Genomic DNA, 288,358 nt, shown 5'->3' with positions numbered 1-288,358 from the left:
GTTGTCGGAAAATTTTATCTCCTGCTCTCCAACTTTGTGTGTCGGAAAATCCGATGGAAAATGTCCAATGGAGCCCACACACGGTCGGAATTTCCGACAACACGCTCCGATCGGACATTTTCCATCGGAAAATCCGACCGTGTGTACGGGGCATAAGTCTTCATCTTTTTAAGTGGGAGAACTTGCACAATTGGTGGCTGACTTTTTTGTCTTTTACTTTTTTGCGCCACTGTACATCTTAAGGCCAAAACTTTTTTTAAAATTTTGAATATAGTAGGGAAGGATTAAAACTGCTTTTAATAAGGAGATTTTTGTTTCACTTCTTGTCCTGTGGACCCAACAATAAATGAGAAGATATCTTTCCATTGTGAGAACAATCCCCTCTTAAGCAGTTGTCACAAGAACAGGTTTTCCCATTGGGAGATTTTCGCTCTGCTCCTGTTCTGGTGGCAAAGCACAGAAGAACATTCTGAACAGAAGTTATGTCTGGACAAGTCTGGACACTCAGTAAAATAAATAAGAAGAAGGCTCATGGCTAGGGTTTAGACTAGAGACTCATATTTCAAATGAGCTCACAGACCTAATTTTTTTTTCCAGGAATGAGAAGAATAGGGCTTATTCACAAATGAAACATATTGTATTGTGTACTGAATAAGCAATAATATAATCCCAAAAAAAAAAAATACTGCGCTATCCCTATAATTGTATTATCATGCAAATATGCAAAAAAATATATGTGAATAATAAACCAGAAGTAAACCTAAAAACTCCAAAAAGACAGCTGCAACCTCTAATGTGAGACAACCCACACCTAAATAACTATATAAATAATAGGCTGCGCTTCCAAGAATTAAACGTGGTCATAATTGATAAACCAACTGAATGACATTCAGCATAAACCAAATATAATAATAGAAAAAATTGATATCAGCAAAGTGGAGATCACACTGATGGAATAGTGGGGATACAAGAGTTCAACAATCAAATGCAATTATAGTGAGTCCATATATTAGAAAAAATAAAGTCCTTGAAGATATAAAAAATTAAACAAAGAGAAGGAGAAAAACACCCGTTCTTCCAGTGATAAAAACATGCAAAAAAAAGGGACTGTCTCCCTAAGGAGCGTGATGTTGCTGGGAGATCCTCCACCTCAAATAGAAAGGGCCCCTTACCAGATCCAAAGATCTCCTGTCACAGAGATCTTACGCACAGGTGGCTGTGTCCCCCAGCCACTGGGTCTCTGTTGCGGTATATATCACAGGCCACCACTCCAGGGAATCAGCCAAGTGTAGTTGTATCCGCTCCCAATCCACAAATATGTGAGAAAAGAAAATGCTCCATAGCGTAATACAGTATAAAACTCTTTAATAATGTAAAAGAATAACACTTACAGTGTATGCAGTAAAAGATCGCTTAAAATTGTGCCGGCCGGCTTCAGCTGCTGCCCGTTCCTTCCGGGTTCAGCGAGGTGTGGTGGTGACGTCAGCACGCCGCTCCTCCCTACGCCGTTTCGACAGAGCTGTCGTCTTCCTGGGGTACGGGCGGCGTGCTGACACACCACCTATATAGGAAACAAACACAGACAAAGAAACGCCCCCTTCTGAGATCAGGGCGTCCGAGGCCACCGCCGCCATTTCTATTGAGGGCAATCGGGACCCATGTATTACTAGTTGGAATGTAGTTACTTGTGGGACAAAAGAAAAAATATATAAAAATGTATATCAGCCGTGAAAGCCGATATTCCATCTTACAAACATAGAGAACTGGTGGTTAGACAAATAAGAGACAAAATCTTCCCATCCAGTGACCTAATAGTTTCTAATGTAGGATAATGTCAACATAAGGTTCACACCATCCCTGTGAAAATATTCACATCGAGTAATCCATTAATTTAAGGTGTAGGGTATTGCACACATAGGGGTCACATCATCCCCTGCGAGTATTGGACAATGTATGGCTGTCTGTTCCACCTATGGATTCCAAAGTATGGTAAAAAATGATAAACACAAAAAAGGTTTACACAAAAAAGGAGTACCCTTAAAAAAGGGGGATAAAAAACAGCTTCACTCCTTCAATTTTAAATGACACACAGAGAATTATCTCATGTTGACCAAAAGTATAAATTAATACACTACTAGGAAGGTCCAAAAAATTAATTAAGGGATACAGTCCATGCATCTTATTTACTAATGGACAGATATACCCTTAGGGATATTTGAGACTATCTGGTCAGTGTGTAAATTACCTATGCGCCTCAAAAAAATCCCAACCTGAAAAACTTTAAAAAGAGATTGAAATTTAATGACCCTCCAGGGATGAGAATATGGGAAGAGGGAAATAACACCCTTACATTGTCCAAAACACCTTCGGACACCATGATCTCAGGTAAAGGCCATAGAGTAAACTGTCTAACTATTGTCAATGAAAGCGTTCACATCGGTATCAATATTTAAACCATGGGGGGTATAACACCGGACACGATGGATCCAGGTCATTTCCAATCTGGACAGTTCCCTGACCAGGGATCCACCCCTCCAGTGGGCACTGTACCTGTCTATTCCCAAAAATAAGGTGTTAGCAGGATTCCTGTTATGGTGTAACGCATAATGTTTTGATACCGAATGGTATTGGTAACCATTCTTGATGTTTGTAATGTGTTCTCCCAACCAGACCTGCATGGGGCGTTTAGTTCGACCTATATATTGCAGCCCGCAGGGGCATTGCAATAAAAAAAAAAAGAGATTGAAATGTAATGACCCTCCAGGGATGAGAATATGGGAAGAGGGAAATAACACCCTTACATTGTCCAAAACACCTTCGGACACCATGATCTCAGGTAAAGGCCATAGAGTAAACTGGCTAGCTGCCATAACCCCGGTATCCTCTTCTTCAGTGAGTGGTCTGGTTTAAGATAGAAGTGGTCTCTGCAGCGGATTCACTCCCCCCTCCTGCAGCGCTCTGGTGCCCTCCACCGCTTACCGGAACCGTCGGCAGCAGTGGAGGCAATCAGATCCTTCCTGTGGCCTGACATGGAGACGAGTGAGGGGAAGATGGCCCCCGCCTGTCTCCATATCATTGCAGGGCGGAAGCAACGTGTTTTTTTTTTGTTTTTTTTTGCATTTTACTGTAAATATGAGATCTGAGGTCTTTTTGACCCCAGATCTCATATTTAAGAGGTCCTGTCATGCTTTTTTGCTGTTACAAGGGATGTTTACATTTCTTGTAATAGGAATAAAAATTACACATTTTTTAAAAAAAAACAGTGTAAAAATAAAAAATAAAAGGTAAAATAAATAAGAAAAAAAAAATTTTAACGCACCCCGTCCCGACGAGCTCGCATGCAAAAGCGAACGCATACGTGAGTAGCGCCCGCATATGAAAACGGTGTTCAAACCACACATGTGAGGTATCGCCACGATCGGTAGAGCGAGAGCAATAATTCTAACCCTAGAAATCCTCTGTAACTCAAAACATGCAACCTGTAGAATTTTTTTAATGTTCCCTATGGAGATTTTTAAGGGTAAAAGTTTGTCGCCATTCCACGAGCGGGTGCAATTTTGAAGTGTGACATGTTGGGTATCAATTTACTCGGCATGACATTGTCTTTCACAATACAAAAATTGGGCTAACTTTACTGTTGTCTTATTTTTTAATTCAAAAAAGTGTATTTTTTCCAAAAGAAGTGCGCTTGTAAGACCGCTGCGCAAATACAGTGTGACAGAAAGTATTGCAATGACCGCCATTTTATTCTCTAGGATGTTAGAAAAAAATGTATAATGTTTGGGGGTTCTAAGTAATTTTCTAGCAAAAAAAACAGTTTTTAACTTGTAAACAACAAATCTCAGAAAGAGGCTCGGTCCTTAAGTGGTTAATAAAAAATTTTCTTTAATAACATATTCATAATGTATTGTTTGTATATTCATAAAACCCATTAATGCATACAGTGCCTTGAAAAAGTATTCGTACCCCTTGAAATTTTCCACATTTTGTCATGTTACAACCAAAAACAAAAATGTATTTTATTGGGATTTTCTGTGATTGACCAACATAAAGTGGCACATAATTGTGAAGTGGAAGCAAAATGATAAATGGTTTTCAAAACTTTTTACAAATAAGTATCTGAAAAGTGTTGCGTGCATTTGTATTCAGCCCCCTTTACTCTGATACCCCTAACTAAAATCTAGTGGAACCAATTGGCTTCAGATGTCTCCTAATAAGTAAATAGAGTCCACCTGTGTGTAATTTAATCTCAATATAAATATAGCTGTTCTGTGAAGCCCTAAAAGGTTTGTTAGAGAGCCTTAGTGAACAAACAGCATCATGAAGGACAAGGAACACACCAGACAGGTCAGAGATAAAGTTGTAGAGAAGTTTAACCACTTAAAGACCAGCCTCGTTTTGGATTTTAGGTGTTTACATGTTTAAAACAGGTTTTTTTGCTAGAAAATTACTTAGAACCCCCAAACATTATATATTGTTTTTTTTCTAACACCCTAGAGAATAAAATGGCGGTCATTGCAATACTTTTTTTTGCACCGTATTTGCGCAGCGGTCTTATAAGCGCACTTTTTTTGGAAAAAATTCACTTTTTTGAATAAAAAAATAAGACAACAGTAAAGTTAGCCCAATTTTTTTTTATATTGTGAAAGATAATGTTACCCAACATGTCATGCTTCAAAATTGCGCCCGCTCGTGGAATAGCGTCAAACTTTTACCCTTAAAAATCTCCATAGGCGACGTTTAAAAAAATTCTACAGGTTGCATGTTTTGTGTTACAGAGGAGGTCTAGGGCTAGAATTATTGCTCTCGCTCTACCGGTCGTGGCGATACCTCACATGTGTGGTTTGACCACCGTTTTCATATGCGGGCGCTACTCGCGTATGCGTTCGCTTCTGCGCGCGAGCTCATCGGGACAGGGTGCTTTAAAATTTTTTTTTTTTTTATTATTTATTTTACTTTATTTTATTTATTTTTTCACTGTTTTAAAAAAAAAAAAATTTGGATCACTTTTATTCCTATTACAAGGAATGTAATCATCCCTTGTAATAGAAAAAAGCATGACAGGTCCTCTTAAATATGAGATCTGGGGTCAAAAAGTCCTCAGATCTCATATTTAGACTAAAATGCAAAAAAAAAAAAAAAAAAGTCATTTAAAAAAATGACACAAAAAAAATTGTGCCTTTAAGAGAAGTAGGCGGAGCCGACGTAATGACGTCGCTCCGGCCGTCACATGGTATAGAGACGGGTGGGGGCCATCTTGGCCTCACTCGTCTCAGTACCTCAGCGGTGACAGGTCCCGATCTCCTCCGCCGCTACCGATGGCTCCGGTAAGCGGCGGAGGGCGCGGGAGAGCAGCGGGAGGGGGGGTGGCACCTCTCCCGCCGACGATAATGGTGATCTCGCGGCGAACCCACCGCAGAGACCACCATTATCGTGTACAGAAACGCCGGCCCTAAAGATGGATACCTCGGTTGTGGCAGCAGCTGCTGCCGTTACCGAGATATCCATCTTTAAAAAAATGACGTATATATACAGTGGCCGGTCGTGAAAGCAGGGTTAGGATATAAAAAAATATCCCGAGCTTTGAACATCTCACGGAGCACTGTTCAATTCATGATTCGAAAATGGAAAGAGTATGGGACAACTGCAAACCTACCAAGACATGACCGTCCACATAAACTGATAGGCCAGGCAAGGAGAGCATTAATCAGCGAAGAAGCCAAGAGGCCCTGGTAATGTTGGAGGAGCTGCAGAGATCCACACCTCAGGTGGGAGAATCTGTCTACAGGACAACTATTAGTCGTGCACTCCACAAATCTGGCCTTTATGGAAGAGTGGCAAGAAGAAAGCCATTGTTGAAAGAAAGCCATAAGAAGTCCCGTTTTCAGTTTGCAAAAAGCCATGTGGGGGACACAGCAAACATGTGGAAGAAGGTGCTCTGGTCAGATGAGACCAAATTTGAACTTTTTGGCCTAAAAGCAAAATGCTATGTGTAGGGGAAAAGAACACTGCACATCACCCTGAACCCACCATCCCCACTGTGAAACGTGGTGAGGGTAGCATCATGTTATGGGGATGTTTTTCTTCAGCAGGGAATGGAAGCTGGTCAGAGTTGATGGGAAGATGGATGGAGCCAAATACAGGGCAATCTTAGAAGAAAACCTGTCAGAGTCTGCAAAAGACTTCAGACTGGGGCGGAGGTTCACCTTCCAGCAGGGCAACAACCCTAAACATACAGCCAGAGCTACAATGGAATGGTTTAGATCAAAGCATATTCATGTGTTAGAATGGCCCAGTTAAAATCCAGACCTAAATCCAATTGAGAATCTGTGGCAAGACTTGAAAATTGCTGTTCACAGACACTCTCCATCCAATCTGACAGAGCTTGAACTATTTTGCTAAGAAGAATGGGCAAAAATATCACTCTCTAGATGTGCAAAGCTGGTAGAGACATCCCCAAAAAGACTTGCAGCTGTAATTTTAGTGAAAGAAGGTTCTACAAAGTATTGACTCGGGGGGGGCTGAATACAAATGCACGCCGCACTTTTCAGATATTTATTTGTAAAAAATGTGGAAAACCATTTATCATTTTCCTTCTACTTCACAATTATGTGCCACTTTGTGTTGGTCCATCACATAACATCCCAATAAAATACATTTACGTTTTTGGTTGTAACATGACAAAATGTGGAAAATTTCAAGGGGTATGAATACTTTTTTCAAGGCACTGTATATATATAATCATAATAAGGGTTACAAATATGGAATACTATGAAAAGTTTAAAGGTATAGAATCTGTAATGGTAAAATAATATACAGGGTTAAATTCCAATGATCTGAGTCTCAAGGTATTTAGAACACCAGGTAATAGTGTGGGTATATTTTCTTAAAGTCATAGATCTTAGGAATCGCCACTATGTCTGAGAGGTTGACATTAGTCTGACAGTTTTTGATAGTTTATTGTGTTTTTAAATGTAAAGTCAAAAGGTTATTCCAGTATTAAATAAAGACACATTTTTTTAAACAATACTGCCCCCTTTGGCCAATGTTAATAAAGTAAAATACAAATTCCCTAGAAGGGTTGTACAGGAAATGACTTGTGTTTTGACATCTCTCATGACGTGAAAGGCATTTCCACACCCACCTTCTAAGGGCAGTATAGATAGGGAGACTGAAAGAATTTTTGAGACTGAAAGATCTTGGAACAGAGAGACGAGAGGCTAAAAGATCTTGAGGCAGGGAGATGTAGGAAGGAGTGTTTGAGAAGTCCTTTGGGACCCCTAACTTGATGCTTCTCAAAACAACAGAGTTTTTAAACCTCTGGTAAAGTATTAATCTTTTATTTTGACTTTTCAGGTAATTGAAGTTGTTTGAGCATATACTTGGCTAAACCAATCAATATTGGTAGTTCAGTTCAGGGCGTTGCCTGGGAGACAGTTACGAGGAGACGAGATGCTGAGGAGAGAAAACAGAGAGCCGGAGATTCACACTATATGGCCATTCCTTTTTTTCCATTTTCTACCAACTTCCTTTGACCCTTAAAAATCACTTCGAGGGAGATAACAATGTGTGGTCCGTTCCACACACACTCCTCTGGGTTCCCGCATCGCCTTGAGGGATACAGCAACGCGTGGGTCCATCCACCACCATCGCCTTCCTGGGCCATCCCTAGTCACTCACCACCTAAGCCTATCCGACCCAATCCGGCGTACGTCCCTTTGGGTCCACTCCATCCGGTAAGCCTCTTCATATTTGGTGGTGGTGTGTCTGTTTTCACCTCAGATGATATACATCTTTGCTTGAAGTGTTTTTTTCGAAGATTTTCCACCCATATATATATTGATGACTCCTCCACACCATTTATACTTGGAACTGTTGGGTTAACGTTTTCCATACCGGACGTTTTTTCATTTTAATATCGCTACACTTATTGTGTTTTTCTCTGTTTTGCTTTGTTGGTTGTGTTAGCTGCTTGCTTTCTTTACGGCAGCGCAGAATTGTTTTGTATATATATCTCACAAAACTGACTTCAAAGTCTTAGAATTGGATTTGTTATAGTATGTGTTGAACCATAGATTAATTCTAAATTTAAAAATGAGTCTTGATTAAATTACCAAATTTGTATATGGTTAAAAAAATTGTCCATATATTAAAGAGATTTAAGCTTGAAGGTCTATTTGTTTTGAGAAGAATCACAAGAGTTAAAGTCAACACCTAGCTTGTTTACATAAGTCTGTAGAGCCATGGAAAGCTAATTACTAAGTGTTACCCAGTCTAAATTTACCAAGTCATCATTGAAGTATTGAAATATGGTATTTTGTAAGCTTGTGGTAAAATGTATTATCATCTGTATTCCAATATATATTTGATATTTGAAGTTATATAATTTTTGTATTTTCACCAAATATATCTGATATTATTTTACACTTAATTTTTAGTTAATAAATGTATATATTTCTGGCACATCGTTGTAATCTCTTGTCTTCAAAATAGCAAGGATAAACAAACTTTAATTAATTTGTTTGTTTTGTGGGAAAATGTAAAAATCTCCTAAAACACAGATCTTTGCAAAATTTCATAAATATAATACTGTTTTAATACTCCAGTATAAACATTCTGAAAATATATTTTCTCCATTTAGACTCAAACCTACCTCTGAATTGGAGATCAACCAACTATCCATGTCTATTAAGTCTCTCCCAAAACCTCTACGTACACTTGCAGACCTATCGCCAGTGGAAAACATTCTGGCAGCCAGGCAGCCTCCATGAAAAAGTATTTCTTTATTTTATAAAGCACTGTTGTCACTGGAATCCAACTCTTGTCCTAAATTCTTAACAAGCTGGGAAACGGACCTACAGCAACCTCTAACGGATGACAATCGCTCCAAAATTCTCCAAATGGCTCACACATCTCCTCTAAAATCACAGAGACTATTTACAAGATTCTGACTAGATGGCATTACACACCAGTGCCTCTACATAAAGCTTTCCCAGACACCTCAGAGCTATGCTGGAGAGGATGTGGGGCTTCAGCCACACATGCCCACATCTGATAGCTATGCCCGCTCATTCGCCCCTATTGGTCATCTACATTACACTGGAATAATGTAATACAATTCTATCCCATTCCCAATGATCTTTGGGCTGTGTTATTCCATTGTACAGACGAACCAGTAAGTCGATATAAGAAATCCATTACCCCCCACCTACTGAATGCTGCAAAAACACTTATATCTAAGTATTGGAAACAATCTACCACCCCCACAGTACAGCAATTGTTGTAAGTACTAGATCATTTTGTTTGCATGAAAGACCTCACATATAAACTCAGAGACCAAATTTCCACCTCCAATAAAATATGGGCCTGCTAGTTCGCCTTTAAGTTCTCAACTACTTTTGCAGATATTATGTCTAACTCTGATTGAAAATATACAACACGACATAGATGTTCAATGGTAAACCTAATGCTACATAAATGTGAGGAAACCTCCCCTCCGTCCCTATGTCTTAACCCCTACCCCACCCCTATCTCATCCCCCCTCTCCTCTCCCCCCCCGACTACGTCTTCTATCCTAACATCTTTCTTTTTCAATTGTTTTTATTTCAGAGTTTTCAAGGAAAGGATGTACAAATAATTAATTTTATTAAAAAAGTATAGTAAGGATAGTACATATAGGGGACGTACTAAACTGCATATTGGGATGATGGGATGATTGGATTATTGGCTGCAATACTGAGAACTCTCACTAGATGTCAGTGTACCATATACACATATATATGGTAATGACTCTGTTGTTTCTCAAAATATGTTATTCTTTACTGCAGTGCATGATACAATGTTGCAAGAAGCAGTTGCTAATGTTTAACTCTTCACTTGCTGATATATATGCAGCTGTACAACAGTTGCTGATATATATGCAGCTGTACAACAGGATACAGAAGTAATATAAAAATTACATTTGACCTATTTTTGATGGGAATATGGGTAGAATTATTATTGCTCATGGGGATTATTGGAGGAATATCATGTTAACACCCGACAATGAACATATTTAATTAACAATAATAATATGCATATACTTTTTCTACATAGGGATTATGGGTGGAATATTGTAGTTAGACATACATAGGAATATATTAAACCTATTTCTGATATAAATATGTATATAATTATTTTTCTACATGGGGATTATTGGTGGAATATTGTTTATAAATATACATAGCAGCATATTAAACCCATTTCTGATGAGAATATGCATATAATTATTTTTCTACATGGGGATTATTGGTGGAATATTGTTTATAAATATACATAGCAACATATTAAACCCATTTCTGATGAGAAAATGCATATAATTTTTCTACATGGGGATTATTGGTGGAATATTGTTTAAAAATATACATAGCAACATATTAAACCCATTTCTAATGAGAATATGCATATAATTATATTTCTACATGTGGATTATTGGTGGAATATTGTTTATAAATATACATAGCAACATATTAAACCCATTTCTAATGAGAATATACATATAATTATATTTCCACATGTGGATTATTGGTGGAATATTGTTTATAAATGTACATAGCAACATATTAAACCCATTTCTGATGAGAAAATGCATATAATTATTTTTCTGCATGGGGATTATTGGTGGAATATTGTTTAAAAATATACATAGCAACATATTAAACCCATTTCTGATGAGAAAATGCATATAATTATTTTTCTACATGGGGATTATTTGTGGAATATTGTTTAAAAATATACATAGCAACATATTAAACCCATTTCTAATGAGAATATGCATATAATTATATTTCTACATGTGGATTATTGGTGGAATATTGTTTATAAATATACATAGCAACATATTAAACCCATTTCTGATGAGAAAATGCATATAATTATTTTTCTACATGGGGATTATTGGTGGAATATTGTTTAAAAATATACATAGCAACATATTAAACCCATTTCTAATGAGAATATGCATATAATTATATTTCTACATGGGGATTATTGGTGGATTATTGTTTAAAAATATACATAGCAACATATTAAACCCATTTCTAATGAGAATATGCATATAATTATATTTCTACATGTGGATTATTGGTGGAATATTGTTTATAAATATACATAGCAACATATTAAACCCATTTCTGATGAGAATATGCATATAATTATATTTCTACATGTGGATTATTGGTGGAATATTGTTTATAAATATACATAGCAACATATTAAATCCATTTCTGATGAGAAAAAGCATATAATTATTTTTCTACATGGGGATTATTGGTGGAATATTGTTTAAAAATATACATAGCAACATATTAAACCCATTTCTAATGAGAATATGCATATAATTATATTTCTACATGTGGATTATTGTTGGAATATTGTTTATAAATATACATAGCAACATATTAAACCCATTTCTAAAGAGAATATGCATATAATTATTTTTCTACATGGGGATTATTGTTGGAATATTGTTTATAAATATACATAGCAACATATTAAACCCATTTCTGATGAGAAAATGCATATAATTATTTTTCTACATGGGGATTATTGGTGGAATATTGTTTATAAATATACATAGCAGCATATTAAACCCATTTCTGATGAGAATATGCATATAATCATTTTTCTACATGGGGATTATTGGTGGAATATTGTTTATAAATATACATAGCAACATATTAAACCCATTTCTGATGAGAAAATGCATATAATTATTTTTCTACATGGGGATTATTGGTGGAATATTGTTTAAAAATATACATAGCAACATATTAAACCCATTTCTAAAGAGAATATGCATATAATTATTTTTCTACATGGGGATTATTGGTGGAATATTGTTTATAAATATACATAGCAACATATTAAACCCATTTCTAAAGAGAATATGCATATAATTGTTTTTCTACATGGGGATTATTGGTGGAATATTGTTTATAAATATACATAGCAACATATTAAACCCATTTCTGATGAGAATATGCATATAATGATTTTTCTACATGGGGATTATTGGTGGAATATTGTTTAAAAATATACATAGCAACATATTAAACCCATTTATGATATGAAGATGCATGTAATTATTTTTCTACATGGGGATTATTGGTGGAATATTTTTTATAAATATACATAGCAACATATTAAACCCATTTCTGATGAGAATATCCATATAATTATAATTCTACATGGGGATTATTGGTGGAATATTGCTTATAAATATACATAGCAACATTTTAAACCCATTTCTGATAAGAATATGCATATAATTATATTTCTACATGGGGATTATTGGTGAAATATTGTTTATAAATATACATAGCAACATATTAAACTCATTTCTGATGAGAATATGCATATATGTTGCTATGTATATTTATAAACAATATTCCACCAATAATCCCCATGTAGAAATATAATGATATGCATATTCTCATCAGAAATGGGTTTAATATGTTGTTATGTATATTTATAAACAATATTCCACCAATATTCCCCATGTAGAAAAATAATTACATGCATTTTCATATCAGAAATAGGTTTAATATGTTGCTATGTATATTTATAAACAATATTCTACCAATAATCCCCATGTAGAAATATAATTATATGCATATTCTCATCAGAAATGGGTTTAATATGTTGCTATGTATATTTATAAACAATATTCCACCAATAATCCACATGTAGAAAAATCATTATATGCATATTCTCTTTAGAAATGGGTTTAATATGTTGCTATGTATATTTATAAACAATATTTCACCAATAATCCACATGTAGAAATATAATTATATGCATATTCTCATTAGAAATGGGTTTAATATGTTGTTATGTATATTTTTAAACAATATTCCACCAATAATCCCCATGTAGAAAAATAATTATATGCATATTCTCATCAGAAATGGGTTTAATATGTTGCTATGTATATTTATAAACAATATTCCACCAATAATCCCCATGTAGAAAAATAATTACATGCATCTTCATATCATAAATGGGTTAAATATGTTGCTATGTATATTTATAAGCAATATTCCACCAATAATCCCCATGTAGAATTATAATTATATGCATATTCTCATTAGAAATGGGTTTAATATGTTGCTATGTATATTTTTAAACAATATTCCACCAATAATCCCCATGTAGAAAAATCATTATATGCATATTCTCTTTAGAAATTGGTTTAATATGTTGCTATGTATATTTATAAACAATATTCCACCAATAATCCACATGTAGAAATATAATTATATGCATATTCTCATTGGAAATGGGTTTAATATGTTGCTATGTATATTTTTAAACAATATTCCACCAATAATCCCCATGTAGAATTATAATTATATGCATATTCTCATCAGAAATGGGTTTAATATGTTGCTATGTATATTTATAAACAATATTCCACCAATAATCCCCATGTAGAAAAATAATTATATGCATATTCTCATCAGAAATGGGTTTAATATGTTGCTATGTATATTTATAAACAATATTCCACCAATAATCCCCATGTAGAAAAATAGTTACATGCATATTCATATCATAAATGGGTTTAATATGTTGCTATTTATATTTATAAACAATATTCCACCAATAATCCCCATGTAGAAATATAATTATATGCATATTCTCATTAGAAATGGGTTTAATATGTTGCTATGTATATTTATAAACAATATTCCACCAATAATCCCCATGTAGAAAAATAATTACATGCATCTTCATATCATAAATGGGTTAAATATGTTGCTATGTATATTTATAAGCAATATTCCACCAGTAATCCCCATGTAGAATTATAATTATATGCATATACTCATCAGAAATGTGTTTAATATGTTGCTATGTATATTTATAAACAATATTCCACCAATAATCCCCATGTAGAAAAATCATTATATGCATATTCTCTTTAGAAATGGGTTTAATATGTTGCTATGTATATTTATAAACAATATTCCACCAATAATCCACATGTAGAAATATAATTATATGCATATTCTCATTGGAAATGGGTTTAATATGTTGCTATGTATATTTATAAACAATATTCCACCAATAATCCCCATGTAGAAAAATCATTATATGCATATTCCCTTTAGAAATGGGTTTAATATGTTGCTATGTATATTTATAAACAATATTCCACCAATAATCCACATGTAGAAATATAATTATATGCATATTCTCATTGGAAATGGGTTTAATATGTTGCTATGTATATTTTTAAACAATATTCCACCAATAATCCCCATGTAGAAAAATAATTATATGCATATTCTCATCAGAAATGGGTTTAATATGTTGCTATGTATATTTATAAACAATATTCCACCAATAATCCACATGTAGAAATATAATTATATGCATATTCTCATTAGAAATGGGTTTAATATGTTGCAATGTATATTTTTAAACAATATTCCACCAATAATCCCCATGTAGAAAAATAATTATATGCATATTCTCATCAGAAATGGGTTTAATATGTTGCTATGTATATTTATAAACAATATTCCACCAATAATCCCAATGTAGAATTATAATTATATGCATATTCTCATCAGAAATGGGTTTAATATGTTGCTATGTATATTTATAAACAATATTCCACCAATAATCCCCATGTAGAAAAATAATTATATGCATATTCTCATCAGAAATGGGTTTAATATGTTGCTATGTATATTTATAAACAATATTCCACCAATAATCCCCATGTAGAAAAATAATTACATGCATATTCATATCATAAATGGGTTTAATATGTTGCTATTTATATTTATAAACAATATTCCACCAATAATCCCCATATAGAAATATAATTATATGCATATTCTCATTAGAAATGGGTTTAATATGTTGCTATGTATATTTATAAACAATATTCCACCAATAATCCCCATGTAGAAAAATAATTACATGCATCTTCATATCATAAATGGGTTAAATATGTTGCTATGTATATTTATAAGCAATATTCCACCAATAATCCCCATGTAGAATTATAATTATATGCATATTCTCATCAGAAATGGGTTTAATATGTTGCTATGTATATTTATAAACAATATTCCACCAATAATCCCCACGTAGAAAAATAATTATATGCATATTCTCTTTAGAAATGGGTTTAATATTTTGCTATGTATATTTATAAACAATATTCCACCAATAATCCACATGTAGAAATATAATTATATGCATATTCTCTTTAGAAATGGGTTTAATATGTTGCTATGTATATTTATAAACAATATTCCACCAATAATCCACATGTAGAAATATAATTATATGCATATTCTCATTAGAAATGGGTTTAATATGTTGCTATGTATATTTTTAAACAATATTCCACCAATAATCCACATGTAGAAATATAATTATATGCATATTCTCATTAGAAATGGGTTTAATATGTTGCTATGTATATTTTTAAACAATATTCCACCAATAATCCCCATGTAGATAAATAATTATATGCATTTTCTCATCAGAAATGGGTTTAATATGTTGCTATGTATATTTATAAACAATATTCCACCAATAATCCCCATGTAGAAAAATAATTATATGCATATTCTCATCAGAAATGGGTTTAATATGCTGCTATTTATATTTATAAACAATATTCCACCAATAATCCCCATGTAGAAAAATAATTATATACATATTTATATCAGAAATAGGTTTAATATATTCCTATGTATGTCTAACTACAATATTCCACCCATAATCCCTATGTAGAAAAAGTATATGCATATTATTATTGTTAATTAAATATGTTCATTGTCGGGTGTTAACATGATATTCCTCCAATAATCCCCATGAGCAATAATAATTCTACCCATTTTCCCATCAAAAATAGGTCAAATGTAATTTTTATATTACTTCTGTATCCTGTTGTACAGCTGCATATATATCAGCAACTGTTGTACAGCTGCATATATATCAGCAAGTGAAGAGTTAAACATTAGCAACTGCTTCTTGCAACATTGTATCAAGCACTGCAGTAAAGAATAACATATTTTGAGAAACAACAGAGTCATTACCATATATATGTGTATATGGTACACTGACATCTAGTGAGAGTTCTCAGTATTGCAGCCAATAATCCAATCATCCCATCATCCCAATATGCAGTTTAGTACGTCCCTACATATAGTTTCTATTACAAATATATTATTAATGCAGAAAAGCATAGATGCGTGTCGGATCCGCAAATAAAACATAACCTTTATATGTATAAGAACAGATAATACAGCATTGATCTAATAGGTATGAGTATATTGGATTAAAGAAGTTATATATGTTGAATATATTAATTTAAAATATTTCTAAGTCTCTAAGTATCTGTTATCAAACAAAGAGGATGCATTTATCATCTAGTTATTATAAAGAAATATCATATTGGGTCCAACAAAGACCTTAGGTATATCCTAACATCTTTCATTAGATTAAAGTGGTTGTAAACCCTTTACAACCACTTTTCACTACAGGTAAGCCTATAATAAGGCTTACCTGTAGCCACCGTGGATATCTCCTAAATCTGCACGGTTTAAGAGATATCCCCTGTATCAGCATGTCCTGACGTCACTGGCACATGCACACCGAAGCAACGGCTCATTCGTGCCCCCCCATGTATATATATGGAGAGAACAAAAATCATTATGGTTCTTCTCTCTCAATATTAGACGTGTGCAATTCGCTTAGTTCCGAATTCAGTTTTTAACTAATTTTGAGAAATTCATTATTTCCGAATTTCTGAATTTTTCAATTTCCAAAATTTTGAACTTCTGAATTTTTAAATTTCTGAAAATTCTAAATTTAGGAAATGTGAAATTTTGGAAATTGAAAAATTCTAAACTTCAGAAATTGGAAATTTTGGAAATTGGAAATTTTGAAATTTCGGAATTTGCACATTTCAAAATTTCGGAATTTGTAAATTTCAAAATTTCAGAAATTGTAAATTTCAAAAATTGGAAAATTTTGGAAATTGGAAAATTCGGAAAGTTGAAAATCCGAAATAAGAATGACAATCTGAAGATTCAAAAGAATGAAAATCCGAAAATTAGAAAACCCGAAAATCTGAAATAATAACTAACTAATAATAACTATTAAATTATAGGTATTGGAATTTCCTTTCAAATTTGGTTGTTAGTGAACGTAACGAGTATGAATTTATCTGAAATAACGAATGCTGTATCTAAACGAATGGAACGTAACAATCTAATAATAATAAATAACAATAATAATAATAATAATAAAACCTTTTTATTATTATTATTTATTATTCATTTGTTCCGTTCCATTTGTTTAGATGCGGCATTCGTTATTTTGGATAATTCATAACTTCAGATAAATTTGTATTCGTTACATTCACAAACAGCCAAATTTGAAAGGAAATTCCAATACCTATAATTTTAATAGTTAGTTATTATTAGTTAGTTATTATTTTGAATTTTACTGATTTTCTTTCTGTTTTTCAGATTTTGGAATTTTCGGATTTTCAAATTTTTTAATTTCCAAATTTCCGAATTCCAAAAATTCGGAAATTCGGAATTCGAAAATTCTAAATTCGGAAATTTGAAAATTTGGAAATTCAAAATTCGAAAATTAGAAAATTCAGAAATTCGAAAATTCGGAATTAGGAAATTTGGAAATTCAGAAATGTGAAAATCCGAATTTTCCGATTTCCGTATTTCCGAATTCTGAATTTTTTAATTTACGAATTTCTGAATTTTCGAATTTTTGAATTTCCAAATTTTCAAATTTCCGAAAAAAGCAAAAAAACAAATGAAACGAAAACGAACAAATCTTTTGTCAGTGCACGTCTACTCAATATTCCTTCAGATAAATGGAACCCTCATGGCACTATCATAAAACCTCTTTGGTTTCATTCCTCGCATTGCTACGTGTGTTTCTGTGTTTCTATAATTTAATTCAATTCATAATAACCTTAATTGATATTGTGACTGATTTTCCTTTCTCCTTTAGAAAGCACAAAACCAAGGTATTGAACAGTTTCCTGACACCATTGTAGCTTTTTCCTAGAAACCTTGTGACCATTATCTGCTAACCAATGTAACAGATCTAAGCCGTCCTCTTTGCATGCAATCTGGCTTGGACTACACAACAATAAATCAACATATTGGAGTAGGACGGAACCATGGCGGGGAGTCCAGGACCGCAAGGTTGCCTGGAGGGCCACTGAATAGACTACAGGGGAGTCCACATAACCCTGGGGCATTCTACACCATGTCATCTGGCGGTTTCTAAAACAAAATGCAAGTATTGGCTGTGTCTCCTCGTCCACAGAGTTGGAAAAAAATATGTTTATTAAATCAATAACAGAGAAATATTCAGCATCGGATGGAATGGAGGTGAGGAGTGATGGCACATCAGGCACTATGGGTGCAATGGGTATAACTAAGTTGTTTATGGCCCTTAAGTCTTGCACAAATCTATAACTGTCATCCGGTTTTTTAACTGGATTTATGGTGAAACTGTCTCTTTTAAAATTCCCTGTTTAACCACTTCAGCCCTGGAAGGATTTACCCCCTTGCTGACCAGAGCACTTTTTACAATTTGGCACTGCGTCGCTTTAACTGACAATTGCGCGGTCATGCAATGCTGTACCCAAACGAAATTTGCGTCCTTTTCTTCCCACAAATAGAGCTTTCTTTTGATGGTATTTGATCACCTCTGCCGTTTTTATTTTTTGCGCTATAAATGGAAAAAGACCGAAAGTTTTGAAAAAAAAAATGATATTTCTACTTTTTGTTATAAAAAAAAAAATAAGCTCAATTTTAGTCATACATTTAGGCCAAAATGTATTCGGCCACATGTCTTTGGTAAAAAAAATGTCAATAAGCGTATATTTATTGGTTTGTGCAAAAGTTATAGAGTCTACAAACTAGGGTACATTTTCTGGAATTTACACAGCTTTTAGTTTATGACTGCATGTAATTTCTTGAGGTGCTAAAATGGCAGGGCAGTACAAACCCCCCCCCCCCCAAATTACCCCATTTTGGAAAGTAGACACCCCAAGGAAATTGCTGAGAGGCATGTTGAACCCATTGAATATTTATTTTTTTGTCCCAAGTGATTGAATAATGACAAAAAGAGGGGGAGATGGGCGGAGCCTAGTGGAGCAGACATGCATTGTTAGAGCTCCACACCGCTGAGGAGAGAAGAGAAGGACAAAGCAGAGCCTGCAGGCTCAAAAGGTATCCATTTGAACCTTTTTGCCCCAGGGAACAAACTGTGAAAGTTTGGGCAGGAAATATGGTACTGGGAGGAAACCGTGGCAGAAATAAAAATCACCTCACAAAGAGCTCACAGGCACTCACTGCAACTAAAGCAGCTCCAGTCACCTCACAATATACAGCATCAGGGCGCTCTCACAGACAGAAAATGTCACAGCAAGACTCTCCATTTGAGTCAGATACAGAACAAATCCTCTCACAAACTTCTCCACAAGCCTCCTCAACATCCCCAGTAATATTATTACAATTTGAAAAGATGCTTCATAAGGCTTTAAAACAAACCTCAGACCAAATAACAAAAAGCCTAACCAAAGAAATAAGAGAGCTGGGAAACCGCACTGCAGCCTTAGAAATAAAAATGGATGAATTTGAAATTACAACCCAAGAAAATATAACAGAATTGGAACAATTAAAAGAAGAGAATTTAATACTTCAAAATAAGCTCGAAGATTACGAAAATAGAGCCAGACGTTTAAACTTGCGCATAAGGGGAATACCTGAAACTGTGACAGACCTGCAATCTACTATTACTGCTCTATTACAAGAACTAAAGCCAGATATCCCTATTGAACATTTAGAACTGGACAGAGTACACAGAGCCCTCACAGCCGAAAAGAAAGATGGACCCCCACGTGATATAATCACAAAATTTCATTATTACAGAACGAAAGAACAAATACTAATTGCTGCAAGAGAAAAAAAGGAACTTAATTTTCAAGGACACAATTATCACATTTTTGCTGACCTATCCCAACTTACTATTACTAAAAGACGATCCATGAAACCCCAACTAATGGAACTGCAACGCCACAACATTATGTATCAATGGGGCTTCCCCTTTTCAGTCAGATTTAACTACCAAGGTACAATTTACAAAAGCAGATCAGCAGATGAACTACAACAAACCCTTTTAAAATTAAATCTGACAGAACCCACAAGCAGCAACTCTCCCACACGCAGAAGAATGGCATCATCTTCACCTTCAGGCAGCACCCAGAAAATTTCAGAACAAAATGGGAATCATCATTCTCACAAAAGAGGCCGTTATGCCACATCATCCATGGACCAAGAAGATTCAATGGACTGACATCCTAATTCCTGATATCTCTTCATTTATTATACTAAGAGATGGTTCTCTATAAAAAACCTGTATTTATAACTGAATGTAACTGCATTCTGATAGTCACACACTGTGTGGGATCATGTTACATTCCAGTTATATTTCTTAATAATTCTGATTCATATAGCCTTAGAATATATAAGTGAAATAAGGAAATTCTTGTTTAGTTATATATTATCAGGTAATAACAATAGATTTATTACTTTTTAGGACAAATATGTTCAATAATCCAGAAGTAATGGAAGCTTTTTCTTTCTTTTCTTAAAACAAATATATTATTACCTAACTAGTTCCTAGAATTATGTTTTTGTTTATTCTAATCTGAAGCAATACAACCTCAATTTTATGAGTTAACATATCTAAACAGTTACATATGAATAAAATATGTAATTGTTTACTCTAAAAGGGTTAAAATCCCAAAATAATTCAAACTATCTTCATCAATACCAAAGTTATTAACAGTACCTTTCTAACTGAATTATTTAGCCTAGGACAAGAATAACTATATACAACCACCCTGGAATAAATAATTTCAACAAAAATTATATTCTGCACTCCAATTAATGAAACATCATTTTGATGTCTTTTGACCTAGCACTTCTCTCCTGTAAGCGGAAGATCCGTGTACCCCCATTAGCCCTCCTCATTCTCCCAACCATATTATGTGGGAGTGTGATGAAGGCACTTATTCCCCTGAGAGAGATATTTATTCTCTTTCATGGGTAAATTGTGATTACTTGCAAAAAATAATTTATACAATGTATCATCTATTCTCATATGTTTTTTGTTTACTCTTTACTCCAGAATTCACTGGTTTCTTTTCTATCTTTTCATCTCTTCAGTCCACACAGGTTGATCTGCGCAGTCAGCTCTGCATAACAAAAAGTAAGTCAAAACTATTTGATCTGTTGCCATGGCACCACTGAATATACTTTCCCTGAATGTTCAGGGAATAAATGTCCCTCAAAAAAGGACCAAAGCCTTCCGTACTTTCCATAACAAAAAGGCTCACATAGTATGCCTCCAAGAAACACACTTCACCAAAGATTCTACTCCAAAATATATTTCTCCTTTTTATCAACAAATTTACACGGCTTCTGCCTGTACCAAGCAAAGGGGAACTCTAATTGCATTTCACCGATCCACACCATTCACCTTATCATCAGAAATTAAAGACCGAGAAGGTAGATACCTGATACTCATGGGTTATATAATGGATACAGCAATCACGGTGATTTCCTACTACGCTCCTAACAAACAACCTACACCATTCCTCTCACATATATTACAAGTGATTAATACACACAAAATAGGAACAGTGATAATGTGTGGGGATTCGAACCAGGTCCTCCTCCCATTTCTAAATAAATCACCTTTTACACCATCCAAAATAACCTCTAGATTACCTTTTTCTCAACTTCTTTCCAAATACAATCTGGTAGATTCGTGGAGAGAAAGTAACCCAATGAAAAAGAAATTCACTTATTTCTCGCACCCTCATCAAACCTTCACCAGAATAGATCATATTTTTCTAACAATAGGAATGATACCAGAAATTATTGCATCAGATATAATTCCGATTCCGTGGTCTGACCATAATGCAGTATACACTACTATAGCCTCAGCCATACCAAAAGCGCATGACCCAACGTGGTACTTACCGGACATAATGCTCAAACACCCACTACATCAGATGGCCATTGAACAAGCTTTAAAGGAATACATATCAATTAATAATACAACAGACATCTCCCCAATAACACTATGGGAAGCTCATAAGCCTGTCTTGCGTGGTACAATACAAAGACAAATGGCACTATTTAAACGGGAACGCAAAAATCTAGCAAAAAAACTAGAACTCAATTTTAATGCAGCCTACATATCATTCCAAGATAATCCATCTCAGAGTACAAAATCTCATCTGGAAAAATCTAGATTGGAATACGATCTATTTCTCACTCTTCTCAGTCAGTTGATAAATCCCTCAAACGCTCCAAACACAATTTCTACATGAATACAAACAAACCAGGTACATATTTGGCTCGGGCATTAAATTCAACTAACAAATCTTTCAAACCAATACATTTGAAATTATCAAAAAATGTTTATACTTGTAATCCAGTTAAAATAGTCCATAAATTTCACTCACATCTCGCAACTTTATACAAGACAAACAATGAATTTAATCCTACAGAGGCTGAATCCTTCTTCTCAAAAATAACCTTACCTGAGTTATCTCAGAATCAAAAAAGCAGTTTGGATGAGCCTATAACTATAGATGAAGTTGCTAACGCCATAAAAGACCTAAAACTTAACAAAAGACCAGGCCCAGACGGCTACTCGGCTTTATACTATAAAACATTCTCAGAAATACTCTCTCTCATTCTCACTGAAACTTTTAACAAACTTCTAGATGGACATTCTTTTCGGCAAGAAACACTAATGGCAATTGTTTGTATGATCCCAAAACCCCTTTCTGATGATACTTCCTGTGTGAATTATCGGCCTATCTCTCTGTTAAACCTTGATATTAAATTATTAGCAAAAATAATAGCAAAACGCCTCAATAGCATTATAGGAAAATTAATACATAGAGATCAAGTAGGCTTCATGCCAAATAGACAGGCAGGCGATAATATACGCAGGGCAGTGTTATTGGCACATATTGCTAAAAAACGGAAAATCCCTTTATGTTTTCTATCTCTCGATGTTAAGAGGGCATTTGACACAGTATCCTGGCAATATATGCAATATTCATTACAAAAATGGGGTTTTGGACCCCACTTTTTAACATGGATCAAAGCATTATATAATAAACCCAAAGCCTATATAAAATATGCTGGATACAAATCTGATGCCTTTAATATCGAAAGAGGTACCCGACAGGGTTGCCCATTATCTCCCTTATTATTTGCCCTTATACTCGAACCCATGGCCCAATACATCAGAACAAACCAAACTATAACTGGCATTGAAGTAGGAGGTATTACACACAAATTATGTATATTTGCAGACGATATATTACTTTTTCTATCATCACCACAGGTCTCTGGTCCTAACTTAATACCAGCTCTTGATGGATTTGCAGCCCTATCCGGCCTTATGATTAATCCTAAGAAATGCCTAGTGCTTAATATTTCACTCACAAACATGGAATTGATCCCGGCTAGGGCTGCACTCCCATTCACATGGGCAGAAAAATCAATCCCATATCTTGGAATTCATTTAACAGCATCTCATTCTGACTTATTCTCAACCAACTATCCTCCTGTATTAAGACAGATCACAAATCTAATAAAACAATGGTCGCAACTTCCTTTATCCTGGATAGGGAAGATTAATGCAATCAAAATGACTATTCTACCCAAATTGCTTTATCTATTCAGAGTCCTCCCTATTCCAATTCCTTCCTATTTTTTGAGAATAGTACAAAAAAGAGCAACTTCGTTTATATGGGGCTCTTCTAAACCACGAATACCTATACACACACTACATCTTCCCAAAAATAAAGGAGGCCTGGGATACCCTAATTTTACTAACTACTACAGAGCAGCACATTTGGCCAGTCTGACCAAATACCATGCAAAACAGGAAATCCCATTATGGGTATTTATAGAGGCTTCAGAAAATGACCCTCTATTAATATCAAACTTATTATGGCTTGATCCTAAAGACCGCTTTAAAATTCATAATCCCATAACTAAACACTTCTTATCTCTCTGGGATAAACTAAAAACCAAATATCAGTTACAATCTCCACACGATCCTCTCCTTTCTTTTATCAGAAATCCGGCCTTTTATCCGGCATGGATCTACCCAAATTCTTTTAAAGCTTGGACAACATCAGGCATTCAGACACTAAATGACTTCATAGCATCTAAATCATTCCTTTCATTCCCATCGCTTAGAGAAAAATATGATCTACCAAACTCTGAGATATTTAGATATCTCCAAATCAAAAATTTCTATACACCATTCCTAAAGGGGGATACACCATTATCCCAATTATCCATTTTTGAATCAATCTGTACAAAAGATCCATTTGCTAAAGGTACAATTTCATCACTTTATAATCAATTATATGGAGTAGCAAATCTTAATAGACCCTCTTACGTTCAGAGGTGGGAGGAGGACCTGGGACGAACTTTAGAAGACACGGACTGGTCTAACATATGGCTCACATCTAAGTCATCTTCACCCAACATCTTAGCACTGGAGACAAATTATAAAGTCCTAACTCGCTGGTACCTTGTACCCGCTAGAGTGGCAAAATATTCACCTAATACCTCAGCTCTTTGTTTTCGAGGATGCCCAGAAATAGGCACACATTTACACATATGGTGGACGTGCCCAGTAATCCAAACCTTCTGGAAGGAAGTCTTCGTGATTGCATCTAAAATATTTAAAAAAATAATACAACCAGATCCATATATAACTTTACTTAATTTAAAACCGGAATGGTTAACACTCTCTCAATTCAAACTTATGATCCAACTAATAACGGCTGCAAAACAAACAGTGGCCAAGGCATGGAAATCTCCTACATTGGTACTAGCAGAAACAATTCACAGAATGAATAATACAATGTCCAATGCTAAGATGGTAGCCATCGATCAAAATCAAATTCCAAAATTTGAAAAACTTTGGCATCCTTGGATAAAACAACAGTTCCGATCAAACTTCAATGACTCTGTCCTGTTGCCATGGTAACAGATTAAATGACTTACAGAGACACCCATTCTAAGGCTTCAAAGAGTACTAAAAAGAATAATAAACTGACGAGCCGGACAACCTTGTGGACCATACCTCTGCCTTTCTACCCTTTTTCTTCTTTCTCTTTCCTTTTCTCCACCTTATGATTAAAGCTCATTATCAGAATTTATTTGACCTACATACACTCTACCTGTAAACAATATGTATAGTAGGTATAAATCATTTAAATACCTACAAAAATAACTAAGGAAATGATATATATCTTTAATTTAGGTTTACGTGAACCCAATGTTTAATATTTGAAATTTCATGATATTTACCTATATAAACCCTACTGTAAAACAATGAGCTTACTTTATAGATCCTTGTAAACTTACTTTATGTATCTTTATAATATTGTATACTCAATAAACTTCTTTTGACAAGGAATAATGACAAAAAAAAAATTACAAAAAGTTGTCACTAAATGATATATTGCTCACACAGGCCATGGGCCTATGTGAAATTGCACCCCAAAATACATTCAGCTGCTTCTCCTGAGTATGGGGATACCACATGTGTGGGCCTTTTTGGGAGCCTAGCCGCGTACGGGGCCCCGAAAACCAATCACTGCCTTCAGGATTTCTAAGGGCGTAAATTTTTTATTTCACTTCTCACTACCTATCACAGTTTCGAAGGCCATAAAATGCCAAGATAGCACAAAACCCCCCAAAATGACCCCATTTTGGAAAGTAGACACCCCAAGCTATGTGCTGAGAGGCATGGTCAGTATTTTGCAGCTCTCATTTGTTTTTGAAAATGAAGAAAGACAAGAAAAATGTTTTTTTTTTTCTTTTTTCCAAAATGGGGTCATTTGGGGGGGGTTGTGCCATCTGGGCATTCCATGGCCTCCGAAACTGTGATAGACAGTGAAGAGTGGAATCAAAAATTTACGCCCTTAGAAAGCCTGAAGGCGGTGCTTGGTTTCGGGGTCCCGTACGCGGCTAGGCTCCCAAAAAGTCTCACACATGTGGTATCCCCGTACTCAGGAGAAGCAACAGAATTTATTTTGGGGTGTAATTTCACATATTTCCATGGCATGTTTGAGCAATATATCATTTAGTGACAACTTTGTGCAAAAAAAAAAATTTGTCTTTTTCCCGCAACTTGTGTCACAATATAAAATATTCCATGGACTTGACATGCCTCTCAGCAAATAGCTTGGGGTGTCTACATTCCAAAATGGGGTCATTTGGGGGGGGGTTTGAACTGTCCTGGCATTTTATGCACAACATTTAGAAGCTTATGTCACACATCAGCCACTCTTCTAACCACTTGAAGACAAAGCCCTTTCTGACACTTTTTGTTTACATGAAAAAATTATTTTTTTTTGCAAGAAAATTACTTTGAACCCCCAAACATTATATCTTTTTTAAAGCAAATGCCCTACAGATTAAAATGGTGGGTGTTTAATTTTTTTTTTTTCACACACTATTTGCGCAGCGATTTTTCAAATGCATTTTTTGGGAAAAAAACACTTTTTTAAATTTTAATGCACTAAAACACACTATATTGCCCAAATGTTTGATGAAATAAAAAAGATGATCTTAGGTCAAGTACATGGATACCAAACATGACATGCTTTAAAATTGCGCACAAACGTGCAGTGGCGCCAAACTAAATACATTTTTAAAAGCCTTTAAAAGCCTTTACAGGTTACCACTTTAGATTTACCTGGGAGGTCTACTGCTAAAATGACTGCCCTCGATCTGACCTTCGCGGTGATACCTCACATGCATGGTGCAATTGCTGTTTACATTTGAAGCCAGACCGATGCTTGCGTTCGCCTTTGCACGAGAGCAGGGGGGGACAGGGGTGCTTTTTTTTTTTTTTTTTCTTTATTATTTTTTTGCTTTTTAATCTTATTTTTAAACTGTTCCTTTCATTTTTATTTTTTTTTAATCATTTTTATTGTTATCTCAGGGAATGTAAATATCCCCTATGATAGCCATAGGTAGTGACAGGTACTCTTTTTTGAAAAAATTGGGGTCTATTAGACCCTAGATCTCTCCTCTACCCTCAAAGCATCTGACCACACCAAGATCGGTGTGATTAAAAGGTTTCCCAATTTCCCAATGGCGCTGTATACATCCGGCGAAATCTAAGTCATGAAATGCTCGTAGCTTCCGGTTTCTTAGGCCATAGAGGTGTTTGGAGCCATTCTGGTCTCTGATCAGCTCTATGGTCAGCTGGCTGAATCACTGGCTGCATTTTCAGGTTCCCTGTTGGGACAGGAGAGCCAGAGAAAAACATGGAAGATGGTGGGGGGGATTCCCTCATACTGCTTGTAAAAGCAGTCTAGAGGCTAATTAGCCACTAGGATTGTTTTTACATGAAAGCCGACCGCTGGCTGAAAGTAATGATACCAAGATGATACCTAAACCTGCAGGCATTATTCTGGTATAACCACTCAAAGTCCAGCAACATACCAGTACGTTGCTGGTCCTTGTTGGGCATTTATTGTAAACTTTTTTTTCATGCAGCCTGTGGGCTGAACGAAAAAAAGATATTGATCGTGGGTATGCCCACCATTGGAATACCTCCCTTCATCCACCCACTTCTAATGATGGGCATACATGCACCGTTTATATATGCCGAAGCATGGGGGCATCCTCCCGCAAAAGGCAGGAGCAAATCACTCCTCCACCCACTGCTGCCCCCACGCTTCGGCATATATGCTGAAGTATGTAACTGTGGTGGTGAAATCACCTCCGACAGCGCTGGAGTCGCGGCTTTATGTATCGTGGGAGCAAACGCTGTTGCTGTCAAGATAAATAAATCCGCGCTGCAACTAAATGGCGTACCTGCTAAGCAAATGATGGTTAACAAAAAAACAAATTAACATTACAGTATAACAGTAATACTTACCATACCTGCAAAGCAAATAAAAAAAAAACATAGTAAAAAATAAAACATTAAACGCAACCTGTGCCTACCTAAAATATATATATGCCGAAGCATGGGGGCATCCTCCCGCAAAAGGCAGGAGCAAAATGATGGTTAACAAAAAAACAAAGTAACATTACAGTATAACAGTAATGCCCTGTACACACGGTCGGATTTTCCGACGGAAAATGTGTGATAGGACCTTGTTGTCGGAAATTCCAACCGTGTGTAGGCTCCATCGCACATTTTCCGTCGGAATTTCCGACACACAAAGTTTGAGAGCTTGCTATAAAATTTCCGACAACAAAATCCGTTGTCGGAAATTCCGATCATGTGTACACAAATCCGACGCACAAAGTGCCACGCATGCTCAGAATAAATTAAGAGACGAAAGCTATTGGCTACTGCCCCGTTTATAGTCCCGACGTACCTGTTTTACGTCACCGCGTTTAGAACGATCGGATTTTCCGACAACTTTGTGTGATCGTGTGTATGCAAGACAAGTTTGAGCAAACATTCGTCGGAAAAAATCCATGGATTTTGTTGTCGGAATGTCCGATCAATGTCCGACCGTGTGTACAGGGCATAATACTTACCATACCTGCAAAGCAAATACAAAAAAAAACAGTAAAAAATAAAACATTTAACGCAACCTCTGCTTACCTAAAATATATATATGCCGAAGCATGGGGGCATCCTCCCACAAAAGGCAGGAGCAAATCGCTACTCCACCCACTGCTGCCCCCACGCTTCGGCATATATGCTGAAGTATCAAACTGTGGTGGTGAAATCACCTCCGACAGCGCTGGAATCACGGCTTTATGTATCGTGGGAGCAAACACTGTTGCTGTCAAGATAAATAAATCCGTGCTGCAACTGAATGGCGTACCTGCTAAGCAAATGATGGTTAACAAAAAAACAAAGTAACATTACAGTATAACAGTAATACTTACCATACCTGCAAAGCAAATACAAAAAAAAACAGTAAAAAATAAAACATTAAACGCAACCTGTGCCTACCTAAAATATATATATATGCCGAAGCATGGGGGCATCCTCCTGCAAAAGGCAGGAGCAAATCGCTCCTCCATCCACTGCTGCCCCCACGCTTCGGCATATATGCTGAAGTATGTAACTGTGGTGGTGAAATCACCTCCGACAGCGCTGGAATCACGGCTTTATGTATCATGGGAGCAAACGCTGTTGCTGTCAAGATAAATAAATCCCCTCTGCAGCTGAATGGCGTACCTGAAAACAAAAAAATGGTTAACAATAAAAAAACAAAATATAAAAAAATTGCATACCTATAAAGCAAACATGATAAAAACATAACAATAAAACATTGCAGTATAGAATACAATAAAAAAGAGCAGAACAATAGAGAGAGAATAGAGAGAGAACAACAACTATTTTTGTTTTTTTTATTTTATATTTTTTTTGTATTTTTATTTTTTGTATTTTTTTTTTTTTTTACACTTTTTTTAGTAACTTTAACTTTTTTAACTGGTACCAGGTTTGGGTCTCTCAAAATGCAATGGCATCTTGGGAGACCCTGTGAAAGTGTGTCCTAGTCTGTGCAGTGCTGTACCCTACGCTAATACTCAACTAGTGTATGGTAGCGTTCAAAACATTCACCAATGCATAGACCATGATTGTCAGGACAGGAGGGACAACAATACCGGGTGTCACGCCTAAATCCGCACTTGCTGCAGACACAACATCTTTTTTGGGGGGCTCGTTGGGTAGGGGTACTCGGGGGGACATAAGGAAAATGCCTCTCATGCAGCCGGCTTACTGCATTTGGTTGGGGAAGGTGAGGTGGAGCACCGTCTGGAAACAGAAGGGCTCTGACGATGTCTTCCTGGAATTTAAGGAAGGATCCAGTCCGTCCTGAAGCTCTGTATAGCACATGAGCATTCGGCAAAGCCAATTGAAATAAATAAACAGACACTTTTTTGTACCAGCGTCTGGCCTTACGGGCAACTAGGTACGGCGCCAACAACTGGTTGTTGAGGTCCACCCCTCCCATATTGAGGTTATATTCGTGGACACAGAGGGGTTTCTCCACAACACCAGTCGCCGTAGTAATTTGGGTCGTCGTGTCTGCATGAAGGGAGGTAAGAACGAAAACATTCTTGTTGTCCCTCCACTTCATAGCGAGCAAATTATTACACTGCAAGCAGGCTCTCTCCCCCAGCCTAAGACGGGAATCTACAAGCCGCTGGGGAAAGCCCCGGTGATTAGGTCGCACGGTGCCACATGCTCCAATCTGTTGATCAGAAAGGTGACTAAAAAGTGGCACGCTCGTGTAATAATTGTCCACGTACAAGTGGTCCCACACTATCTTGCCAGCGCTTCCTATGTAGTCAGGGCAGTTTGTCGGCTCTATGTGACTATCTTTGCCCTCGTAAACCATAAAACTACATGTATAGCCTGTGGCCCTGTCACAGAGCTTATACATCTTGACCCCGTATCTGGCACGCTTGCTGGGAAGGTACTGTTTGAATGACAAGCGGCCAGAAAATTTAATCAGGGACTCATCAACGCAGACAACTTGATGGGGTGTAAACAAATCTGCAAAACGTTGGTTGAAGTGGTTTACGAGGGGCCGAATTTTGTAGAGCCGATCGTATCCAGGGTCTCCACGAGGATGACAGAGTCCATTGTTGTTGAAGTGCATGAACCGCAAAAACTGCTCGTATCGTGCCCTGGTTATGGAGGCAGAGAACACGGGCATATGGTAAATTGGGTCAGTGGACCAATATGACCGCAACTCACTCTTTTTATTTATGCCCATGTTGAGGGAAAGGCCCAGAAAGAGCTTAAATTCGGGGACCGTAATTGGTCTCCAATCTCTGGCAAGGGAGGACTGGGGAATAGTGGCGATGTGTTGACCAGCGTATAAATTGCTTTGGTCCACAATAGATCTATAGAGATCTTCGGTGAAAAACAGCGAATAAAAGTCCAGTGGCATAAAATCAACTGTTTCCACCTGAATTTCGGGTTGGCCAGTAAATGGGGGAAGTACGGGTGCTGTAGAAGTGGTGTGTTCCCAATTCGGATTGGCGAATGCAGCAGGAAAGGCACTATGGGCACGACAACAGCTGTCATCACCCCCTATGGCTAAACAATGTACCTAAAGTCAGTTCTGTAGGCTAAAAAAGAACTGTACCTTGAAGAAGGACTATGATACTGAAGGTGAAATTTTGAAAGAAAAATTTCTCGAAAAGGGTTTTCCTGTTGATCTTGTAGAAACAGCTTATCAACAATATAAAAGTACACCTTCCATTGAGAATCCTCGTCCACGTCCCAATACCCAGAAGAGTAATTTACGTTTCATTACTCAATTCCACACTCAACATAAGAAAATGGAAAATATTGTAAAAAAACACTGGCCTCTATTACTGCAAGATGAACATCTTCTTCCCACTCTGCCTAACAGACCTCAATTTGCCTATAGAAAGGCACCTAACATTAAAAGTAAGGTAGCGACCAGTAAACTTAAGGCCACACCCTTGCCTCCGGGCTATCATATACCCACGTTTCTAGCCATTTCTGGGATGTACCAGTGCCGTAAGCCTCTCTGCAAGACCTGTAGTTTTGTGGTACATGGCCAGAAAGACTTCCACGTTAAAGGTAAAACATACCCAATAAAGGGTTTTCATACATGTTCATCTGACCATGTTATATATTGCCTCACATGTCCCTGCGGTCTATTTTACGTAGGACGCACCATTCGGCCATTACGTAAACGTTTCGGCGAACATCGCCGGTTCATCACAGGTGGATTAGACAACCATAGTGTTCCTAAACACTATCTCCACGTCCATAAGTCCACTGATGGCCTCAGAGTATGGGTTATTGAGGCAATGCCAAAAGATCTTCCCCCAGCTGAACGCTATCGAAGATTATGCCACAGAGAAATGTACTGGATTTTCTTATTAAATGTTTTAGCCCCTGGGGGGTTAAACGAGGATTTTGAAGTTAGTGCCATACTTTGATATCATATTCCTTTTTATAGACATTTATTTAGGCCCCTTTCACATTATAATAATTTTTTTATCATAATAGTTTTCACTCATGGTAGTTTAATATTTTAATATCTTAATATTTTAATATCATCGGTGACATACATGTCCCCTCTGCTCCAATTTTAATTCTAATATCATACTTATATTGCCATACACATATGTCTGCATATTATGCTCTCGTGCATGCATGGTCTTTGGCTTTTGATTATTAGACACTCTGATGATTAGACACTCTGTTTTTCTAACTTTCCATTGCTCTAATTTTATGATTTTCCTTTCTTCTCATATTCTCCTCTTTTAGGCTAATACTGCCTCCTTTTTAAGAATGCTGCTACATGTGTATTTATGTATTTAAATGTATTTAAATGTACTCATTGCCACGAATCGTACTTTGTATTGCTGTCCCCGCCCCTGGCCAACCCACTGCTAGTATATATATCACTCCCAGTCATCACTATAGCTACAGGTTGATAAAGGAACGATTGACGGTTCCGAAACGCGTCCCTCTTTGATGACATCACATCCCCCTTCTGGCTGTGTGTTTGCGGTCCAGGCTGGTTATGGAGCCGCTCAGTGGATGACATCACTTCCGGGTACGCCGTCTCTCCACGCTGACGACGCCGGCTTCACAGCGGCTTTCTGTGTTTCACCCTGCTGCTTCTAGTGACAACTACATCTATTCTCCCTGAAGGCGTTCTCCCACCGTGACCCCTTCCAATGCAGCCTTACTTATGATGTGCCTGATTACACCTTCCATCCTGTAAGTGTTTTTGAACCCAGTTGGGGCATTAAACTTGTTTTTCTTCTGCACTTAGAGGCGCCTTTGTTTGTTTTTTATGTTCCTATAGATCCTGCTTCAGTCTTTTAAAGCTGCAGCCCTTTGTGCTGAAGATATCATCCCATGATTTTATTACCATCTTTACCAGCACCCCCCTTTTTTTGGACTGCTTCTTCATATAGAGACATTGTTTAGACTACGTCAGTCTTGTGCGCCCTATATATATTCTTTTTATTTTATGGGCACGACGGGCCTGTCTTTGTCTTCTTGGTGGCAGCAGGACACTACTTGTGCGTGCCACCTCGCCAGCTTGAACTGCACTTATGGGACTCGCCACATCACCAAGTGTTACTGCAGTGCTGGATGTACGACCAGGGTGTACTAGGCCGCTGGTGCTTGCCAGTTCACCAGAAGGAATAGCGACGCTAGTACTTCTCTGCTCCATACGAGAGTCCTGCGGTTCTTGCACTTCAAGGACAGAAGAAGAAGATTGGGGTCTGGTACGCCTGACCTTGGCAGGGACCACAACTCTGTCGTCAGATATATCTGTCATGGAGCCGCTGTCCTCTACAGGATCGTATTCTGAGCCTGAATCTGACAGATGAGTGACTTCCTCTTCACTATCTGTCATGCTCAGAAACGTGTAGGCCTCTTTACTAGTGTACCTTCGATTTGCCATTTTGGGCTCTAAATTTAGGGGTACACTAGTGAGACTCACAGGCAAAAAAGCTCCTGACTGTTAGAGACTGATTCAAAACGCTACCAAAAAACTGTTAGCGATCGCAGGGATCAGGCCTGACTCTGCGAACGCTGCAGTTATGTGTGCTTAGTGTTTTGTAAGTGTCAGTGATCAATCGATACTGCACTTGGGTGGGCTGGGCTGGGCCGAGGGGCAAAACGCAGGTGCTAGCAGGTATCTGGGCTGATCCCGCTAACACTGCGTTTTTGGGAACCCTAAACTGCTGGGGACGCTAGTATAGATCTGATCGGATCAGATATCGATCCGTTCAGATACTATAGCACTAAGGGAGGTGTATGCTGCGTGCGTGGGTGTTAGCGGTACTGGCGCTAACCTAACACTGCCTATGGCGACGCAGACCTTATCTGATCCTAAAAACGTAACATATCACCGCCGGGCAATTAGGGGGTTAAACCTTTATAAGGTAATAAATGGCGGGTGCCCTAAAACTATAATAAACTATAAAAAACAAACTAACTAACCAGCGTCACCCGTAACACTTATACGTTGATTGCTGGTGAAAGGGTTAACTAGGGGGCAATCAGGGGGTTAAAACCTTTAGTAGGTAGTATATGGGTGTCCCTGTCGCTATAAAACACTGACAGCGAACTTATATACTTACCTCCCTAACTAGCGTCACCTGTGTCACTAATACAGCGATCAGAAAAACGATCGCTTAGCGACACTGGATGGCCTCCCCCTCACCTCTCATCGCCCGCGAACTTGAGCCAACCGCCTCTGGCACCGGGGGGGTCCGATAGGACCCCCCGCCCGCGGGAGGCAGATCACGTATGGGTACGTGATTCTGCCTGCCCGTGCCATTCTGCTGACGTATATCAGCGTGAGGCGGTCGGCAAGTGGTTAAGAAAGTGCTTTTGGTAATCAGACAATGTTATCCTTCACCCATACAAAGTAAACTGCCTACATTCTTCAGACAGGACTCACATGAATGGCAGTGGCATAGTGTAGCACTGGGGCACTGGTCTTCCTGGCATGCAGGACACAGACAACTAGTTAAGGTACACAAGGAGTCTAGCACAGGAAGGACCCCTATGGGTATTAACTGAGGAGAATACAGTATGCCCACACATATAATGAAAGTGAGGGCCCTTGGAACAGCCAAGAGCTGGTAACACCCTATCCAATCTTAATGCACAACTCGTCTCCAGACTAACCCAAAACCATACAATACGAGGCCAGACCTATACACTCTCAACTTGTATGCAATCAGGCATAATGTGTATCTAGCTCGGGGAACTGCTGCTACCAGACACAACTGGCCAACAGGCAAAGAAAAATCCCTTGCAGAACTGAGGCGCCGGGATCACCGAACAGTAGGGGGTACAATTTGAGCTGACTGGTGTGCCTTGAAACACACAGATATTAGTGACAGATACGCCAAAGACACATGAGACAATTAGTAAAAAATAGCCATGTAAAAACAGACAAACAGGAAACTCTAAGAGCAAATAGAATTGCATGGTGACACTGGGCAGGAAACAGGCTTGAAATACACTTGGGGACACACAGATATACTGCTAGGGACATTAACATACCTTAGCCTGAGGCAATGAGTGGAGCTTGAACAGCTAGGCTGGGTGTGTAACTAATTACAATAACAGCAGGGGGGTTAGGCAGTCCTAAACCTCGTACACAAAAGTAACATCAGTTCTTTACCCTTTAAAGCCTTGGAAGTGCAAGTATCAGCATGGCTGATCTTTGGGAATAGGAAACAGATATGTAACAGATCTATGACAGATCCAATTAAAACTCTGGATAATACCAAAACACTGTTACCACTAAATGCAGTAACACTGACAGAGATTTATAACACTTCTTAGCCTAATATATGTGTTTAGAGTGACAATTACCCCCTACAGTCTTACTCAACTTTTCATTTAAAGAAAACTAAGTGAGAACTGGAGATGCAGACTTCAGTTATTTGGTTCTGCTAATCAGTGGAGCAAAGAAACTCGTTTACACCAGAGCTTCATACATGTCGGCGGATCAGAACATACAACATACACTAGGTAGTCCAAAACACAGCTGAATGGACTGACAAATAGAAGCACCAACTAGATACTGGCGATGAAAACCTAAAACATTCACGTGTGAATCCTGACAAACCAGGAAAAAGAAAAACAATCTTGTATATAGTTGTCTATGGAAGCTGTGATTTCCTTTCGTTCTGAAAGCCATGAAACCCAATTATTGAATCTGAGGGATAAAACACTGGTAAAATTTAGCGACAAACATTCAATTTTTCGCCTAGAAAAAAAATAAACCACTGGTTATATACCTGTAACAAGACATTAGCATATGAAAACACAAACATACCTTACATTACATTCCATAAAGAAAGTCTTTCTTATTTGTTTTACCAGTGCACTTTTTCTAATACAAAAAAATATTTGATGTCAAACAAATTTTTACCACATGGATTTTATGTATGGTATACCTTTACTATAAAAAAAACTATTGTTCACCATGGTTAAAAAAAAAATTGAGCAGCTCAAAAAACAAACATTTTTATTAGTTCCCATCTCTACAAGAAAGTTCTACTTCACCATAACACATTGGAAAACTCTTCAAAACTGTTTCTTCTATGAAAACAAAAATTACAGTTAATACACATATTTGTACATTACTAAGGGGTAATTTTACTCTTTACAGTTTACTCAGCTCACTCAATTTGCATGACACTACAGCTGTTTACACACACACACAAGCAATGCAATTTAACCTGCTCCAAAGAAAGGGAGGGAGGTCATTGCACCTTAAACTATAAAACAGCATTCCTTATTTTTTAAATTTTAATCGTCAGGGAAAAGGGCTTTTTTTTACGTCACTAATCTTTTAACATTTCACTTTACTTATTTTTATCAATTTTATTAACTGCATTGGGTGTGGCATCAATGACCACCTCAGCAAGTGTTTAAATTAATGATTTTTAGCTCACAATTTTAGATTAACTTTTCTTTTAGAATAAGCAAATATAATATTTTACGTTTTCTTTTCCATATTAAATTTACCACAGTGCAAAATGACTACACATTGCACACGATTTTACAATTTTAAGTCAATATTTACCCGAATTATATAGATCAAATTGTTCACGATTCTAAGTCAGAAATAAACATTGTGGGCATGAGAACATATAAACAAACAGCTGACCCCTTTAAAGTGGACGAATCACTGGAACTGTGCGAAATTATAAAATAAAGAATAAGGCGCTATACATGTTCATATAAAAAAACTGTCACAAAGAAAAACACTGCATCAAACTCAAATGTGCACATTAATGAGAAAATAAGCAAGCATAAAGTCCATAAGTGAATAAATCCCAACACCAAAACGGAATGCTCTGAGATAAAACTTCTAGATCTTCCACCACAAGTGCTCAATATGAAGATGGCCACTCACCAGAGCAGTTTGAGCCTTTTTTACAGGATGGTCAAGAAACACTTTGGGAACCCCAAATTGGTTCTACTAATGGCACGAATCCACTCTAATGGCCACTCAGGAAGGAGCTTGAATGTAAAAAATGACTCCACAGGAGAAACAGATGAAAGTCTCATAGTGTAGTAATTTTAATAGAGTAAAAACAGCAGCAATAATAGCAGTTACACTCACATGTGATAGTGCCTGGCCTGGCACTAGGTGTAAACAGCGTGTGTGAGTCAACTGATCCCTGGGGGACCCGGAAATGACGGATGGTGCTCCTAGGGATCATAAAAGATTTGGATATTTTTTATAACCTAACCCTAACTTGTACTTCTCAACAACATTGTTCCTTACTTGTTTGGTGAGTTCCTTGGTCTTCGTGGCAGTGTTTGGTTAGTGGTGCCTCTTGCATAGGTGTTGCAGCCTCTGGGGCCTTTCAAAAAGGTGTGTATATGTTATGACAGATCATGTGACACTTAGATTGCACACAGGTGGACATCATTTCACTAATTATGTGACTTCTGAAGGCAATTGGTTGCACCAGAGCTTTTTATGGGCTTCATAACAAAGGGGGTGAATACATACGTACATGCCAATTATCAGTTTTTTATTTCTGAAATATAGTTTTATGTATATAAATTTCAAATTTTACTTCACCAGCTTAGACTATTGTGTTCTGATCCATCACATATAATTCAGATTAAAAAAAAAAAAATTGAACTAAAGGCTGTAATGTAATAAAATAGGTAAAAAGCCAAGGGGGGTGATTACTTTTGCAAGGCACTGTAGGCTGGTGACATCACATGTCACCCAGCTCAGCCCATTTCTCAATGTAAAGTTTTTAAACTTAGTGAGGAGCTGTTTGGTGTCCCTCAAATAACCAGGAAGACCTATCACTATAGGCTGTAGCTGATGGTCAATCCACTGACCTAACCGTTCATTCAATTAACCTATGCCATCCACAATTGGTCTATCTGTAAAGGGGTGTAAAGGAAATTTGTAAGTTCTGTATATAATTGTATTGTATTTTGTATGTATTGCACACTGCCCTCACTGTGCACACGGCACTAATAATGATTTCAGTACATGTTTGCATTCTTTCGAGCCCTGATTAGTAGAGAAGAGAGAAGACTGGCCAGTCATTATGGGCATTAAATTAAGTAAGGGAATGAAGGGTAAGAGACCCTCAAAAATGCCCAGCGCAAGAGGAGCGCTATAAAATATATGAACCAAAGGTGCGGTTCCGATTATACTGAGCCCCTAGATTAATGGCTAAAGGTGTTAAAACTGTATCACGCAGAGCTCCCACTCTCCGGGGAACTTTGTCCCCAAGCCTCTATACTAGTAAGCGACCACACTCACACTGGTTACAATTCAAAGGCACATTCAGGTGTGGGCAGAATGGATGTTCGTGTTGTCCCCATATCCTTAAGGGGGACTCCATCCAGGCTACTGCCATTAGAAAACAATCTAAAGGAACAACGTTCATAAATTGCAATACTAGGTATTTGGTGTACATCATTACATGCAGGCTGTGCCATGTACGTATGTTGGACAGACAATACGCAGGTTGCGGGGTCGCCTTTATTATCACCTATACGACATACAAAAGGATCATAACACCAACATAGCTAGGCATTGGAATGAAATACACAAAAAAGATGTTTCTAGCTTGGCCATTCAGGCAGTTGAGAAAATAGTCATGCCAGTCAGGGGAGGGGATAAGTTCAGGATCTTATGCAGAAGAGAGGTTTACTGGATTTTCTTTTTTAATACTAGAAATCCGGGAGGTATGAATCATGAATGGGATGTTCCCCATTTTTATGAATAGCGTTTTGACTTGTCTCTCCACACAGAGATCTGAACACTCAGGGTCTGTGCTCTTGTGTGGGGGAAGATACAGAAGAGAGTATTCATCATTTGTTTTTGCTTCTATATTTACTTTTGCTTTCTGGTCTATTTTTGATTCAATGAAGTTTGACTGGATATGCACAGTTATTTAACATATTATTGGTGATGCATATTATTGCGATATGTCCAGTACACATGGTGGTCGAAGAATTCAATTTGGATAATTCTGGACACTTTTGCGATACTTTTGCGATACTTGAGTATTGGACATGTTCCTTTTCTCTTCTCTTCTTTAAATTCATAACAATGTTTGTTTTGGTTCTTGTTTCGCATGCTTACAGTGTAGATTTTCAGTAATATCAATTAAGGTTATTATGAATTGAGTTATTAGAAACACATGTAGCAATGCGAGGAACAAAACAAAAGAGGTTTTATGATTGTGCCGTGAGGGTTCCATTTATCTGAATATTGAGAGAGAAGAACCATGATGATTTTTGTTCTCCCCATATATACACATGGGGGTGTGGCAGTAGGACCCTGTGTTACCTGGAAGATTGCTGGTTTACGCCAGATTTTGGAGAAAAAGGCACGCTGATTGCACAGCTGTGTTCTGGGCTATTTAGTTGTGACCTGGCTATGGCTCAGGGTTCCACCCAACAGACAGGAAGTCTGTGCATAGGAGTCAGGTGGACTCCCATTCCTCTAATGCCCTGTACACACGGTCGGACTTTGTTCAGACATTCCGACAACAAAATCCTAGGATTTTTCCCAACGGATGTTGGCTCAAACTTGTCTTGCATACACACGGTCACACAAAGTTGTCGGAAAATCCGATCGTTCTAAACACGGTGATGTAAAACACGTACGTCGGGACTATAAACGGGGCAGTGGCCAATAGCTTTCATCTCTTAATTTATTCTGAGCATGCGTGGCACTTTTTTCCGTCGGATTTGTGTACACACGATCGGAATTTCCGACAACGGATTTTGTTGTCGGAAAATTTTATATCCTGCTCTCAAACTTTGTGTGCCAGAAAATCCGTGGAAAATGTGTGATGGAGCCTACACACAGTAGGAATTTCCGACAACAAGGTCCTATCACACATTTTCCGTCGGAAAATCCGACCGTGTGTACGGGGCATTAGAGGAGTCAGAGGCTGCAGGAGGCAGCCAGAGCATGCATGTCTGCATGATGCAGATACACTTGGTGACAGAGCAGCAAGGCGCTGATCAGGAGTAAGCTAGGAGGGAGCTTAACTCTAGGAAACTCTTTTGGGTCTGAGGAGCAGACCTAAGGCCTAGGCTAAAGGCCTGAATCAGCCGTATGGCAAGAATGTAAGCCAGGAGGCTAAAGTATTTAGTGTGCAAGATACAGTAATGGTGGAACCCCCCTGCGTGGGCTACTGATATCTTTGTGAACTTTTCCATGCTTTTAAATAAAAGTGGGCTACCAGGCCCTTAAAAATACAGTTTTGTACTGGAGTACTCACTGAAAACGCACCTACAGTTTGAGTCTGATAACCCCAATCTTACACTGGCAATATATTTTATATATATATATATATATATATATATATATGTATAGATCTGGTTTCTCATTGAAGTTCTTCAGATATCTGTCAATGAACATACTGTACATATGTCTGTATCTATTGAACTTTTTACTTTTCATTTTGTTTTTATGTGATTTTTTTAGGTTAGGGAAGTTTTTCACTAGCCAATTCCTACATTATGAAATGTGTAAAACTATCGTAAGGATTTGGGCTTGAATTATATGTGACTGCTCTGCTCTACCCTTAAGGGGTTACTCTTATGTCCCTAAAGAAGAAGACTTCAGCTGTTTCATCTCAGTATTAATCATTGAGAGCATGTCTAATCACTTGTAGTGGGTGTGCACAGTTTTCAATTAAGTTTATGAAGGGTAATAAATACTTGTGCGCACACCAAAAAATAAACAAATGAAAAAAGCAAATAAACAAATATAAAACAAAAATAACTACTAGAAGTCATATAAAATCAGATTCAACGAAGTATAAAATAGTAGCTGCCACAAATAACAGTGTTCACACACCAATAGACCAATTAATAAGTGATAAATTGCGGCGCTTTACTAGATGTTAAAACACTAAGACGTTATAATTGTACAACTCTACCATACCAGGAAGATCCAAATAAAGGAGCTCCAGGTGAAAATAGAATTACAATAATTAATATTCCACTATATTGTGCAACCAGAGGTCACAAAAAAAACAATTTTGCATCAACAAATGAGTCTAGATACAGATGACGTGAAGCTCCTATGGATTATTAAATTAGAGAGGAATGTTTCCAATGTTTCCAATGTTTTTTATTTTCACCTGTTTGAAGAACTGGGTGCCCATTTATTATTGAAGTTGCAAATTTATGCTGCATGTATTATTGTATTTCACTTGGTGCACTTATCGTTATTATTTAGTTTCATATTATTATTTATGCTGCACTGTTTCAATTCATGCACGTGATTTATTTTAAACAATTGTTTTCGTTGAACCTTTAGTTTGCTACATTATCGGTGGAGCAATCCCAGAGTATTCTTAGTAGCATTATTTTGCATCAGTGTTTTGTTGTGTTGGACATACTCTCTGGATGACATTTGATACTTGGGATGTGTATTTTCAGATTCTTGTTACACTTTAAATTGGTTATCTAACACTCTTTTGATGTTTCCTACATATCTACTATTTGACCTATACCATTTTTTTCCCCTGTTTTTCCATCACTTTGAGGAATCTCATTGATTGGAAACATTCCTCTCTAATTTAATAAGCCATAGGAGCTTCACGTCATCTGTATCTAGACTCATTTGTTGATGCAATATTGTTTTTTTTTGTGACCTCTGGTTGCACAATATAGTGGAATATTAATTATTGTAATTCTATTTTCACCTGAAGCTCCTTTATTTGGATCTTCCTGGTATGGTAGAGTTGTACAATTATAATGTCTTAGTGTTTTAACATCTAGTAAAGCGCCGCAATTTATCACTTATTTTTAAATTAAGTTTGTTTAAGCTTAAGCTTGTTTCTGTTTTGTATGTATAAATATACAGTCAGGTCCATAAATATTGGGGCATCAACACAATTCTAATCTTTTTGGCTCTATACACCACCACAATGGATTTGAAATTAAACGAACAAGATGTGCTTTAACTGCAGACTTTCAGCTTTAATTTGAGGGTATTTACATCCAAATCAGGTGAACGGTGTAGGAATGACAAGTTTGTATATGTGCCTCACACTTTTTAAGGGACCAAAAGTAATGGGACAATTGGCTGCTCAGCTGTTCCATGGCCAGGTGTGTGTTATTCCCTCATTATCCCATTTACAAGGAGCAGATAACAGGTCCATAGTTAATTTCAAGAGTGCTATTTTCATTTGGAATCTGTTGCTGTCAACTCTCAATATGAAATCCAAAGAGCTGTCACTATCAGTGAAGCAAGCCATCATTAGGCTGAAAAAACAAAACAAACCCATCAGAGAGATAGAAAAAACTTTAGGTGTGGCCAAATCAACTGTTTGGAACATCCTTAAAAAGAAAGAACGCACCGGTGAGCTCAGCAACACCAAAAGACCCGGAAGACCACGGAAGAAACTGTGGTGGATGACCGAAGAATTCTTTCCCTGGTGAAGAATACACCCTTCACAACAGTTGGCCAGATCAAGAACACTCTCCAGGAGGTAGGTGTATACAGGAGTGAATACAGAAGGTTCACCACAAGATGTAAACCATTGGTGAGCCTCAAAAACAGGAAGGCCAGATTAGAGTTTGCCAAACAACATCTAAAAAAGCCTTCACAGTTCTGGAACAACATACTATGGACAGATGAGACCAAGATCAACTTGTACCAGAGTGATGGGAAGAGAAGAGTATGGAGAAGGAAAGGAACTGCTCATGATCCAAAGCATACCACCTCATCAGTGAAGCATGGTGGTGGTAGTGTCATGGCGTGGGCATGTATGGCTGCCAATGGAACTGGTTCTCTTGTATTTATTGATGATGTGACTGCTGATAAAAGCAGAAGGATGAATTCTGAAGTGTTTTGGGCAATATTATCTGCTCATATTCAGCAAAATTCTTCAGAACTCATTGGACGGCGCTTCACAGTGTAGATGGACAATAACCAAAAGCATACTGTGAAAGCAACCAAAGAGTTTTTTAAGGGAAAGAAGTGGAATGCTATGCAATGGCCAAGTCAATCACCTGACCTGAATCCGATTGAGCATGCATTTCACTTGCTGAAGACAAAACTGAAGGGAAAATGCCCCAAGAACAAGCAGGAACTGAAGGCAGTTGCAGTAGAGGCCTGGCAGAGCATCACCAGGGGTGAAACCCAGCATCTGGTGATGTCTATGCATTTCAGACTTCAGGCTGTAATTGACTGCAAAGGATTTGCAACCAAGTATTAAAAAGTGAAAGTTTGATGGATGATTGTTAATCTGTCCCATTACTTTTGGTCCCTTAAAAAGTGGGAGGCACATATACCAACTGTTGTAATTTCTACACCGTTCACCTGATTTGGATGTAAATACCCTCAAATTAAAGCTGAAAGTCTGCAGTTAAAGCACATCTTGTTTGCTGCATTTCAAATCCATAGTAACAGGAGACAGAATTGCGAACAAAGATATACGTTTTAACTATAACGTGGATTATGAAATGGGCTAGTCTAATAGAGAAATCACATCCTATAAGCATAAAAAGTACAAAAAAATGATTTTAAGGTACCCAACAGTATATAATGTTTAGAATACAGTATTTTATTTACATATTCATAAAATATTAAACAATACAAAAAAAAGTACAATTTAGTGTTCAATGTCCTCATTCAAGAGAGTCCTATAACCAGTTTCCATAATAACTACTTCTAAATATTATCTTAATAAGTGCACAAATAATATAATCAATCATTGTAATAAGCTTGCTATCGCTTCCAGCAGGTTTATATTATGTTTATACACACGGTCGCACAAAGTTGTCGGAATTTCCGATCGCCAAGGACGTGGTGACGTCAACCACGTACGACGAGACTAGAAAAGGCCATTTCAGAACCAAGCGCGGCACCCTTTGGGCTCCTTTTGCTCATCTCGTGTTAGTAAAGGTTTGGTGAGAGACGATTCGCGCTTTTTCAGACTCGTGGTTTTCAGATCGTTTTCTGCTGTTCAGTTTGTGCTTGTGGGTTTGTATCTGCTCTTCAGTGCGTGCAAGCAAGCTACGCGTGACTTTGATTAGTCATTGTGTTCTTGTTCGTTCGTTACTGTTTTTCAGGTCGCTCTTCACAGGCCTTGCTGTTCTTCAGTGGGTTCTGTTACTTCGTTCTGAGCAGCCAACCGTTTTCTAGCCATGTTGCGTATACGTACTCCTCGTAGAGTTCGTGCTGTGCGGGGGCTTGGTGTTGGGGTCCTGACCTTGACACAAGTCCAGTCCATGAACAGGGTGGGGAGGAGTTCATGGACCAAGAATTGGTTGCTTCAGCGTGACCAGTTCGATCATATGCCTTTGCTCCGTGAGATCCGTGAGAATAAGCCTGATGATTTCAGGAACTTTCTCCGGATGACGGACCCCGTATTTCACCGTTTGTTGGCTTTGCTGACCCCTTATATTAGCAGGCAGGATACCTGCATGAGGCAAGTCATCACTCCGGAGCAGAGGCTCGTCGCCATGGGGAGAAGCCTGCAGGACTTGAAGTTCTCAACAGGCATCTCCCCCCAGGCTCTAGGGATCATTATCCCAGAGACCTGTTCTGCCATCATCCAGGTCCTGCAGAAGGAGTATATTAAGGTAAGATTGTTATCCTTTAATATCACATTTTATTGTATTTAATGTTTGATAATATATTGTATTTCTTTCCTCATTCACTAATTACCATGATTGTAATATGCTGTGAATGTCCCCTTTGTTCTCATGCATGCTGGATTTTTATGTAATTATTTTTTTTGTCTTTCATACATACTTGCCTTCACTTACCTCCCCAGCATGCTCTCCTGTCCCTATATTCACCTCATGTAGTCACTTAACAATGTATTTATCATAGTAGTGCTTTATCCCAAACATCCCTAAAATGTTTTTAAATGTGATTTGTGCTTTAAATTCAGGCAGAGTGCCAGAGGCTTTTTTTTGGGGTCCCCAAATCATTTGGAATCCTCCCCCCAACTGCTAAGTCAGCTGATACCAATTCTCTATCTATCCTCAATCATCTATCTGCTGACTTTGCCAAACCCATACACACTATACCCATCTCTTTTGTGGTCAGATGTATCGATGAATTCCCCAAAGTATGTAGTGCAAGGGCCTGCCTGTATACTTTCAAATGGTACTGTTTGAAGTTTTTGTATACTATTATTATCTAGATAGGTAATAGCATAATGTCCAAATTTGCTCAAATGTGTACAATGTGTATTTATATCTTTGTATTATGACACTTCTTACCTGTCCAGTGGGCTGCCAATAGTGTATCTAAGGAGGGGCTGTTCCAAGTAATACCCATTATTTAGGCATTCATCTCTCAATGAAGTGGAGAGGGGGAATCTGATAGGTGTACCTTATACTTTGGTCTTTAAAAATTCCCATTAATGTTATCTTGATGTTGGCCAAGAAGGTTTGTGTCTAATCTGCTTTCCATGTTTATGTGCAAAAAGACTAATTTTTTTTTGTTTGCCTCAACAGTTTCCTTCCACGCCACAGGAATGGCAGACTGTGGTCTCCCACTTTGCCCAGCGGTGGGACTTTCCTAGCTGTGGAGGGGCAATTGATGGGAAACACGTCCACATCATCCCACCACCCAACTCGGGGTCATACTATTATAATTATAAGGGGTTCAATAGTATTGTGATGTTGGCGGTGGTGTCAGCTAATTACGAGTTCCTGTATGTGGACGTGGGGAAGAATGGCCGGATGTCCAATGGTGGAGTCATCACCCAGACGGAGTTTTACAGGCATCTTCAGAATGGCAGCTTGGACTTGCCACCTCCAGAAGACAATGTGGAAGGACTCCCATTCGTCTTCGTTGCGGATGAAGCCTTTGCGCTGGGGGACCATCTTTTGCGGCCATTCCCGAAGAGGACCCTCACCCCGGACCAGAGGGTTTTTAATTACCGGCTGGCCAGAGCCAGAAGAGTGGTGGAGAACACATTTGGAATCATGGCCAGCCGCTTCCGCCTATTTCTTACACCCATACATATGGCGGAGTATAAACTGAATCATATTATCCTGGCGTGCTGTGTTCTACATAACTTTTTACGTCAACATTCTGCCAACTATGCTGGCTCAGTTGGGCCTGAGGCCGGAATTATAAATGAAACAACCCTGACGGCGCTTGAAAGTGGCCGTCCTGGCTTGCCCTCCCTGAGTGCCCGTGATGTCCGGCTAAGATACCTTGAGTTCTTTGCGGGTAGGGGGGACATCAATATGCCAGACAATGTGTGAAACCTTTATCAAAAAAAAAAAAATACGCAAATCTTTGGTGACATTTACTGCTTGCGTTTGTTTTAGCTGACCCTGACAGAAATGCGGTGAGTCGGGAAAATGGCATGATTGTGTAACCTTACAAAGCACTGTTGGGTGTTATTTACTAAAGGCAAAGACACTTTGCACTACAAGTGCACTTGAAACTGCACTTGTAGTGCAAAGTGGATTTGCCCTTATGAAATAACACCCATTGTCACAGAAAACAGCAATTAGAGTGCCCCAAAAGTGTTGTAGCGTTGAGACAATTATCCACACATTCTTGATTAATAACAATCTTTTTAATACCTGCACAATCACATGTGCATTTTGACAAGGTTTTTAAAACAAACCAACATGTTTGTTGTATAACAATTTTTGGGGTGGCATTAGAAAAAGTAGAAATGTCCTTTTAACATAAAACTGGCATGTGTAAAACCAACAAGAAAGACACAAATCTTGAACTTACAAAGCTCACATTTGGTAGAACTTGAAGGCAATATCAGACATGAGTATTTAGGAACTGTGTTTGATATTGCGTTCAGATGGGGTGAAGTCACCCCAGGAAAAGCCAAATTTTGAAGATGCACACCAATTTACAAATGTCAACATGTGCTAGCTGCCATCATGGGGGATCAAGGGACGTGTTTTGGGGGAGCAACCCCTTCCTCTCAACTACTTTATTATTGAGGAAGGGTTTGCACCCCCAAAACGCGTCCATTGATCTCCCGTGATGGCAGATAGCACATGTTGACACACTGTGTGCATCTTCAAAATTTGGCTTTTCTACAATTAGCGAAAAAATTTTAAAATTGTAGCACACCATAAAAGAAAGGGCTTTGTAGGGGTTTTAAACTCTCCCCAAAACATCAATGATGTTCTTATTTTTTTGAATAACATCATTGATGTTTTTCGTGATGTTTTCCAATGCAACATTACACCCCATGATCTCCCCGATCAGGATCTGTGCACTTTCCGAGGTGAAAGGATCTGGATCCACAACATCACGATCACCTAAAAAGAGAGAAACAAAAAAAAAACAGGTATTATAAATATGGCGGCATCCTTCTCTTACCTGAGCCTGTGGTCGCAGACACTCACCTGTTGTGGTGACTAGTTCCACCGCGTCTTCTTCCTCCTGCTCTTTTTGTGTTTGGGGTATTTCCCCTTCTTCCAGAGGTGGGGGGTCTCTGGTCTCCTCGGATGAGGGGTGTCCTCCGAGTCTTTTCTTCCCTATGTGAAACAAAAAAGGTATACTTAGCACACAGATATTTGATGGCAGAACTATAAATATGAAACATTGCTTGGAAGTGGGGTACAATTGTCTATTTTGGCAGAGTTCCAAGATGTAGAATTTTTAGTGTCCTTTGTCAAGCTTGAATACTTACCTGTCTTGTACAAGCTTCTCAGATGGAGACCCCCCTATAGTGTACACTGGAGCACCTGTGTGGGCCCCCTAATAAAAAGGGTTTTCTTGTGTCCCACACTAGTGCGCCAGCGTCCAGATGTAAAAACTGCTGCTGAGTGTCCTCTCCTTACACAGAATCTAGTTTGCATTTCATTCTAGTAACAAACACATCTACACAACCAAATTAGTTTCATACAAGTAGGCCCTAAAAAATGTGGTCAAATGCATATGGCAAAAACAATGGTGTTTTATAGGCCGAAAGAAAAATGTTTGATACGAACCAATAATGTGCCCATGAACATGAAAGTTGCCATTTTAAACTGTACAACAGTTAAGAAAAGCACATGGAGCAGCATGAACGTAACAAACATAAAAAGAATAGGAACACAGCACGCTTCCTGAGCTGATCTTTCGATCGTCGTACCCTGAAATTCCAGTGCAGGCTCTTGACCACTTTCGCCATGATCTTGGCCTTTCGGACATTGGGGTTGGGGTAAGGTCCATACTTTCCATCATAGTCAGCCCTCTTCAGGATGTCCACCATCTCCAACATCTCCCCAAAGGACATATTTGATGCCTTAAATCTCCTCCGGGATTGGGACGTTTCCAGCTCGGGGCTTTCCTCCCCCTCCTCCTCATTGCTATAATTAGCACGCACCTGCTGTGTCTCCGCCATGTGCTCTTCCCCCACTGCGCCGAACGAAAAGGGGTGGGGAATAGACTAGAAAGAACGTCAGGGGCGAGCGGAGTTACACGCATGCGCAGTGTGTATAAAGCGTAACACGCGTGCGTAGTACGTACGATCTGTGAGCAGAGGAAGGAGTAACGGAGGCGCCAATCGTGATTGCGAAGGTAAGATTTAACATTGGGCCTATACTGCTTCTAGATTGAGGCCTGTATTTGCACAAGTTTAGTAGACTTTAGGCTGACATTAGGGTTTATCTTGTGTTGTGTCTTGCAGATAAAATGGATGGCTTCAATGACCACAACTTCCTCCCCCTGTTCACAGACAAGTACAGGGAGCTGCCCTGTCTGTGGCAGGTGAAACACCCGCATTATAATCATAAACAAAAGAGGCAGACAGCGCTGGAGAAACTGCTGGAGTTGGTGAAGCTGGTGGTCCCCACGGCAACCATCCCCTATTTAAAAACCAAAATTGGTGGCCTGAGGAGCACATATCTTAGGGAGCGCAAGAAGGTCACAGATTCCCAGAGATCCGAAGCTGCAGCAGATGACGTTTATGTCCCCAGGCTCTGGTACTATGAGAGACTGCGATTTCTGTCAGACCACACTGAAGTCAGGGAATCCCTCGCAACCCTTCCTTCCACTCTTCCTTCCACCCCAGCTGAGGCTTCCGATGTCCAACCTGGGCCTTCCAGCCAGGAAGAAGTGGAGGAGCCCAGCTTGAGCCAGGTATAGCATTCTTCTACAGATTTCTGGTCAATAAATAAATTATGTTTACTAGATGTTATTATTGATCACTAATTGCTGATTTAATAAAGTGTTTGACATATCAATAGACAGTAGTGGGCAAAAATAATTGGGACAAGAATGAAAAATGCTGAGCTCAGAATGATCATCAGTTATATTTGTTAACATTCAATTTGCAATAATCATGAGATGAAAATTGTGTGTGATTGATGAATAAAAAACTAAAACTATATCCCTTTTTCATACACAGGAAGACCTCAGCCAGGAGGAGGCTCTGGAATGTGGCAGCCAGGAGGAGGCGGGGCTAAGTTGCAGCCAGGAGGAGGCGGGGCTAAGTTGCAGCCAGGAGAAGCCTGGGACCAGTCGCAGCCTGACCGAATCGCAGGTTCCTCCCCTCCGCCTTCCATACAAAAGAGCGAGGAAGGCGACTCACATGCAGGATTCAGCACTCAGGCTCATTCAGGAGGCTTCTGCGTCCCTCAGAGCCTTACCCACGCCTGAAGAGGCCTTTGCCTGCATGGCTGCCACCAAACTGAAGTGCATGCAGGAGGGTCAACACCTCATGTGTGAGCAACTTAATTATAAAGTCCTAACTAAGGGGGTGAGTGGCAAAATCACACCCAAGACCGACGTGATTGAGTTGTGCCATCCTTCTCCTCCTCCTGCTGCCACCACCACCACCAACTCCACCACCAGAGCCACAGCATGGAAGGAAGTGTTGAAGGAAGACCAGAGAGTGATGGCCCTGGGTTCAGTCTGGTCTGACAAAAGATGCAGGTTCTTGTATGACCACAGCCTGGGGACACAGATGTCATCTGCTGCTTTCCGGATCTCTGGGACTTCTGGACCAGACTGCACTCCCTTACATATGGACTCCAAAGGCCACCAATTTTGCAGTAAAATAATTGATGTGTGCCCTGGGGGTCAAATGTTTCACCAATTTCTGCTGTTTCTCCAGAATTGCCTCCCTCTTTGTTTGGTTGTGAGCACTTAATAAAGGCATTTTTGGTTCAATTATACTTGCCTATGTGTGTTTTCCTTAAAAAAAAACAGTTTGTTGGTGAGGAAGCAGGTACATTTCAAAATACAATGTGAAATTAACAAGGGACACCAACACCAAACAATCTCATTGAGATTCAATAATATAAGATATCAATGGTGTTGTGGTAACTTGACACACAAAACACACACCAAAAAATTCTTTATTAAAAAGCATAAATTTTTTTTTACAAAAAACAGCCTTTAAAACAAATTTTTTACAATTAAAAACAAACCAAAAAAAAATTGGTCAGATGTGACAAATCAAAATATATTGAGGGAATCACAATAAATAATAAAGAAAGAAGTTTGTGAGAAGTCTGTGTGAATATGAGCAGCAAAACTACTTCATTCTTCTCACATTATAAAGAAGAAGAGAGTGCGCTGTATTAAACCATTTTTTACATAGCACTGTGACGAAAGTGCTGTATCCATTGCGAATGCTAATTTTACCAGACCGAGCTGTTCCGTCTCGGAATTTCTTCTGAGCATGCGTGGCACTTTGTGCGTCGGAACAGGCCACACACGGTCGGAATTGACGTGATCGGATTTTGTTGTCGGAAAATTTTATAGCCTGCTCTCAAACTTTGTGTGTCGGAAAATCCGATGGAAAATGTCCAATGGAGCCCACACACGGTCGGAATGTCCGACAACACGCTCCGATCGGACATTTTCCATCGGGAAATCCGACTGTGTGTACGGGGCATTAGAGTCTTGCTGCCCTCTCAGGACCATGGGTATCCAAACATACTAAAAGACAATGAAAAACAAGAGAAGGGCGCACCAACCTAGTGCAACTTCATTAAAACATTTATTAACCGCTTCAGCCCCGGAAGATTTTACCCCCTTCCTGACCAGAGCGTTTTTTGCGATTCGGCACTGCATCGCTTTAACTGAAAATTGCGCAGTCGTTGCGACGTGTCTCCCAAACAAAATTGACATCCTTTTTTCCCCATAAATAGAGCTTTCTTTTGGTGGTATTTGATCGCCTCTGCGAATTTTATTTTTTGCACTATAAACAAAATAAGAGCAACAATTTTGAAAAAAACGCATTATTTTTTACATTTTGCTATAATAAATATCCCCCAAAAATATATAAAAAAACATTTTTTTCCTCAGTTTAGGCCGATCGTATTCTTCTACATATTTTTGGTAAAAAAAAATTGCAATAAGCGTTTATTGATTGGTTTGCGCAAAAGTTATAGCGTTTACAAAATAGGGGATAGTTTTATGGCATTTTTATTAATAATTTTTTTTTTACTAGTAATGGCGGTGATCAGCGATTTTTATTGTGACTGCGACATTATGGCGGACATGTCAGACATTTTTGACACATTTTTGGGACCATTGTCATTTATACAGCAATCAGTGCTATAAAAATGCACTGATTCCTGTGTAAATGACACTGGCAGTGAAGCCACTAGGGGGCGGGGAGGGTTAAGTGTGATTACTAACCATAGGGGGGATGGGCTAGCAGTGTCACTACACTGATCACTGCTCCCGATGACAGGGAGCAGAGATCAGTGACACTTGTCACTAGGCAGAACAGGGAGATGCTGTTTACATCAGCATCTCCCCGTTCGTCCTCTCCGTGAGGCGATCGTGGGTATCCCCACGGTGATCGAGTCCGTGGGACCCATGCGGCGCGAACGCAATGGCACGGCAGGAAATTCAAATGGACGTACCTGTAAGTCCATTTGCCCAGCCGTGCCATTCTGCCGACATACATCGGCGTGCGCCGGTCGGGAAGGGGTTAAAGAGTAAGAAGTATCACAAAACATATTCTCAAACATAGGTGTTATAAACACCTCCAAGACTACTGGGATGCTCCACATAAGCAAGGAGACCAGAACATGTCTGTAATAGCTAGGCTAACACGTTTGCAGGGAGAACCCTCTTCCTCAGAGCCCTGATTCTAACTGCATCCCATAGTTCTTGACGCATTTCGCTGACTATTCCAATTATTCTAACTGAATCCCATAGTGCTCGATGCGTATCATGGACAATCCCAATCATTCTAACTGCATCCCATAGTGCTCGACGTGTTTTGTGGACAATCCCACTTCCTCAGGAGCGAATGCATAGAATTGTCTGCAAAAACATAAGTATCAATATGGTCTAATATAGAACTCAAAAGTACAGAGGGCTATATTACAAAAACATGCGGTACTGCCAAAAGAGGGCCGCTAAGGATCGTCTGTCCCAGGAGCTGAGCTGATGCGGACCGCCGTGTGGATCGGGTACACAAACATTGTCCCCAAAGAAAGTGACTATCTCCATGTTGTACTTTGTAATTGGTATAAGTAAAGGAATCCATAATATCTGTGCAGTGAATAAATAAATAACTATTGTACTTGGATAGTATTGATGTGGATAAGTAGGAAACAATAGCCATTTGAAAGAACTAAAGTGAAAAGAACACCAGAAATCTATGAAATTAATATTTTACATGCAACTATAACGAATCAGCATTTTACATGTATATACCATTGCAATGTGCTACGTTAGTTGTCAATAAAAATGTGAGATATCTTCTATCATTTTTGTCTTTTGCCTTATCTAAAGTCCCACCCCCCCCCCCCTCCCCCCTTTATGTTCGTAGATAGGGATGGAGGCACTTTTCCACATGTGTCTCATTCAAAATCCAACCCCAAAAAACTTTTTTATTCATATTATTAGAATATAACAGAAAACACCAAAATGCATAGGTTGGTGTAAGGAATCCTGCCCAAAAGGGAGATTGTAAATCACCAGTAACAGCTCATGGTCTAGGTGGGCAGGGTGGAGAAACAAAATGTACCTTGGAGGAAGCAGGAGTACCCACATGCTGCTCGTCTCAAATAAACTTTCTTGACTGAGGACACTGAACATTAAGTTGTAGATGTGAACATGTTGTTTATATTTTACCCTTTGGATATTTTTTGAATATGTAAATAAAATACTGCATTAATTGTAAACATTTTATGTGGTACCCACCTTTCTTGTGCTATTTTAGCCCTCTTTTGGGGAGGAGGGGGTTTATGAGAAATGCCCCCCCCCCCCTCCCCAGAACAGGATACTACATTAAACCTGTATGTAAATAAAAGAATCAAAAAAACAGAACCTTTGCTTTAGATGGTGGTAGATGGTAGATAGTGCTTTGTGAATGAAGCGCAAAGTTTTACAGCAGTGCATTAAATATCTGTAAATATCACTTCTGCCTACTATTATTATTTGATTAAGTTCATGTTTTTTTCCCCCAAATTTTTTTAATGCCTAGGGTGCGGGTGTGTGTTTGTGTGTGGGGCAAGGGGGGCGGGGGGGGGGGTTAAAATTGGATAGGTATTACTTTGTATATAGTGTGTTTTAATGTGTTTTTTGGGTGTGCTGACACATTTTGTGTTTCTCAAGTCTAGAGCTTACATATATTGCTGGTTATAGAATAAATTACTTCATGCAGGCTATTGCTAAAGCAAAGCACAAACGTAGGTGCACATTAGGCTATTGTGTTAGTACTGGGTTGCCAAGCAAACATTCCACAGTAGTGAACATCCAAGGACCTGTGAATGCAAGGACTGTCTATTATTGTCATTTTGCATTTGAACTCTGGAGAGTTTATGTTTATGATTCATTGGAATGATGTGCCTCTAAAAAAGAAATAATAATTTACAATATATTGTGAATAAAATTTTTAAATTACAGATAAGTATATTCAAAGCCAAAACTTTTTTTAGTTTTAGAAAACGAAAGAGTTGAATGCATTCCTGTCCCAGGGACACAATTGTCACCCTAACAGAGGTCCTTATTGGACTTGTGATAAATACATAATTGTGTCATACATACATAATTGTGATAAATGTAAAAATGTAAATTTAGTATCACTTTCTCTGCCAGTGGCAGTGGTTTGCAATTTTAATACACTTACAAAAAAAACAAAAACCTGCTATGAACCTTCAATGATTAGGCCTGTAGCAGGAAAAGTTTGGCAAAACTTTCCATTTGGGAATGTTTAATGAGCGCTGCCCAGTATTTAATGAACAAAGATAGAGAGGAGCGCATTAGTATGCACAAGTTGCAGCTTCTTAGTAGCACCATTGTCAGCAACTTAGCAACAGCTGAATAAATTGAAGAAAGGGACGAGTATCCATAAAAAAGTAAAGTATGTCATATAGATATAAATAGATCTGTAAGCAGACCCCATAGTTTTTACAAAGCCTTAACTACATTCACATTAAAATAACAAGGATAGATTTCAGAATTTGATTCACTGCCTCTTTTTCATGAATACTTAATTTACTGTGCTGCTTAAGCAGGCCAGTAACAGATATATATATATGCGCAGGTGCTTGCTAATGGAGATTTATTTAATACAAGGACCTCCTACCAAAATAAAGTCAATTTTGTCAGCTGTTAAATTTTAATGGCCAGTGCAGAATGAAATTGACCTTCAAAATGTAATTAATACCATCAATAATATAAAATATGAATTGATTTATTAGTTTGCAATCTCAAAACTTGACTTCATGTGGCACATTACTGCAGAACAAATAGGCTTAGCCTAATGGGGCGTACACATGGTCGGACTTTTCGGCTACAAAAGTCAGACGGACCAAATCCGGCGGACAATCCGATCGTGTGTGGGCTTCCCCGGACTTTCAGCAGACTTTTCCAGTCGCAAATCTGACGGACTTTAGATTTGAAACTTGCTTCAAATCTTTACGTCGTAACTCCGCCGGACCCAGAAATCCGCTCGTCTGTATGCTAGTCCGACGGACAAAAACCCACGCTAGGGCAGCTGTTGGCTACTGGCTATTAACTTCCTTATTTTAGTCTGGTCGTACGTCATCACGTACAAATCCGTCGGACTTTTGTGTGATCGTATGTAGGCAAGTCCGTTCGTTAGAAAGTCCGCCGCAAGTCCGTCGAAAGTTTGTCGGTCGGGCTGTCAGACTTTTGTAGCTGAAAAGTCCAACCGTGTGTACGCCCCATTAGAGTAAACATATACTGGGAGACGTAAGTAAGATGCCATTATCTACCCTACCTACTAAATACTCAGACTTTACTAACTGCAAACGTGTTGCATACCAGGAAGTTTAGCAATCAGAGACAGTCAGGCAACTAGCATTTCAAAAGTATGTATTGCAGCCTCCATATTTCTCCACATATTTTATTTAAGAGGCAGCACTACAAGGTAACTAAGAGATGCAGCTGATCATGAATATTGCAGCAAAGAATGCTCTTTATAGTTTTTTGATACTGGATAGCTTACCCTGTAGTCTGCGTTAGTATATTATTAGAAGGGATGAGCCAACAGTTCACTCCAAACCTAGGTCCAAACCTTTGCCCTGCCAACCCACTATTTGGCAGGGGGTGAGCGTTTACTGTATACAGACACAGTATTTCTACCATTTCCATATATGACAGCTTCCCACTGTCGCTAGTTCCTAAGAAAGCAGTGGGTAGTTTCACTTGCTACATCCCTAGGGACTGCTGGCATCACAGCACATTGCCTTACATGGCCCGGCCACATAAGCAAAATGGAGGTGATTACTGTGACATCACTGCCTAAATACAACTACTGGCCATATTTGGGCAAAGATGTCACCCTTATGGCACCCACCCCAATTTATAACTAGCTTTAGTAGTAAGGTGCACATGGAAGAGCTTTGCACAGCACAAACAAAGGTATCAGAGCAAACTTACCAGCTATCCTGAAAAAAACCCCAAAAGGGCACACATTGGAAATATATGTGGTGCGGAGATGGGCGGAGCCTAGCAGAGCAGACATGCATTGTTAGAGCTCCACACCGCTGAGGAGAGAAGAGAAGGACAAAGCGGAGCCTGCAGGCTCAAAAGGTATCCATTTGAACCTTTTTGCCCCTGGGAACAAACTGTGAAAGTTTGGGCAGGAAATATGTTACTGGGAGGAAACCGTGGCAGAAATAAAAATCACCTCACAAAGAGCTCACAGGCACTCACTGCAGCTGAAGCAGCTCCAGTCACCTCACAAGATACAGCATCAGGGCGCTCTCACAGACAGAAAATGTCACAGCAAGACTCTCCATTTGAGTCAGATACAGAACAAATCCTCTCACAAACTTCTCCACAAGCCTCCTCAGCATCCCCAGTAATATTATTACAATTTGAAAAGATGCTTCATAAGGCTTTAAAACAAACCTCAGACCAAATAACAAAAAGCCTAACCAAAGAAATAAGAGAGCTGGGAAACCGCACCGCAGCCTTAGAAATAAAAATGGATGAAATTGAAATTACAACCCAAGAAAATATAACAGAATTGGAACAATTAAAAGAAGAGAATTTAATACTACAAACTAAGCTCGAAGATTACGAAAATAGAGCCAGACGTTCAAACTTGCACATAAGGGGAATACCTGAAACTGTGACAGACCTGCAATCTACTATTACTGCTCTATTACAAGAACTAAAGCCAGATGTCCCTATTGAACGTTTAGAACTGGACAGAGTACACAGAGCCCTCACAACCAAAAAGAAAGATGGACCCCCACGTGATATAATCACAAAATTTCATTATTACAGAACGAAAGAACAAATACTAATTGCTGCAAGAGAAAAAAAGGAACTTAATTTTCAAGGACACAATTATCAAATTTTTGCTGACCTATCCCAACTTACTATTACTAAAAGACGATCCATGAAACCCCAACTAATGGAACTGCAACGCCACAACATTATGTATCAATGGGGCTTCCCCTTTTCAGTCAGATTTAACCACCAAGGTACAATTTACAGAAGCAGATCAGCAGATGAACTACAACAAACCCTTTTAAAATTAAATCTGACAGAACCCACAAGCAGCAACTCTCCCACACGCAGAAGAATGGCATCATCTTCACCTTCAGGCAGCACTCAGAAAATATCAGAACAAAATGGGAATCATCATTCTCACAAAAGAGGCCGTTATGCCACATCATCCATGGACCAAGAAGATTCAATGGACTGACATCCTAATTCCTGATATCTCTTCATTTATTATACTAAGAGATGGTTCTCTATAAAAAACCTGTATTTATAACTGAATGTAACTGCATTCTGATAGTCACACACTGTGTGGGATCATGTTACATTCCAGTTATATTTCTTATTGCTTCTGATTCATATAGCCTTAGAATATATAAGTGAAATAAGGAAATTCTTGTTCAGTTATATATTATCAGGTAATAACAATAGATTTATTACTTTTTAGGACAAATATGTTCAATAATCCAGAAGTAATGGAAGCTTTTTCTTTTTTTTCTTAAAACAAATATATTATTACCTAACTAGTTCCTATAATTATGTTTTTGTTTATTCTAATCTGAAGCAATACAACCTCAATTTTATGAGTTAACATATCTAAACAGTTACATATGAATAAAATATGTAATTGTTTACTCTAAAAGGGTTAAAATCCCAAAATAATTCAAACTATCTTCATCAATACCAAAGTTATTAACAGTACCTTTCTAACTGAATTATTTAGCCTAGGGCAAGACTAACCATATACAACCACCCTGGAATAAATAATTTCAACAAAAACTATATTCTGCACTCCAATTAATGAAACATCATTTTGATGTCTTTTGACATAGCACTTCTCTCCTGTAAGCGGAAGATCCGTGTACCCCCATTAGTCCTCCTCATTCTCCCAACCATATTATGTGGGAGTGTGACGAAGGCACTTATTCCCCTGAGAGAGATATTTATTCTCTTTCACGGGTAAATTGTGATTACTTGCAAAAAATAATTTATACAATGTATCATCTAATCTCATATGTTTTGTGTTTACTCTTTACTCCAGAATTCACTGGTTTCTTTTCTATCTTTTCATCTCTTCAGTCCACACAGGTTGATCTGCGCAGTCAGCTCTGCATAACAAAAAGTACGTCAAAACTATTTGGTCTGTTGCCATGGCACCACTGAATATACTTTCCCTGAATGTTCAGGGAATAAACGTCCCTCAAAAAAGGACCAAAGCCTTCCGTACTTTCCATAACAAGAAGGCTCACATAGTATGCCTCCAAGAAACACACTTCACCAAAGATTCTACTCCAAAATATATTTCTCCTTTTTATCAACAAATTTACACGGCTTCTGCCTGTACCAAGCAAAGGGGAACTCTAATTGCATTTCACCGATCCACACCATTCACCTTATCATCAGAAATTAAAGACCCAGAAGGTAGATACCTGATACTCATGGGTTATATAATGGATACAGCAATCATGGTGATTTCCTACTACTCCCCTAACAAACAACCTACACCATTCTTCTCACATATATTACAAGTGATTAATACACACAAAATAGGAACAGTGATAATGTGTGGGGATTCGAACCAGGTCCTCCTCCCATTTCTAGATAAATCACCTTTTACACCATCCAAAGTAACCTCTAGATTACCTTTTTCTCAACTTCTTTCCAAATACAATCTGGTAGATTCGTGGAGAGAAAGTAACCCAATGAAAAAGAAATTCACTTATTTCTCGCACCCTCATCAAACCTTCACCAGAATAGATCATATTTTTCTAACAATAGGAATGATACCAGAAATTATTGCATCAGATATAATTCCGATTCCGTGGTCTGACCATAATGCAGTATACACTACTATAGCCTCAGCCATACCAAAAGCGCATGACCCAACGTGGTACTTACCGGACATAATGCTCAAACACCCACTACATCAGATGGCCATTGAACAAGCTTTAAAGGAATACATATCAATTAATAATACAACAGACATCTCCCCAATAACAGTGTGGGAAGCTCATAAGCCTGTCTTGCATGGTACAATACAAAGACAAATGGCACTATTTAAACGGGAACGCAAAAATCTAGCAAAAAAACTAGAACTCAATTTTAATGCAGCCTACATATCATTCCAAGATAATCCATCTCAGAGTACAAAATCTCATCTGGAAAAATCTAGATTGGAATACGATCTATTTCTCACTGAGTCAGTTGATAAATCCCTCAAACGCTCCAAACACACTTTCTACATGAATACAAACAAACCAGGTACATATTTGGCTCGGGCATTAAATTCAACTAACAAATCTTTCAAACCAATACGTTTGAAATTATCAAAAAATGTTTATACTTGTAATCCAGTTAAAATAGTCCATAAATTTCACTCACATCTCGCAACTTTATACAAGACAAACAATGAATTTAATCCTACAGAGGCTGAATCCTTCTTCTCAAAAATAACCTTACCTGAGTTATCTCAGAATCAAAAAAGCAGTTTGGATGAGCCTATAACTATAGATGAAGTTGCTAACGCCATAAAAGACCTAAAACTTAATAAAAGACCAGGCCCAGACGGCTACTCGGCTTTATACTATAAAACATTCTCAGAAATACTCTCTCCCATTCTCACTGAAACTTTTAACAAACTTCTAGATGGACATTCTTTTCGGCAAGAAACACTAATGGCAATTGTTTGTATGATCCCAAAACCCCTTTCTGATGATACTTCCTGTGTGAATTATTGGCCTATCTCTCTGTTAAACCTTGATATTAAATTATTAGCAAAAATAATAGCAAAACGCCTCAATAGCATTATAGGAAAATTAATACATAGAGATCAAGTAAGCTTCATGCCAAATAGACAGGCAGGCGATAATATACGCAGGGCAGTGTTATTGGCACATATTGCTAAAAAACGGAAAATCCCTTTATGTTTTCTATCTCTCGATGTTAAGAGGGCATTTGACACAGTATCCTGGCAATATATGCAATATTCATTACAAAAATGGGGTTTTGGACCCCACTTTTTAACATGGATCAAAGCATTATATAATAAACCCAAAGCCTATATAAAATATGCTGGATACAAATCTGATGCCTTTAATATCGAAAGAGGTACCCGACAGGGTTGCCCATTATCTCCCTTATTATTTGCCCTTATACTCGAACCCATGGCCCAATACATCAGAACAAACCAAACTATAACTGGCATTGAAGTAGGAGGTATTACACACAAATTATGTATATTTGCAGACGATATATTACTTTTTCTATCATCACCACAGGTCTCTGGTCCTAACTTAATACCAGCTCTGGATGGATTTGCAGCCCTATCCGGCCTTATGATTAATCCTAAGAAATGCCTAGTGCTTAATATTTCACTCACAAACATGGAATTGATCCCGGCTAGGGCTGCACTCCCATTCACATGGGCAGAAAAATCAATCCCATATCTTGGAATTCATTTAACAGCATCTCATTCTGACTTATTCTCAACCAATTATCCTCCTATATTAAGACAGATCACAAACCTAATAAAACAATGGTCGCAACTTCCTTTATCCTGGATAGGGAAGATTAATGCAATCAAAATGACTATTCTACCCAAATTGCTTTATCTATTCAGAGTCCTCCCTATTCCAATTCCTTCCTATTTTTTGAGAATAGTACAAAATAGAGCAACTTCGTTTATATGGGGCTCTTCTAAACCACGTATACCTATACACACACTACATCTTCCCAAAAATAAAGGAGGCCTGGGATACCCTAATTTTACTAACTACTACAGAGCAGCACATTTGGCCAGTCTGTCCAAATACCATGCAAAACAGGAAATCCCATTATGGGTATTTATAGAGGCTTCAGAAAATGACCCTCTATTAATATCAAACTTATTATGGCTTGATCCTAAAGACCGCTTTAAAATTCATAATCCCATAACTAAACACTTCTTATCTCTCTGGGATAAACTAAAAACCAAATATCAGTTACAATCTCCACACGATCCTCTCCTTTCTTTTATCAGAAATCTGGCCTTTTATCCGGCATGGATCTACCCAAATTCTTTTAAAGCTTGGACAACATCAGGCATTCAGACACTAAATGACTTCATAGCATCTAAATCATTCCTTTCATTCCCATCGCTTAGAGAAAAATATGATCTACCAAACTCTGAGATATTTAGATATCTCCAAATCAAAAATTTCTATACACCATTCCTAAAGGGGGATACACCATTATCCCAATTATCCATTTTTGAATCAATCTGTACAAAAGATCCATTTGCTAAAGGTACAATTTCATCACTTTATAATCAATTATATGGAGTAGCAAATCTTAATAGACCCTCTTATGTTCAGAGGTGGGAGGAGGACCTGGGACGAACTTTAGAAGACACGGACTGGTCTAACATATGGCTCACATCTAAGTCATCTTCACCCAACATCTTAGCACTGGAGACAAATTATAAAGTCCTAACTCGCTGGTACCTTGTACCCGCTAGAGTGGCAAAATATTCACCTAATACCTCAGCTCTTTGTTTTCGAGGATGCCCAGAAATAGGCACACATTTACACATATGGTGGACGTGCCCAGTAATCCAAACCTTCTGGAAGGAAGTCTTCGTGATTGCATCTAAAATATTTTAAAAAATAATACAACCAGATCCATATATAACTTTACTTAATCTAAAACCGGAATGGTTAACACTCTCTCAATTCAAACTTATGATCCAACTAATAACGGCTGCAAAACAAACAGTGGCCAAGGCATGGAAATCTCCTACATTGGCACTAGCAGAAACAATTCACAGAATGAATAATACAATGTCCCATGCTAAGATGGTAGCCATCGATCAAAATCAAATTCCAAAATTTGAAAAACTTTGGATAAAACAACAGTTCCTGTCAAACGTCAATGACTCTGTCCTGTTGCCATGGTAACAGATTAAATGACTTACAGAGACACCCATTCTAAGGCTTCAAGGAGAACTAAAAAGAATAATAATCTGACGAGCGGGACAGCCTTGTGGACCATACCTCTACCTTTCTACCCTTTTTCTTCTTTCTCTTTCCTTTTCTCCACCTTACAATTAAAGCTCATTATCAGAATTTATTTGACCTATATACACTCTACCTGTAAACAATATGTATAGTAGGTATAAATAATTTAAATACCTACAAAAGTAACTAAGGAAATGACATATATCTTTAATTTAGGTTTACGTGAACCCAATGTTTAATATTTGAAATTTCATGATATTTACCTATATAAACCCTACTGTAAAACAATGAGCTTACTTTATAGATCCTTGTAAACTTACTTTATGTATCTTTATAATATTGTATACTCAATAAACTTCTTTTGACAAGGAAATATATGTGGTTGTCACACCGCCTTGTCAAGGTCCATCTTGGGACACATTGGACGCCTTCTGCTGCCATTGTGCTCTTGATGGACTTCTAATGTGTCCTTGTGCCTCTAAGGAGGAATTTATTCATTTAAAGAGAAATGTATCCATTGCTACAGTGGGGCAAAAAAGTATTTAGTCAGCCACCAATTGTGCAAGTTCTCCCACTTAAAAATATGAGAGAGGCCTGTAACTGTCATCATAGGTATACCTCAACTATGAGAGTCAAAATGTGGAAACAAATCCAGACAATCACATTGTCTGATTTTTGAAAGAATGTATTTGCTAATTATGGTGAAAAATAAGTATTTGGTCAATATCAAAAGTTCATCTCAATACTTTGTTATATATCCTTTGTTGGCAATGACAGAGGTCAAACGTTTTCTGTAAGTCTTCACAAAGTTGTCACACACTGTTGCTGGTATGTTGGCCCATTACTCCATGCAGATCTCCTCTAGAGCAGTGATGTTTTGGGGCTGTCGCTGGGCAACACAAACTTTCAACTCCTTCCAAAGGTTTTCTATGGGGTTGAGATCTGGAGACTGGCTAAGCCACTCTAGGACCTTGAAATGCTTCTTATGAAGCCACTCCTTCGTTGCCCGGGCAGTGTGTTTGGGATCATTGTCATGCTGAAAGACCCAGCCACGTTTCATCTTCAATGCCCTTGCTGATGGGAGGAGGTTTGCACTCAAAATCTCACGATACCTGGCCCCATTCATTCTTTCATGTACACGGATCAGTCTTCCTGTTCCCTTTGCAGAGAAACAGTCCCAAAGCATTTTGTTGCCACCCCCATGCTTCACAGTAGGTATGGTGTTCTTTGGTTGCAACTCTCTCTCTCCTCCAAACACGATGAGTTGTGTTCCTACCAAACAGTTCTACTTTGGTTTCATCTGACCATATGACATTCTCCCAATCCTCTTCTGGATCATCCAAATGCTTTCTAGCAAACCTCAGACGGGCCTGGATGTACTGGCTTAAGCAGGGAGACACATCTGGCACTGCAGGATCTGAGTTCCTGGCGGCGTAGTGAGTTACTGATAGTAGCCTTTGTTACGTTGGTCCCAGCTCTCTGCAGGTCATTCACTAGGTCCCACCGTGTAGTTCTGGGATTTTTGCTCACCGTTCTTGTGATCATTTTGACCCCACGGGGTGAGATCTTGCGTGGAGCCCCAGATCGAGGGAGATTATCAGTGGTCTTGTATGTCTTCCATTTTCTAATTATTGCTCCCATAGTTGATTTCTTCACACCAAGCTGCTTGCCTATTGCAGATTCAGTCTTCCCAGCCTGGTGCAGGTCTACAATTTTGTTTCTGGTGTCCTTCGACAGCTCTTTGGTCTTCACCATAGTGAAGTTTGGAGTGTGACTGCTAGAGGTTGTGGACAGGTGTCTTTTATACTGATAACAAGTTCAAACAGGTGCCATTAATACAGGTAATGAGTAGAGGACAGAGGAGCCTCTTAAAGAAGAAGATACAGGTCTGTGACAGCCAGAAATATTGCTTGTTTGTAGGTGACCAAATACTTATTTTCCACCATAATTTGCAAATAAATTCTTTCAAAAATCAGACAATGTGATTGTCTGGATTTGTTTCCAAATTTTTTCTCTCATAGTTGAGGTGTACCTATGATGACAATTACAGGCCTCTCTCATCTTTTTAGGTGGGAGAACTTGCAAAATTGGTGGCTGACTAAATACTTTTTTGCTCCACTGTAAATTAAAAACTTCTAATCATATACATCAAAAATGGAAAATGTTGAAATTGTTCATGCTGTCTCCTATTGCGTCCAGCTCCGCTATATATGCCGATGGAAACCAATATTATTGTATGTAGCTATTAACTTTCTTCTAATTTGATGTCATCTTCACTGTGGAGCATATATATATTTGGTCTAGATCTGGTTATATATTGTCACTTTGTGTAGTGAGGGTTCCGCTTCCATTTAACATGTACACTTTTCTCCCCTAGTCCTTTAACAGTTGACATATATATATATATTTTTTTTTTTCTTTTATTAAATAAACATATACATATACATTTTTCAAACAATTTTTAGTTTATATTTTATATACATATTTTCATTAGTTCACGATTTCATATATACATCTATTTACCTTTATAACACTTAATACATACTTTTTTTTTCAGCACTTCTTATTATTTATCATTCATTTTATTCACCTGTCGCTTCCATTGTGGAGGGGATGTTTGTTCCTGATTTGATCCTCTTAGAGCGGTGATATCTTTCTTTCCTTGCTACTTCTTAATTAAAATCAACATGGAAATTTTTCTATACTCCAATGTTATAAGAAAAAGAATTCAAAACATCATGGTAGTGGGTACAACTGTTAACTGTGCAGACATTTTTCAAGGTATATAAATCCATATGTATGTGTGTTATAATGTAGCCAAACTCATGTAGTGATTTAAGAATGCAAATATTTTTTTTTCTAGGTGTATCATCAATATTTAATTATGGACTGATATATCCACCTCTTTATAGTTAAAAAAAAGTTTCAATTTAAATGCTGATTCCACAAATTAGGAAGCTACCAGACCCTCAAGGGCATTTTATGTTTTAAGGGCAACTAACATAGTTGAATCTTTTATATAAAACAATTTGTTTATCATATAAAAGATGAGTTAATATAAGGGTTAGTTACTAGAAAATCCACTTCCCCAGAAAACTGAAATAGACATTTCTAGTCTCAGAGTGCCACCCAGTGGTCCAGTGAGCTGATGCTTGTGTAAACACATAATTGAATCACTAACATGATTGACCAATGAGAGGGAAGATTACACCCTTTGGGAGGAGTTTTATGAGTTTATTGTCTTCCCTGAATATAATAGCCAATCAGGCAGACAGAGAGATCACACATCACAGGACACACGCCCATCATCTACCGAGAGACATCACATCATCTGAAGGAGTAATACATCAGATCACATATCATCATCTGACACTTCACCGAAGCCAGGATACACAGCTCCAGTATAGCTAGACGCCATTTTGGGGAAGACAAATTCCACCCATTAGTCTCCAGCCATCTTTGGGTCTGGTCATCAGCCTTCTAAAAGCCTACCTGGTATCCTTGGAGGGTAACTTTAATATATTATTTTCTTGGTGATTTTGTTTGCTTAAATTAATAAGCCGATTGCGATAGCCTTTGCTGTAATATTCCTCTCATGACAACATAACCTATATCATTATATATATTTTTTCTCTTTCTTTGACCATATTGGTGCACACTTTTACATAATTTGATGCTTATTCTTTCTGCAAGAGAATAACAGTAAAAATTTGTAAATGCAGATTATTGTCTGCCAAGTTTAGTTATAAACGGTTATGCTGTCTATGAGGAGAAATTAATTATTTACCTTAAAGTGATTGTATGGTCTTGTTTTTTTTAGTTTTAGTGCAGTGGATTTGCACAGAGCAGCCTAGATCCTCCTTTTCTCGGGTCCTTCCTCGATGCTCCTGGCCCCTCCCTCCTGTTAAGTGTCCCCACAGCAAGCAGCATGCTATGGGAGCACCCGAGCTGAGTCACAGCTCCCTGTGTCCATTCAACACAGAGCCGCAGCCAGAACCCATCACCTTTCTCTCCTCATTGGCTGACTGACTTTCATTGACAGCAGCGGGAGCCAATGGTGCCGCACTGAGGAGGCAAGTCCTGGGCAGCCGAGACATTCCTGCAACATCGCTGGATCTAGAGGGACCTCAGGTATTGGAGGGGCTGAGGGAGGCTGCTGCACACAGAAAGCTTTTTTTCTTAATGCATAGAATGCATTAAGATAAAAAACCTTCTGCTTTTACAATCACTTTAATCCAATATATAGATACCCAAGCTTAATGAAACATCTTTAACAATGAATTGCAAAATATAGTGTTTGTGTCAACCTATTAATCTGACTGTTAGTGGTGTTTGTAAAGTGACGTATCGTAAATAAATATTAATTTAATTTTCTGCTGAAGCAAATTGGATCATGCTTTGCTGGGGTCTTTTGCCTTCCTCTGGATCAACTGTGGGTATAGGCTTGTGTATATGGGATTGTACGATTTTTTTTTTCCTTTTATCTGTTATTGGTTGAACTAGGTGGAATTGTGTCTTTTTTCAACCTGACTAACTATGCAACTATATGTAACTATAAGTCAGCCTAATTAATTTTCATAAATTATTTTGGTATTGGAGGTAATGTTCTCCATCGATCGATTAAACTATTGACATAGCTGATTAAATTAATCATTCAGGCATCCCCTGACAGCATGTGCATCCCTGTACGGAAAACACAGCCCCGCTCGGGACACGGGTATAATCACTCTGAGTGCACGAGACCTTAAACTGTGCATATAATAGGAAAGACAATTACTGAGGAAGCAGTGAGAGAAACATGTTGAATTAATTGGCCTCATCTATATAAATATATATTAAGTGTGTGATGACTAAGGTTGACATGTAGTATTAAGCCCATTGGGTATAGTTTTTTAAGTAATGGAGTGGCTATTGAGGGGTGTTCATTGATGATGCTTACAATGAATAGATTTATATGTATGATATTTTTATTAGTTTGGATCTATAAATTTCTATAATTTTAAGTATATGTATATTTTCATTTGAGAGACAACACCAGTAAAGTCCTTTATCTTTGTTCTTCCTTTGACATGTTGTTGTATTGAGAATTAAGATGTAGTGTTTGATATTTCCACTGATGCTAACTGTTTTTGTCAAATTGATATGAGTTTGTAGTGTCAATCTTAACTGTAATTTCAAAGTCCAATTTCTAAGTCCAAAAACTCTAATCCCAATTATTCAGTGAATTCACAAATTATATTTATCCCTCTTCGGTACTCTCATATGCAAGACAGTCATCTCTATACCATCTTTACATGTCCCAAGTTTTGGTTAAATGTGTATACTTTCTAATAAAGAGATTTGTATAAGAAGGTACAAATCTGCACCCCTATCTGTTGAAAATGATGTCTTAAAAAGCAAACCGGCTCAATCCCTAAAATGATTTTTGTGGCTTCTATATAGAGTTGCAATTTGTTTCTCTTTTAACCGCATAATCGACATGAAGTAGTAGTCAGCCTCTAAACCCTTTTGATGTTCTATAATTGTATACAGTGATTTGACTTCACTAAATGCCAGTGGTCTTTCCACCTTAACTCTTCTAAACATCTTAACACATCCTCAGTGTCTTTCAAGTACAGGGCTATAATTTATACATGTAAGCAGGTGCTTGTGGGGATTTACAGAGGAAGAACTGCTGCAACATTTAGGCCTTGTGGGCCCCCCCTCTGGGTCACCCTCCTGGGATGCTCCCTGAACTAGGAACCTACCATAACTGGGCTTTGTTGTGGAAATTTGTATTAATGTACAGTATGTTGTCAGATGTCCTCCAGTGTCAGTTTTGCTGTAATATGCTCATGTGAGCGTGTTCGCACATACAGACGTTGGTGGAAGACCATTGACCTTCCCGTGGACATGACAGATCTGTTTGCTCTTTTAAGGATGTTCATTCATGCCTCACTAAGGGACTGGCCGCTTCATGGCGACTACATTTACACTCCTAGTAAGCAGATCTGCGTACATGGGAACCATAGCATAACCATACAAAATTATGGCCCACTGAGCCATGATAGAGTATGGCTCGCGTCACTGGTAGCAGTGGGAGTGTGCACATGATCGTGTTCAGTAGTAGTTAGTGTTCAAATTGTGAGACACTTTTGTCTCACGGGATGCTTGCCGCATGGCTCTGCACACGACCATCTGCACATGACACTACTGTAATTCTATTTGAATATATACATGTGTGTGATTGGTTCATTTGAAAGAATACAAGTGTCTGATTGGCTGATTCTGAAGCCACCACCTTCCTTTTATTCATGTTAACAGTATAAATAAAAGCAGTAGAGCATTCAATGGAGGTGTTACTATATTTAAATCCTCTATAGGTCCCATTTAATACAAACCTAAAGTGAATGTTGTGTATGACTGAGCAGCCTGTGTAACTGCATGTTGTGAAATAGGTTTGTGATGTATATGAGAAATAGAAATGTATGAATTATGATTATTACCTATGTAAGGGACAAGTAGATTGCATGAGTCTTGTAGATTGTTTAACTGACTCAAGACAAGGATGGTTTGTATTGAAGTCATTTTGAAATTATTTTGTAGAAAGCTTTGGTTTGAAAATGGCTGCCGCATATTCAAGTGGCCATGTGTCTGAGAGGGGGAAGGGCGGCCATGCATTGTTGGGACATGTCTTACAGGATTCTAGGCAATAACATGGGGGGAGCTCTGTTGTTTTGAGATGAAAACATCATGCATGCAACAATCACTGTTTGTATTTCTCTTGCTGTCTTGTTCTTGTGGAAGTTGATGCCAGAGTTAAGTATATGACCTTTCCTTGGGAACAAGAGTGTATGTTTGAGCCGTGTTATTTTGTGTTTTATGTAACTTTGGGATTTTTTCCCTAGTTGATGTAACCTAAAGTGTGTGTCTACAGTTAAGTGTGCATTTTTCTAGTGAAGAAATATCGGTTTGTGCTGGTTGTCGGCCATTTTCTTGTAGTCACCATGTGGCCCGGCTTTTGTCAGCCGTTTTGTCGTGGCCCGGTTTTCGCTTGTTGGAACTGCCATTTCGTGTCTTCTGTGTTTTGAGTGTTCTGTTCTGTGTTAAAAAGGTGATTTTGGCTTTGTAGAGGCGCAGTTTTGGTCTTGTTATACGGGAGAAACCGCATTTGAAGGATTTTATACTGTTTAGCCTGTAGATCATCCCAGAATGGAAATTGCTCCAATTTCAGGGGTGAGACACTGGGAACTGAGAAACTGTTTTGTTTAAATGTTAAACTGGTTTAAATAGTTTTTCCACTGTTGGATTTCGAAGACAACGTTTTGTCATTGCAAATGGTGTAGGCACCATTTCCTTTTAAGTGAATTCAATCTTTTCAGGTTTAGCTATTTTTGTACTTTTTACATAGTTTTCAGTAAAACTATTGTGTTTTTTGTATTGAATTTTGGATTTAAGTGAATTCTCTACTTTTCACTGAATTTCAATAGATAGTAAGACTAACTTTAACTGAGTTTTTGTACTTTTAGCGGTGTGTGTGTTTTTTTTTTATTTTTAATTGTTTGGGCGTTTTCTTTGCGTTTCTCAGAGGGCAATTCATGCCACCGCCCTCCCACCCCCCCCCCTCCATTGTTTTGGGTTTTATCGCTTTAGCTGATTTTTGTATTGTATAGCCTGCAGTAGAAAAGAAAGACTTTGGTTGACCTCCATGAGTCTTCTTTTTGCATGAGTTTCAGTGGTCTGACTGCCCAGGGGGATATGGGAGTCAAGGGGGATTCTGGGGGATTCCCTCCTATTTGCAATATGGGGGGTTTATTCCACCCTCTCCTGGACAAATGGTTTTTAAAATTGTTGAAGTATATGATGTTAGGCATAGATTGTTTTAATGTCTCGACAGCCATAATATGAAGTTCAGGGAATATGAAGCTAGGCTTCCCCCCCCCCCCCGTCCATTAATATGTAAATAAACCAGTTAGATGGGTTTTTAGAGCTGAGCAGACAACAGGGAGTTGGTGGGAGGAGCTTGGGGTCTTTTGAAACAAACATGTGAACAAAGGAACTTGTGTTTGGAAGGATAAAATCACTTTGGTTTTTAAATTTAATTCCAGTTGTTTTGTGAAGTTTTATACTGTAATACAGTTTTGGGCAGCACGTAAACGAGAGGCATCCACGTTATTGTTGTAACATCTAGGTACAGATAGAAGCCATAATATTGTTTTGAATAGTGGAGGATTTCATGGTGTTTTGTAGTTGTCTGACGAATGCGTTTAGAAGGCTGTATATCGTGAGACCAGTTGGGCCGTGTATAATAGTCGGAATTCCAATGAGCGATTGTATTAGCATAAACGTGAGGAGTAGTTCTCTAGCAGGCCGTGTATAATAATCGGAATTCCAGGGATCGGTTATAATGATAAAGGTGCTCCGAAAATAAAACGCAGGGTTCCCTGGATGCAGAGTTCACCAAAAAAAGCGTTTCGAATCATATGGGCAATGGGCCATCCATGCAGGGGTGGGAACCAGGCACCCCAGTCAGACAGCTGCATAGGACATGAAATCTGGGTATGGGGCTAAGGACATTAGACCCCTTAAAGATTGGCATATATGGGTCAGAGGGTACAGTAAAGTGTATTCCTTTGGAAGGTACTTTTGATGTCTGGAGGTACAAGACCCCAGAATAAAAATACCTTGAAAGTAGATCAGCTGTAGCTTCAGAAATCTGCAAAATTCTCATGCCTGATTTTGAACCTTGTGTGGATGGCCCATGCAAGGTTTGGAGCTGCTCTCATGTTTTTCCCATTGTATTTTTTTTCTGTTGCTAAAAAGTGAAGGCAATATTCCGTCTGGTTGTTTTGTTTTTTTCATTTTTGTTTTGGGAACTATTGCGGCTGTTGTATTTCTGTAGGAACGTGAAAGTAAGGGTTACAGAGGGTTTCATTGTTGTCGGTTTTGAGAAAAGTGAGTGACAATTTACCAATGTACACGAATGTTGTATTGTTTACCAACCATTCTTTGCAGGTTAAATATGAAGGATAAAGTAATAGCTTTTTGTTTATAAGTATCTTTTCAGGTCCAAGGAGTTTCTGAAAGTGTATGTACATAGAAAGCAGGTGTATGTAGATAGCTGTACACATGCATAAATACACATGCCTAAGAAAGTAAAAGTATCATAGGCTATTTCACTGTTTCATTGTTTTTTTCTGCACCATTCTAAACCTTGCGTGTCTTCCTGCAGTTTGTAAAGAGGAAGAAAATGGGGAGGATAATGGTAAGAATAACAATTTTCAAACCAATAATACTAACTGCTCTAATTCTAGCCAAGTTTGTGACCTAGTAGGATGTCTTTATTTGATGGAATTTGAATCAGCAAGCAGCAGTCTGGTGAAGGAGGCTCCCACCCCAGATGCTAAGAACATTTTTGTCAATGGTTCCAGGTATTACACCCCAGATGGTAAGCCATGCAGTGACCACAGTCATTGAGCTAGGTTTGTTTGGAGGTCAACCAAAAACAGGGTTGTACTTTCCTTAGCAGCTGTCGACATTCTCAGCAGATGGGGTGGGTGCAGTCACTGTAACATGAACTTCAAAAGGTCCACCACAGGGTTCATGAGTCCCTCCTGGAATAAAATAACTGGTTTACATGCTTTCCAACCAGGTCACTGGGTCCTTGTAAAGAAGCTTAATGGATGAGACAACTGGATGCACACCAGCCACTGCAAGAAGCTGCTCAACTACACCAAAGGATGAGGAGTATCTTTGTTTATTTATATTTTTTAGTTTAGTATATTTTGGCAAGGGTAACAATGAAAAGCATCACAACTTATTGTTTAAAGTGTATTCTCCAACTAGCTAAGAAAGTGAACAGGACCAATTGTTGGGTCTACTCTGAATCTCCACCGAGCTTTAGTACCCCAGCTATGACAGCGGTACATGATATATAGGATGTTCATATTGGTATGAGGAAATTCGAAAAACTAGGCAAGACTCCAAGCAGACACTTGTCAATAGAACTTAACGATACTAGAGGGTAAAATTAGTTATGGTTTTAACATTAGCTCTGGCTTCTGCCCCTCCTTCACAAAACCAGTATGGGTATCGGGACAACTAGGTAGCCCACAAGCGTGCTTCAACTTTAGTTTCGGTAGAGGGGATAACTTTGTAAGGTCCACCACCTGTAAGAAAAGGTATAACAGTCAATCTAACCAACAAAACCCCCGTTTCTTTAATAACACCTCTAGACCAGATTATATCTGTTGGAAGGAAGGGTGTCACGTTCCGACTGAGGGAGCCATCCCCCAGTCTATTCTGTTACTACTCAATGCACGTGACCGTCAGCGTGATTCCCCCTGTGCAACTCTGACTTGCCCCTACTACTTCTTATGCGGTACCTTCGCTTATAAGGTAATTCCCCCAATGCAAGAGGTTCTTGCGTCCTGGTGAAACTCGTCCCAGCATCTTACATCGCGGATGATCATGAGGATCTGATGGCATGAGAGAAGGTAAGAACGGCAGGAAAAGGCAAAAGGGAATTGTCCAACACCGACCAGGCCTGGGCATGGTTTCCTGCTTGGACGGGGTGGGGGATTGAACATATGAAATGATTTAACAATTTCTCATCCATTGTGGATGGGATATTCAATGAAACATTGGAAGCTGTAAGGGAGATCTCACAGGAACAAAGACAGATCAAGACCCTTCTTTTACAGGAAAACCATGTCTCTTCTGCATTAAAAATCCTGCCTGTCCACCAATTTTATCTCCATAGGCTAAAGTTCCACTTTAAGTGAAAGCAGGCATGAGGTCCGCACTTGGTGCTCAGCAGCACTGCATTCTGTCACTGGGAGTGAATTTACAGAGGAACGCTGGACTGGTGGAAAGGGCATGGACTCAGCGGTGTCCCTCCTAAATGCAACATAGATCAGCCAAGGGTGTGTAGTAACACTGGACAGCACGTTTCACACAGGAACTACTGTACACAGTGTATGGCTAATCTCTAAGACAGGGTACTGCCATAATGTTTGATTTCCCACCCCACAGCCGCACACAACAAAGGGATGCTGATGGCATCACTGATCTAACCTAGCCACATGGCCATATCTGGTCAATGGCCAATTTCCAAATATAGCATTATGGCCATATTAGATCAATGATTTAAATTACCGAAAATGCAAACAATTTCAGTAACATTATTTGGAAAAACTGTAGAGTAAAAAATGTAGTCAAGACAGACAAGGATGGGAAGCGTTATCATAATGGGGATTTTAATTATCCAGACATAGACTGGGCAGAGGGAACTGCGCATTCATTTAAGGCTCGCCGGTTCCTTAATGTCTTGCAGGACAATTTTATGGGTCAGATGGTAGACGCACCAACTAGAAATAAAACATTACTGGATCTACTGATTACCAACAATACAGACCTGATCACGGATGTGGAAATACAGGGCAATTTAGGTAACAGCGATCACAGGTCAATTAGTTTCAGTATAAATCACACAAATAGGAAACATAAAGGGAATACAAAGGCACTGCATTTCAAAAGAGCTAACTTCCCTAAACTACAAACCTTGCTAAAAGGCATAAATTGGGATAAAATATTAGGAACAAAGATTACGGAGGAGAGATGGGTTTGCTTTAAGAGTATATTAAATAAGGGCATTAGCCAATGTATCCCATTGGGTAATAAATTTAAAAGGGCGAACAAAAGTCCTGGATGGCTTAACTCCAATGTAAAAATGCACATAAAAGCAAAGGAGGAGGCCTTCAAAAAGAATACAAGGTTGAGGGATCATCCTCAGCATTCAGACTTTATAAAGAATGCAACAAGAAATGTAAGGGTGCAATTAGGATGGCTAAGATAGAACACGAAAGACACATAGCGGAGGAGAGCAAAAGAAATTCTTTAAGTATGTAAACAGTAAAAAAGGGAGGACTGACCATATTGGCCCCATAAAGAATGAGAAGGACATCTGGTTACAAAGGATAGGGAGATGGCGAAGGTATTGAATTTATTCTTCTCCTCAGTCTTCACGAGTGAATCGGGGGGCTTCAGTAACCAAAACTGCAGTGTTTATCCTCATGACACAACACAGGAAGCACCTCCATGGTTAACAGAGGACAGAATTAAAATTAGACTTGAGAAACTTAACATTAATAAATCACCAGGACCAGATGGCTTGCATCCGAGGGTACTTAGGGAACTCAGTCAAGTGATTGCCAGACCGTTGTTCCTAATTTTTACAGACAGTTTACTGACTGGAATAGTACCAGCTGATTGGAAAAAAGCCAATGTAGCACCAATATTTAAAAAGGGCCCAAAATACATCCCTGGGAATTACAGACCAGTTAGCCTAACATCAATAGTATGTAAATTCTTGGAGGGGATGATAAGGGACTATATACAAGGTTTTAGTAATGAGAACAGTATCATTAGCAGTAATCAGCATGGATTCATGAAGAATCGTTCTTGCCAAACCAATCTACTAACCTTCTATGAGGAGGTGAGTTGCCATCTAGATAAAGGAAGGCCCGTAGACGTGGTATATCTGGATTTTGCAAAAGCATTTGACACAGTTCCCCATAAACGTTTACTGTACAAAATAAGGTCCGTTGGCATGGACCATAGGGTGAGTACATGGATTGAAAACTGGCTACAAGGGCGAGTTCAGAGGGTGGTTATAAATGGGGAGTACTTGGAATGGTCAGGGGTGGATAGTGGGGTTCCCCAGGGTTCTGTGCTGGGACCAATCCTATTTAATTTGTTCATAAACGACCTGGAGGATGGGATGAACAGTTCAATCTCTGTATTTGCAGACGATACTAAGCTAAGTAGGGGAATAACTTCTCCGCAGGATGTGGAAACCTTGCAAAAAGATCTGAACTAATTAACGGGGTGGGCAACTACATGGCAGATGAGGTTCAGTGCAGAAAAATGTAAAATAATGCATTTGGGTGGCAAAAATATGAATGCAATCTATACACTGGGGGGAGAACCTCTGGGGAATCTAGAATGGAAAAGGACCTGGGGGTCCTAGTAGATGATAGGCTCAGCAATGGCATGCAATGCCAAGCTACTGCTAACAAAGCGAACAGAATATTGGCATGCATTAAAAAGGGATCAACTCCAAAGATAAAACGATAATTCTCCCATTCTACAAGACTCTGGTCCGGCCGCACCTAGAGTATGCTGACCAGTTCTGGGCACCAGTCCTCAGGAAGGATGTACTGGAAATGGAGCGAGTACAAAGAAGGGCAACAAAGCTAATAAAGGGTCTGGAGGATCTTAGTTATGAGGAAAGGTTGCGAGCACTGAACTTATTCTCTCTGGAGAAGAGACGCTTGAGAGGGGATATGATTTCAATATACAAATACCGTACTGGTGACCCTACAATAGAAATAAAACTTTTTCGCAGAAGAGAGTTTAACAAGACTCGTGGCCACTCATTAAAATTAGAAGAAAAGAGGTTTAACCTTAAACTACGTAGAGGGTTCTTTACTGTAAGAGCGGCAAGGATGTGGAATTCCCTTCCACAGGCGGTGGTCTCAGTGGGGAGCATCGATAGTTTTAAGAAACTATTAGATAAGCACCTAAATTAACGCAACATACAGGGATATACAATGTAATACTGACACATAATCACACATAGGTTGGACCTGATGGACTTGTGTCTTTTTTCAGCCTCGCCTACTATGTAACTATGTAATCAAATAGAGCAGCCCATAGATGATGCGATTTTCTTTCCTTCCCCTCGATTCCCCCCATTAACAAAGTGTTAATGGGGTATGTTTCCCGCAGCACTCTTGTGTTCTGGGGCATGGGGAGCCTAAATCTGCCAGGAAAAATCAAATGTAAAAAATCCCACAGGCTGGTTGTACCCAAGTTGATCAATGGAGCAACCTGGGTACAGCCAGATTGCCCTTAGATGGATCAAATCTCGCAGTTCAATGCTAAACCAGCCGAGATTCAGTCCATCTATAGCCAGCTTAAAGTGGTTGTAAAGTCACTGTGCCTAATTACTAGAATCCTCTGTTATATGAAGCTATGTTGCACAGTGTCTGTTTTGTAAAAATTATGCAGCTCAATACCTTATTTCAGAGCACCACTGCGTGGTCATGTGAGGTCCCTCCGCTTTCCTTCCCCGATCTGAGGACTACAGTGGGAGGGGCAGGGATTCCCCTCTGACATCAGCTGGGAGGAGAGGACGAGAGCGGCAGGCAGTCACATGATCGCACAGTGGCACTCTGAAATAAGGTATTGAGCTGCATAATTTTTATAAAACCAAGACTCTGTGCAACATACAGTATATATATTTACAGTACATAGATACAGTATATACAGATATACAGGCAAATATAGCTTTAAGTGAATATTAACCTACCTAAGGTGTGCAGTTTATTTCTCTAATAAACAACATTTGTTAAATAAAAATGTTCAAGACTGGTTTTACATGCTGATTAAACATATTAAAACATTTTTTTTCCCGTGCAGTGGTTTTCTCAGTCAGCAAAACAGGGAATGAGGAAACAACAATATAGAGACATAATTCCATTACTTTGGGAACTATAATGCGGACATCGGACAGTTTTATTATCACTATAGACATTTCTGCATTTTTATCTCCTTTCTCCTTTCTCCCCAATCCCTCCCTACAGACAGAAAATCTTTATTTTAATTTGCTTCACTTGCTGATAGTACATTTTCCCGACAATGTAGTATAAACCTTCATTGACATGTTGTGTCTGAGATTTCCAAAATGAATTGTGTTTAAAGGTATTTATACTAGCTGCATAGGAACCTATGAATGAAAGTGCATTTGGTTTTGATTGTTACTGGAACTCTTTGCCATTAAAATAGCAGTACTAAATATAGCTATTTTTTAAAAATATTACAGTTTAAACTTGCATTATATTTTTCCATTTTATCCTTTCATTAAATAAGTAATACATTCATAAAAAAAAAACAGAGTATTATTAAAAACCTACATGATCTGGGCAGCTAGTTATGCTCTGCCCTTCAATATGAAAATTGTCATATATGTTAGCTAGGCACAAAAGGGTTTCTTTAAGGCCCCATTCAGATACTGCTTGAACAAGCATTCCAATTCAAAAAGCTTGATTTACACGCGTTTCTGTGTGTCACGCATAGGGCAGCCTATTGATTTCAATGGGTTGCCCTATGCATGTTTGTCAGGCAAAAAAAATCTCATGCCCCTTTTTGGGCATCAAGCTTGGCGCAATTTGCCAAATTTGTCACACAACAATTGCAGCAGAATCGTACTGCATTTGGGGTGCCATTAAGAATAATGGCACCCAAATACACTTTGCATGTTTTACCACAATTTTGAATCGTGGGCAGAATCGCATCGATTCCCCTCATTATTCCAAATTTCCTAATGTGAATTGGGCCTAAGACATGATATATACCATAAAAAAGTATGTTTTGTAAATTTGATGTGTCCAATATATTTTCGTGCCAGGAAAAAGCTGATTGACCTTATTTGTCCCGTGGGTCTGCTTTCCACATTCAGACACACATGTTATGGTTGAAATAGATAATAATGAGGACATCTCACCATTGGGGACATGGTCAGATTGAAAGCTGGCAAAGTTTATAACCCATAAGAATAAATAAGAAGTTTTTTCTTTGTGTCTCTGTTAGAATGATTTCCTGTCAATTCTTGCCCTGGTGACAGGGGATGCTAAGTAAGGTGAAATTTCCCAAGCAGGAAGGAATACCAGCACACCTTTATAAATGTTTATAACCAGTATCCACATGGGTCCCCTACTTTCAAAGAGCACACCATTGCTTTGAAAATGGGAGCCTGTATGGAGCGCTGGTGACAAATATTCGCTCATGTTCCACTGACAGTGATATTTTGGTTAACACAGCAATTATTATTAACCACTTCAGCCCTGGAAGATTTTACCCCCTTTTTTGCACTATAAACAAAAAAAGACCAACAATTTTGAAAAAAACGCATTATTTTTTACTTTTCGCTATAATAAATATCCCCCAAAAATATATATAAAATTTTTTTTTTTCCTCAGTTCAGGCTGATATGTATTCTTCTACATATTTTTGGTAAAAAAATCACAATAAGCATATATTGATTGGTTTGCCCAAAAGTTATAGCGTCTACAAAATAGGGGATAGTTTTATGGCATTTTTATTTTTAATTTTTTTTATTAGTAATGGCGGCCATCTGCGATTTTTATTGGGACTGCAACATTATGGCGGACACATCGGACAATTTTGACACTATTTTGGGACCATTGTCATTTATACAGCGATCAGTGCTATAAAAATGCATTGATTACTGTGTAAATGACACTGGCAGTAAAAAGGTTAAAGACTAGGGGTAATGAAGAGGTTAAGTGTGTCCTAGGGAGTGATTCTAACTGTGGGGGGAATGGGCTTCAAGTCACATGACAGCGATCACCGCTCCCGGTGATCTCTGTCATGACGCTAGCCAGAACGGGGAAGTGCCTTGTTTACATAGGCACTTCCCCGTTCTGATGCTCCGTGACACGATCGCTGGGAGGCCGGCGGACATCGAGTCCGCCAGTCCCGTGGCCACAGTCACGCTGTTAAAGGGGACGTACAGGTACACCCATTTGCCCACTGCTGCCATTGTGCCGAGGTATATCGGCGTGCAGCGGTCGGCAAGTGGTTAAAGTAGTATGATAGGAATATCCTTTGGTCTTCTTAATACAGCCATACAGGTACTAAAATTTGGCAGGTACAGCAGGGAGCGGATTAATTTTGATCCATGTGGGCCACTGCAGTTGAACAGAAGTTGCCCTATTTTTTTTTATACATTCTTTATTTATAGAAAGGTTTCACAATTACAATAACCAAAAAAACATAAAGATACACAAGATACATAGACCTAACCATCCATGTACAAATTCAGAAAGGATACCATTAGGATACTACCATAAGTCTAGGTCTAGAATATTCAACATAAGGTACAACATAAACCCATTTTGAGCCAAAAGCATAACCAAAAAAGACTTCAAGAGGCTAGATAATTTGTTAATCAATAGTCCATCATGAAACCCAATGCAATGTTGAAGGGTATACGGGATGGATGATAAGAAAACTGTAAGCTAGGCAAGGGAGAGAGAAGAAGAGAGAAAAAAAATGTGGGGAGGGAGAGGGTGGGGGATGGAAAGGGGCAGGTGAGGCAGCACCACCAGGGGGAGGAGTAACAACAGTACACCTATTGTCTAAAGAAATTGCGCTCAGCAGACAAATGGGGTTGAAGAATGTAGAGTGTATCAGTGCATGAGATTATCCCGCCAGAAACTTTTTGAATTAATCTACAGGATGAACAGAATGTACATGAAAATTCAAGCCAATAGAAACACATTTTAGTAATCATTTCAGACCTTCCATTTCACTAATGTCCTCCACTTTAAGGATCCATTACCGTAGAGTAGATGGGTACACCTGCTTCCATAAAGGCGGAATACATGCCCAGGCAGCGTTAACTAGGTGCCTCACCACCGATTGTATTATATGTGGACAGTGGTACTTCATTGTAGCGCAATAGGTAAAAGGAAAGTCAATGTCCTTTTAGTAAATTTGTGTGTAATTGCATGTACACAGTTCCAAAGAGTTCTGAGAACTGGGCAGGACCAGACCTATTGATTGACTTCCAATCCTGTAGGATTTTAGTCACTCAATCAGCGCTGCAGTACTGATCTGTGCATCCTGATGGTGGGGGAGTCTCCCCACTGTCAGAAAACAATAGCGCAACAGGGAGGATTCCTGCATCCACCTTGAATGTGTAGATGGAGGACTTGATGTCGTTTTTACCAGAGGTTGTAAACTCTCCCTATTTTGCCGTAAGTCTGGCTTTGGGAGTTTACATTTAGCAAGAAACCCAACAGTCTATACCTGATAACATCTCTGAATGCAATGATAGGAATCAGATGCAAACTAACATACTGTATTTGTTTCACAAGGATGACCAGACTAGTAGTAGGCAGTGTTTACATTTTATGATGCTTCATACCTCTTAAATCCGTAGTTTAAATCCTTGTGCATGCTCCAGTCCCAAACATGATAACAGGTCAAATAGTACCTTGGTTGGTCACTGCACCCTGGGACATGCCATGGTTCTTTATGTTTTAGTTTGGGCTATGCTAGAGAAAATTGATCAGAAGGATGAGGTATGGTTTACAGAGTTATATTAAGCAGTCATGCAACAATGTATGCATAAGAATTGTATATCATTTTAGTAGAGCTTTCTTTTGGTAATATTTGATCACCACTGGGAGTTTTATTTTTTGCTATATAAATGAAAAAAGACTGAACATTTTGAAAAAAAAAAAACAATATTTTCTACTTTCTGTTGTAAAACATATCTGAATAAATCAAATGTTTTCAGAAATTTAGGCAAAAATGTATTCTGCTACATTTCTTTGGTAAAAAAAAAATCCCAATAAGTGTATAGACATTGGTTTGTGTGTTATGGCATCTACAAACTATGGGATATATATTTGAAAATTAATCAATCCTGATGTACTGACGGCCTATCTAATTTCTTGAGGCCCTTAAAATGCCAGGACAGTAAAAAAAAAAACCAAAAAAGTGAAAGTAAACTGTCCAAGGTATTTAATAAGAGGCATGACTGGTGTGATGGTGATCAGGGATACTGACAGGAGATAGTATGTAAAAAAAAAAAAAAATCTTATTCAATTTGTTTTCTCTTTGTTACTATTTTTCTTTCTGTATATCCTGTCATCATTGTCTGACACTATACTACTCTGGTAGTACACTGATATTGCTTATACAGTGATGATCAAGCAATAGTTTTAGCTGTCATGAATAGGTTAACATTCATGAAGAGCTTGCTTATGGTTGTGATCCGTGATTGGCTACAGCTAATTAGATGGTACAGGTAGGCAGGTACCATGTGATTGCTATGAGCCAATCACAGATTACAACCGTAAGCAAGCTGTTCATGAATGGAAATCCATTCATGAAAATGTGTTTACATTGTTATCATGTGATTGCTATGCTGTGACTACTTATAGCGATCACATGTTACCCGGTTACTAGTAAATTTAATGTAGTGTGCCCCTAGCCTGGAACAGACTGGAGGATGTACAGGTACATGATCCAGCCTGCCCACAGTAAATGTACAGTACGGTGGTTCAGAAGTGGTTAATGTTGCTGTTATAGTTTATGTGTCTAATGGAGAATTTTGTTGCATAGATTATTGTCAGAAACCAACATGTTGTTAATACTGGACTGTGAAGTAAAGCGAGAACCATTCCTGCTACTATTAAAGCTAAACTGCAGGCACAAAAGCTTTCGTTAAAATCTATTTTTCTATAGCCACAATTGGGGCACATAGAAATCCATTTTATGTGCCCCAATTATCTTTGCAAACCCATATATCAGCATATAAAAGTAGCAGCGGAATCATCACTGTGTTGTACATAGCCTGTGCAGAGAGTAGAGCTGTGAAAGGGACTCAGCAGGCTCCACCCACTACAGGCTGTCTTCAAAAAGCAACAGGAGGGGGTAGAGAGTCACCATGCACAAGGAGAGACAGCAGCCGTGACTGGTCTTTTTTTTACAGGACGCCCCTACATAGAGGTAGTTTCACACTGGATTACTGCACGGATCTGGAAGAAAAACACGAAGTGCACCAAGATTCAAAAATGAATACACATGTCTCTTGTATTTAGACAGTACTTTCTTATTTCAACGTGCACCTTATGCAGCGTACACATGTGCAAACTTTTCGACCGGACTGGTCCAACGGACCGAGTCCGGCAGACAATCAGATCGTGTGTGGGCTTCATCGGACCTTCAGCGGACTTTTCCTTTTGAAAATCTACGGACTTTAGATTTGAAACATGCTTCAAATCTTTCCGACAGACTCGAGTGAACAAGTGTTGCTTTTTGTTTGCTGGGTTTGCTGGGTTGCATTTTTGGGGCTCTTCCTTTTAGTTTTTCATTTGCCTTTTTCTGTCACTTTTTAAATAGCTTTTTTTTTTTTTTTTTTTCTCTGGTTCTTTCAGTCTATCAATTAAGGGGGGTGGTTAATTGCTCACAGGTGCCTATTTAACTGGGTGTAGGACTCAGTCTGAGCGTGCTCAGTCAGAGGCTGTGGAACTCGGTGTAAGTGGAGCTGGTATAAGTGGGAGTTAAAAAGCAGAGTTAGAGTGAACAAGTGTTGCTTTTTGTTTGCTGGGTTTGCTGGGTTGCATTTTTGGGGCTTTTCCTTTTAGTTTTTCATTTGCCTTTTTCTGTCACTTTTTACATAGCTTTTTTTTTCTCTGGTTCCTTCAGTCTATCAATTAAGGGGGGTGCTTAATTGCTCACAGGTGCCTATTTAACTGGGTGTAGGACTCAGTCTGAGCATGCTCAGTCTGAGGCTGTGGAACTCGGTGTAAGTGGAGCTGGTATAAGTGGGAGTTAAAAAGCAGAGTTAGAGTGAACAAGTGTTGCTTTTTGTTTGCTGGGTTTGCTGGGTTGCATTTTTGGGGCTTTTCCTTTTAGTTTTTCATTTGCCTTTTTCTGTCACTTTTTAAATAGCTTTTTTTTTTTTTTTCTCTGGTTCCTTCAGTCTATCAATTAAGGGGGGTGGTTAATTGCTCACAGGTGCCTATTTAACTGGGTGTAGGACTCAGTGTGGGCGTGCTCAGTCTGAGGCTGTGGAACTCGGTGTAAGTGGAGCTGGTATAAGTGGGAGTTAAAAAGCAGAGTTAGAGTGAACAAGTGTTGCTTTTTGTTTGCTGGGTTTGCTGGGTTGCATTTTTGGGGCTTTTCCTTTTAGTTTTTCATTTGCCTTTTTCTGTCACTTTTTAAATAGCTTTTTTTTTTTTTTTCTCTGGTTCCTTCAGTCTATCAATTAAGGGGGGTGGTTAATTGCTCACAGGTGCCTATTTAACTGGGTGTAGGACTCAGTCTGAGCGTGCTCAGTCTGAGGCTGTGGAACTCGGTGTAAGTGGAGCTGGTATAAGTGGGAGTTAAAAAGCAGAGTTAGAGTGAACAAGTGTTGCTTTTTGTTTGCTGGGTTTGCTGGGTTGCATTTTTGGGGCTTTTCCTTTTAGTTTTTCATTTGCCTTTTTCTGTCACTTTTTAAATAGCTTTTTTTTTTTTTTTCTCTGGTTCCTTCAGTCTATCAATTAAGGGGGGTGGTTAATTGCTCACAGGTGCCTATTTAACTGGGTGTAGGACTCAGTCTGAGCGTGCTCAGTCTGAGGCTGTGGAACTCGGTGTAAGTGGAGCTGGTATAAGTGGGAGTTAAAAAGCAGAGTTAGAGTGAACAAGTGTTGCTTTTTGTTTGCTGGGTTGCATTTTTGGGGCTTTTCCTTTTAGTTTTTCATTTGCCTTTTTCTGTCACTTTTTAAATAGCTTTTTTTTTTTTTCTCTGGTTCCTTCAGTCTATCAATTAAGGGGGGTGGTTAATTGCTCACAGGTGCCTATTTAACTGGGTGTGGGACTCAGTCTGAGCGTGCTCAGTCTGAGGCTGTGGAACTCGGTGTAAGTGAAGCTGGTATAAGTGAGAGTTAAAAAACAGAGTTAGAGTGAACAAGTGTTGCTTTTTGTTTGCTGGGTTGCATTTTTGGGGCTTTTCCTTTTAGTTTTTCATTTGCCTTTTTCTGTCACTTTTTAAATAGCTTTTTTTTTTTTTTTTTTCTCTGGTTCCTTTAGTCTATCAATTAAGGGGGGTGGTTAATTGTTCACAGGTGCCTATTTAACTGGGTGTAGGACTCAGTCTGAGCGTGCTCAGTCTGAGGCTGTGGAACTCGGTGTAAGTGGAGCTGGTATAAGTGGGAGTTAAAAAGCAGAGTTAGAGTGAACAAATGTTGCTTTTTGTTTGCTGGGTTTGCTGGGTTGCATTTTTGGGGCTTTTCCTTTTAGTTTTTCATTTGCCTTTTTCTGTCACTTTTTAAATAGCTTTTTTTTTTTTCTCTGGTTCCTTCAGTCTATCAATTAAGGGGGGTGGTTAATTGCTCACAGGTGCCTATTTAACTGGGTGCATGCTCAGTCTGTGGCTGTGGAACTCGGTGTAAGTGGAGCTGGTATAAGTGGGAGTTAAAAAGCAGAGTTAGAGTGAACAAGTGTTGCTTTTTGTTTGCTGGGTTTGCTGGGTTGCATTTTTGGGGCTTTTCCTTTTAGTTTTTCATTTGCCTTTTTCTGTCACTTTTTAAATAGCTTTTTTTTTTTTCTCTGGTTCCTTCAGTCTATCAATTAAGGGGGGTGGTTAATTGCTCACAGGTGCCTATTTAACTGGGTGTAGGACTCAGTCTGAGCGTGCTTAGTCTGATGCTGTGGAACTCGGTGTAAGTGGAGCTGGTATAAGTGGGAGTTAAAAATCAGAGTTTAAAACAGGAGGTTATAACAGGGGTCATAGTACCTGAGTAGTGTGGGTATCTGAGTGTTGTCTGAGTAGTGTGTGTGGATCATTAGTACTTGTGTATTGTGTACCGTATACATGAGTATTGTGAGTGCACGTAGGTCTGCGACTGTTCTGCGATTGCACGTAGGTCTGTGAGTACCTGTGTATTGTCTTGTTGTGTACCTGTGTATTGTCTTGAGTATTAGTGCCATGAAGCTAGCTGTTAGGTAATTTGGACAGGGTAAAATCCCCAAATCCTCACTAAATTTAATAGGTACGATGCCCGGCGGGTGTGGAGAGGCGACTCTTTGTACATCTTGCGGCATGTATGCGTTCCTTGATCATCCGATCGAGGGCGAATACTGCTGTGCAAAATGTAAGCACATTGTTTCCCTGGAAGCCCAGGTTCTGAATCTGGGGAAGCAACTGTCAGCACTGAGAAGTCCCTCCATACTAAAGGTGAGCCAGGAACGTACACGGCAGGTGCCGGCAGGGGTCAGCACAGAGGCGGGTGGAGACAAAGAGGTACAGGTACTAGCAAAGAGTAGATGGGTGACAGTCAGGAGGGGTAGAGGGGGAAGTGCCAGAGAGGCCGATCCAGGACTGGAGCATCCCAATAAGTACGCTCCATTGAGTGACATTGGTGAAACCAGTCAGGGACCAGCACTGCTGGAGATGAGGGACTCTCCTAGCTGCCAGGGGAAGAACTCCTCCAGTGAGAGTGGGGGGGCAGCAAAGGGAAAAGAAAGACAGATTCTGGTGGTAGGGGACTCAATTCTTAGAAGGACAGAGAGGGCAATCTGTAACCAAGACCTGAAGCGCCAAACAGTATGTTGTCTACCGGGCGCTCGGGTTCGGCACATCACGGATCTTGTGGACAGATTACTGGGAGGGGCTGGGGAAGACCCGGCTGTCATGGTGCACGTTGGCACCAATGACAAAGTCAGAGGCAGATGGAGTGTCCTAAAGAACGATTTTAGGGACTTAGGTGCTAAATTGAGGAAAAGGACCTCCAAGGTAGTGTTCTCAGGAATACTACCGGTACATCGAGCCACACCAGAAAGGCAGAGGGAGATTAGGGAAGTAAACAAGTGGCTGAAGAGCTGGCTGGTGTAGTAAGGAGGGGTTTGGGTTCCTGGAGGACTGGGCCGACTTCTCAGTCGGTAACCGGTACTATAGAAGGGACGGACTGCACCTAAATGAGGAGGGTGCAGATCTGCTGGGAATGAAGATGGCCAAAAAGTTAGAGGGGTTTTTAAACTAGGCGATGGGGGGGAGGGTCCAGAGACAGTGATAGCCAGCGCGGAAGATATTCCAGAGGGTAGTATTGGGGACATTAGTGGTAGGTTAACCAAAGCACAAAAACACAAGGTGAGTATAGTAGCAAGTCCTAGTTGCAATCTTGAAACACCCAATACGAGGACAATATGCGACCGGTCTAAACTATGTGGCATGTTCACCAATGCCAGGAGCATGGTGGACAAGATGGGTGAACTAGAGATACTGTTGTACAAGGAGGATTTGGATTTTGTGGGAATTTCAGAGACCTGGTTCAACAGCTCTCATGATTGGCTGGCAAACATTCAAGGGTATACCCTATACCGCAAGGATAGAGAGGGTAAAAAAGGGGGAGGGGTATGCCTATATATCAAGAATAATGTACAAGCGAATGTGAGAGATGACATCACTGAGGGAGCTAGAGAGGAGGTGGAATCCTTATGGGTAGAGCTCCAAAGGGATGAAGCTAAGGGGAAAATAATACTGGGAGTATGCTATAGGCCCCCTAACCTGAGGGAGGAAGTGGAGACGGATCTCCTATCACAAATTGGATTAGCAGCAAGGATGTGAAGTGTTATCATAATGGGGGATTTTAATTATCCAGACATAGACTGGGCAGAGGGAACCGCGCATTCATTTAAGGCTCGCCAGTTCCTTAATGTCTTGCAGGACAATTTTATGGGTCAGATGGTAGACGCACCAACTAGAAATAAAACATTACTGGATCTACTGATTACCAACAATACAGACCTGATCACAGATGTGGAAATACGGGGCAATTTAGGTAACAGCGATCACAGGTCAATTAGTTTCAGTATAAATCACACAAATAGGAAACATGAAGGGAACACAAAGACACTGAATTTCAAAAGAGCCAACTTCCCTAAACTACAAACCTTGCTAAAAGGCATAAATTGGGATAAAATATTAGGAACAAAGAATACGGAGGAGAGATGGGTTTGCTTTAAGAGCATATTAAATAAGGGCATTAGCCAATGTATCCCATTGGGTAATAAATTTAAAAGAGCGAACAAAAATCCTGGATGGCTTACCTCCAATGTAAAAATACATATAAAAGCAAAGGAGAAGGCCTTCAAAAAATACAAGGTTGAGGGATCATCCTCAGCATTCAGACTTTATAAAGAATGCAATAAGAAATGTAAGGGTGCAATTAGTACGGCTAAGATAGAACATGAAAGACACATAGCGGAGGAGAGCAAAAAAATCCCAAGAAATTCTTTAAGTATGTAAACAGTAAAAAAGGGAGGACAGACCATATTGGCCCCATAAAGGATGAGGAAGGACATCTGGTTACAAAGGATGGGGAGATGGCAAAGGTATTGAATTTATTCTTCTCCTCAGTCTTCACGAGTGAATCGGGGGGCTTCAGTAACCAAAACTGCAGTGTTTATCCTCAGGACACAACACAGGAAGCACCTCCATGGTTAACAGAGGACGGAATTAAAATTAGACTTGAGAAACTTAACATTAATAAATCACCGGGACCAGATGGCTTGCATCCGAGAGTACTTAGGGAACTCAGTCAGGTGATTGCCAGACCGTTGTTCCTAATTTTTACAGACAGTCTATTGACTGGAATGGTACCAGCTGATTGGAGAAAAGCCAATGTAGCACCAATATTTAAAAAGGGCCCAAAAAACATCCCTGGGAATTACAGACCAGTTAGCCTAACATCAATAGTATGTATTAATTGGATTTTTGAACGTATCAACGCATAGTGGTCATGCGGATACGAGCTGGGTTACAGGTGCCACGTCTTATTTTAATAGATTAGAGGACATAGGGCAATAGTGGGCTCAAGACTTTATAGGCACAGTAATAACTAGATATATAATTAAAATTCTGGTTTATTAGGAAAATATTAAAAATAGAAGATATAACAAAGAAACATATATAGTTCAATTCATAGTTACACAGTTTTACAAATTATGCACTCCATACATAGCTGAATGGTTAAGTTAAATGATTTGAGTAAAGTTTAGAGTCAAAAATCTTGATCAATATAGTTATAGTACGTTCCGTTGAACCAGAAGCTATGCAGTGGTGATAATCAGATTCTGTAAAGGCTCAACATGTTACGCGCCACATGCGCTTCTTCAGGAGCACAGAATTGAATACTGTAATGAACAATACATTTACGATAAATACATCATGGTATAATATAATTGGATAAGAAAAATATAAACAGTATAATAAGATAATGAGAAGAGGCTGTTCCTAAGATCCAAGGAGGCACGTCTGTTCTACAGTGTCCCGGCGAAGCGCAAGCAATGTGGGGACGTATGTAACATAATAAAAGATTAATAGTGGAGAGGTGGGATGGAATAAGAAATGCGAAATAGGCCATATAATCAGGTAAGAGTGGGGTAGGAAGGGGGGGGGGGATGGGAAGGGAAAGGCTGAAGGGGGAGGGGGGGGAAAGGGTAGGGGGGAGGGAAAGGGAAGAGGGAAAAGGCAAGGGGGGACGAGGGGAGAGGAAAAGAGGGGGGAGGAGGGGAAGGGGGAGGGCCGGAGCGAGGGTAGTTTGTACAGGTATAGTATAGCCCCTTGCTAATAATCTATTGCGGAGCGCGTTTGCTTGGGATTTAAATTCCTCTAGATGCGTACAGTTGCGGCGTAGTCTGAGATACTGTGCATAAGGGATACTTTTAATAAGCGATCTAGGATGGGCGCTTTCCGCGTGCAGCAAGGTGTTTCCTGCCGTTTCCTTTCTGAACAAAGTAGTAGCTAGACAGTTCTCTTTGTCTTTAAAAATGGTTAAATCTAAGAAAGTTATTTGATTCGGATGAGCAGAAATGGTGAATTTGAGATTCATAGAATTGTGATTGATGGTTTGGATAAAGCTGTCCAATAGATTTTGGGTACCTGTCCATACTAAAAAAATATTGTCTATATACCGCCGCCATATAAGGGCGTGGTCAGTATAGATGGTAAGGTCCTCATTGGAAAAAATATTACGTTCCCACCCCCCCAGGTACAGGTTGGCGTAGGCAGGTGCACAGCATGTGCCCATGGCCACGCCCTGTACCTGGAGAAAGTGAGAAGCTTTAAAGCAAAAGTAGTTATGGGTTAGTACAAATTTAAGCAGTTCCAAAATGAATTCACAAAATTCCCAACTGTAGTGATCTTGTTCTCGTAGAAACATGCGTGCCATCTCGATGCCCTGCTCGTGTGGGATGCTGGAGTATAGGGACTCCACATCCAGTGTCACGAGGAGGGCATCAGGCATCTATTTGTTTCAGCAGATCAAGTGTATCACGGGTATAAGACGGAAGGCTCAGTACATGTGGCATTAAAACAAAATCTATGAGGCGGCTGGCGTGTTCAGACAGAGAACCAATACCGGAGACCCCCCTTTCCTACCCCACTCTTACCTGATTATATGGCCTATTTTGCATTCCTTATTCCATCCCACCTCTCCACTATTAATCTTTTATTATGTTACATACATCCCCACATTGCTTGTGCTTCGCCGGGACACTGTAGAACAGACGTGCCTCCTTGGATCTTAGGAACAGCCTCTTCTCATTATCTTATTATACTGTTTATATTTTTCTTATCCAATTATATTATACCATGATGTATTTATCGTAAATGTATTGTTCATTACAGTATTCAATTCTGTGCTCCTGAAGAAGCGCATGTGGAGCGTAACATGTCGAGCCTATACAGAATCTGATTATCACCACTGCATAGCTTCTGGTTCAACGGAACGTACTGTAACTATATTGATCAAGATTTTTGACTCTAAACTTTACTCAAATCATTTAACTTAACCATTCAGCTATGTATGGAGTGCATAATTTGTAAAACTGTGTAACTATGAATTGAACTATATATGTTTCTTTGTTTTACATTCTATTTTTAATATTTTCCTAATAAACCAGAATTTTAATTATATATCTAGTTATTACTGTGCCTATAAAGTCTTGAGCCCACTATTGCCCTATGTCCTCTAATCTATTAAAATAAGACGTGGCACCTGTAACCCAGCTCGTATCCGCATGACCACTATGCGTTGATACGTTCAAAAATCCAATTAATTAATATGGGTGGAAGCACCTGGGCACATCTAATTCAATTCTAGTGGTTAATGATATCCCCCGGTTTTCTCCTATAAATTTTCTAATTATCGCGGCTGTTCTACCATAGGTTTCAACAATTGAGGAATTCCCCCCCCCCCTTTTTTTTTTTTTTTTTGTGTGTATATCTGTCCTTCTCCTTCTAGTGTTATCCACTAGTAAACCACTAACTACGCGCATACCCACACTTATCATGGATTTTCTTGGTACTGGTTGATTGGGGTATATGACAGAGATCCAAACGAATTGCAATACAGATACCGAACAAGAAATCGGAATAAATCAATACATGGCCAAACTTAAACGTCTTCTTAAAAAGAAAGCTAATCTGCATTGGCACATTAAGTTCTTACAGAAATATGTACGGGAAAACATTAACCCCCTAGGTCTAAGGATTCAACTCTATCCCTCTTTCCAAGTAACGTCCCCAGAATTTAAACTCAAATGGGAGAACATACTGACCCAATGCAGTTTGGATCTAATGAAACTCTTGATCTTTTACTATCAGACAGAACTAAACACGCTAGACCAGGAGATCCTCTTACTACAAACATCGAATGAAAATATTAGGGAACACACGCTTTTTTCTAAACGAGTCCAGGAAACTAAAGATTATATAACAAGGATTACGAAAGACATTATCTATAAAAAACAAAATAAATTATCTAAAGATCGGTTAGCCTTCTCTGAGGGCTTCGCATACCATTGGCAGAGTGCCATGCAAAGAAAGGGCGCTAGAAACTATCGCCGTACAACCAAGACTAATAATAACTATGGGGCTACAGATGAGGATACTGAATCAGACTCCTCATTTAGATCAACCTCTTCTGTTCCTAGACAGGGCCAACACAACCCCCGAGACAACTCTGCAGCTCGAAAAAGGGACTATGGAGGAAACTCCTATACACCTTCCTCCAAAAAACGCCCCCCTAATGCAGATACCAGATTATCATCACACCTTCAAACACAAGGGCATACCACACAATCTAATGATCGATCACTAACACAACCCAAATATCTGGGCGCTACAGCCTTACAAGCAATACAGATATTGAGCAACCAACCACAAACACAAAATACAACACAACTCAACACCTCAGGCCCCACTGAGGTAGGTCGCACAAACCCGAACCCCACTGACCCTATGAATTTTCAGGGACATAATCCCCCCACCACCCTCTCACCTTTGACACAACGAGTGCCCAACACCAGACAAAGTACACTGGATGCACACATCCAAACACCTAATACACAGGCAAATTTTCAATTGCTCACGAACACGACGACACTGACGTAACCACGGGATTGGAAGTTATTAATTTAACTCCCTATCATTTTGATAAAGAGACACTTGATGTCCTCAAATTTGGATTAAGCTTTTGCCCTTCTACCAACATCGATAAATACGAGACAATAAAAGATGTTTACCTGTTCTCGCGTAATCTAACGTACAAATTTCTCTTTGATAAACAAGTGTTACAATCCAAACAAGATAAAGCCATATCAGAACAAGTGAAACACTTCTCTATGGAGGATTTTCGAGTCCTCTGAGACCTTATACTCCTATTGGAGGAAAATTAATCATCACAAGAATCAAATCTCTCACAGGAGACAGTGGCGTCTACTATACACACACCGAACACAAAAAAATTTAAACCTAAATCACAACGCTTTCCAGAACTGACTACCAACTCGCACATTTGGGCATTTCTCACAGGGATTATTAAAGACATAAAACAAATTACTACGTCAGCAACCTCAGGGAATCTTTCTTATCCCCAAAGACAAGCCATCCAAGCCCTAAAAAACCATCCAGACTTAGAAATTAAAGCTTCGGATAAAGGAGGAAACATCGTCCTTATGACCAAAACATATTACGAATCTTTGGTGAATAGGATTCTACTGAATAAACATTGCTATCGCCACCTATCTGAGACGCATTTTCAAGAATTCAAGCAAGAATACCTGGAGACCATTGGCTTGGCCTTCCAAAAGGGCTTAATTGACCAAGATACATACAACTATCTTAATGTTAAAAAACCCAAAAAGGCTACTTTTTACGCCTTACCGAAGATACATAAGCACCCTACAATGCCCCCCTGCCGCCCAATCGTCTCCGGTATTGGTTCTCTGTCTGAACACGCCAGCCGCCTCATAGATTTTGTTTTAATGCCACATGTACTGAGCCTTCCGTCTTATACCCGTGATACACTTGATCTGCTGAAACAAATAGAGGGACTGCCTGTCCCTCCTGATGCCCTCCTCGTGACACTGGATGTGGAGTCCCTATACTCCAGCATCCCACACGAGCAGGGCATCGAGATGGCACGCATGTTTCTACGAGAACAAGATCACTACAGTTGGGAATTTTGTGAATTCATTTTGGAACTGCTTAAATTTGTACTAACCCGTAACTACTTTTGCTTTAAAGATTCCCACTTCCTCCAGGTACAGGGCGTGGCCATGGGCACATGCTTTGCACCGGCCTACGCCAACCTGTACCTGGGGGGGTGGGAACGTAATATTTTTTCCAATGAGGACCTTACCATCTATACTGACCACGCCCTTATATGGCGGCGGTATATAGACGATTTTTTTTAGTATGGACAGGTACCCAAAATCTATTGGACAGCTTTATCCAAACCATCAATCACAATTCTATGAATCTCAAATTCACCATTTCTGCTCATCCGAATCAAATAACTTTCTTAGATTTAACCATTTTTAAAGACAAAGAGAACTGTCTAGCTACTACTTTGTTCAGAAAGGAAACGGCAGGAAACACCTTGCTGCACGCGGAAAGCGCCCATCCTAGATCGCTTATTAAAAGTATCCCTTATGCACAGTATCTCAGACTACGCCGCAACTGTACGCATCTAGAGGAATTTAAATCCCAAGCAAACGCGCTCCGCAATAGATTATTAGCAAGGGGCTATACTAAGACTATATTGCGTAGTGCATACAACAAAGCCATTCGCCAGTCAAGAAATTCCCTACTTTTCAAGCAAAAAACCATTTCCACCAGTGCCCCAGTAAGATTCATCACTAAATTTTCGTAACAGCATCAGAAACTTCGGGACATACTTAATAAACATTGGCCGATCCTCCAAGAAGACCCCATCATTAATAAATACATTGGCCCCTCCCCTCAAATCACGTTTAAACGAACCAGGTCCCTAGGTGATCAACTAACTTTAAGCCACTTTGTTACCACTCCCAAACCTAAACAACTGGAACTAGGAATTGCCCAATGTGGCAAATGTTCTTTTTGCCCATGGGTAAAAGAAGGGAAATCCTTCACACTACCAAATGGGGAAGAATTTATACCTAAATTCTATGCAGACTGCGACACAAAAGGAGTGGTATATCTTATGCTATGTCAATGTGGCGCGTTCTACGTAGGGAAAACGATTAGACACCTACGCTGTAGAATCAGGGACCATGTCTATTATTCGGGGGAGGGGAAAATGGTGACAGCAGTGAGTAGGCACCATGACCTCTACCATAAATTCAATGTCTCTCTCATTTCATTCATTGTACTAGCAGTGGTTCCAATAGATCCCAGGGGTGGAGACTGGGACAAAATAGCGTGTCAAAAAGAAACCCTGTGGATAGAACGTCTATGTGCCACATCTCCCCCTGGAATCAATGAGGCTCAAACCTATAAACCCTTTCTTTAAATACAATTTAATTCACTCTTCTCTGGCCCTCTATACTGCGTAGCTTTTTTGTCGTCCATATCTAACCACAAAATTATCTATCGACTAATTTACCGTTACACATTAACAGATGTGAGACCCTATCTTTACTCAGGTACCATATGGTTAATTAATAACTTTTCTTTTTGTGTCCCTTGACATAGGTACAAATTATGTAACCACTTATTGCTATTCATCAATAGCAGTATATGCCTCATCTATACTATTCATTCTATTTATTTTTTATCACTGTTTTTTTGTATAGTTGTGGATTGTTCACATATTTTTCTCCTCATCTCGATTGTTGTTATAACACCCTTAGCCGTTTGTTGTTAACTATTACCATGTTCCAAATCAATGTGTTTTATTTATATTAGACTAACATCACATCCAGAGGCTGTCCCTTCACAATGGGGTACGCCCCTCCACTACATTGTCTAGCGAGGTATTTTAGCAATGTGCGGCCATCCAGCGCCACACCTACCCCAAGGTGGTTGGCGCATCAGGTGTCCCCGGTTGCTGTGTCGGCATGGATGCGGCTGCTATCCATCCCCCCACTCCTCCTTGACGGGCGGGCAGCTGTCAGGTCGCACTGAGGAGTGAGATATGAGCAGTATGCCTCTTTGTGCTCCTGGTTGCCAGGTTACCAGGACGCAGCTGCCTTCTCTCCCGCGCTGGAGATGGGGAGTCTGCGCAGTTGCTCCAGTGCTCGCTCAGTTGCCGGGATACCATGACGCGACTGCCTCCTCTCTCCCCGACGCGCCGTCAGCTGTTCGGATGGCACCAGGGATTGAGGCATGCGCAGTACGCGTCGGCGGCCGGCCTGAATGACGTCACGTCGGCCACGCCGATTGGTGACTACAGGCGGGGCGGATGTACAAGAGACGCCTCCGGCGTCTCCCCTTGTACGATCCACACTACCAGCTGCTCTCTATGAGACGGCTGTGTGGCTCTACACAATCAACTCCTCTTAATTATCATTTTCATCTACAGACTCAAGTAAGCTTTGATCCATAACTGCCCTTTAGATATTGCCTCTAGATACTGATAGAGACCTTATACTTATGGCCTTCCTTCTCTCCCTATGGGTGGATTTATCCTTACAACAGCCTCAGCAAGATTGGGGATCAGAAATAGTAATTTCCTAAGGAACAAATCCCATACGTATCTTGGTGTAATACCGGCATCTGCCTCTGACTGACACCAGATCCCCTTCCATCAAATTAGAACCGCTGATAATCAACCACTGAGAGTTACCAATACTGGCTAATGAGGTTGTTGTTTTTTAGGCAAAGCTACAAAGCCTATTAGGGTAAGTACAATATATACTTTAAATCTAATTACAATTTTAAATATGAAATATTAGGGGGTACACTACAGGCCATACGTGATTTTTAATACACTATACACTTTACAACTTCAACTTTATAACCTACTTAGTCTTTCATTATCATCAATTTTTGACGTCTACCAATTAATTTTATAACTCGATTAAACATAAGCACTGATACCTGTACAGACTACCCTCGCTCCGGCCCTCCCCCTTCCCCTCCTCCCCCCTCTTTTCCTCTCCCCTTGTCCCCCCTTGCCTTTTCCCTCTTCCCTTTCCCTCCCCCCTACCCTTCCCCCCCTACCCTCCCCCCCCCTTCAGCCCTCCCCTTCCCATCCCCCCCTTCCCATCCCCCCCTTCCCCCCCCTTTTTCCCTCCCCCTTTCCTACCCCACTCTTACCTGATTATATGGCCTATTTCGCATTCCTTATTCCATCCCACCTCTCCACTATTAATCTTTTATTATGTTACATACGTCCCCACATTGCTTGCGCTTCGCCGGGACACTGTAGAACAGACGTGCCTCCTTGGATCTTAGGAACAGCCTCTTCTCCTTATCTTATTATACTGTTTATATTTTTCTTATCCAATTATATTATACCATGATGTATTTATCGTAAATGTATTGTTCATTACAGTAATCAATTCTGTGCTCCTGAAGAAGCGCATGTGGCGCGTAACATGTCGAGCCTATACAGAATCTGATTATCACCACTGCATATCTTCTGGTTCAACGGAACGTACTGTAACTATATTGATCAAGATTTTTGACTCTAAACTTTACTCAAATCATTTAACTTAACCATTCAGCTATGTATGGAGTGCATAATTTGTAAAACTGTGTAACTATGAATTGAACTATATATGTTTCTTTGTTTTACCTTCTATTTTTAATATTTTCCTAATAAACTAGAATTTTAATTATATATTTAATTATTACTGTGCCTATAAAGTCTTGAGCCCACTATTGCCCTATGTCCTCTAATCAATAGTATGTAAACTCTTGGAGGGGATGATAAGGGACTATATACAAGATTTTAGTAATAAGAACGATATCATTAGCAGTAATCAGCATGGATTCATGAAGAATCGTTCTTGCCAAACCAATCTATTAACCTTCTATGAGGAGGTGAGTTGCCATCTAGATAAAGGAAGGCCCGTAGACGTGGTGTATCTGGATTTTGCAAAAGCATTTGACACAGTTCCCCATAAACGTTTACTGTACAAAATAAGGTCTGTTGGCATGGACCATAGGGTGAGTACATGGATTGAAAACTGGCTACAAGGGCGTGTTCAGAGGGTGGTGATAAATGGGGAGTACTCAGAATGGTCAGGGGTGGGTAGTGGGGTTCCCCAGGGTTCTGTGCTGGGACCAATCCTATTTAATTTGTTTATAAATGACCTGGAGGATGGGATAAACAGTTCAATCTCTGTATTTGCAGACGATACTAAGCTAAGCAGGGCAATAACTTCTCCGCAGGATGTGGAAACCTTGCAAAAAGACCTGAACAAATTAATGGGGTGGGCGACTACATGGCAAATGAGGTTCAATGTAGAAAAATGTAAAATAATGCATTTGGGTGGCAAAAATATGAATGCAATCTATACACTGGTGGGAGAACCTCTGGGGGAATCTAGGATGGAAAAGGACCTGGGGGTCCTAGTAGATGATAGGCTCAGCAATGGCATGCAATGCCAAGCTGCTGCTAATAAAGCAAACAGAATATTGGCATGCATTAAAAGGGGGATCAACTCTAGAGATAAAACGATAATTCTCCCGCTCTACAAGACTCTGGTCCGGCCGCACCTGGAGTATGCTGTCCAGTTCTGGGCACCAGTCCTCAGGAGGGATGTACTGGAAATGGAGCGAGTACAAAGAAGGGCAACAAAGCTAATAAAGGGTCTGGAGGATCTTAGTTATGAGGAAAGGTTGCGAGCACTGAACTTATTCTCTCTGGAGAAGAGACGCTTGAGAGGGGATATGATTTCAATTTGAAAAAAACTGTACTGGTGACCCCACAATAGGGATAAAACTTTTTCGCAGAAGAGAGTTTAATAAGACTCGTGGCCACTCATTACAATTAGAAGAAAAGAGGTTTAACCTTAAACTATGTAGAGGGTTCTTTACTGGTGGTCTCAGCGGGGAGCACTGATAGCTTCAAGAAACTATTAGATAATCACCTGAATGACCGCAACATACAGGGATATGTAATGTAATACTGACACATAATCACACACATAGGTTGGACTTGATGGACTTGTGTCTTTTTTCAACCTCACCTACTATGTAACTATGAGTCAGGTCGAAAAATCTGCTCGTCTGTATGCTAGTCCGACGGACGAAAACCCACGCTAGGGCAGCTATTGGCTACTGGTTATCAACTTCCTTATTTTAGTCCGGTCATACGTCATCACGTACGAATCTGTCTGACTTTGGTGTGATCAAGTGTAGGCAAGTCTGTTCGTTCAAAAGTCCGTCGGAAGTTCGTCAAAAGTCTGACAAAAGTCCGCCGGAATGGCCGTCGGACTTTTGTTGCTGAAAAGTCCGCTCGTGTGTACGCGGCCTTATAAGTTGCTTTGTGCTCTTCCCACAATATAGTTACATGCTCAGCTTATCTGTTTCCATGGAGGTGTCAGTCTCTGGGAGATACTTGCAGCATTAAAGACTAGAGGCATCTGTAATAGAAAGTGATGGTAGCACACACATGGCATTTTCTGGGTATAGCTGCAATCTCAAAGACCCCGGCTAATACACCGCTGTTTTGAACTGAACTATGGGCAGGCCTTTTTTTTAGCCAGAACGTGACGGAGCGGAGTTCTGGCAGCCCTCACCCCTCCAACCTGTCATTTAACACATAAGTCAGTAGAGGAAGTTTTCTGCACAGCTCCCTTCTTCTGCTGGCTTCTATGGACTAGCATACATTTGTGTGTGTGTGTGTGGGGGGGGGGAATTGCGCAGAGAGAGCTGTGAAACTGTGTGTGTAAGGGGGGGATTTTAGCAGAGAGGAGAGCTGGGAAAGTGGGGGCAGATTTGTGCAGAGGGGAGAGCTGGGAAAGTAGGGGGGGAGGGTTTGTGCAGAGAAAGGAGCTGGAAAATTGGGGGGGGGATTTGTGCAGAGAAGGGAGCTGGAAAAGTGTGGAGGGGATTTGTGCAGAGATGAGAGCTGCAGAAGGCAGGTTGTGCAAAGTGAGAGATGTGGAGGGCAGGTTGTGCAAAATGGGAGCTGTATCGGGTGGGGTGAGATGTGCTGAGGTGAGAGCTGTGGGGGAAGCTGGGTTGCAGAGGTGAAACATGGGGGTGGCAAAGGTGAGAGCTGTGGATTGGGGTGAGCTTTAGATGGGGATGCAGAAGGAAGGCAGAGATAATATGGATGGGGTGCAGAGGTGAGTTGTGGACTGGGAGTGTAAGCTGTGGTTGGAGGGGTGCAGAGGTGAGATGTTGATGGGGGGGCAAAGGTGAGTTGTGGATGGGACGGTGCTAAGGTGAATTGTGAATAGGGGTGCGGAGTGGAGTTGTGGACAAGGGAAAGAAGAGGTGAGCTGTGGATGAGGGTTGCACAGGTGAACTGTGAATGGAGGACACAGAGGTAAGCAAATAGGTAAGCAGAGGTAAGGATTTGATGGTTACTTTTGACGGATACTTGAGAAGGGGCAAGAACAGGGACATTTGCTGGGGTACAGTAAAGCATACAGAGTTAGTGACCAAGAGTATGTATTTTGTAACACCTTGTACATTACCACTGCTCTCTATGTGCTGGGCTCTATATTTCATATTCTTGACCCCTGCACTGTGTACACAGGGCTATATGCTGCATATTCCTAAAAACAAGGGATGCTTCACATTGAATGTAAGTACTATCCCTTTTGCTGATTTTTTGTCATGCACTGCTCACAGCTGTACAATGCAAACTCCTGAGCCCTGTGTTATGAACTCCTGAGTCCTGTACTTTGTGTGTTACTGTCAGGGCTGGGCTCAGCCCTTCCTTCTCTGAGCTGGCCGCTCAGCTGTGGGCTAATTGCCAGCTCCTTTTTCTCCACAGTGACTCAGCTGTTGATGATCTGCTCGTCAGTCCTGCCTACTTAAAGCCGTCCAGCTCACTTCATCTTTGCCTTCGCCTTTGGTCACATCTCAGAGACTTCTCCTGCATTCCTGTTGAAGACTTGCTCGGCTGACGTCCCTTCTGGCTCCTGATCCTGCTTGCTGTTCTACTACGTTGATCTCTGGCTCTCTGACATTGGCATTGGCTGACTACCCGATCAGGTTACTGAACTCTGGCTATGTATTGACTACGCTTACTCTGTTTACCTTTTTATTATTATTAAACTAGTGTGATTAACTTCTGTCTCAGTCTGATTCATGGTTTCTGATAGTAGGCGAAGGCCATGAATTCAGAAGATGCAGTCAGTCCACTTGTTGGTAATATTTTTTCCAGATTAGATGACCAGGATCACCACATGGATCAGTTTGCCATATCGTTACAAACGCTCCTGAGTTGCACAGCTCACCTGGAATCTCCACTATGGCTGTTCCAGTACAACCTGTGTTGCAGGCCGTCCCTGCTGCTGCTCCAGTCTCTGTGCAGGCACCCACGTCGAGTATTACCTCTATAAGAGGCATGTCTGGTTCTGCTCCAGTTCAATGCAGAGGGTTTCTCAACCAGGTTGAGATATACTTTGAGATGCTGCCCCGGGCGTTTCCCAGGGACAGAAGCAAAGTAGGTTTTGTGATATCTTTGCTTTCTGAGATAGCCTTGGCCTGGGCAAACCCTCTATGGGAGACGCAAAAACCCGTGGTCCTGAGTTACCCAGAATTTGTGGCTTCCTTCAAAAGGGTATTTGACGTTCCCGCACGCTCCGCTTCTGCTGCCAAGAGCCTCATGTCCATCAAACAGAGTACGAGAACTGTTGCCGATTACGCCACTGAATTCCGTACTCTGGCAGCAGAGGATGCTTGGAACAATGAGACCCTCGTGGCTGCCTTCTCTCATGGTCTCTCAGATAACACCAAGGATGAGATAGCAGCCCGAGATATACCCACTGAGCTGGAGAGGTTGATCACATTTGTCATCCTCATTGACTCCAGACTCAGAGAAAGACTCTCTTTTAAGGAGCGCTGGCGCAAGCCTCCTGTACATTTGTCTCCGAGCTTTGCAGTCCCACCCTTGCCTCCCTCACCTCCCATGCCTCCTGGTACTGAGTCGGTCTGTGAAGATGAACCCATGCACTTGGGCTTCATGCGTCTCTCTGCGGATGAGAGAGCCCTTAGGAGGAGGGAGAGATTGTGCCTTTATTGTGGCCAGGCTGGTCACTTTTTGAAGTCTTGTCCTACCCGTCCAGGGAACACCCGAACCTTGAGGTCCTGTCACGGACAGAAATTAGGTGGCGTTGTTTCGTCTCCAGTTTCCCAGAAAGATAAGCCCCTGGTTTCCGTTACCCTGTCTTGGGCTGAGTCATCTGTTGAGATACAGGCTCTAATCGACTCTGGGGCTGCAGGCCTGTTCATTGATGCTGCCTTTGTATCGAAGTACTCGATTCCACTGCAGCTGCGTGACACTCCACTTGCCATTGAGGCTCTTGACGGGAGACCTCTACAGCCTGCCCATGTGACTAATGAGACTGTTCCATTGTCCATGGCCGTAGGGGCCCTTCACCATGAGATAATCCAATGCCAAGTTATTTCCTCACCTAAGTTTCTGCTGGTTAATGGTTATCCTTGATTACAGAGCCACAACCCTTCTTTTGTTTGGCTCCGTGCTGAGGTTCTGTCCTGGTCGCCACAGTGCAGTGAGAGATGCTTCCAGAAGGTAGTCAAGGTCCTGTGCACCTGTCACGTACCTGGTAGGTTGTGAGCCTGAAGTGCAGGAAAAGACCTCCCTTACAGCTCCCACTCCCGTTCCCCTGGAATGGAGACAGAGGGCCAGGAGTGAAGAGTGGTATGGGTGCCTGGCAGGATCAACAGTTGCTGAAAGTCCAGTAGTGGTGGCACCCTCTGAGGAGTAGACTGAGGACGGAGACTGGAATGCAGGACTGGAACCAGGAACAACAGCAGGTGATAGCAGACTGGGAGCTGGACTGGAACACAACAGAAGATAGCCCGGAACTCTGGACTGGAACACAGCAGAAGATAGCCTGGAACGCTGGACTGGAACCAGGAACAACAGCAGGTAGTAGACTGGAATGCTGGACTGAAACACAGCAGAAGGTAGCCTGGAACGCTGGACTGGAACCAGGAACAACAGCAGGTAGCAGACTGGAACGCTGGACCGGAACCAGGAACAACAGCAGGTAGCAGACTGGAACGCTGGACTGGAACACAGCAGAAGGTAGCCTGGAACGCTGGACTGGAACACAGCAGAAGGTAGCCTGGAACGCTGGACTGGAACCAGGAACAACAGCAGGTAGTAGACTGGAACGCTGGACTGGAACACAGCAGAAGGTAGCCTGGAATGCTGGACTGGAACACAGCAGAAGGTAGCCTGGAATGCTGGACTGGAACACAGCAGAAGGTAGCCTGGAACGCTGGACTGGAACCAGGAACAACAGCAGGTAATAGCAACTGGAAGCTGGACTGGAACCAGGAACAACAGCAGGTAATAGCAAACTGGAAGCTGGACTGGAACCAGGAACAACAGCAGGTAATAGCAAACTGGAAGCTGGACTGGAACCAGGAACAACAGCAGGTAGCAGACTGCAAGCTGATGAACACAGCGGAGGGTCAACAAGCCGGTGGTCAGTAATGTTCGGACAGCAGAGGTACCAGGGGTAATACAGAGGGATGGTCAGGCAAGCCAAGAGAGTCTGGTGCAGGCAGATAGCAGGATCGTCAAACAGGAAGCCGGGTCAGATAACAGGAAACACAGATTAGATCAGGTAACACTCACAGAACGCTGTAGAGCAGACAGCGGGGATGGAGTGTGACAGGCAGGTTTAAATAGCCCGCCGGACACCAGCGGGAGTGCGCGCGCGCGTGCCTGTGCGTGACCGCACCCGTGAACGCGCGCGCATGCGCAATGGGACCCGTGGCCGGGTTCCCGTGCGCCTGGGACGCCGGTTACTGGCAGGATCTTCGTGACATTGCCCCCCCCCAAGGGGCAGCCTCCGGATGCCCCTTTGAAAAAATCTCTCTGGATGAGCTGTTTTAAAGGCTTGTAACAGGTCTTCAGCATGAATATTATCCTCTGGTTCCCAAGAATTCTCCTCTGGGCCAAACCCCTTCCATTTTATTAAGAATTGGTTTTGATTACCTCTTTTCCTGTGGTCCATGATAGCCTCCACCTCGAATTCCTCTTCCCCATCTACCAGGATTGGATCAGGAGGATCCGTACTTCGACCTGGAAATGGGTTAGTAATAGATGGTTTAAGCAGGGACACGTGAAAAACTGGATGTACTTTTAGTGAATCCGGAAGTTCAAGTTCATATGCAACTTCATTAATTCTCCGTTTAACAGGGAATGGTCCAAGAAATTTGGGACCCAACTTCTTGGAAGGGCAGGCCAACCTAAGGTTTATGGTGGACAACCATACCTGATCCCCAGGTGCAAGTAAGAGCTCACCTCGCCTCTTTTTATCGAAGGTCGCTTTGTTGTACTCCTGGGTTCTGGTCATGGTGTCCTGTAAAACTTGGTTGTTAGAGGTAAAGAAATCCAATTTCTCCTGGACTGCGGGTACCGTGCATTCTGGAAGAGAATTTGGTAAAAATGAGGGATGGAAACCATAATTCGCAAAAAACGGAGTTTGCTTGATAGCAGAGTGAATAGAATTGTTATAAGCGAATTCAGCCAATGGTAAAACAGTAATCCAATTATCTTGGGAAAAAGAAGAAAAACAGCGCAAATATTGTTCAAGAGTCTGGTTTGTTCTTTCTGTTTGCCCATTAGTCTGGGGGTGATAAGCCGATGAAAACGAGAGTTCAATGTCCAAGGTCTTACACAAAGCCCTCCAGAATCGAGAGGTAAATTGTACCCCTCGATCTGAAACGATGTTAATTGGTACCCCATGGAGCCTGACAACCTCTTTAATGAATGCTTGTGCTGTTTCTGTAGCTGAAGGGGTACCCTTCATTGGGACAAAGTGCGCCATCTTCGACAACCGGTCCACTATGACAAAGATTGAAGTGAAGCCCCCGGCCGGGGGTAGTTCTACAATAAAATCTATCGAGAGCATTTTCCAGGGTCTATCTGGGACAGGCAAGGGTTTTAGTAGACCCCATGCCCTTGTTTTGTGCCCTTTGTTCCTAAGGCAGGTGGTACAGGACTCTACAAACTCCTTACAATCTTTGCGCAGCTGAGGCCACCAGAAGGTGCGCTGAACCAAATCAGTGGTCTTAGCCACACCAAAATGCCCAGCCAGCGCATGATCGTGACAGAGCTCTAGTACTGGAACTCGTAGTGTTTCAGGTATAAAGATCCTATTCTCATGCCACAATAACCCATCCTTAACCTGGAGTTCTGTCTTAATGGAAGATTCTATATCTGCGGAGGCCTGTTTAATCCGGGAAAGCAGGTTTCCCTGAAGTAGAAGAAAGTTCCCAGGAGACAAAATGGTGTCTGGAGGGGAAATCTCTTGAGGTTTGTGGAACATCCTAGACAGGGCGTCTGGTTTGGTGTTCTTGGAGCCGGGACGGTAAGTGACATGGAAGGAGAACCTGGAGAAAAAGAGAGCCCACCTGGCCTGACGTGGTTTCAACCTTTTTGCAGACCTCAAATACTCCAGGTTCTTATGATCTGTAAAGATTAGAACTGGATGAGCGGCACCCTCCAACAGATAGCGCCACTCCTCCAATGCTGACTTGATTGCCAACAACTCTCTGTCACCTACATCATAATTTCTCTCTGCCGTGGATAATTTACGAGAAAAGAAAGCCACAGGATGCAGCAGGGCCTTGGTTCCCTGTCTTTGGGATAATACTGCTCCTACAGCAATTTCAGATGCATCCACTTCTAGAATAAATGGCAGAGAGGAATCTGGGTGTTTCAGTACAGAGGCGGAGGTAAAAAGGCCCTTGAGAGTCTCAAAAGCCTTTTGAGCCTCGGCCGACCAATGGAAGCGTGTACCCTGTTTGGTAAGCTGTGTGATGGGTGCAATGATAGCTGAGAACCCCTTAATAAATTTGCGGTAAAAGTTAGCGAATCCAACGAATCGCTGGATTCCTTTCTTATCCGTCGGGACTGGCCAATCTAGAACAGCCGTGACCTTCTGGGGGTCCATTTTAATGCCCTTACTGGAGATGACCAACCCTAAAAATGGGATACTTTCCTGTTCGAATTCACATTTTTCAGCCTTTGCATACAGACCGTGTTGTCGAAGTCGGCCCAATACACTCCTGACGTGCCTACGATGGGATTCAAGGGAACAAGAGAAAATCAATATGTCATCTAAATAGACAATGACAAACAGGTCTAAAAAGTCACGTAGCACATCATTAATAAAGTATTGAAATGTGGCAGGGGCATTACACAGGCCGAAAGGCATCACTAGGTATTCAAAATGCCCATAACGGGTACGAAAAGCGGTCTTCCATTCGTCACCATCCCTGATACGAACTAAATTGTAGGCCCCACGGAGGTCAAGTTTGGTGAATATGGTAGCCGTTCCCAGTCTCTGAAACAACTCGGGTACTAAGGGGAGAGGGTACCGATTCTTCACAGTAATCTTGTTTAGTTCGCGGTAATCCACGCACGGCCTGAGAGTCTTATCTTTTTTCTGCACGAAGAAGATGCCTGCACCTGCGGGGGACGTGGATGGACGAATGAAGCCTCTTTTGAGGTTTTCATCAATGTACTCCTTCAATGCCCCTTGCTCCACTTCAGTCAGGGGGAATATTCTTCCAAAAGGAATTTCAGCACCAGGAAGCAACTCAATGGGACAGTCATAGGCCCGGTGAGGGGGTAACACCTCTGCCCTCTGTTTACTAAATACGTCCAGGAAATCATGATAGGCTGAAGGAATGGATTGAAGCAGACCAGGATCTGTATCTAGGCATAACAGGGTAGAGTTCTCCTGGATGTTCTGGGTTCTGCAAAACTGTTGGCAGTAAGTAGAGGAAAAGGTCACCTCACCCGTGATCCAATTTATGTCCGGATTGTGGGCCTGTAACCATGGCATGCCAAGTATTATGGGGAACAGAGGTGAAGTGATGATGTCCAGGCGCAGCTGTTCCTGATGCATGTTGGAAATGAGAACAGGTATTGGCCTAGTCTCATGGGTGACAGGTCCAGACTTGATAGCGGTTCCATCAGCTAGATGGATAGAAAGTCCATGAGCTTTAGGTGACAAAGGTATTTGGTGTTGGATGGCAAAACGAGAATCCATGAAACAGCTGCAAGCTCCTGAATCAATAATGGCGGTGACTTGTAGATCCTTCCCTGGAAGCTGTAGCAGAAGAGGCAGAGCAAGGTGAGTGGTATTTTTAACCAGGGATGTTACATAGTCAGTAGATAGGGATAAACACTTACGGATCTTGAGAGGACAGTTCCTGACGTAGTGCCTGGGTTCCCCACAATACAGGCACAAGTTATTTGCACGACGACGTTGTCGTTCCTCTGGGGTGAGCGAAGGTCGCAAGACACCCAGTTGCATTGGCTCAGGTAAGTTAAACGTGGAGGTAGGTGGTGTTGATGATGGGTGATGTGGAACCTTAGGGGTAACCCAAGTTGGACGAGGAGACCCCATAGCTCTCTCCGACCTGCGTTCTCGTAGTCGTCGATCGATCTGGATAGCTAGATCGATTAAAGCATTTAAAGTCTGTGGTGTACCCACCCTGGCCAGTTCATCCTTCAGAGGATCAGAAAGTCCCAACCGAAATTGATAACGGAGAGCCGCATCGTTCCAGTTAGTATCCGCACTCCACTTCCTAAATTCAGCCACATAATCCTCTGCTGCTCTGCGACCTTGTTGCAGGGTGTGTAGAGCCGCTTCTGCAGTTACAGATAGCTGGGGGTCATCATATAGCTGACCTAGTGCGGCAAAGAAAGTGGAGAGGTTGGTCAGAGATATGTCTTTTTGCTCTAGGAGGCGATGGGCCCAGGTTTGGGGGTCACCAGAGAGCAGAGAAATCACATAGCCCACCTTTGTAGCCTCCAGGGAAAAGGTACGTGGCTGAAGAGCAAAAAATAGTTCGCAAGAATTGCGGAAGGCTCTGAACTTATGGCGATTTCCGAAGAAACGTTCAGGTGTGGGAACCTTAGGTTCCAGAGGGAGCATTACCACCGTTGAGGAAGGCCCAACTGAGGGAGCAGGAGCAGAGGAAGCTCCCTGGGCCCCAATGGGATTAGACAGGGTTAACACTCGTTCCTCCAGTCTGGTGTATCCTTGCTGCAGACTTTTGACTGCTTCAGTCAATCCTGCCAGGTGTGCACAGAGTTCCTCCATGGGAGATGTTCCCTGCTCAGGCTCAGACATGGCTGTCTGCTACTGTCACGTACCTGGTAGGTTGTGAGCCTGAAGTGCAGGAAAAGACCTCCCTTACAGCTCCCACTCCCGTTCCCCTGGAATGGAGACAGAGGGCCAGGAGTGAAGAGTGGTATGGGTGCCTGGCAGGATCAACAGTTGCTGAAAGTCCAGTAGTGGTGGCACCCTCTGAGGAGTAGACTGAGGACGGAGACTGGAATGCAGGACTGGAACCAGGAACAACAGCAGGTGATAGCAGACTGGGAGCTGGACTGGAACACAACAGAAGATAGCCCGGAACGCTGGACTGGAACACAGCAGAAGATAGCCTGGAACGCTGGACTGGAACCAGGAACAACAGCAGGTAGTAGACTGGAATGCTGGACTGAAACACAGCAGAAGGTAGCCTGGAACGCTGGACTGGAACCAGGAACAACAGCAGGTAGCAGACTGGAACGCTAGACCGGAACCAGGAACAACAGCAGGTAGCAGACTGGAACGCTGGACTGGAACACAGCAGAAGGTAGCCTGGAACGCTGGACTGGAACACAGCAGAAGGTAGCCTGGAACGCTGGACTGGAACCAGGAACAACAGCAGGTAGTAGACTGGAACGCTGGACTGGAACACAGCAGAAGGTAGCCTGGAATGCTGGACTGGAACACAGCAGAAGGTAGCCTGGAATGCTGGACTGGAACACAGCAGAAGGTAGCCTGGAACGCTGGACTGGAACCAGGAACAACAGCAGGTAATAGCAACTGGAAGCTGGACTGGAACCAGGAACAACAGCAGGTAATAGCAAACTGGAAGCTGGACTGGAACCAGGAACAACAGCAGGTAATAGCAAACTGGAAGCTGGACTGGAACCAGGAACAACAGCAGGTAGCAGACTGCAAGCTGATGAACACAGCGGAGGGTCAACAAGCCGGTGGTCAGTAATGTTCGGACAGCAGAGGTACCAGGGGTAATACAGAGGGATGGTCAGGCAAGCCAAGAGAGTCTGGTGCAGGCAGATAGCAGGATCGTCAAACAGGAAGCCGGGTCAGATAACAGGAAACACAGATTAGATCAGGTAACACTCACAGAACGCTGTAGAGCAGACAGCGGGGATGGAGTGTGACAGGCAGGTTTAAATAGCCCGCCGGACACCAGCGGGAGTGCGCGCGCGCGTGCCTGTGCGTGACCGCACCCGTGAACGCGCGCGCATGCGCAATGGGACCCGTGGCCGGGTTCCCGTGCGCCTGGGACGCCGGTTACTGGCAGGATCTTCGTGACAGCACCTCTTCACTCTCCTCCCTGCTGGAGGAGTACTGCGATTTTAGCGATGTCTTTGACAAAGGTCATGCCGGTACTTTGCCTCCACACCGATCGTATAATTGCGCAATTGACCTTCAACCTGGTGCCATACCCCCCCTTGGCCGGGTTTACCCTTTGTCGGTCTTGGAGGATAAGTCCATGGAGGAGTATGTTGCAGACGCACTTTCTCGTGGTTTCATCCGCAAATCCTCGTCTCCTGCTGGTGCTGGTTTCTTCTTTGTGAAGAAGAAGAGTGGTGAACTTAGACCTTGTATCGATTATAGGGGTCTCAATCGTATCACGATTAAGAATGCCTATCCCATTCCGTTGATTACAGAGTTATTTGACTGCCTCAAGGGAGCAACGGTTTTCAGGAAGCTTGATTTGAGAGGGGCAAACTGCGTTTAATACCAGATCAGGTCATTATGAGTATCTCATAATGCCTTTTGGCCTTTGTAACGCTCCGGCAGTTTTCCAGGAGTTCATTAACGATGTCCTTCGAGATTTGTTGCAGTTATGTGTGATGGTTTATCTCGACGATATCCTCATATTTTCCAAGTCCCTGGAGAGCCACCACACAGATGTCTGTCGTGTGCTTCAGAGACTACGAGAGAACAATCTCTATTGTAAACTGGAAAAGTGTGAATTCCATTGTGAACAGGTGAAATTCCTGGGCTATGTCATTTCCACTGCTGGCTTTTCAATGGACCCAAAGAAACTTTCAGCGGTCCTACAGTGGCCTCGACCCGTGGGTTTACGTCCTCTGCAGCGTTTTCTTGGCTTTGCCAACTATTATCGGAAGTTTATTCGTAACTTCTCGTCTCTGGTCAAGCCCCTGACTGATATGACCAGGAGAGACGGCAACCCACAGAGTTGGTCTCCGGAGTCCATTAAGGCCTTTGAGAGTCTCAAGGTTTCCTTTGTTTCTGCTCCTGTGTTGGCACATCCTGATCCTAGGCTGCCTTTTATCCTAGAAGTTGATGCTTCAGAGATTGGAGTTGGCGCCCTCCTGTCCCAACGTCCTAACTCTAAGTGTACTATGCATCTGTGTGGCTACTTTTCCAAGAAATTTGAAAACAAGAAAACTAACTAAATGGGACTTTAAATGAGGACATTTGAAAAAATGTACCTCCATCCCCAAAATGTATACACCAAAAGAAAAGAAGGGGGGTTTTGGGACTTTAAATGAGACATGCAGCTAGGAAGGGAACACAACATAATACTGGAAAGAATATCTAATGAGTGCACCATATATGCGACCGCATCGTGTTGCATAGTAACAAGTTAGTGAACAGTCAAGTAAAATAAATCAAGGAAGCTTTATTGGATGGTCAAATACATTGTATTAAAACGTCATATAACAGCATGATGGTATGGCAGCCTATTATAGTCATAATGGTACCATAATACAAAGTCATCAGACTACTATTTGCATGTTGCTGCATCATAATATCAGTAATGTCTGATGAGTGGACCATATTGGTGACAAAATAGCCTGCATATACACATAATCATATAGTAAAACATACAAAAACACGTTCCATAAAGCTGATCCAGGTTTTAATAACAAAGTAACCCAGCAACAAAGCAGCACAATGTGGATCGCAATGGCGAGGTAAAAATTGGACTCAAGCTGATAGTTGTGTGTATTCACAATATCATAATGATAATTGGTGAAATCCAAACGGCATAATAAAATGGAGGTATAGGGAGGTTGTTAATGTGAATAGCATCTAAAAGTTCGACGCATTTCATGGATCTTTCCAATCTTCAGGAGCAGATGCAAAGTAACTATCTATAAAAAAATATATAAATATAGGGAGATGTTAAGGGGTTGACCACAGGACAGGCAAGAAAAGGTTTTTTGTAATAAGATCTTAAAATAGCAGTGGTAGCTTTGGACCATAATAAATTACTTACAAAGAACCTATGTGGGTGGGTGGAGGGCATCGAGGGTGTGACCCTGTCAGGGCTGTCACACCCTCGATGCCTTCCACCCACCCACACAGGTTCTTTGTAAGTAATTTATTATGGTCCAAAGCTACCACTGCTTCTTTAAGATCTTATTACAAAAAAACCTTTTCTTGCCTGTCCTGTGGTCAACCCCTTAACATCTCCCTATATTTATATATTTTTTATAGATAGTTACTTTGCATCTGCTCCTGAAGATTGGAAAGATCCATGAAATGCGTCGAACTTTTAGATGCTATTCACATTAACAACCTCCCTATACCTCCATTTTATTATGCCGTTTGGATTTCACCAATTATCATTATGCTATTGTGAAGACACACAACTATCAGCTTGAGTCCAATTTTTACCTCACCATTGCGATCCACATCGTGCTGCTTTGTTGCTGGGTTACTTTGTTATTAAAACCTGGATCAGCTTTATGGAACGTGTTTTTGTATGTTTTACTATATGATTATGTGTATATGCAGGCTATTTTGTCACCAATATGGTCCACTCATCAGACATTACTGATATTATGATGCAGCAACATGCAAATAGTAGTCTGATGACTTTGTATTATGGTACCATTATGACTATAATAGGCTGCCATACCATCATGCTGTTATATGATGTTTTAATACTATGTATTTGACTATCCAATAAAGCTTCCTTGATTTATTTTACTTGACTGTTCACTAACTTGTTACTATGCAACACGATGCGGTCGCATATATGGTGCACTCATTAGATATTCTTTCCAGTATTATGTTGTGTTCCCTTCCTAGCTGCATGTCTCATTTAAAGTCCCAAAACCCCCCTTCTTTTCTTTTGGTGTTTTCCAAGAAATTGTCACTAGCAGAGTGCAATTACGAGATTGGTGACAGAGAGCTCTTGGCGATCATTTTAGCCCTGAAAGAATGGAGACATCTCCTTGAAGGTACCACTGTGCCGGTTCTCATTCTTACTGACCATAAGAATCTCACATTCTTGTCTGAGGCTAAGCGCCTCTCTGCCAGAAGGGCGAGATGGGCTCTTTTTTTGTTGAGTTTTAATTACATTGTCTCATTCTTACCCGGTACTAAGAATGTAAGGGCTGACGCCTTGTCACGACAATTTTCCTCCACTTTCAAGATGGAGTCGGTTCCGGTTTTTGTGATTCCTCCTGATCGAATTCTGGCTACGGTTCGCACCAGTCTTACTTCCCCTTTGGGTGACAAAATTCTTGCTGCTCAGGTCGATGCTCCTCCTAAAAAACCTTGTGACCGCTGCTTTTTTCCCTAGAGTCTCCGTACTGCCGTGCTCCAGACTTACCATTCTCCCAAGGCTGCTGGCCACCCTGGGAAGAATAAACTCTTTTGGGCCATTTCCCAACAATTCTGGTGGCCTAGTCTATGTGCTGATATAACCACCTTCGTAGCTGCCTGTTCCGTGTGTGCTCAGAGTAAGACTCCACGACACCTTCCAGTGGGCCTCCTACAACCCATACCCAATGGAGAGAGGCCCTGGACCCACCTGTCTATGGATTTCATTGTGGAGTTACCCAACTCCCAGGGCAACACGGTTATCCTTATGGTGGTTGACCGGTTCTCGAAAATGTCGCATTGTATTCCACTCAAGAAGTTGCCTACTTCTAAGGAACTGGCTTCTATTTTTGCTCGGGAGATCTTCCGCTTACATGGGCTACCCAAGATGATTGTCTCAGATAGGGGTAGTCAGTTTGTGTCCCGGTTCCGGTGAGCCTTTTGTGCACAGTTGGGTATTCAGCTTGCTTTCTCCTCTGCGTATCACCCACAGTCTAATGGGGCTGCAGAAAGAGCCAATCAGTCCTTGGAGCAATTCCTACGTTGCTATATTTCTGGCAATCATAACAACTGGTCAGACCTCTTACTGTGGGCGGAGTTTGCTCACAATAGTGCCTTGAATTCAGCTTCCCGTTTGTCCCTGTTTATGGCGAATTATAGTTTACAACCTTCCGTGTTGCCTGCCTCGTTTGTTCCACAGAGTATTCCTGCGTTAAAGGAGCATCTCTGTGGTCTTCATTCCACTTGGGCACAAGTGCAGGAGACTTTGCGACATGCTAACGATAAGTACAGACTCCATGCTGACTGCAGACGCCTGCCTGCACCTTCCTACCAGGTTGGGGACAGAGTCTGGCTGTCGTCTCGCAACCTCCGACTTCGCATTCCTTCTTTGAAGTTCGCACCTTGGTTTATTGGGCCTTTCCTTATCCTTCGCAGGGTTAACCACCTTCCTCCTAGTATGCGCATCTCTAATGTGTTTCATATCTCCTTATTGAAACCTTTGGTCTGCAACCGCTTTACACCTCGGTGCCACGTCCTCACCCTATACAGGTTGAGAAGCATGAGGAGTATAAAGTACAATCCATTGTTGTCTCCTGTAGGTTCCGTGGGCGCATACAGTACCTGGTGCATTGGAAGTGGTAAAGCCTGGAGGAATGCTCTTGGGCCTCATCCTCGGACGTACATGCCCCTGTCTCCTCCGTGATTTCCATAGACGTTTTCCCCTCAAGTCTGGTGGTCCTCTGAGGGGGAGGGGTCGTTGAGGAGGGGGTACTGCCAGGGCTGGGCTCAGCCCTTCCTTCTCTGAGCTAGCTGCTCAGTTGTTGGCATATTGCCAGCTCCTATCTCTCCACAGTGACTCAGCTGTTGATGATCTGCTCGTCAGTCCTGCCTACTTAAAGCTGTCCAGCGCACTTCATCTCTGCCTTCGCCTTTGGTCACATCTCAGAGACTTCTCCTGCGTTCCTGTTGAAGACTTGCTCGGCTGACGTCCCTTCTGGCTCCTGATCCTGCTTGCTGTTCTACTATGTTGATCTCTGGCTCTCTGACATTGGCATTGGCTGACTAACCAATCTGGTTACTGAACTCTGGCTATGTATTGACTACGCTTACTCTGTTTACCTTTTAATTATTATTAAACTAGTGTGATTAACTTTACTTCTGTCTCGGTCTGATTCATGGTTTCTGACAGTTACACATTCCTGAACCATGCGCTTTGTGTGATGCGCAGTTCTAATGCCCCGTACACACGAGCGGAATTTCTGTCGGAAAAGTTTGGCTTGCATACACACGGTCACACAAGAGTTCTCTGAACTTTTGACCGTCAAGAACGCAGTGATGTACGACACTACGACGAGCCGAGAAAATGAAGTTCAATGCTTCCCAGCATGCGTGTTTTTTTGCATGTCGAAATTGCATACAGGCGAACGGAATTTCTGATAGGAACTTTTTCAGATGGAAAAATAGAGAACCTGCTCTCAATCTTTTGCTGGCAGAAATTCCGCCAGCAAAAGTCCGATGGAGCATACACACGGTCGGAATTTCTGACCAAAAGCTCACATCGGACTTTTGCTGGTGGAATTTCCGCTTGTGTGTACAGGGGATAAGCCTTAACTTATTACAATTATTTGGTGCTGCTGTGCTTCTCTCCTCTAAAGAAGATGCGCTTGGGGGTGGGGTTTGGGAGTGGTTGGGGGTGGGGAGTTGAGCAGGGAAGGGTGAGTTCTTACCTGTTTTCTGAAAAAATAAGCCCACCCTATGGGTATACAGGACTTTTTTACATGTTGTGATGGAAAATAAATAAAATAAGTCCTGAAAAAATATTTAATGAAAATAACCTGAATTTTGCTGCTTAAAAATGTAAAATGTGCAATGTGTTACATTTCTGTGGTTTTAAATTGTTTGCACATTTTACTTTTTTCTTGATCTTTTTTTTTTAATGCTTGAAATAAATAATTTAACAAAACATCACAAAAATGTTAGAATATTTTTAGCATCTTCATTATTCATAAATAATCCTTTGACTGATTTGAACACTGCAAACATTCCTTCAGGGATGTAAGGGCAAATGGAAACAACCTCCAGGCATAGGCTAAGAAATGTGAAGGATTTACAAGCTTCAATCCAAAGATTGCTTCATTTTCTCTTTCTCAGTGTTATTATTATAGTTTTTGTTTTTCATGTTGACATTCTTTACAAAATTAATTGTATGCTAAAGTTAGTTTCACAAAAGGCTTTGTTTTAAGATGATGAAAGTGTGTATGAGATGTGTCCTTGTTACTTAATCTTGTACAATGCATAAACTTTCTGAAAAATACTAGGCAACACTAGTATATGCCTAATTTAGAGGTTAAAAATGACTCTGTCATTTACAAAAAAAAAACGTGCTGACTATATAAAATGAAGGAGCCTAGAGGGACACGTGTCTGTAGCAGCTGTCAGTCCCTGCTACTACATGCCAATGCCTGGGCTGTCCTGATCAGGCAAAGCTTTGTGTCTTCATGGTAGTGCCAATGCTTGCCCATTCCCTCCCACATATTAGTATTGGTCCATCACTATGATGCACTGCCTCACTGACTAACAGGAATGTACATGAGACAGTTTGTTACAAAATTTATCGACGTTTCCATGTTTCCATTTAACCTGCTGTATGGGGTACATTATCTTGTAATATAATAAATCTCTCCACCACCTGTGCCCACTTCCTCTACTGTGTGAAATCTTCCATGTACATTCTTTTGCACTCACTGTCTAAGTCCCATTGAGGTGATTCACCATCACATTGTGTCCCCGAGAAATAACGGTTCCTGCTGAACCAGCCGACTTTCGTTATGTGTGTACCCATGTTAGGTTACATATAGTTACACAGTAACTGGGGTAAGTTCAATGTTAATCAGCTTCTTTTCATAGATGGTTTTTATAAATGTATTCTGAAATATAATCTGGCACTTTCCTGTTAGCTGCCCTGTATCAGTATATTAGATTATGTTTTCAATGCACATTGGTCTGGGTTCTTCCACAACACATTCTATCTTAGTGGCCACGGTTATTAGGACAAATAGAACAGATGAATCTCTCTCTATGGCTGTAACTTCAAAAATCTCTGCTTTGACACATCCTGAAGAGGTCACATGACGAAACACGTTGACTGGAAGTGACATCATCACACACGTAAACCTAGAAGTTCTGCTTTCTTATACTGGTTTTTTAAGGTGAAAAAAGTTTTTATGTTTCTGTGAATAATATTTATATAATAAAGAGCTTGTTTTTAATGGGTTATACTATGGATATGGTTTTATTTTTGCTATTGAGCAATGCCTGGCTGTGAATCAAGTAAGGAAGTTTGAGCAGCAGATCCTGCTCCTGTCTGGTCTGGTGGTAGTACAAGTGGACAGGATTGATGGAGTGATTTTAAAGCATGCTTTTGTGACTCACTTTGTAAAGGAAGGGATCAGCCTTTTCTACTGTATATACCACCTGTGGTTGGTTTAAAGACACAGTAATCTTGAGTGGAGTGTGCTTGTGACTCACTTTGTAAAAGAAGAAGGTTAATAACTTTTGGTGAGCCTTTTATGTATACCATCAGTGGTTGGTTTAAAGACAAAGTACTCTTATGTGGAATGTATTTTTGACTCACTTATCTGTTAGGCGGGCCACATTCATTTGGTGAACTTTAGTAATATCACTTAAATCATTGCAGAGCACTATGCATTTAATATCCCTTAAATCTGAAGCTGTGTGTAATATTCCCTGTGTGGGTTCGGAAGGATCGGTGGTGGGGTCCTAGGTATTTGAAGCAGCCCATGTGGGGTGCTTATTTGACTTAGAGATATTAACGAGTCCTCTCAATCTGGTGAGTCCTTGAATGATTTCAAAAAAAAAATTTTTTAAATTGATATTTTGTAGTGTAAAAGTGAGTGTAACATCAACAAAGTTTAGGTTTATTGCTGCAAAAGTTACTGCACTATGAAGATATTTTTCTTTCTAATATGTACTACAAGCCAAAGGGTTTATGAAAAGAAATAGTGGAGTGGAAACCTGATATTGGATCCATCCGGTTCGTAAGGAGGTGTACATCAGATCTGGCACACTCACCCCCTTGGGGAAAAGTACTTTTGACTTACTTATAATTAGGTGGTCAATATATTCCAGCCACCAAGCCCTTGCAGACACACTGAGCACGTGGTAAAAGATTTTAGGACTTTATTCTATTGAACTTTGGCTTTACTGACTGCACTATTGTATTTTATTTAATACTTTAAGTTACCATCTATTAGATTTTTGATTATATCACATCTAGTGTAATTTTTAGAGGGGGTGGCGTTATTTGTTTTTTATTATTTAGGGGCACTGGGGAGTGTTATTTTTTAATAACAGCTGGCTAAATTTGGTATTGGTAGGTTTGGAGTTATTTACAGCGCTGTTTTAATAGTAATTTGCTATATATTTTCTGTATTTGCTAAAATTGTTTTTAGCATAAGAAATGAAAATGAATGCAGCCAACACTTCCAGGGACTGGTAAGCTTCACTATATTATATTTTTGTTCTTCAGTTTAGTTATCCTTTACTATACTGCAACCTACCAGTCCTTATATATGGTGGATGCACTAGTTTTATTTATTTTTTATGCTTTTCTCCATATTTTTTTACTGGTGATCCTGTCAGTAAAACACTTACTGCCCTAGGGTAATAATGCTAACTCACTGTAGTGTATATATGGAGGAGCAGTATTTTTACCCTGTTATAAGAAATATGTTAGGACTACAGGACATCTCAACTCTCATTCATAACCCAGGGCAAGATGCTCTGTAGTTCAAAGAGAAAACTGGTAACAATGATAACTCGTAGAGCACAAGAAGCTATTAACGCAGTAGATTTCTGGCAGGATCAACATGTATTTTTGACACTTACTAAGCAGATATGGCAAAACAATTTTCATTTTTATTAACAGATCAAAAGGGAGCAAATAAGGGAAATTTGTGGTTAGGGTTCATATACACTAGTTGTAAGCTAAAAATCTGTGTAAAAAAATGTAGCTAAGCTATTATTCTCTTTAAAGCAGATACAATTTGCAGATCAGTTTAAAACTGCATATAAAAAGTAAGCAAAATTGATTTTCTTTTCTACCATTGCTCCTCTGAACTCTATCACACTCAGTGCCAGATTCACACATTTTATACCCTTGGCACAACACTTTATGAACATTTTACATTGGTTAGAATTGTTTTTAAATTAAAACAGATTGCATAAATTATTGGTTCAGACGTGCTTGGCTTAATATAAGTTAACTTGCTGCGAGAACAGAGCAGCATGGTGGTGATTATTTCAGTAATTTTAATAAATGGCATAGATCAGTTGCATAGGACAAGGACTCTTTGGGAATAATACATAGCATGACACTTTTTAACTGCAATTTGTTGGTTTGTTTTTCTACAATTACTGCATCTGCGCCTTCATCTTGGCACAGAACAGGAAAAAGGAAGGGCTGATGGGTGAAAAGAAACAATATTTCATGCCAGTCAAATGCACTGCAGTAATAATGACTTAAAAAATAGATCAGCATTAACCTGCCTGTTGGGGGTATACAACAATGTGTTATTTTGTTCAGCTAAAAAATACATTACAACAAACAACAATGAACTATTTTTTGAATTTGTCGCAAACAAAATATTACATATATCAAAGTGACAAAGTTCTCCTTATATATTTTGGATGGATTTTGTGCCCAGATGACAGTTTCTTGCCCTTTGCTCGGTTTGGTGAGCTGACCTCATGATATCACGATAATTTATCTCATACCCCCCCCAAGCATTAGTACATACATACACCTTTTCTAAAACATTTACTTTCAATGGTGAGAATTTACTTTTTTTTTCCTTTAAGATCAAGTGGTCCAAGGAGCAGGATGCTCTAATACATTATTTAATTATTTAATGACAAGATATGTATTACTTTTATGGGTTGACGGCTAAAGAGACACTAACCTCTGGTTTAAAAAAAATTATATTCAAGTATGCATCCTTAACTCAAAAAACATACCTTCTATTGCTCTCAGCCTCTTTCAAATCTCAAAAAAAATTTTTGCTGCTGTGATCTGACTTCCTATTAGAGGGTGGCTACATTTTTTTTCCATGGTCCCACTGTATGTACAAACCCTCCCTTGTTCACTCCAAAGATGAACTTTGGATTATGGGATTTGTAGTGTGCACAGAGCAGTGCATGTGACCACAACTAACATGCACTGCTTGTTCCAAACAAGCGTAAGTTAGGGGGATAAATAGAGGTTCAGGAGCTTGCAGAAGACAATACAAGGAGGCAGAAAAACACAGTAGTCAGAAATGTGTTCATGAAAAATAAAAAAGAATTACAGGGCCATTAGTTTGTGAATGTGTATAAATTATTTTGGTGAATATAGATATGATACATTCCTAAATGCATTTTTCTAAATGCAAGCAGTATAAGTACCGGAATTTCACCTCTTGCAGCCCCTGTTTAACAGAGCTCAGGACTGGGGGAGTGAGATGCAGCATAAGGAACTAATTGGTTGTGCTTAAAGTGGTTGTAACCCCTTGCTAGTGCTAACACCATATTTCAGCAAGTCAAATTAAAGTAGAACTAAAAACAAAACTTTATTTTTCAATTCGGATAGAGCAAGGGGTTAGAACCCCTGTAAGATTTTTTTTTTTTTTACCATCTGTATGCCATTATGGAGATTTCCCTTCACTTCCTGTCCCATAGCTCAACAGGAAGTGAGAGTAAATCCCTGCAAATGAAGGGAATTCCTTAGGGACCCCCGGCTCACCTGAAAGTGTGTCCTCATTGGAAGATTTCCCTTATATAAATTTTTTGGAGACAACCCAAGATGTGGGGTTTTCTTTTATTATTACTTTAAAAATCGAGAGGGTGAATGTCTTTAACGAGCACAGACAGCAATAAAAACTGATAGGTATTCTAATCCCTCTGAACACTTTTTATTTTTTTTAACGGGCACAGACAGCAATAAAAACTGGCAGGTATTCTAATCCCTCTGAACACTTTTTATTTTTCCAAGATGGAGAGCTGTGCTGTCAGGGTCAGCATGAAATACCGGCAACCGGAAGTTATGTCAGAGTGGGCTTTTGACATCACTTCCGGTTGTCTGTATTCCATGCTGGCCCTGACAGCACAGCTCTCCATTTTGGATCAGAGACACAGTGTTTCCCACCGCTGGTCGGCTGGAACTTACACCTGCAGCTGTCTTTACTCCCAGGAGGCATCCCGCTGGATGTTATGGATTATTATTATGGAGTGTTTTTAACCCTTCCTTGTCATTAAAGTACCTTATTACTGTTTTTACAAGCGCCTTCTTCTCTACTTTGTTTGACCTATTTCTTTGCCTAACGATGCGAAAAATCCTTGCTAAAGTATTGTCCATTCAACTGAATAAGGTCATCACAGCTTTGGTACATGGTTTGGTCCCAACTTCATTGCCTGGATATGTATGTTATACTCTGCACCCCTGGTGAGAGTTCCCACCAACAACTCTTTGTCTGCCACTTTCCGCTATGCAGGGGGACTCAGCAGGGGTGTCCTCTCTCCCCTGGCTTGTTTGCCCTAGTGGTGGAAATGCTGGCTACTTTGATTAAAGCCGCTGACTCGGGATCCGTGTTGTGGTGGTGGAGGAGAAAATATCCTTGTATGCGGATGACATGCTCCTTTATTTGAATGATGTTTCCTCCTCCCTACCTGCAGCACTGCCGATTATAGATGTTTTATACTTTGACTTTTTCTTCACGTTTTCCTTGGGCCCTTGATTCATGTTTCCATCCCACGATAGCTCTGGGCTTTACCCTAGGTGTGAGGCTTAGCATTATAAATTATATTACTTTCATTTGGCTTTCCTCACTAACCCTACCATGGATATCACTTTCACGTCTCATTGCGATACAGACTTGTTTACGCTGGATGATCATTTTTTCATTTTGTGAACTCTCTTATGGATCTCTATGTTTCTGTCACTGGACTATAGTTTGTGTTCTGTGCTATTTCCTACAAATTGAAAGTTTTAATAAACATATATTGTTTAAAAAAAAAAACTCCACTTTAAAATCTCATTCTTTAAAATGATACCCACCAACCTAAAGAAGGGATATCCAGAAATAAGTCAAAATGGTAGAACTTTTAATGAACTGAAAATTATGCAATTGTTTTGTGAAGCATTTCAAAATAATGTGTTTTTCTTTTAAAAATAATTAAAAATCCATATTGCTTCCAAAATGGTGAATGACTGAATCAATAAAACCTACTTAAATGTTTTGTGGATCACTTAATTTTTAGTGCCAAAGCACATTGAGAAGTACCATAAGGCACTCTTAATTACAGAGTAAGTGCAATCCATTCCCTTAACAGAACAAATCGATGACACTGATATGTTAAAATAGCTAAATGTAATTGACTGACAATTAAACTTTTTCAGGCTTTTGACTTTCTTTTTTTGCTTGTGTTTTATGCAAGATCAGCAAAGGCTTGCACATACTAAAAGCAAAAAGGCTCTTCACTTTGCAAGGGAATGTGCTCCAGAACTCAACGAAAAGTAAAGCTGCTCTGACTTCAATCATCCAATCACTTTCATGCCCTTTTTTATTTACCTTGCAAGTTATTGGGTATTCTTTACAAAGTGAAATCTCATTACTACATTCACAATGCTCTAGAGCAAATTCCTTTAAAAATTCAATATCATATTTGCTTTAGTAAATCAACCCTACCGCAAGACGTTAGTGACCAATTTTTAATGTGTAGATCCAACTAGAGAACAAGAACTTTAGATTTGTACAAAACACTTACAAGGATTTCTATACACAGTTACTGAGGCTTTTGTCTGCCGCTATCCCACATTATTATGTATGTCAAACTGACATCCTTGAAGTATCGCTGAAGACAGTTTGAATGCACTAAGCTATTGCAATTCTTATTAGTAGCCAAAAATCATAATTTTTATTTAATTTCAAAGTAAGCAATTGTTTGTAAGAAACATATTTTTACATATACTTTAAAAAGACCTTTTCTCTATGCCTTCTTTTATTCTGATATATGCATTAAGGTGACTGTGCTTTACCTTCCAGGCCCCAAAACCCCTACTAAGTGCAGTTCAGTTATTTCACATACAAGGTAATAGATTCAGTAAAATGGAGACTCCAGCATAGAGCAGGTGATCCAGTTTGTTTTTTTCTGTACTTTATTATTAGCAGCACTGTTTGCTTGCAGGCTTTAAACATCACATAATTATAATAAAAATCCTTGTTAAAGAGTTACCATTTTAAAATGCCATGGAATATAGTTTGTAAAGTATAACTTTTCAGTATTTTTGTTTTAGTTTAGTTTTGTTTATTATACCTTCTGTTCACTGCAGAATAAATGGGCATCAGTCAGCGCTCAAAAAGTAATATGTATGGACGTAAGGCTGAACCCAAGGCTGAAATAAAAAACATCAAATAATGCAGCTGTGTATTTTTTAAAAAAATCAAATTTTTAAATGCAGGATAGGCAGGAGGAGGAGGAATGGAATGTTTTTAAGAACAGGTATAGTAAGACTTTTAAGATAGCACAGGCTGTAAGTGGAAGCGGCGGTACAAGAAACCAATCAGTAGAATTATATAGATTGGATACAGGATGGTTAACTTAACCACAGTAGAGAAAATTCAGGTCACTAACCTGATGCACAATTTGGCAGAACTATGTAAATCTATCAGTGCATTGTACGATCAAGCATTTTATGGAACTCTATATTATCATTAAAGTGGAGTTCCACCCTCTAAAAGTCAACAGCTACAAATAACGTAGCTGCTGACTTTTAATATAAGGACACTTACCTGTCCAGGAATCTCACGATGTCGCTCCCACGAAGCCAATTGCAACTAAGGGAAACCGGAAGTGAAGCCTTCAGACTTCACAGCCGGTTTCCTACTGCACATGCGAAAGTTGCGCTGTGGTTCCTGAATGGCCCCGCCGCCTTCTGGGACATACACAGGTCCCAGAAGGCAGCGGGGGGCAGGAGGAGGGGCAGATGCAAATCCAGAGATGACGTACCTTGCCACAGCGGTGTAGGATGAAAAAAAGGCACAAAATGCTCCTCCCGCAAAAAAAGGATATCCACATATGATGGGGGGTGGGGTGCTTGATTGGATTGCACCTAGTTTGTTTTTAGCCTGGAACTTTGCTTTAAAGGCAGTACTGTCTGCATATCTTGAGGTAGTAATGTGATTCCTATATATATAATAAAAATTAAGCAAATGGAATGACTGCAGTCCAATTATTTGCTTCCTTACTTTCCAGTTTACTATTTACAGTTCAAACTTTGCATAATGATCATTTTATAAGGAACATAATTTAAAATGTATGTCATGTAGGTTAAAAATGTAGGTTAAAAAAGGTCATATTAGATTGTGTGTGGAATAAAGCATATTATATTCAGATGTACAGCAGCACAGTAAACGGCAATAGCACCAGGACCATTGAAAGCACAGGGAGCATTGAATTAAAAACTAGGGGAAAGACATGCGTTGGCATTGATCCCAGCAACCAATCTGATATCAAATGCCATGTTTATTATTTGAAAAGGAAATATACCTTCAGACTACTTGTTATGGGCTGCAGCTTGAGCTTCACTTACCTTTTATGTAAATTTTTAATGTAATACTCTTGATTTGCCATTCCATTTGCTTGTTTCTGTAAAAGAAAGGATCTACACTTTCTGATTAGTAGTTAAAGAAGACTATATTAAAGCGGTTGTAAACTATGGCTCGTTAAAAAACAAAAAAAAAAAAGCCTGTAAGGCAATTGCATAATGTGCTAGTATGCATTGCATACTTGCACATTATGAAATAATTACCTTAGAATGAAGCCCTTCCGCGGCGCGCTGTCACTGCTGAGAGGGCTGAATTTTTCACCCGATCTTTTTTCCAGGTTGGCACGCTCCAGCTGTGTGATTGGCCGGAGCCATGATGAAGTTACCCCTAGTTCCGGCACAAAGCTCTGAAGTTCCAGACCTTCAGAGCACATGCACCGGTGATGTCATCGGCTGCATCCAGGGTGAATATCTCCTAAACATTGCACGTTTAGGAGCTATTCATTTTACCTACAGGTAAGCGTTATTATAGGCTTATCTGTAGTAAGAATCACAAATTGCCACCGCTTTAAGGTAGGGATGCAAAGTATTCTTCAGAGATCCTTCTACTAGATGGTTTCCAGCCTGTGTGTGTCTTCTAAATAATGTAAAGTAATGCTATCTTTACCAGGTCCTAATTTTGTTTTATCATAATTACCCTGAATATTCCCTGCATTATTATAAAATAATGTCTAGGATAACTTACAAACTTGCTATGCATGAAAAAAACTGGGTAGCATCATAACAAACTTGTTTACATGAAACTATGACATAAAATGTTTTTGAATTTGATAAGAATTCTCTAATTACCACAAAATATTACTCCAAATAAAGTTTGTTATTCACATTCTGGCTACATCATCGAAGACTAAACACACACACACATACACACACCAACATCCTGCCCGTGAGGAGTAGACATAGCTAAGGTATACCTGACACAAGCCTAGGCAATTCTAGATACAAGTTATAAAAGTAAATGTTACCTTTGGTGAAAACCATAGGTCAGAATGATCAGTGAATCCAGAGATGTAGACAGCTGATGTATATCTATTTTTTTCCTGTAATGTTTGAGCATAACCCTCCTTTACCACCTCATGAGTCCTTTAATGTGATGAATGGTCTCACAGGCCAGTAGGGAGGCTTTGAATGTGAAATAATAAGCAGCCAAGTTCAGAATTTGCAGGAAAGATAAGAATTGTATATAAATGTACCTGCTTATACCTTTAGGTCTGCTGATCGTTTTGTCATGTAGTTTTCCTTGAAGAAAACCTCAGCTCATGTAGTTTCCATCATATTATGTCCAGATTCAATCAGTGCAGAACACTGTTTAGGTGATTCCACAACACCTTCCTAATAAACCAAATAATGCAAAATTAGTGTAGCGCAACAATATAATGTGGATAAGATGGTGAGAACTCCAAAACACCACGCCCTCTGAAGACGTAATGATGAAACGCATCAGGGCGTGGCCACGCGACCCTGCAGTTTGACTCAGACCTAGCCAGCATCATCCCGGGACTCATCCAGGTGGGCGGGACTTTCAATTATCTCGGCCAGCGGTGAGCAGACACTGACTTCTGACAAGCTGTTTTAACACAATTTTCTTGTAAGCATATTTGTATTGGGGGGATTGAGTGTTTAATAAAAATGGTATAACACTATGGCAAGCATCCCTTCTGTTCTTACATGATCTGAACATAACATCTTGGATAAGGAGAACCCACTCGCTCAAGTGACAGCAGAGCAGATCATCCCAGGGAGAGTTCTTACAGGCTTATATGGTTCTTACCTTTGGTAAGCATATACTCAAAAGTGGCTATCACGTGGTGATCTGGTGAAGGTGGTTAGGCCGGTTTCTTTTCCTGGTGCACTTTGGTGGATTTGAAGCTTATCCTATATGCAGTTGTTTGCAAAACATTATAAAGACTTGCCGGACTAATCTGTATGAGCAACATAATCAATATGGACTCATATGTTATAATCTTTAAATGTGTCTAAATATGATGAATCATTAGACTAATGTTTTAACTGATGTTTTAACTAATTTTAAGCGCTGTTAGTACTTTCTCCTTTCAGGGGAAGTATCATTTTATTTATCACCACTGTGCAATTCATGACCCCCTATTTTCAGTCTTCATCAAGTGTCATACGTGCCTTCACCCAATAGGTGAAAGTCCTGTTCACCTCATAAAAGATCAAATAACTCTCATCAATATGCCATGGACGACTATACTCTTACTCCTACTGAAGGAAGCCCAATAACAGGGCGCAATGCGTATAGGAGGGAGAAGCTGAGCTTGTGACGTCATACCGACATCTTAGAGTGTGATGTGGTGAGCTGGGAATGTCATAATATTAATAAGCCTTACTATCTGCTATTTTTGTGTTTTTAATCTTTTTGGGTGTCCAATACATTTTATAAAATTGAGAGCACTATGGTTTTGCCTCTGTGTTTCATGGGATATGTACCTTATGGCAAATTACTATACTTGATATCAAAGTGTATGCAAACCCTGGACCCAAAGGAGCACCGTGAAGGGGGTTATCTAAAGAGTATAGTTGTCCTTGCGATATTGATGAGCGTTATTTGATCTTTTATCAGGTTTTATGAGGTTTCACCTATTGGGTGGAGACACGTATGATACTTTAACGTTGAAGATAGAGAATCATGATTTGCACAGTGGTGTTTTTTTCACCATTTAATATGGACTTTATCTATAATTCTATTAATCGCATTATATTGTTCTGCTACACAAATTTTTGATTATTTATGCTCAGTTTGAATATTCCAGGTTTGTCACTGGTTTACACTAAACAATGCTCCAGTTATCTTATGTACAATGGCATCCCTGCAGAACCTTTAATATGTAAAATACATTACATCTAAAGCATTGCCTTTCTTTTAATAATATTCATAAATGTAGCAAAATAAGTTGTATGACTTCTTTTAGTTCCTTGTGCCATTAAACCATGGATGCAATGCATCAACTTCAAATGGCCTTCATCTCGCAGTTCCAAAAAATACTTCCAGAAATGTATAGTTCACATATTTCTTCTCTGTAGTTTTTTTTGACTTGACCGCAATAAATGATATAACCGTGTAAAAAGTGTCTCTTCATTTCCAGACTGAGCGCATTGTTGCACAGCTCTGTGCAGTTCAGCTTGAAGGGGATAGGGACCAGTAGACTCCATGATGCTCACACTGAACCAGCGACGGAATATCTTGTCACAGATAACCTGTGGGTGAACACAAAGAATACCTGTCTTATTTTGTCTTACCAGAGCGGTTAAGGAATCTTTTAACTTTAGGCGATCCTGGCCTAAACTTTTGGATTTTTCTATACATAATATACTTTTGTTAGTTACTCATAAATATTGTGAAAGGCATAGATCAGAAGAATTTATGTATTCAGATTTTTAATAGGAATAGAATAATGTAATGTGACACATGTTCTCAAGAACATTATTTATGACACTGAATGAAATACAACAAATTGATTATTATATAATAGAGACTTTCTTGTCAATTACCTGTTCTTGTCATCCTTAAACTAGATCACCATGCTATGTTATGTTTACAGCCACGCTTAGATAGTAAATAATGGAAGGGCTGAAGTGCCTTTCCTGAAGATAAACTGGCCCAGGCTGCCTCTGATGCTAGTTATGTTGCCAAAAGATAGGTATTTGGTCATGTGATCTGTGATGCTGAAGGGGAAGATTAGTATTCAGACTGACTGATCCTATTTCTTCAGCAGAAATCACATGACCAAGTTCAAAGGCTTTTTTTTCGGCCACATAACTGGCAGTGGATAAAGGCCAAAAACAGCATTTTCTTCAGGAAAGTATTTTTGTCCTTTTCTAACTGTTCATCTTTCCAGACCAGCAAGCATGTAATAGTTCAGAGTAAATGTGCTAATATGGATCTACTTTAATTATCACATGAAATATATCCTTTTGCACAAAAAAACAAAATAGAAATCAGAGGAAATGAAGAGTAATAAAAGAGAGGACAGAATGTGGAGACGGGGTATTCCTATTCCACAGTAATTGTATGAATACTTGGAAATAGCTCCTTGATAAGTATGTAATAAAGCACTGACCGTTCATAAGTTACATCTGCTAATGACAAATAATTTTAAATGTGGTGGACGCTATATGTAAAGAACCCATCTTTTTTTTAAAGAACTTTTTAGTATAACAAAGATACTATACAAGAACCAAAGACAAGATTTAGGGCAGCATAACAAAGCCATCAAGTTCAAGAGATATAAATCCAAGCATATTATCGAGAATACAAGGAATACAAGAATACAACCTTAGGATTTACCATGTGTCTTCCATGGAGTGAAAAGCCTGGAGACATGAAAGGAAAACCCTATAAGTGCTGTCAAGGGCCTAGGGGAGCAGAGAAAATAAAATAAAGGGAGGGGGGTCCTAGGAGATTGCAGACTTGGAGAGGGGAAAAAAAATAAGGATACAGGTAAACTTTACATGACAGCATAAACGTATTGCAAGCTGGAAGAAAAGACAGAATCCTAATTTCTAATTGATCATAAATGGAAAATATCTGAAAGCTTTGGAACTGGTGATCAACTGATTGCATTTAATCAGAGGTAAGATCTACTATGCTTGCCATACCGTTACTGATAAATGACCAATCATACATTTAAGCTTTTCTTTTAAAACTGTTTTCCCTCAAAAATAATCGATTTGTTCAAATTCAAATAGATTTGTCTAAAGGAAGGATTCATTGAAAATAATAATTTGTAGATTTGCAGTATTATTTAGTGCAACTAGTTTTTGGAAGATACTGTCCTTTTATAAAAATGATTGTTATATTGAACAATGCTTCATTTGATCAACATAAGGCCTGTTGACTTGCAATAGTTGGTTTCATTAGCTAACTAACAAAGTGAAATTTAAAGCCAGGTGGGGAATTCTGAATTATCAATGACTGGGGTCACAGGATTTACATGAGAAGATAGTATTAAATATATTTGAAATGTGTCCCAAATTTAATCTAAAAAGAGGATGTATAAATATATGTCATTTAGTCTAGGGCCTTTGGTAGGACATATTTAAGGCATGTATGTGTTTTCTCTAAAGTAATATCATTTCTCTATAACATAATTTATAGCTTTCATAAAAATTATACAATATGAGTGACAACTACTACTACCATAAAGTTATATACGTGGAAACTGGCACCTTCAGATTCTTTTTGCTTTATTATGACTGAATTTTAAACTCTGGAGGCATTTACATTTGAACATGGATTAAAAAATTTTAATTGCCAATTAAAAAAGATGTAAAAATCTTTGTTGAAAAAAATTCTACCAATCCAGGAGTGTGCTATTTTACTCCAGTCTTGTAAATCATGCACTGATCAGAGTTAGAATAGTAAATAGCTGAGTTTATTTAGGTAGGAGAAGTTGGAAAAATATACATTCCATTTAAAGTTTAGATCCACTAAAATGAATCATTAGACTGGCTGGAGAAAGGGTGGAAATGTAAAAGCCTACCTTTCATTTGCAAATAGCAAATTCTATATCATGTGTCCCAATGACACAGTGTACTAACATTAGCAGTCTTCAGTAAAAGAAATAAAGAATGCTAATATTAATGCCTACCATACAGAGCTGATGCAGGGTCATGTGACCAAACATGTCTCTCTCAGGTCATCAGACCCAGAACCCAGCAGGACCCTGAAAACGAACCCTTAACCCCCAAGAAACCTAACATCTAGAGTGAGCCCTTACCATTTATCCCCCAACCCTAAAGCCAACACTTAACCTTAATTCTAAAACAATCACAATGCTAATGTATCTCTTTAAAGCGGAGTTTTGCCAGAAAATAAAAAATTAAAGTCAGCAGCTACAAATACTGCAGCTGCCGACTTTTAAAATAAGGACATTTACCTGTCCAGGGCACCCATATTGTCCTCACCCGAAGCCAACCCGTCCCTCGGCTCCGGGTCCAGGGGCCAGCATCTTCAGTAAGGAAATCAGGAAGTGAAGCCTTGCGGCTTCACAGCTTGGTTTCCTACTGTGCATGCACAAGTCGTGCTGCGTGTCCTGACTGGTCCCTGCTGTCTTCTGGGACCAGGTTGCACCCAGACAAAATTGATGTACTTTTTTTTCCCACAAAGAAGACAGCGGGGGGGAGGGAGGAGGGGCCGGACATGGTGTAGATCGCTGCAGATTCTGCGGCTGTCTTTCCCCAGAAGTGGGAGCAAATAGCTGTATTAGACAGTTATCTGCTCCCCCTCCCCCCTTAAAGGTGCCAAATGTGACATCGGAGGGGGGGAGGAACCGGATAAGCGGAAGTTCCATTTTTGGGTGCAACTCTGCTTTAACTAAGCCCTTAAAAAACCTTTATTCTGCTGCATAGTCATATTATTTTGCACCAGGAGTTGCTGCATAACCAGAAGCCCTGGCAATAAATCATGCTTCACTGCGATCCCAGCACTACTCTACTGGGATCTGTTCTGATGTTCTGCTCATTGTTCTGGTAATTTGCTACATTTGGAGCCCTTTAAAGCTGAAATGTGGGCAAAATCTTTACTAATAAAGGTACCTCTAATAATGTGTGTTCTACTGGTGACTGCTGCTTCCTTTTTGAAAAATGTTACTTACTTACTCACCGCTGAGGTTCTGACTGCAGCATAGTGATCACAGCAGGTTGCTTGCTATGCAGCTCCTCCATTCAGAAAACATACTGTATTTCAAAGAATTCAAGGCATTCTGTGATTGGATAATGGGAGATTGTGACAGTCAAACGCCCCCTTGTCCAATCACAGAATACCTTGTATTCTTTGAAAACAATACAAGATGTTTTCTGAATGGAGGAACTGCACAGCAAATGAACCTCTGTTGATGTGCTCCAAACCCAACTGTCAGTTCCACCTCTGGATCTTCAGTAGTTACATTACCATCAGAGGCTGCATGGAAGTAACATTTTTTTTAGAAAAGAAACACTACCTTCTTTCCTTCCCTTTTTTGTATATGGGAGCATGTGACTCCCTCCCCTTCCCACCACATGATAGTGTTAGTGCTTGGCAATTGGTTACTCAGGAGCCAGTGCTGTCACATGTGGGGGGAGGGGTGGGTTAAGTTATCAACCCTGTGTAAGCTACAGCTAGGATCAACTTGGAGCTTACACCCCAGTGGCAAATGCAAATACAGTGCCTTGCAAAAGTATTCACCCCCTTGGCATTTTTCGTGTTTTGTTGCCTCACAACCTGGAATTAACATGGATTGTTTGAAGATTTGCATCATTTAATTTACAGAACATGCCCACAGCTTTGAAGATTTTTTTTTATTGTGAAGCTAACAACAAATAGGACAAAATAACAGAAAATGTCAATGTGCATAACTATTCACCCCCCTAAAGTCAATACTTTGTAGAGCCACCTTTTGCGGCTATCACAGCTCCAAGTCGCTTTGGATAAGTCTCTCTGGGCTTGCCGCATCCTACCACTGGGATTTCTGCCCATTCCTCCTTGCAAAACTGCTCCTTCAAGTTGGATTGTTTGCGCTTGTGAACAGCAATCTTTAAGTCTGACCACAGATTTTTTATTGGATTGAGGTCTGGCCTTTGACTAGGCCATTCCAACACATTTACATGTTTCCACTTAAACCACTCAAGTGTTGCTTTAGCAGTGTGTTTGGGGTCATTGCCCTGCTGGAAGGTGAACCGTTCTAGCCTCACATCACACACAGAGTGGTACAGGTTTTGCTCAAGAATATCCCTGTATTTAGCACCATCCATCTTTCCCTCAACTCTGACGAGTTTCCCCAGTCTCGACTGGTGTTCTTTGGGTGATGTGATGTGTTGGGTTTGCGCCAGACAAAGCATTTTCTTTGATGGCCAAAAAGTTCCATTTTAGTCTGATCAAACTAGAGCACCTTCCTCCATACATTTTGGGAGTCTCCCACATGCCTTTTCACAAACTCAAAATGTACCATCTTGTTTTTTGCTGAAAGCAATGGCTTTCTTCTGGCCACTGTGCCATAAAGCCCAACTCTATGGAATGTACGGCTTTTTGTCATCCTATGTACAGATACTCCAGTCTCTGCTGTGGAACTCTGCAGCTCCTCCAGGGTTACCTCAGGTCTCTGTGCTGCCTCTCTGAATAATGCCCTCCTTGCCTGGTCCATGAGTTTTGGTGCGTGACCGGCTCTCGGCAGGTTTGCTGTTGTGCCAAGTTCTTTCTATTTGGTTATGATATATTTGATGGCGCTCCTAGGGATCATCAAAGATTTGGATATTTTTTTAACCCTGACTTGTACTTCTCAACAACATTGTCCCTTACTTGTTTGAAGAGTTCCTTGGTCTTCATCGTAGTGTTTGGTTAGTGGTGCCTCTTGCTTAGCTGTTGCAGCCTCTGGGGCCTTTCAAAAGGTGTGTATATGTAATGACAGGTCATGTGACACTTAGATTGCACACAGGTGGACATAATTTCACTAATTATGTGACTTCTGAAGGTAATTGGTTGCACCAGAGCTTTTTATGGGCTTCATAACAAAGGGGGTGAATACATACGCACATGACAATTATCAGTTTTTTATTTCTGAAAAATAGTTTTATGTATATATTTTTTCTCATTTTTTTTCACCAACTTAGACTATTGTGTTCTGATCCATCACATATAATTCATATTAAAAAAACAGTGAACTAAAGGCTGTAATGTAACAAAATAGGTAAAAAGCCAAGGGGTGAATATTTTTGTAAGGCACTGTACATGCGAAACAAAGGGGATATAACACTGCATAGGTATAGCACTGGTCCACTTTATCTTGTATTTTTATTGATATTTGTTAATGTAAGCAATCAAATGTGATACAATAGTGTTCCGTGACACATACTTGCATAATTACAACACTACAATGATCTTTATATATTAATAAAGTTTCATTCAACATAATCACATACTGCTTGGTTCAGGGTATAGGGACAGGATTACATTAATCCTATAACAACAAAAAACAAAGTTATCAATAAACTTCTCACAAAAATAAAAGGTAACTCACAAAACAATTTGAGGAAAGAGTGGTGGAGTCTTGTCAAACAGATATACCAACAGTAGTAACAGAAAAAAAAATTTAAAAGACAAAAACGGTGGAGAACAAGAGGGAATGAGGTAGGGCTCAGAGGTTCTCAGGTTATTGTACCCCAAGAGGTGAAGGGTAAATTCATCATATGTGGTTGCTATAACCTAACCACATCAAGTGCACCAAGGTTTTTATGTTTGGATAGCTATAACAGAGATGTCAATATTTTTGCCTACATAGGTAAAAAGTGATTGCTTCTCTTGCTGCCCATATTGCTGTAGTGATAGTGAATCACCAGTATTATCTGATCCGGGGACCATACTACCGGTGATCCACAATCTGTAAAAACACAAATACAATCATTAGATTGCAAGAGTGGAAAGTTATATTGATAGCCTTTACCTATTTCTATTATGTTTTTATTCCATTGTTCTCTGTCATAAATAAAGTTTTGTAATTTTATATTACATATGATATCAATAGAGTGTCTATTTACTGCATCAGCTTGTGTTGCCGCTAAAGTCCCATCTTTGAGGGTTCTTCTCTTTTTTGCACATATATACAGGGATGATGGCAACCACAAGCTACCGATAAAAAACACTTTCTGTAGTAACATGGAAGTCATCAGGAAGTACAAGTAAATGTTGGGGGGACGCAGGCAATCATCTTACTGAGAAGTGTCCACTTCCCAACAGATTTTGGGAGTGATCCCTCAATGGAGTGGTGTTTGGTGCCATGGGCAGCAGATGAGATAAGTTTTTACAGTCCTTTCATATGCCATATTTAGAATTCCACATTGGCAACGGGGTTGGTTTACATGTGAGGCTAAAAATACCACACTATCATAGAAAAGCCAAGCAGTAAAATTTCAGAAAGCGGTCGGACATTGCAGCCTATGTAATTCTCCAGCAGAGGTTTTCTTTTGTTATAATAATACTGGGTTTAGAATAATTAAGCAGCTTGTTTTTATTGATCTCCTTTTATGTTGATTTTTCAAATTAATAACTGTAGATTACTAGGTACATAAGGAAAGAAGGTCTATTTCCAAAAAAAAGATGTAAATTTTATTGTATAAAATATCACCACTGGCAGCTAATAGTGCTTAATAACTAAGACATTTCTGTATATCTGGGATGATTGCCAAACAATTTCAGGTCTCTTTGGAGAAAAACAGGTTTTAATATGATATTAAACAGAGCCCAGGGGCCAAAAGTGCATTGAGTGTATGCAGAGGAAAATCACTAAATGATCTATAAACAGCTTGCATTAAAAGCACTTGATGAGTGGGCCGTGTACAGCGAACAGGCACTCTGCTCAGTTACTTCTATACAAGCAGCCAAGGTGAAGTAAAATAGGACTGTCTCGTAAGTTGTTATGGGTATGCGCAATGTGCAGATCAATGGATTTCCTCACTCCAAGCGTTATATATTTTAGAGATTTGTGCCAGCAAATTGTTTAAGAGATTAAGAAATAGCTGGAGCTTTACTAGCCATAGAAAGCCATTTACAGGATCTAGAAATAGATGTGCATTCAATGCCCAGTCTTAAAAGGATTTCATAATTAAACTCAAGAATTTGCCTGGTGTGCCTGGAGAGATGTATTCATTTGCAGGAAAGCTGCCTTTTATTTTTGAAAAGTATTTACAGTAGTAGTTTAGGGGTGCATACGTGTCATTTATAATGTCTAGATCAAGAATCACTGCTTAAAAAAATACAAAAGTGAACACTGTCCGCATCGAGGCTGATTTACTAAAGGAGTTGAAAACTGTTAACATAATAAATTGTTTTAAAGATTCTATTATCCAATCATTTGAATAGCAAATAAAAAAACAAGCAAAGTCCAGTGCTACAGTCTTAAAAGAAGAGAAACACTGAATTATTTAACTATGATTCAGTCCCATACTCATGCTGCTCATTGGTAGATCATTGCATATAGTTAAACTTTAAGGACAAAAACAAAACACCAGAGCACAAAGAGATCCTTGGGAAATAGTTGTAAATCCAATATATAACTTGTTCAGTTAGGAAATGGTATAATAACAGTGTATAAGTTAGATTAAAGAGCCACATCACTTCTCTAAATCAATAATAACCATAGAAAAAAAATCTTTAAAAAAAGTTTTTGGCAAATTTAGGCTCTGTTTCCACTACTGCGAGTTGTTGTGCAACTTGATACATGTGAAGTTGCATGACAAGTCAAAATCCATGTATTTCAATGGTCCCCATACTAATTGGTGCGACTCAAGTCGTAGCGACTCTAAAAAAAGGTTTTTGTACTAATTTGTTCCGACTTCGGTGCAACTTGTTCTCCCATGGTTCTCACCAGTCGCATGACATCGCATCAAAAATCGCATTGCAAAGTCGCACTTTAAATCGCATGACTTTGGGGTCGCAATAGTGGAAACCTAGCCTTAAAGTCCAAATAAATAGCCACTTTATTGATTGGTAAAAGGCAAAAACACTGATAGCCAAGTAAAAAGAATATAATGTATATTTACCTGTGACCCAGGACTTCCGCTGTGTGATCCTGTTGTGGTAACAGGAGACAGTATTACCCAAGAGGGTGGCCAGACCATAGGGGCAAGGAAGCTAACCACTTTGGGGCTCAAACAGTGGGTATCATGTGAGCATACATTATATTCCTTGTACTTGGCTGGCAGTGTTTTTGCCTTTACCTTTCAATAAAGTGGATGTTTATTTGGACTCTAAATTGGCCAAATACTTTTTTAAAAACTTTTCTTATAGTTGTTATTATTGATTGATCTAACTTATGCACTGTTATTACACCATTTCCTAGGTGAACAAGTTGTATACTGGATTTCCCAAGGATCTCTTTGTGCTCTGGTGTTTAGTTTTTCTTTTTATCCAATTGTTTGCAGATGAGTTAAGTAAACAGGGATTATCTTTTCACAGGACTGGATACCTGAAGTGAATCTTCACACAATTTAGTAAATCAGCCTAAAGCGAACACGGGCCAAATGTTGGGAAACAACGCACGGTTAAAAAAAAAATGGCCGACATTTGGCCCTTGTGTATGTTCAGCCCGCTTTTGTCAGACATGCATGCTGGAAAACCAGCAGGCAACCGACTCCTGATCAGCGCTCCCAGCCAATGGCAGAAAGCGCTGATCTGAGTGTTATGGCGGGGGGGGCCGTCCCCCTGTCAGAATACAACAGCTCAGTGGGGAAGATCGCTGAACTAACCTTGCATGGTTAGTACAGCAGCTCCGACCAGAGCTGTCAGTTTTTTTCGTGCAGCCCTCTGGATTTTGCGAAAAAACGAGTGTGTACCCAGCTTAAATGTCACCTTGATGGTAGAGTTACTGATAGTACTAGCAGAGGCATATAATGAGGGGCACTCTGAATCTTCTGTCCGTTTTTCTTTTTTTTTTAAACTTCTGTAATGTTTTCATTCAGTCAATAATATTCAAAATAAAAGTTTATTAGCCGTAGCACCTCATTCAGAAAATATTTCTTTCTAGGATACCACCCCTACATACCCCTATTTTACACTGGTCTTTCTTCAGCTTCTTTCCTACATTGACTGAAGCTTCTTTCTTCTTTAGCCAGTGCAGTTTTTTAAATAAGAAATTTCAAGAAAGGGAGAAGTAGAGAGGCTGAAAAATAGCCTAAAATAAATCTGTGGTTATACTTAAGAGGCAATTTTACTTGCCCATTCAGAGCAACCTGAGAGTGCCTACTATCAACCCACTTCCCCAGCAAGTTATACCCTACCATTTATGCTCCCGGGCTCTTTCTGAGCCCTTGCTTCACTACTCTACTGAAGCAGGACTTCTGGGTACATGGGGACATATGACCTCCCCCATGTGACAGCGCTAGAGTCTTAGTCACTGTCACATTTGTTAGTTACTTATGTAAAGTCCATCTAAATCTACTAGTCAACTTAATAATATTTATCCATAGGTTGACAATGCTGCTGTCCAAGGATGGCTAAGATACTCCTCCACAGATACAGTGGAGGAATGAGGGTATCTAAGACAGGACATTTTACTAGAATACCAGGTAAAACTAAAGGAAAAAAAGTATAAAAGATAAAACGAATGCAGCCATAACATCTAAAAATTGGCAAGTTGCAATATATTACATTTTTAATTTTGGGTTTGGATGCCTTTTTTAGCAGTCATATGAGCAAAAGAGACACAGACCGAACACAGATTTTGGTTCTGATCTATTATGTGCTTTTGCTTGAGAGAGGTATACTGTCAAAACATAAATGTCACCATGTTGGGTGAATGAAAGAAATGTGATTTTGTAAGCAGCAGTTTTCCTGTTACCTTTTGTGCTGTAAATAATATATAGAACAAAGTAAAGCTCATTTCTATGCATTTCATTTTAAAAACATAAGACTTTATTCATCTAAGTGGACTGCTGCTTATAGCAACCACCACAATAATCAGTCATTTTTCTCCAAATTATAACATTATAAAGACTGCTTGCTACAGCAACAGGGAAAACAGACATATATTATGCCTTTGATGGGATCACAATTTTGTGATGATGGATGATAATTTTCATCCTGATAGCTTCACATCTGTGCGTGGTGCTAATGTGCTTTTAAGCGCACATTTTACCTCATGTTATTGAAAAGCATGATTAGCATGATTGACAGAGCAATGTCTTGTTTTGTCATGGATTTTGGAAGCTCCCCTCTGCCAATGCATCTTGTAAAGACACTCTAAAATGTGTGTTGCAGCGCACCACAAATCACAAATAGAAACCGTCTGTGAACCCTGGTGCAGTGCGTTTACAGAGAAAAATATATGTCTGTTTTTTGGTGCATTCAAAATGAATAGGCTGCCTTAACACAACACATATCAAAATACAAAATCGCTCACGTTAATGTGCTAGAAAGGTAAATACCTTTGTACATTATTTCCCCTTTATACTGTTTTATGAAAGTACAAAAAAATCAAGGCAGTATAAAGATGAAATAGGATGAAATGAGATAAAATTAGGAACGGGATTTTTTTAATGAGTTACATGTTTGATTGCTTCATAAAAGTGTATATATAGAGTGTGTGTATATACAGTATATATATATATATATATATATATATATATATATATATATATATATATAATGTTAGATGTTAGATTTTCATTACTCAAAACAATAATTTGTATTGCAAAGTACATCAGTACTTGCATACCCGTCACTTACTTGCAGATTGTTATTCTCTCTCTGTGCTCCACACATGTATGTCTTTAAATCACACGTTGAAAAACAGTCAAAGAAGTTGCAGTCCTTATCAGATTGACATTTTTGCTCCAGTATGTTACGCATTTTGGGCTCAAAAAAAGCCATATCCATATCAATGGCAACTACCTGCAACCAATAAAATTACATAAAACAGGAGAAGCATAGTTAAATAAATTTATACATTACATGTCACCTTCTATTACCAAGCTCCAGGCATGTTTTCTGCAGGAACATCTGCTGCTCAATATAAAAGGATTATTGTGTTCTAAATGTTCTGCTAAATAGGTGAGATCAATCTTGGCTTTACAAAGGAAGAGCTTAAGTATGCACATTCATTCAATGTACAAATGTAAAAGGGAAAATGCCTAATGTACTTAGTAAGTGAATGTATGGGTGTTAATAGTATATATATATATATATATATATATATATATATATATATATATATATATATATTATAGTATGGAGTAGCTAATGATGCAGGTGTGAGGGAAGTTTGGGTGGGGGAAGGAGGGTTGTGGGTTACTATTAATCACTAGTGGTTGGTTCATTAATATGGGGAGTTATGAACAATGAAGTTAGAAAGCGTATCATTTAGGGAGGTAAAATCATTGATGGTCATCAGTTCAGAATACCCACAGATACAAGTGAACTTTTGCCAGGTTGTTTTGAGAACCCTTGGGATTGTTCAAATGTATGTAGGCTCCCCCCCCCCATGCCTTCTGCCTGAGCTTGCTTGGGTATAAAGTTGATGGATTTACTGACTTACCTTGAGCTAGTAATCAAGAGCAGATCTCCCCCTACTCTCTCCATGGGCACAAACCTGAAGGTTTCCACAGTGCATAACATTTGTATGATGGGGGAGTCATTAGCAGGGCAAGGAGGGACACAGGGGCTTATCATCATTTTTTAGCAGTAAGTCTACCTAACATCTATATTGATCATATCAAAAACTAAAAGGCCCCTTGACTCCCAAGACTATTGTCCTGTTAGATTGTTAAAGCTGAACTCTGGGTGAAGTAAAAATTACCTTTGCCGAGAGGAATTCCTCTTCACTGCAAAAACGAAATACTCACTTTTGTATAGGGTGAACAGAAAAAGAAGTTTTACTTATCTTATTGCTCACACCCACAAAAGAGTTGACTGTTGGAGGAGCAAGGGACAAAATCAGTAAAACAGCTTTTTATATTTTCCTAGACAAAGCTGTTATTTAAAACTAAGTATTGACCCTTGCAGCGTGGGTGGAGCCCCACTGCAAGAGTAACTTTATATTTTACCCGGAGTTTTAACTTTAATAGTCCTCAAGATACAGTATGTACCACTATTCTTTTAAATCATTTTAACAATATACTTGGCTACTAGGTACACAAAGAACAAGTAGAATTTGTACCCAAATGCAAGCTTCTGACAGCATTAGAAAAGTGCTTGACCTAATACATCACTAAAACAAATCTAAGATAGCCTTAATTATACTAGAACTTGATATACAAAAAAGACTCCTGAGAGCCTCTTCTGGCCCTATATGTTGGCAATATCAAACAAATTTGGCATACAGAGAAAATGTACTTAATTCCTAAATATCAAAATCTTCCTAGATCCCACCCTACCCCATATCTCTTTAACAAGGAGCAAGGTAGTGCTGTCCAATTTTGCTCTCTTTGTAAACCCTTAGCACTTTATACAAAACAGCTGACATTACAGTAATAAAAATTGCCAACAACTATTCTAACCTGGACCTGTCTACCAGTAACAAAGCATGTGCGGCCAGGTTGAGTTGCTTTAGAACTTGAGCCAAGAGTTAGGCTCAAGGACCAGACTGAAAAAAGCAAAAAAGCAGCAAGGCACAATTGAGTCTACCAGCTGATAGTGGAAAGCACAGTTGTTCCATTACTATTCTATTCCTACCTTAACGATAAATAAGGCAGTTTATTAGGTCAGCTACATCTTTAATAACTTTTTAATCATTGGGCTTCATTTGTACTTGAACTTCAGCTTAACGGTAGTTCTGCATTAGCTTGGAGTTAAAGTAAACCTGGACAGGCGGAGGTACCTAAAGTTTAAATCTGCAAATCTCACATTTTTGTGTAAAAATCATGCTTAGCCTTCTTGTACCTTCCTACTGGCCCTAAAATGTGATTGACTAGGGAGATGTAAGGGGTGAGGCCAGGTTAGGTTTCCCTGTAAAAGTTCAGATTTCCATATTGTATAACTTAAGCCGTATTTCTGAATATACTCAATGCCTGACCAAAGTCATGAATGCAGTTAGATCTTTGTACTTACAAAGTAAAATTTCTTACCTCCACTTAACTGTCACAGCAGTTGCGTGAAGTATTAAAAATAGGAGTGTGCAGTCCATTAAGCACCAGGGGTAAACCTAGGGCAGTCAGCAAATCAGCACTCAGTAACATACCTGGCTTGATATACCCCTCCCCTTCTCTCCAATACAAGTCTGTGTGAGGACACTCATGTGGGGGGCGTGACTGTTACTCAGCTATACCACCACAGAGCAACGTAGTAGAACAGGAAGCAAAATTTCCATGGAAAGAAAAATGGTGTATAAAACATTACCAAGCAAAAATGTGTTACAAATCATAACATGTGGGGAACAGAACTATAAAGAGATACAAAAATTATGAGACTTTAGGCTTTATTAATAAATGTATTTACTTATTTTGTATGCTACGGTGACTAAAGGAAACCCCTGCTTAAAGTGGTTCTAAAGGCAGAAGGTCTTTTATATTAATGTGTTCTATGCATTAAGATAAAAAAAAAACTTTCTGTGTGCAGCAGCCCCCCTTCAGCCCCCCTAATACTTACCTTTGATCCAGCGATGTTGCACGAGAGCCTCGGCTGTCTTGTCTTGTGATCGTGTGCCCTCATAGCAAGCTGCTTGCTGTGGGGGAACTCGGCAGGAGGGAGGGGTCGGGAGCTTCAGCGAAGGACCCAAGAAGAGGAGGATCGGGGCTGCTCTGTGCAAAACAATTGCACAGAGCAGGTAAGTATAACATGTTTGGGTTTTTTTTCAACAGAAAGGAACACGACTTTAATAGCACTTTAAGCATTTAGTAACAGTCATAAATCACATACTCAATTGAAAATTTCCAAGCTTTTGCCGGGTTCCCTTTAAACTGGTATATAATATGGAGGGAGATCTATACTAGTAATGGTCTGCGAGTAATTGAAAAATATACACCGGGCTGGGTTGAACTGTTCAAGATGAGCAGCTGAAATTCCACAGTGTTGACACCATGTGAAGTCAACAGATTTTCCTTATGATGTAAGTCAAACTGGCTTCAGCTCCAGTTATCAAGTACACAGTGATTCCAACAATTTAGATATACGTTTGAGAAGTGTGAAGAATCATTCACATACTGATATTCAGGACAACAAATGCATGTAATCTGCACACTGAACTTTATTCCTCTTTTCACAGCTGCGAGATAAAATTGCATAGCATTTAATGTGCTTGTTGCTGAGGTAAGCACACACAATAAAAACTGTATGTGTGGAGAAATGAGTATTGTCCAGCATAGTTCACCATATAACTTCTGCATAAAAATGTACATTCTATACAGTGCTAGACAGACATCTGTGAGCGTTCAGCTCACTTGATTTTGCTTGACCTAAACTGTATAACGCAAACTCGTACAGAGAAAAATATAGAGCTGTCATTGCTGAACTCCTTCTGGACAAACTCGTTTCCTGGCTGGCATCAATATCTTTTTAAAAAACAAGAATGCAGCTAGTGAACATAAGAAGAAAGGCAGAAGTCCTTATCCACTTACTTCAGATTAGTGGTTCAGAAAATGCTAAACCCCCATTACCAGAGGGGTGCATTCTCCAACAACACAGTTAGGAACATACTTTCTGATACTGAAAGTCTGTAAAAGGGCAAGAACTATTTGTATTGGCATAGAACTTAATGTATTTGTTGCCTGGGGTTACTATTTAAAGTGGAAAAAATGCTGTCACAAAGAAAATGTAGGCATCAGCAGATGCATGCTTATATCTTCAGAAGCCACTAAGCTCTACCAGTAAGCTTGCCACTTCAACTTGCTTACCCATATATTCTGATTGGCTAATCACAATGAAGGTATGTCTCAATAGCCAATAGGAACATGCAGGAGGTGGGCAAGTCCTAACACTACCAAGACGTGCCAGAGTTTTGCCCATGAGAATAACCCAGGGTTTGGCTGTAGCAGACAGCATTTTTTTATTTATTTTTTTGGGAGGCAGGCACAGAGTTGCTTTAACCCCCCCACCCCCACCCCCACCTGATGGATTTCAGAGGGCCTGTCTCCGTGCTAACAAGCCAGGCTTGCGGCTGGCACCATGTATTTGTGGCCCCCTTCAGCATCTAGGGTATCTTATATCTACCATACATGACTTTTTTCTCTTTGGTAGTCTAGATCTATACCTATTTTCAGGCCATCACACATACTCTCACCAATATATGTGTATACCACACACAGTTCATTATTTCCTGATCCCATGCCCAGTGATCCTATCAGATTTATATATATATTGATCCCTACATTTCCTTATTTTTCCAATATACATGACTTTGGATCATCATGTTGTTATTACCTATACATGGAACCTGTCCGCCATTTGGCCCCCTCATCCCTATTTCTTAAATTACCACCATATTAGTATCCCCTCATGATCCCTCATGATTGCTGAATGCCTAATACTTACATTAAGTCTAAATGTTTATTTCCAATATATAAAATTTTATCACATATATTTTATCATTGTTTTTATTTTTATTTTAGTCAGTTTTTATTGTTGTATTCCTCTCTTTTTGTCCCATGGTTATTCCCATTTTCATTATGTATTACATTACATTGGTTATCATTGTTGTTTTTTATTAATTGTTATTCCCAGTATGTCCACTAGATGGCCCCCCACCTGCATGACTATATCATTATTCGCCAGTGTTCATCATCACCTGCCATTTCCCCCTATTACCACTAGATGGTGGACTCTATATATAGCATGTTTAATTCCTGCATACCCAGCTTGACAAAGGAGCGCACCTGTCCTTCCCACCGACAGTGCGCAGGCTCAGAAATGGCGTTGCAACATATCCGGTGACGTCAGGCGCCGCTGTGGTCCACGAGCACCTCAGACCTCCATCTGTATTACCATCTGAGCCACAGAGTGTACAGAGCCAGCGGACGGCTCCCTATGGGTTCCTGAGTGACATAGCCTGTTAAAACTGTTAAGGAGATGCATCGCTGCAGGACTTTCCTCATGCTGATCGTTTTTAACGTCAATGTGAGTGTTTTTATTTATTTTACCATAAAGATTCTACAGTTTATACTTAGAAGGCGCCTCTTTCTTTACCCCTTTTTTCTACATGTTTTGGAGCGTGCTTCTGCTATCCTGAAGAGGCCTGCCCTGATTTATGGACCGATTCTTCCTCACCCCTGAATATCATCATCCATCTTGCACGGTTTGTTCTGTCCCCTAGTCCACACCTGTTATAAAATCACAGCCTCAGGTTCTCTGGCATCATTTGAACTCCAGTTTGCGCCAGAACCACCCCCATTTTCACAGAGTTGCTTTATGCCTACTCATTCTTTTGCCTTTATTGCTATTTTTCAACATGCTCTATTGTTATCAAAAACACTCACCAACCATATCACTGTGGATGAGGAATGGATAGGACAAAAGACCAGCATGTATCTGGTCTTACATTATACAGTATCTCACAAAAGTGAGTACACCCCTCAAATTTTTGTAAATATTTTATTATATCTTTTCATGTGACAACACTGAAGAAATGACACTTTGCTACAATGTAGTAGTGAGTGTACAGCTTGTATAACAGTGTAAATTTGCTGTCCCCTCAAAATAACTCAAGACACAGCCATTAATGTCTAAACCGCTGGCAACAAAAGTGAGTACACCCATAAGTGAAAATGTCTAAATTGGGGCCAATTAGTCATTTTCCCTCCCCGATGTCATGTGACTCGTTAGTGTTACAAGGTCTTAGGTGTGAATGGGGAGCAGGTGTGTTACATTTGGTGTTATCGCTCTCATTCTCTCATACTAATCACTGGCAATTCAAAATGGCACCTCGTGGCAAAGAACTCTCTGAGGATCTGAAAAAAAAGAATTGTCACTCTACATAAAGATGGCCTAGGCTATAAGAAGATTGGCAAGACCCTGAAACTGAGCTGCAGCACGGTGGCCAAGACCATACAGAGGTTTAACAGGACAGGTTCCACTCAGAACAGGCCTTGCCATGGTCGACCAAAGAAGTTGAGTGCACATGCTCAGCCTCATATCCAGTGGTTGTCTTTGGGAAATAGACGTATGAGTGCTGCCAGCATTGCTGCGGAGGTTGAAGGAATGGGGGGTCAGCCTTTCAGTGCTCAGACCATATTCCGCACACTGCATCAAATTGGTCTGCATGGCTGTAGTCCCAGAAAGAAGCCTCTTCTAAAGATGATGCACAAGAAAGTCCGCAAACAGTTTGCTGAAGACAAGCAGACTAAGGACATGGATTACTGGAACCATGTCTTGTGGTCTGATGAGAGCTGAAGCAGAGCATGATCCCATCCCTTCGGAGACTGGGCCACAGGGCAGTATTGTAACATGATAACGACTCCAAATACACCTCCAAGACAACCACTGCCTTTCTAAAGAAGCTGAGGGTAAAGATGATGGACTGGCCAAACATGTCTCCAGACCTAAACCCTATTGAGCATCTGTGGAGCATCGTCAAATGGAAGGTGGAGCAGTGCAAGGTCTCTACATCCACCAGCTCCGTGATTTCATAATGGAGGAGTGGAAGAGGACTGTAAAGCTCTTATGAACACCATGCCCAAGACGGTTAAGGCAGTGCTGGAAAATAATGATGGCCACACAAAATATTGACACTTTGGGCCCAATTTGGACATTTTTGCTTAGGGGTGTACTCACTTTTGTTGCCAGAGATTTAGAAATTAATGGCTGTGTGTTGAGTTATTTTGAGGGGACAGCAAATGTACACTGTTATACAAGCACTGTATACTGTTGTACACTCACTACTTTACATTGTAGCAAAGTGTCATTTCTTCAGTGTTGTCACATGAAAAGACATAATAAAATATTTACAAAAATGTGAGGGGCTTACTCACTTTTGTGAGATACTGTACATTGTGCCAACCACTATGCCTCAATTTAAGCAAAACAATGGGCCATAAATAGTAAAAATGTAAGAATCATTTTTTTTATTTCAAAATCTTACTTTAAATACCATAATCAACAAAAGTAGCCTGTGTGCCCTTTGGGTTGGAGTAAAATTCTAACAAAGTTGAATGCCCTGTTATGATTGTGGAATGTCAGCATGAAATCCATTCCACACTTGTGGAGGTAGAGGATCTGCTGTGTGTCAGGAACAGCCAATATAGTGCATTTCAGCAGCCGCATTTCCTAATGGCATTGTGCTTATCTATGATCTATAATCAAATCTGTTTGTGCTGCAGAGCAAGAGGAAGAAGCTGTTAGCTAATCCTATGCAACATTAAACATTTACTTAAAGTGGAATAAAAGCCTAACTATATATAGTCTTCAAGCCTACATTCCACGTTTAATGTCCCTTTAAGTAGTTTGTTTGGGCCAAGCTGACCCATACAAACTATTCACTGCACTACCAGGTGTACTTGCTGTGCGCACTGTATTTACTGTATGTAGCCTCATCTACATACTTCTACATACTTCCCATCCCACTCCCGAAACAAAATAATGGTCAGGCTGAGCGCTGCTTAGCAGTTCATGGGAAGCTTTGTAGTATATCTGATGGTGCAGTAAAAACTTTGATTGGACCAGCTTGCCCCAAACGATTTCAAGGGAAAATAAATGTAGAGTTAGGCTTTTAAAATTTTCCCTCCTCCCTTCTCCTAACCAGGGCTGGTACAAGGCAGGGGCGGAATGGACGGATGCCCTGGGCGGTACAATATGCTGGAGGGAGGGGGCGCAGGTGAAGTGTGGCAGTGTGCTTTACAACTGTGTGTGTGACTGTACACACTAGCTACCGGTGCCGCTAATAGCTTTAATCACGGCTGATCCCAGGCAGGTGCCACGAGCAAGGACAGAGGGGGGAGGGGCCCCGAAGCCCAGTTGCAGCGGAAACTCTTCTTGTCTGCAAATTATAGGGACGGCGAGTGGGTGTGAGAAGGAGAAACTGTGCTGCCCCCTACTCCCCCCCTCAAGCCGCCGCTGTCAGGAGAGGGCTCTGTTTCCGGCCCATTCCCCCTCCCTCTCAGCACTCAGCAGCGGGGAGAGCGGCTGTGTCTCTGTGTAGAGAGAGCAGCTGCAAGATCTTCTCCCCCCCCCCTTCTCCTGCTGCTGTACTCGGGAGCGGGGAGCGGCGCCCTCTCCTTCCTATTTGGCAGTTTAAAAAAAAAAATTGAAAAAGGAGCACAAAGGAGGATCATGGGATATGTAGTGCTGAGGACTAGCCCAATTCATTCCTAAGAGGGAAACTGCAGCCCCCAGCATGCCGAACTGAAGGGGGGAGAGAGAGAGAGCCAGGCTATGGATGGCAAGTGACATGTTGTAACTAGCAGGAGGTGACAATGGTAACACGTGGCATCTAGCAGGAGGTGACAATGGTAACACGTGGCATCTAGCAGGAGGTGACAATGGTAACATGTGGCATCTAGCAGGAGGTGACAATGGTAACATGTGGCATCTAGCAGGAGGTGACAATGGTAACACGTGGCATCTAGCAGGAGGTGATGGTGGTGGTAAGTGACACGTGGCATCTGGCAGGAGATGGTGGTAAGTGACATGTGGCATCTGGCAGGAGGTGACAGTGGTAAGTGACCCGTGGCATCTGGCAAGAGATGATTGTGGTAAGTGACACGTGGCATCTGGCAGGAGGTGACGGTTGTGGTAAGTGACACGTGGCATCTGGCAGGAGATGATTGTGGTAAGTGACACGTGGCATCTGGCAGGAGGTGACAGTGGTGACACGTGACAGCTGGCAGGAGGTGATGGTGTTGACATCTGGCAGGAGGTGACAGTGGTAAGTGACACATGGCAACTGGCAGGAGGTGATGGTGGTAAGTGACACATGGCATCTGGCAGGAGGTGACAGTGGTAAGTGACACGTGGCATCTGGCAGGAGGTGACAGTGGTAAGTGACACGTGGCATCTGGCAGGAGGTGATGGTGTTGACATCTGGCAGGAGGTGACAGTGGTAAGTGACACGTGGCATCTGGCAACAGGTGACGATGGCAAGTGACAGGCTGCATCTGGCAGCAGGTGACGATGGCAAGTGACACGTGACACATGGCATCTGGCAGGAGGTGACAGTGGTAAGTGACACATGACATCTGGCAGCAGGTGAGGGTGGCAAGTGACATGCTGTATCTGGTAGCAGGTGACGGTGGCAAATGACACATGGCATCTGGCAGCAGGTGACGATGGTAAGTGACATGTTGCATCTGGCAGCAGGTGACGGTGGCGAATTACACGTGGCATCTAGTAGCAGGTGACGGTGGCAAGTGACATGTGGCATCTGGCAGCAGGTGACGGTGGTAAATGACATGTTGCCCTGTGCTGATAATCAATGCAGGACTCTTTACAGAGGGAATGGTCGCTTTTTTTCTTACACCTGGGGGGGCGCAGTTTGCCATCTTCGCCCTGGGCACCGAATGACCTTGTCCCGGCACTGCTCCTAACTATCCTGCCTAACCTGTATAAAATGATCTCTATTCTTAACTATTTTATTCTTCTCTGGTCCAGTCATGTCATCCTACAGGTTTGTGTAAGGAAGCGCTCAACGATAACTGTAAATTCTGGAAGCAGTGATGTTAGGTATAGGCCCCCCTGGCCTAGCTGTTGTAGGTGCTCCCTCCTCTCCCCTGCAGCCACTGCTCCCTGAGAGCTGGAACTGCAGGATCACATGACCGGACAATGAGCACACTAAAAATAGATAAATTGAGGAAAAATAAAACTGGAAAAATTGACTTTATAGGCACCACTGATAAAAAGTAATACATTTTTTTAAACACACCACATAAATGTAAAAACAGAATTTAAAAGACAGTAACTGAGAAAAGCACACTGTAGTAAATAAACTTGATGCACGTCTTATGATGAGGTCTCTCTAACATGATGCACTCTATGATACCTGGTATGTCCCCACATTCGCCCATAGCTCAATTGCATGTGTATGTCTGAGGTGCTGGTTTAAGATACACTATCTGCTATATGTTTATATCACAACAGTGCATAAGTATATATCCTGATGGATGATCTATGGAATTATATCTATGTATATATACTTAATGAATGTCTCTCCATTTTCATTTAGAAATCGTATATAAGCTCCCGAAGAAGCGGTTCCACGCAAAACATGTCGAGCTTCCTGTAATTCATACTTTGTACTAGCCGTCATGACAATAGTTGGGGTTGTCACCAGTACACCCCTAACATAGACGGCTGTCTTGGAGACATATATTTGACCACTGTGTGTTTTCCTCAATTACAGTCTTTTATATTGTGTTTTTATATATAGTTACATAGTTAGTAAGGTTGAATAAAGACACCAGTCAATCCAGTTCAACCTGAGTGAGTGTGCGTGTCTTCAATTATCCCTATTTATTTAAGGTACCCATATAGCGCCGTAAATTTTACACATCGCTCCACACATACATCGCACACTCACTATCCCTACCCTCAAGGAGCCCACAATCCAAGGTCCCCAAACTTACATTCATATATTAGGGCCAATTTTGGACAGAAGCCAATGAATCTACCAGCATGTCTTTGGAGTGTGGGAGGAAACCGGAGTACCCGGAGGAAACCCACGCAGGCACAGGGAGAACAGGCAAACTCCAGGCAGGTAGTGTCGTGGTTGGGATTCGAACCAGCGACCCTTCTTACTGCTAGGTGAGAGTGCTATCCACCATGCCCTAATATTTATGTGGTGTGTTTAATAAAAGTATTACTTTTTATCAGTGGTGCCTATAAAGTAAATTTTCCCAGTTATTTTTTGTCAATATCTCAATATGTTAGGACGTGGCACTTTGTTATTTCTGTACACCCGCAGTGCCATCCTGCATTGGTGGGCTTAGCTTTTTTCCTACTAAAAATATATAAGTATACAGATCTTTTTTATACAGGTTAGGCAAGATACGTAGGAGTAGGTGCGGGGGCTGTTTTAAGAATGTATATGGTTAGGCTTTTATTCCACTTTAAAGGGTAACTCCACTTTTTCTGAGAAAAATACCAATCCACTCTGGGTGTTCAATGTATATTGCAAGGATTTTAACAAACTTTCTAACAGAGCCCTACTTTTTCTTGTTCTGCTGAAGAAAATGCAGATTGTTTCACTGACTCCTTTACAGTCTGATTCCTCAATGGGAAGACCTTAGTTCATTTTAACCACCTGGTGCTCGTTCAATGTTTATTGACAAAAGCTGCAGTGTCTGCATCTCTTTAGAAGTAGTTACACCTTAGGGAGCATCTTACATGGAATAAAATTATTGCAGGGGATGCCTACAATTTTACTTGTTACTCCAGGTTGCCATATTGCATTTCATTTTTTGAACATTTTTATAAAATTACAGAAACTTCCTATTTAAATAGAAAGGTTATTTTAATAACAATAAATTACAAAATGGCTTCTCTAACAATTATAGATGCTATATTAATTTTTGGACAATTGTGGAGTTCTGATTTAAATAGTTAACCAAGTTCTCTTCATCGCTGCCTCAGATAATATTTTGATATATGCTGTAAATCACTTACTGTATGTGCAGCACCATTTAAGTGTTGTGCAATGGATACCAAGGGTGAAATTCCCCTGCAGTGGGGAGGGGGTGAGCATATACAGTATTGTATACTATGTGGGTGTATCGTTTTTTAGCCTGGATAAGCCTGTAAGATACAAATATCTGCTGTGTTCTTAGTATAGATTGTTATGTTTTTTTTAATGTTAAATCTTTAGAATGAAATAATAAAGATTGTAATTTGATTTTGGTGGGGCATAGTGGTTGACACAAGACCTGAAGCAATTCTGGCTCTTTGCTTTATTTTTTCACTAATATTACTTGCTGTATATATAAAGTATACACACAACTCATTGATAACATATGTTTTCTTATGTTGTCCTTGTGTATGTATACATGATTGACATGCTGCTCAATATTGCTCTCTGTTAACATTTGCTGTTATGTAAGGATACTATTACAAGTTGTTACTTGTTACTGATATATACACTGCTCATTGATAACATATGTTGTCTTACAATGTTAGTGATGTCAGGAAAATACTGCTAACCGAAAAGGAAGAAAGTATACACATGTGCATATATGGCTGTATATAGGCATCATTCTACCCTATGCATACCTGAACATTGACATGCTTGTCTACAAGCTTCACCCCTTGTATTTTGAATTTGCAAAGACTATAGTTAGAATGTGTTATTAGGAATAGCAACCTTAGCAATAGCAAACAAAAGAAAAGTAGAGAAGGTTTCATATTTCCCAGATTAATCTTCAGATTCCTCTACACATCCCATGCATTCATTTCCCCCTATAGTCCTCTTGCTGAATATAGGCCCAGATATATAGAGATTGACAGAATAAACCATCCATTCTCAACCCGGTGTAGAGGACACTGGGAATGTGTCCTGAATGACAGGTATATTTCCCCAATTTTGGAGTTGTGGTCCCTTTAAGGGGGACAGTTTGGAGACATGGTTGAGTACTCAGTGGTTCTTTCCCATGAAGGGTGAGGACTTCCTGGGTAAGAGAGGACTAATTGTCAGTACTCTCTGAATTGATAAGTTCCTTTTAGGGACTGGAACTTCGGAGGTTCGAAGATTTTTGGGAGGGAAGAACGTCCAAACCCTAACTGCAAGGACTCCGGTCATGAATTGATTAAGCCACAGCAAAGGGAGTCTTAAAGGCAGTAGCAAGGAGCCCCTCTGGCAAATGATATGCTGGTTGCTGAACCCATGCAGCCTGTCTGGCACTCTGTTACGCAGAGGAACCTTAACCCAGTATGGATCAGAGAGACTAGCGGTGAGCCTATGGTGTGCTTCCTTATTTGTACCAGAACTACGCACTGTTTTGCTTTATGCTTGTCTGAAAAAACTCTGAGTTTACTTGTTTTGGAGATATCAGTAAAAGGACTGCTTAAATTACCAGCTCAGCTGGCTGATGTACCTGGGCTACTTACTATCACACAGGCTTTTGTAGAACACTATGGTTCCTTTAGAGATTGTTATTGGCTCCTTGAACAGTGGCTGATTTACCTCCCATTTGATGGTTTCTGCATAGTTTCAGGGCCAATGCCACTAGGCATAGCCAGTTTCATAGCAATAATTATCTTTTTTTTGCTCTCTGTAAGGGTGGTATTCTGATCACCACTGTAATGGGGGCATTCTTTCCACAATCCAGCAATGTACGGGGAATTTTCCTACTGACCCCCCCAATAACTAACTTGGTATTAGGACCTGAAACATGACAATTATTTTAAGGGTTCCTCTTTGGTAAAACAGTTTAGAGAGGCTGGAAAAGAAGAAGAAAATAAGAAAAGGGTTTTAAGGGAGATTTTGTGCTGCCCCCTGTACCCTGCTTCCCTAGATACTGACCCACAAATGCCATTACGGTGAATACAGCTCTCCAGACACAGTGCTTGAGATATACAGGAATTTAAAAATGCTATCAGAGGAAACCTACAGGCGACGTAAGATTGCTGGGCAAATGTTAATTAAAAGTCTGTTTGGAATTAAAAAAAAAACTTTTTAAAACATCTCTGTCTTTCTCAGAAACGGGGCTCAATAATGAGGATTATTGGCTGATCCCAAATAGTGAAGTAGAAGACATATCCCCTTCAACAAGCTTCCTTTTATTTAATAAATACTTGTCAAACAGTACCTCCTATAATTATGTCTGCCAAGCTTCTACCTTTTTTGTTTGCAGCAACACATATTTTCAGAGCATTTTATGGAGTTTTTATCTAGGCCATTCTGTCTATTCTATGTTTTGGCTACTAATTTTTATTTGGTATGTATATTATTACTAAAGCACTACTATCTGAAGATATTGTGGATATATAAAGAGCAATCTTTAAGGAGCAGATTCCACTGTATGCTACGAGGACTACAGTCGATCCTGGATACAGTGCAGTTGTTTCTTATGATCTTGGAAGATCTTTATACTTAAGGTGTGACTTGACTCGTGGGGGTCTTCCCCTAAGGTGAGCAGGCAATTCACCTAGAGGTGGCAGTGGTGGTGAAGGTTTCATTGGATTTCTGTTGCAAGGCACATATTGGAACAAGTTTTCCCCAAGAAGTGGATTCTTGGCTTATATTAATTTGTGTCGGACTCTTTATACATTTTTAAATATTTTTATATTTTTATTACGTTAGAGGAGTTGTCTTATATGTCACATATTTCAGTAAGTAATTTATCTACACTAGGTATTCTAGTTATTGACAGTAATTAGCAGTGTGGTATCAATTTTTTAATTTTTTTTTGCACAGTCATAAGGTTCACAGGTTGAATTAAGCGCACCATTCTTTTACCTCATTTTTATTTGGAACACAGTGTTTTTCTTTAAGTTATTTTTGTTTTATTGGTAGTATAATACTGCCATCTTTTATTGTTATACTCTAATACTTGTTACTGGACAGATCTGAAAGAAATACACAAAGCACGCCAAGATTCAGGAAGATACATGCCTCTTGTGTTTAGACATTATTTTCTTATCCTGGAGTTCAGCTTTAATAAAGTAAAGGAGGTAAGATATGCCAATAATTAGGTTTGGTTCATTGTACACAAAAGTATTAAACCATGATTATGATTTGCATTTTTATTAGCACTTATATAAGACTTAAATAGAAATAATGTTTTATTATGCCTGACAGGGATCATCATGGTCCAGCTAATGTATTACCATTCAGTAATCGTTTTACATGTCATGTTTCTATGCACAGCCTGTCAACCTAAGCTATTTGAGAAGAAATACATTAGTGTGCTTTATATAAACAGGTATTTAGCAGAAGAATAAAACATATTATTATTACAGTCTTTGAGTAAAAGACGATGCTCTCAGGATGACAGCTCTTAAAATCTTTGTCATCTTTTCTAAACTCATGCAGTATTATATTTTGTTGGATTTATAAATCTAACAATAGCTGGAGAGTAGAAAATAGTAAGGATCTCTATACACTATACACTGGATGTTGCTTTTAAAATACAGTAATATATTACAGCACACTGCTCTCATTTTAAGCAGATCGGTTTCCACCCATTGAAATATCAGTTTGAATACTGAAGCTCCAATATGCGGATTACTACAATCCACAAGGCTTTTACTAAAGTTAATGCTGGTTGGAATCTTCTTAATAACAATAAATACTGTAAATATTAGCTGAATGTATTAAGATGCTGTTAGTGTCTAATGCCCCACAGCTCTTTAAAATGTAATTATCTCTTCTAGAGAATGGTGCTCTTTTTGATGTGTGTGCATAGCAGGAATTTTCTGCAATACAAAATAGATTTTAACTAAAACTAGGCGAGGGTGCGTTTTCCTACGCACCAAAAGGCCACTTATCTAAAACGTAAACTTTATTATAAATCATAAAGTGTATATATATCTCTCAGATATGTAATGCTGGTACACTCATCCATGTGGACACAAACCGCCACTAATGGACGAGCCCCATATATCACCATATCCACAAAAAAGCTTCTCTAATAATCAAGACTGCATTGACACAAGGCTTATCTCACCCCACAAAAATGAAAGGAGGGGATGTGTCAGGACCGAAATTAAAACATGTGAACCTAAATGAAAATAAAGTTAGAAGGTGCTCCCAAAATAAAATCACCCAAACCTAACATGTTTCACTCTTCAAAAAGAGCTTCGTCACAGGTAAGAACATTAAACAAAATGAGCAACCAAGAGTAGCTGACTGTCACATGGTGAAAAGAAAATGACACCTAAAACCCCCAGTTCACCCTATAGTTTCAGGGAATCAAAATCTGACTGAAGGTGCCAACACATATATTGATTACATCCTTCATCCATATGTTCAAATATTGAGGATACACAAGACTTTGTTAATAAACTTTCAGACATTTCTCTGGAGGAGGATGTTTGGCTGAAAAGCCTTGATGTGGAGGTGCTCTATATTAATACTATACATGCTTTGGGGCCTAAAGCATGTAAATACTTCCTGAGTGATAGAGGTGTAACTTTTCAGAAATACTAATATTTTGTTCTTCAGCTCCTACAATTTGAGTTGAAACATAATTTCTTTCTTTTTGACTTCAAAATTTACAGACAATGTAAAAGCACTGCAATTGGTTCATCCTGTGCACCAACATATGAAAATCTGTTCCTTTTATATTTTATAATGAGGTAATGTTTAGATAGGTGACATTTTGGTGCGTAGGGAAGCGCACCCTCGTCTAGTTCTATTTCATTTTTGCCACGGTAAGTATTATCAATATCATGGGCTTTTGTATATTTGTAACAAAACAGATTTTAAGCATTATTGTTACTACCTATTTAAAGCAATCCCGTGTTGTGCTCATATGGAAGGTTTCCTTTCATTATATCTCCCAAGCAACACATACTCACCTTTCCTTGGTTCCCCTGCCCCACTGTACAGTTGCTGGGAGCGAACAAAAAAACCCAATACTTATTGGTAGGTAGGAACATGTGACAGCATTTGCCTAATCACCATGCACCAGTGTTGCCACACGGGGACAGTCCATAGCTATTTGTATGTATTGCTATGGTTACGTTGGTGATTTTCTTATAGTGTAGCACCCTCTTGTGTGCTATAAGTGTAAATAGGTTTTTGTACAGAGTAGGTAAATTGTCAGGCTTGGCTGGCAACCAAGCCTTTTTTTGGGTCAGGGTTTGGGTGACTCAGGGGGGGCTGGGTAACTTACAGGCAGCATCACTGAGACCTCCCCCCTACTTCTCAAACTTACTAGAAACTTCCAGAAGAATGGGGGGGGAGTAAGGTGGAGCTGCCTGGAGTGTTCCTGAGGGCCCTGACCAATCCCCAACAGATGTGTTTGCAGGCCCCCTCAAATACTCAGGGTCAGCCCAGCTAGAGCAGTGGAGTTCGGGTGGAAGATGGAGTGTTAGGCTGTCTGTGGCCTTTGAGGGAGCCTCTAGTCTGGGGGGGGTGACCTAGGGCCTGGGCTCAGGTGCAGAATGGGCCCTTCTCATGACACACAGAGGGATCCTGACCAGAAGGCATGGGAGCAAGGTTGAGGATAACAGGAGAACACTGCCGGGCAAATATCCAAAAAGGAAGACAGCCAGGAGGGCTGGTGAGTGCTACCGTCAGAGGACTGAGAGGCATACCTGAGAGGACTGTGTAGAAGCAGTCTGAGATGGATGCAAAGTTAGTCTGGGAGGACTGTGGAGTCTTAGCCACGAGGGCTATTGAAAGGGGCAGCTGCAGCCAGGTGGGCTGGCAGTGCCTTGAGAGGTGGTACTGGGATCAGTAGCCACAGGAGTAGGACAGCTGAGCACTGGAACTTCTTTTTGCTACATAACCATAGGGGCCCGGGGCCCCTGCCTGTAAAGGGCATTTACTTTGGTCTGATTAGACTCCTGTCAGACCATTACTACAGTGCCAGCTGGTCCTGTGAGTTGTTGTTCTACCAGCGCATTTGTTTTGGAGGTAGAAGGAGAAGTGTCCCTGAAGAGTTCTGAGTTTGATCAGATGGGCATCCCATTATACCCTCAAACCTATCCAAGTTCAATTCCCCTAATAGAATACAAAAACAAAGCTGCAAGGACTGCTTTCTGACTACAGTGTGCTTGGAAAATTTGTGTACCTAGCAGTGCAGGGTGGGAAATATTTCATTCACCAGCGGCTCCTGCAGGGATAGCGCTATAATAGCTTAGACATAAATTAAATGTTCAATTTTAGTTACATGTGGTGTTTTTTGAAGCTAGGCCTCATCTGTTGATATGCTAAAGAACCTGTTGGGCTGCTTCGTGAAGCTCAGTACAAGAAATGAGGTAGCAGGAAATGGGGGATAGAGAAAGGACTTTGAACAAGCCACGTGCTCTGGAAAACAAAGGGAGTTGTTCTGGAGACTTTGGGGAAGAAAAAGTTGTGTTGGAGGACTCTGAGAAACAAGGAGCCATGAGAAGACTCCATTACCAGAAAGAACTAATTTAAGTAACGTTTAGTGAATCTCTCTCTTGCATACATTGTCCATGCTAGTTTGCTGTGAAGGATAGATGGTTTTGGCATGTGTATACTTTATGCATATTTTGTCATACCTTGTATACTATGAATTGATTTTTTTACCTGGAGCTGTATGTACAGCCCTTCTGTTTAGTAGAGCAAATAATAATACACTACAGAGTTTGAATTGCTTCCTTGGCTTATACCACAAAGTAACCCTAATAGACAAAGCAAAACAGTGTAACATACAATTTGAGTGACTATCTCCTCTAATTAAGTTGAAAGGATGAAACTTAGGTTGGGAATGCTAGCTGTTGTGATATGCATTGTTTTATCTGTTTTCATGCGAGTGCAAAAAAACAAAACAAAACAAGAATTTGGTTTAATAAATGGTAATGTCTGTACTATTTTGCACTGACCTGACCGAGAGACCATACAGGAGAAGGAGACGGCAGGTCACATGAGCTGGGGGAAGCATGACAATGCCAAGCCTATCCAAATATTTTTTGAGGGGTTTCATGTGAGGATATTGCCTTTATTGAAAGTGTCTACTTGATGGTAGAACAGTGAAAACATCTTAAACATTTTACTACCATCTTAGAGGAGACTGAAGTTTACACTCTGTGGTAGCTGTGTCAGTTTAAACACTAAACTTTACATCACTGGATTCTGCTTTCAGCGGCAATGGTAGTTTTGGTCTAGATTACTAGTTATGGCTGTTTGGGGAGAGCAGGGATCTAAACTCTTGTTTTTCCCTGGTGAAAAGCTTTGTTATTGATTTTCAGACAGTAACTTACCTGGCATTTGCAGTTATAGGTCATGATTATATAGCGCTGCATTAAAGTAAAACTAAAGGCTCCTGTATGACAGTAAAAACAATTACTAAATCTAATAACTATGTGAGGCATAAGCCTCGTAGAATAATAAAAAAAAAAGTCTCCTTCCCTGACTGAGCCAAACTCTTTCAATTTGGTCTAACACGCTCCCCCTTCAAGACACTGCAGCTTATTTTTTCATCCCATTGTAGGGCAAGCAAGCACAGCCTACATGAGAGTGACAACTCTGCTCTGAGGTTAGGAGCATGGCAGCATTTTGACCATACTATCACAGGAAGCAGCATTAGACTGACATCACTGGCAGGATCTTCAGATATTTGTGGGGCTTTGCAAGGGGACTAAAAGATAGGTACAGTTGTACTTATTATTAAGTGCTGCAACACATATTCTTCAATGGGAGGACTTAGTTCTACATTAAGTATATTCATATTACTAACAATATTGGGCCTTAGATGATAAAACATTACTGACATTATATGAAAAATCATATACATGTAGTTCAGAACCACAGAACCATTTTCAGACTAGGACCTAGATAAGTAACAAAGCACTGATGCTTTCCTAATACAAGAGAGGAATGGTATTCTGCTCTAGTGAAGCACAATGAAAAATGCGTCCATTAAGAAATTGGGAAGTAGATTTCTAGCTTTTCATAATGAAATGTTTAGGCCTAAAGTGGCCTAAAGTGAGATCAAAAGTACAGCCATGCAACATCTTTAATGTATGGGAAGCTATATGCTAACTATTAAAATGAGCTGTAAGAAGCCGGTTTCCTTCTTTCAATGTAATAGTAAAAGTGAGTCAATTCTTGGAGCAAGGAAAAGACAAAAATGTGGGTTTTACAAATGAGCTTATGGCTAATTCCACCCAAAGCCATTACAGGTGTGGGTGGATGCTGGTTGGACAATTTGCCAGCTAACATCTTATATCTTCCTGAAAAGCCTGTGGAAAGATCTCGCTAATAGAGCTGCTAGGTACATGTCCCTTTGTAACCTTTATTACAAAAAAGATATCAAGCTTCCCCTAGTGGATTCCAAATTGTAACATATGGAGGATCCATTTAGTTGAAAAGGACCTGTACTATGGAAGCTGTGCCCAAAAAAAGGTAAGCAAAGGGAGGGCATAGGACTATTCACCAGTATTGCCTGTAGGCCTCAGATAGCTGATCTTTCTCCTATGCTTTGCTCCACATTGTGTCTCTTTACAGAGGTTGCATCTTGGTAGAGAAGGGCTTTGATTCTTCATGTCAAAGCTGCCTCCCTGCTGATATTGAAACTGCAGGAGAGGTGGAAGAAGCATAGGTCCTTAGAATAAAGGAGGCAGAAGCAGGAAGATGCTTGCACTGAGGGTCCTTGGGTACAGCTTCCTCTTCAGGCCCTCATAATAGTGAGCAGTACAGTAGGGATGCCACTAAGGCTGTACTTACACTGGCAGTTTTAATCTTACCTAGGCATTGTCCACCCCCTCGATCCAGTTTGTTAGTGTGATTGCTCCAAGCCATGCCAGGTGACTATTAAGTGTACCTCCCCCAAGCAGTCCTAGGTGAAGTTCACTTGTGGGCCAGGCCAGTTCTCTATAGTGTGTGCCGAAATCATGCCTGAGCATAGAACTCTCCATAGAACACAAAATCAGGGATCACTCTGTTCTGGATGATGTAAGCATCTCTATAAACACTTACTTTACAGAACAGTATGAGCGCAGAGCAGCAGGGGTGAGGGGGGCATTCATATTTGGACATGGTTCCAATCACCCATGCCCAGTGTGAGTACACCCCATCTCACGCAAAATTTAATGAGACTAGCAGTCAGAGGCAGGAAAGCCTAACGCCGCGTACACATGACTGGACTTTCCATCAGAGTAGACTCTGACGGTCTTTCCGACGGAGATCCGATGGAGTTCCGCTGAAAAGGACTTGCCTACACACGATCACACCAAAGTCCGTTCGTTTAGAACGCGATGATGTACAACGGGACTAGAATAAGGAAGTTCAATAGCCAGTAGCCAATAGCTGCCCTTGCGTCGTTTTTGGTCCGTCGGACTAGCATACAGACGAACGGTTTTCCCGATGGGGATTGAGTCCGTTGGAAAGATTTGAAACATGTTCTATTTCTAGGTCCATCAGAATTTTAGAAAGAAAAAGTCCGACGAAGCCCACACACGATCGGAATGTCCGACGGAATGATTCCGTCGGATCTTTTCTGCCGGAAAGTCCGGTCGTGTGTACGCGGCATTAAGCCTCGCACTGCAGATGTAGCTTTACATGTCGGGAAGTAGACTGTTAATTTTGAAGAGGAATTTATAGCGGTAGCAAAAGGCAATTTTTTTAGTGTATTGTAAAGGCAAATTGCCTGTTCTATATATTTTTACTTTTCAGTGTAGGTCCACTTTAAATAATAACCTAGAGAGTAACAGTTGTAGTTTTTGCGGCTGTAGCAATAATTTATGCAAGCAACAGCTTGTCCCTTGTTATATTATAACCCATTTCATTCCTATGCAAGAGAAAAAACACTAAAAATATACAGTTATATAACTAAATTCTGGACTTTCTTTTTTACATTTTTTACATGTCACATGCTTATTTAATGTAGTTTCTTCATAACTTTATAAAAGCATTTAAATTGTGAGTTTCCTTAAATTTTTTAGGATCATAATATATTAGCTGTGATAAGTGGAAGGGGAATAAAATAGCCTTGTTCTTTTTTATAGGTTGAAATACTGCTGTATAAAGGAGATGGGCTTAGGGAAATACATACTTTAATTCACAGAGGAACTGTTCCTGCATATCAAGCTTTTTACAGCTGGTTATAAAGAACAAGTTAAAACTTGGACTAAGCTCAAACCAAACATCTGATCCCCAGCTGGAATTGCTTAGTCTTATGGTAGTTTCATCACATAAAATTAAGCTTGGAGTGATCCACACATTTTACAGGTTTTCGCAGGCTGTTATCAGAACTAAATATCCTTATAAAATTTGTATTTTTCTTAACATTTAAAACATTGGAATGTGTCCTATCATAATGATGTTTGGGTAGTAGACGAAGAAGGGCTAATATCGAATAAGTAGAGGGTTTACTTAACTGTATGAAAAACATTTTTATGGACCACTCAACCAGTCAGCCTCATAAAGTATAGTCTATAGTATATAATAGCCTTGTATTATATACAGGGCTTCTATTTATTACATATACAGGCTGTGCTTAATCCCCAACCCTGTGCTCCATGCTCACCTCTTAATTTACCCTGATGACTGTGTTTTATGTTTTTTTTTCACATATACTGATCTTTTCTGAAGTCTTCAGACCAGTCATGTGACGCCACGGGATCCTTTTCCTCTTTACCTCTTCTCCTGACTGGATAGTCTATACCGATTCTGAGAGCGGTGCTGATGTTTTGACATTAGCAGTGCTCTCTGCACCAGTACACTGTGAATGAACTGTGGACGTTAGTTTGGCACTCTCACTGGATTAAAATCATGTGAACATTCCGCGCACTACAAGTATCAATATGATCACAAACCGAGAAATTATTCAAAATGCTGCCAAACATCAAAGCTGCTTTCACCTCACTTCACATCATCAATATAACCATACAGATGTAGCGCAAATCATACGATAAGCAATCGAAAGAAAATAAATGTCCAAATAATTCCGTGGGGAAACAGTCCACCGCTAACATCTTATAAACACTTTCCACTTTGTGCTTCCAGTGTTGTCCTTGTTATACATGCAGCCAACCAGTGCAGTTTAAAAATGCTGACCTCATGGCGTTAAAACCCTAATATAATAACAAGGTTACAACAAGCATTTGTTATCCTTTCAGTATCTCCTCCGCTCCACCAAAGCACTCTCTTCCCCTGACAGCATCTTACTCACTTATTAAAAGCACTATCCGTGCTATGGTATACACATGTCAAGGTACAGAGGACACCAAACCGCGGTGTACATCATACCACAAAGACCATGCCATCCTCCGTAGCATGGCTCCATCCCTATACATGTTATGCCTGGAATATGGGCTTCCTCAGTAGGCGTTATAAACTAAATCTAAATTGCAAAGGAAGGATTTTATCATATTCAGGGACAAATCTGAAAATTAGGAAGGAAATGAAAAATCTAAAGGGTTAAATTCTATTATATAACAGCAGGAACTTCACACAGTTAATCTCTTCCCCATCTCTCTGCCATTGGGTACTCCTGGTTTATATAGAAGGAACTGCTATGTATAGCAAAGCAGTACTACTGTAGTTACTGGTCCAGCCATATGGAACACTACAAGGTACCTTTTTACTCTTGCTAGTCATACCATTTGTAATGTTAGCTTTATTGTCAAACTTCAAACTTAAAGTGGTTCTAAAGGCTCAAGGTTTTTTACCTTCATGCATTCTATGCATGAAGGTAAAAAAACCTTCTCTGTGCAGCAGCCCCCCCCCCCCCCCCCCCCAATACTTACCTAAACCCCAGTGATGTGCACGAAAGCTTCAGCTCTCCAGGGACTCTCCCTCTTCATTGACTGAGACAGCAGCGGGAGCCAATGGGAAGGAGGGGTGGGGATAAGCCACGGATCTGTGTGTGAATGGGAATGTAGAGCAGCAGCTCAGGAGCAAGCTGCTTGCTCTGGGGGTACTCGGCAGGAGGGGGTGGCCAGGAGAGCCCACGGGGGACCCGAGAAGAGGAGGATTGGGGCTACTCCTTGTGCAAAACCACTGCACAGAGCAGGTAATTATAACATGTTTGTTATTTAAAAAATAATAATAATTGCCTTTATTATCTGGGTAATTAAGGGGTTGCAAGTAAAGTCTTTGTATGCCACTTAGAGTATATTCACTTAAACGGTAGATGCAGGAGAGCATTCAGCAACCATCTATTTTCCATTAGACTGGGTTCACACTGTCTTCATATGCGGCTCACAGCAGGGGTCCAGTGCGTCCCCCTTCTCTGTTTCAGGGATGAATCAGGCCCAAATTTTCGCCTGAATTTGGACCTGAAACGGAGCCAAAGATGCACAGGACCCTTCTGCAACCCGCTCCGCAGCTGCCATGGAGATGAGCGAACTGGCTCCATTGAGAGTCGGTCACAATCTCCTGACATGCAAATTGGATTAGGGGAAAGCCACATCCAATTCGCAGTAGTGTGAACCCAGCCTTACTATCTAGGTTAAATATACCTGCCATGTAACCCCCCTAGCACTTAAAGAGGAACTGCAGTCTGCTCACATAATTTGTAATAAAAACATCTTTGCCATTCTGAAGCTTTCATCCAATCCCTTTGCATATTATTTTATATATACTGTGATTCTGTACTTGCCAAATATGCTGCAGAAATCTCCCTTCACGGAGTCTGGCTGCAACCATTTTAACTGTGGGTAGCTGAAGCTGCTGCCTGTTCACTTCATGGATTTACACAGACACACAGAGGCACACCTCCAGCTCTGCAGCCCTGCAGCTCTCATTGGCCCTCTAATGACTCACCCCCCCCCCCCTCCCTTCCTGGCAAACTCTCACAAGAGTGAGAGAGAGAGCTGTGCATGATGTCATAAGCCTAGACTAATGACCAGACAAGAAACAGGAAGTGGGCTGTATAAGGTATTTACTGGCAGAAAAAAAAAATGTTTTACTATCCAGAGTTAAAACAACAAGGGCAGAAGATTTAATAGATGGAAAGATGAAAAAATGACTGAAGATCCGCTTTAAGGAAAAATTAACTTAAAGCATATCTAAAACTTTTTAGAATGGGGAAGGGTTAGAATACCTGGCAGGTGTTTATTGTTGTCTGTGTTGCTGTGACCTGGGAAGATCCACCTTTTCTATTTGTCTTGATAATTATTATCATTGGAGCTGAAAGTGAGCAATTATCTAACATTTTGAGCTGCCACCACAACAGGAAGATAAAAAGTTTTGGGCTCAGATATACTTTTATTATTAAAAGTGTACTGACATGTATACTATCTAGTTTAATCCCAGCTGTGTGCAAATAAGGTTAACTCAGGCTGTTCTGTTAAGCCATAAAACACCTTGCAGGAAACCTTAAGCTGACTAAGGAAATAAAGCCATTTATCTCTGCCAAAAGTTACGCAGTTAGCTATTTTGTTTGGAGGCAGAATAGCAAACAATGTTTTCCTCCATAATAAAATGTAATGATAATATTCATTTGTGTACTGCATTGAGATAATGAAAACGACAAAACGCTTTGCAGAAGGAGAGGTCATAAGAAAAACCCGGTGTTCTGCATTGAGTGATTGAACACAAAAGCTCAGCACAATAACACAGAGCATTCTTTAAAGGGTGATCCTGTTATTTTGCAACTGAATGCACACTACAGAGGCTTGAACAGTGAGTTATAATACTGTTAACCTACAGAGAAAGAATGTTTTTTATAAAATTTTGTATTAATACGTTATATGCTGCGAGTTTACATACATACATATTATGCTTTGTTGAAAAGTGTTCACTGGACGTATCAGGAAGATAGGTGGCCTTTAGCCAACGTAACATAGACCACCCATACTGTATTCATTCCTGGCTGTACTGCTCTGTCAGTGGCATACTCAGATCGGTCGACTCTACACTACCCAGTACATTATATACTTCTCACTGCTCCACTCCGAGTGCTGTGCTGTACATCACATACCTCATACCACAAATCATTGCAGTATTGCCATATAGTACCTGGTGTTATTCATACCACCAAGCAATCCCACCATGTTCAATAAATGGGCATTTTTCCCAAGGTTTAATAAATAGGCAGGGCATGCATAACATCCTAACCAAAATTCTAGACTACAAACACTGTTCGTGTACCCTAGAGTACTTTATGCAGTTTCAAAGGATACTTCTGCCAGTTAAAGAGGAAGTAAACCCTGATGGGTTTTACTTCCTCTTTTCCCCCCGCAAAGTAAAAGCATAATGGGCTAGTATGCATTGCATACTAGCCCATTATGTTGCACTTACCTGTAAACGAAGCCCACGATGTCCCCGCTGTCCCCGCTGGTGGCCGCATCCATCTTCACCCCTCTTCCTTCTGGGGTCGTGGACTCTGGCTCTGTGACTGGCCGGAGACGCGTGACGTCACTCCCGCACGTGCGCGCGGGAGCCGCCAGTCACGGCACGTGCCCCTCCTTCAGTGCGCATGCGGGATTATGTCGGCGCAAGTGTATATGGTAAATATCTCCTAAACCATGCAGGTTTAGTAGATATTCCCAGTACCTACAGGTAAGCCTATAATAATAAAAGTGGTGTAACTATGTTTACAACCACTTTAGAACTATATCATACCAGTAAAGGATTTTAGTAGAAAACAAAATAGATCTAAGGGGTTATTTTAAAACCCACTCCAGCATAAACGGAAGGCCTGCGTGGGGTGGGAGTGGGGCTTAGGTGGAGTATAACTGGCGTTACACCAGGCAGGCTGGGTTAGATGGAGGTGGGAGGCCACAATAGGCAAAAATCATTTTTGGGTAGAGTTGGGTTTTAAAAAATGTTTGTCTCAGACACATTTTATTTATCCCTTTTCCCCCATATTGTTCTTAAATGATTTAATAAACATAGGAAAACATAACCCTACAAAAGGTGGCTTTAAAATTATTGGCTTTATAAAAGGGTACATATTTAACAGAATTAGAGAAGCATGTTATACACCATGCCAGTCATTAGAAACAAAAGGGGTACAGACAAAAACATGCTAATGATTAATAAAATTCTTCACGATCTCTCAATATTGGTGCCCGGAACTCACATTTTTTTCTGTACCTGTCTGGATTTTACCCAAGCCTATTGAGCTGCCAACCAGAGCCCCTTAGTACCCTTCAATAAGGTAAATATTCCAACTGTGTGATGAAGCTATATTTGGTTCCAGCACCTCAATTTCTCACAAAAGGACATTTCACCCGCTGCTATACCACCTTTACAAAGTATTCACCGAACCACCAGCACATCAGGAACAGTGTTGCCAGTAATCTTCTTATTTTATTACTCACTCACATTAAAATCTTCCACTAATGTAGGTGACTAATAAATAGAGAGAATTCTTGGCTACACTTTGCCCGTAATGCTGGTGGCTCTGAATTTCTAGACCATGCCAGCAGACACTGACGTACCCCTTCCTCCTTTCATGGCACTAGAACAAAACTGAGCTCATGATCACTGTTGTTAGAGAAATACAATTGTAGAATGTGGATAAGAAACCAAGAAATGAAGAGATGTGTTTGGATCTTTTGCAGTACTACTAGAAAAACGTATGTAGTCATTAATGTGTGAGCCAGTAAAACGTTGACCCTGGCACAACTTCTGAAAAGTTTGGAGTGCTGTTAAATTGATCCAACTACACTAGCTAGATTTGTATTAATGTAGCCAACAGAACACTGGTAGTTTAAATACAATCTTCATGTATTCATTTTACCATTGGAAAATGTCCAGGAGCTGCATTTATGTGTTTATAATCTCATTACTTAGGTAGACCTCCGTTAATATTAATGTAAGATGTTTGTAGAAATAAAGACTTTTGTGATCATTTTGCAGGGTCCATGGAGACAAGTTTTGAAGTTAAAGGGATTGTAAAGGCAGAAGGTTTTTTTATCTTAATGCATTGTATGCATTAAGATAAAAAAAAACCCTCTGTGTGCAGCAGCCCCCCTCAGCCCCCCTAATACTTACCTGAGTCCGTCATTATCCAACGATGTTGCAGGAGTGTCTAAGCTGCCCAGGACTCCCCTCCTTATTGGCTGAGACAGCAACGCGGAACGATTGGCTCCCGCTGCAATCAAAATCAATCAAAATCATTCAGCCAGGAGAGGAGAGAGAGAGGCCGGGTCATGGCTCCGTGTCTGAATGGACATGGAGCTGTAACTAGGCCCGGGTGCCCCCATAGCAAGCTGCTTGCTGTGGGAGCACTCAACAGGAGGGAGGGGCCAGGAACACCGTTGAGGGACCCGAGAAGAGGAGGATCTGGGCTTATCTGTGCAAAACTAACTGCACAGAGCAGGTAAGTATAACATGTTTGTTATTTAACCACTTAAGGATTGCCCACCGATATACTGCGGCAGGGCGTCTCTATTGTAGGAAACAATGTACCCGTGCGTCGTTTTGTGTAATAGATACCGTAGGGGCGTGCGCGGCACAGAGTGGGAGCCAATGCGCAAGTCCCGCGGCCGCTATGTTCGCCAGCCACCCGCAATCGCTCCACAGAGAGGCAGAATGGGGATCTGCCTATGTAAACAAGGCAGATCCCCATTCTGATAGGGGAGTACAGAGAGATCGTCTGTTCCAATAATCAGAAACAGCAATCTTTGAGTACTCCCTGTCAGTCCATACCCCATACAGTTAGAAAGCACTTCCCTAGGACACACTTAACACTTTGATCACCCCTGGTGTTAACCCCGTCCCTGCCAGTGTCATTTATACAGTAATCAGTGCATTTTTTTAGCACTCATCACTGTATTGGTGTCACTGGTCCCCAAAAAGTGGCACTTAGGGTTAAATTTGTCTGCTGCAATGTCACGGTCCCGCTAAAAATCACTTATTGCCGCCATTACCAGTAAAAAGGATTAAAAAAATTAAAAGTCCCTAAATCTATCCCCTTTATTGTAGACACTATAACTTTTGCGCAAACCAATCAATATACGCTTATTGGGATTTTTTTTACCAAAAATTTGTAGGAGAATACATATTGGCCTAAACTGATGAAGAAATTCATTTTTTTACATTTTTTTTTTAATATGTATTATAGCAAAAAGTAAAAAATATTGTTTTTTTTCAAAACTGTCGGTCTTTTTTTGTTTATAGCGCAAAAAATAAAAACCGCATCAAATCATTAAATACCACCAAAAGAAAGCTCTATTTGTGGGGAATAAAAGGCATCAGTTTTATTTGGGTACAATGTCGCACGCCTGCGCAGTTGTCGGTTAAAATAACACAGTGCTGTATCAAAAAAATGCCCTGGTCATTAAGGGGGTACATCCTTCCGGGGCTGAAGTGGTTAAAAAACTAAAACAAAACAAGACTTTACAATCACTTTTATTTTTTCTTAAGTACTTGCTATATTTTATTCTTTGCAGTAGTGGAACTACTGCATTACAGGGAGTACAGTCATGGCCAAACATATTGGCACCCCTGCATTTCTGTCAGAAAATGCACCACTTCGCTCGGAAAATTGTTGCAATTACAAATGTTTAGGCATTCTCATGTTTATTTCTATTGTTTGTATTGGTGGGGAACAAAAAAGTGGAGAAACTAAAAGCCAAATCTGACACATTCCACGCAAAACACCTAAAATGGACTGGACAAAATTATTGGCACCCGCAATGTAATATTTGGTAGCACACCCCTTGGAAAAAATAACTGAAATCAATCGCTTCCTGTAACCATCAATGAGTTTCTTACACCTCTCTAATGGAATTTTAGACCACTCTTATTTCGCCAACTGCTCCAGGTCTCTCAGATTGGAAGGGTTCCTTTTCCAAACTTCTGTTTTGAGATCTCTCCACAGATGCTCTATGGAATTTAGATTTGCACTCATTGCTGGCCAGTTCAGTACCCTCCAGTGCTTTGTCTTAAACCATTTCTGGGTACTTTTTGACGTGTGCTTTGGGTCATTGTCCTGCTGTAAGACCCATGGCCTCTGATGGAGACCCAACTTTCTGACACTAGGCCCTACATTGTACCCCAGAATTCTTTGGTAGTCTTCAGATTTCATAATGCCATGCACGCAGTCAAGACATCCAGTGCCTGAAGCAGCAAAGCACCCCCAAAACATCAGTGAACTTCCACCATGTTTGACTGTAGGAACTGTATTCTTTTCTTTAAAGGCCTCATTTCTTATTCTGAAAACAGTAGAATGATGGACTTTACCAAAAAGCTGTAATATTGCTTCGTCTGTCCACAGCACATCTTCCCAAAAGGATTTTGGCAAACTCTTTGATCAATTTTTCTCTTTCGTCCACGTCCAGGGAGATTAGCTACAGTGCCATGGGCTATAAACTTCTTGACAATGTTGCGCACAGTGGACACAGGAACATTAAGATCTCTGGAGATGGACTTGTAACCTTGAGATTGTCCCTGCTTGATGTTCTTCAATCCTCAGACAAGTCTTTGCTGCTCTTTCTCTTCTCCATGCCTTGTGTGGCACACAGAGATACACAACAGAAAGGTTGAGTCAATTTTTCACCATTTTAACTGGTTGGCGGTGTGATTTCTATATTGTGAGCACCTGTTAATTGATACAAGTGAGTTCAATTACCAATAACAGGAGCATCACAAACTTGGAATGCAATTATTTCTTACATTTCAGAAGTTTTGTCTAGTCCATTTTTGGAGTTTTTCGTGGAATGTGTCAGATTTGGCTTTTTGTTTCTACACTTTTTGTAGAATACAAAAAAAAAAGTAATAAACATGCGAATGCCTAAAAATTTGTAATTGGAACAATTTTCTGGGCGAACGGGTGCATTATCTGACAGAAATGCAGGGGTGCCAATATTTTTGGTCACGACTTTATAGCCATAATGACCTTCAAAGCTGGATGATGCCCAATGTACCAGCCTCACCTGCACTCCATTTTGTTTGTTCACTGTGGATTGTCTGACTATGAGCACATAGTGCTCAAATCAAGCCAAAAAATAAAAGTTGAAATTCATATACATGAGCAGTTTTGTGTGCCAAAAGACTGCCTAGGCCTTATTTTAGACTAATGCCAATAAACAACGTGGCTGCAAATGGATAAGGGCTTCCCTCTGCTCCCCCCCTCCAGTGAGCATGCTCAGAGACAGCACTGCAATAAAGCCCTGACTGGCTCAGCATTCTGCCTCACCCCCTCAAAGTCTCAGTGCTGTTGTTCACTGTATCACAGGAGGTGGCTATCCGGACAGATTTGGGTATTTATACACTTAAAAAAAAGTAAAACTAAATGTAATAGGTTTTTTAATGAATACATTAACTGTATTGGGTGTTTTATATCTACAGTGTCTCACAAAAGTGAGTACATCCCTCACATTTTTGTAAATATTTTATTATATCTTTTCATGTGACAACACTGAAGAAATGACACTTTGCTACAATGTAAAGTAATGAGTGTACAGCTTGTATAACAGTGTAAATTTGCTGCCCCCTCAAAATAACTCAACACACAGCCATTAATGTCTAAACCGCTAGCAACAAAAGTGAGTACACCCCTAAGTGAAAAAGTCCAAATTGGGCACAAATAGCCATTTTTCCTCCCCGGTGTCATGTGACTAGTGTTACAAGGTCTCAGGTGTGAATGGGGAGTGGGGAGCAGGTGTGTTAAATTTGATGTTATTGCTCTCACTCTCTCATACTGGTCACCGGAAGTTCAACATGGCACCTCATGGCAAAGAAATCTCTGAGGATCTGAAAAAAAGAATTGTTGCTCTACATAAAGATGGCCTAGGCTATAAGAAGATTGCCAAGACCCTGAAACTGAACTGCAGCATGGTGGCCAAGACCATACAGCGATTTAACAGGACAGGTTCCACTTAGAACAGGCCTCACCATGGCCGACCAAAGAAGTTGCATGTGCTCAGCGTCAAATCCTGAGGTTGTCTTTGGGAAATAGACGTATGAGTGCTGTCAGCATTGCTGCAGAGGTTGAAGGGGTGGGGGGCTAGCCTATCAATGCTCAGATCATACACTGCACACCACATCAAATTGGTCTGCATAGCTGTTGTCCCAGAAGGAAGCCTCTTCTAAAGATAATGCACAAGAAAGCCCACAGTTTGCTGAAGACAAGCAAACTAAGGGCGTGGATAACTGGAACCATGTCCTGTGATCTGATGAGACCAAGATAAACTTATTTGGTTCAGATTGTGTCAAGCATGTGTGGCGACAACGAGGTGAGGAGTACAAAGACAAGTGAGTCTTGCCTACAGTCATGCATGGTGGTGGGCGTGTCATGGTCTGGGGCTGCATAAGTGCTGCCAGCACTGGGGAGCTACAGTTCATTGAGGGAATCATGAATACCAACATTAACTGTGACATACTGAAGCAGAGCATGATCCCCTCCCTTTGGAGACTGGGCCACAGGGCAGTGTTCCAACATGATAATGACCCCAAACACACCTCCAAGACGACCACTGCCTTCCTAAAGAAGCTGAGAGTAAAGGTGATGGACTGGCTAAGCATGTCTCCAGACCTAAACCCTACTGAGCATCTGTGGGGCATCCTCAAACAGAAGGTGGAGGAGTGCAAGGTCTCTGACATCCACCAGCTCCGTGATGTCGTCATGGAGGAGTGGAGGAGGACTCCAACCTGTGAAGCTTTGGTGAACTCCATGCCCAAGGAGGCTAAGGCAGTGCTGGAAAATAATGGTGGCCACACAAAATATTGACACTTTGGGCCCAATTTGGACGTTTTCTCTTAGGGGTGTACTCATTTTTATTGCCAGCAGTTTAGACATTAATGGCTGTGTTGAGTTATTTATTAAGGGGACAGCAAATTTACACTGTTATACAAGCTGTACACTCACTACTTTACATTGTAGCAAAGTGTCATTTCTTCAGTGTTGTCACAAGAAAAGATATAATAAAATATTTACATAAATGTGAGGGTGTATTTACTTTTGTGAGATACTGTTTGTGTGTATATATATATATATATATATATATATATATATATATATATATATATACATACATACACTTTATATATGAGATTATGCCTACATGATTGACTCCCAACTTCTGCAGTTTTAGTTCAGAAGATGGCAAAACAAAAGAAACTTAAGAGCCACGATCAGTTCTGCCTTAGGGAAAAACAACATTATTGTGTGAGCACACAAAGGCAGTTGGATCATTTTTCTGGATTGGAATATTGCAGAATTATCTTTTACAACTATGAATACCATTAGTGGTAAGAAAATAATCCAATCATTTTTCAATTCCATTATTGATTTTGCCATTACCATCTAATAGGTTTGGGTAGGCTATTTGTCCTTTGCATTAATATACAACAATGACAAGTGCAGGGAATCCAGGTGCTCATATATCAGATTATTAAAAAAAATTATAGAACTTGTTTCCTAGAAGATAACATTCATTTACCAAACTTTTCCTTTATCTACAGCATTGCACAGTTGGCACCGTTTTAAAATATAAATATTAAAAATATTTTTTTACGGACACCTTGTTGCTTAGCTAATTTATGTAAATCTCTCATTATTGCTCTTCAATAGAAAATAATGCTCAAAATGAAAAATAACTCTCGAAAAGAAACATCACAAAATAATATTAGTAAATTATTTTAAAATCCAGAAAATGAGGAGATGTGTACATTTTGTTATTTAAAATCCAAGGACATTTCAAGGCACAAACATTTTCAGGGACACATTTTTGTATTACAGTTGTCCCTGGAGATCAGGAGAAGTCAACAAATTTGCAAAGAGTACATGAGAACATTTTGTTGCAAGGCAATTATGTGCAATGGAATACTAGCTACTTGTAGTTTCCTGGGACAATAAAAGTTAAAATAGAACTATAGGCAGAACTTTTTTTTATTTTGGATAGCGCAAGGGAGGATTATCACCCCCATCAGATTTTATTTGTCATCTGTGTCCCATTGTGGAGATTTACCTTCAACTTCCCATAGTCAAACAGGAAGTGAAGGGAAATCCTTGCAAATTAAGAGAACTCCTTGGGGACCCCCAGGCCACCAGAAGTAGTGTTCCCATTGAAAGATTTCCCCTCTATTACTTTTCTGGGGACAACCCAAAATTTGAGATTTTCTTTTACATTCACTTGCAATGATAATGGTAAATAGGACAAATAGAGAGGGTGAATCTCCCCAACTGGGGGAAACATACTACGGCAGAAACCTAATAGGTGTTCTAATTCCTCTCCACTCTATCCAAAACTAAAAAGAGTTTTGCCTTTAGTTGTACCGATTTAACATGACTGCACCAACAGCCTGAAATCCATAAATTAATCTTCTTTGAAGTCAAGTTCTGACCCTCCTGTTTGCATGTCACATTAGCAATATTTTGTCGGACCAACCAATGTTGTTCCCATGTCCACTATAGCCAAATGTCCTGTTCTTAGCTGACATAACGGGAACCTGGCATAATTTTTTGCTGCTCTAGTCCACCTTCCACCTTCAACAAGCTATGTATTCAGCGATGTCGGCACCCCACCCAATGTTTCCATCGGCTCTGCCACCGCCATTCATTGTAAGGTTCCCTACTGCACATTGGGGGGCCTCGGCTAGCTCCGGGCCGGAACTGCGTATGCTGAGCCGAGCCTCACAGCCATATTTTTTTACTGGCAGTCTTTTCCTGTCACTGGCATTTACTGACAGGAGAAAAGTGCCTGTTTTTACTGGCTGGCAGTAAAAATACTGACAGTTGGTAGTAAGGCATCTCTGAATATGTTTTGTTTCTTTTTTCGTTAACTTTTTTGTCTGAGTATAGATCTATGGGGTAATGATTAAGCGCTAACTTTAGCATGAAACGCGCCTACCTGTGTGTCCCCTGCTCCATCTGTGAACCACCTGTCATTTGGTCTCGAATAAAGAGGATTTTTTGGGAAGTGCAGCCATCCAGAATCTTTAATCTCATGATACAGAATGCGAGCTGAGCTAGCACCCGACTAGTATGTGTGGGGATTAGTTAGTGAGACATACTCACCTTAAAGTGGCTTTTTATCATTATAGATCTATTTGAAACCACTTACTGTTCACTGGCTCACCATCTCTGCTGGAAGCTCAATCAATTTATCATAATTAGATATGTAAATCCACTTCAGCCAGATTCCAGGAAACTCTTGACATGTTAGGTGGGTGACTAGGTCCATTTCTTGAAGTGTTACCTTTTTTTTACCTATGTGTCACCAGGCAGATCCAACCTTTCAAGGCAGGTTTGAATCTGTCTGGAGGCTGTGATGAAGCAGTTCCACTGAACTTAGTACGGCATGCTTACTCTATGGGATTGATTTATTAAAAGCAAATAGGGTATTCACTTTGCAAAGGAAGTTGCACTTTGCAAGGGAAATTTCCCTTGGCGAGTGTGGTGAAGTTTCACTTTGCAATGAATAGCCAATCACATGCAAGGGAAATAAAAAAAAAAAAACTATTTTTGCTTACACATGATTAGATGATGGAGAGCTTCATGTCAACCATTAAGCTCTGGGGTAAATGACCTTGCAATGTGAACAATCTATTTCATTTAGTAAGTCAGCACCTATGTGACAAACAGGAACCTACATAGGGTATGTCTGGGAATGCCTCTACTGTATTAGAATCAAAACAATGAGCAAAATAGTGAGCAATGGGAATGAGATAAACCTGTGCAATACCCTAAACAGACAACCCGTGTTCCCTGCAGATACAGTATTTCAAGGGTGACTGGACTGGATTGTACTTTAAAGAGTGGGGTAGAAGAAGGTTAGTGTACATGCAGGCAAACTTACTCCTTTATTGTGCAGTTAACACACTATAACAAATACTATACATACTATAACAAAGTATAATAAATACATCATTAACATAAAAGTATCTGTGTAAGGCTTTTAGTTTTAAATATATATATATATATATATGAATATATATATGGCATATTGGATATATTTGGCATATATATATAGCCATATATGGATATATATGGCATATTCAGAGTTATACTTACAACAGTTCTATCATTCTGGCAATCTGCATGTATTATTTTCTCTATCTTCTCAAAGGAAGGACTGGCTGTGCCTGTGTGCAGGGTATGATTGCATCTCTGCTCTGCCAGCGCTCAGTTTTATATATTATGGTTTCCTCTGCATGTTATATTATGGTAGAAATTCAGAACCAGTAAATCAAGTTTTTGCTCTCTTTTCTTTCAAGATTTTTATAAATCTTTAAATAGAAGACAGTTGGATACTTTTTACAGATCTCAACATCACATCATTCTTTATTCTCCTCTATCGTAATATGAAATTGTGAGAAGCAACCAACAGTGCTGATTTGATCATGAAGCCTTCCTGCCAATCACAGTTCTCCTGTTAACAAATGAAGTTCAGAACCACAAGTTTTCTGGATTGCAATGATGTGCTTACCCACCTTACCCTTGCTTGTACATGCCCCCAATCAAGACACCAGTTACAAAGTTCAGGTACGGACATGCTTTTGCCCTCTGTGCACCACTATCAGGCATTCCCTTATAATCAGCATACTGGCACCCAGCTACAGTTGAAGATCTCTGGATTACAAGCAAAGCGGTTCAGTACATTAACCCTTCCCGCCTACCTTAGTGTCCCTTTAAAGTGGTAGTGTCAGGAAAGGTTCCATCCGCTGGTAATATCTATCATTTGGCGTGCAGTACTGAGGTCCACCAGCAGGTGTCTCCTGGCAGTTTGGAAGGGGAGCTTTTCCCTGCTGGTGTTATGTCATCTTTGGGCTGCAGTACTGTCGTCCACCAGCAGATGGATCCTGGCAGTGTGGAGCAGACAGCACCTCCTGCAATCAGGTGTCACCTGAGGCTATTGCAGGTGTGCATATAAATACCCTGCAAGCATTCACATGCTTGCCCTGGTATCTTCCTTGTGCCCTGATCCGTACCTGCGACCTCTGAACCTGAGCCTGTACCCAATCCCATCCTGATCCTGTCCCTCCTGTTATCTTGCATTCCTGCCCTGCAGCCTGATCCTTCCCTTATATTGTATATAGTTATTGTTGTGGGTCACTGTTTGGTTGGTTGTTCACTATTGTATTTGGAGTGTTTACTTGTTCAATACTTACTTGTTTAAACTTTATATTATTCAGCTTACATGCATTTTGGTTTCCTCTTTGCAGTCCACACAGTCTGGTCACACCTGTTCATGACAGGTAGTAAACCCATCGTGTGCTATTTCGACCATATCAAGCTTTCCTACCTTGTGAACTAGTTGCTCTGTGTAAAACGCTTCCTACCTTATCCCTTTCTGTGTAATCTGTCCTTTTCTTTTCAATGGCGCAGTTAGTTCCATTTTTCCGGCAGACTCTTCTTGCCGAAAAATTGGTGTTTACATGCCAGGGCTGTGTCATTTCCTTTGTGTGACGTCAGCTCCGAGATCCCTGGAGACTGTTTGCCATTCATAATAAGCTAAGCCTTTACCAGGCAGCGAGCGTGCGAGATTAGGAACATGGAAAGGGAGTAAGGGCGTAAGGGAGTAAGTAATAACAGTATTGAACACAGAAGACAGAAGTCAGCATGGCGGCGTCTGCAGAGGAAAAAGAGTTTTATCAAACACAAAGTTTTTACAAGTAAGAAGCCTTCATATTTATTTCCTATGCGGCGCTTTGATTTAAAGTAACTTTACCTCTTGAGATCCGAGCTATAACTGAATGACGGCTACAGCGCGGACTTGCTTTGCCGGGACTACGTCCATTGATGTCGTCCTGTGCACGAGCGGCCTGCGCGCCCCCTGCAGGGCGCGCGCGGTGCGCTCTGTGATCAGCGAGTCTATGAGACTCGCCTGATCACAGATCGGAGTAAGGGGTCGATCCCGACCCCTTAACACATGATCAGCTGTCAGCCAATGACAGCTGATCATGTGATGTCAACAGAGCCGGTAATCGGCTATTTTTTCTCCTCGCGCTGACAACGTGAGCAGGAAAAAAAAGCCGATCACTGTCGGCCGTGAGAGGGACATCAGTCCCGATCACGGAGATCTGCTGCCAGATCACCAGTGCCCACCTGTGCCCCCTGCCAGTGCCACCTAGCAATAGGCAGCAGTGCCGCCTACCAGTGGCCACCAGCGCCACCCATCAGTGCCCACAGTGCCACCCATCAGTACCCACAGTGCCACCTATCAGTGCCCACAATCAGTGCCTCAACAACAGTGCTGCACATCAGTGCCACCTATCAGTGCCCATCAGTGTCACTTACCAGTGCCCATCAGTGCCACCCATCAGTGCCGTCCATCAGTGCCCATCAGTGCCGCCCATCAGTGCTACCTATCAGTGGTACCTATCAGTGCCCATTCATGCCACCCATCCGTGCCACCCATCAGGGCCTATCAGTGGCCATCAGTGCCGCCTTATCTGTGCCCATCAGTACCGCCTTATCTTTCCCCATCAGTGCCGCCTTATCTGTGCCTAACAGTGCCGCCTTAACTGTGCCTATCCTTGCCCATCAGTTCAGCCTATCAGTGCCCACCAGTGCCACCTCATCAGCGCATATCAATGAAGGAGAAAAATTACCTGTTTACAAACTTTTATAACAAACTATGAAACATGATTTTTTTTTTTTTTCAAAATTTTCCATCTTTTTTTGTTTGTTTAGCAAAAAATAAAAATCCCAGCTGTGATTAAATACCACCAAAAGAAAGCTCTATTTGTGGGAAAAAAATGATAAAAATTTCATTTGGGTACAGTGTTGTATGACCGGGAAATTGTCATTCAAAATGCGTCAGTGCTGAAAGCTGAAAATTGGCCTGAGCAGGAGGGGGGTTTAAGTGCCCAGTAAGCAAGTGGTTAATGAACTTATATGTAATGTAAAATGTATTTTTCGGGTAGAAGTATGAGAGTTTACTACCGCTTTAAATGGGCTATTATGCTCAGGGGGCTGGAAGGTCTGCTTAATCATATGACCACTGTGATTGCCTGTCACGGTGGTCACATGATCAAGAGCCAGTCCTGCTGGTTCTCGATCACTAGTACAGACCAAGAGCTTGATAGCTTGGTCTCTGTGCTGGTAGCTCTCAGTGATTGTGCTTAAAGCACAGAAACCCATGCCACTCATAGACGCACGTGTGGAGTGTGGGTATTAAAGCCCACCTCCTTACCTCCACACATATGCCTTACGTGGGTGGCAAGAGGTTAAACCATTACACCAGCTTCACCCTGATCCAGGGGTTTTCTGAGCTCAAAGTTATCGATAAGACCCCTTTAAGATCTCACATAGCCTAGCGTGGCCTATGCACATTTGTTGGCCATAAGATGTTCCTGCTCCTTTTTGGGTGACAAGCTTTGCCATTTGGCTGTCATTCTTGGTGCATTTGGCCATCATTTCAGCGCAATTCTGTTGTCCACAATTTTGGCAAGTGTAAATGGGGCCTAAGAGTCCTTTCACACCGTATTGCACATAAAAACCCACTGCAAAACATAGAAAATGCATGTATATTGATATGTATTATTAACATGCATCTTTTGCACATTTCGGTACATTTTTATGCTTGTTGGCATGTGTTTTCTTTTCATCCCGCAACAGTGGGAGTCATTGGCTCCTGCTGCTGTCAGTCAAATCCTGTGTGGAGGGAGTGGGGGCAAGGCTGAGATGCGCTATATGTGTCTGTAGATTCACACAGCTCGGCTCGGGAATGTGTTCTCACAAGGTTTACTATGGGCGCACACACAGGAGAGGAGAACACTGACGGGGGACTCCAGAAGAAGAGGTAAGGGACCACTACAACCATTTAAGGGTAAACTTTACGAATTTTGGTTTCTTAGATTTAGGACAATATACAGAACAAATAAGCAAGTTAACAAACCTATATAATGTGCTGACAAAGTTATAGACAATGTTACCACTGTAAATATGTATACTTTAATGTGTTGCTTTGTCATAAAAAACAGCGGTTATGTACGTTTTTGCGTAGTACATTTTCAGATGAGTGCGTGTGTATGAAATAACTGTTGTTTTGAGTTCCTTTATAACAACAAAGTAAACTTACAGTAAGATCACTTCTAATGGCAAAGTTCTCCGGTTTGACATCACAAAGGTGGAGCCGATGAGAAAACTCTGTGTCAAACTGATGGACCATATCTAAGAAACTGATGGCAATATCAAGGAGAGCGTTCATCTTTTCCTCACCTGTTTTGCACTGACCAACCACTTCTTCTAAGGAGAAGAGATTTTGTTTCCAAGAGTGTCCAGCACTCAGAAATTCAACTGCATAGAAGTGGCCACAGGTTCCAATGACCTGTAGGACATGTCTACTAAAGTCTTGTAACAAGTTAAAGAGCAGGTACTCTTCTTGTTGAAATAAAGACCACATACTGGCAAGCTCCACTTTCCAGTTCTGATTCTTCTTCTTTTCTGTCCAAATGGGCATTATAGTATTGTTTGGTAAATCCAAACCCAGAACATTTTTAATTTCCACAGCTACCATCACCAGCAAATCAGTGTCTGATATACTCTGAGGATCTGGCCGATTTGATAAGTCAGGAGCCTGGAACTTAGAAAAGGCATCATTTTTGGACTTTAAAATGATTGAATTGCCTTGCCAGTCTGCATGTATGACCTTTTTCCCTCGGTGGTAGTATAGACAGTGTTTATAAATCAACTTCTTCGTCACACACAGATCTTCACAAAGGTCTCCAGTCACAGCTCCATTAGCGTAATCATAACACTAGAGGAAGAAAGAGATATGCTATGTTTTAGTAAGCATATATAATTAGCGTATTACAGAGAAATAAAATCTTTTTAAAAGCAAGAAATCAATAGGCATGTGCAAATATAGCCTGCTTTATAGGGCACTCCTGTTCCCCTGAAGGAAGACATTTTAGTGCTTGTCTCAATAATTCTAGCCTGTGTCTTCCTGCTGTAGCTAAGAGGGTAGGTTGCCTCATTCTGACTCATATAGAATGATATCCCCAATGGGGAAAGCCCACTCTGCAGCAGGGAGACACAACTCACATGTTGGCCATCCAAACACAGATATACACTGAATTAAAATCTCTCTGCATCTTCTTGAAGTCTGGTTTGGCTCCTTTCACTGAGACTTCTCATTTTTTTAAGCTCAATACAACCTGCTGTCCAGCAAAGGCTGTGCACTCTATGCCAACTCTCTGCTATAAAAATACTAAAGGAAAGGAAAGTCCACAGCAACCAGGTATGAACATGCATCTTCTAACCTGCTAGTAAAATGTAGAATCTAAATGCTATAGAACAGGAATCTCCAAAATGTATAAACAAAGGGCCAGTTTACTGTCCTTTAGACTTTAGGTGGGTGGACTATAGACAGTGGGAGTAGACAATTCCCCGAGTCAGTGGGAGCAAACAATAGCTTATGCTTGGTGGTCAGTGGGAGTGAAAAAAATTACATAACACCTGTGGTCAGTAGGATGATGAACAGTGCCCCATCATTTGTATTAGTAAAAGAAATCATGCCTCAACATTGGTGTCAGTGGGAGGAACAGTACCCCGATAATGTTATCAGTGGGAGGAATTATGCTCCACTGTTAGCGTCAATGGGAGGAATAATAACCCACTGCTAGTGTCAGCAGAAGAAATGGTGCCTCATTGTTGGTGTCCATAGAAGAAATTATGCCCAAGGGCTGGAAAAAGTCAAAGGGCTGCAGTTAGAAGACTACTGCTATAGAATCACAATCATTGTTCCTCTCTCCAGTTTTATTTTATATGCCCTCCAATTGACCCTCATTTAAAGGAATGTTTCCTTATTTGCAGCCAGTGCCTTTATTCCTCCTTGTTCTTCAGCTGTTCCTTTTTTTGTTTGTTTTGATGTTTAAACCTCTATAAAATAATATACTATTAAACTCAAAATGTTATTCTACACTGGACTTTTCATTAAACATCTAAATTATTGTACCTATCACTTTGAAAAGTAAGTATTAAGGAAAAGTAATGGTGAAACAAATGCCTATAGTTCTAACATTTTTACACATGAATTCTTCACGGTCTGAGTAATTGGGGGCAATGCAGGGAGTGTGTCCTTTTGCTGCATAGTTTGCACTGAAAGGTTTCCCTCTTTCTCATCTCAGAAAGCTGGAAGGTATGGTTTTATAATTTGAGTCCAAAAAATATATACTGAGGGTCACCCAGATTTTCCTACTATACCAATTACATGAATCAACTGTGTTCACCATGTTCTCTATGGAACACTATGGAGAAACCTTTAAAGTGGACCTACCATAAAAATGAATTGCTGAGGAATGGAACATTAAAAAATTATTTTTATTTTTTTTTTTTTTTTTTTTTTTTACTTTTTTGCCAAGAATAGAGAGCTGTGCCTCTCAATCTCCCTACTGAGACTAAACATGATCTTGGTTACTAGAGCTGTGGGTTTTTCATGTCAAATGCTTTTAGTCAGAAAGACCCTGTCTGGAAGACATGCAGTGAAATAACATTATCACCAAAACACAACCAGAAAAGTTGACACTATAAGCAAGTATGACCACTCCCAGATACATAAATAATTACAAACTATACATAGAAGCAAGATTTATAAAATATGAGCACACACTGATAAGAGTATTTTTTTTTAATCCTTTGTTTAGCAAAGAAGCATCCAACAAACCACATCCAAACGTGAACCACAAACATAGTTTGCAAACTATAGAGAGCCCCACTGGCATCATGTGCAAAATAGCAACATCAAAGTGTCCATGACGAGAAAACCGGACCACATCAAGTCCAGAATTCAGCAGTGTAGAGAGAGCACCCCACCATTCAGAATGTGACAACATTAAACCTTGGTATAATAACACATGATAAGAGTATTTTTTATAATAAACTCTAAATCCATAAACATCCTTTTTTAAAGTAGAACTAAAGGCAAAAGGTTTTTTTTTTTTTTCATTTTGGATAGAGTAAGGGAGGTTTATAACCTCTGACAGTATTTTTTTTTTTTTTTTTTTGCCATCTGTGTTCTATTGGGGATATTTCCCTTCACTTCCTGTCCCATAGCCAAAACAGGAATTAAGAGGCAATCCCTGTAAAATGAGGAAATCCCAGCGTGTTACCAGGGTCATCAGAACTAGTATCTCCATTGGAAGACTTCCCCACTATTACTGTTCTGATGTCAACCCAAAATTTTAGATTTTCTTTTACTTTCACTTTTGATGATAACAGTAAATAGGACAAATAAAGAGGGTGAATCTTACTAATGGAGACACAGACAGCAATAAAAACTGAGAGGTGTTCTAATCCCTCTCCACTCTACACAAAACTAAAAAAGCAAATGCCTTTAGTTATACAGTTGTGCTCATAAGTTTACATACCCTGGCAGAATTGATGATTTCTTTTTTCTTTTCTTTTTTTTTCCATTTTTCAGAGAATATGAATGATAACACAAAAACTTTTCTTTCACTCATGGTTAGTGTTTGGCTGAAGCCATTTATTATCAGTCAACTGTGTTTACTCTTTTTAAATCATAATGGCAACAGAAACTACCCAAATGACCCTGATTAAAAGTTTACATACCCCAGTTCTTAATAACATGTATTTCCCCCCTTTAGCATCAATGACAGCTTGAAGTCTTTTGTGGTATTTGTGGATGAGGCTCTTTATCTTGATAGATGGCAACGCTGCCCCTTCCTCTTGGCAAAAAGCCAAGTTCCTGTAAATTCTTGGGCTGTCTTGCATGAACTGCAATGTCTGAGATCTCCCTGGAGTGGCTCAATGATATTGAGGTCAGGAGACTGAGATGGCCACTCCAGAACCTTCACTTTATTCTGCTGTAGCCAGTGACAGGTCGACTTGGCCTTGTGTTTTGGATCATTGTCATGTTGGAATGTCCAAGTACGTCCCATCCGCAGCTTCCTGGCTGATAAATGCAAATGTTCCTCCAGTATTTTTTGATAACATACTGCATTCATCTTGCCATCGATTTTGACCAAATTTCCTGTGCCTTTGTAGCGCACACATCCTCAAAACATCAGCGATCCACCTCCGTGTTTCACAGTAGGAATGGTGTACCTTTCATCATAGGCCTTGTTGACTCCTCTCCAAATGTAGTGTTTATGGTTGTGGCCAAAAAGCAAAATTTTGGTCTCATCACTCCAAATGACTTTGTGCCAGAAGGTTTGAGGCTTGTCTCTGTGCTGTTTGGCATATTGTAAGCGGGATACTTTGTGGCATTTGCGTAGTAATGGCTTTCTTCTGGCAACTCGACCATGCAGCCCATCTTTCTTCAAAGGCCTCCTTATTGTTCATCTTGAAACAGCCACACCACATGTTTTCAGAGAGGCCTGTATTTCAACTGAAGTTATTTGTGGGTTTTTCTTTGCATCCTGAACAATTTTCCTGGCAGTTGTGGCTGAAATATCAGTTGGTCTACCTGACCGTGATTTGGTTTCAACAGAACCTCTCATTTTCCACTTCTTGATTAGAGTTTGAACACTGCTGATTGACATTCTCAATTTCTTGGATAACTTTTTATATCCCTTTCCTGTTTTATACAGTTAAACTACCTTTTCCCGCAGATCCTTTGACAATTCTTTTGCTTTCCCCATGACTCACAATCCAGAAACGTCAGTGCAGCACTGGACGAAAGATGCAAGGATCTGTCAGGAGTCCAGAAACTCATTGACCTTTTATACTAACACACTAATTACAAGCAAACAGATCACAGGTGAGGATGGTTACCTTTAAAAGCCATTCAAACCGCTTTGTGTCAACTTGTGTGCATGTTATCAGGCCAAAATCACCAGGATATGTAAACTTTTGATCAGGGTCATTTGGGTAGTTTCTGTTATGATTATGATTTAAAAAGAGTAAATACAGTTGATTGATAATAAATGGCTTCAGCCAAACACTAACCATGAGTGAAAGAAAAGTTTTTGTGTTATCATTCATATTCTCTGAAAAATGGCCAAGAAATCATCAATTCTGCCAGGGTATGTAAACTTATGAGCACAACTGTACTTTAAGAAAGAGTGGGAAGGTTACAACTTTTGTCAGATTTTAACTGCTGTCAGTTACTGCATTGGAGAGAACACTTCCTGTTCTATTTGACATATTTAACCTAAAGTGTTTAGGTTACTAGGCGTTACTAGATCTACTGATTACTAACAATACAGACCTGATCACGTATGTGGAAATACGGAGCAATTTAGGAAACAGCGATCACAGGTCAATTGGCTTCAGTATAAATCACACAAATAGGAAACACAAGGGGAACACAAAGACACTGAATTTCAAAAGAGCCAACTTCCCTAAACTACGAACCTTGCTAGAAGATATAAATTGGGATAAAATCTTAGAAACAAAGAACATGATGGGTTTGCTTTAAGAGCATATTAAATAAGGGCATTAGCCAGTGCTTTCAATTGGGAAATACATTTAAAAGAGCGAACAAAAGTCCTGGATGACTTGAGACCCCATTCACACAGGGACGACTTGTCAGGCGACCTAGTACATGGATTGAAAACTGGCTACAAGGGCGAGTTCAGAGGGTGGTGATAAATGGGGAATACTCGGAATGGTCAGGGGTGGGAAGTTGGGTTCCCCAGGGTTCTGTGCTGGGACCAATCCTGTTTAATTTGTTCATAAACGACCTGGAGGATGGGGGAAACAGCTCAATCTCTGTATTTGTGAACAACACTAAGCTAAACAGAGCAATAACGTCTCTGCAGGATGTGGAAACCTTGCAAGAAGATCTGAACAAATTAATGGGATGGGCAACTACATGGCAAATGAGGTTTAATGTAGAAATATGTAAAATAATGCATTTGAGTGGCAAAAATATGAATGCAATCTATTCACTAGGGGGAGAACCTCTGGGGGAATCTAGGATGGAAAAGGACCAGGGGATCCTAGTAGATGATAGCCTCAGCAATGGCATGCAATGCCAAGCTGCTGCTAACAAAGCACACAGAATATTGGCATGCATTAAAAAGGGGATTAACTCTAGAGATAAAGCGAAAATTCTCCCACTCTACAAGACTTTGGTCCGACCTCACCTGGAGTATGCTGTCCAGTTCTGGGCACCAGTCCTCAGGAAGGATGTACTGGAAATGGATCGAGTACAAAGAAGGGCAACAAAGCTAATAAAGGGTCTGGAGGACATTAGTTATGAAGAAAGGTTGCGAGCACTGAACTAATTCTCTCTGAAGAGACGCTTGAGAGGGGATATGATTTTGATTTACAAATTCCATACTGGTGAACCCACAATAGGGACAAAACTTGTTCGCGGAAGGGAGTTCAATAAGACACGTGGCCACTCACTAAAATTAGGAGAAAAAAGGTTTAAGAATTCTCTTCCACAGGCGGTGGTTTCAGCAGGGGGGGGGGGGGCATCGATAGTTTAAAAAAACTATTAGATAGGCACCTGAACGATCATAACATACAGGGATTTACAATGTAATACTGACAAATAATCTCACACATAAGTTGGACTTGATGGACTTGTGTCTTTTTTCAACCTCACCTATGTAACTATGTAACATTAAATATTACAGGCATTCTAACCCATCCCTTCCCTGCTAGAAAATGTTTTAGGGCTATGTTGGTGTTACAGCTAAGCGCTTAAAATCTGAATGTCATCAACTGTCCCAGTCAAAGCCCAGGCCTCCATCAAACTGAGAATCACTGGCAAGACTTGCTCTTCACCAACAATCCTCAACCTGACAGAGCAATTGTACCAACAAGAATGGCCAAAAATTCTGGATTGAGGTGTGCAATACTGGAAAAGACATACTCCAAAAGCCTTATATCTAGGACCGCATTTTCAGGTCGATCAATTTAACCATCACATTGTCTGCATTTTAGTTTGGTGAACTTTTGTGTTGCAATGGGGGGGATTTACTAAAACTGGAGCACTCCGAATTTGGTGCACCCGTGCATAATAGCCAATCAGCTTCTAACTTTAGCTTGTTCAATTAAGCTTTGACAATAAAACCTGGAAGTTGATTGTTTTTTATTCAGAACTGCACCAGATTCTGTGTGCACTAGTTTTAGTAAATCCCCCCCCCCCCCGTTATAACTTTTTTTGCATCTATAAAGTGTTAAGCATGTACAAAACACACTTAAACCCATTTTATTTCAAGGTTGTACAGAACTCCATCTACCAACTCTGGAATCCCCATTAATATGCATACATTTTTTAATGCCTGACTGGTGCATCAAAGTTATATAGTGAGACCTAAAGGACCAATACTATGCTCCTTAGCAGTATTTTCACTAATAGGTTTTTACATAGCATGTGCCTAGCACTCATTAACAGCATGAAAAATAGCACTCCAAGCCATGCAAAATCAAATTTGTTATTGCTGTAGAAATTCAAGCCTTTAAGTAATAAAGACAAAGGGGTTAATTTACTAAAGTCAAATAAAATGTGCACTTTGCAAAGTGCAGTTGCACTCTGCAAAAGCAGTTGCTCCAGATCTTAGTAAATGAGCAGAAGCTCTGCTGACTTCCATCATCCAATCACGTGCAAGCAAAAATGCATTTTTTTTTATTTTCCTTGCACGTGATTGGGTATTCTTTGCAAAATGAATCTTTATCTCATTGACTAAGCTCTGGAACAACTGCTCTTGCAGAGTGCAACTGCACTTTGCAAAGTACACAATCTATTTGCCTTTAGTAAATCAACCCCAAAGTGTGCTCCAAGATAACCCCACAAAGCTGTTAGGCCTGTTTCACAGGGGCTTGAGCTTGTATAAGAGGGGTGTGAACAGCAAGCTTGACAAAGCTTTGGCAGAGCTTTGTTGAGGTATTTAAAGTACCATTCAACTCCAGTTTGTAAATGTTAAACATAGATCCTAATGGAAATTTTGATTGCCACTTTTACTGCTTAAGGACCAGCCGTCACAGTTTTACTGTGGCAGGTTGGCTCTCCTTGGCGAACCGCCGTCATTGTACGTCAGGTGCTTAAAGACCACTAGGAAGCGCGCGATGTCTGCCAGCCACCCATGATCGCTCCTGAGAGAGACAGAACGGGGATCTGTCAATGTAAACAGACAGATCTCCATTCTGTCACGGGAGGATAGACAGATCAGCTGTTCCTAGTGATTAGGAACAGCGATTTGTCTCCTCCTCCAGTCACTACACTCCCCCCACAGTTAGAAACACCTCCCTAGGGAACACTTAACCCCTTGATCGCTCCCTAGTGTTAACCCCTTCCATGCCAGTAACATTTATACAGTAATCAGTGGCTATTTTTAGCACCGATTGTTGTATAAATGTCACTGGTCCCAAAAAAGTGTCAAAAGTGTCCGACCTGTCCGCTGCAATGTCGCAGTCCCGCTAAAAATCGCTGATCACCGTCATTACCAGTAAAAAAAATAAAATAAATAAAAATGTAATAAATCTTGCCCCTATTTTGTAGACGCTATAACTTTTGCGCAAACCAATCAATATACGCTTATTGCGATTTTATTTTTACCAAAAATATGTAGAAGAATACATATCGTTGTCTCATGGCATTGGGACACTGACTATCCAAGCCCCCATTACCCTTCTGGCAGGGTTTGGGCCTAATTTATAACTGATGCTGTGACGCTATCGTTTTGCCTCAAGTTTTCACCGGACTCTTTTAATTTTGTTTTTCTGATTCAATATTCGTTTTTTTTTTTTTGGCAGTATGGCTGGAGCGGCTGCACTTCGCCTCCACCAGTCTCGGAGTGGTATTTTTCCCCACTCGGAGAGGACTCCACAACCCACTTGTTTGGGGTTTTACTCCTTGGGAAAAACTTGCAGGGGGTGGTGCAGCGCCCCCTCCCCCTGCAAGGGAACTTAGATTGATCTTAGGCTACATGACGAATGTGTGTTTTGTTATAATTATTTTTTACATTGTTCTTGACATGTCCTGTCTCTTCTTCTCAGGTATGACCTTTCCCCACTGCCTCCTTCCCCCCTCTCACCCCTCCTCAGGGTCACTCAGACGCCCGACAACACGACTACAGTCTAGGGTCCAAAACTCCCCGGCTATGAAGGTTTGGACACATAACCAATTCTTGAAGTCTCAGGTAAGCATTATTATATGATGCGCCTATCCCCCTCTCTGATCCATGCAATCTGACACACTCACTCCTCCTCCCCCCCTCTGTATAGCTACGCACAATGTGCAAGGGATGAATTCTCCGGTCAAAAGACATAAACTATTTAATCACTACAAATCACAAAAAATCGCAGTCCTTTTATTACAAGAAACACATTTCCCGTCCTCTTACAACCCCTCCTTCTTACACAGGAACTACCCCCAGTTTTTTCTCTCCAAAGCTGACAACAAAACTAAGGGGGTTTCCATCTGTTTTGCAAAACACCTTAAGTTTTCCCCCTCCGAAGTCATTAAGGACCAAGCAGGCAGGTTTATCTTAGTAAAAAGTACGATTGAGGGAGCATTGTACTCCTTTATTTCTTATTATGCCCCAAACAAAGGTCAGGCTTCCTTTTTCTCCGCTATGATGTCCACACTAGGTCCGCAACTGGAGGGAAAAATAATAATGGGCGGAGACACAAACCTCCCTTTTGATCTCTCACTGGACAAATCGGGGCCTGGCCCCTCTCGGTCTAGGAAACCTCCAAAACAGAGTACTAGGATAGCCTCCACACTGTGTTCGCTAGGCCTTGTGGACATTTGGAGAGAAATTAATCCCAGATCCAAAGATTACACACACTATTCGGCCCCCCATCACCTCCACACCAGAATTGATCATATCTTTATTCAATCCCACAACATCCCCTCGGCTACTAAAGCGGTCATCAGGGACACCACCATCTCAGATCACTCTTTGGTCCTTTTATATATGCAACAATCTCCCAACCCAGGCAAAAAATTCATATGGCGCCTCAACGAAGGGCTTTTCGATCCAATTCAATGGACGATCCTAGCGAAGGAAATACAGGAATACTTCCGTTTAAACAATACTGGGGAGGTCTCTCCGGAAACATTGTGGGCAGCCCACAAAGCAGTACTCAGAGGAAAGATCATTCAATTCACCTCCCGCTTTAAAAAAGAACGCACAGTAGACATCAATAATCTCCGGTTAAAATTCCAATACCTGAGTAGGGCTCATAAAAGGAGCCCTACCAGGGAGTCTCTGGAAGCCCTGGAATCAACACGGACATCCTTAAACCTAGCACTCACCACCGAAGCCGAGAAACACCTTCGTTGGTCAGGAGCTCGCTTCTACTATCAAACTAATAAAATAGGAGCTAAGTTAGCAGCCAAATTGTCTCCAAGACTGCGATCCTTCACCTTCCCCAAAATTCGCACTCGAATGGGAGAACTCTCTCAAAACCCAAGCCGCATTATGGAAACATTTCATGATTTCTATACCTTGTTATATAAAAAAGAGCAAGCAGCACCTCGCCACCCCATTTCGGATTTCCTGAACAGCCTCCCTCTTCCCAAATTATCCCCTGAACATTCGGAGCTCCTAGATGAACCGATTTCAGAATCGGAAGTTCTCGGGGTGATTAAGCACCTTAAACAAAACTTAGCCCCGGTTTTTCCGTCGGGTATTACAAAAAATTTGGCCCTATATTAACCCCGTACTTGGTCAGGTTCTTCAACTCTCTCAGGTCTGGTTCTCCCTTGGATAAAGCCCTAAACCTTGCATTCATATTGGTCATTCCGAAACCCGATAAAGATACCTCCTTGGTCTCCAATTACTGTCCTATCTCTTTAATCAACAACGATCTAAAATTTTTAACAAAAGTTCTATCCAATAGACTAGCGTCTTGCATAGCTCTTTACATTCATAAGGACCAGGTGGGCTTCATCCCGGGGAGACAAGGACCTGACCAGATTAGAAGAGCAGTTGACATCATCTCCCTTCTCAATTCTCAATGGGATGGGGGTCCCCAACAAAACGGTTATTTGTTATCGATCGACTTGCAAAAAGCTTTTGACACAGTAACCTGGCCATATCTATTTAGTGTCTTAGAGCGCTGGGGTTTTGGTCCACGTTTCTTGGGCACACTACGTGCCCTGTACTCTGACCCAAGTGCACAGGTCAGACTGCAGGGCTATTATTCTGAACTGCTAGCTATAGAAAAGGGAACTAGACAGGGGTGTCCTCTTTCCCCCCTTTTCTTCGCTATAGCAATGGAGTCATTGGCTATTGCTATTAGAAACCACCCTGATATTAAGGGGGTGTTATGTGGTAAACAAGAGCATAAATGCACACTTTTTGCTGATGATTTGCTGCTTTTTGTAACCTCCCCTCTGATTTCTACACCTAACATTTTCTCCCTGCTTGATAAGTTCGGTGAGGTATCCGGCCTTCGAGTTAATGTCTCCAAATCATCAGCCTTGAACATTACGGTCTCCCCCAATGTTTTAAGTAGCTTACAAAATCATTTCCCGTTTACCTGGAACGCGGCTTCCTATCCTTACTTAGGGGTCAATCTCTCCGCTAGTATAGCCTCGCTCTACTCATCTAATTACCCGGCCATCTTCCGCAAACTGATATCTGACCTCTCCCTTTGGAATAAGCATAACCTATCCTGGCTAGGCCGTATTAATGCAGTCAAAATGACCCTCCTCCCCCGCATACTTTACTTATTTAGGTCCCTACCCATCCCTATCCAGAAATCGCAAATACAGCTGCTCCAATCTAAAATTGTAAAATTTATTTGGGGTTTGAAGGGTAGTCGTTGCTCACAGAACATCCTATTCCGGCTTAAATCGCAAGGTGGTCTAGCCTTACCTAACATCTGGTGGTATTACCAGGCCGCTCAGTTGGCCCAGATTTCCATTGTGTATTCAAAAGGCCCGAAACCAGATTGGGTATCAATAGAACGTCATGCAGTCCCTCTCCACACTATTGACTTTTTGCTTTGGTCCCCAACTAAGCTGAGGCTGCCTATTCTAGCCCCCATGTTATCCCACTCGTTGGCTCTGTGTGACCGACTTCACAGAAATCCCTCCCTGATCTCCGCCCTCAAACCCCTGACACATATATTTCATAATCCCGACTTCCCGCCGGGAATGAATATTCTAGCGTTTAACTGGTGGCTGAATAAGGGCTTACTTAGAATAGGAAATTACTTCACATCCACAGGCCCGTTCTGGCGCTCTGTACTAGTAAGCTTGAGATGCCTCCAGTTGAACGTTTCTGATTTATACAAATACAACATTTCCTTCAATCCATTTGGCCAAATAAATCGGACCCTCCCAAGGTCACTAATTATGAATCATGGTGTGCGGGTGCAACGGATCAGAGAGGGGGGATCTCCATCATTTATGCATCGCTAGCTTCAGTGGTGTCCAAGCCTCCATACGCCATGTCCTGGGAAAGAGACCTTGACATTTCCTGGGAACGGGATAAATGGTTCTCCTGCTTTCAACGCTCCTTTAAAGGAATCTTAAATGTCTCATTGATTGAGGCTAGCATTAAGATACTCATCAGGTGGTATAGGGTCCCCTCTCTTCTTGCAAAGATATACCCAGATGCTTCCCCGTTGTGTTTCCGCATGTGTAACCATATAGGCACATTGTACCATGTATGATGGTCCTGCCCACGAATAAGGAGCTAATGGAACAAAGTTTTCTCAGTGATTCGCAAAGTAACCACCATTCAGATTCCCCAAAATCCAGAGATTGCTCTGCTGAATCTGAAAGTAGATACGGTTGATAAATATACCCAAAAGCTGATCTTTTTTATTTTGCTGGGCACCAAAATTACAATAGCATCTTGTTGGAAAAAACACAGGGTCCCTTTTACAGCGGTGAAGCATAAAATATCCTGGATTATGGCGCAAGAAAAGATAGTAAGCATTATACAAGACAAAGTTCGCCTGTTCGAACTAACCTGGGAGCCCTGGGCCAATTTCTGCCACATCCCCTTATATCCTGGCATCAGCTAACCAGAATAACTTGTGCTCTGAGTGACTCTATTGTTAACCATTCCCACATGCGAATCTTTCCTTCCCTCCCCTCTTCTCCCCCTTTTGGTCTCCCTATCTTAAACCTCGTATTCTCTCATTGAGTCTTGCTGAATCCTCTAAATGTTGGTTTACCCTTAGACTTTAATAGTAACTTATCTTAGAGATGTAGGGAGTTACCTCTACAATCCTTGGGCTCTTCGGAGTCCAGGGTTGCTTAATCGTATAGGCCTCCCCCCAAGCAAGCCAATTTTTCGCAGTGTTTGAGAGGTCACTTGACCATGGGCATTAGTAGGGTAGTGTTTTCAAGTTACCATATTAGTATAAAGTTATAGGGTACGCCCGTTTAGGGCAAACTCGTCTGGGATCTGGGCTTCACACTAGAATTACATGTACTTGTTGTTCCCTTATACCTTCCTTTTTGAAATGTATGCTGCAATTGTAAAAACTAAACTTCTATTAATAAAAATTTATTGAAAGAAGAATACATATCGGCCTAAACTGATAAAGAAATTAAATTTTTACATTTAGAAGAATACATATCGGCCTAAACTGATGAAGAAATTCATTTTTTTACATTTTATTTTTTTGGATATTTATTATAGCAAAAAATAAAAAATATAGTTTTTTTTTCAAAATTGTCAGTCTTTTTTTGTTTATAGCGCCAAAAAAAAAATCAGAGGTGATCAAATACCACCAAAAGAAAGCTCTATTTGTGGGGAAAAAAGGACATAGATTTTGTTTTGGTACAGCGTCGCACGACCGCACAATTGTCAGTTAAAGCAACGCAGTGCCGTATCGCAAAAAATGGCCTGATCTTTAAGGGGGCAAATCCTTCCGGTCCTTAAGTGGTTAAGCAAGCTGCTAGCAGGCTTTCAACAAACTTCAAGAAGTGCTAAAGTGCTTCTCTTTTGTCTAGAAAACTTGTCCCATAATTCTTTCCTAACTTTCTAATAGAAAGAGCATTTACAGCCTCTAAGTCCTAAGAGTTCCTCTTTCCATGCAACAACGAGTCTCCCTCAAACTAAAGTACCTTCTTACAGGGGAAAAATGCACAAGGTACATGTTCAGATTTTCAAGGAAATACATATTACACCTATAGCATTCCTTATTTATTTTACTGTCTTTATGAACATATCTATCCTCTCCCTTGAAGACCACAAAGTTTCCTGTCCAAAGAGCACCAGCTGATGGTTATAAATGGTTTGTTATTTCTTGTATGACCCGTTCCTGGGTCTGATAGTGCTCACTCACAGGCGCAGTCCAGATAACACTTCTGGTTGGCTTTTGTTTACAGAAAGAGCAAAGCCACAGGTAAGTGAAGTTCTAAGTGCTTTTTAATTTTCCTCCAGTGGCAGCTGAAAGCACTTTCCCCAGTGTAATATAGGGATTCTGAAAACTGAACAAGGATCTCCAGTGTTGGTTGCCCAACCCACTCACTGCTATCAAACAAGACTTATGCCGCTTACACACGACCGGACTTTCTGGCAGACTAGGTCCGCCAGTCTTCCAGACGGACTTTCGACGGAGCTACGGCGGACTTCCAAATGAATGGACTTGCCCACACATGGACTAAAGTCCGTTCATTTTGAACGTGATGAGGTACGATGGGACTAGAAAAGAAAGTCAACCTCGCTGCTTTTATCGGCGAGATTGACACCTTGCGAGCCCCGTCGCAGAGCATACCAGGCCCTCAGGTCTGATATGGATTCTAAGGGGGGGTTCCCCCCAAAAACCATACCAGACCCTTATCCAAGCACGCAGCCCGGCTGGTCAGGAAAGGGGGTGGGGACGAGCGAGCGCCCCCCCTCCTGAACCGTACCAGGCCGCATGCCCTCAACATGGGGGGTGGGTGCTTTGGGGGAGGTGGGCCCTGCGGCCCCCCAAAGCACCTTGTCCCCATGTTGATGAGGACAAGGGCCTCTTCCAACCCTGGCCATTGGTTGTCGGGGTCTGCGGGCGGGGGGCTTATTGGAATCCGGGAGCCCCCTTTAATAAGGGGCCCCCAGATCCCGGCCCCACGCCCTATGTGAATGAGTATGGGGTACATCATACCCCTACCCATTCACCAGGGGAAAAAAAGTGTCAATAAAAAACAAACTACACAGGTTTTTAAAGTAGTTTATTAGGCAGCTCCGGGGGTCTTCTTCTGACTTCGGGGGGTCTCTTCCAACTTCTCCGCTCTCTCCGGCCTCTTCTCCTGGTGTCCGGTTCTTATCCCGCTCTTCAGCCTCTTCTCCCGGTGCCTGGTTCTTCTACCGGGCTCCTCCACTATCTTTTATCTTCTGCTCTTTTGCCGCTATTTTGCTAGCTTTGGCCCAGTCTTCTTCATCGTCTTCTTCCCTTTTTTCTTCTTCTGATGTTGAAACGACGCTCTCTCCCACTGTAATGCTGTGTGAGTGGTGTGCAATGACTTATATAGGCATGGGGCGTGGTCACCGGGTGGTGACCCCGCCCCTTATGATGGCACAGTCCCAGCATGCCCCAGGACTGTGACATCATAAGGGGAGGGGTCACTGGGTGGTGACCCCACCCCTTTTTTACGGCACAGTCCCAGCATGTCCTAGGACTGTGACGTTATGAGGGGCTTGGTCACTGGGGAACATCACCCACTGACCATGCTCCATGCCTATATAAGTCATTGCACACCGCTCACACAGCATTACAGTGGGAGATAGCGTCGTGTCAACATCGGAAGAAGAGAAGTGGGAACAAGATGATGGAGAAGACAGGGCCACCGCTAGCAAAAGAGCGGCAAAAGAGCAGAAGATAGCGGAGGCGCCCGGCAGAAGAACCGGAGAGCGTGAGAAGAAGCGGACACCGGGAGAAGAGGCCGGAGAGCGAGAGAGGGACCGGACACCGAGAGAAGAGGCCGGGGAGAGCTGAGAAGTCGGAAGAGACCCCCCTGAAGTCAGAAGAAGACCCCCGGAGCGGCCTAATAAACTACTTTAAAAACCTGTGTAGTGTGTTTTTTATTGACACTTTTTTTCCCCAGGTGAATGGGTAGGGGTATGATGTACCCCATACTCATTCACATAGGGCCGGGATCTGGAGGCCCCCTTATTAAAGGGGGCTCCCGGATTTCCGATAAGCCCCCCGCCCGCAGACCCAGACAACCAACGGCCAGGGTTGTCAGGAAGAGACCCTTGTCCTCATCAGCATGGGTTCAAGGTGATTTGGGGTGGGGGGCCACAGTGTTGAGGGCATGCGGCCTGGTACGGTTCAGGATGGGGGGTGCTCGCTCGTCCCCACCCCCTTTCCTGACCACCCGGGCTGCGTGCTCGGAAAAGGGTCTGGTATGGATCTTGGGGGGACCCCTACGCCATTTTTTCGCCGTAGGGGGTTCCCCTTAAAATTCATACCAGATGACATTGTCGCCTCTTTCTCACGCTCACTGTAATAGGAAAATGTGTTTTCCTATTGCAGCAAGCGCAAGATTATACCCTGTCGCCAAGAACCAGCGCTATAGGATCGCGCTGGAAACATGCTGTAGCTGCCCTTGCATCCCACAGACGAACGGGCTTACCGATAGGAACCGGGTCCGGCGGAGTTCCGGCGGAAAGATTTGAAGCATGTTTCAAATCTAAAGTCCGGTGGATTTTCGATCGAAGTCCGGTGGAAAAGTCCACTCATATGTACGCTGCAATAGAAGACATTCGTCTTTAATAGCGATGGCGAAGGTAAATCTGCTTGCTATGGGTTATTGTATATTTTATGTCATCTGTATTTCTTGAGCTGTCCAATTGCAATAACACTTTATACAGGGACCTACTTATAAAGACTTGTAATATAACTGCAGTTCATTTCATCTCACTTCACCTTATGTTGCCTCTACATGTTTCTCTACAACATAACAGCTTGAAATAGAACATTTTGATGTAAAAATGAAAGGTCAAAAATGAAGTGGGAAAAAGTAGACACATTAACCAAAAGGAAACGTATTCCCTAGCTTCCCCACCAATGAAAATAATTAATTATACCCAGTTAAAGCAAGGAAAAGTATCTACATATTTTTCAGAAGGAAAAAAAATCAGAAAGAGTATATTAACTAAAAAAAAAAAAAAAAATTACATTTTACTTTAAGCCAAGTATGGCAGAACGGAACGAATACATTAAAAACTTAATAAAATGTAATACTGTGACAACCCTGCAACAAACAGAAATACAGTAAAGTAATAACTGCCAATTAAATAACAGTAAATTGAAGAATATAGCTACTATCATTCAAAACTAATCATGCAGAACACGTATAATAAATATAACATGGTATATAAATAATATCAAGGTACATAAATAAATAAACCTAATGACCTAAAGTAAATAAATTGTCCATGTGTAGTTAAATACATCCAGAGTTACGTATTTCTGTTATTTTCATCAATGACTCTAATGCCCCGTACACACGGTCGGATTTTCCGATGGAAAATGTCCGATCGGAGCGTGTTGTCGGAAATTCCGACCGTGTGTGGGCTCCATCGGACATTTCCATCGGATTTTCCGACACACAAAGTTTGAGAGCAGGGGATAAAATTTTCCGACAACAAAATCCGATCGCGTCAATTCCGACCGTGTGTGGCCTGTTAGCGTTCGCAATGGATACAGCACTTTCGTCACGGTGCAATGTTAAAAATGGTTTAATACAGCACACTCTCTTCTTCTTTATAATGTGACAAGAATTAAGTAATTTTGCTGCTCATATTCACACACATTTCTCACAAACTTATTTTTTTGTTTTTTTCTTGGGATTCCCTTAATATATTGTTATTTGTCACATCTGACAGAATGTTTTTTTCTTTTGTTTTTTTTTTTGGCTTAAAGCCATTTTTGGTTTAGATTTTATGTTTGTATTTTTTCCAAGGCTGATCTTTGTTTAATCTTATTTTTATTTTTACTCCAGACTATTTTTGTGTGTGTTTTGTGTGTCAAGTTACCACAACACCATTGATATCTTTTATTATTTAATCTCAAGGAGATTGTTTGTTGTTGGTGTCCCTTGTTAATTTCACATTGTATTTTTGATATGTACCTGAATCCTCACAAACCAACTGTCCTTTTTCAAGTCAAACACACAAAGGCAAGTATAATTCCAAACAAAAATCCTATATTAAGGGCTCAGAACCAAACAAAGAGGGAGGCAACACTGGATCAGCAGGAGAAATTAGCGAAGCCTGGGACCCCCAGGGCAGACAACAATTCTTGAACATCAAAATTGGTGGCCTGAGGAGTCCATATGTAAGGGAGGGCAGTCTGGTCCAGAAGTCGCAGAGATCCGGAAAGCAGCAGATGACATCTGTGTCCCCAGGCTGTGGTACCACAAGAGGCTGCATCTTTTGGCCGACCAGACTGGATCCAAGGTCATCACTTTCTGGTCTTCCTTCCACGCTTCATTCCGGGCTGTGGCTGTGCTGTTGGAGATGTGGCAGGAGGAGGAGTAGGACCTGGAGGAGGAGGAGGACTGGGAGGACCTGGAGGAGAAGGAGGAGGAGGACCTGCAGGAGGAGGAGGAGGACCATCTGTGAGTTCGCAAAGGTGTGTCTGAGATGTAATTTGGCCCCTCATACCTTTATTAAGAGCCTCCAATATGAGCGACTCACACATGAGTTGTTGTCCCTCCTCCATCCTCTGCATTTTTGAGGCAATGATGGCAGCAATGTCCTCTTCCACTGTGTGTTGTGCTCCCGGGGCCTCTGTAGTCCTCCAAAAGAGGCCTATGGCAGCCTCCTCTAGGGCACTCCTCCTCCTGCCACTTTCTCTTTCCAGGTGTAGGGGAGGGACTGGCATATTAGGCAGCCGGCTCGGCCCGGCCACCTCCTGGCTGCAACCTCCCTGTGTATGAAAAAGGGACATGGTTTTAGTTTTTGCATCATCAATCACAATCATAAATTAGTACTCCAAACTAACATCTAGTTAACATCATTGATTGGACAACCTGAACTATTTAGAGGAATGCTATACCTGGCTCAATCTGGGCTCCTCCACATGTTGTTGCCTGGAAGGCCCAGGTTGGGCGTCAGAAGCCTCAGCTGTGGGGGAAGGAAGCGTGGAAGGAAGACTGGAGAGGGATGGCCTGGGTTCAGTCTGGCCTGCCAGAAAATGCAGCCTGTCATAGTACCACATCCTGGGGAGATAGATGTCATCTGCTGCTCCGGATCTCTGCGAATCCTGGACTTTCTGGCGCTCCCTTACATAAGTGCTCCTCAGGCCACCAATTAAGATCTTCAAAAATGTGATGTCTGCCGATCACCTGCTTCACAATTTCCAACAATTTATCCTGCCTTCCTCTTTGTTTGGTTCTTGTAATGTGGGTTGTTGATCTCCCACAGACATGGCAGCTCCCTTAACATATCAATGAATAGTGACATGAAGTCATTATCTTTTAATAAGATATCCATGTTCACTGCAAGACACAACACAAGACAAAGCCTAATGTCAGACAAAACTCTCCTAATCTTGTTACAATATAGGCCTCAATGTAGAAGCAGTATAGGCACAAGGTTGGCTCTTACCTTCGTTCTTACGATCGTCGCGTCCAATGCTCCTTCGTCCGCTCACAGATCGTATGTACTACGCACGCGTGTTACGCTTTATACACACTGCGCATGCGTGTAACTCCGCCCGCCCCTGACTTCTTTCTAGTCTATTCCCTGCCCCTTTTCGTTCGGCGCAGTGGGTGAAGAGCACATGGCGGAGTCAGAGTAGGTGTGTGCTAATTATAGCAAGGAGGAGGAGGAGGAGGAAAGCCCGGATCCGGACACGTCCCGATCCAGAAGGAGACGATTTAAGGCCACAAATATGTCCTTTGGGAAGATGTTGGAGATGGTGGACATCCTGAAGAAGGCCGACTATGACGGGAAGTATGGGCCTTACCCCAACCCCAATATCAGAAAGGCCAAGATCATGGCGAAAGTGGTCAAAAGTCTGCACAGGAATTTCGGGGTACGACGATTGAAAGATCAGCTCAGGAAGCGGTGGTCAGACCTCAAATTAAGAGAGCCCGAGCAGTACCGAAAGATCCGGAGAGTGCTGCAAAAAAGTAAGTAGTTGTGCTGTGTTTCTATTCATTTTGTCTTTATTACGTTCGTGCAGCTCCATATGCTTTTCTTAATTGTACAGTTTAAAATGTTAATTTTAATGTTCATGGGCCCATTATTCGTTCGTATCAAACATTTTTTTTTCTCCCTCTAAAACACCATTGTTTAGGCCATATGCATTTGCCAACATTTTGTAGGGCCTACTTGGATGCAAAATATTTGGTTGTGTAGATGGGTTTGTTATTAGAATGAAATGCAAACTAGATTCTGTGTAAGGAGAGGACACTGAGCAGCTGTTTTCACATCTGGACACTGGAGCACTAGTGTGGGACACAAGAACACCATTTTTATTAGGGGGGGCACACAGGTGCTCCAGTGTATACTATAGGGGGGGGGTCTCCATCTGTGAAGCTTGTACTAAACAGGTAAGTATTGCAGGTTGACAAAGGACAATAAAAAAGCGACATCTTGGAACTCTGCTAAAATTGACAATTGTACCCCACTTCCAAGCAATGTTTCCTATTTATAGTTCTGCCATCAAATCACTGTGTGCTAATTCTACCATTTTTGTTTTACATAGGGGAGAAAAGACTCGGAGGACACCCCTCATCCGAGGAGACCAGAGACCCCCCACCTGTGGAAGAAGGTGAAATACCCCCAACCCAAGTGGAGCAGGAGGATGAAGAAGATGTGGTTGAAATTGGCACCACAACAGGTGAGTGTCTGCGACCACAGACTCAGGTAAGACATGGATGCTGGCAGATTTTTGATACCTGTTTTTGTTTGGTTTCTCTCTTTTTAGGTGATCGTGATGTTAGGGATCGAGATCCTTTCACATCAGAAAGTGCCCAGATCCTGATCGGGGAGATCATGGGGTGTAATTTAAAATTGGAAAACATCAAGACAAAAATCAATGATGTGATTCAAAAAAATAATAACATCATTGATGTTTTGGGGCGAATTTAATACCCCACAAAATCACTTTTGTTTTTGTGTAGTACAATGTTAAAAATTTTTTTGCAATGTTTCGAAAATCCAAATTTGGAGGATGCACACAGTGTGCCAACATGTGCTATCTGCCATCACGGGAGATCAATGGACGCGTTTTGGGGGTGCAAACCCTTCCTCAATAATAAAGTAGCTGTGAGGAAGGGGTTGCTCCCCCAAAACACGTTCCTTGATCCCCCGTGATGGCAGCTAGCACATGTTGACATTCGTAAATTGGTGTGCATCTTCCAAATTTGGCTTTTCAAGGGGTGATTTGACCCCATCTGAAAGCAATATCAAACACAGTTCCTAAATACTCATGTCTGATATTGCCTTCAAGTATTACCATATGTGAACTTTGTAAGTTCAAGTTTTTTGTCTTTCTTGCTGGTTTTACACAGGCCTGTTTTATCGTAAATGGACATTTCTATTTTTGATAATGCCACCCCAAAAATTGTTATACAACAAACATGTTGGTTTGTTTTAAAAACCTTTTCTAAATGCACATGTGATTGTGCAGGTATTAAAAAGTTTGTTAATCAAGAATGTGTGGTTTATTGTCTCAACACTACAACACTTTTGTGGTGATGTAATTGCTGTTTTCGGATAAAATGGTGGTTATTTCCTAATGGCAAATCCTCTTTGCACTACAAGAGCATTTTCATTGCAGTTTCAAGAGCACTAGTAGTATAAAAAGTGTATACGCCTTTAGTAAATAACAGCCAACAGTGCTTTGTATAAGGTTACACAATCACGCCATTTTCAGGACTCCCCACATTGCTGTCAGGCTCAGCTAAAACAAACACAAGCAGTAAATGTCCACAACGAATTTCTTTTTTTTGCTTTTTTTATTTGAAAAAGGCTTCACAAATTTGCAGGCATATTGATGGCCCCCCTACCCGCAAAGAACTCCAGGTATCGTAACCAGACATCACGGGCACTCAGGGAGGGCAAGCCAGGACGGCCGCTTTCAAGTGTTGTTTCAGGGATCACTCCGGCCTCAGGCCCAAATGAGCCAGCATAGTTGGCCGAATGTTTCCGTAAAAAGTTATGGAGAATACAGCACGCCATGATTATATGATTAAGTTTATACTCCGCCATATGGATAGGTGTCAGAAATAGGCGGAACCGGCTGGCCAGGATTCCAAATGTGTTCTCCACCACTCTTCGGGCTCTGGCCAGCCGGTAATTAAAAACCCTCTGTTCCGGGGTGAGGGTCCTCATCGGGAATGGCCGCATAAGATGGTCCCCCAGTGCAAACGCTTCATCAGCAACGAACATAAATGGGAGTCCTTCCACATTGTCCTCTGGAGCTGGCAAGTCCAAGCTGCCATTCTGGAGACGCCTGTAGAACTCCGTCTGGGCGATGACTCCACCATCGGACATCCGGCCATTCTTCCCCACGTCCACATACAAGAAGTCATAATTAGCCGACACCACCGCCAACATCACAATACTATAGAACCCCTTATAGTTGAAATAGTACGACCCCGAGTTGGGTGGTGGGATGATGTGGACGTGTTTCCCATCAATTGCCCCTCCGCAGTTAGGAAAGTCCCACCGCTGGGCAAAGTGGGAGGCCACAGTCTGCCATTCCTGTGGTGTGGAAGGAAACTGTTGAGGAAAAAAAATAAATATTAATATTTTTGCTCAGAAACATGGCAAGCAGATTAGGCACAAACATTCTGGGGCAACCTCCAGATAGCATTTATTAAGGGGAATTTAACAACACCAAAGTATAAGGTACACCTATCATATTCCCCCTCCCCCCCCCCCATGGGCCATTTCTGACATTATAGGGGGGGGTGGAATCGTGGACAGGTAACCCTCTTCACTTCATTGAGAGATGAATGCCTAAATACAGGGTATTACTTGGAACAGCCCCTCCTTAGTTACACTATTGGCAGCCCACTGGAAAGGTAAGTAGTGTCATAATACAAAGATATAAATACACACTGTACACATTTGAGCACATTTGGACATTCTGCTATTACCTATCAAGATAATAATAGGATCTAAAACGTTTAAACACTACCATTGGTAAGTATACAGGCAGGCCCTTGCACTACATGCTTTGGGGAATTCATCCATAAATCTGACCACAAAAGAGATGGGTATAGTGTGTATGGGTTTGCAAAGTCAGCAGATAGATGATTGAGGATAGATAGAGAATTGGGATCAGCTGACTTAGCAGTGGGGGGAGGGAGGGTTACTAAAAATGATTTGGGGACACCACAAAAAAAAAGCCTCTGCCACTCTGCCTGAATTTAAAGCGAAAATAACATTTGAAAACATTTTACGGGGTGTTTGGGGTAAAGCACTACTATGGAGCTGATAAAATACATTGTTTTAAGTGACTACATTAGGTGAATATAGGGCCCGTAGAGCATGCTGGGGAGGTTAGTGAAGGACAATCTGTATGAAGGACCTAAAAAATTAATTACAGAAAAATCCAGCATGCATGAGAACAAAGGGGACATTCACAGCATATTCCAATCATGGTAATTAGGGAATGAGGAAAGAAATACAATACATTATCAAACATTAAATACAATAAAATGTGACATTAAAGGATACAAATCTTACCTTCATATACTCCTTCTGCAGAACCTGTATGATGGCAGAACAGGTCTCTGGGATGATGATCCCCAGAGCCTGGGGGGAGATGCCTGTCGAGAACTTCAAGTCCTGCAGACTTCTCCCTGTCGCCAAATACCGCAGGGTAGCGATGAGCCTCTGCTCCGGAGTGATGGCTTGCCTCATGCAGGTATCCTGCCTGCTAATATAAGGGGTCAGCGAAGCCAACAGACGGTGAAATACGGGGTCCGTCATCCTGAGAAAGTTCCTGAAATCATCAGGATTATTCTCACGGATCTCACGGAGCAAAGGCATATGAGAGAACTGGTCACGCTGAAGCAACCAATTCTTGGTCCATGAACTCCTCCCCACCCTGTTCATGGACTGGACTTGTGTCAAGGTCAGGACCCCAACACCAAGCCCCCGCACAGCACGAACTCTACGAGGAGTACGCATACCCAACATGGCTAGAAAACGGTCGGCTGCTCAGAACGAAGTAACAGAACGCACTGAAGAACAACAAGGCCTGTGAAGAGCGACCTGAAAAACAGTAATGAACACACAAAAACACAATGACTAAGTCACGCGTAGCTTGCTTGCACGCACTGAAGAGCAGATACAAACCCACAAGCACAAACTGAACGGCAGAAAACGATCTGAAAACCACGAGTCTGAAAAAGCGTCTCTCACCAAACTTTTACTAACACGAGATTAGCAAAAGGAGCCCAAAGGGTGCCGCGCTTGGTTCTGAACTGGCCTTTTCTAGTCTCGTCGTACGTGCTTGATGTCACCGCCTTGTTGGCGATCGGAAATTCCGACAACTTTGTGCGACCGTGTGTACGCAAAACAAGTTTGAGCCAACATCCGTTGGAAAAAATCCTAGGATTCTGTTGTCGGAATGTCCGAACAAAGTCCGACCATGTGTACGGGGCATAACACATACACATACTCCAAAATGACATGACCACTCCAAATTGTACAGGTACATACCATATCACAAAACCCAATGGTATTTAATTTATCTAGAGTATAAGATGTGACAAACTCACTTAGGACAGAGGCTTTTGAAGGGGACTGAATGCTAGCCTCTTGCCTACTGACTATGGGCCCTGGCTTTTAAGGGAAGACTACTCTTTGTGAGATGTATGCCTGCGGATCCTTGGAGTAATGTTACTTTGGGTTCAAGTCCATGTTTCCCCAAGACACACAGACTCTGGGATCCATGTTAAGGGCCTATATGCCACATTTCCAGCAAGGACGGCTTTACACTGTGGGACTCATAGCAGATGCTGATGTCATCAGCAAGCCATCTGTCTGGGGTCCCCTGCCATAATGAGTTTTTTTTGCAAGTAGGTCTGCTATTGTCTGAAGGAGTTCTGTGTTTATACTTATGATGTGTATTGTGCTGTGTGAGCCTGGAGTCGGCAAGTCTGAACTGCAATGTGACATCTGAGTCATCCAGGTGGTTAATTAAGGATCCTCTGTGATGGGATTAACCATGAGTCAGCTGTACCTCGTTAGCTAAACCATTGTGTGATGTTTTGGGTAAATATTTGGGTCATTGTTAATGTGGTGAGTGACCTCCTTCTCAAGTGTATAAAAGCCTGTATTCTTGTTCAAATAAACAGTTCTTATTCTGGTTTACTCCAAAACTGTTGTTGCCTAGTTCTTGGGGTAACTCGTGTTCCAGAGCATTGGGAAGCAGCTTCATGCTGGAGATACCCAGTCAGGGTGTCCGGATTCCGTCACATAAGACTCAGAAGAAAAAGACAATACCCAATGGTGTAGCTGAACTTTATTAAAGTAAATTAAAACCAATCAGCAGAAAGACTCACAAAAATCGTATACCAGCACCAGTGGCGGCTGGTGCTCTATTCTTTTTGGGGGGGCGAGATGGCAAACAAACAACCCGACCCCCCTGTTCGTTCGCTCGGTCAAAACTCCCCTGTCGTTCGTTCGATCGGCAAACAAATCCCCCATCACTTGCCTGTCTGTCCACCCATCAGCCCCGCACTTACCCCATCCAGGTCATGGGCAGCTTCAGCGACTTCCCCCTTCGTCTCCTCCTCAGCGCCTCCCCCCAATACGGCCACTTCTCCTCTCGGCCAATCGGGTCTTAATACAGTACTCTGCGCCCCAAGCTCACCCATTTTTGAAGCCAATTAGAGCCTCAGGTTCTAATTACATGCTTCAAAAAGAAAAATCCATGCATCCGGCACCCTGCATGTAGAGTAGGGGCCAGGCGCATGGATTAGGGGGGCGGCACTCCTGAGCCCCTAATGGAGCGACCACCACTGACCAGCACTATTTTGTTTATCCAGGGAACACAGTCCCTAAACAGACCATTAGTATGGGTGGTGTCAGAAAGCTAAAGCATTTACATGCATAATAACCTCACGCATTCCTTCCCAGAGTGTTTCACCACCATGAACGTCATAAGTAGAATTCTTGCATTGGATAGATTATTCAATGCAGCATTGCTTAAAAACCTTCTGAGACCTGTCATTGTATTGTAGAGGTTACCTTATGGTAAGTTCCTGTCCAATTTAGGATTTAGATGCCATTCACGTGGTGAAGCATGTTAAAGATACATGCACTGACAACAATAAGAAATAAAAGACACGCTGAATGTATTTAATTACACACAGACACCTAATGGAAATTTTTGGCTCATTCACACGGGCGCTACTTTTTTTTTTTTTTACTAGTGCTGAGCTGCGTGCAGGCAATCCATATAAGGTGACTCGGACACGCATCAGCTGTGTGAACTTACCTGTACAGCTGAGTTTGACAGATACACTGGGATAAGTGCACAGACCTGGATGCAGCTCAGCACTAGTATAAAAAGAAAACAAATGGCTCTGCAGAGAGAGAGGGAGAGAGTGGGAGAGAGAGAGGGAGAGAGAGGGAGAGAGAGGGAGAGAGAGATTCTCAGCCACATATCCTGTTCATGCTGTTAACTCCAGGCCAGAATGGACTATTATGCAAGTATTCTTATGTTCTTATAGTTTAACTGCAGTTGCCCATAATGTGTATATGAATCCTTATAGCAGAGTATCTCTGTCCTATTGTTATTATCTCATATGCACAGTGCCAGATAGCTAGGTCTATGCTACTGTATGCGTAATGAATACTTTCCAGTATATTAGTAGGTTTATTGCAAAAGAGTTTATATGCAGCTTCTGTTATTTTAGTTGTCCGTGTCCCTTCTGGTCTGGGATTCTATAGCTAGTTTTAGCTCAGCGCTCAATAACCAGCATAGCCTAGAGCCAGGTTAGGCATCCAAATTTGGGTAGTTAGAGGTCCAGTTGCATGTTAGATTAAAAACTATCAGGAAGGGGCTAAAGTGCAGAGTAGATAGGCTAAATCTGACATCCAGTGCTACACAGTGTCTGAGTGTGAGAAGCTGTGTTGTAGGCCGGTTGGACAACAGCTGGAGGATCTCCCCATAACTGCTGATCTCGTCTTCAAGTCTCTGACACAAAGATGGATACTGCATCATGATCATCCTCAAGGGCCCCTGCAACTGGACTTTACTGCAATATTCAATATACTGGGGTGCATCTATATACTTGTGACAATGTAACATGCTGGTTGCAGTAGTTTTTCTGCTCCCAAATACTTTAATTGAAGAAGAGAATCCCCATCTGTTCACAGAGGCCCTGTCCTTGGTGGAGGCACTGCCAACTTTAATATCAAACCAACTCTTCAACTTAGCAAAGGTTCTGGTTCTCTTATGTTTTGGGGAGGGCCATTTGTCATAAGCTGTCATAATAGTCACTGCTTCATAAATATGTATGTTTCTCCCTGCTCATACTGGAGATCACACTGTAAGGACATTTTAACTTTGAGCTACAATATCTGCTTTAAAGTTGTCAATAGAGGTTACTGTCTTGACAACATTTAATTATAACAAATGCTTCAAGAATCAGATATAGTCTGGCAATTAACTGCATTGAAATTATTTTGCATATTTCATTTCTACATCTTATACAATATTGAACACTAATGGCTAGGATCAATAAAGGCTGAATTCGCTTTAGCAAAATGTTCAACAAAATGTTTTATCTGCTTTCACTGCCCTTGATATGTTTATTCATTGAAAGCAAAGAGAATAAAGTCATTGCTATACATAACTAGCAGTAATACCCCAAGTTATTTAGAGACATGCTTGTTCTAATGCACCAGTGTGCTTATTACTAGATCTTCTTCATTCTGTCTTACAGTTCATACAATAATCATAACCTGTCCATGCCATTCTAATGCCTGTTTGTCTGTTTCGTAGGGAAGGTATCTATTCTGCCCCACTTTCTTGTGTTTTTTATGTCTTCTTCTGCATTACGTTATCTGTTTTCTGAAGACATTTGCAATTCGTTTTGTTCCAAATTTGTTTTTCAACAAAATTCAACAAATTCTTTAATTCAAAAATATTCGAATTAACGAAAACCCGTTTAAATAATTTTTACGAAAACAAAGTTTGAAAATCCGAAAAGTCAAAAATGCGAAAATTCAAAATAATGAAAATCCGAAAATAAGAACAAAAATCTGAAAATTCAAAAACACAAAAATTCAAAAATCTGAAATAATAACTAACTAATAATAATAACTATTACTAACTATTAAATTATATGTGGCATTCATTATTTTGGATAATTCGTAACTTCTGATAAATTTGTATATTTCAACAGCCTAATTTGAAAGGAAATTCCAATACCTATAATTGAATAGTTAGTTAATATTAGTTAGTTAGTTATTATTTTCGGATTTTCAAATTTTTGGATTTTCGTTCTTTCGAATTTTGGGATTTTCGTTCTTATTTTCGGATTTTCAAATTTTCAGGTTTTCAAATTTTCTAACTTCGGATTTTCACATTTCAAATTTTTCCAAATTATCGCATAAGTAATGAATACCGCATCTAAACGAATGGAACATAACTAATTCAAATTTTTCTGAAGTTCCAAATTTAGTCGAAATAACAAATTTCGATCAAAACGGAGACCAGAAAAACATAAAAAAACAAAAAACAAATGAAACGAAAATGAACACATTTTTCAGCAGTGCACAGGTCTAGTTTTCTGTAGTATGCTGACATTTAGGGGCAGTTTCTATCCACTACAACTTGTTTACTAGTGTGATTTTGCCAGCGTATTATCCTCTGTCCTGCCCTCCTGTTTAGTGCTTGTTGGTTTAGTCCTAGCTAGACCCTCCCCACTGCTTCTTTGTTCCCTCAGTTAGAATTAGTTATTCACAGAGACAGGGATTAGGAAAGCGATTGTCTTCTTACACTTCAAACGACTGTAAAAATATCTTTTGTAATGCAATTAGCAGTAAGTAAAATTGAGTTGGATTCAACTTCTGAGTCATATTAAAGAGTTAAGCTGCTTATGGATGGTGCAAAGTCAGCAGGTGACCCTACTGTCCAGACAGACTTAGCTTAAGGGGTATGTCAATTTATTAAGCAGCATTCGAAAGAGAGCAGTATCTCCCAGTCTATGTAGTCAGTTAGTTATATATTGTTTTACAGCCAGTGAAGCATTCCTACACAAAAAGGAGGTGATTGAGCCCTTTCAATGTACAGTGTAAAACTGTTGTTTAGGAGAAAGAAGAAACTGATATTGGACACCTCAATCTTTTGAGCTTCAGTTCACAGGGAGCACACTCTCAGTGCACAACATTGGAGCCCTATAGATGGATATATGCGGTAACCACTGTGTAGTCACATTATTGCACCAGCAGGAACAGGTTACCTAAAGCAGTAGAAAATTGTCTTTGGTAAACTAGTAAAAATATAGATGTTTATATGTTTACTTGCCTTGATATGTTTGCTTGCCTTTTTATTGTATAGCCAGGGCTTTTTTTCAGCGGGAACATGGGGGAATGCAGTTCCGGCACCTCTAGTACTGAATGTACCGTATGTAATGACAAGGGGTGCTAGGGTGTGCTGAAGGGTCTATTGATGCTGGCTGCTGGGTGATCTGTTGTTGCTGGAGGGGATCTATTTTTGCATGGTGGTCTATTGTTGGTTTGCTGGGGGGGGTGGCTTATGTTGCTGGGAGATCACTTGTTGCTGGAAGGGATCTGCTGCTGAGGCAGGGGTCTATTGATGCTGGCTGCTGGGTGATCTGTTGTTGCTGCTCAAGGTCTATTGTTACTGAGGTGGTATTTTTTTGCAGGGGTCCATTGTTGCTGGGGAATGTCTATTGCTGCTGGCTGCACATGATCTATGTTATTGCTTTTCTTGTTATCATTAACTAATTCCATACAAACTACTTAGCACCTACAAAATGATACTTGGCTCTGTATTCTCTAAAAGGGGCGTTACTAAGAGTTTCTGCACCTATTCTCTGAGAAAAAAACCCTGTGTAGAGCTATTTAGCCCCCACAGCCCCATCCCCCCACGCTGTACAAGCCTTCATCTTCATCAGTGAATGGCTTCTTCTTCCTGCTTATTGGGGCCAACCCATCGATATAGTCCATGTCAGGTCTCATGCATGTACTGTACAAGATCTGGCAAAGCACTAAGGAAAAAAAAAGTAAGCAAGCTCCGAGTTCTTGCATTTACAGTCAGGGATCTGGCTACATCACCAATGCTGAGTGAGAGGCAGAGGGGCAACAAATGTAAATGTGAGTTCACTTTAAAAAATGATTTTTGAAACAACACTGTACAGTATTTATTGTTGGGCATGCAGAGCAACTTATGAGATGCCCAGGTGATTAACATTCACATTCAAACACAGTGTATCCATGCTCCTCTTCTCCGCTTGCACATCACTTCCTTGCAGACTGAAACTCCTCACTCCTCCAGCACATCGCTTCCTTTCTCTTACCAGACTAGCTAGCACTGTAGGCCTGACATTGGCTCAGTCAGGCCCAAAGCAAAGGCCCTTTACAGGCAGGGAACGTGGGCACCTATGGTGTAGCAAAAATAGAAAGTTCCAGTGTTAGCTGTCCCTGTGGCTACTGCTCCCAGCACCACCTCTTCAGGCACTGCCAGCCCTCCTGGCTGCAGCTGCCTCACTCCACTGCCCGTGACACCACCATCCTCCAGACTGGCTCTGCACCCATCCCAGACTGCTGTATCTCAGTCCTTTCAGGTATGCCTCCCAGTCCTCCCGACGTTGTGCTCACTCACCAGCCCTCCTGGCTGCCTCTGTGGAGCTCCTGGATACTTGCCTGACAGTGTTCTACTGCTGTCCTCTCTTGCTCCTCCTGTGCCTCCTGGCCAGGACACCTCCGTGGGTTATAAGACGGTCACGTCTGCACTTGAGCCCAGGCCAAAGGTGACCCCCGCAGACTGGGGAGCTCCCTCAATGGCCCCGACAGCCTAACACTCCATCTCCATCTTCCACCCAATAAACTCCGAGCTGGGCTGACCTTGGTTATTTAACAGCTTCAGATCCGGGCCATTGCCAAATGACGGCAACAGCGCGGATCTAAATTGCCGGGACTACGTCTATTGACGTCGTCCCGTGCACGAGCGGCCTGCGCGCCCCCTGCAGGGCGCGCGCGGCGCGCTCGGTGATCAGCGAGTCTATGAGACTCGCCTGATCACAGATCAGAGTAAGGGGTTGGTCCCGACCCCTTACCACATGATCAGCTGTCAGCCAATGACAGCTGATCATGTGATGTAAACAGAGCCGGTAATCGGCTATTTTTCCTCTTCGCGCTGACAGCGTGAGGAGGAAAAAAAAACCCGATCACCGGCGGCCGTGATCGGGACATTAGTCCCGATCACGGCGCTATTACAACACAAAGCAATAGGCAGCAGTGCTGCCTACAAGTGCCCACCAGAGTCACCCATCAGTGCCCACAGTGCCATCAATCAGCGCCACCCATCAGTGCCCACAGTGCCACCCATCAGTGCCCACAGTGCCACCCATCAGTGCCCACAGTACCACCCATCAGTGCCCACAGTGCCACCCATCAGTGCCACCCATCAGTGCCACCCATCAGCACCCACATCAGTGCCACCCATCAGCACCCACATCAGTGCAACCTATCAGAGGCCCATCAGTGTCACCTACCAGTGCCCATAAGTGCCAATCAGTGCCACCCATCAGTGCCCCCATCAGTGCCACCCATCAGTGCCCCCATCAGTGCCACCCATCAGTGCCCCCCATCAGTGGTACCTATCAGTGCCCATCCGTGCCACCTATCCGTGCCACCCATCCGTGCCACCCATCCGTGCCACCCATCCGTGCCGCCCATCCGTGGCCATCAGTGCCGCCTTATCTGTGCCCTTCAGTACCGCCTTATCTGTCCCCATCAGTACCGCCTTATCTGTCCCCATCAGTACCGCCTTATCTGTCCCCATCAATGCCGCCTTAACTGTGCCTATCAGTGCCGCCTTAACTGTGCCTATCAGTGCTGCCTTATCTGTGCCTATCCATGCCCATCAGTGCAGCCTATCAGTGCCCACCAGTGCCGCCTCATCAGCGCATATCAATGAAGGAGAAAAATTACCTGTTTGCAAAATTTTATAACAAACTATTAAACATGATTTTTTTTTTTCAAAAATTTCCATCTTTTTTTGTTTGTTTAGCAAAAAATAAAAATCCCAGCTGTGATTAAATACCACCAAAAGAAAGCTCTATTTGTGGGAAAAAAATGATAAAAATTTCATTTGGGTACAGTGTTGTATGACCGCGCAATTGTCATTCAAAGTGCGACAGCGCTGAAAGCTCAAAATTGGTCTGGGCAGGAGGGGGGTTTAAGTGCCCAGTAAACAAGTGGTTAAGGAGGCCTGCCCCTGCCAATCCAGTTTGGGGATTGGTCAGGGCTCCTTAGAACATCCCAGGTAGCTCAACCTCCCCTCTCCACCTCTCTTTCCAGAAAGTACCAGAAGATTCTGGAAAGAAGTAGGAGGTCCTGGTAATACCACCTGTGAGCCACCCAGCACTACTCTAAGCCACTTTCAACCCAGATCACAAAATACACCCAGGCTTGGCAAGCAGCCAAGTCTGGAAATGTACCTACTCTGAAAAAACCCTGCATTAATCTTCTAGAACGCTAGAGGGTGCTTCAGTTAGATCCACACATTACCAGTGACATGCAGTGCCTTAAAAGCTCACACTTTTTTTACACATCAACATTTGCTGCATACAGTAGTTAGTTGCTTCATGAGGCGCTCCAGTGCAGCACCCCATCGGTAAGGTACATTGGGATGCTATTCAGAATGAATGGCACTGCATTGAATCATCACAATTAGCGTGCGGTACCATTTCTTGTAATGCGCACAGGAACGTGCAAAAAAACATCCAATTTACATCGTTTAGTGGAGATCTGCCAGCATAGTAAGAACAGCGTTAATTAGGGTAACTCTTCAGCCCACTTTGCATTCCACAGGAAAATCCAGGTTAGGAGTAAAAAGTAATAGCAAGTAAAAAAATAAGTAGCAAATTTTGAGAACAAATATAAAGTAGGCATTATCCCAATGTGGCTGTAAAAGGGGAAACACACGTTAAGGTACAATAGCTAATGAAAGCATAGGTATTTATTTACTAAAAGGCAAATGGGCAGTTCATATCACAAAGGAATTTTCCCTAGCTTAGTGAATGTTGTAAAAATTCACTATGCAAATAATACCCAATTAAGTGCAAAGAAAATAAAAAAAGAAAAAAAAATTCTGTATTTTTCCTTGCACATAACTGGAAGATGGAAGACAGCAGAGCTTCACCTCATTAACTAAAGAAAACATCCCTTGCAATGCTAACAGCCTATTTGCCTTTAGTAAATCAACCCCATTGCAGCAGCACTTCCACTTTGGCAAGGAGGGAGAATCAATCATTCCTAAGTCTAGCCCATGGCCTTGTGGAGCTAAACACTCGATAGCTTCTTCTGCCTATACATTCCATATACCTGACAATATGACCTTTTCCATTAAGGTGTAAAATACTCTGTCCTGAACTTTTCTCTACCTTTCTAGTTATGATCCCCTGACCTTCGAGCCAACCTTTCACAAGAGTTCATTGACTAATGATGCCCATAGCTGATGGTCATTTGATCCATCTGATTTAGAAATGATTCAGTGACAGGTCAACTTCAGATGTAAGATCACACCTAGTCAACACACAGAATTTACTGGCTTAGAATCTAATGCTCTCCGTTTAAAATGTTTAATTATATATAAAAAAGGTAAAATAAAAATAGAAAAATTGAAAAATTAAAAAATAAAAATAAAAATGAAAATAAAATAAAAAATAGAAATAAAAACAAAGATAAAAAATAAAATAAAAAATAATAAATATAAAAATGACAAAAAAATAAGAGTAAAAAATTAAAAAAAAAATAATAATAACAATGAAATATAACTAAAAAAAAATAAAAATAAAAAAAATAAACATTTTAAACATTTGCATATCCATCATATTTGATGAGATGATCAGGGTTCTATCCCATAAGACTAGGCGATTTGGAGGAAGAAAGTGATTACCAGCACCATGCCAGCCCTCTCTATTATCCCCAGAGGGGAACACTGCTGATTTTATTTAGATGTGAGGTGAGCAGCCTGTGAGACTGGTGGAGGAGAGCACAAGCATTTTGGATTTTTGCACCGTTGATATATTGATTTTTTTAATTCACTTCAATCAGTCACAGATTTTAAATATGAACTTTATATATGAACTTTCAGCAATATATGTTTATTGATTACCATTGTCAGTTACACTTGTACTATTATTTTTGATTTATAGAGCTGCACTGTTTATTCATTAAATGATCAATGCTAGTTCAGATCCTATAGACAAGATTTAACCAAAGGTTTATGACGAGGTCTAACTTAACTGGGATAGGTTTAGCCAGAAAGCTAAAGGAAAATAAAGCTGTCCATATACTAGGAGAATGTTAAAAAATTTTAGTTTTAAGAACATTTGTTCTAATTGTTAGTGGGGTCAATGTCCATTTACTCCAACATCAAATTTCGAAAGCAAATTAAATTTTGAACGGCATTCATTAAGTCATTGAATGTACTGAGAATTTTCTTACAAATTTTCATACCAACATCTGTTTTAAAATCTACTAGTGTATGGCCAGATTTAGAAATGTGTTCATTTAAGAAAAATGTTCCATCTTGCTACTTTGAATTGTGGTTAAAAATGAACGCTGATTTGACCCAAAAAACAATTAGAAAATTGAACATTCTTAAAAATGAACATTTTCTAATGAAATTTCACTAGTGTTTGGCCAACTTCAGAATTGGCATTTGTATTTCCTGTAGCAGGTCATGCTCTAGCATTTGGCTATGAAACTCTTAGTGCCGGCTTACACAGGGGTGACTTGTCAGGCGATTTAGCTGCCTGACATGTCGCGCTCCATTCTGTACAATGGAACCGTTCTATTAGGAGCAACTCAAGGTTTCTGTACTACTTTGGGGCGACTTTGGAGCGGCTTCCATTGACTTCTATACAGAAGTCTTTTTGCAAGCCGAGCTGAAGTGGCGCTGTACGGGGTGGCTTCAGAGTCAGGTGACTTTGAAGCCGTCCCTGTGTGAACCGGCTCTTACATATAATACCTATGATGTTACTATCTGTTACATAAAAGAATCTGCACATGCCCTGGGTAGAATGTACCTGCACTGGTACCTGGTTTCACAGATTTTATCTCAAAGTTAAAGTATCTTTCTTTTCAGTAAATCCTTACATTTTTGCGGGTTTTTTATTGCAAAATTTGTATGCAAGTTACATTTTTACAGTCAAGCTTTGTTAAAGTTTAGCTATTGCGTTCAAGGCAGCAATTTGAAGAATAGCTATTAGAGGCAGGGTGGATGAGCTACAAAAATGACTCTGCCTAACTGATTAACAACTGTTCAGATAATTGGGTGGATTTTCTAAGGGAGTTGAATATTCACTTCAATAAATTTTGGGAATATTCACTTCAATCAAGCATGTGAAAAGCAAATTCCTGTTTACTTATTTCATCTGCACATGATTGGGTATTCAAAGTGAACAGGAATTTGCTTTTGACATGACAAAATAACTGAAATGAATATTCACACAATTTAGGTCCCTGGCACACGAGCAAAAAAAAAAAAACAATTGCATTTCTTTAAAGATCTGAACACAGGTGCATTGTTGTCTATGGGACAATGCACACAGCTACTTAAAGATCTGTAATGCAGCGATGCTTTCAGAGCAAAATAAAAAATAAAAAATAAATCTATATATTGTATATATTGCATATTTGCATGTATATGCAAGTAACATATGCGCATATATGCACAATTTGAAGCAATGGCAGGTAGAACAGGATGAAGAATTTTACATACGCATACGCGTGTTTATGTGTCTATACACGTGTATACGTGAGATCTTTACTAAACATTAGTTGCATTTTGCCAACAAGATCTTGAGTGTAAATATCAGTAAATTATTATGTCCCTGAGCAAGAGGTCTTATTGTGTGAAGATTCTTAGGTCCTTTACTAAATCAGCCCAAATCTACCAGCCACAAAGAGAGTACATTGGTCTCACTAACTCAGCTGACTCTTATGGGTGTATTTATAAAAAAAAATATCAATTATATTAAATTATTAAATTATATTGGGCAATTCGCCAAATGAACATACATGTGCATTTGTTAGTGTGAATGGGGCATAAAACTGAAAGTTATTTGGCTATTTTCTGTGCATGTTAAATATTTTTCATTGATTAAAACCAGAAAATATTGCATTTGGCCTTTAGATGGTGCCAAGCATCATAATATCCAATGATACTTATCACCATGTAGTGGCCCAATATGATTTTTTCCTTTTTAATACAATGAAAAGTATTTGACCAGCACAGAAAATATAACGTAATTCTTTTTGTCCCATTCACATAAAACAAATGCACATTCACTGAGCAAATTGGTATGCAAATTTATTTTTATAACTTCACCCCTGAAAAACAGCAAAAGTATATTGTGCAGCACTTCAGGCAGGAAGCAGAGTATATAATGAGACTAGCCGTCTGTACACAAAAAATTACTGATTATACATAGAAAAATGAAAATGGTTTTAATTGATAGAATAATTGACACCCAGCTGATCACTTTCACACACCATTATATCTAAAAACATTGAAAAGGCTGTATATTCTCTTTGATCCTTCTAGATAACCTCCAGTTATCCAAAAGCTATCCTCCAGCTATCCAAAAAATAGGAAAGGTCTACACTGCAAAGGCTTGCTGATTAGGGATGCAAGATACCTTATCATTGAATCTGCCTTTCAGTTGTGTATATAGCCAAGATAAGCCAAAGGCAAAATAGGTTGATATGTCCTGATTTATGAAGATAAAAAGGAACGCTATAAGCCAAAGGTATGTAAAAAATGACAGTGAACAGTAAGGCATGCTTCATTATATATCTATTCCACATTATTCTGCTGCTATAAACTACTGAAAATGATGTTTTTATTTAGGACATTGATATTGAATGATAGATATCAGAATACTTGCTCTTTCCCTAGAAGAGATTTATCACTCATATGTTTGTAAATGCATACAATATAAACAGCATATTTTTAAAACATTATATTATATTGTTAACGTGGAATGTTTATCCAGGGTATAACCAACTATCTTTAAGAATTAGGAAAGATTTTTTCTCTTTTGTGGTAAATTTGACCATGTCCTTTAAGGAAAAAATAACAGATAATAATGGGATAATACAGGATACCAAATTCACACTTTTGTTTACACTTTGAATGACAATTACTCAGTCATGCAACACTGTACCCATAAGAAATGTTTGTCCTTTTTTTTCACACAAATAGAGCTTTCTTTTGGTCGTATTTAATCACCGCTGGGTTTTTTATTTTTTGCGCTATAAATCAAAAAAGACTGAAAATTCGATTAAAAAAAATTCTTTGTTTCTGTTAAAATTTATTGCAGAGTATTGGCAAGTATTGGCAGTGTATTGGCGAGTATTGGTAGAGTATTGGCAAGTATTGGCAGAGTATTGGCAAGTATTGGCAGAGTTTTGCAGAGTATTGGCAGAGTTTTGCAGAGTATTGGCAGAGTATTGCAGTGTTTCAGAGTATTGGCAGAGTATTGCACAGTGTTGCAGAGTATTGCACAGTGTTGCAGAGTATTAGCAGAGTATTGCACAGTGTTGCAGAGTATTGGCAGAGTATTGTACAGTGTTGCAGAGTATTGGCAGAGTATTGCACAGTGTTGCAGAGTATTGGCAGAGTATTGCACAGTGTTGCAGAGTATTGCCAGAGTATTAGCAGTGAGCAGCGCCCACAAAAATACATCCAGCCCACAGCGCTGCTGCAATCTCTTCCCCTCTCCCCCTCTCCCCTCGCACTGCACCGATCGGTATACAGAGGAGAGGGAGGAACTGGCGTCATGACGTGACGCCGGTTTGTTTACAAGTGATCGCTCCGTCATTTGACAGAATGATCACATGGTAAACGGCCGCGATCAGCGACTATTTACCGTCATCCGTGATGCACCGGGTCCTCCGGACCCGGCAGTCACAGATGTTCCCGGATGCGCGCCCCAGGGGGCGCGCGGGAGCAACATTCTGGAATGACATCCCACAGACATCCACCCAGAATAAGCCGACCGTGCTGTAGCCGTCTTTTGGCTATGGCCCGGTCGGCAAGTGGTTAAAATCCATAAAAACTGGTGTACTGTACAAAAATCCAAAACCACAAAAATGCAACCAGCAGACCAATAGGTGTATGTTTATATAATAATTGGAATAAAAACATCATCCTATACCATAGATATTATGTTATATCAACAACATTCCACTGCTATTGCATAATTGGCTGGGGGGGTTCTTGGTTTCCTGACATGTTCCCTAAACCTCGCAGTCTTGCATCCATTTTGTCAAGGGGGATGGTGGAGGTGCTAGTCTGAAACAATATAGATATCCAATCACACCATAACCAGAGATCGCATTTCACATTCCTTATACTGTATATTTGATATCCATTCATGCAGTGGGCATACATATACAGTGGGGACGGAAAGTATTCAGACCCTCTTAAATTTTTCACTCTTTGTTATATAGCAGCCATTTGCTAAAATCATTTAAGTTCATTTTTTTTCCTCATTAATGTACACACAGCACCCCATATTGACAGAAAAACACAGAATTGTTGACATTTTTGCAAATTTATTAAAAAAGAAAAAATGAAATATCACATGGACCTAAGTATTCAGACCCTTTGATGTGAGACTCATATATTTAACTCAGGGGCTGTCCATTTCTTCTGATCATCCTTGAGATGGTTCTACACCTTCATTTGAGTCCAGCTGTGTTTGATTATACTGATTGGACTTGATTAGGAAAGCCACACACCTGTCTATATAAGACCTTACAGCTCACAGTGCATGTCAGAGCAAATGAGAATCATGAGGTCAAAGGAACTGCCTGAAGAGCTCAGAGACAGAATTGTGGCAAGGCACAGATCTGACCAAGGTTACAAAAAAATATCTTCTGCACTTCCATAATCCTTAAATGGAAGAAGTTTGGGATGACCAGAACCCTTCCTAGAGCTGGCCGTCCGGCCAAACTGAGCTATCGGGGGAGAAGAGCCTTGATGAGAGTGGTAAAGAAGAACCCAAAGATCACTGTGGCTGAGCTCCAGAGATGCATCGGGAGATGGGAGAAAGTTGTAGAAAGTCAACCATCACTGCAGCCCTCCACCAGTCGGGGCTTTATGACAGAGTGACCCGACGGAAGCCTCTCCTCAGTGCAAGACAAATGAAAGCCCGCATGGAGTTTGCTAAAAAATACCTGAAGGACTCCAAGATGGTGAGAAATATGATTCTGTGGTCTGATGAGACCAAGATAGAACTTTTTGGCCTTAATTCTAAGTGGTATGTGTGGAGAAAACCAGGCACTGCTCATCACCTGTCCAATACAGTCCCAACAGTGAAGCATGTAGTGGCAGCATCATGCTGTGGGGGTGTTTTTCAGCTGCAGGGGCAGGACGACTGGTTGCAATCGAGGGAAAGATGAATGCGACCAAATACAGGGATATCCTGGACAAAAACCTTCTCCAGAGTGCTCAGGACCTCAGACTGGGCCGAAGGTTTACCTTCCAACAAGACAATGACCATAAGCACACAGCTAAAATAACGAAGGAGTGGCTTCACAACAACTCAGTGACTGTTCTTGAATGGCCCAGCCAGAGCCCTGACTTAAACCCAATTGAGCATCTCTGGAGAGACCTAAAAATGGCTGTCCCCCAACGTTTACCATCCAACCTGACAGAACTGGAGAGGATCTGCAAGTCTATCTGGTCTGATGAGACCAAGATAGAACTTTTTGGCCTTAATTCTAAGTGGTATGTGTGGAGAAAACCAGGCACTGCTCATCACCTGTCCAATACAGTCCCAACAGTGAAGCATGTAGTGGCAGCATCATGCTGTGGGGGTGTTTTTCAGCTGCAGGGACAGGACGACTGGTTGCAATCGAGGGAAAGATGAATGCGACCAAATACAGGGATATCTTGGACGAAAACCTTCTCCAGAGTGCTCAGGACCTCAGACTGGGCCGAAGGTTTACCTTCCAACAAGACAATGACCATAAGCACACAGCTAAAATAACGAAGGAGTGGCTTCACAACAACTCAGTGACTGTTCTTGAATGGCCCAGCCAGAGCCCTGACTTAAACCCAATTGAGCATCTCTGGAGAGACCTAAAAATGGCTGTCCCCCAACGTTTACCATCCAACCTGACAGAACTGGAGAGGATCTGCAAGGAGGAATGGCAGAGGATCCCCAAATCCAGGTGTGAAAAACTTGTTGCATCTTTCCCAAAAAGACTCATGGCTGTATTAGATCAAAAGGGTGCTTCTTCTAAATACTGAGCAAAGGGTCTGAATACTTAGGACCATGTGATATTTCAGTTTTTCTTTTTTAATAAATCTGCAAAAATGTCAACAATTCTGTGTTTTTCTGTCAATATGGGGTGCTATGTGTACATTAATGAGGAAAAAAAATTAACTTAAATGATTTTAGCAAATGGCTGCAATATAATAAAGAGTGAAAAATTTAAGGGGGTCTGAATACTTTCCATCTCCACTGTATATCTATATATAGCTCTATATTTATATATAGATTTTTATATCTCTATATAGATCTATATATTTATATACAGTAGGGATGAGCCAAACACCCCCCGATTCGGTTTGTGGCAGAACATGTGAACAGGCAAAAAATTAGCGCGAACACCCTAAAAGACTATAGGACTCGAACTTGAAAAATCAAAAGTGCTAATTTTAAAGGCTAATATGCAAGTTATTGTCATAAAAAGTGTTTGGGGACCTGGGTCCTGCACCAAGGGACATATATCAATGCAAAAAAAAGTTTCAAAAACGTCAATTTTTTCGGGAGCAGGGTTTTAATAATGCTTAAAGTGAAACAATAAAAGTGAAATATTCCCTTAAATATCGTGCCTGGGAGGTGTCTATAGTATGCCTGTAAAGTGTTGCATTTTTCCCGTGTTTAGAACAGTCCCTGCACAAAATGACATTTATAAAGGAGTAAAAGTCATTTAAAACTGCTTGCGGCTGTAATGTAATGTCGGGTCGCGGCAATATAGATGAAAATCATTGAGAAAAACGGCATGGCCCCCACCCCCCAGCCCATTACCAGGCCCTTTGGGTCTGGTATGGATATTAAGGGGAACCCTGCACCCAAATTACAAAAAAAAAGGCGTGGGGCCCCCAGGCCCTATATACTCTGAACAGCAGTATACAGGCGGTCCCCGGGTTACAAACAAGATAGGGACTGTAGGTTTGTTCTTAAGTTGAATCTGTTTGTAATTTGGAACAAGTACATTTTTAAAGTGAAGCTCCAGCCCAAAATTCTATTTTTAAGCTTTTTGATAACATAGGGAAGGGTTATCACCCCTGTAACATTTATTTTGCTGTCTGTGCCCCTGTTCAGAAGATTTCACCTCACTTTCTGTCCCAATGACAATTGGATTTTGAAAATTTGGGGATTTTAGGGAAACTAGGATTGGTGATAAAGCATCAGTGGAGACACCCTTTTCCCATATTAACTCTTACAGGAAAAAATTTTCCCTTCCTAGGGGTGGATTTCCTCTAGGAGTAGGAGTCATTTGTAAGTCGGATGTTTGAAAATAGGGGACCGCCTGTATATACTATACGGCCTGCCCTATACACTCTGTGGAAAATTGGGCCTTAGGTGTTGGTGGTACCAGAACACTGTAAGCCCTCACAGTTACTCTTGGTGGGCGCTGGAACAGGCCCTGCTGTGAAATATTATATCAAGAATTGTAATTACTTGCCCATGTTAAACAGGGGAAGAAAAATTTGGCCTTAGGCGGTGGTGGTGGTGGTGCTGGCACAACACTGTAAAGCCTCACAGATACTCTTGTTGAGCGCAGGAACGAACCCTACTGTTAAATATTTGATCAAAAATTATAATTATACGCCCCTGTTAAACAGGGGCAGAAAAATTGGGCCTTAGGCAGTGGTGGTGGTGCCACAACTCTGCAACCCCTCACAGATATTCTTGTTGAGCGCAGGAACAAGCCCGGCTGTTAAATATTTGATCAAAAATTGTAATTACATGCCCCTGTTAAACAGGGGCAGAAAAATTGGGCCTTAGGCAGTGGTGGTGGTGCCCTGAACCAAAAATATTTTTAGAAGCTATGAAGACTGAGGAGGAATAGGATAGTCACTAAGCATATGCAGTCTTTAAGGTATCCCACATCCATAGAAAAATCAATCGGTTACATCACCATCAGGTGCTTGGTAGTTGGTGATCCAAGACTGATTCATTTTTTGTATGTGAGCCGATCTACAGAGTCTGTGGACAGGCGCACTCTGTGATCGGTTACAAAGCCTCCAACAGCACTGAATGTGCGTTCAGAAAGAACGCTAGATGCAGGACAGGTCAGTAGCTCAATTGCATATTGAGGAAGCTCTGGCCAGTGGTCCATCCTCAAGACCCAGTAACCCAGTGGATGTTCTGTTGGAAGGGTCTCCAAGTCTGATCTTGCCCCTAGATATTCCTGCACCATGTAATTCAGATGCTGGCGATGGTTGCTGGAATTGATCAGACCTTGGCGCTGAGGACTGAATAATTGTCTAAAGGCATCGGTCAACTGGCCACCTTCTCCACCGCTCTTCCTGTGACTGAACGAAGCCTCAGCAACACGTTGTCCAGCACCAGGAAATTGTAACCTCCCAGGCTCTGGAAACGCATTGCACAAACCTTTCTGCAAGGCCTCCCGAAGATGTTTCATCCTCTGCTCCCTCTGCAAAGGCTGGATAAGTTCTGCAACCTTACCCTTGTAATGTGGATCAAGAAGAATTGCCAGCCAGTAATGATCACTCTCCTTGATACCAGGAATCCTAGGGTCCTTTCGCAGGCTTTGCAGGATCAGGGAGGCCATGCAGCGTAAGTTTGCAGAGGCATTCGATCCTGAGTCCTCTGGGTCACTAAGGATCACTTGATCCTCAACCACCTCCTCCCAGCCACGTACAACTCCATGGGTTTCTGGGGACTGAAAACGATCCCTTGAAGACTGCTGCTGATGCTGAGTGTTATCCTTCACCTCCATGCTGACACAATCCTCCTCCTCTTCTTCTTCCTGTGTGATCGGCGGGCCAGCAGGAATACTATCTGGATAAAAGGGGCCTTGAGAGGTAAGGAAGTCCTCCTCTTCCTCCCGCTGTTCTGCCTCAAGTGCACTCTCCATTATTCCACAAAGCGTGTGCTCCAACAGGAAGACAAGAGGGACAGTATCACTGATGCATGCACTGTCACTGTTCACCATCCTCGTGGCCTCCTCAAATGGTGACAGAACAGTGCATGCATCCTTGATCAGTAGCCACTGGCGTGACATAAAAAAGCCAAGCTCCCCTGACCCTGTCCTGGTGCCATACTCACACAGATAATCATTGATGGCCCTCTGCTGCGTGTGCAGCCACAGCAGCATTGGCAACGTTGAGTTCCACCTGGTGGGCATGTCACAAATGAGGCGGTTCTTGGGCAGGTTGCATTCTCTTTGAATGTCAGCCAGCCGAACACTGGCATTATATGACCGGCGCAAATTACCACAGACTTTCCTGGTTTGCCTCAGGAGATCCTGTAAGCCCGGGTACCTGCTCGAGAACCGCTGCACCACCAAATTTAGGACGTGGGCCAAACAGGGAACATGGGTCAAGTGTCCCTGTCGGAGGGCGGAGAGGAGGTTGGTGCCATTGTCGTATACAACCATTCCTGGCTGAAGCTGGCATGGCGTCAACCACCTCTGAGCCTGCTCCTGCAGAGCTGCCAGAATCTCTGCCCCAGTGTGGCTCCTGTCCCCTAAGCAGACCAACTCAAGCACCGCATGACATCTTTTTGCCTGAGTGCTTGCGTAGCCCCTTGAACGCCTACGGAGCACCGCTGGTTCAGAGGACAATTCTGCAGAGGAAGAGGCCATACAGGAAGAAGAAGAGGAGGGGGTGGCAGAATCACTACTACTAGCACTTTGGAGGCGTGGTGGCGGAACAAGCTCCAACAATACTGAACCCTGTCCTGCATTCTTCCCAGCTGCCAGCAGAGTTACCCAGTGCACCGTGAAAGAAAGGTAACGTCCCTACCCATGCCTGCTGGACCATGAGTCAGCAGTAATATGCACCTTACTGCTGACCGCCCTGTCCAACGAGGCCAAGACATTGCCTTCCACATGCTGCTGGAGCTGGAATGGCCTTCCATGAAAAGAAATGGCGTTTGAGAACCAGCCACTGAGGTACCGCACATTCCACAAATTCACTAAAGGGGGCAGAGTCTACCAGCTGAAAAGGCAGCAGTTGCAGTGCTAGCAATTTGGCCAAGCTAGCATTCTAGCATTCAGACGCTCAGCATGTGGATGGCTGGGACCCAATTTCTTTCGACGGTTTAGCAACTGGGTTAGGGAAATTTGCCTGCTAAAATCGGATGTTGGTGTACCGCTAGCAGATTGGCCGCAAGTACTTGGGACACCTATTTCTATACCTTCATTCCTCTCAGTGCAGGTTTCTGAGAGGACTAGAGGTATAGTGGGGTTGGAGATCCCAGCTGATGAGGAGCAAGGAGAGGTCCGCCTTGTTTTTTGATGTGGGTCTTTTAAGTGCTGTTGCCAACGGACTGCATGGGAGGTCATCATATGTCTGGTCAAGCAAGTGGTGACCAAGCAGCTGCTATTTTGACCACACTTGATATGCTTCAGACATATGTTGCAAACAGCAACGGTGCGATCTGCTGCACATGTGTCAAAAAAGGCCCACACCAAAGAACTTTTCAAAATATGCGGGGAGTCAGCAGCGCCCTGCACCTGCTTAGCTCTGTGGTGGGATGAAATAGGGTGGCTGCCCTTAAGCTGCCCCCTGGAGGGCATCCTGCCTCTTTGGAGATGTGCCTCCTCCTTCTCCTCTCTTCTATCAGGCACCCAATTAGAGTCAGTGACCACATCATCCCCTCCCTCCTCATCAAACTTGGACGCATGCTGCAGCTGGGGGAACATGACTGCCAGTTTCTTGACCTTCTTGGGCACCCCCTCTCTCTAGACTCACGTTACTCCCTTCCTCAACCCGGGTACCATCAAATCTCTGCGCATCCTCCTGCAGCATGTACCTGACACTGTGGTCGAATAGTTATGGGGACTCCTCCGTACATGATGGTGGGGCTAGGGAAGGAGTGACTGTTGACATGGAGCTGATGGAATAGGCCGCTTTGGCAGCTGCATTGGCAGGCAAACTACTGGGTGACAGAGGATGAGGAGGATGAGGACGGCTTTGTTATCCATTCCACCAACTCTTCTGAATGTTGTGGCTCAATAACACGGCCAGCTGCAGAAAAAAGGACAAGCGTGCCCCACGGCCACGTGCTGAAGATGCACCATGTCCATGACCAGCACTGTCGACTGTAGACACAGAGCCTGCTTGCCCTCTTTTAGTGGCCTGTGAGCGTCTGCCTCTCCTTGGTGGCCTTCCGGACATGCTGTAAATTTTGTTTAGCAAAACCACACTACACTGTATTGTGTACTGTGTACACCACCGGAAAAGTAGTAGCAACTGCACTATGGGTGCATGGTACTATGTACACCAACAGAAGTGTAATAACAACTATGGGTGCACTGTATGTATTGTGTACACCACCAGAAAAGTAGTAGCAACTGCACTAGGGGTGAACGGTATTGTGTACACCACCAGAAGTCTAATAGCAACTATGGGTGCACTGTATGTATTGTGTACTATGTACACCACCAGAAAAGTAGTAGCAACTGCACTAGGGGTGCACAGTACTGTGTACACCAACAGAAGTGTAAGAACAACTATGAGTGTACTGTATGTATTGTGTACTGTGTACACCACCAGAAAAGTAGTAGCAACTGCACTATGGGTGCACGGTACTGTGTACACCAACAGGAGTGTAAGAACAACTATGTGTGTACTGTATGTATTGTGTACACCACCAGAAAAGTAGTAGCAACTGCACTAGGGGTGCACGGTACTGTGTACACCAACAGAAATGTAAGAACAATTATGGGTGTACTGTATGTATTGTGTACTGTTTACACCACCAGAAAAGTAGTAGAAACTGCACTATGGGTGCACGGTACTGTGTACACCAACAGAAGTGTAATAACAACTATGGGGTGTACTGTATTGTGTACACCACCTGAAAAGTAGTAGCAACTGCACTATGGGTGCACGGTATTGTGTACTGTGTATACCGCCTGAAGAATATTAGAAAAAGTACACCAGGAATGGCCTGCAGTCAGATATAGCTAAACTGGATGCAGTGGCTATATATATATATATACAAGACTGTCTGTATATATATATATATATATTGCATACACTGCAGCTAACTGAATAACCTGCCTGCCTGCTCAATCTAAATGACACTCTCTCCGTCCACGCCAACACAATACATGGGGCCAACGTGCAGGCAGCCTTATATAGTGTGGGGCGTGGACTTAGTCCCCCTGAGCCATGATTGGCCAAAGGCACCCTGCCTTTGACCAATTATGACTCCCTTAGCTGAGGGCGCTGGCATTGGCCAAAGCATGCAGGTCATGGTGCATGCTTTGGCCAATCATCATACATCAATGCACTGCGCTCCGGCAGTGCATTATGGGGCATTACACGGCACTCAAATTTGGCGCAAATGGCCCATAATGTTTGTTTTTTTATGAACGGGCGAACAGCCAATGTTTCGAGTTGAACTCATGTTCGACCCGACCATAAAGCTCATCTCTAATATACAGTATATTTCCTACCTGTTACAATGTGTCTGTGCACACCATTGCCCTCTGCACAAGCTAATAAGCATACATGTTTAAGTAGCTGCACTTGGTCACCACCTTGCCTTTGTATTTAAAGAAACCTTTTTTCATCATTCATGTCCTTTGTGTCTAAAGTAGGACACGACTAAGCGAAGGTAAAAAAAAAAAAAAAATGACAAGGTGTTATTTGTGTTACCCAGACCAGCAATTTCACACAAAAGTACAAAGCCATGTCTGGCAACTGAAGTCAGTGACACGTTGACCTTGGTGAACCGATATCCATTATATGAGCTTTGGTATAATAACTCCAGGCTATACATTTTCCCGTCAGTATAATACCTCAAAGACTGAAGAGAATAAAGTTAGATTTTCTAACCTTTGCTAAGTTTCCAAGGATCATTAGCTATGACTAATGTTCACCTACATTGGTCCAATTCCTATGTGCTGGCAAAAAATGACATTGTAATTTAAAATTAAATTAAACTACACATTTTTTCTATTTTTTAAATGTATTTTATTATTTTTTTTTAAGATTTTGAAAAAATGGCTCCATATAAATAGGCTAAATAGGCTTTTTTTTCTTGAAGTATTAGTAGACATACCTTTATTTCGGTAACTCTCCAGAAGCAAATGTTTTGTTTCTCTTTGTAGGAAAACAGATTGTGTAATTAGTGTAATTAGTGTTTTTATTTCTTTACTGGAGATCAGGATTTGTTAGACGAATAATACACTTAATAACAGACTATATACTGTGTATATATATATATATATATATATATATATATATATTTTTTTTTTTTTATATATATTTTTATATATATGAATAATATACACACATCAGTGCCTATCAGTGAAGGAGAAAACAACATTTTATAACAGAAAACTGTTTTTTTTCAAAAATTTCAGGCTTTTTTAATTTGTTTAGCAAAAAATAAAAACCCCAGTGGTGATCAATTACCACCAAAAGAAATCTCTATTTGTGGGAAGAAAATGATAAAAATTTAGTTTGGGTACAGCGTTGCATGACCGTGCAATTGTCATTCAAAGTGCAACAGCACTGAAAGCTGAAAATTGTCCTGGGTAGGAAGGGAGTGTCTGGTATTAAAGTGGTTAAATGCAGGGGCCCATAGTCAGTGGGTAAGAGGTTTGGTTCTAGTCCTCTCCAAAAGCCCCTGTCCCGGGTGAGTCTGTCACAATTCTCGTAGACACACTCCTAAACCTTGTGGACAGCCTTCCCAGAAAAGTTGAAGCTGTTATAGCTGCAAAGGGTGGGCCAACTCAATATTGACCCCTACTGGGATGCCATTAAAGTTCATGTGCGTGTAAAGGCAGGCATCCCAATACTTTTGACAATGTAGTGTATGTTTAAGCTAGTTTTAAGTTTTCTTTAACACATATTTTGTCTTTATTATATTTAGATTAAAATATATTAAGTGACAAATAATTCCCAGAGCACTATGAGTTAAGAGATAACATAGCAAAAAAAAGTGCACTTTCTGGCTGGCTTCCTTTGATTAAAACATTGGATCTAGCCATTTAATAAAAGATGAGTCACTGTTATAACTCACTCGTGTATGTAAGTTTCAGCTTGAGCTACTGACCTCTGTAGACAACAGACTTTTTTCAAGAGGGTGCAAGGAGATAAAGAAAAGTATAGGAATTGAAGCAAAAAGCACCACCTGCTGGCTTTTATAAAAAAAAAAAAGAGAACATATGTACAAAACCTCTATGGAGATGGGTAAATATGAAGGGGGTTAAGGGTGTTGACCTGATAAATGCAAGATTAAAAACATATGGGTAAATAAAAAAAATGGTTTGAGGTACTTTAACCCCTTCCCACCAACTGTAGGTCTTTTTCCATGGGGCCACGTGTGCGCGTATGTATGTTTGTACAGAAAGCATGCTGCACAGAATTCTCACAGCACAGAGACTGAGCTGTCACCGTCCATGAGCTGTCATACTAGTAATTGGAAGCTGACAGGACCAGCTCCCAATCACATGGTTGCTCTGATAGTCTTTGATTCGCTTTCACCATGATCAGTCACTGTACAGACCACCCCCGTATTCCTTCTCCTCTTGAATTGAGAAAAAGATACACACCTTTAAAAAAAATTGCATTTTTTATCATCTTGGGACAGTTTTTCTTTGATAATACGAAAAAAAAAATAAAAATAAATCAGAGATATCCATTACCATTTACCAACACACAAAGGCCCTATATGATACACTAAGTAGTTGTGATGATATGTACAACTTTATTAACACAGTTGCAAAACTGGGTTCTGACGTTAAGAATTGCTTTACCTTCATCATGAAGGGGCTAACATTTTTATTTTACAGGTGTGGATTCATATATTTTATGTGGGAAATGGCTATGTAGCCATTAAAAGATGTTTATTTGATGAATTAGTATGTGTTCACTTGAAAAAATATAACAACGATAATAATAAATGTTAGTAGAAAAATTCAACATAAAAAGCATGGTCATGCGTCCTAAAAACTACACCAAAAACACCTAGGCAGCATTTATACATATAAATATTGTGAGATATTTCTCAGATTTTTCCGCACTGTCTTTCTATGGTAATTCCACTCATGGAAAATTATCTGTGTACATGACAGCAAGTCTCTTAGACAAACACTTCCTATATTTGACAGATTCTATTCTTTAACCAATTTGTCATAGCCACTGCCCACATTTATTGTTATTTTTTTTAATGAGAAACAGGAACCAAGCAATAAATTGTGCTTACATTTTGCTGTGATGTCATATTTTAAATAAGCTATAGGTATGGATGGTAATAGGTTAGGCCCCTGGCTGCTATGACAATGAAATTGGGCCTTTGGAATTTGAAAAAAAGCTTCATTAAAGATATTACTGCCGGAGGCTGAGCAGAAAGGAGATGGAATTGTTCCGTGTTTATGAGCTGCCGGTTTCTAAAGGATTGCATTGCATTAAACCCCCATATCACACACCATAAACCACCAACTAGATGTAAACAACGCTCAAGGCGATCACAATATGACACTCAGGTGTGCTTAAAAGGGAAAAGGTACGGCGACATGCTGAGCATCATGAAACATAATGCTGACTTTATTTCCTGACCGAGAACTCCAGGCATCAACAAAAGTCACTCCTAGCTCTGCTTTGTAAACAGCTATCTATATAGATGTTCCTGCTTTTTTTGTTAAAGGATAAAAGATATTGACAAAAATAGTTCCCATATATCTCTGATACAGATTAATGTCTTTCATCTACTCTCTCTATACCCATTAATGCCATTATAATTAAAGAGAAGCCCTTTAATGTGCAAAACGTCTAATATATCAAATGCAATCATTTAGGGGTGTATTTATAAAAATTAAAAAAAAATCACAGAGCTGTCCTGTGAAACTACATATACATTCATTCTGTGCAAATGGGGGCAAAAACAAATGTTTTTAGGCTATTTTTCCTCCTTATTCAGAATAGAGTGAACCAGGAAAATACTACTTTATAGCCACTAGATGGAACTAAATAAATACTTTTTTACTAATATATCTACTCCATCTAGTGGTCATAATGTGGTGTTTTCCTGATTTGCTACACTCTGTATGAATGAAAACATTATAAAATAGCTTGATAAAATTTGTTGTGGCCCCTATTCGCACAAAACAAGTGTAAATGCAGTTTCACAGGATAAATAGCTTTGTGCACTTTTTTTCAAATTCATCCCCTATTGTATAATATTCTATAGTCCTCCTAAGCAATGTTGTGCATGGTGAGCTTATATAGATATATCTACGGCAATGGGGCCCTAGAATTTGTTATTATGTTCACCATACAAATTCAGGAGGGAATTAAAGCAAAACATAAGCCTTTTATTCTACTTTATCTAATATTGGTTTCTCTCCCCCATTTTTTCATTTACACAATAGCTAGAGCTTTTGTCTTTCTCGCCTAGGTGAGAATGATGCATCCGCAGCTGCCTGCAGTCTGCTGGGATATTCATGTCACCCATTCCAGGTGGTTCGGAGCAATCTATGCCACACTGGGTATGCTCCAGGCAATCTACACCACACAGTGCATGTACCGTAGCGCATCATCAAGGTGGCAGCGGCAAGAACTAGGAAGAGTCAGCTGCCCCCCTTATGAAATACAGAGACTCTCCCGCTATAAAAGCCTTTCTGCTAGCAATTTTATATCACTACACACTATAGGTCCATTTTTTTTTCATTGATATTTCTACAAAGAGGTAGGTAACAAAACAGAGCCTCTGGGCATAAAAGACTGAAGCTACTCACGTCCTGGATTTGCAGAGTTTTAGAAAGGAGTACAGATGGTCTTAAACTAAACTGTTGCCTCCTGTAGGTTACACTGTGCTGGAGAATATACATTTCATTACCAGCTCAGAGGAGAGTGGAAGACAGTGCATGGCAAGTAGCTTGTTGGGCTGAGATTTAAGAGTAGCTCGGGAAATAGGGTATTATTGCGTGGCGTTGGTTGTATCCAGTTCTATCCAAATATGCCAGATTTTGTTGAACTTCGCTGGGCAGCATCTGGCCAGAAAGACGTCCTCATAAAGCGGCACAGCGGACTTAATCAATGCTTTCCACGAGTTCAGGGAGGGCACTTTGGGTTGCTTCCATTTTAAATGTAAGGCCTTCCTTGCATAAAATAATAGGAGTCATATTAGAGTTCTGGATGCTCGGCAATGGGCTAAAGAGGCCACCAGGCCCAGCAGACAGACTGATATGTTCAATGGGATGTGGATTGTTGTGAGGGTGGCTATGAAACTAGTAACCGCCAGCCAGAAGGAGTGTATTTTGGGGCAAGACCAAAACATATGGTTAAAATCTGCATCTCTTTCCCCACATTTCAAGCAGTGTTTGGGGGTACCTGGGTAAATCTTGGAAAGTCTTTGAGGGGACATATAAACATGATGGACCAGTTTGAATTGGATTAATCGATCCCTAACGGAGATCAGTTGTAGAAATGGATACATAGAGTGCTTTGTAGATATTGGATGTGGGTTTACTATAGGTCCATTTTAAAGAATAACTATACTCGCCTCTGTTCCAGAGATGCAAAGTCCTTGAGCTTCATCGCTGGTGCCAAAATCATCTTGCCAGCTTCTTCTGGGTTTGGGATCTTCAGCCACCTTGACTGGTCAAGCCAGGATAATGTGAATTCATGGCGACACCCGGTATATGCTTATTTTGCACATGATTCACTGATTAATCATTAAGAGATCAAACCGTATTATATTGGGAGGTTAATATTAGCGCATTATACATTTTGAATATATATACTTTTTGTGTGATATCAGTTCACATACACAATAATTGCAGCTATATTATTTGGTCATCTTCTAGTATTTGTCACTTATTTATTTACTAGTTTATATCAGCGCTTTAATACACTTTTTACCCGGTATATGCTGGGATTATAAATCGAGGCTCATTCATATCAGCGGCTTTGTTATACTGCAGCCGCTGGTGTGCACTGTGAAGCGAGCAGAACCCATGCATCATAATAGAAGCATTATACTGTTTTCTTTTTTTTTTATGGATTGTGATGCATTGCACAGCATTTCAAAGTGCTGCACTGAAAAAAGTAGTTCATGCCCTACTTTTTGTTTGCCTACATTCATAGAACTAAAGGCAAACTGCCTTGTCATTGCATTGGAACTGCATTGGCCCAGCACAATCCAATGCCTATGGTGTGACTGGACCCTAAAGAGTTTGTGATGAGGATGATATAAGAATCCTTTATTGCAGAGGAGGCATATCAAGCCTCTTCTGCAATGAACAAAACGCCCCACTCAATAATATATATTTTTAACCTGAAGCTCCACTTTATGCAGGTGTGTACATTTATTGGTGATTTCTATTCTGACTACTGTTCTCTTTTGAACAGATCTAGCCCTCAGTGAAATTTATAGAGAAATGACATCGGATTTTATTGCATCCAGCCTACGGGCCTGCAGATACTGTCTGTTTAAATTCAGACACTGAGGTATGCAGATTATTATTCAAGTTCAGTTTAATAAGACTCAGTGCAGCTCAGAACAATGTTCTGTTCCTAGCAGATTACTTTCTTAAAGGAATGTTCCAATATTTAGAAGAATAGTGCTTTGATCTGGACACATTTGTGTAGCAACGTGCGCAATCACCCCATCTGCACTCCCTGATTGTCCCCAGCAATCAAATGATCCTTATAGCAATTCTCCAAGTTTAGCAGTCCGTCCATGTTGTTATAATAAGTACTTGTACGTTGGCATTATCAAATTCAGTACTCAATGCTAATCAAAGCGGAAGTAAAGCCTTGTACACACGATTGGATTGTTTGCCAACAAAACCGTGGACTTTTGTCCGAAGGGCGCTGGCCCAAACTTGTCTTGCATAGACAAGTTACACAATTGTTGGCCAACAATCACGAACGTAGTGATGTACTATGTGGTTTTTCAGCTTTTTAGCGCCACCCTTTGGGCTCTTTCTGCTAATTTCGTGTTAGTAGAAGTTTGGTGAGTGTTGATTCACGCTTTTCATTTTGCGCTTTTCATTTCGTGCTTTTCAGTTTGTTTCAGAACGGCTGTTCGTCAACCAGACATGTTGCGGAATCGGAGGAGATAAAGTGTTATTTATTATTGACCATGTAGTTATTGCTTTGACATTATTTTTTTGGTTGAATAATGATTTGATTTGGTATATTTTCTATATTTTTGGATGCATAGAATGCACTTTTTGGTTAAGTTCTATTGGCAGATAGCATGTCTAATTTTATTTGTTTTCTTTTTTTAATGCACAATAAAAAAAATTGTGGAGAATAATACTTGGCTATGTGTTTTACTTCAAATGACAGTTTGGGAGTAGGCAGTTACATTTAAAAAATACAATGTAAAATTGACAAGGGACACCAACATAGTTGTATCTTTCAGATAAAATGTGGGTGCAGAACAGTTTAAATTCCCAATTATATGTGAAAAAAGAAAAAAATTTAAAAATTCAATCACAATTCTAAAATGGGGAAAACAATCTGAAAATAAAAAACTAAAGCAGAGTTCCAACCCAAAGAGTTGGAATAACTGCAAACAAATTAATAAACAATATAATCACCAATATCGTGCTATGAGGTAGATATAGAATGATAAAGCGCTCAAAAAAAATAAAATAAACATATAAATGAGTAATAAAATGCCTTCAGAAATACACGTGTAAGCAATAACAAAAAACCTTAAAAAAATTAAAAATTTCCAAAAACATTAGTGAAAGAAAAAGTCTGAGAAGAAAAAAAAAAAAAAAAAAAAAAGCTAAAGCAAAGTCCCAAAAGTGATAATTGAGAAATAGATAAACAGTCCCAAATAGATAATCTTGTGATGAAAGGTTAACCAGTAGATTTTCATAAAGGTTTGCAAACAAGATATCAGAAAGAAATCGTGAAGTGGAATCCCTGCTCCAGAAGGTTTGACACCCAAAGTGAGTTTGTAATCTCCTTACCGACTCAAAAGACCATCAAGGTGGTCTCACCAAGCCCAGGGAATTCGGTCTCCCAAAAACCTGTATGGATATCTAAAGCCGCTGGATCCGTGTCACTCAAAAGATATAAGCAAGAAAGGCTCCCATAGTGTAGTATTTGAGTAAAAATTTAATGGGCTTGAGGCAGCTTTCTTCAAGTGTTTCTCCCTCATTCGTCTGCATGGGAAAGAAAAATCAGTGTGCAAAATGGTGCAGAATCACACGCAGCTCCGCGTGTGACAACAGCCAGCAAGGTGAAAAATCCTGGGTACAGTGTACAGAGCAAAACAAAAGCCAATGCCGTATCCTGGCCTAGGCCAACAAGGCCCAGGCCTAGGGTGGCACTTTGCAGGGGGGCAGCAAAAAAGCTGCCCCCCCGCACGAAAAAAACTCCCACATGAAAAGAGTGCCCACTGGCTTACGCTACACTTTTAGTGTACTTTCTTCGCTCATGGTTTTTGCAACCTGCTGATTTGTCTTAGGTTTTTCTCTATAGGAACATCTTTATGCCAGTTACTCCTGTTTTATTTAGCAAAATGTATTGCAATTAAACATACACAGGTTAAAGATCTTTCAGTCTGTGTGTTGACATATTTTGGGGTTATTTTTGGCCTGACTGAGTCCTAATTCTTTGACTATGAAACTGATTTGTGAATTTTTGATGACCACCATCTAATGGAACATTAGTTGGGCAGGTCCCCGTCACCAGTGTTCCTCCTGGGATAAGTGGCACCGACAACCAAGAGCGGTACCTGTGTGGTCAGATCACCATTGTATGTCCAATAATCCACAAATATGGATTTAGCCCAACCATATCTGCTGGCCCAATATGATGTAATTTAGTGGTATTTTAACCACTTAAGGACCGCCTAACGCCGATTTACGTCGGCAAGGCGGCACGGGCAGGCAAAATCACGTACATGTACGTGATTTGCCTCTAGCGGGTGGGGGGTCCGATCGGACCCCCCCCCCGGTGCCCGAAGCGGTCCCGTTCTGTTCCCCGGCGATCGGAGATGAGGGGGAGGCCATCCGTTCGTGGCCCCCCCCTCGCGATCGCCGCCGGCCAATGGGAACACTCCTTTGCTGCTGTATGCTAAACAGCAGCAAAGGAAATGATGTCATCTCCCCTCGGCTCGGTATTTTCCGTTCCGGCACCGAGGAGAGAAGACATCGATGTGAGTGCACAACACACTACACACACAGTAGAACATGCCAGGCACACAAAACACCCCGATCCCCCCCCCGATCGCCCCTCGATCCCCCCCAATCATCCCCCCCCCCCTGTCACAAACTGACACCAGCAGGTTTTTTTTTTTTTTTTTTTTTTTTCTGATTACTGTATTGGTGTCAGTTTGTGACAGTTACAGTGTTGGGACAGTGAGTATTACCCCCCTTTAGGTCTAGGGTACCCCCCTAACCCCCCCTAATAAAGTTTTAACCCCTTGATCACCCCCTGTCACCAGTGTCGCTAAGCGATCATTTTTCTGATCGCTGTATTAGTGTCGCTGGTGACGCTAGTTAGTGAGGTAAATATTTAGGTTCGCCGTCAGCGTTTTATAGTGACAGGGACCCCCATATACTATCTAATAAATGTTTTAACCCCTTGATTGCCCCCTAGTTAACCCTTTCACCACTGATCACCGTATAACCGTTACGGGTGACGCAGGTTAGTTCGTTTATTTTTTATAGTGTCAGGGCACCCGCCGTTTATTACCGAATAAAGGTTTAGCCCCCTGATCGCCCGGCGGTGATATGCGTCGCCCCAGGCAGCGTCAGATTAGCGCCAGTACCGCTAACACCCACGCACGCAGCATACGCCTCCCTTAGTGGTATAGTATCTGAACGGATCAATATCTGATCTGATCAGATCTATACTAGCGTCCCCAGCAGTTTAGGGTTCCCAAAAACACAGTGTTAGCGGGATCAGCCCAGATACCCGCTAGCACCTGCGTTTTGCCCCTCCGCCCGGCCCACCCAAGTGCAGTATCGATCGATCACTGTCACTTACAAAACACTAAACGCATAACTGCAGCGTTCGCAGAGTCAGGCCTGATCCCTGCGATCGCTAACAGTTTTTTTGGTAGCATTTTGGTGAACTGGCAAGCAAGCACCAGGCAGCGTCAGGTTAGCGCCAGTACCGCTAACACCCACGCACGCACCGTACACCTCCCTTAGTGGTATAGTATCTGATCGGATCAATATCTGATCCGATCAGATCTATACTAGCGTCCCCAGCAGTTTAGGGTTCCCAAAAACGCAGTGTTAGCGGGATCAGCCCAGATACCTGCTAGCACCTGCGTTGTGCCCCTCCGCCCGGCCCAGCCCAGCCCACCCAAGTGCAGTATCGATCGATCACTGACACTTACAAGGCACTAAACGCATAACTGCAGCGTTCGCAGAGTCAGGCCTGATCCCTGCGATCGCTAACAGTTTTTTTGGTAGCATTTTGGTGAACTAGCAAGCACCGGCCCCAGGCAGCGTCAGGTTAGCGCCAGTACCGCTAACACCCACGCACGCAGCATACGCCTCCTTTAGTGGTATAGTATCTGAACGGATCAATATCTGATCCGATCAGATCTATACTAGCGTCCCCAGCAGTTTAGGGTTCCCAAAAACGCAGTGTTAGCGGGATCAGCCCAGATACCTGCTAGCACCTGTGTTTTGCCCCTCCGCCCGGCCCAGCCCAGCCCACCCAAGTGCAGTATCGATCGATCACTGACACTTACAAAACACTAAACGCATAACTGCAGCGTTCGCAGAGTCAGGCCTGATCCCTGCGATCGCTAACAGTTTTTTTGGAAGCTTTTTATTGAACTGGCAAGCACCAGCGGCCTAGTATACCCCGGTCGTAGTCAAACCAGCGCTGCAGTAACACTTGGTGACGTGGCGAGTCCCATAAGTGCAGTTCAAGCTGGTGAGGTGGCAAGCACAAGTAGTGTCCCGCTGCCACCAAGAAGACAAACACAGGCCCGTCGTGCCCATAGTGCCCTTCCTGCTGCATTCGCCAATCCTAATTGGGAACCCACCACTTCTGCAGCGCCCGTACTTCCCCCATTCACATCCCCAACCAAATGCAGTCGGCTGCATGAGAGGCATTTTTATGTGCTCCCGAGTACCCCTACCCAACGAACCCCCCCAAAAAGATGTTGTGTCTGCAGCAAACGCGGATATAGGCGTGACACCCGCTATTATTGTCCCTCCTGTCCTGACAATCCTGGTCTTTGCATTGGTGAATGTTTTGAACGCTACCATACACTAGTTGAGTATTAGCGTAGGGTACAGCATTGCACAGACTAGGCACACTTTCACAGGGTCTCTCCAGATGACATCGCATTTTGAGAGACCCGAACCTGGAACCGGTTACAGTTATAAAAGTTAGTTACAAAAAAACTGTAAAAAAAAAAAAATATATATATAAAATAAAAAAAAAATAGTTGTCGTTTTATTGTTCTCTCTCTCTATTCTCTCTCTCTATTGTTCTGCTCTTTTTTTACTGTATTCTATTCTGCAGTGTTTTATTGTTATTGTTATTGTTATTATGTTTTATCATGTTTGTTTTTCAGGTATGTAATTATTTATACTTTACTGTTTACTGTGCTTTATTGTTAACCATTTTTTTGTCTTCAGGTACGCCATTCACAACTTTGAGTGGTTATACCAGAATGATGCCTGCAGGTTTAGGTATCATCTTGGTATCATTCTTTTCAGCCAGCGGTCGGCTTTCATGTAAAAGCAATCCTAGCGGCTAATTAGCCTCTAGACTGCCTTTACAAGCCGTGGGAGGGAATGCCCCCCCCCCCACCGTCTTCCGTGTTTTTCTCTGGCTCTCCTGTCTCAACAGGGAACCTGAGAATGCAGCCGGTGATTCAGCCAGCTGACCATAGAGCTGATCAGAGACAAGAGTGGCTCCAAACATCTCTATGGCCTAAGAAACCGGAAGCTACGAGCATTTTATGACTTAGATTTCGCCGGATGTAAATAGCGCCATTGGGAAATTGGGGAAGCATTTTATCACACCGATCTTGGTGTGGTCAGATGCTTTGAGGGCAGAGGAGAGATCTAGGGTCTAATAGACCCCAATTTTTTCAAAAAAGAGTACCTGTCACTACCTATTGCTATCATAGGGGATATTTACATTCCCCGAGATAACAATAAAAATGATTTAAAAAAAAAAAAATGAAAGGAACAGTTTAAAAATAAGATAAAAAAGCAAAAAAATAATAAAGAAAAAAAAAAAAAAAAAAGCACCCCTGTCGCCCCCTGCTCTTGCGCTAAGGCGAACGCAAGCGGCGGTCTGTCGTCAAACGTAAACAGCAATTGCACCATGCATGTGAGGTATCGCCGCGAAGGTCAGATCGAGGGTAGTAATTTTTGCAGTAGACCTCCTCTGCAAATCTAAAGTGGTAACCTGTAAAGGCTTTTAAAGGCTTTTAAAAATGTATTTATTTTGTTGCCACTGCACGTTTGTGCGCAATTGTAAAGCATGTCATGTTTGGTATCCATGTACTCGGTCTAAGATCATCTTTTTTATTTCATCAAACATTTGGGCAATATAGTGTGTTTTAGTGCATTAAAATTTAAAAAAGTGTGTTTTTTCCCCAAAAAATGCGTTTGAAAAATCGCTGCGCAAATACTGTGTGAAAAAAAAAAATGAAACACCCACCATTTTAATCTGTAGGGCATTTGCTTTAAAAAAAATATATAATGTTTGGGGGTTCAAAGTAATTTTCTTGCAAAAAAAAAAAAACTTTTTCATGTAAAAAATAAGTGTCAGAAAGGGCTTTGTCTTCAAGTGGTTAGAAGAGTGGGTGATGTGTGACATAAGCTTCTAAATGTTGTTCATAAAATGCCAGGACAGTTCAAAACCCCCCCAAATGACCCCATTTTGGAAAGTAGACACCCCAAGCTATTTGCTGAGAGGCATGTCGAGTCCATGGAATATTTTATATTGCGACACAAGTTGCGGGAAAGAGACAAATTTTTTTTTTTTTTTTTTTTTTTTTGCACAAAGTTGTCACTAAATGATATATTGCTCAAACATGCCATGGGAATATGTGAAATTACACCCCAAAATACATTCTGCTGCTTCTCCTGAGTACGGGGATACCACATGTGTGGGACTTTTTGGGAGCCTAGCCGTGTACGGGACCCCGAAAACCAAGCACCGCCTTCAGGCTTTCTAAGGGGCGTGAATTTTTGATTTCACTCTTCACTGCCTATCACAGTTTCGGAGGCCATGGAATGCCCAGGTGGCACAAAACCCCCCCAAATGACCCCATTTTGGAAAGTAGACACCCCAAGCTATTTGCTGAGAGGTATAGTGAGTATTTTGCAGACCTCGCTTTTTGTCACAAAGTTTTGAAATTTGAAAAAAGAAAAAAAAAAAAAGTTTTTTCTTGTCTTTCTTCATTTTCAAAAACAAATGAGAGCTGCAAAATACTCACCATGCCTCTCAGCAAATAGCTTGGGGTGTCTACTTTCCAAAATGGGGTCATTTGGGGGGGTTTTGTGCCACCTGGGCATTCCATGGCCTCCGAAACGGTGTTAGGCAGTGAAGAGTAAAATCAAAAATTCACGCCCTTAAAAACGCTGAAGGCAGTGATTGGTTTTCGGGGCCCTGTACGCGGCTAGGCTCCCAAAAAGTCCCACACATGTGGTATCCCCATACTCAGGAGAAGCAGCTAAATGTATTTTGGGGTGCAATTCCACATAGGCCCATGGCCTGTGTGAGCAATATATCATTTAGTGACAACTTTGTGCAAAAAAAAAAAAAAAAAAGTGTCACTTTCCCGCAACTTGTGTCAAAATATAAAATATTCCATGGACTCAATATGCCTCTCAGCAAATAGCTTGGGGTGTCTACTTTCCAAAATGGGGTCATTTGGGGGGGGGGTTGTGCCACCTGGGCATTCCATGGCCTCCGAAACTGTGATAGGCAGTGAAGAGTGAAATCAAAAAGTTACACCCTTAGAAATCCTGAAGGCGGTGATTGGTTTTCGGGGTCCCATACGCGGCTAGGCTCCCAAAAAGTCCCACACATGTGGTATCCCCGTACTCAGGAGAAGTAGCTGAATATATTTTGGGGTGCAATTCCACATAGGCCCATGGCCTGTGTGAGCAATATATCATTTAGTGACAACTTTTTGTAAATATTTTTTTTTTTTTTGTCATTATTCAATCACTTGGGACAAAAAAAATAAATATTCAATGGGTTCAACATTCCTATCAGCAATTTCCTTGGGGTGTCTACTTTCCAAAATGGGGTCATTTGGGGGGGGGTTTGTACTGCCCTGCCATTTTAGCACCTCAAGAAATGACATAGGCAGTCATAAACTAAAAGCTGTGTAAATTCCAGAAAATGTACCCTAGTTTGTAGACGCTATAACTTTTGCGCAAACCAATAAATATACGCTTATTAACATTTTTTTTACCAAAGACATGTGGCCGAATACATTTTGGCCTAAATGTATGACTAAAATTGAGTTTATTGGATTTTTTTTATAACAAAAAGTAGAAAATATCATTTTTTTTCAAAATTTTCGGTCTTTTTCCGTTTATAGCGCAAAAAATAAAAACTGCAGAGGTGATCAAATACCATCAAAAGAAAGCTCTATTTGTGGGAAGAAAAGGACGCAAATTTCGTTTGGGTACAGCATTGCATAACCGCGCAATTAGCAGTTAAAGCGACGCAGTGCCAAATTGGAAAAAGACCTCTGGTCCTTAGGCAGCATAATGGTCCGGGGCTCAAGTGGTTAACAGGTGAATATGAGCACTTCCAACACAACAAAGTGCCTTTGTTATCACTTAGCACTGGCATTTGTTCTGACATCAGTTTGAGAGGTTTCAGTGATCATTCAGAATCCACTGATAGGTGCACTTGACCTCCTTCTGACCTGCATTTACCTGTGCTTTATGCAGAGTTTGCCTTCCAGTAGACTGGAGGGTGAGCTTTAGGAGGAAAAGGTGGGGCCTAAAGAGGAAGGGGTGTGGTTTACAGATGGCAGGGTGGGTCTTAAGCATGAAGGGGTGTGGCCTTGACAGGAAGGGGTGTACCATATTTAAATTAGGGGGTGCACAAGTTTAGTCAGGCCTAGGGCAGCACAAAACATAAATACACCACTGTCAAAAGCCCTGCGCCAACTCCTCCGCGCTCCCCTGCCTGACTGCACCACAACCTGCTCCGCCCTCTGGCAGCAACCCCACTATTGCATAGTTGTATCTTTGATTGCAGTGTTGCATAGTTGTATCTTTGATCTTAAAAACTATGGAATAATGGTGTTGTGGTAACATGCCAAAAAAATTTTTTATATATATATATATATATATATATATATATATATATATATATATATATATATATATATATATATATATTATTCTTGATATCACTAGAAAAAAAAAGCCCTTGAAAATTTGTTTGCAATAACTCCATCAGTATCACCAGCAAAGCAGCTTCATTATTATCCCATTAAAGAAGAAGAGAATTGTGTGCTGCATTTCGAGATTTAATTTCATTGCCACGTCACAAATGTTAATTCTCCATTACGAGCGGTAGTTTACAAGACCGACCGCTTCTGGCTCGTACTTGCTTCCGAGAATGAGTGTTTGTACTTTGGACTTTTGTCCGACAGACTTGTGTACACACGCTCGAAAAATCCGACAACAGATATTTGTCCGCGGAAAATTTTTAAACCTGCTATCCAACATTTGAAGCATACATGGAGCATACACACGGTTGGATTTTCCGGCAACAGCCTGTCATCACACATTTCCCGTCGGAAAATCTGATTGTGTGTACGAGGCTTTAGTCTGCCATCCGCTGCCGCAAAAACTCACAACCCCATATCTACAGTTTAGCTAATACTTTGGAAAAAATCTACGAAGCTGTATTTGTACCTTAGCTCCTTTTTTTGGTGCTGGTCACTCTACCAGACACACAGAAATCAGCAGCCAAGGAACAGGGGGAATCTGCTCCGCACAGGGTGCTTAGGGTGTGCCAAGGCACACCTGGCACACCCTGTGCACAAGCCTATGATGGTCAGTATGCCGTAAATGTTTTGCAAACTAAGCATGCGCAAGTAACGTAAACATGAAAACATTACATCTACAAGTATATTTCAGGAATGCAAACACTTTGGAGGTTTTCAATTAGACCAACAAGGGGTAATATGTATAATCTTTATGCAAGTAAGGAGAAGTCGTACCTTTGACTTTACTTCCACGTTAAAATGCAGAAAATAACAGAAGTACACATATACATACAATGAATCACAGCCATTTCATACTGAAAAAGATACAGTGCATACAGAAAACACTGGCATTACAGAATTTCATCATTCCTGTTAAAACAACTTTTATGACATACGTTATATAAATCGCACAGTCTGCATGGCTTTACAACTGAGAAACATATTTCTGTAGACGTGTGAAATTTTGAAACATAAAAGAGCTGATTCACAAACAGCTAATGCTTTGTTCTCGTCGCATCTAAATGGGATATTAAATCCAAATACAAAAATGCATTAAATTGCAGCATACCAATTCTTAGATGCATACTTTTTTTTAGGCTTTTTTTCCCTTTATTTTCACCTGGTGATCCAGGTGAGAAAGTCTGTTATTTCTGAATTTACTTTATCAGACCAAGCTGTCCAAAGTTGCAGTTAGAGGGATGAGACAACCCATTTAGCACTGACAGGGGTGCTTTTCCCAATACAATTGAAGCTGTGAGCTGGAGTCGGGGTTTAATTTATCAGTCAAGTCCATCTAAGACTGCTAGCCTGGGGACGTGGCCGGCATGTGAACGAGAGCGGACGCACTTCACAGGAGCTCCATCCAGCTTTAAACGGCACTGTCTGCCCTTGTTTCCTACCGTGCTGCCTATCACCGGATTCCCTGCCATCCCAGGATCATTCCCATCACTCTGGTTCTGCTCAGATGGGACCGCCGCGGGCCCGCTCAGATGGACTCCGGCGCTCTCCTTTCCTCCCAGCAGATGGCCATATTGACCACGCACGCACCAACACAGAGCTTGTCTGCCAGCACATAAATGGCAGAGGAGCCAGGAGGCGCAGCCTATCCATCCAGAGCAGACATCCTGGCGGCGATTGCGGACAGCAAAGCTTTCCTGAAGCCAAAATCGATTATGTGGCATCGAATGTCGGCTTGATCCGCCAAGACCTCGACAAGTTCCCGAGCCCGGGTCACGGAGGTGGAGGACCGGGTCTCCCATGTGGAAGATGTGGTCTGATTGGACTCCAGGGACACCCGGGCCCTGCAACTACAGGTACAGGCACTTCAGGAACGTGCCATAGACACCGAGGATCGCCTACGGTGAAATAATATCCGTATCCTAGGCCTTCCAGAGTGAGCTGAACGCTCTAGATCCACTGACTTCACCGAACGGCTCCTGACTGACCTATTTGGCCTCACCGTCCTACCGCCTACCTTTGTTGTAGAACAAGCCCACAGAGTGCCACCGACCTCTCCTAGGCCTGGGTCCCGCTGCACGCTTTCCTGCTACAGTTCCTTAATTACAGGGACCGAGATCGCATCCTGGCTGCGGTCCGCTCCAAGCCTGACATCAAGTATGGAGACAACAAACTGCTGTTCTTCCCGGACTATTCCCAAGAAATACAGTAGTGCCGCAAATCCTTCACGGAGGTACGCAAATGGCTAAGGGAAAAAGGTATCCGCTTCAGTCTCCTCTACCAAAGCAGACTGAGGATCACAGACAGGGATCGCACACGCTTCTTTGACAAGCCTGAGGCTACATCGACATGGCTGGACACCCGCTGAAATCCGTACAGCCATCACACTGCCTAACTGAACCTCCACCTTGCCTCATAATACCAGCTAAGTACATTTTGTTTTCCCTCCCTCATGTTCCACAATGTTGGTGACCCAACACTTCTCCCCTGTGCAGCGTTGCTCTCCTTGAACTACCTGCGCCAACTCCCCATACCCTGTTGAATCTCTTTTGTCTCCTGTTCCCTCACCTCCTGTCTCACCCTCCTGGATATGCAGCTCCAACAGTCCCTGTCGCAATCTCAGAGTTTTTGCAAATTTCAACTCCGCTATTAACTGAACTATTGCTGTATTTTTCCCCACCGCTATTGGAAACAAACACTGCTTGCAGGCAGCCCCCCACCCTATTTCCAGACATCTGGAACCACTGGTTTTGCCACCATTGCCCTTCACAGGTTCCCCCCGTTTTTCTGGGGGAGCCTCTGGAGCTTTAGGCATAGCACCGAACTACTACCAGTTTTAGGTTAAGGTTTAAGTTCTGGGTACAGGCCCAGCCTGATCACTCCCCAATTCGGGGATGTCATCAGACGGGGGGAGGAAGGACAACCTGTTGTCCACATGGGTAATGTTTCAGTTTTTTGTTCATGTAAATGTTTTTTTGTTAGTTTGGTTATTGCTCGGTCATGACGGTATTTGGTATGGGCTCTCTGGATTCATGCAGCTCCTGTCACATGCTATTAGATTAAATGTGCACCTCCTTGCTGTTGTATTAAAACCACCTGATGGCTATACGTGGTATGTCTACCTTTAACATCTTATCCTGGAATGTCCGGGGGCTTAATTCCAAATTTAAAAGAGCAGTACTATTTAAGTATCTCAAACTACACTCCCCCCACATGATACTGCTTCAAGAGATGCACCTTATGGACAGCAAATTATTGGCACTAAAGAAGCTGTGAATCCAGAGAGCCTTTCATGCCTCCTACTCCACCTAAGCCATGGGGGTCTCGGTGCTGGTTAGCAAATCTTTTCCATGTGTAGTAGAGCAGATTCACACGAAATATGTGATAGTGGTTTTCACTATTTCAGGCATGAGATATATTGTGCTAAACATATACATCCCTCCTCCCTTCTCACATTCCACCTTATACACTATCCTAGAGCGGGTTACCCCATATTGTCCCGCCAAACTGTTACTCATGGGTGATTTTAACGCCATCCTAGCCCTGGACTTGGACAGACAAATTCCCCCTAAACAAAGCTCCACAGACTTATCCACTTGGGCACAGGCAATGGGAGTGGCCGAGGTCTGGAGGTGGAAACACCTCTCGACCAGGGCCTACTCCTTCTTCTCCGCCACGTACAAAACGTCCTCACGCATTGACTTAGCTTTTGCAAATCCGGCCATGATGTCAGACGTGCTAGACGCCACATACCTACCTAGTGGGCTATCAGATCATTGCCCCCTTCTTCTCAATATCCGCTCCCCCACCTCCCAAACCTCCGCCCTTTGGCGCTTGGGGACTCACTGGCTCTCCCAGCCGACTTGACCAATACTATCCTACCTTGCCTTACCGAATACTGGGAACTTAATACAGTGTCCTCCTCCCCAGAGGTCACCTGGGACGCCTTCAAGGCTTTCACTAGGGGACAGTACATCTCCTCAATAGCTGGGATCCGTAGGGAACAAGCCGCTACCACAACTGAGTTACAAAACAAGGTAGATACCCAGACTGAGGCCTACACGGCTGACCCCACCGACTTTAGCTTTGACGTCCTTAACACAGCGAAAAGGGAACTGTACCTCCACCTCACTGAACTTACCAGGCTGGATCTCTACTGTACCAAGCAAAGATTTTTCGAACAAGGGGACCGGAACGGTCACCTCCTGGCAATGTTAGCACAACATGATCAGCCCCTGAAGGTGATAGCTAGCATAGTGTCTCCTTCAGGTGAATCGGTCTTTTCTCTCCCAGACATATTGGATGTATTTCGGCAATACTATAGCTCCCTTTACACCTCCGTGTTGCCCGCAGATTTCAGACCACAGGACCTGGCGCCTTGGCTGAACCCCTTGGCACTCGGCTGGCTTTCAGATGATGAGAGAGAAAATTTGGTGAGACCTATTACCCCGGAGGAGGTTTTGAAGGCCATCAGGTCCTTTCCCGCTGGGATATCCCCAGTCCCAGATGGTCTCCCTATAGAGTTCTACAAGACCCACGGGGACCTGTTTGCTCCCAAACTGGCCCAGCTCTATTCTCACTGTCTGGCTGAGGGCACCCTCCCCACCTCCATGAGTCATGCACATGTAATTTTAATCCACAAAGCCCCTAAGGACCCCACATCCTGTGCCTCATATAGGCCTATTGCCTTACTTAACAAAGACTTCAAAATCTTTACCAAATTGCTCACTATGAGACTACAACCCCTACTACCGTCTGTAATAGAGACTGACCAAACTGGTTTTATGGCTAATAGAGCTACAGATGTCAACCTACAATGCCTCTTTACCAACATACACGCACAACACCTCAACGGGGGTTCCTGGGTGGTGGCTTCCTTAGACATAGAGAAGGCCTTCGACACCGTGGAATGGCCTTTTCTATGGAGGGCTTCCAGGGAATGGGATTCCCCTTGTTATTTATTAGATGGCTACAGGTACTCTACAGGCACCCCACATCAGCCATTAAGCTGGAGGGGGGCTGTCACAGTCCTTCCCTTTGTCCAGAGGTACCCGGCATGGCTGCCCTCTCTCTCCGGCCATTTTTGCCATCGTGATAAAACCATGGAGGCCCTGCACACCTCCCAACATGTCAAGAGACTGTGGTTGGCTGGCTGGAGAAGAGGGTCGCCCTGTATGCGGACGACCTCCTCCTTTTCCTCAACAATGCTGATTCCTCTCTCAAAGGGGCACTGCAGACTCTGCAGACTGCAGACTCTGAAAACGTTTTCCACCATTACAGGCCTGAAAGTTAATTGGTCAAAGTCCCTTCTGTTCCCTATAGACCCTGCAGCGTGTACCACCACCCCCTCTGATATACCCCTACAATGGGTGGAGCGTTTCAGATACCTTGGGGTGATGATCTCGAGGCAGGCTTCAGATTTTTTTATGCCCCTGAATTTATCCCCAGAAGTCCATCAAGTCCAACCTAGGTGTGTGATTATGTGTCAGTATTACATTATATATCCCTGTATGTTGCGGTCATTCAGGTGCTTATCTAATAGTTTCTTGAAGCTATCAATGCTCCCCGCTGAGACCACCGCCTGTGGAAGGGAATTCCACATCCTTGCCGCTCTTACAGTAAAGAACCCTTTACGTAGTTTAAGGTTAAACCTCTTTTCTTCTAATTTTAATGAGTGGCCATGAGTCTTGTTAAACTCTCTTCTGCAAAAAAGTTTTATCCCTATTGTGGGGTCACCAGTACGGTATTTGTATATTGAAATCATATCCCTTCTCAAGCGTCTCTTTTCCAGAGAGAATAAGTTCAGTGCTCGCAACCTTTCCTCATAACTAAGATCCTCCAGACCCTTTATTAGATTTGTTGCCCTTCTTTGTACTCGCTCCATTTCCAGTACATCCTTCCTGAGGACTGGTGCCCAGAACTGGACAGCATACTCCAGGTGCGGCTGGACCAGAGTCTTGTAGAGTGGGAGAATTATTGTTTTATTTCTGGAGTTGATCCCCTTTTTAATGCATGCCAATATTCTGTTTGCTTTGTTAGCAGCAGCTTGGCACTGCATGTCATTGCTGAGCCTATCATCTACTAGGACCCCCAGGTCCTTTTCCATCCTAGATTCCCCCAGAGGTTCTCCCCCCAGTGTATAGATTGCATTCATATTTTTGCCACCCAAATGCATTATTTTACATTTTTCTACATTGAACCTCATTTGCCATGTAGTTGCCCACCCCATTAATTTGCTCAGATCTTTTTGCAAGGTTTCCACATCCTGCGGAGAAGTTATTGCCCTGCTTAGCTTAGTATCGTCTGCAAATACAGAGATTGAACTGTTTATCCCATCCTCCAGGTCGTTCATGAACAAATTAAATAGGATTGGTCCCAGCACAGAACCCTGGGGAACCCCACTACCCACCCCTGAGTACTCCCCATTTATCACCACCCTCTGAACTCGCCCTTGTAGCCAGTTTTCAATCCATGTACTCACCCTATGGTCCATGCCAACTGACCTTATTTTATACAGTAAATGTTTATGGGGAACTGTGTCAAATGCTTTTGCAAAATCCAGATACACCACGTCTACGGGCCTTCCTTTATCTAGATGGCAACTCACCTCCTCATAGAAGGTTAATAGATTGGTTTGGCAAGAACGATTCTTCATGAATCCATGCTGATTACTGCTAATGATACCGTTCTTATTACTAAAATCTTGTATATAGTCCCTTATCACCCCCTCCAAGAGTTTACATACTATTGATGTTAGGCTAACTGGTCTGTAATTCCCAGGGATGTATTTTTTACTCTACAGTTTTTCCAAATAATGTTACTGAAAATGTTTGCATCCCCCATTATGATAACACTTCCCATCCTTGCTGCTAATCCAAATTGTGATAGGAGATCTGTCTCCACTTCCTCCCTCAGGTTAGGGGGCCTATAGCATACTCCCAGTATTATTTTCCACTTAGCTTCATGGCTGAGACTAAAGGCATGGGAGTCGCTACCCCTATCACTGCTAGGTCGAATAAACCTGATAAAAATGAAAATCCTACCCAAATTTACTTACCTACTTCGCCAATCCCCACAATAGATTCCCAAATCCTTTTTCACCCGGCTGCATAGCCTCGTAACCTCCTTTATCTGGGGAACCCAGTCCCCCAGATATGGGTGGTCAACACTTATGCACCCTTCCTCCCAGACGAGGCCTGGCATGCCCTGACCTGTATCAATATTTCCTGGCCAACCAGCTAGTTACGGCGGCTTGGTGGCTCACTCCTGATATGACAAACCCTGCTACCTTGGTTGAGGCGGCGGTGAAATCGTTGGAAGCGCTGAAATTCCTACTTTTCCGTGGCCCCAGGGCCCCATACCCATTGACTCCCTCCATGCGCATCGCGCTGCGTGCATAGTGGGAGGGCCTAAAAATTGAAAGATACCCTAAGAACGCATTCTCTCCAGCTGCCCCCCTTATGGTTGGAGCATATTTACAAATTGCCCAAATCCCACGCCTGGACCAAATTTAACATAAAAACAGTGGTCCAAGTAATATCCAACCAATCCCTGGCCCCACTCTCCAAATTGATTTCCGATTTCAACATCCCACAGAACTATTTTTTTCAACATCTACAACTCTCCCATGCCTTCAGTCGCCAATTCTCCAGTTCTCCCCTCCTGATGGTCCAGTCTACACTGGAGGATCTCCTTAGGTCCAGATGTACAAGTAAGCCCACCTCATGGCTATACTCCCATTTGATAATGACCTCCCTCCCTACCATGGAGAAACTTATAAACAAATGGCTACACGACATTCCTGACTTTGACAATGATGAATGGGATGACATATGGGACTTCCCATTCAGATCTCTTGTCTCATTGAGAGACCGGCTAATCCAGTTCAAGATGGTCCATCGCGCATACTTTACCCCACACAGACTACACAAAATGAATCCCGCTTCCCCCCAGGGTGCTGGCGTTGTGGAACAATACCAGGTGACTTTACCCATATTTTTTGGACCTGCCCGGCCATCGTTGAATATTGTAAAGAGATACTGAATGTCATAACCCAGGTCACCACCATACCGCTCCAACCCTCCATGGCAATATGCATGTTGGGCCTGATAGAACAACTAATTCCCACGGTAGCAAGCCATACCCTGGTCAGGCTACTTCTCTTTTATGTCCGTAAAGCCATAGCCCTTAGCTGGCGCAAGCCCACTCCCCCCCCCCCCCCCTGTGGAAACAGCTGGTTAATAACAGCTTGCCACTATACAAGGATTGTTATGCTAACAGGGGATGCCCTCAAAAATATGACAAGGTCTGGTCCAAATGGCTGGAGGACCCCTCCACAGCCTCAGACTCACATCCAACCTAACTCACTACCCTCTTTTATCTACAATTGTAAGTGCAACATGTATTTCTGAGGTGCACATTCTAGCTCCACACTGTCCTCCTACCTAAGGAGCCAGCCTGTTGCGATTATCAAGGTACCCCATGATTCCTGTCGTGTTTCATGTAACAGTTTAACAAATGCCATGATTCCTGTAAGAACCAGAGTTGATACCCGTCATGACCAATGTATGTTGTTTTTTGTTTGTTACGTTTTAAAATTCAATAAACAGATTTTTTTTTTTTTAAATAGACTGCTAGTCTAGCATACCTTCTCATCAGGCTAACAACGCTTCTGTCCATAGGTGTCTGCTTTACTACTTCATCTAGAATAGATACCTCAAAGTTGGGCATACATGGGTCAGCGAGCTGATCATAAAAAAACTGAACAGATTCTCTAATTCACACAAACAAGGTAGATAGAGGACTCCTCCTCACTGGGCTATTGTATTCTGACAGCAGGGACTCCTCCTCTCTCAGAAGACTCTGATCAGCACTGCAGCACAGCGCCCATCTGGGACACGCATATAACGTGCTGTGTCACCGATGTGTCCTATGGACACAACTGATCAAAGATTGCGGTAAAAGGGCTAATCACATCAGCCCTTTACCATGTGATCAGCTGTGTCCAATCACAGCTGATTACATGTAAACAGACTTGCCGGTTAGCAGAAGTCCTTTTCTCCCACGCTGTGTCTGTGTGAGGATAGGAGAGCCGTTAACTGGCAAGACTGTCAGTACATTGTTTACACTAATAATCAGGACACTGATCATCAGTGCCCTGATTATCAGTGCAGCCCCCTCAGTGCCAATCAGTCCCCATCAGTTCAGCTTATCAGTGCCCACTAGTGTTACCTATCATTGCGCATCAGTGCTCATTAGTGCCAATCAGTCCTGTCTCATTAGTGCCGCAACATCAGTGAAGCCTCATCAGTGCCCATCAGTGCAGTCTATCAGTGTCCATCAGTTCCCATCAGTGCCCATCAGTGCAGGCTATCAGTGCTCATCAGTGCAGTATATCAGTGCCCATCAGTACAGCCTATCAGTGCCCATCAGTGTAGCCTATCCATTCCCATCAGTGCAGCATATCAGTGCCCATCAGTGCAGATTCATCAGCCCACTTCAGTGAAGAAAAAAAATTACTTATTTGCAAAATTTTATAACAGAAATTTTATAACTTTTGTTCAACATTTTCAATCTTTTTTCCTTTGTTTAGCAAAAAATAAAAACCCAATGTTGATTAAATATCACCAAATGAAAGTTCTCTCTGTCTCAAAACAGTGACAAAAATGTGACTTGGGTAGAGTGTTGCACGACCACGTAATTGTCATTCAAAGTGCGACAGCGCTGAAAGCTGAAAATTGGCCTTGGCAGGAAGGGGTGAAAGTGCCCGATATTGAGGTGGTTAATACTGCTATTAAAAAATATTAAAAAATAAGTAGAATTTCTTGAATTGTCCATGATAATGTTGTCACTATATTAGTTAGCGCCTGTTTACAGTTAGAACCCAATGGGGTAAACAGGGATGTTACTATACTGTTTATGTATGCTTTATTTGATCATTTGTATGACTATTGTCCATTACTTTGATTGAGATTAGTATGTTTACTGCTATACTTGATTGTTATATACCAAACCAGCTGCCTTTAATTTTTCTGTTATTTGTATGGAAATTTCAATAAAAAATATTTAATAATAAAAAAAAAATAAGTAGAAAGATGTTTTGTGAAAATGGGAAGTGAAAAGATTTCACATTTCTTAATATTTGGGTAAACTGCGGTAGGAGAGTTACAGAAAACGTTCTGGAAGACAGAAGGTTTAATGGAGCTCTGCCATGAGTCACCTAGACACTGCACAGAATGACTCTACAGAGCTAGAGGCAAGCTATTAAAATTGGTGAGCAAAACGGAAGTCTGGGCATCACTTGAAGTAAAGGCATTTTTTGTTTTATTACTTTTTTTATGTTTAGAGGACCCATTTTCTAGGTAACCAACGTCAGGCAAAATAAAGTAACCTTCCAGCACTGAAGACAAACTGTTTAACCACTTGCCGACCGCCTCACGCAGATATACGTCGGCAGAATGGCACGGGTAGGCAGAATCACGTACCTGTACGTGATCTGCCTCCCACGGGCGGGTGGTCCGATCTGATCCCCCCCCCGGTGCCCGAGGCGGTCGGCGTTTGTCCCCTGGCGATCGGAGGTGAGGGCGAGGCCATCCATTCGTGGCCCCCCCTCCCGATCGCTCCCAGCCAATGGGATCATTCCTCTGCTGCTGTATAGTAAACAGCAGCAGAGGAAATTATGTCATCTCTTCTCGGCTCGGTATTTTCCGGCGCCGAGGAGAGAAGACATCGATGTGAGTGCACAACACTACACACACAGTAAAACATGCCAGGCACACAATACACCCCCCTTTACCCCCCAATCCCCCCCCCCGATCACCCCCCCCCCCCCCGTCACACTGACACCAAGAAGTTTTTTTTTTTCTGATTACTGCATTGGTGTCAGTTTGTGACAGTTAGTGTGTTAGGGCAGTTAGTGTTAGCCCCCTTTAGGTCTAGGGTACCCCCAAACCCCCCCAATAAAGTTTTAACCCCTTGATCACCCCCTGTCGCCAGTGTCACTAAGCGATCATTTTTCTGATCGCTGTATTAGTGTCACTGGTGACGCTAGTTAGGGAGGTAAATATATAGTTTACCCGTCAGCGTTTTATAGCGTCAGGGACCCCCATATACTACCTAATAAAGGTTTTAACCCCTTGATTGCCCCCTAGTTAACCCTTTCACCACTGATCACCGTATAACTGTTACGGGTGACGCTGGTTAGTTCGTTTATTTTTTATAGTGTCAGGGCACCCGCTGTTTATTACCTAATAAAGGTTTAGTCCCCTGATCGCCCGGCGGTGATATGCGTCGCCCCAGGCAGCGTCAGGTTAGCGCCAGTACTGCTAACACCCACGCACGCAACATACACCTTCCTTAGTGGTATAGTATCTGAACGGATCAATATCTGATCCGATTAGATCTATACTAGCGTCACCAGCAGTTTAGGGTTCCCAAAAACGCAGTGTGAGCGGGATCAGCCCAGATACCTGCTAGCACCTGCGTTTTGCCCCTCCGCCCGGCCCAGCCCAGCCCACCCAAGTGCAGTATCGATCAATCACTGTCCCTTACAAAACACTAAACGCATAACTGCAGCGTTTGCACACTCAGGCCTGATCCCTGCGATCGCTAACAGTTTTTTTGGTAGCATTTTGGTAAACTGGCAAGCACCAGCCCCAGGCAGCATCAGGTTAGCGCCAGTACCGCTAACACCCACGCACGCACCATACACCTCCCTTAGTGGTATAGTATCTGAAGGGATCAATATCTGATCCGATCAGATCTATACTAGCGTCCCCAGCAGTTTAGGGTTCCCAAAAACGCAGTGTTAGCGGGATCAGCCCAGATACCTGCTAGCACCTGCGTTTTGCCCCTCCGCCCGGCCCAGCCCAGCCCACCCAAGTGCAGTATCGATCGATCACTGTCACTTACAAAACACTAAACGCATAACTGCAGCGTTCGCAGAGTCAGGCCTGATCCCTGCGATCGCTAACAGTTTTTTTGGTAGCATTTTGGTGAACTGGCAAGCACCAGCCCCAAGCAGCGTCAGGTTAGTGCCAGTACCGCTAACACCCACGCACGCACCGTACACCTCCCTTAGTGGTATAGTATCTGAACGGATCAATATCTGATCCGATCAGATCTATACTTGCGTTCCCAGCAGTTTAGGGTTCCCAAAAATGCAGTGTTAGCGGGATCAGCCCAGATACCTGCTAGCCCCTGCGTTTTGCCCCTCCGCCCGGCCCAGCCCAGCACACCCAAGTGCAGTATCGATCGATCACTGTCACTTACAAAACACTAAACACATAACTGCAGCGTTCGCAGAGTCAGGCCTGATCCCTGCGATCGCTAACAGTTTTTTTGGTAGCGTTTTGGTGAACTGGCAAGCACCAGCGGCCTAGTACACCCCGGTCGTAGTCAAACCAGCACTGCAGTAACACTTGGTGACGTGGCGAGTCCCATAAGTGCAGTTCAAGCTGGTGAGGTGGTAAGCACAAGTAGTGTCCCGTTGCCACCAAGAAGAAGACAAACAGGCCCGTCGTGCCCATAATGCCCTTCCTGCTGCATTCGCCAATCCTAATTGGGAACCAACCACTTCTGCAGCACCCGTACTTCCCCCATTCACATCCCCAACCAAATGCAGTCGGCTGCATGAGAGGCATTATCTTTATGTCCTCCCGAGTACCCCTACCCAACGAACCCCCCCAAAAAAGATGTCGTGTCTGCAGCAAGCGCGGATATAGGCGTGACACCCGCTATTATTGTCCCTCCTGTCCTGACAATCGTGGTCTTTGCATTGGTGAATGTTTTGAACGCTACCATACACTAGTTGAGTATTAGCGTAGGGTACAGCATTGCACAGGCTAGGCACACTTTCACAGGGTCTCCCAAGATGCCATCGCATTTTGAGAGACCCGAACCTGGAACCGGTTACAGTTATAAAAGTTAGTTACAAAAAAAAGTGTTAAAAAAAAAAAAAAAACACAAAAAAATATATACAATTAAAAAAAATAGTTGTCGTTTTATTGTTCTCTCTCTCTCTATTCTCTCTCTATTGTTCTGCTCTTTTTTACTGTATTCTATTCTGCAATGTTTTATTGTTATTATGTTTTATCATGTTTGCTTTTCAGGTATACAATTTTTTATACTTTACCGTTTACTGTGTTTTATTGTTAACCATTTTTTTGTCTTCAGGTACGCCATTCACGACTTTGAGTGGTTATACCAGAATGATGTCTACAGGTTTAGGTATCAACTTGGTATCATTCTTTTCAGCCAGCTGTCAGCTTTCATTTAAAAGCAATCCTAGCGCTAATTAGCCTCTAGACTGCTTTTACAAGCAGTGGGAGGGAATGCCCCCCCACCGTCTTCCATGTTTTTCTCTGGCTCTCCTGTCCCAACAGGGAACCTGAGAATGCAGCCGGTGATTCAGCCAGCTGACCATAGAGCTGATCAGAGACCAGAGTGGCTCCAAACATCTCTATGGCCTAAGAAACCGGAAGCTACGAGCATTTTATGACTTAGATTTCGCCGGATGTAAACAGCACCATTGGGAAATTGGGAAAGCATTTTATCACACCGATCTTGGTGTGGTCAGATGCTTTGAGGGCAGAGGAGAGATCTAGGGTCTAATAGACCCCAATTTTTTCAAAAAAGAGTACCTGTCACTACCTATTGCTATCATAAGGGATATTTACATTCCCTAAGATAACAATAAAAATGATTAAAAAAAAAATGAAAGGAACAGTTTAAAAATAAGATAAAAAAGCAAAAAAAAATAAAGGAAAAAAAAAAGCACCCCTGTCCCCCCCTGCTCTCGCGCTAAGGCGAACGCAAGCGTCGGTCTGGCGTCAAATGTAAACAGCAATTGCACCATGCATGTGAGGTATCACCACGAAGGTCAGATCGAGGGCAGTCATTTTAGCAGTAGACCTCCTCTGTAAATCTAAAGTGGTAACCTGTAAAGGCTTTTAAAGGCTTTTAAAAATGTATTTAATTTGTTGCCACTGCACGTTTGTGCGCAATTTTAAAGCATGTCATGTTTGGTATCCATGTACTCGGCCTAAGATCATTTTTTTTATTTTATCAAACATTTGGGCAATATAGTGTGTTTTAGTGCATTAAAATTTTAAAAAGTGTGTTTTTTCCCCAAAAAATGCGTTTGAAAAATCGCTGCGCAAATACTGTGTGAAAAAAAAAATGAAACACCCACCATTTTAATCTGTAGGGCATTTGCTTTAAAATATATATATAATGTTTGGGGGTTCAAAGTAATTTTCTTGCAAAAAAAAATAATTTTTTCATGTAAACAAAAAGTGTCAGAAAGGGCTTTGTCTTCAAGTGGTTAGAAGAGTGGGTGATGTGTAACATAAGCTTCTAAATGTTGTGCATAAAATGCCAGGACAGTTCAAAACCCCCCCAAAAGACCCCATTTTGGAAAGTAGACACACCAAGCTATTTGCTGAGAGGCATGTCGAGTCCATGGAATATTTTATATTGTGACACAAGTTGCGGGAAAGAGACAAATTTTTTTTTTTTTTTGCACAAAGTTGTCACTAAATTATATATTGCTCAAACATGCCATGGGAATATGTGAAATTAAGCCGCAAAATACATTCTGTTGCTTCTCCTGAGTACGGGGATACCACATGTGTGAGACTTTTTGGGAGCCTAGCCGCGTACGGGACCCTGAAAACCAAGCACCGCCTTCAGGCTTTCTAAGGGCGTAAATTTTTGATTTCACTCTTCACTGCCTATCACAGTTTCGGAGGCCATGGAATGCCCAGGTGGCACAAACCCCCCCCCCCAAATGACCCTATTTTGGAAAGTAGACACCCCAAGCTATTTGCTGAGAGGTATAGTGAGTATTTTTCAGACCTCACTTTTTGTCACAAAGTTTTGAAAATTGAAAAAAGAAAAAAAAATTTTTTTTTTCTTGTCTTTCTTCATTTTCAAAAACAAATGAGAGCTGCAAAATACTCACCATACCTCTCAGCAAATAGCTTGGGGTGTCTACTTTACAAAATGGGGTCATTTGGGGGGGTTTGTGCCACCTGGGCATTCCATGGTCTCTGAAACTGTGATAGGCAGTGAAGAGTGAAATCAAAAATTTACACCCTTAGAAATCCTGAAGGCGGTGATTGGTTTTCGGGGCCCCGTACGCAGCTAGGCTCCCGAAAAGTCCCACACATGTGGTATCCCCATACTCAGGAGAAGCAGATAAATGTATTTTGGGGTGCAATTCCACATATGCCCATGGCCTGTGTGATCAATATATCATTTAGTGACAACTTTGTGCAAAAAAAAAAAAAAAAATTTGTCACTTTCCCGCAACTTGTGTCAAAATATAAAATATTCTATGGACTCAACATGCCTCTCAGCAAATAGGTTGGGGTGTCTACTTTCCAAAATGGGGTCATTTGGGGGGGGGGTTGTGCCATCTGGGCATTTTATGGCCTTCAAAACTGTGATAGGTAGTGAGGAGTGAAATCAAAAATTTACGCCCTTAGAAATCCTGAAGGCGGTGATTGGTTTTCGGGGCCCCGTAGGCGGCTAGGCTCCCAAAAAGTCCCACACATGTGGTATCCCCGTACTCAGGAGAAGCAGCTGAATGTATTTTGTGGTGCAATTCCACATATGCCCATGGCATGTGTGAGCAATATATCATTTAGTGACAACTTTTTGTAATTTTTTTTTTTTGTCATTATTCAATCACTTGGGACAAAAAAAAATTAATATTCAATGGGCTCAACATGCCTCTCAGCAATTTCCTTGGGGTGTCTACTTTCCAAAATGGGGTCATTTGGGGGGGTTTTGTACTGCCCTGCCATTTTAGCACCTCAAGAAATGACATAGGCAGTCATAAACTAAAAGCTGTGTAAATTCCAGAAAATGTACCCTAGTTTGTAGACGCTATAACTTTTGCGCAAACCAATAAATATACGCTTATTGACATTTGTTTTACCAAAGACAAGTGGCCGAATACATTTTGGCCTAAATGTATGACTAAAATTGAGTTTATTGGATTTTTTTTATAACAAAAAGTAGAAAATATCATTTTTTTCAAAATTTTCGGTCTTTTTCCGTTTATAGCGCAAAAAATAAAAACCGCAGAGGTGAGCAAATACCATCAAAAGAAAGCTCTATTTGTGGGAAGAAAAGGACGAAAATTTCGTTTGGGTACAGCATTGCATGACCGCACAATTAGCAGTTAAAGTGATGCAGTGCCAAATTGTAAAAAGTGCTCTGGTCAGGAAGGGGGTAAATCCTTCCGGGGCTGAAGTGGTTAACATAGGAAATATAAGGCAATATACTGTGTATAACATAAGGTATAACAATAATAATACCAAACACATTAAAACATTTACTTTAATCCTTCATTTCAGCAAATTATTTAGTTTACTTGATAAACTTTGTGCAGTTTTTACTGAAAATAGGAGGATATAATGTAAAATTGTGCAGTGCACAGAAACCTACAAACTTTTTGGCATGATTTGCATCTTTCTGTAACATGCAGTAACACATCACAAGGATCTGCGATTAGTATACCACAATGCACAAATGTAAACCATCTGTGCGCTGAGGTGCACTGGAATGAAAGATGCAGACCCGTTATAAGCAGGGCAGTTTTTTCCACTGGGCACGCTGGGCAGTTGCCCGGGAGCCCCACTTGTCTGGAGGGCCCCATCCAGGGCCGATCCTCAGTGCTGCAATCTGCTGCTTAAGTTGACTGACTGCACTGGTTGCTCACTTGCTAGAATTGCCGGCCGCCCGGCGTCTAGCTAGCAACCAGTGACGTCAGTCAGAGGCCACGGCCTCCCCAGCATTTATAGCGCACCGCGGCTGACCCAGCTGCTAGTGAACAAGCTCTGCACACCTCTGCCATGTTCTTCAGACAGCGTGGAGAGGGAGTGGAGCGGAAAGACGGCCCTTGATAACTGGCGCTTCCTTGCTGCTGTGAGTGACACACTGTACTGCACCAGGCCGACAGCCTCAAGTAAGTCTAGCACTGTCTACTTAAGTACGTTCAAGTTGTGCATCACACACAGCAACTGTCTGTGCCCCTCAAAAGCTGCCACTGTGTTAATGTTTAAACACTGATTTTGTTGGAAGTACCAATAAATATAGCCTTTTTGATCATTTGCATTTTTATTCTCATGCGTGATTGTGTAGACAGGGCCCCAGTGCACTGTATTGCCCGGGGGCCTATAATGCTCTTAAGTTGGCCCTGGTTATAAGGTCCATTTTGGTTCATTGGCAGCCCATTCAAAATGCATGATATAGCGTTAATATGTTAGTAGTAGCACACTGCACAGGTCTGAATACGACCATTTTTATCATCTTAACGTATAAGGTATAAAAGTCCTTAAAAGAGAAGTGCAGGATCAAAAAACAAACAATCAAGCTCACCTATATGGATGGAGCAGCCATCAACCCGATGCTGCAGCTGTCCCCCTACCATCTCTAAGACCAAGAACTGAGATATCATATGACTGCTGATCACTCAGTTCTCAGTCTACCCCAGGCATGTACTGGCCATTGGGACTACAGGGAGTTTCCCGGTGGGCCGATGGCTCAGTGGGCCGATTTCAGTGACAGTGGACCGCTGCCTCCCTCCAGTCCTCTGTTTCCCCCCCCCCCCGCAGTGCTCACCTCCTCTCCCTGGCTAGTTATGCAGCGCGCCTGAATACAGACATGATGCTCAGGAGTCAACACTTAGAAGCTCATCATACGATCTGGAAGGAGGGCGGCCTCACTTTCCTGCCTAATCTTGTTCCATTGGGGGGGGGGGGGGGGCGCCAAACTGATTCTTTGCCCCAGGTGAAATAATGTCTAGCTTCCCCACTGATACTGCCTATAAGAAAAATAATGTAGAACGGCTAATAGCTAGTGGGGGGGCTTGGGTGGCAAGCCGGCATGGGAGAGACCTGTCAAAGTGGGCCAGTCTGGGTGAAGTCCAGGGCCAAATTTTTGTCCCAGTCCAGCCCTGGTCTACCCTGAGCAGGGAGTGGTGACCGTGACAGGCAGTCACCCTCTATCTGCTCTACCCCACCTGCGCTCACTTGGAACGCTGGGCTATGCAGGGGACGGGAACAGCTGGCTCAGGCTCTCAGCGATGCACTATGAGGCTGAGCTAGCTGCCAGTCAAGTATCTTTTTTTATCCAAGAAAAAACTTTTATTGGTTACATACTGCCCAAAAGGACATACATTGTACATTATACAAAAATAAACCAGATTCATGTCAACAGTTACTGTACAATGTATACATCAAGAAGCAAGCAACACAAATACCATACACCATACATAAAGCAAATACATGCCCATGTCAGTACTATGCCCATATTAAGTTGAAACCGCATAATCAACACCAGTCAGGTATCTCATTGCTCCCATTCACCTCTAAACTTCTAGAACGCTTAGTCTACAACCGTCTTAGCTCCTACCTCAGTGAAAATAACCTTCTTGACCCTTTACAGTCTGGCTTTTGCTCACAGCACTCCACAGAAACTGCCTTACTAAAACTCAAAACGATTTACTAACTGCTAAAACCAACAGCCAGTACTCCATACTCCTACTACTTGACCTCTCTGCGGCCTTTGATACTGTTGACCACCCACTCCTTCTCAATAAACTACATTCCCTTGGCCTCCGAGATTCTGCTCTATCCTGGTTCTCTGCCTATTTATCACAGCGCTCCTTCAGTGTCACCTACAACTCTGTCTCCTCCTCTCCATTGCCCCTTTCTGTGGGTTCCCCCAAGGCTCTGTTTTTGGACCCCTTCTCTTCTCTATCTACACCTCCTCCCTTGGTTACTTGATAACCACCCACGGCTTCCAATACCACTTATACGCTGATGACACCCAAATCTATCTGTCTACTCCTCACCTCACTCCTTCAGTCTCCTCTTGCATTACTAACTTACTAACTGACATATCAGCATGGATGTCGCACCACTTCCTTAAACTAAATCTCTCTAAAACTGAGCTATTAATATTCCCCCCCGCCCGTGCCCCCCTCCACGACTTTTCCATCAAAATCAACAATGCAACCATCAGTCCCTCCCCTCACGCCAGGGTACTAGGTGTAATCCTAGACTCTGACTTGTCATTTCAGCCTTAAATCCAATCGTTGTCAAAAGTTTGTAGAATTCACCTCCGTAACATCTCTAAAATTCGCCCCTTTTTAACAAATGAAACCACCAAGCTCCTCATTCACTCCCTCGTTATCTCTCGCCTTGACTATTGCAACTCCCTTCTCATTGGCCTGCCTCTCCATAGGCTATCCCCTCTTTAGTCTATCATGAATGATGCTGCCAGACTTATCCACCTTACCAGCCGCTCAGTGTCTGCCAACCCTCTCCTCCAATCCCTACACTGGCTCCCAATCACCCAGCAAATTAAATTCAAAATACTAACCACAACATACAAAGCCATTCACAACTCTGCCCCGAGCTACATCACCAATCTTGTCTCCAAATATCACCCAAATCATCCCCTTCGCTCTTCTCGAGACCTCCTACTCTCAAGCTCTCTCATCTCCTCCTCTCATGCTCATCTCCAGGATTTCTCCAGAGCCTCTCCCATCCTCTGGAACTCGCTACCTCCACCTGTCCAGCTATCCCCTACTCTTGCTACCTTCAGGCAATCCCTGACTCATCTCTTCAGGAAAGCCTATAACGTTTCTAACTAATCTTTAACCACTTCCATCAGCTCATTCCCCAGAGTTACAACCTTTTGTACCACCTGCCCCACCCTATTATATTGTAAGCTCTTCTGAGCAGGGCCCTCTTAATCCTCCTGTATCTTATTGTATTATAACTGTATTGTCTCCCATTTATATTGTAAAACGCTGCGTAAACTGTTGGCGCTATATAAATCTTGTATAATAATAATAATAATAATAATCTGGGTGGATCTGGACAATATGGTTGGGATCCTTCCAGAGTCTGCAGTGGCTCTGTGACATAAAGCCCCCTGCTAGCTTATTCTGGATTGCAGGAGTGCAGAACTAATGTACTCCTGTGACCCACATGAGAAGTATGGCCAAATAAGCTTTGGCCCCACTTCTCCTTTAAATGCAGCTCCTGACATCAGCAAATCACCACACATAATTTTCAGTATATTTATTGCTAGAGAAGACTGTAGACATACTAGAGGGAATGATGGTCAAAGACTGTGGATATGCTACTAGGATTAGAGCAGTCTTTCTCAACCAGGGTTCCATAAACTCTTGGGTTCCTCCAGCAGTAGCTAAGGGTTCCTGGAGCAATCAGCAATCTCTGCCTCTCACATACGTTATCTCTGATACCAATCATCTTTTTAACTATCTGTAAGTAGAGCATTTCTTCCACTAACCACCAATGTAAGGGGTATTCTTCCCACTGACCACCACTGTAAGGAATATTCTTCCCACTGACTACCAATGTAAGGAGTATTATTCCCACTGACCCCCAATGTAAGGCGTATTCTTTTCATTGACCACCAATGTAAGGAGTTTTCTTTCCACTGACCACCAATGTAAGGAGTATTCTTCCCACTGACCACCAATGCAAAGAGTATTCTTCCCATTGACCACCAATGTAAGGAATATTCTTTCCAACATCCACCAATGAAAGGAGCATTCTTTCCACTGACCACCAATGTAAGGAGCATGCTTTCCACCGACCACCAATGTAAGGAGCATGCTTTCCACTGACCACCAATGAAAGAAGCATTCTTTCCACTGACCACCAATGTAAGGAGTTTTCTCCCCACTGACCACCAACATAAGGAGTATTCTTTCCACTAACCACCAATGTAAGGAGCATTCTTTCCACTGACCACCAATGTAAGGAGAATTCTTTCTACCGACGACCAATGTAAGGAGCATTCGTTCCACTGACCACCAATGTAAGGAATATTCTTCCCACTAGCCACCAATGTAAGGAGTATTCTTCCCACTGACCACCAGTGTAAGGAGTATTCTTCCCACTGACCACCAATGTTTTGAGTACTCTTCTCACTATATACCAATACAAAAAGCATTCTTCATGCTGGCCACCCTGCTAATGCCCTTTGAGCTGTGGATAGGGTACTTATTCGTGGGGGTTCACTAAGACCTAAAAGTTATTTTAAGGGTTCCTCCAAGTCAATGAGGTGGAGAAAAACTGGGTTATAAGCTTGAGACACTCTTCAGAAGACAGTGAGAGACTCAGAACGTGTTACATGAGGCTGTTATTCCTTTATAAAGCAATGCTCTAACCACAGACTTCTGGGGTGCACGGTCCAAGCAAAAGTACCAAAGGACCACATGTGGCCCTAGAGCTGCAAGTTTAGCTCCAGGGATCTAACGAGACCTGAACGATGATCAGTTGTTGTGGGTTTCTTACTTAGTTTGTTTTCTTGTCTTAATTAATAACAGCAGACTTTTATGTTTTTCTATTAATGCATTAATGAAATACTTTGTAATACACATGTTCAGCATGCAAAACATATGTAGTATCCATAACCAGCGTTTAATACAATTAAAACTGTTCAGTGCCATCTAGTGTTTGTCAGGCTATAACAGCTATTTTCTCCTAAGTAAAAGTTGAACATGTTTCCTACAGGCAGGTTTACAAATTTCAATTTAATATGATGTGAATTTTTACAATTATTTATATAGTGCCTCATCCATGTCTTATTCAGTTCCCAGTAAACGTCACACAATTTTCCATGAAATGTTCCAAACAATGTTTGTTTAGCAAAGGATGTTTGACACATTTTGACATACAGAAATCTCAGATAATTTGGGCAATCCTGGGCATGTTTTTGTGAGACCTCCTCTTGGTACATTTTCACTCTAACACATAGCTCTTCAATCATGTTATTGACAATATAATAACCGCAGCATACCAAGGGTATGATAACAATGATGAATAGGTACATGTATTTATTATGATAAAATATTCACAATCCAGCAAAGCTGATTTAGAACTTCCAGCAGATGCCTTGTGTTATAAATATATCATAGTGTTAGCATACACGGGAGATGTGTGACTCCTGTGAGATCAGTGTCATCAGATTATTCATGTAATGGAATGAAAATAATAAGAGAAACATCATCCAGCGATTTCATAAATGTTCAAGTCCACAGAGGTAATTGATTTCATTATTTTGTATAGAAGACTTGTGTAAGGTCAGACTTCATTGTAGTGAGCATGTAACTTAAGTGATTTCATAATGACTTGGACTGTGTCATTGGACTTTTTATGGTGATCAGTGTATGGATCTCTTATACTTATCATGTGGCTATACAACAACTGGCAAGAATGATATTTGATATAATCAGACCCTAAAGAGGTTATGCCAAGAACAATCACTTTCAGAAGAAGCTTTGGTAATGGTGCAAACATTTTCCAGCATAGTTGAAAATGTATCGGATTGCTCATTAATCATCTATCTTTCTGCATAGCAATAATAATGGACCTTTATTTAGTGCAAGAGTGGCATGGTATTATTAGCCAAAGGTAGGGAAACTGCTTGTGTCATTCAGAAAGCAGATGAACTAAGCCGTCAAAACCAGTCATTCTCCCATTTATGACAGCCTTATGATTGGAGGTTGGCAGAGGTGCCCGAGGGCACCCAGAAGAAACCATGAAAGCCATGGTATCTCTTTTCCTATCTTACTGCTCCTCATATCCCATTAAAACTGCTAATAGTTAGCATTCCTTAGCATTCATAACCTCTACATTGCTATGTAGTAATGCTGTTTTTCATTTCTATGCATTAAGCTCATTTTAATCCACCCAAGCTACATTATTATAACATTCAAGATCAGGGGTCTCCAGACCTTCTAAATAAGAGGCCAGTTTACTGTCCTTCAGACTCCAGGGGGACCAGACTGTGGCCACTGGGAGTAGAAAAGGTCCCGACTTCAGCGAGAAAAAACAATTCCCCATCATTGGTGTTAGTGCAAGGAATCGTGCCCCATCGTTGATGTCAGTGGAAGGAATTGTGCCCCATCATTGGTGTCATTGGTAGGAATAGTGCTCCTTCACACTGGTGTCAGTGGAGAGGAATTTATGCCCCATTGTTAGTATAAGTGACTGAAATAGTGCCCCAAGGGCTGGAAAAAAAAAACAAACAAAGGGCTGCATCTGCCCCCTGGGCAACAGTTTGGAGACCACTGTTCTAGAATGTAATTTCTGATACAGACCTCCTAGCCTAGTTCGCAATCACAGTCCCCAAAAGTAAAATATTAAGGACTATAAGCACTGGAACTCTTCTGAAAGAGCTATGTATCATGACATATACAATGTAATCTGAGCTTGGTGCAATTTACAAAGTAATAATCCTGATGTTAAACGTGATGCTGGATGTTCAACAAGTACACCAGCTGATCCTTCACAATCTACATTACTATAAAGTTCTAGATTCTCATCTTTTTCAGATCTTGTGTAGTTCACAGTTATGGCACACAGAGAGGCAAAAATGTTCTATCCTCAATGATCAGTTCAGTACTATAAATACTGGAACTTTCTAAGGAGCCATAAATCTAAATAAAATCTATACAATCTAACCTGAACTTGGTGCAATATACAATGTAACATCCCACATCTTGAACCTGATAGCAGATGTTCCACAAGTACATGGTTTTCTACAATCTACAGTACTATAAATTTTAACATTCTCATTTCTGGTTCTGATTTTCTTGTCTAATTCATGGTAATAGCATACAGAGGTAAAATATTTCTATGCAGATTATGTACAATGACCAGTTCAATACTATATACAATGGAACACTTCTATAGGAACCGTGTATCAAAAGATTACTTATCCAATCTAATCTCAACCTTTTTAACATAGAAGAACCCCCAATAGTTCTCAGGGAACCCCTGATAATTACTATATGTACATCCCATGGTGCATTAGTGTGGTGGTCAATGGGAAAATGGTTCAAATATTAGTGGTCAGTGGGAGGAATGCTTCATACATTGGTGGTCAGTGGGAGGAATGCCTTATATATTAGTGGTCAGTGGAAGAAATGCTTCATATATTAGTGGTCAGTGGGAGAAACACTTCTTACATTGCTGGTCAGTGGGAGGAATGCTTCTTACATTGGTAGTCAGTGGGAGGAATGCCACATATATTAGTGGTCAATGGGAGGAAAGTTTCTTACTTTGGTAGTCAGTGGGAGGAATGCCACACATATTGGTGGTCACTAGGAGGAATGCTTCTTACTTTGGTGGTCAGTGGGGGGGGATGCAATATATATTAGTGGTTCAGTGGGAGGAATGCTCCTTACTTTAGCGGCCAGTGGGAGGAATGCTTCTTACATCGGTGGTCAGTAGAGAGGAATGTCTCATATATTAGTGGCCAGTGGGAGGAATGCTTCTTACTTTGGTGGTCAGTGGGAGGAATGCATCATATATTAGTGGCCAGTGGGAGGAATGCCTCATATACTAGTGGTTAGTGCGTGAAATGCTTTATATATGAGTGGTCAGTGGAAGGAATGCCTCATATACAGTATTAGTGGTCAGTGGGAGGAATGCCTTATATACTGGTGGTCAGTGGGAGGAATGCCTCATATATTAGTGGTCAGTGGGAGGAATGTCTCATATACAGTATTAGTGGTCAGTGGGAGGAATGCTTCTTACTTTGATGGTCAGTGGGAGGAATGCCTCATATATTAGTGGTCAGTGGGAGGAATGTCTCATATACTAGTGGTTAGTTGGTGGAATGCCTTATATATGAGTGGTCAGTGGGAGGAATGCCTCAAATATAGTATTAGTGATCAGTGGGAGGAATGCCTCATATATAGTATTAGTGGTCAGTGAGATGAATCCTTCTTACCTTGGTGGTAAGTGCGAGGAATGCTTTATATACTAATGGTCAGTGGGAGGAATGCCTCATATATTAGTGGCATGTAGGAAGAATTCTTCATACATTGGTGGTCAGTGGGAGGAATGTCTCACATATTAGGTCAGTGGGAGGAATGCTTGTTACATTGGTGGTCAATGGGAGGAATGCTTGATACCTTGGTGGTCAGTGGGAGGATTGCCTCTTACATTGGTGGTCAAGCAGTCCTTACAGATTGCTAAAAAGACAATTGTTTTCATTGGTTACATATCTGAAAGGCAGACATTTTTCATTGCTCAAAGAACCCTGAGAAACCTCTGGAGGAACCCTAAGGATCCAAAGAACCCTGCATGAGAATGGTTGATTTATACAATCTAATCTAAATTTGGTGCAATATACAATGTAATAATCCAGATGTTCAACATAAAGCCAGATGTTCTTCATTTACACTAAATTATCTTATACAATCTATATTATAGTTATAGATATATAAACTATATCTAGTTATAGCTTTTTATTTCTAACACAGATATTCTTGTCTATTTTGCAGCCCCAGCACACAAAAGTAAATATTTCCATCCAAATCATGTACAATGACCGGTTCAGTATTATATACTGGAACTCTTCTAAATCAATGAATGCTTGTATATAATCTAATCTGAACTTGGTGCAACATACAATGTAAAAATCTCAAAATACACTCTCATCTCCTACAATCTGCGTTAATTAATGTTGTATATTGTCTTTTCTGATACAAATCTTCTTGTCTGCTTCTCAGTCACAGCACACAGAGGAAAAATATTTCTCTGCAGGTTATGTATAGTGACCAGTTCAGTGCTATAAACACTGGAACTCTTGTAAAAGAACCCTATATAAAAATATGATTCATACCACCTACACTTGGTGGAATACACAATGTGATAATAGATGTTCTACAAGTACACTATGGATCTTCTATGATATGCATTAATATAAAATTGTAGATTGTCATCTCTGGTTCAGATCTTCTCTTCTACAGAACACACAGAAGTAAAATATTTCCATTCAGATTATATTCAATGACCTATTCAATGCTATATACACTTGAACTCTTCTAAAGGAGACATATATGAAAAGATGACCTATACAACCTAATCTCAACCGTTTTAACATAAAGGAACCCCCAATAATTCCCAGGGAACCCCTGACAATAATTACTACATGTACCACCCATGGTGTATTAGTGTGGGGGTCAGTAAGAGGAATTCTTCTTACATTGGTGGTCCATGGAAGGAATGCCTCATATATTATGTCACCTGAATTTGGTGACACGATGCCAGATACTGTATATCTAGCTGTTTTTTGACAAACTAAATTAATATAAAGTTGCATATTGCCTTTTCTGCCTCAGATCTTGTCTAATTTTCAGTCACAGCACACAGAAGTCAAATAATTCTATCCACATTGTGTACAATGACCTATTCAATACTATATACATTGGAACTCGTCTAAAGGAGTCATATATCAAAAGAAGACTCATACAATCTAATCTCAACATTTTTAACATGGAGGAACGAACCCCCAATATAACTTTCAGTTCTCATGGAACTTATGACAATAATTACTTTATGTACAACCCACGGTGCATTAATGTGGTGGTCAGTAGTAGGAATTCTTACATTGGTGGTCAGTGGAAGGAATGCTTCATATATTATCTAACATGAATTTGGAGCTATGATGCCAGATACAGTGCAGCTAGCTATTTCTTTGGCAATATAAATTACTATAAAGTTGCAGATTGCCCTTTCTGCCTTGGATCTTGTCTAGTTCTCAGTTACAGCACACAGAAGTCAAATCATTCTCTCCACACTATGTACAATGACCAGCTCAGTACTGTATACACTATAACTCTTCTAAAGAACCATGAACTAACTATTCCTCATATTATATCATCTAACCAGAACTTGTTCCAAATACAATGTCTTAAACCAGATGTCAGTTTTACAAATATAGTAGAGGATCTTCTACAATCTACATTAAAATAAAGTTGTAGATTGTCATTTGTGGTTCAGATCCTGTCTAGTTCTCAGTCACAGCACACAGAAGTAAAATCATTCTCTCCACATTATGTGCAATGACCAGCTCAGTACTACAGTGGGGAAATTAATTGTTTGATCCCTTGCAGATTTTGTAAATTGAGTTGCAGTTCAGTGAGTAAAATAAGTATTTGATCCTCTACCAACCAACAATAATTCTGGCTCCCACAGACTGGCTACAGTATGTGTTCATGTGGTACACAGATTAGTTCTGTCAATTTGAGAAAGGTGCTCCGAGTCCTAACGACAACTTATTATGTGTATAAAAGACACCTGTCCACAGAATCTCTTTCTTCCATTCAAACCTCAAAATCATGGACAAGACCAAAGAGCTGTCAAAGGATGTCAGAGACACAAATGTAGACCTGCACAAGGCTGGGATGGGCTACAAGACCATCAGCAAGAGGCTTGGTGAAAAGGAGACTACGGTTGGAGCAATTTTTTCGCAAATGGAAGAAATACAAAATAACCATCAATCACCCTTGATCTGGAGCTCCATGCAAGGTTTCACCTCATGGAGTAAGGATGATCATGAGATAAGTGAGGGATCAGCCCAGACTACATAGGAGGAGATTGTGAATGATCTGAAGGAAGTTGGGACAACAGTCACCAAACAAACCATTGGTAACACAATACGCAGCCATGATCTTACATCCTGCAGCGCCCCCAAGGTCTCCCTCCTCAAAAAGGCAGATGTACAGGCCCGTCTGAAGTTTGCAAATGAACATCTAAATTATTCAGAGAAGGATTGGGGGAAAGTGCTGTGGTCAGATGAGACCAAAATGGACCTCTTTGGCATTAACTCAACTCGCTGTGTTTGGAGGAAGAAATATGCTGATTATGACCCTAAGAACATCATCCCTACAGTCAAGCATGGAGGTGGAAACATTATGCTATGAGGCTGTTTCTCTGCTAAAGATACAGGCCAACTTTGCTGCATTAAGGGGCCAATGGATGGGGCCATGTATTGTAAAATTTAGGATGAGAACCTTCTTTCCTTAGCCAGAACACTGAAGATGGGTCGTGGATGGGTCTTCCAGCATGACAATGATGCAAAACATACCACCAAAGGCAACAAAGGAGTAGCTCAAGATGAAGCATATTAAGGTTATGGAGTGGCCCTGCCAGTCTCCAGACCTTAGTCCTATAGAAAATTTATGGAGGGAGCTAAAACTTCCAGTTGCCAAGTGACAGCCAAGAAACCATAAGGATTTAGAGAAGAGCTTTAAAAAAGAGTGGACCAAAATACCAAAATCCCTCCGGAGATGTGTGCAAAGCTGGTAACCAACTATAAGAAATGTCTTACCTCTGTGCTTGCCAATAAGGGTTTCTCCACCAAGTACTAAGTCGTGTTTTGCTTGGGGATCAAATAATTATTTTCCCCACTGTGAATACACTATAACTCTTCTAAAGAACCATAAACAAACTATTATTCATATTATACCATCTAACCAGAACTTGTTGAAAATACAATGTAATAATCTAGATGTTATATAATATAGTGGAGTATCTTCTACAACCTACATTAATATAAATCTGTCATTTGTGGTTCAGATCTTGTCTAGTTCTCAACACACAGAAGTAAAATCATTCTGTCCACATTATGTACAATGACCAGCTCAGTACCATATACACTAGAACTCTTCTAAAGAACCATTAACTAAATATGCTTCATATATGCTTCATCTAACACTTGTGGCATATACGATGTCATAATCAGGATGTTCTACAAGTGTAGTAGAGGATCTTGTACAATCTACATTAATATAAAGTTGTAGTTTTTCATTTGTGGCTCACATCTTGTCTAGTTCTCGGTCACAGAGAAGTAAAATAGTTCTTTCCAGATTCTGCACAATGACCAGTTCAATGCTATAATCACTGGAACTCGTCTGTATCAAAAGAATACAATCTAACCTGAACTTGGTTCCATATAAAATGTAATAATTTAGATGTCAAACATGTAGTACAAGCACCGTGGGGGATCTTCTACAATCTATCTTTTTATGAAGTTTTCATTCCTGGTTTGGATCTTGTCTAATTTGTAATCACAGCACACAGAAGTAAAATATTTCTCTCCTCATTATGTTCAACGAGCAGATCAGTTTGTAAACACTGTAACTCGTCTAGTATAACAATGTATCAAATTAGGATTTCTATTTGACAAAATAAGATTTCTATCTTGAACTTGATTCCATAGACAGTGAAATAATTAGGTGAACATTGGCAGATGTTGTACAAGTAGACTATATACTACACAATAAACTACACATCAGAATCCAGTTTCTGAAGATTCTTTGCTGGAGGCAGAAACAATCAGACTACAAGAAGTGTATGGGAGATCTGAGGACAGAGAGAATTGCTGTACAAGAGATCAGCGATCCCACACACAGGCAGGCATCGGTACCTACCAGCCCTGCCAAGATTTTGGTGCTCTCCTGGTCGGTGCAGCGATCAGAGAAGACAGTCCGGTGTAAGAAGAGGAAAGTGGTGACAAAGATCCAGCAGCAGATCCAGAAAAGTAGGAGCAGCAGAGTGTTCTTCTTGCTGATCCTCCTCAGTATCATGGTAGATGAGTGCGATGTAGATCAGTGCGATGTGGCCATGCTCCTGGATGGAGGAGGCAGAGCCGGGTGGTGACAGGCGGAGGGGCAGAGCCGGGTGGTGACAGGCGGAGGGGCAGAGCCGGGTGGTGACAGTGGACGGCTGCCTCCCAGGCACATCCCGCTGTGTGCACGGACTGTCCGACACACTTGTATTGGAGCCACGTAGTTCCGCCTGGTATGCTGGAGACAGCGATGTGCTATGTACACGGGGGATGGAGGGAGCCGGGGGTAGATGTCTGCCAGGAACAGTCCAGTGCCCACACAGCCAGGATCAGCACAATGATGGCATTGTTGAATGGAATCTGGGGCCACCGGTCACTGAGCTGGAGGCAGGTCACTGAGATCTACATACCGGGACTGATGTAGTCATCACGACTGATAGGGACTGACAGGGGGCTGTAGAAGACCCATGGATATCACAGCTAAGCTTCCCAACCTGTTTTTACCCCCTGAACCCTTTTATATGTATGCAAAATGGGGGGGGGGGGGGGGCACCCCAGTCTGAAATGTACAAAATGTAAATGTTACTTATTGGATTATACCTGAGCCTGGGACCATTTACACATGAGATAAACCTCACATCAGAAGCCCCTCTTCATGTCATAGGTCCCTACATCGAATTAGAGGTTCCTCCATCAAATCAGAGGCCCCTCCACCACATCAGAGATCCCCAGGCCTATCATATAAGACCTGTCCATCAAAGTTCAGACAATCATGTCAGAGGTTCCCCAATCAGATCAGAGATTCTTCCTTTATGTCAGAGGTACCCACATAACCCCATAGGTACTTCATTCACATCAGAGCCCCCTTTATATCAGAGATTACCCCATCAAATCAGAGGTTACCCTATCGAATCAGATGTCCCTCCACCACATCAGAGGTCCCCCTATCATATCATACTCCCCCATCATGTCAGAGGGTCCCCCTCACATCAAAGGTCCCACAATCATGGCAGAGGTTCCCCAATCACATAAGAGATTCTAACTTCATGTCAGAGGTACCCACATAACCCCATAGGTACTTTATTCACATCAGAGCCCCCCTTTACATCAGAGATTACCCCATCAAATCAGAGGTTTCCCTATCGAATCAGATGTCCCCCCACCACATCAGAGGTCCCCCTGTCATATCATACTCCCCCATCATGTCAGAGGTCCCCCCTCACATCAAAGGTCCCACAATCATGTCAGAGGTTCCCCAATCACATCAGAGATCCTTCCTTCATGTCAGAGGTACCCACATAACCCCATAGGTACTTCATTCACATCAGAGCCCTCCTTTACATCAGAGATCACCCTATCAAAGCAGAGGTTACCCTATCGAATCAGATATCCCTCCACCACATCAGAGATCCCCCTATCATATTAGACTCCCCCATTATGTCAGAGGTCCCCCCTCACATCAAAGGTCCAACAATCATGAGGTTCCCCAATCACATCAAAGGTGCCCCTTTCACATCCAACATACCCCCCATCACATCAGAGATACCCCCATAACTTCTTAGGTACTTCATTCACATCAGAGCCCCCTTGACATCAGAGCCCACCTTCACATCAGAGATTACCCCATCAAATCAGAGGTTACCCCATCAAATCAGATGTCCCTCCACCACATCAGAGGTCCCCCCATAATTTCAGACTCCCTCATCACGTCAGAGGTCCCCCATCACATCAAAGGTCCCACAATCATGTCAGAGGTTCCCCAATCACTTCAAAGGTGCCCCCTTCGCATTCGACATACCCCCCATCACATCAGAGATCCCCCCATTACATCAGAGATCCTTTCTTCATGTCAGAGGTACCCCCATAATCTCATAGTTACTTCATTCACATCTGAGCCCCCCTTCCCATCAGAGCCCCCCTTCACGTCAGAGCCCACCTTCACATCAGAACCTCTCTTAACATCAGAGGCCCGCTTATACAATAACCTTGTACTCCAGTTTAAAAAGGAAAAAATCATAAATTTTACTTATCAATGTAAAGCCTTGACATCATGCTCCCTCCATCACATCTGAGGTCACCCCATCATATCAGAGGTCCCACCATCACATCTGAGGCCCCCCCATCACATCAGAGGTCCCACCATCACATCTGAGGTCCCCCATCACATAAGAGGTCCCTCCACACATCTGAGGTTCCCCCATCACATCTGAGGTCCTCCTATCACATCAGAGCCATCTCCCCCTCTTCACCTCAGAGTCTCCCTTTACTATAGAACTTCCCCCTCATGTCAGAGGCACCCTTTCGCATCAGAATCTCTCCTATAGAGCACCCGTTAAAAGTATGCAAAATATCAAGGCAACCCAGTCTAAGATGTCAAAAATATACACTTTACTTACTTTCAATGGGAAACCTTCACATCAGTAGCCCCTAGTGGTCCCCCTTCAAATCAGTGGTCCCCCACTACATCAGAGGTCCTCCTATCACATCAGAGCCCCCCGCCCCCATTCACAACAGAGTCCCCTCTTCACTTCAGAGTTCCCCTTCATATCTGAAGCACCCTATCACAGCAGAGTCCCCCCTTTATGTCATAGCCCCTCTTCATGTCAGAGGCTCCATCACATCAGGACCCCCCCTATACATCACCCTTTAATAGTATGGAAAATCTCGAGGCACCCCGTCTCAACTGGAAACCTTCAAATCAGAAACCTTCTCATATTATCAGATGCCCCCCTTTAAATCAGTGGTCCCCACACCACATCAGAGGTTCCTCCCCCATCACATCAGAGCCCCCCTTCCCAACATAGTCCCCCCTTCACAACAGGCTTCCCCTTCACATCAACAGCCCCCTATCACATCATAGGTCCCCCCATCACATTAGAGCCCCCTTCACATCAGAGTCTCCCCTTTACATTAGAGTCCCCCCTTCACGTCAGAGGCCTCAACATATTAATGTTCCCCCTGTCATCACAGAGTCTTCTTATTTTCTCATCACATCAGAATTTCCTATAACACCAGAGTCTCACTATCATTGCAGAGTTTATCACAGAGTTCTCTCACCACAACAGAGCCCTCCATCGCAGAGTCCACTCATCACATCAGAGTCCCCCCATCACAGAGCCCACCCATCATGGAGCCCTCTCATCACATCAAAATCCCCATCACATCAGAATATCCCCATCATTACAGAGTTAATCAGAAAGTCCCCTCACCGCATCAAAGCCCCCCCCCCCCACTACCACCATCATACAGTCCACTCATAACATCAGAATCCCCCATTCACATGGTGGTTCTTATGTCAAATCAGAACCCTACCTCTGGGCTTCCGCAGTGCAGCAGAAATGGAGCAGGTCTGGAAAGGCAGACTTTTGTGCTTTCCTGAAAGCTGGGGTGGCCCTGCATACTGCCTGCCTTGGATCAGCATCATGCATTGTCCTGGTGTGGGTGGGACAGCCATCAACACCATAACAACCAATGATGCTGCACATCCCACCCTAGAGCATCATTGGTTGTTATGGTGCTGGCAGCTGGCCCACCTTCACCATGATAAGTCTTGACACTGATCAAGGGCAAACTGGGTCCCATGCTTGCTGCACCCCAGGGGAACCCAAATGGCACTCCCATTTAGGAACACAACAATGATTTAGAGGACACAGTAAAAGGGTCTCCTTCAAACCAGCCCCATTGGGTCCCAACCCATAGACAAAGGCAATTTACTTTTCATTTTGGATAGAGTAAAGAAGGGTTATAACGCCTGTGAGTTTTTTGGGGTTTTTTTGCCATTTATGTCTCATTGGGGAGATTTTGGTCACTTCCTATCTCATAGCCACCACAGGAAGTGAGAGGAAATCCTTCCAAAGGGAGGGAAATCCCTAGTTGTGAACCAGAACTAGTGTCCCCATTGGAAATGTTCCCCCCCATTTTTCCTCTTCTGGTCACAAATCAAAATGTGGGATTTTCTTTCATTTTCTGTGATAACAGTCATTAATCTCCCCTCCATCAAATGAATCAGACCAGTGTACAAAGCAAGGGGCATAAAGACATGGCTGAGCAAATTTGGGGTGGAGGAACTTGACTGACCTGCACAGAGTCCTGACCTCAACCTGATAGAACACCTTTGGGATGAATTAGAGTGGATACTGTGAGACAGGCCTTCCCGTCCAACACCAGTGCCTGACCTCACAAATGTGCTTCTGGAAGAATGGTCAAACATTCCCATAGACACTCCTAAACCTTGTGGACAGTCTTCCCAGAAGAGTTGAAGCTGTGGGCCAACTCAATATCGAACCCTACAGACTAAGACTGGGATGCCATTAAAGTTAATGTGTGTGTAAAGGCAGGCGTCACAATACTTTTGGTAATATAGTGTACATTGTTGCATGGTTTTAACATGCTTTTTATTGACTGCTAAAGTGCATTATGAAGCACCTCAATGCACATTGTGATGTGTTGATATTCACCATGATGTCCATTGTTGTCAATGCATGCATTGACATGCTGTACATTTTGATGTGTGTCTATTGATTTACAATGCAAAGGTGAATTCAGCCTTAAGCCTCCTATACATGGTTCGATTGTTGGCGGGGGATTGTCGGACAACGACTTGAGGTCTGATTTTTGTATGGTCATTACACAAATCTTTCACACAAAAGTCGATAGTACAAACATGCATGCTCGGAATCAGTACGTCACTTGTCACAAGATCCTGGCACATGCCCTTTTTACAAAAATCAGATGATCGGTTGGCCAACAATCATGCCGTGTGTACGAGGCTTTAGACTAGATCTACACTTAGGCATTACTACAACGAAGGGTAACGAATGTAACATATAGTGTTGCATTGGGTTACATTTGCAATAAAAAAAAGGGTCATGTGCGATTTTAATCAAGTTAGGGTGCATTGGCTGTTCATTCTTTTTGAATGGGCTGCCCCAAAGTGATTCTAAAGGCAAAAGTTTTTTGTTGCTTTAAAATATAAAACTAAGTTATACTTACCTGCTGTGTGTAATGCTATTGCATTGTATGGTTTATTACCTTCTCTTCTGGAGTCCTCTGCCGGCGCTGTCCATTCCTCCTCTTCTCCAAGTGCCCCTCAGTAAAGCCTGGTACACATTAATGCCCTGTACACACGATAGGATTTTCCGATGGAAAATGTGTGATAGGACCTTGTTGTCGGAAATTCCGACCGTGTGTGGGCTCCATCACACATTTTCCATAACACTTTCTGACACACAAAGTTTGAGAGCTTGCTATAAAATTTTCTGACAACAAAATCCATTGTCGGAAATTCCGATCGTGTGTACACAAATCCGACGCACAAAGTGCCACGCATGCTCAGAATAAATTAAGAAAGCTATTGGCTACTGCCCCGTTTATAGTCCCGACGTACGTGTTTTACGTCACCGCGTTCAGAACGATCGGATTTTCCAACAACTTTGTGTGACTGTGTGTATGCAAGACAAGTTTGAGCCAACATCCGTTGGAAAAAATCCATGGATTTTGTTGTCGGAATGTCTGATCAATGTCCGACCGCGTGTACAGGGCATAACAGTTATTTGTTTTTCGTTCAACCCGCTGCAGCGATGTGCATGAAAGCAGTGGCTCTTTTGGGTCTCTTCCTCTTCATTGGCTGAGACAACAGCAGGAGCCATTGGCTCCTGCTACTGTCAATGACAACCAGTGAGCCAATGAGGACAGAGTGGGGTGGGGCCGAACCACACTCAATGTGTGAATAGACACACAGAGCAGCGGTTCAGGAGCAAGCCTGCTTGGGTGCCCCCATAGCAAGCTGCTTGGCATGGGGGCACTTGGCAGGAGGGAGGGGCCAGGAACTCCAGCAGGGGAGCTGAGAGAGAAGGCTCGGGGCTACTCTGTGCAAAACCACTGCACAGAGCAGGTAAGTATGACATGTTTGTTATTTTGAAAAAATTCTGGCTTTAATATCACTTTTAATGATTAATTGTTATCAGTGGTAATTAATCGTTGATCAGTTGTAACAAATGGCTTACTAACGCGTAAGTTACACAAGTAGCATTTAGTAGTGATTTATCTTTCAGGACTACATGATGCGACATTCATGTGAGAATGATTGTTATAAAAGGCAACTGCATGCTGCTTGGATAGCTTACTCCATATTCAAATGTTTGTTTTATATGTTTAGGACCAGTACAGACTTTTAGAGCTCGCTTACACTTGCAGTTGGAGGGCATTAAAGCCAAGCAGTTGAGCTGCCTTTTTACTTTCACCCAACTGCTCCCTCTTTAGCTGCAAAGACGTCAGCTGGGTGTACTTATGCTTTGTTTGCCTGGCAGCAATTAAATCCACTGTCGCGCTTGGCGGGCAACACCCAGACTCCAAGTTATTTCAGGGGTTCCTCTGTGTTGGTGTTGAAAAGGTTGAGAAATGCTTTGCTAAGCTGTTAGGGCTCATTTAGACTTGAGTTGCCATGGAAGTCTATGGGACTATGCATGCATGAATATGCTAAAAAAAAAGTTCATGATATTTTTGAGCATAGGGTGTAGAGGGCAGGGCAACTGATCATACAAGATTGAACAGGGACAAGTAAAAAGAATCAGATTCTTCCTAGTCAGGTGTAGTCAGGCGTATGTAAATAAGCAGAAAAACGCTCCGTCAGAATGCCAATTTTGCTGCTAGAGACAAATCATAAGTGGCTGGACTGTGAAAGGGGCTGTCTGTCTGTCCCTACAGAAGAGCAATTGCTCTTCTGTAGCCTGGTGCAGCAATATGTCCCTGCCTGTCCCAGGCCTTCATGCTACTGAATCTCATTTCTAGCGATGGGAATAACATTATACTGCCCCAAGCACTGAGGGAGTGATTCCACTTAGCGATCTTGCCTCTAGCGATTTCAGCAAAATGCCAGCTCTAGGATTGCTAGCAGCTAACATCTAAAATCACCCTTATGCCGCGTACACACGACTGGACTTTCCGTCAGAATAGACTCCGACGGTCTTTCCGACGGAGTTCCGACGGAGTTCCGCTGAAACGGACTTGCCTACGCATGATCATACCAAAGTCCAATCGTTTAGAACGCGATGACGTACGACGCGAGTAGAAAAAGGAAGTTCAATAGCCAGTAGCCAATAGCTGCCCTTGCATCGTTTTTGGTCCGTCGGACTAGCATACAGACGAGAGCTTTTCCCGATAGGAACTGATTCTGTCGGAAAGATATGAAACATGTTCTATTTCTAGGTCCTTCAGAATTTTCGAAAGAAAAAGTCTGATGAAGCCCACACACAATCGAAATGTCCAACTGAATGATTCCATCGGACCTTTTCTGCTGGAAAGTCCAGTCGTGTGTACGCGGCATTAGAGTTTCTGTTGTGATTTTTGGGAATGAATTACTTCACAGTATAAACAGCTAGAGAGTTCAGTAAGAGCTTGTTTTGATGTTTTTTTTTAACTTGTTATTAAAGCAAAATGTCACCTAAAGCGAGAAAATGACACTTATTTAGACCATCCCCCCCTTTGGCACTTTTTTGTGGGGGGGGGGTAGATTGCAGGTAGATTGCCAGCTTACCACCGCAATCCAAGCGGAAGTCGTCATCCCCCCTCTGTCTCTCGCAGCCTTCTGGGACACATCACTGCGGGACCATTCACAAAATGCAACGCGGCGGGCAAATGCGCATTTGGAAACCAACTGTAAAGTTGCAAGACTTCACTGCAAGCTTCCCATAGTCAAGATGCCGGGACCTGGACCCGAAGCCAATTGAAGAATCGGCTTGGATAAAGACACCACTGGATCCCTGGACAGGTAAGTGTCCTTATATTAAAAGTCAGCCGCTACAGTATTTGTAGCGGCTGACTTTTATTTTTTTTTGGGGGGGGGGGGACTGCAGCTGTTTTTCTTTTTGTATATATAAATACTTTAAAGTCCATAGCCTTATGTGTCCTCCTACTCGCAAAATGCATATTATTTACAGCCAGGCTACAAAGGTGCAAAACTAGCACATCTCTGAAAAAATATGTATTTAAAAAAAATTCTGATCTTATGGGGGGGGGAGCCTGAGACCCCCGAAGTGGTTATTAAAACTCATATTTGTATTAAATAAATACAATTAAAATTCTGCTCTGCTCACTTTCCTATGCACTACAAAACCTTTTAAAATTATTAGCAGGGATGCTAATGATAATTAACTGCTTTGATTATTTACTTTACCTCATTAGTGCTAACTGGAGAGCAATTAGTCTACAGAAGCAACATTTTCTAAAAACTTTAATTTGTGAAAACTGTATTTGTACAAGAATAAATTACCTACATATTGCTTCCCAGTAGATTGCAGTGAACTCCACAGCCTATTGGACTGAGTGAAAGGCGAACATAAATAATACATTTAGCTCTGTCAGTATCATGGCAGGGTGCTAGCAAAATGCAGCAGTAGTGCAGAGATTTGCTTTGCACAGATTTTCTCCAACACTGGCCCATTTGTAATCTATATTCATAATATCAATACACGCTGAATTAGAATTGACTGTGCTTCTACCTTGGCTCTGTTTATTTGGCTTTTTGCAGTCTCTTGGTTTTATGCTGCTAGATGTCTACCAATTGAAGGACATGCTTGAGAGCTTGTACTATATATTAGGGAATGCGTTCCATGCCACTAAATAGCCAGAAACAGCTTGTCACCTTGAGAACATATAATATATAATTATAAAAATAATGATGTTTTTTTGTGTTACATGTCTTTCATGATGGAACATCCATTGATTATACAATTTAAAGCACTATTAAACCCAAAACAAAAAATGTATTATATTACAGCTTATCAATCTTTAGATGTGGAGGCTGCATTCGTTTTCTTTTTGTTTAGGCTTTTTTCCACTCTGTTTTCACCTGGTGATCTGGCCAGTAACACACCTCTTGTATTAAAGTGCCCCCACTCTGGAGGAATGAGCACAGGGGGCACTTTTGGACAGAAGAATTGTCAGTCTGGGGGGAGGGGAGTGTTAGATGTACTAGTAGATTTGGATACACTAACAAATGAAAGCCAGACTACACTTAAAGGGGTTGTAAACCCTCATGTTTTTTCACCTTAATGCATCCTATGCATTAAGGTGAAAAAAAACACCTGGCAGTGACCGGCCCCCCAGCCCCCTGTTTTACTTACCTGAGTCCTTTCTTTCACTTGGCAGAGACGCGCCCTCCCTCTCTCCATGGGGCTTTTGATTGGATAGATTGATAGCAGCGCAGCCATTGGCTCCCGCTGATGTCAATCAAATCCAATGACGCAGGCGCCAGGGGGTGGGGGCGAGTCCAGCATTCGTGTCTATGGACGCAAATGCTGGACTCGAGAGCGTGCCCGCAAGGTAACCCCCCCGGGAGAGCGCTTCTCTTAGGGGGTTATCTGATGCGGGGAGGAGCCGCAAGAACCGCCGAGGGACCCCAGAAGACGAGGTTTGGGGCCACTCTTTGCAAAACGAGCTGCACAGTGGAGGTAATTATAATATCTTTGTTATTTAAAAAAAATTAAAAACGAGCCTTTACAATCACTTTAACACTTTATAAGCAGTTACAGCAAACAGTTTTTTTTCCCCTTTGGGGTAAAGCAGTGGCAGCCCATCCATAAGGGGTGCAGGGGCGCCGCCCCCCTAATCCATGCACCCGGCCCCCTATTCTACATGGAGGGCTCCAGACGCATGGATTCCAATAGGGTTTTTTTTTTTAAGCACATGATTAGAGCCTAAGGCTCTAATCGCTTAAAAAAAGGTGGGCTCGGGGTGCAGAGCACTGCACCCTGAGCCCACCCAGTTGTGTCACAATAGCGAATACATTTTCTCTATTGTCCTCCTGATTCTCCTCCCGGCCAATCAAGAAGCAGGTGCTGAGACACGATTGGCCAGGGAGTCTTAGGTCTCCCTGGCCAATCGTGTCCCAGTCAGGACACACTTCCTGTTCCTGGTGAAGGCCTGTGGCCGAGGAGTACTGGAGCTGGCATTTGGAAGCCGGAACGAGCATGGAAGCCGAGTCTGGGCAGGAACTGCGGGTCAGCTCGCTGGTGTCTGTCCTGGTGGAGCGGATGGTGAATGACAGACTGGTGGTGACCCTGAGCTTCGGGGAGAAGTCATACAGCGGGATCCTCCTGGACTGCCGTAAGGAGTGAGCCCCCCCACCCACCAATACACTGGAATCCCATTGCTACAATCCTGTCCGTCTCCCAGCCGCCATTGGGATAAAGGTTTTATATAAATACATAAAAGATAATCATTTTAAGCACCCCCTGTCAGTGTTAAATGGTTTATCTCAATCCCTTAAATGCCACATTAGCAGGACAGCTTGGTCTGTTGAAAACCAACAAACTTATTGGCCAGATCACCAGGGGAAAATAAAGGAAAAAAGCCTAAAAAAGAATACTAATATTACCCACATCTAAGAATTAGTATGCTGCAATATAATAAATGTTTGTTTTTGGGTTTATTACTGCTCTAACTGAACATAAAGATCATCTCATACTAGCTACATAGTTGCATAGTTAAAAAAAAGACTATGTAGCCAAAAAGAAAAAAATAGAAAACCTCCATATACACATATCTGCCCATCCCTCTCAAAGGTCTCAGAGTGCTGGTGCACTCTGTGTTTTGTGAGGAAAAACTACAGTGTCACCACCCCTTTAGAAGTGTTTAACATTTGGAGAGAATCACACCAAAACTGAAATTCCTATTATAGGGGGTGCCTAAAATCAGTTTTTTACCTTAGTGTAGTTTTCTGGGAATATCAGTGAGCCAATCACACAAGCAGGAAATTACATTTCTGGGAGCATTCTGTACACCAACAGCATACAAAATGCCTACAGGTTGCCATATTGCATTAAATCTTCTGGCTCCTTCTCCTCCTATTTTGCATGATACATGTCAGAGCCGAGGAGGAGCCTAGCTTCCTTCGGCTCTGACATCCATTGTTATCACAGGCAGCCAATGGGGAGAATTGACTGCTGCTGCAGAGAGGGAAGTTGCGGCACTAGTGACCTGAGGCCCCCTGCAGGAGATGCGGGGCGGTTGCCCCTGGGTGCCTGGTGCTAGCACTTCTGTCAGGAGATTTAGTAGACCAGACTGTGTGGACTGCACAGAGGAAACCAGAAATGCATGCAAGTGAAAAAATGATGGTGTTTATTAAATAGGTGACAAGTAAGAGAAATATAAACAGTGCAAAAACCAACCACAGACCCACAAACAACAAATAGTATATACAAAGTAAATGGAGATACCGGAATCGTAAACAAAGCCAGGCCAAGGTCATACACAGGGAGGTCAGAAGATGGGTAAGGACGGGAAACCAACAGGACAGGGAGAAGATGGATGGATAGGCTGCAGGGCAGGGATCAAAGAGAATCCAGAGGGACAAGTACAGGATGGGCTAGGGCTAGGGATCGGATCAGATCAGGACAAAAACAGGTTCACAGTCAGGATACAGGCAACAAGGTCAGGACGCAGGAGAAAGATACCAAGGCAAGCATGTGAGGGCTTGCCGGGTATTTATAAGGCTGCAGTAATTGACCTCACGTTACACCTGAGCACAGAGGGTGCTGTCTGCTCCACACTGCCGGAGTACACCCGCTGGTGGACACAGGTACTACGGCCCAAGGATGTAACAGTGCCACCAGCAGGTGAGTCCTCTTATTACAGGTCCTAGGTGTTGGAAGACACTGGTACTGCGATCCAAGAGACCGATGGCGCCACCAACGGGTTAACCTTTTCATGACAGTACCCCCCCCCCTCAAAGGAGCGGCCTTTGGACGCTCCAACTAGATGAAATTGTCCAAAGTTTATGGCCTCAAACCGAACAACAGATGAGGGCACATCAGGCTGGGCATCGGGTACTTCAGGCTGGGTATCAGGCACTTTAGACTGGGCAGCAGATACATCAGAGCAGACAGCGGGCACATCAGAGCAGACAGCAGGCTCCGGGTCATCGAGCTGGGCAGCAGGCTCTGGAACATTAGGCCGAACAGCGAGCACCGTAAGGGCAGGCTGGATCACAGGCACCGGCTCAGCAGCCTGGGTAACAGGCCCCAGCCCAGTGGGCTAGGTAACGGGCCCCGGTTCAGCGAGCTGGACACCGGGCACTGGTCCAGTAAGCCGAATAATGGGCACTGGCCCAGTAAGCCGAATAATGGGCACTGGCTTAACGGACTTTAGCAGACTGGGTAACGGGCACCGTTTCAGCAGACTGGGTAACGGGCACCGGTTCAGCAGACTGGGTAACGGGCACCGGTTCAGCAGACTGGGTAACGGGCACCGAAACTTCAGGCTGACACACGGGCATTGAAACTCCAGGCTGACACATGGGCACTGAAACTTCAGGCTAACACACAGGCACCGAAACTTCAGGCTGACACACGGGCACAGAAACTTCAGGCTGACACACGGGCAGTGGCGTCTCCAGCTTTCATATTTAGGGGGGACACATGGGGGGACAGGGGGCAAAAGTAGGGGGGCAACTATAAAATGCATATATATATATATATATATATATATATATATATATATACTGGGGCCCTTTACTACGATCTCACAACGGGCCCTTTCACATGTTCTGCAGTGAGCTCCCTTCCTACTGTATTGGGGCCCCCCAGGGTGGCAGAAAACAAGAGATATATGTCACCAGCATACCAAGAAAATATAAGGGTCCAAAGCAGTGGGAGAACTATCAGGGTTGCAAAGGTTGTCTTGCGACCGGGCCCTGGTGTTCTGCCACTGTGGGGTTCCCCAGCCACCTCTTGCTGTCCTGCCCCTGCTATTGACGGCGCTGGTCTGGCATCTCTTGGAATTTACAGGCTGGTTCTCCTGTCCTAAGGACGGGAGAAATCAGTCTGTTTTTTCAGTAACTGAGAGTCCTGGTGGAGTCCTTCCTGCAACTCGTTCTTCTCCCTGCCAATGAGGATGCAGGGGAAGGAGCAGATCGGGCGGCCGTGGTTGTGTGAGCGCTCGCATTATGCAGTGTCAGCGAGCAAAGGGAGGGGGGAGGAATCACCCGCAGGAGCTGACTGGGGACTCTCTCCTCTTAGACATTGATTTTTTGTTTAAAAAAAAAAAAAAATGTTTTTTTTATTGGGGGGCACATGGTGGGGCACAGCATAATGTTGGGGGGGTCAGGGCCCCCTCTGGCCCCCCCCCAGGGACGCCATTGCACACGGGCACCAAAACTTCAGGCTGACACACGGGCACTGAAACTTCAGGCTGACACACCAATATCAAGACATCCGGCTGGAAGGCAGGCAACGAGACATCAGGCTGGAAGGCAGGCAACGAGACATCAGGCTGGAAGGCAGGCAACGAGACATCAGGCTGAGAGGTGGACACATCAGACGGGGAAGTGGAGACATCAAGCTGGAAGTCAGGCACGGAGACATCAGGCTGGAAGGCAAGCACCGAGACATCAGGCTGGAAGGTGGGCACATCAGACTGGAAAGCGGGCACATCAGACTAGAACGTGGGCACATCAGACGGGAAAGCGGGCACCAAGACTTCGGGCTGGAGGGCAGGCATCGAGACATCAGGCTGGAAGGCAGGCAACAGACACCAGGCTGGAAGGCAGGCAATGAGACACCAGGCTAGAAGGCAGGCAATGAGACATCAGGCTGGAAGGCAGGCAATGAGACATCAGGCTGAGAGGCGGGCACATCAGACGGGGAAGTGGAGACATCAAGCTGGAAGGCAGGCACCGAGACATCAGGCTGGAAGGCAAGCACCGAGACATCAGGCTGGAAGGTGGGCACATCAGACTGGAAAGCGGGCACATCAGACTAGAACGTGGGCACATCAGACGGGAAAGCGGGCACCAAGACTTCGGGCTGGAGGGCAGGCATCGAGACATCAGGCTGGAAGGCAGGCAACGAGACACCAGGCTGGAAGGCAGGCAATGAGACACCAGGCTAGAAGGCAGGCAATGAGACATCAGGCTGGAAGGCAGGCAATGAGACATCAGGCTGAGAGGCGGGCACATCAGACGGGGAAGTGGAGACATCAAGCTGGAAGGCAGGCACCGAGACATCAGGCTGGAAGGCAAGCACCGAGACATCAGGCTGGAAGGTGGGCACATCAGACTGGAAAGCGGGCACATCAGACTGGAAAGTGGGCACATCAGACGGGAAAGCGGCACCAAGACTTCGGGCTGGAAGGCAGGCATCTGGACATCAGACTGGAAAGTGGGCACATCAGACTGGAAAGCGGGCACATCAGACTGGAAGGCAGGCACCGAGACATCCGGCTGGAAGGCAGGCACCGAGACATCAGGCTGGAAGGCAAGCATTGAGACATCAGGCTGGAAGGCGGGCACATCAGACTGGAAAGCAGGCACCGAGACTTCGGGCTGGAGGGCAGGCATCGAGACATCAGGCTGGAAGGCAGGCATCGAGACATCAGGCTGGAAGGCGGGCACAACAGACTGGAAAGCAGGCACATCAGCCTGGAAAGTGGGAACATTAGGCTGGAAAGCGGGCACATCAGGCTGGAAAGCGGGCACATCGGGCTGGAAGGCAGGCATCGAGACATCAGGCTGAAAGGCGGGCACATCAGACTGGAAAGCGGACACATCAGACTGGGAAGCGGGAGCATCAGGCTGGAAGGTAGGCACATCAGGCTGGAAGGCAGGCACTGAGACTTCGGGCTGGAAGGCAGGCATCAAGACATCAGACTGGAAAGTGGGCACATCAAACTGGAAAGCAGGCACATCAGACTGGAAAGCGGACACATCAGACTGGAAAGCGGACACATCAGACTGGAAAACGGACACATCAGACTGGAAGGTAGGCACATCAGGCTGGAAGGCAGGCACATCAGGCTGGAAGGCAGGCACCGAGACTTCAGGCTGGAAGGCAGGCATCAAGACATCAGACTGGAAAGCGGACACATCTGACTGGAAGGTAGGCACATCAGGCTGGTAGGCAGGCACCAAGACTTTGGGCTGGAAGGCAGGCATCAAGACATCAGATTGGAAAGCGGACACATCAGACTGGAAGGTAGGTACATCAGACTGGATAGCAGGCACTGGGTTGGCAGGTTTAGGTGGGTCATCAAGTTCAACTGACATGAACGCAGGCTGGAACAGGTTGGTTGGTGTGGAGGCAGGTTGGGTTACTGGTAGGATGGTGTGGGTCGGGAGGAACTTTTGTTTCTTTTTTGGTTTAGCCACTGCAGCTTTGTACGTAGATGCAGGGTCATAAGAAAAGTATGTAGCTGGGCAAAAGGAAGACCAAGGAACAGTGGCTGGAGGAGGGTTCTGTGGGGTTGTTACAGGTGGAGGAGAAGAGGCAGGTGGATTAAAGGCAGGATAGGTGCACCACTTGGAGACTGGGTAATAGTATTTGGTAGGGAGCTGAGTAAACTGGGCTGTAGCTGAGGTTGCCATAGGTGACGGGGAGATAGATTTTTGGGAAGGCAGGTGATTAATGGCAGGGCTGGAATGTTGAGGCTTAACTAAGTGCAGGAGATCTGACCATGTCTGTAGCACAGGTTGAACAAACGCTGATTCATACCCAGCCTGACTAACCAGGGATTACACTGAATGGATGCAATCAGACAACACCTGCTGTGAACAAGCGGAATAATGTTCCATAAAAAAGGTTGGATCATCTTCTAATAACCATACCAGGGATTTAAATTGGCTATAATTGAAGGAGGAAGAAAAATCATTGCTTCCTTCAGGAATGCATGACAGTGCTGATTTTGCACATAACTGGATCAGGGGCTGAACATCTTCAAGTGACATATACCCATGATCCACTAGGGAATGAGCTGATCGGATAGTTAACATCAGCTGGTCACTAGTCCACCCTTTTAAAATCTGGCGACAATATTCACCATCATCTTCTGCCAGCAGGGAATAATAAATGATTTCACTGAAATCCATATTAGCAGAACTAACAACCCGGATGGTTCCTCAATGCAGCCACGTCTGGTCAGGGATGGCCTTGGTATACTGTCAGGAGATTTAGTAGACCAGACTGTGTGGACTGCACAGAGGAAACCAGAAACGCATGTAAGTGAAAAAATAATGGTGTTTATTAAATAGGTGACAAGTAAGAGAAATGTAAACAGTGCAAAAACCAACCACAGACCCACAAACAACAAATAGTATATACAAAGTAAATGGAGATACCAGAATCGTAAACAAAGCCAGGCCGAGGTCATACACAGGGAGGTCAGCAGATGGGTAAGGACGGGAAACCAACAGGACAGGGACAGGATGGATGGATAGGCTGCAGGGCAGGGATCAAAGGGAATCCAGAGGGACAAGTACAGGATGGGCTAGGGCTAGGGATTGAATCAGATCAGGACAAAAACAGGTTCACGGTCAGGATACAGGCAACAAGGTCAGGACGCAGGGAGAAAGATACCAAGGCAAGCATGTGAGGGCTTACCGGGTATTTATAAGGCTGCAGTAATTGACCTCACGTTACACCTGAGCACAGAGGGTTCTGTCTGCTCCACACTGCCGGAGTACACTGGTACTACGGCCCAAGGATGCATCAGTGCCACCAGCAGGTGAGTCCTCTTATTACAGGTCCTAGGTGTTGGAAGACACCGCTGGTGGACACTGGTACTGCGATCCAAGAGACCGATGGCACCACCAACGGGTAAACCTTTTCATGACAACTTCACTGCCAGGTGACTTTGTAGAGCCGAGACTGTTCCCGCAGAACCTGGGATGGCTGTGAGGTATTGTATCCCTAATAATTTTGCTTCCAGTGCAGCCATCTCTTTGGCTCTGCCATGCACTCCTCTGCCAGGTGACTTGGTAGAGCTGAGAGGGTTCTGCAGAATCTGGGATGGGTGGAAGGTATTGCGCTCCTAAGAACTTTGTGTCCAGGACAACTGCCCCTTCGGCCCCGCCCACGCAACGCCACTGTGTGTATGTGACATTTGCAAGCTGTTTGCCAGGTGCTTGTTTGCTACATTATAAGTATTGCAAATGTAACCAGCATATGTTACCCCTATGTTCCAACAAAAGTTAGCAAATATGCAATAAACCCATCACTAGCAAATGTGTCGGTGAATTTAAATTGTATTGTTTAATAGGAACAACATAGTCTTTCTAATGTTTTCTTTATCTGAACTAGATTAATTAGTAATGTAATAATAGTAATCTTTTCAGCATTTATGTTAACATTTTAAAAACCTTCATTCTAGATAACATTTGTAATAATATGTAGACCGAGGACAGCAATAACTGCTCATTAGACACATAGGTTTTACATCCTGCTTTGTAGTGCCGATAGGGCTTTTACTTTGTTGCTACATCTGACAATGCAACTTTTAGGTTGGCCAAAGGAGTTGAAAACTATGCCCTCCCTGTGGAGTTGAAAGCTTGGAATAACTTCAAGTTGAGTGTTTGCTGTCTCTAGTGGCTAGTCTATTTTTTATTTTATAATACATTAACAAAGATTTGGAAGACCATACATGTAAAAATGTGAAAGTCACAAAAAAGGTAAATACTATAATCATAACTTTGAAACGGCACTCAATGGAAATATAATACATTTTCCCTTTAAATAATTTATTTATTAAAGTGGTTGTAAAGGCAGAAGGTTTTTCTACCTTAATGCATACTCTGCATTAAAGCAGAGTTCCGCAGAATTTTTTTTTTTAAAAGTCAGCAACTACAAATACTGCAGCTGCTGACTTTTAAAATATGGACACTTACCTGTCCAGGGCGCCCACGATGTCAGCACCCGAAGTCGATCTGTCCCTCGGCCCTTGGGTGGAAGCACCGCCATCTTTGGTAAGGGAATCAGGAAGTGAAGCCTTGTGGCTTCACTTCCTGGTTCCCTACTATGTATGCGCGAGTCACGCTGCGTGATCCCACTGGTCCCTGCTGTCTTCTGGGACCTGTGTGTCTCCCAGAAGACAGCGGGGGGGGGACGGAGGAGGCACCGGACATGGCGTAGATATCCGCGGATACTGCGGCTATCTATGCCCGGAAGTGGGAGTAAATACCTGCATTAGACAGGTATCTGCTCCCCCCTCCCCCCTGAAAGGTGCCAAATGTGACAACGGAGGGGGTGAGGATTCCGAAAAGCGTAAGTTCCATTTATGGAGGGAACTCCATTTTAAGGTCAAAAACTTCTGTGTTCAGCCCCCCCTAAATTCTTACCTGAGCATAGTTACCAACAGTCCCGATTTTTCCGGGACAATCCCGATTTTGGGACCCTCGTCCCGATTGGAGAGTGTCCCGAATCAGGATTTTCCATAAGGAAAATCGGGAATGTTGGTTTTTTTGGAGCAGCGGGCTCCAGCAAAATGGCGGTCGGCGCCGCCGCTCTATCTTCCTCTAGTGAGTGGAGAGGGGAAGGGGGCCTCGATCCGTGCAGCCAATGAAGCGCCTTCTTTAGCTGCACGGCCCCTCCCCTCTCCACTGAAGCGAGCAGAAGACACGTCGCCGTCGCCGTGTCTTGCTGAAAGCTCCCCAGCCCCGTACTGCGCAAGCGCTGCGCCTGCGCAGTACAGGGGGTCCTCCATTGCTGAGTGGAACTTTCTCGGCAGAACACCAGCCGCTCCTGCACTGAGCGGGGGCCAGGCTGCATTGAGGGGGGAGCTGCACTAACAGGGGGCTGCACTAACTGAGGGGGGCTGCACTAACTGGGGGGGCTGCACTAACTGAGGGGGGCTGCACTAACTGCGGGGGGGCTGCACTAACTGAGGGGGGGCTGCACTAACTGAGGGGGGCTGCACTGAGGGGGGGCTGCACTAACTGAGGGGGGGCTGCACTGAGGGGGGGGCTGCACTAATAGAGGGGGGTCTGCACTAATTGAGGGGGGGGCTGCACTAATAGATGGGGGCTGCACTAACAGAGGGGGGGCTGAACTGAGGGGGGTCTGCACTAATAGACGGGGGGCTGCAATAATAGAGGGGGGGCTGCACTGAGGGGGGTCTGCACTGATGGGGGGGTCTGCACTGATGGAGGGGGTCTGCACTGATGGAGGGGATCTGCACTGATGGAGGGGGTCTGCACTGATGGAGGGGGTCTGCACTGAGGGGGTCTATACAGACTCTGGCGGGGGCACCTGATGCAAGGACAGACTCTGGCGGGGCACCTGATGCAAGGACAGACTCTGCTGGTGGCACCTGATGCAAGGACAGACTCTGCCGGGGGCACCTGATGCAAGGACAGACTCTGCCGGGGGCACCTGATGCAAGGACAGACTCTGCCGGGGGCACCTGATGCAAGGACAGACTCTGCCGGGGGCACCTGATGCAAGGACAGACTCTGCCGGGGGCACCTGATGCAAGGACAGACTCTGCCGGGGGCACCTGATGCAAGGACAGAGTCTGCTGGTGGCAGGCGAAGTGGCTAGTGACACGCTCATGGATCCCACTGATTCGGCATTATGGTGAGTTGAATGATTTAATTTTATATTACAATGTAATAATAGAAATAATGCGCTTCAATCATCCTGACACCATAACAACCATGGTGCCAGGATGATTGAAGCGTTAACACCAGGCGTTTGGAGTATCTTTATCTGCTGATTGTTAAACTCTCTAGAATACACATATTTCTATTGTGTAGGATCTGGGGCTGCTGTCCCGTCATTTCCCTCTCCCCCTTTCCTTCTCCCCCTTTCCCTCTCCATCCCTCATTCATCTCAGACTCTAACCACACCCTATTGAGCCACGCCCATTTAAACCACGTCCACTTTCACATAAGCCACGCCCACTTTCACGTAAGCCACGCCCACTTTTCGCATAAGCCACGCCCGTTTTTCGCCTCACTTGTGATTTATTTGCTAAACCACGCCTACAAACGAATGCCCCGCCCCCTAATTATTGTACGGCTCCGCCTACAGCCAAAAAAGTGTCCCACATATTTTTTTTTCAATGTTGGCAACTATGCCTGAGCCCAATCTCGATCCAGCATTGTGCCAGAGAGGGGCGGCTCTCTAATCTCTCTCTCACCTCACTGGATATAGAGGCAGCCATTGGCTCCTGCTGCTGTCAATCAAAGCCTGTGAGAAGAGGTGGGGGGTGGTGTTGAGCCACACTGTGTGTGTTAGTGGACACACAGAGCCCAGCTGTGGATCACACCTGCATGAGTGCCCCCATAACAAGAGGCTTGCTATAGGGGCACTCAGAAGAGAGAAAAGCCATGAGTGCCAGTGGGGGACCCCAGAAGAGAAGGTTGGGGGCTGCTCTGTGCTAAACCATTGCACAGAGCAGGTAAGTATGACATATTTGGTATTTAAAAAAAAAATACCTTTACAATCACTTTAAATTACTGAAATGAATACATAATGGTCACAAAGAGTATTTTCATTTCAAAATGACCATCTTTTTATAGCAGAATAAGCACACAAAGATTTTACATTATGTGTAATTATGTGATAATGTTATATACACAAACCCTATATGCAAATGTGTATATTCTATAGACAGCCAAAATACCACCGCACTATGAAATTACTAAAGAAAGCCAAGGTTTAATGTAATGTAAACATTAGGAATCCATTTCTTATAATAAAACGTACATAAGGAAATGAACGCTAGCACCAGATGGCATTTCTGAAGAGGCTGCATAGAGAGTAGGAATATATACTTGGGAGCACTATAAGAAGCACTTAGCTTTCATCTTCATGCAAGCCATTAGATCATTATATTTATCCTAAAAAATCCAAGCACAGTTCCCCTGTAGTAATGAAGCACAGATGAAGTGTAATGAGCAGTAATCCATTCTTGCCAGTTATTCAGTGAGCCATCTTTTCTGTAAAACATTATTTAATGCCCTTTTAACCTTTTAAAGTGGAAGAAAACCCCTTTTTTTGCACTTGTACCTACAGTACAGTTAAGCCTATAATAAGGCTATCCTATAGGTACAGTGAATATCTCTTAAACCTGCGCTGTTTAGGAGATATTCACACTTCATGCAGCCAGTGACGTCACCGGCACATGTGCTATGAAGGTACTACATACCTGTGCCGTCCCCTCAGAGCTCCATGCAGCAGGCCATGGCGTGGAAGTGACGCCATCGTGGCGCAGCCAATCAGACAGCTGGAGGAAGCAAATCTGGAAAGAAGACTGGGTGAAGGTGGAAGCTCCTGTCAGCAGTGACAGCGCGGTGCTGAAGGGCTTTGTTCTAAGGTAAATATTTATGCCTTTACCTTGCAGGGTTTAAAAAAATTGGTGCAGTTTACTAGCGCTTGAATAAAACAGTCCAATGAACCTTTCCAAAGTGTATAAACCCAAAATACTATCATCTCTTTTGTACCTGGGAGTACCTTCGATCTTAGCCCAGGTCGGTATATAGGGCTTCATTGTCTCCTCAAATCAAAATATAATCCCGCCTCCCTTTTGTTGAGTCCTAACACTGTCATTCTACCTTCATATGCCACGGAGTCACAAAGGTTCTGGCATTTCACAGTTGAATGACAAGAGGCAGGCCTTAGTTTTAAGAGGGGCGGTGCTTAATCTTGACTTGGAGAGAAGTCAAGGATTTGTATACTGCCTGTGCCTAAAGCTACCAATAGGAGATACATTTTTTTTCTTTCAGCCAGTAAGCTAAACAAACAAAAAAAAAAGGCCAGAGTCCTCCATCCACCTCTTTGGGTGAATGGAGGAATTTGGCCATTCCCTGTCCCCCCTCCACC

The 288,358-nt window shown here is 41.6% G+C and overlaps 1 protein-coding gene across 1 annotated transcript; it reads right to left on the bottom strand.

The window, feature by feature from the left end:
* Positions 1-119,225: 119,225 nt before the first annotated feature.
* DIPK1C (divergent protein kinase domain 1C) lies at positions 119,226-267,076 on the bottom strand. Its single transcript, XM_073631250.1, has 4 exons — positions 266,632-267,076; positions 175,764-176,441; positions 136,083-136,247; positions 119,226-125,086 (listed from the first exon to the last, which is right to left on the bottom strand). Exons 1-4 carry the CDS (start codon positions 266,785-266,787, stop codon positions 124,892-124,894), a joined length of 1,194 nt encoding a protein of 397 aa, XP_073487351.1. The 5' UTR covers positions 266,788-267,076; the 3' UTR covers positions 119,226-124,891.
* Between the last annotated feature and the right edge of the window lie 21,282 nt (positions 267,077-288,358).

The sequence above is a fragment of the Aquarana catesbeiana genome, linkage group LG05, assembly GCF_042186555.1.
Source record: "Aquarana catesbeiana isolate 2022-GZ linkage group LG05, ASM4218655v1, whole genome shotgun sequence".
NCBI classification, from domain to species: domain Eukaryota; kingdom Metazoa; phylum Chordata; class Amphibia; order Anura; family Ranidae; genus Aquarana; species Aquarana catesbeiana.
Note: the sequence above shows the minus strand (reverse complement) of the source record. Positions and strands in the feature narration are given on the sequence as shown.

Excerpts from the sequence above, each read along its gene's own strand:
- DIPK1C (XM_073631250.1), bottom strand. The coding sequence starts at position 266,787 with ATGATACTGAGGAGGATCAGCAAGAAGAACACTCTGCTGCTCCTACTT. Across the intron at positions 176,442-266,631 it reads CCAAAATCTTGGCAGGGCTG|TGTTATGATTACGCTAATGG; the intron begins GTAGGTACCGAT and ends TTCTTCCTCTAG. Across the intron at positions 136,248-175,763 it reads CCATTAGAAGTGATCTTACT|GTAGTTGCCATTGATATGGA; the intron begins GTAAGTTTACTT and ends TATTGGTTGCAG.